Source organism: Sceloporus occidentalis, unplaced genomic scaffold (genome assembly GCF_023333645.1).
Source record: "Sceloporus occidentalis isolate IW3139 unplaced genomic scaffold, rSceOcc1.0.p SCAF_2, whole genome shotgun sequence".
Taxonomy (NCBI): Eukaryota; Metazoa; Chordata; class Lepidosauria; order Squamata; family Phrynosomatidae; genus Sceloporus; species Sceloporus occidentalis.
In genome coordinates this window covers 197,540,859-197,829,216 of record NW_028316982.1, presented here as the reverse complement: position 1 = coordinate 197,829,216, position 288,358 = coordinate 197,540,859, and the positions used below count along the sequence as shown (strand labels likewise).

The window sequence follows — 288,358 nt, the reverse complement described above, 5'->3', positions numbered from 1 at the left end:
GTGATGATATCAGCCCAAAGGCAAGAGGATGTAAGCTGAGGAAACGAATAGGATCCAAGGAAAAACTAACAGTATATTAAAAGGTGAGGACAAGCAAAAAACAACAACAAACAGCTTCATTTATATACCGCTTCATACTGAACTAACAGTGTCTAAGCGGTTTACAAATTGTAAGCTAATTGCCCCCAACAAGCTGGGTACTCATTTTAGCGATCTCGGAAAGATGCAAACCTGAGTCAAGCTTGAGCCCTTTCACTAGTATTGAACTCGCAACCTTATGGTTTTGAGTGAGTGGCTGCGGTACAGGCATTTAAACACTATGCCACCAGGGCTCCTCAGCTCCTCAGCAAAGCTTCAAATGTCTGCATATTAGAATCATAGAATCATACAGTTGGAAGATACCACAAGGGCCATCCAGTCCAACCCATGCCATGCAGGAAATCATAATCCAGCCTCTGTTTAAAGACCTCCAAGGAAGGAGACTCCACTACACTCTGAGGGAGTGTGTTCCACTGTTGAACAGCCCTTACTGTCAAGAAGTTCCTCCTAATGTTGAGGTGGAATCTCTTTTCCCGTAGCTTGCATCCATTGCTCTGGCTCCTTCTTCTCTGAAGCAGCAGAAAACAAGCTTGCTCCCTCCTCAATATGACATCCCTTCAAGTATTTAAACAGGGCTTTCATATCACCATATCACCTCTTAACCTTCTCTTCTCCAGGCTAAACATACCTAGCTCCCTAAATCATTCCTTATAGGACATGGTTTCCTTCACCATTTTAATCGCCCTCTTTTGGGCACGCTCCAATTTCTCAACATCCTTTTTGAATTGTGGTTCCCAGAACTGGACACATTATTCCAGGTGGGGCCTGACCAAAGCAGAATACAGTTGCACTATTACTTCCCTTGATCTAGACACTATACTTTTATTGATGCAGCCTAAATTGCATTGGCCTTCTTTACTGCTTCATTGCACTGTTGACTCATGTTCAACTTGTGGTCTCCCTGGACTCCTAGATCCCTTTCACACATAGTTTCATTCAGCGAGGTGTCCCCCATCCTATATATCATTTTTCCACCCTAAGTGCAGTACCTTACATTTCTCCGTATTGAATTTCATTTTGTTCTCTTTGGCCCAGCTTTCTAGTCTATTCAGGTCATTTTGAATTTTGATCCTGTCCTCTGGAGTATTGGCTATTCCTCCTAATTTGGTGTCATCTGCAAATTTGATAAGTATGCCCCCAATTCTGTCATCCAAGTCACTGATAAAAACTTGATCAATGCACCAAGTTTAGGAAACAAACAGTTAACACTCATTAAAAATATTACCTAATCCAACACCTTGAGCTTCAGTTACTTGGTTCTAATTCCATTTCTGAACTGTTTCATGTCTTAATTGTTTAGAGTATTATCACAGACTATTAAAAAGAAACACATTAATATTTGTATATCACAGCAGGGAGCCTTCTTGCCTGCACAGACTACTACGGGGATAAGTGAGAGGTATACTTTACAGTGATTTCCTCCCACAATAATCCTTACAGGCAAGTCTGTGTATGCATAGTCTGGACTGCATCAACAGGAGTATCAAGCAAAGCAGTTGTGTCACTCCATTCTGCTTTGATCAGACCTCACCTGGAATACTGTGGTCAGTTTTGGGCACCACAGTTCAAGAAGGATATTGACAAACTGGAAAGAGTATAGAGAAAGGCTACCAAAATGATCAAAAGTCTGGACACAAAGCCTAATGAAGAACAATTTAAGGAGCTGGGTATGTTTAGTTTGGAGAAGACTGAGAGGTGACATGGTAGCTATCTTTAAATATATGAAGGAATATCATGTTTAAGAACTAACCAGCTTGTTTACTGCTGCTCCGTAGACTAGCACACAAACCAATGGATTCAAATTACAAGAAAATAAATTCTACCAAAATATTAGAAGGAACCTTTTCAGTGTGTGACAGTGGAATAGATTGCCTTGGAGCAGGGGTAGGCAACCTTTTTGAGCCGGGGGCCGGGTTGCTGTCCTTCAGACAACTGGGGGGGCCGAAGCCAAAAAAATAAATAATGAAATAATTTTTAAAAATTAAATATATAAATAAACCAGGACAAAGGTAGGACAAAATTTTCAAATGTAAGACACTTTTTTTAAAAAAATGGAGGACACGCAAAAAAATTTGCTGATTTTTTAAAAAAATGTTAATATAAATGCATGATTCTGAGGCTTCTATAGACAATTGCCCCCAAAGGCCCCGGCGGCAATCGGCGGCAGGACCAGGCTGGGGCCGGTCCCAAGGCCTTGCCGGGCCGCAGGTTGCCTACCCCTGCCTTGGAGGATGGTGGACTCTCAGTCTTTGAAAGTCTTTAAACACAGGTTGGAGGGGCATCTTTCAGGAGCGCTCTAGTTGTGTATTCCTGCATGGCAGGGGGTTGCACCAATGGCCCTTTGGGTCCCTTAGAACTCTAAGATGATGAACACACTCCCTTAAAGAGTGGTAGAGTCTCCTTCTTTGGAGGTTTTTAAACAGAAGCTGGATGGCCATCTGTCAGGGATGCTTTGATTGAGACTTCCTGCATGGCAGGGGGTTGGACTGGATGGACCATGTGATCTCTTCCATCTCTATGATTCTATGGTTCTATATGTGATTAGTTTCCCATATTGAAATAATTATAATTACTATGTCAACAACCCCAACTACAATGTCAGAAGGAGTTGGTTTAACATTTGAATAGTATTTTCATATCCTAAAATCTTTTCATACATAAAGCAGTTTACAGGTAAATTTGTAAAGCTCTTTGAAGGTTTATTTCCTATATATTTAACATTGCAGTCTTTAAAAATAACATATTTTGCTTATATATCTTTAAAAGCCCAACTGATCTTTGATAATGTTCAGTAAGGAATTGTGAGCCATTTTTCAAGACAACTCCAAGACTTGAGGTGATATTGTCCAAAGCAGTCCTCTTTTATTCTATCACAGTATGTTTACACAAATGATCTACTGAACTGGATGGGACATATTCCCTCCTTGGTTTGTTTTGGCTTTTAGCCTTAGTGAGGCTAAAGTTATTTTGTTACAGTCTCCCCCTATTTCTCCTGTCTTTATATCTTTTATTTCTCTTATCATGATTTATTAATTTCAAGAAAAGCTGCACCCCTTTCTGAATGCCAGAAAACCAAAGAATACAGTTATAAAGTTAAAAAATACAGTTCGTTCCTGAAGAATGGGGTGAGCATTTTTTTCACCAAGACCAAATCAAAGAGGAAGGCACTGAGGTTAATGAGTCACATAGGGCAGCAGAAAAAGTATAGGCTGTTAGAAAGCTCTTGCAGGGATGATGGCATGTGTCAAAAGCACAATGCTACAGAATTCATTATTTCTTTTTCTTTCTTTCTTTTAGTTTCAATGTTGTGTTGCATTAAAACATAAAAAGCTTTTGGTACTTATTATTGGTTAAAATCTGGGCACACATCTAGAAAATCGCTAAATCATATAGGGTTGGCTTAGCCATACTTAGAGCAGACCTGTCTAAGAAAACCCATGAAATTTGTAGGGCCACCATAAGTCGATAGGCAACTTGAAGATGCATGCACACATACAAAGAGAGAGAGAGAGATAAGTTAAGTGTTTTCAGTCTATAATACTACATAACTATACCACAATAACAGAGGGAGTGTCTTCTGCCAATATGTTATGTCTGGCTGCTTCAATCATTGTAATGCCAGGCCATGCAAAATACCTCCACCTGGTAACAACCAGGAAGAGGTCATTTTGTGTGACTGTACCCACTTTCTGGAATACCTTCCCCAGTCACAGGTAAAGCATGGAGCATTTCTGCTACAGTATAGATCCTCAATTGGGTTAAAAAAAGAAAGAAAAGTAAACGGGGGCCCTAAACTAAAAATAAAATGCAGAATTATGGAATAATGGATGGAAGCAACAGGAAAAGAGATTCCAGCTCAACATTAGGAGGAACTTCCTGACAGTAAGAGCTCTTAGACAGTGGGACACACTCCCTTGGAGAGTGGTGGAGTTTCCTTCCTTGGAGGTCTTTAAACGGAGGCTGGATGTCCATCTGTTGGGAATTCTTTGATTGTGAGTTCCTGCATGGCAGAATGGGGTTGGACTGGGTGGCCCTTGGGGTCTCTTCCAACTCTATAATTCTGTGAAACTCTGAAGCAGATTGGAAATGGGTTGAAATATAGTATATTTTTAAATATAACTTTGTAACTGTCTCCCTGGACCCAAAAAAACCTGTCAAAGATAATTGCATAACTTATGATTCATTATTTCCCAGATCTGCTGTATAATGACAAACAGAAATAGTTTTAAGGCTTGATCACAGGAATATCATGATTGACATACACTGTAATGTGTGAACGATCTTTATGAAATAATTGTATATTGCAGTTGCTATGATGGGCACCATTCAGCTGACAGCTGGAAATATTAGAAGGCAGAGTATGATATTTTATTTATTTCAAGGATTTATATCCCACCTTTCTCCCACAATGGGATTCAAGGCAGGAAACATAAAGAAGGAATTCGTTGTGGTAAATTAATCCAAATAAGTGCTTGTCTATCCTGTTTTAAAGACTTTTTGTAAAGCTGCCTTAGGCCATTATTGTTGTGGTCTTGTAGTTCTTGCTTATTGTTCTTGTGGAATGGTAAGTGACAAGTTCAGTTTTAGCAATGATTGTTGAGGGGAGGAGGAAAGATATTGCCTGAGGCCAGGGTAGGTGGAAGAGCATATGAATGGTGGTGGAGGGAATTTTGGAATGAGGTGTGTGCAGAATGGGAAGCAGAAAGGAGATAGGATAACTTGGCCCAGAGTATCCTCATGAGGCTGGGACGGGGTGTTAACCAGTGTTGTAATATGTGTAGTTATAACACTGGTTAACATCCCAGCCTCATGAGGATTTTGTTGGCCAATTTGTCACATCTCATTCCTAGTTCTCAGCCTGCACACACTAATTCAAGAAAAATCTCCACCATTCAAATGATCATCCATCCATTTTGGCCTTAGGCAACATCTTTCCTCCTACCATTGTCCCTAAACAACCATAGTTGAAACTGAACTTACTTCGCCACCAGACCCACAGATTTTAAATTTTTATGGCTGTTCATACTGTCTGATTAGAAATGTTCTTCGTGGGCACCACTTCACTCCATGCATCTGAGGAAACAGACCAAGTCTATGAAAGCTTATGCTTCTTTCACCAAGGGGTTGTGCCTCCAGCCGCCCCTTTATCAGCCACATTGGGGCCAAGGCAACCACATGCCGTGGCCCCAATCTGGCCTTTCCAGGGTGCAAAAAGGAGCTGCAAAACGCGGGTCCTTTTTGCACCCTGGAAAGGGCATGATAGCTGTGGCTATACAGTCCTCCTTCAGGGCTGCATCTTACAGATGCAGCACCGGAGGAGCGCCATGATGCTGTGTGCCATGTGTCTGGCGTGTGGCATCACGCCGCCCTGGGGGTGAAGCCGTGGCATGCGTCGTGTAGAGGCATATGCGTCTGAAGAAGTAGACTGAAGTCTATGAAATGCTGCCAACTTCTTTCTTTCAGCCAGTCTCAAAGATGCTACAAGATCTCCCTACATACTGATTCTACAGACTAACACGGCTGTATCTTTGAATTCTACCAACACTGACAAGAAAAGTCTTATGGCAACCCTAAAAGCTAAGAAAATTTATCTTAGCAATAATTTATTTGGCATTCCCTGTAGCAGAGTGCAGCCCACTTCATCCGGATGAAGCATGGAGTGGAAGGTTATTAATACTGATTTGGGTGGGTGGGTTGGAGATTGTCAGCAAACCTTAAATAAACCCTACTCAGCCATGAAAATCCATTGGGTGACTTTGAGCAAGTCACACTCATTTGGCCTCAGAGAAAGGCAGTGTCAAACACCCTTGAACAAATCTAGCTAAGGAAACCCCCCCCCCCCCCGATATACCCTTTACCCACCTTAGAGTTGCCATATAAGTCAGGAATGACTTGAAGGAACACAACAACAACAATTATTACCAGTTTTGTTGTTGTTGTTGTGTGCCTTCAAGTCATTTCTGACTTCTGGTGACCCCAAGGCAGACCTATCATGGGGTTTTCTGGAGCTGGGAGTGTGACTTGCTGAAGGTTACCCAGTGGGTTAAGACGGCCAAGCAAGGAATCAAAGTCTGATCTCCAGAGTCATAGTCCCAGACTCAAAGCACTACACTGGCCTTATGAAACATTAATTTATATGAGTGTTTTGAACTTTGGAGAGCTCTTGTAGCACCTTTGAGACTAATTGAAAGAAAGAAATCAGCAGCATGAGCTTTCCTAGACTTCTGGGAGTTGGAGTTTGTTGTGGGGCCCAGAGCGGAGCTCTGCTAGGAAAGCTCATGCTGCCCACTTCTTTCTTTCACTCAGTCTCAGAGGTGCTACAAGATCTCTCTATATGCTGATTCTACAGCCTAACATGGCTATATCTTTGAACTGAGCTTTGGACTTTTCCTCCAGTTTCCTGAATGGCTTCCATTTGGTGGTGCCTTGTCCTCCTTTGTGGTGGTTGGACATCTGGTCAGCCCAAGGTGACCACCCAGTTGGCTGAGGAGCAGGGCTCTTCTCCTGCGGTGGCCAGGCGTCCTCCCTTTCCAGGACATGTCCCCCATTTTGAGTGTGACATTACATTTCTATGACTTGTCTTTGGTTGTTATTTTGTAATGTCCTCCATTTTGAGCATGCCTGAGGTCGGATCATGCATTTACATTTATGCGTTTCAGCTTTTGTTTTGCAACATCCTCCATTTTGAGCGTGACTGAGGGGGGGGCTGGATTCCTATATATCCCTGTGAGAGAGTGTTTCCATCTTGTCTCTTCCATCATCCCTTCCTCCTCCATTCTCCTCAGGAAGGCCCCCCATTTAGGGAGGCACCTAGGCGCCCTCTGCGAGGAGGGGAGCAAGGAAGCCATGCTCCTCCCCTGGCGCGGCGGCGTCGTCGTCGTCGTGTCAGGCGTCTCGTGTGAAGCTCCCTCCCTCTTCCTTGTGCTGCTGTGGTTGCCTTTAAATGCCTTTGGCGGGCGCTGCTCTTTCCTCAGCCTCAGCCTCATCATCTCTGAGGAGAGAAAGAGAGAGAGAGAGAGAGAGAGAGAGGAGCCCCTTTAGGTGTCTGCGGCGGTCGCCTGACAGACTTCGCCTTCTCCTTCTCCTTCTCCGTCCTTGGCGCTGCCATCGCCTCTGACCGACTCCGGAGGGCCTCCTCTCCCGGCATGGAGGAGGGGAAGAAGGAGGAGGAGTGCAGGGTGCTCTCCATCCAGAGCCACGTCGTCCGCGGATACGTCGGGAACAAGGCGGCCACCTTCCCCTTGCAGGTCAGCCGGAGGAGGCAGGCACGGGGGCATGATCCGCACTGCAGAAAGAAATAACCCGGTTTCAGACCGCTTTCCTCGCTGCCACGGCTCAAGGCGACGGCATTCTGGGAGTGGGAGGTGGCTGTGGCCCCAGAGCCAAGCCTTGAGCCACGGCAGCCTTCAAAGCGCCCTCAGATCGCGCTCTTTCTCAGCAGGGATTCGGACTCTGGCCTCTGGAGGCAGATGGCCCAGCACTCAAACCACCAGGGCACGCCAGACAGAGATCGATCCTGAAAGTGGCCTGCCCTGGTGGTCGGAGTGCTGGGCCATCCCTGTCACCACTTGTATCCTCAGCTTGTCCTAGAACTGGGACCCATGACAGCTCAAATATTAAAGGAGCAGAACAGTTAAAAAACATATATAGGCGTGTGTGTATGTATATATATATATATATATAGAGAGAGAGAGAGAGAGAGAGAGAGAGAGAGCTTTATACTCTCTCTCTTTCTATGTATATATATATATATACACACACTATGTGTGTAGAGAGAGAGAGAGAGAGAGAGTTATATATATATATAGTGTGTGTGTGTGTGCATATACTGTGTACTTATATATGTGTGTGTGTGTATATATAGAGAGATAGATGTATATGCATATACAGTTTTATATATGTGTGTGTATATATATATATATAGAGAGAGAGTTATATGTGTGTATGTATGCATATACTGTATGGTTATATATGTGTGTGTGTGTGTGTGTGTATATATATATATATATATAGAGAGAGAGAGAGAGTTTTATGTATGTATGTATGTATGTATATGCATATATAGTTTTATATGTGTGTGTGTGTGTGTATATATATATATATATATATATAGAGAGAGAGAGAGAGAGAGAGTTTTATGTATGTATGTATGTATGTATGTATATGCATATATAGTTTTATATGTGTGTGTGTGTGTATATATATATATATAGAGAGAGAGAGAGAGAGAGTTTTATGTATGTATGTATGTATGTATGTATGTATATGCATATATAGTTTTATATGTGTGTGTGTGTGTGTATATACCTATATAGTTTTTATATGTGTGTGTGAGTTTTTTATATATATGTATATACATATATAGTTTTTTGTGTGTGTGTGTATGTATGTATAGTTGTGTGCCTTCAATTCGTTTCCAGCTTATGGCAACCCTAAGGTGGTGAACCTCTGGGTAAGCTGTCTTCAGAGGGGAGTTTGCCCTTGCTTTCCCCCTGAGGCTGAGAGAATGTGACTCACCCAAGGTCACCCCAGTGGGTTTCCATGGCTGAGCAGAGATTTGAATCCTCTAGAGTCGTAGTCCAACACTCAGACCAGCACCAGATGGCTTTTCACACACACACACACACACACACACACACTGTATTATTTATTTATATCCCACTCTTTTCCCAGAACTGGGACCCAGAGCAGCTCACAATATTAAAATGTGTGTGTTTATGTATATGTATGTATACATAGTTTTGTGCCTTCATTTCCAACTTATGGTGACCCTAAGGCGACAAACCCATCCTGGGGTTTTCTGGACAATATTTTTCTTCAATGGGGAAGGGTTGCCCTTGCTTCCTCCCTGAGGCTGAGAGAGTGTGATTCACCCAAGGTCACCTCACTGGGTTTCCATGGCTGAGCAGGGACTCAAATCTTGGTCTCCAGAGGCCGACACACAAACCACGCTGCTGAAATAAATGCAGTTTGACACCATTTGACCTGTCATGGCTCCATCCTCAGGAGTCCTGGAGTTTGTAGTTTGGGGAAGCACCAGCAGCGCCCTTCCTTTGGCAGAGAAAGGCAAAAGACCTTGCCAAACTACAAATCCCAGGACATATTTTACATTTCATCCTTCTGTCCAGGAGGAATTCCAAAATGTCTTCCATTTTGAGCATGAATTTATATTGATATGAGTGTCTAGCTTTTCTTTGGTCATGTCCTACATTTTTCCTAAATGCCCTATGTGGTGCCTTGTCCTCCTTTGCAGTTATGACACCAAGTTGTCCTGTCCAGGGATACCCATAAGATGGAGGAGCAGCGTTTACAGCCATGTCAAACTGCATTATTTCTACAGTGTAGATGCACCCTTAAGACGGAAATGTTGGGTTTGTGTGTGCAGAGATTTATTTCTCTCCCTTTTCTTTCCTCTCCTCTCCTCCTCCTCTGCTGGCTTGTTAATCAGGCTTTGCAAAAGCTCAGGAAGCCCACACTGGCACAAGCCAATTTTTTGCAATTGGCTGTGAAGCTGAGCAAAGAAAGGAAGGTGAGGAAAGCTTCCAAGCTGGTGGTAGTAGTTATTGTTACTGTTATTCCAGGTGACCAGATGTCATAACCATAAAGGAGGACAAGGAACCCCAAAATGTAAGATATTCAAGAAAAATGTAGGAGATGACCAAGTAAAAGTTAAAAACACACATAGAAATATAAATGCATGCTTCTTAGCCATGCTCAAAACGGGGGACATTTTGGCATTCCTCCTGGACAGAAAGTTGGAATAGGAGGATATCTGGTCATCCTAGTTACTTAGACCTATATGTTCTACACCAGTGACCAGATGTCCTGACCACAGAGGAGGACAAGGCACCACAAAACGTAGGGCATTCAAGAAAAATGTAGGGTATAGCAAAATACAGTGAATCCTTGTTATACGCTGGGGTTTGGTTCCAAGATCCCCCGTGTATAACAAAATCCGTGTATGCTCAAGTCTCATTACATATAATGACATAGCAAAATGGTGTCCCTTATAAAAAATGGAAAATCAAGGTAAATTTATACTTTTTTGGAACATTTTCAAACCGTGTATGCTTGAATCTGTGTATAAAAAATCCGTGTATAAGAAGGGCCGACTGTAAAAGCTAAAAACATCAATATAAATACAAGTTCATGCTTAAAATGGAAGGCATTCTGGAGTTCCTCCTGGACAGAAGGTTGGGATGTAGAACATGTCCTGGAACAGGAGGGCGTCTGGTCACCCTGCTCCCAGCAGAAATGGCTGTGAATGCCTTTGCAGGCAGGTTCCTTATCACACCAAGGCTTGCCAAGTAGGATGAGAGTCAAAGAATGTGCTGAGAGAGAAGAAAGCAAAAAAAGAGCCTGTGTCAGATTTTCAGCTTTGGGGAAGCGTCAGTATCCACATTGGGGTTGGCCAGAATTGGCCCCCAGTTTAATGATAGCATAATCTCACTTTCTCTCTTTTATCTGTATTAATTTGGGTGCCTTAAGGTCTTGTCAAGGTTGAGCATACAGCACCTGATAATACCAGGAGTGATCCTTCTCTGACTTTCCAGTGAGAACCACTAGGTTTTTTAAAAAATTAAATTTAAAAGCTGGATGTTTGCCTTTATCATACCTTTTGTTCATTAAGGGGGAATGTTTTAGGCTGAACCTCTAATCCCTGCTTGGAAAATATGGTGTTACTATGTTTCTTAATACAGATGTATAAAATGAAATGTTTTTCTGTGTCATGTGATCTCCCGAGCATCTGTAATGAATGGGCGGTTTATGAATAGTGCTATTTCTTCCACTGCACCAAGTACCTAGGGCTTGTCTCAGCCATCGAAAAGGTAATTTGTCCCAGAGACAATTATTCTAAAACCTATTGTCCACTTTCAGAAGAAGCCTGTAGTGCCATCACACAGAGTGAACCCAGGGCTGGATGTTTGGGTTATAGCCTGAATTGGTACCATTTGTCTTCTATTACAGAGAACAGATTAGGTTTTATTTGAGTATCTCCATTTTCAAGGGTATGAAAACAGCCATTTTAATACCTTTAGTAACCCTGAGGTTTTGAATCTTTATATCAGGGGATTTGTTAATGTATTGCTCAGTATAAAACACTTATTTTACATAGTCACCTTGCATTAGTTAAAGAGGTTGTCACTACTATATTCTGTTGTGGTATTTAACATCAATTGTTAAAAATAAAAGAGCTGCTGCAATTGAAGCAGAAAATAATTATTGCTGTAAACTGCATTAAGAAAAGATGTCAGTTACTGATGTCACAAGTCAGTGCTCTTGTGTATACTGAGCAACATTTTTGCCATGTTCTCAGTATACCTGGTAAGTTTAGTTTGTGTGAACAAGAGCCACCAACTGAGCTCTAAGGGATGATAGTGTTTCCTTTCATTCCACAGGCTGCTACAAGGGGGAGAAACACATGGCCCTTCAGATGTTGCCCTAATTGACATAGCCAGTGGTGAGAGAATGCTAGGAATTGAAGTCCAGTAGCCTCTGGAGGGCCTCGTGATTCCCACCTCTTGCCCTAGAATGACTTATGGAATTCATTCACCCTGAACAAGGAACCTGATGAAATATCACCATGAGTTACCATGGTGAAGATTAAGCCTTTTATTAACTTCTTCAGTGCTGATAAGGGATTATTTTATATATTTCATGTATGTTAGAGAGCCAGCGTGGTGTAGTGTTATGAACATTGGGCTACAACTCTGGAGACCAGGGTTTGAATCTCTGCTCGGCCATGGAAACTGACTGACTGAACTTGAGCAAGTCACACTCTATAGTTTTTTGTGGGTTTTTCGGGCTATGTGGCCATGTTCTAGAAGAGTTTCTTTCTGACGTTTCACCAGCATCTGTGGCTGGCATCTTCAGAGAATGCTTTGCCTGGAACGTGTGTGTGTGTGTGTGTGTGTGTGTGTGTGTGTGTGTGTGTACACACTCTGTGTGAGCCTGGGAATGCAGGAGTGATTTGCATGTGTATTGTTCTGTGCTGATGGCTGGCCTCAGGTTGGGAGGCTAATACAAAAGAGGATTAATGTCTACTAACTGGTGATCATTATCTGCTGGGAATGCCCCTGACTCTGAATGGTTTCCCATTTGCATTGGCTGAGTCCTTATTTTGCTATTCTTCAGGACTGGTAGCCAAATTTTGTTCACTTTAAGGGTTTCTTCTTTCCAGTTGAAATTATCCAGATGTTTGTGGATCTCAATGGCTTCCCTGTGCATCCTGACATGGTAGTTGTTGGCATGGTCCAGAACTTCTGTGTTTTCAAACAGTTTTTTATGCCCAGGATGGTCTGTGGCATGTTCTGCTCCTGCTGATTTTTCTGGCTGGCCCAGTCTGCAGTGCCTCTCGTGTTCCTTGATTCTTGTTTGCACACTGCGTTTGGTGGTCCCTATGTAGACTTGTCCACAGCTGCATGGTATGCGGTAAACTCCTGCGGCTGTGAGAGGGTCTCTCTGGTCCTTGGCTGAGCGAAGCATTTGCTGGATTTTCTTAGTTGGTTTGTAAGCCGTTTGAAGGTTGTGCTTCCTCGCCATTTTGCCTATTCTGTCTGTGACTCCTTTGATGTATGGTAAAAATACCTTCCCTTTGGGTGGCTGCTTGTCTTCACTTCTCTGGGTTTTTCTGGGCCTGGCAGCCCTTCTGATGTCTGAGCTGGAATAACTATTAGCCTGCAAAGCCCGGTCCAGGTGCTTCAGTTCATCTCCCAAGAAGTGGGGTTCACAGATGTGTTTTGCTCGGTCTACCAGTGTTTTGATTGTGCTTCTTTTTTGTCCTGGATGATGATTGGAGTTCTTGTGCAGGTATCTGTCTGTATGTGTGGGTTTTCAGTACATTGTGTGACCCAAACATTGGTTTGGTTTGTGGATGACTAGGACATCCAAAAATGACAGTGTTCCTTCCTTTACTTTTTCCATAGATAGATAGTATGACTAAGTTTAAGTCCTGTGTTCCAATATCTCTGGCCATTAGTGATGCTGCTAGACAGTATAGTTCATACAGTTCTTGCAAGCACAGTGCATACAACACAAGCTGGTGGAAATAAAGAGGAGGAAACTGTTTCCTGAGGAAAAAGGAAGTTGTGACTTCTAACAAGTGATAACTGCATAACTCCTTTCACCCCTTTCACTTTTCTCTTTGTGTGTATGTGCCTTCAAATTGCCTGTGGACTAATGGCAACCCCATGAATATCATAGGGTTTTCTTAGGCAAGGAATACTCAAGTAGTTTTGCCAGTTTCTTCCTCTGAAATATGGCCTGCAGCACCTGGGATTCATGGGCAGTCTTCCATCCAAGTACTAAGCAGGGCTAGCTGGCCCTGCTTAGCTTCCAAGGTCAGACAGAATCTGGTGCCTTTAGGGCAGTGGTTCCCAAACTGTGACCTTTAAGAGATTTTGGACTTCAGCTCCCAGAAGCCTCAGCCATGTTGGCCAATAGTCTGGGATTCTGGGAGCTGAAGTCCTAAATTCCCTTAAAGAGCACAGTTTGAGGACCAGTGCTTTAGAGTATATAGGCAGCTACAGTTCAGCATTTGCAGCCTGGATTAGCAGTGCACATATCTAGTACTCTCTTCTGATTTTCTGTGCCAATCCTTACAGCACTAAAGGGCATGAAAGAACAATGTGGATCCTTCTTCCCTTCCAGTCTCTGAGGTACAAATATAGGCCAACTGAAACAAATTTCATTTGTGCTAAAATCCTGAATAGGAAATTAAGGGATGTAAATTCTACTAAATGCAGCAGGACTGAATTTAGAAGTGGTCAGAAAGTTTGATTTAATTATTTTTCAAACTGGCCTGTGTGGTATCTAGGAAGTATATTGCTTGCACTTTGTTGCTGGAAATAAAAGCCACTTAGGGCCAATCTACACATTGAGAAGAATCACAATTATACAGCCATCCTCGGAGTGCACTGTTTTTCTCATGTTAAAATGGTTTCTGTAGACAGCTGACAGGGAGAAGGGGCTTGATGCTTGCTTGGAAAAGAGTCTCTTCCTGTCATTTAGTCTATTGCCACTCCTGTCCTGACAAATTAATAGCAGTATGTTGTAAATGATTTCAATGTGTTTTAAAATTATTTGTGATGCATTTTAAAGCAGAAGTGCACAATCTACATGTAATCCTTTCCTGCACCCTGTGTGCTGCTCAAACTGGGGGCTTCCATCTACTCTTCCTCAAATAACTCAGCTGGGCTGCAGTGGAGAAAATGTTGTTTCTTGACTTCTGGAGTGGCTGTAAATTAGTAGTGGATAAATTAGTAATGGGCATTGGTAGATTTACTGATAGCTGATAAACAATGGTAGTAGAGTTTTCTAGAAGATGGCAGCTTGCTGAGTTGTATGTGTGCATGTAGAGCTTGAAAACATCACTTTTGGGGGCATAAATCCAATTGCTAGTTCAAATTAGAATTGAATCATAAGTAATTTGTTAAATGAGTTCCATTAATCTGATGGGTTTTGCTCACATTGGGATTGCCAATTGGATTTAGGGTTGTGAATTACAGTTCTCAGAATCCTTAAGTACTGAATGTCTTGAAAGGTACTGTTTTGAAACACTGTGTTTATGTTCAGACATTCATGTGTGACCTCTGCCTCCCCAGCCCCACTAATCCTAGATTCATCCCTCAAGTCTGAAACTGTTGTGCAGGACACCTGTCAAGAGATGCTGGGGATATAAAAAGGTCAGGGAGTTAAAGATGCACTTTCTGGGGGAGAAGTCCATTTGAAGTCAGGATTTCCCTGCATCGATTTGTAGCTACAGAGAATGATAGCCATTCCTGAGCAGTTGTTTTAGAGGATAAATGTGAAGATCTGTCACAAATTATTGTGTCAATAGAAGAAGCAGTGGTAATGTGTGTGTGTGCCTTCAAGTTGTTTGTTAATTTACAGCAACACCATGAATTTCACAGGGTTATCTTAGGTAAGGAATACCCAGAGGTGCTTTGCCAGTTCCTTACTCTGAACTATAGCTTACAACACCTAATATTCATTGACAGTCTCCCATCCAAGTACTAACCAGAGCTGATCCTACTTAGCTTTAAAGATCAGACATATTCTGGGGCTTATAGAGTATTTAGTCCCTAGTGATGATATACCGTGAGTCCAATATGCCACAGTATTACAAAGATTTCCCTGGGATCCAGTGTGGTGTAGTAGTTTGAGCATTGGGCGGTGACTCTAGAGGTTGGGGTTTGAATCCCCACTCAGCCATGGTACTCTCATATTCTCTCAGTCTCAGAGGATGGTAAAGGCAAATCTCCTCTGAACAAATCTTGCCAAGAAAACCCCATGGTAAGTTTGCCTTGGGATCCCCATAAATTGGAAACAACTTGAAGGCACAGAACAGCAATTTAGAAAGAAACCTGCATACCTCTAGCAACCGTGTGCTCAGACCAACAACAGAAGTTGTGCTGTGTGTTCCACACCATCTGAGCCCCTCTATCTGAAGTATGGCAGGTGAAAGCACAAGGCAATTATTATTATTATTTTTCCAGTGGCAGCTGTTAACCATGGATATTTTTTTCCAAATTGTTTTGCCATACTTTTTCTATTTACTTTTCATCAGGCACTGAAAACTTGGCATTGCAACAGGCATTCAGTGTTGGGCTTCAATGAGTTCTATATTACTTTATTCTGTTTTATTTTGACTGTAATTCATGAGTTTGGTTTTGCATGTGTATATTTTTGCTAATTTGTGGGATTACTACTTCTACTTGATGATTGTTTTTATTGCTGATATAATTAACCTCTGAAAATTGGACTAAAATGTTTTAATGAATACATAAAGGATCAAGCCTGTTTATTAGTTTCAAATATTAATACTCTATTCAACAGCAGCAAATGCAACACTGAAAGGCAACAATAGTAATAATACATGCTATTGAAATATGAAAATAGAGTGGACATATGGTTCAGAAAATAAGCAGTACTTTATAAAAACACAGTGACTAAAAGGCCTGGAAGGATATAAACGTCTTCACTGGGCACTAAAAAGTTGTCAGGATCAATGCAAAGTGAACTTCCCTGAGGAAAGATATTCACCAGTGCTGGTAAGGTGCTCTCATAGGTCTAGCTCTACTGGATTTATGAAACTAGGGGGAGTTAAAGAAGGACCTCCAAGGAATACCTTTATAACTAAATTCATATTGCTTTCAGGTAATTTGGAAGTCTCAAGCTTTAAAGGTTAGGATCAAGTGATAACTTTAGGACTTGGATGGAAACATTGCTTCTTTGAACTGTTACTCCTAGAATCCCCTAGGATATTGAATTTAAAAGTGTTCTTTCCAAGTTATTAAGAAACCATAGTTGTAGTATGCAACCAGTGTCTGAACAGTCTAACAGAATGAAACCCTAACTAACTTAACTGTGACCTAGACCAAATTGTTAGTCCTAGCTATAGTACACTTAAAGAATGAATGGGAACTTGACAAGTCAATACTTATTGTACAATATGTTCCATTGATTCAATGTGTATATTCTGGATGGGATTAACAGTTGGGTTAAGGTCTATACATTTTGGCAACATCAAGTTTAGCAAGCTCAGAGGAGTATTTTCGTACCAGGCTGCAGTATAGCCTATTTTGCTTATTGGATTTTCCCTTTAGATGGCAACCCATCCCATAACTCATGCTTTGTTTGCATGGATAAAGTTTTGGGCTCTACCGATGACAGAAACTGATAAAAAGTCATGTAGCAAGATATTGGAAAGATCGCTGTCTCAGACCTTGAAGAACAGACAATACTGGCTTCTTGTATAAGGGGGTATGTGATGGCATCAAACCATCTTGTGCTTATTTATTTGTAAGCACTTTGTAAAAAATTATATTCAAGATAGATATATTATATGTAGTGTGGTGAGTTGCCAGAATTGATGAATGATAATAATCAGAATTATTTATATAGCACAATGGAAATCAGATAGCAGTGGATACTTTAACATACATAGTTCAGTGGTTCTCAAACGGTGGGGCAAGACCCTGTGGGGGAGTGTGAGAGTTACTCAAGGCAGGAGTAAGACTTGGAGTCTCTGATCCCTCCTTCTCTTCTCACCAAACTTTTTTGTGTGCAAAATTTACACATGGGTTGAGTTAAGTATTGAATTTACTTAAATAAACCTTTTCTAAATTGAAATTATGTTATTTTCTTATAAAATGTTAAAACATGAATATGCATGACTGTGCAAATGAAAATATGCACACTAAATCAAAAATATTTTTATTCCTATACTATGTCAAGTGTGTGGGTAGTGACGTCATCGTGTAGATGACTTGAAGGCACACACACATCTCAGCTGCAAGGGTTAACTAGACCAGTGGTACTCAAATGTTTTACTTTTGAGACCTCCTCTTTACATCTACATGATGTATGATAGAGTATGCCTGCATTACAGAGAGGAGAGGGGTGTGATCTTGTGTTATGCCCAGCTCACAAGTTTATGGCAGAGATCAAATTTCACCACAGTTGTAGTCCAAAAAATTAACTTTTTCAACTTCTGGATTTCAGCCAAACACTTCCTGGTTACTCCCTTTCTTTTTATAATAGAAACCCACCCTTTCTTTTCATATCAGTAATCTGTCCTGTTTGTATAAAATTTGATAGTGTAACAAAGATCCTTTCTGATTGAGTCCTTTGATAGTGGAGTCCTAAAAGTCAGCAGTGAGGCCCAGGCATCTTGCCAACCCCTCTTCTTGCCATCTGGAGCAAATCTGAATGGAACAGAGGTAAAACCAGTGGGTCTGAAATATTCCATATCCCTGTTGCAGCTTCCCTTCACCTACCATCTTTGAAGCAAGGTTCAGCAAAGAAGTGAGCTCGAAGAACCCGTCTTACTGTTGATTGCAAACCAAATAGTTTTGAAATCTGTTATGAATGTAGTGTTTCTGTGTTTGGAGAAGGAAAAGAATGTGTGTGTGTCGTATGTCTTTTCCCCATCCTCCTCCAAAAGATAATCATAATGCAAGTCAGTGCAGACACAGACGTCACAGCTTGCCAGTATATGCTCTGATGCAGTGTAGAAGCTGTGAGGCTAATCTGTGCTCTGTAGTGGCAGCTGTTTCTGATGGCGGAGGTAAATGGTCTTTCTGAGGAGTGGAACCTCTGTAGGCTAAATTGCCCTGAATCAGAACTGAAAGATGCTTCAGCATCCTGACTCATGCTGACATTTCACCCCTTTTTATAGAGGAGCATGAAAGCCGCTTAAAACCTCAAAATGAGCTGTAGTAAGGAAGGGTTTTTCTTATTTAAAAAAACTGTAGTAAAAATATGAGCAACCTATGTCTCAAGCTAACTGAGCAAAAACAATATAAAATAAAATCCTTGCAAACTCCTGCATAGTTCAGAAATCAGGGCCCATCTTGTACAGTTGCAGCATGGGAAGATTGCTTTTATGCCTGCATTTACCTCTATCTTGTGTGTCTTTCTTCTACCTTGGGTAGGACAATCTACTGTTAAGGGAGGGGTAGATTTAGTGAGGCCACATGCAGGTTCTGGACCCCACTTTTCTGGCTCCTGAAGCCCCCCCCACTAGTCCCCCAAAGCCACTCATCACCCCATTTAAAAAAAAAAATTACCTTCAAATCACACAGAAAGTCATCAAAATGTTTGCAAACCCACAGAAATACAGTCCTCCGAGCACCAGGAACCCAAATACCTCTGTTTTCCTCCAGCATACCTCTCAAAATGGTTACAAGAAGTGATGCAGTTTCTTCCAGAGGAAAACAGGCATTTGAACTTGGTGAGTGGGGTACAGACCATGCGGTCAACAGTAAAAATTGGTCCCTGGCTCCTACAAAGATGCTCACCACTCTGCTAAGGGTGTGAATAGTTTGATAAAGCACTATGATATCATGTGTGCCCATGATAGGGTCACCATAGGTTGGAAACGACTTGAAGGCACACAACAACAACAAAGTGGTGCCTTAAGGCTGGCATAACTCAGAAATGATTTGAAGGAAGTGGAAGTGATACAGCTAACATGATAAGTTCTACGTTTCCTCATGTTAGGAATTCAAAACTATTCTTTGTTGCTGATAAGATGTTGAAGTCAATCTCATCTCACCGTAGGGGATTATCATGTTCCTCCTTAGTAATATGTAAATAAATAGTGAGCTCCACTCCATGAAATCTCCTCCACTTTTTTAATATAGTGACTGGAGAGTGACGACTTTGTTTTCTCACAGCTTGATGCCTGTAGCAACACATTTTTGATTGCAGTAGGAGAAACATCTGCTGTTTTCAGAAAAGCATCCCAGATTCAAATGAGGGCAAGGACAATGGAAAAGTTTTTGATGGCAGCTCCAGTCATCAGGGAACTCCAGTTCTAAAAAGTAGTTTTTATTACCCCTATAGATAAGTACTAGCATTGCTTTTTAACCTTTAGAATCAGACTTTGCACCTGACAACAACACAATTCTGTGTTTGGAAACTTCAATTGGTCCAAAGAGCTATAGCCAGATTGGGGCTGGCTATAGGAAACACACTGCCCCCTTGTTGCAACAGCTTCACTGGCTGCTGGTGTGTTTCAGGGTACACTTTAAAGTGCTGGTTTTAACCTATAAACCCCCTTATACAGCTCAGGTCCAGGTTATTTGAAGGACCATATTCTCCATTACAAACCAGCCCTTGCTTTGAGATCTGCTTGGGTACCCCTTCTTCTGTCCCATCATTGTCACAGGTACATTTAGTGGAAACACAGGGGAGGACCATCTCTGTGGCTGCCCCCAAGCTCTGGAACTCTCTTCCCAGAGGAGTTAAACTGGTACCCTCCCTACTTCCTTTTCACTGACAAGTAAAGACATTTCTGTTTGAACAAACATTTGGCTAAACAACATACAGGATCATGCTAATAGTTGTGCCATTCTAATGATAGATGTTTTAATCTGATTATAAATTCTTTTGTTTAATCTTGTATTAAGTTTTGTATCTTGTTAATTTTTAACCACGTGTTTTTTAATTTGTTGTAAGATGCTTTGAGACTTGAACTGGGAAAAAGGTGGGATAAAATTACTACCACCACCACCACCACTACTACAAGCTATATAGCTGTAAATCTGTAAAGATTTAAATTTGGGCAGTTGCTTTTTGGACACTTGTGACCTCTTCAAGGTCAAAAATAGACTACATGAATCAGCATTATTGCTCCTTTAAATCCTGAAATAGCTAACTCAATACCTCTTCCCAGTGTGATGCTTTATTGTTGCTTTGTTTCTTATCAGTTGACTATACACTGTAATGCATTATTTCTCAGGTAATATATCTCCCAAATCTTAATGAGTTTTTGGTGCCTTACTGTATTCTTGCAATTGCAGCCAAACCATCTAATACTAATATATCACGTTGATGTGCTGTGTTAAATAATGGAGAACAAGCTATTGGGTTGTACCAACTTATGACTGGTTGATCTGTGCTGGCCATTATGTTTTGCTGTGCAGTTTCTCTGTCTCTGTGAGGAGAGAGGCCTAGTTGAGCAGGCATGTAAAGTCTTGTCTGGCTTCTTCTTCTTTTCCCGAGGGTAGGATTTCTGAGATCGAGTCATGTTGATCACATGTTTAATCTAGACTTACAGCCCCATAAATCTCAGTTTCCCCTTTCCCTCCACAGTATAGCACACCTGTAGTCTACAGCACCAAAAAGTAGTTGGACAAGAAACTCTCAAGGGTCTAGGTTTGACAATGATTATGTTCAGCAGGCCATTCAAACAGTACCTACAAAAATTGCATTGTCTGTAAAGTCAGTAATGGGGCAGGAGCCCTGTCTCTTATTTTATCTGGCAAACCAAAAGGCAGGCATATCTAGGCGATGCCTGAAATTCAGATTAGAGCTTCAAAAAATTACTTTTTTGGACTATAATTCCCAGAATCCCCCAGCTAGCATGGCCAGTGGTCATAGATATGCCTTGTGGCCATGCCACCTGGAATAACCTTTGAACTATAACCCAAAAAGTAACTTTTCCAAGATTCCGATTCAGGTGCACATGCATCTCTGTGAACTGGTTTCTCCATAGATGATATACTGCACATACTTGGTAGCCAAATTTTTCCTTCTTCTTTCCTATGAACTTGTATAACCTCATGGATTTTTTTCCAACTTCAACAGGGGACAGAATTTTGGCTCCTCTTTACAAGATATTTAATGCCCATCACTGCACCTACTTGTCTGGGTTGGGATCTACACCTACTAATAAATGGTTTCTCTCTTCATTGTATGCTAAAATTAACTTTTCCATTGTTCTGAAAGAGGGTCTTTTTACAGTAACAATTGTAACTGCCGGAGGGTGCCGGAGACTGCCGGAGGGTGCTCCTAAGAGTTCCCCAAGTTTTACGCTACTTTCATGGAATATTGCGGGTTGGGGAAGGAAAAGTGGGGATGTTGATTTTACTGATTATATTAATAAGTTTGACATTGTTTGTTTACAGGAGACATGGAGTCCTTATGACATTTGCTTACATGGGTATACATCTTATTGTGTCCCGGCAGTAAGAACCGGTATAAGGGGTCGATATAAGGGAGGATTAGCTATTATGATAAAAATAATTAGTGGCCTTAAGCATGTAATATTAACCCCTTGTGAGGAAATTGCTCAGGCAATTCTTCTCCAATTTGAGTCGGTTAAGATAATATTAGTTAACATTTATATACCAGCATCTAACAATAATTTAACAAGTTCAATTTATTGGGACCACCTATCTAATTATATTGATGAGTTTACTAACAAACCTGATCCTATAGGGTGCTTATTGATGGGGGACTTTAATGCTAGAATTGGCCCCTCTAATGACTATCTTTGTGAGCAGTGTATGCTCGATGTTAATATGCCTCCCTTTCCACTGAATCTCCCCCGGGTTGGTTTGGATTTAGTTACTAACAAGAATGGGATATTGATGGCAAATTTCTGTATCACCCATAATTTACTTATTCTAAATGGTTCGGAGTATTTTCCAAATACAAATGGTTTCACTTTTATGGCTGCAGGAGGGAGAAGCTCTATTGATTATGTATTATCTAGTCCAGTCCTGATGAATGTGATTACAGCTTTTGAGGTCTGCCATAGAATAGAAAGTGATCATATGCCACTAGTAGTCTCTATGGTATTTCCCAGATTAGCTATTCCATCTTCCATAAATTCTGAGATATTTGTTAGTTACGAAAGATTAAAACGAATTTATTGGAACTCTAGAACAATAGAGGCAGTCAGTGAAATCCTTAATGAAGCCTGTGCCTTAACGGTAATAAATGACCTAGCTAATAGTACTACAATAGAAAATGCACTGGTAAATTATGGGAAAGTAATATCTATTGTGAGTAATAAAACAGCTACTTATATAAATCCAATTAGAGGGAGGAACTCGTGGTTTGACAAAAGTTGTCTTATAGAGAAAAAGAACCTTAGACAAATTTTCCAACTTGCTTTAGACAGCCCTGAGGAAAATTTCAGACCTTACCTAAAGGCCCGGGCAGAATTCTATAAGTATATCGAAGATAAAAAGAAAGCTTTTTATCAGCAAAATTGGGCCGATCTAGATAGAGATCTGAATTCAAATGATACCAAAACATTCTGGATAGCAGTAAGGAGGCATTTGAATAACAACCTGAATTTATCTAGTCCTGGCATTCAGCCCCAAATATGGGTATCGTATTTTACAAATAAGATGCAAACTAAATCAATTGATAATATTGTAGTGATTGCAAACCCCTCTATTATTTGGAGTCCTGTTTCACCAGATGAAGTATATCAATTAATTCTTAAACTAAAATCTGCTAAATCGCCGGGTTATGATACTATTACGGCAGAGGTTTTGAAACATTGTCCAGAATTATGGTCCAAAGCTTTGGCAAATCTATTCACCCTGGTAAACAACACGGGGGTGATTCCAACAAGCTGGAAGGATTCAATAATTATTCCTATCTTTAAAAAAGGCGATAAGCATGAGCCAGCAAATTATCGCCCGATAAGCTTGCTTTCTATCGTAGGAAAACTATATGACAGCTATTTGGCAAAGAAACTGCAAAGCTGGATGACCACTCAAGCCATCCTGGGACCTGAACAAGCGGGCTTTAGAGGTCACATGTCTACCACTGATCATATTACTGTTATTTCATTTCTAATTAATAAATATATTTCCCGTCCTAAAGGGAAATTATATGCTGCGTTTATTGATCTAAAAGCGGCATTTGATCTTATTCATCGACCTACACTTTGGAGTAAATTGGATAGTTTAAGTATAGATTCAAGACTCCTGTTTTTGTTGAGCCAAATTCATACCAACAATCGCTGTAGGGTAAAATTTACTGAAAGTGGTCATTTAACGGACCCAATCTATTCAGGAATAGGAGTAAGGCAAGGCTGTGTCCTAGCTCCTCATCTATTTAATTTATTTGTAGCAGATCTCCCAAATTTCATGTCATCGGTTGACACCCATCCTCCTATGTTAGGAAATCGCCCACTTTTAGTGTTACAATATGCTGATGACACTGTATTATTGTCGCGGACTCAGGTGGGCTTAAAGAGAGCCCTGAATAGATTCAGTGAATATTGTGTTAGGTTTCACCTACAGATTAATGTTAACAAATCAAAGGTCTTGGTATTTTCAAAAGGATTCACTCCAAGGAAATGGAAGATGAATAATCAATCTATAGAACAGGTAAAAATGTATACATATTTGGGAGTTCTATTCCATTATAATGGTCTTTGGGTAAAGCAGAGAGAAAAGGTTATACATTCTGGGAAAAGAGCGTTGGCAATGTTACAATCCTTTTATTATAAGAAGGGAAATCAAGATGTCCTTGCAGCCTTGAAAATCTATAAAACCAAAATTAGACCTCAAATATTATATAGTATATCTGTATGGGTAACAGCTTTCAATAAGGAGGTTGAAAATGTACAATCTCGGTTTTGTAGGAAATTGCTATCTATTCCGTCATGTGTTCATTATTTAACGCTATATGACGAGCTTGGTTTGGTTACACTTGAAACCACTGCCTGGTTGATGGCATATAAATATTGGCTTAAAATTCATTATAGACCAAATAGATCTAGTTTAATTGGGTTTCTTTTATCTGATAATTATTATACTAGTTGGTCTAAAGCCTTTGAAGACAATCTAAAATTAAAGGGTTTAAATCTGGACTCTTTACTCCTTTTGACGGAGCACGAGTGCTTCAAGACAATTAAGGATTGTTTGCTGAGTTGGGAACATAAGGAAATTTATTCTACCTCTCCCAGAGTATGCTCCCCTTTTGTATTTGGCATTTCCCCCTGTTGTGGTGAGATACCAAAATATTTTCAATCGTTGTCCCTTCAGGCTGCGAGGAAAGCCTTCCTTTTTGCAAGGCTGAACATCCATCCGTCATGTGTTACTAAGGGGAGATATATGAAAATCCCATTTGTCAATCGTCTTTGTATATGTGAGGCAGTTCCTGACACCCTCCAACATATTGTTTTTCTTTGCCCATTATATCAAAAACCGAGAAAGAATTTGATAAAGAAACTAATGGAAATGAACTTCTGTGTAATGGATATAACTTTAGTGCATTTATTGGAGGATAGCAATGAGCAGATTACACGAGTGATGGCAAATTTTCTAATGGAGGCAACAAAAATTTGGTATAAATTGAACAACTGTAATCCATAGAATTACATGTTATACGGACGGAATTTTATAGTATTTATGTTAATAATTTTAGTTTAAAATTTTAACTTTGTATGATGTTTTTTTTTATTGAGATGCCTAATAAAGGTTATGGTATGGTATGGTAAGTTTTGTATCTTGTTAATTTTTAACCACGTGTTTTTTAATTTGTTGTAAGATGCTTTGAGACTTGAACTGGGAAAAAGGTGGGATAAAATTACTACCACCACCACCACCACTACTACAAGCTATATAGCTGTAAATCTGTAAAGATTTAAATTTGGGCAGTTGCTTTTTGGACACTTGTGACCTCTTCAAGGTCAAAAATAGACTACATGAATCAGCATTATTGCTCCTTTAAATCCTGAAATAGCTAACTCAATACCTCTTCCCAGTGTGATGCTTTATTGTTGCTTTGTTTCTTATCAGTTGACTATACACTGTAATGCATTATTTCTCAGGTAATATATCTCCCAAATCTTAATGAGTTTTTGGTGCCTTACTGTATTCTTGCAATTGCAGCCAAACCATCTAATACTAATATATCACGTTGATGTGCTGTGTTAAATAATGGAGAACAAGCTATTGGGTTGTACCAACTTATGACTGGTTGATCTGTGCTGGCCATTATGTTTTGCTGTGCAGTTTCTCTGTCTCTGTGAGGAGAGAGGCCTAGTTGAGCAGGCATGTAAAGTCTTGTCTGGCTTCTTCTTCTTTTCCCGAGGGTAGGATTTCTGAGATCGAGTCATGTTGATCACATGTTTAATCTAGACTTACAGCCCCATAAATCTCAGTTTCCCCTTTCCCTCCACAGTATAGCACACCTGTAGTCTACAGCACCAAAAAGTAGTTGGACAAGAAACTCTCAAGGGTCTAGGTTTGACAATGATTATGTTCAGCAGGCCATTCAAACAGTACCTACAAAAATTGCATTGTCTGTAAAGTCAGTAATGGGGCAGGAGCCCTGTCTCTTATTTTATCTGGCAAACCAAAAGGCAGGCATATCTAGGCGATGCCTGAAATTCAGATTAGAGCTTCAAAAAATTACTTTTTTGGACTATAATTCCCAGAATCCCCCAGCTAGCATGGCCAGTGGTCATAGATATGCCTTGTGGCCATGCCACCTGGAATAACCTTTGAACTATAACCCAAAAAGTAACTTTTCCAAGATTCCGATTCAGGTGCACATGCATCTCTGTGAACTGGTTTCTCCATAGATGATATACTGCACATACTTGGTAGCCAAATTTTTCCTTCTTCTTTCCTATGAACTTGTATAACCTCATGGATTTTTTTCCAACTTCAACAGGGGACAGAATTTTGGCTCCTCTTTACAAGATATTTAATGCCCATCACTGCACCTACTTGTCTGGGTTGGGATCTACACCTACTAATAAATGGTTTCTCTCTTCATTGTATGCTAAAATTAACTTTTCCATTGTTCTGAAAGAGGGTCTTTTTACAGTAACAATTCTTTTTCACTGTTGCTTCTGTGACTATTTCATGGTACGCCAGATAGACTTTTAACACAGACTAGGAATTAGTTGAGAGCCAGCATGGTGTAACAGTTTGTGTGTTGGACTATGATTCTGGGAGACCAGAGTTCAGATCCCTATTTAGCCATTGAAACCCAATGGGTGACCTTTGGCAACTCATTCTGTTTGAACCTCAAAGGAAGGCAATGGCAAACGCCCTATGAACAGATCTTGCAACATTAGGTGAACTTACTCAGGTCACATTCTCTCAGACTCAGAGGAGGACAATGATAAGCCCACTCTGAATCAGTCTTGCCAAGAAATCCTTATGATAGTTTCGGCTTAGGTTTGCCATAAGTCAGAAACAACTGGTAGGTACTCATCAGCAACAAAAGAGGAACTAGTTGTACCTAAGATTAATTGCTTTAGGGTTAAAGAAAAGAAGAAAATGACGCATTAGTGTAATTTGTGTGCAGATGCCAACAGTGGCTAAGTCTTGTTATAGTAATGGCAAATGTAATGAATTGGTCCAGTGACTTCTTTTAATTAGCTGAAATGAAGTGGTTTCTTTCCTTTTTTTTAAAAAAAAGTGTGTTATTTTAGTTTTGATGAATTCTAAGGGGGACTTGTGACATATTTAATCCAAACATAGCATGCAAGCAGATATAGTGGGGTCTTTCCCTACTGTTTTCTAGTGTTGAGCATGCAATAAATAAAGTATGAATAGAAGGGGAAACTTCTGTTGCCTGAAGCTGGGCAAGGAATCCTTATTTTTCATATTTTCTTGGCTTTCCAGGGGAAAAGATGGCAACATCTGGCCAGAGCTTATTGATTTGGATTTAACTTTTCTTTCTCCATGTTTTGGAAGCTTTTAGCCCTGCCTAAGGGTTGAGGAATGAAAAGTTTCCATTTTCCTATTTGAAAAAAATGAATCAAGTATTCAAATGAGCCATTATAATCCCCCCGAGGTGGCATCCACGTCTGGTGGTGGGACAATGGTATAAAGTATATTTATAAAATCTGGCTGTAGATATGAAACTGTATATCTCACAGTCTCATTAATTTTACTTGACAGTCCCAGAAAATCTGGGGAGGGGGGTAATCTCATCTCAGCTATTGAGAACTGCAGTTTAATAAGACAGAATTCTCCTCCCCTGTATCTAAAATTGATTGCTTGTTTTGAAATCACAATAACTCTCAAATGGCCTGCATCCATTTTAAAAAATAAAATATTAATCTTCCAGTCAAAGTCTTGCCTGCCTGCAGGACAACACTGGCTGCTTTATAGTAATTTTAGTAAAAGAGACATGCAGAAAGCCTTGAGAAGAGTGCTGTATCTAATTGGATTCTACAGTTTCTGTCTGGAAATTAACAGCTAATCTGCCACTGTGATACATTAAAAAAAGGCATATTTATTCAAATGTGGTCTCTTAAAAATTCTCTTATCAGTGTGGTGATATGTGCTGGGACACTTCATAGGCCTTGGGAATGTTCTGGTAGAGGAGTTGTGCCTTGCTTGCAAGGCATTATCAAATCAGTAAAATGCCACTCTGTCACACTACTTGCCATTTACACTTATGGGATCAAGCAGCTGGGAGTATAGTATGTGGTGGACTAAACAAAGCAGCATTTATTAATTGCGTTTGCCTTGCAGTTTTTGGTATGTGGGCTTCCACACTTACAGACTTTTCTGCACAAATGTAGAAAATTAAATTTAAATAAAAAAAAATAAATGAAGATGTGGCATTGTCCCTATATTAGATAGAATGAAAGCGAGTGGCTTCTACAAAATCCTGTATGTAGTGTAACGATGTAAAACCGTGTGGTCCCAGAGCTTTCCCTGTTTTTTGGTTTTTTAATTGCTTCCACAATTTCTGTATTTGTTATTCTTTTATTCTGTTCTTTCTTTTCAACTTCATTACTGACTGGGATTTGTTGTTTATCCAAAAACTTTTTAATGAACTCCATCATTGAATCAGGTGCTGCTGCCTCTTTTCCCTACACTTCCCACTCTGCAAGGAACCTTCAAAGGAAGGGTCATACAGGTCAGTGGTAGAGCACATGTTTGCAAACAAACTATCTGAAGTTTAGAGTTGCCAGATAACATGTACTGTTCTACTATAAACATTTAAACACTATACCTTTACAAAAAACAATTTTTTTCATTTCTTATTACTTCAGATGAACTGTAGTTGCCGTTTGTCCTTGTCTTTGCAAACTTCATACACTTCTTGCATTACTTTAATAGTTCTTTCTGGGCACTGATTGCTTCTTGCTATTTCTATAGCTGATGGCTCCTGTTTTCGGTGATTGGTCAATGTTTGTAAAGCTTTATTGTAAAGTGTCAGTACTGCAGACAGGTTTTCAAAATCACTTTCATTATATATTTGATCTGTGAACCAATAATCTGCCCACTTATATGAAATAAATCTGCAAGCTTTCCGCAAAGTAGGTCTTGTTGATGGTATTAAAATAAATGCCAGGATAGCAAGAATTGCTCATGAATTCCACCTGGCATTACTGATGTTTGGGATTTTGTAAAAGTTGATGAAAGAAAATTACCTTCTTTATTCATAGAATCGGAAACCCCGTGTTAAATGAAACAAAAACTTCACATCGTTTCTCCATCCCGATAAATCTATGATTTTATCTGTACCATTAACAAACTGTGTTTTCATTTCATCATACTTCTCTAACATTACTTCTTTTTTTTTTTATGGAACAGCTGAAATTTAACAAGATAATTGGTCCAAGTATGTTTGTTCTTCTGTATGGTATTGTAACTCTTCATGTGCGATATTGCTTTACATTATTAAAGAAATACAAAAAAAACAGGTTTAAACATGTTCTAAACCGTTTAAATCATGTTTATAAAGCTCAAAATAGGTGTTCTATAAATGTATAAATTATAAAATTATGAATAATTTAAAATAATTGTGTATATTTACACAAAATAATACTTGTATAGCCAGTTATACAGTATATACTACACTACATAATATACCTCGTATGCGCTAATACTGTAATATGATTTTTTTTATTTGGGGGTGACTTTTTTAAAGAAACTTGGGGGAATGAACATTTTTAATTTGTTTTTAAGCAAATGTTCATTGATTTATGATACAGGAAACTTTTTTTTTCAACTTTCATATGCCTAATGTGGCATATTGGTTTGAGTGCTGGACTATGACCCTGGAGACCAGGGTTTGATTCCCAGCTCTGCCATGGAACCCACTGGGTGGCCTTGGGCAAGTCACCTACCCTCAGCCTCAGGGGAAGGGAATGACAAACCTCTTCTGAACAAATCTTGCTAAGAAAACCCCATGATAGTTTTAGGGTCGCCATAAAATGACCTGAAGGCACACAACAACAAACAACAATATGTGTTTAAATGATAAGCTGAGAACAACTGTGGCTGGTATTTATTGCATAATGGTTAATGACATCCATTCCCAATGGGCTTGGACCTGAAGGGCATATCTGCAAGACTCCTATCTGAAACCAATTGTCCTCCAATGTAGACAGTCTAGATTACACTGAGCTAGATGGATCAGTGGCCTGACTTGATATATGAAGCTGATCAGGATGCTCCACTGTCTGTTACTGGAACTGAGCACATAGGGGGACTAGGCAAAAAAGTATAGGAGCCATATTGGACTTTTTTTCTGGCTTTGGCAGTTTCTTTTTTTGATGCCATATCCACAACACCACCTCCACATGAAATCTTACCCTTATCATGTGAAGCATTTGCCAAAAGTCATTTGATGCAGGGTAGTTTGTTGTATTGATAAGGAAAAAGAGCATTTCATAGTTGCCTAGGCAACATATAGCCTTCTTCTCGTGCCCATACCCAAGCACCAGAGTGAGAATGCTTGGGTGAGTTCCCTCTCTCTTTTGCAAGCATATATGCACATGCATACACCAGTTTAGAACTATGGGAAAATATTTTTGTTTTGTTTTTATTTTAGTTTGTGATTTGAGCCAAAGAAGACTTTGAATACATGTAATTTGAGGCTATCAAATTATGCACTATAGGGTGATGTGCTTGCATATGTTAGATTCAGTAGTTTCAGTGCTAGAAATAGAGATTATATCCCTAACCCTCAGTTCTATGTAAGATTGTATGCCTAATGTGTGTGTACAAATGTACATACTGAACTGCAAATGACTATAATGCTTTCAGGAAGAAACCTTTTGCAAATAAAAGGATGGGAATGACTGTGTAATCCAGCTGCAAAGTGTTGCAATGTACATTAAGAAATGTACCTTTCTTGTTAAATTCAGTATATCACTGAAGTCATGATCAGCCTCAGTATAAGCCATAGCTCTAGGCAAAGTGTCATGATCACCTTTGTGGGATGATTTTGGATGTCATGAATGAGCAACACATGGTTAGTTATTATTTTTATTGCTAGAGAGAGAGAGAGGTGTGCTTGTGGAATTTTCTGCCAACTTCTAAAATTTGCCTCTCCTTTCACTTCTGTGTCCTTTGACAGAGAGAAAGGTGCCCTTTGCTGCTATGCTCTTACATAGCCTTGGTCAGTCTACAGTAATGTATACCTCAATACCTCTGTTTTGACAGTACACATGCCAAGTGCATTTAAATTTGGATACATCATTTGTTAGGGTGAATGATCCTGATCCAGAAGTGATACTGCTAAAGTCCCAATGAACAAGCTACCAGTCTATGACCAACCTATGTTTCATTACTTTCAATATTACTAACCTCCTTAGATTGGGACAGGTATGTGTAATAGGTCCTGTTTGTAAGGCTTGAAAGAGCCATGCAGAGTGTAATTCCTAAGGTGGAATTTTCTCTGGAGTGGTATTCAATGTGGTGCAAGGGAATGGAGGTATAACTTTGAATCAGACTGCCCCATGAATGTTCAGAAGTGATTTCTCTCATACACAGGGTATGGGCGAGGAGATCATTTAGTATTGGACTCGTTTTTAGGTTTCCATTTTCACTGTGAACCTTTTGGATTGAATTCAGACAATGATATATGAGGCAATTTAAACCTGCTGTTGTACAACCAATAAATGCTTTGACTTAGTTGTTTGGCTATCTGTATCTATTAGAAATTGCAGTGATGCCTTTTTCTTGTTTCTAATGACTATTTAATCAAAGCTATAATTCAGCGCAAAGTAGACACTTTTTCCCCTGATAGTGGCATCCTCTGTTTAGTATGAAGATGGTATTTAACTTACTACTATGAAAATGTTTTCTCTTCTAGGAGTTTAGGCTCTGTAATTATTTTGCTAGTACTTTCGGTATCCCTGTTTCTAAGAGGAAGATTTTGATATATAGACTGGCTAAATTCCAAATGGCCATTGAAGGAAAACAGCTTGCTTGGAATTATACAGAGCAGACAGATTGTGCAATGCAACTCGGAACATATTGACTAAGTGCATAAAGTTGTGAGCGGGTAGCCAGTGACAGGTGAAGAATTCAGTCCCTGGCTAGAGGGCATTCATCACAAAGCAATAGCCTGGAAGGCAATCAGTGGTGATTTTGATGTGGCCTTGACTGCTTTTATCAGGCAATAACCATAGTTACTGCTTGCTTTAGTGAACCATGACAAATGATTACCAGCTTGACTTCTTTCTTCTCCAATTAAACTGTATGAAATGACCTTATGGGTCTTGTTTCATAATTATTTGGTCATTCCACTCAGGCTTTTAACTGACTGACATTGTTATGATTACTCACAATTAGAGGTCACAGCAAAGAAACTATACTAATGTTGATAGCACATGGAATTTAAAAAATAATAATTTGTATCAAAGTTTTTAATACTAAATAAAAGAGTGAGAAAAGTAAATAAGAAAATTAGAAAAGTTAATCTAGAAAACATTAGTTGTACATAGTTGTACATGTGCCACGTTGGAATCAATATTAAATATGGTGAGCTTTATATTCAGTTTTATATATTGTATATATAATTCATAGTCATGGCTCCACCCCTTATTAATGTCATTGTTAGCCATACTTCTGTCATTATGGGTGAGAGTATGTGGTGCTGTTGAGAGAGGATTCTGCTTCATTTTGTTTAAAAAGCCTCTTAAATATAAATTGGGGGAGGGATGCTTAAGTGATATACAACAAAAGTAGTTTTTTTTAAAAAAATAGCTCCCTTTTAGCAGCTGTCCTAGCAGTGTTAAAATGTGTCAGAGGTGCCCTTTTACTTGTGGTGAAGAGCTCCACTGGCCACAGAAAGCTCCAAGGGAATAAATCTACTGATAGTAGTATTTCCACCAGGCTCTTGGTGCATTGGATCCATTGGGTAGGTAATCCTCCCTATCCACACTGCCATTGGGTGAGCCATGTGGTGTAGCAATCTGAGTGTTGGTTTAGGACTGTGGGGTGCCAGGGTTCAAATCCCCACTCAGCCATGGGAACCCATTGTCTGTACTTTGGACAGACCATGAGACCACATGACTCAATGGAAAAGGTGGTATTGCTCAGTGCAGTGGAAGACAGCAGGAAAAGAAGATGGACTCAATTGAATAAAGGGAGCTACAGCCCTGAGTTCACAAGACCTGAGCAAGGATGTTCATGTCCGGAGTTCTTTGAAGTGTGACATTCATAGGGTCAGCATAAGTAGAAGTTATGCTGATGATCTGATTGGTAACCTTGTTGTTTAAATGAAATGCTAATTAACAAATTGTAAGTCGCTTTTATAGCCTTGGTTGAAGAGCGGGGTATAAATAAATAAGTATTATTAAGTATTATTAAATGAAACAGATGAGTGTGACTGTGCTCAGGAATGCAATAGGTAGGGAATGTTGAAAATTATGAGAGAAAATTGTTTCCCTCACCCCCCAACCCCGCATGATTTTAGCATTATATCAATTGATGCATTGTTCTTACTGTGAATTTCTTCTTAGGAAGACTATATGCAAATATTGTGGCTGGGGTGGTGGTAGGAGGCTCAGTCCTCCCCATACATTTTATAACTGAGGACAATTCCATTGTCTTTCTCTTCCTTGCCCCATGCTTGGTGTTGCTGTTCATCTCTTTGGGCACCAGTTTTGGGAGAAAAGTGGGATACAAATTAAATAAATAAATAAATAAATAAATAAATAAATAAATAAATGGTACATTTTAGTCCCTTCTCAGGCAGTTAAACTGGTACCTGAAACTTAATAACAAAGGCAACAGTGGTTTCTGGAGTGGGCATTTCATAACCAGATACCACCATTGAAAAGACACCCACCGCCTTGGTTAGTCTACAACTTGGTTTGACTACAACCACAATCAAAATCTGGGGAATTTACTTGATTGGACTACAGCTGCTATAATCTCCCTGCCAGTTTTGCCAAGAAAAGTATCTTGCCACTCAGAAAAAGGCATCTGAAGACAATCTTAACACTCTTCACATGGGAGAAGATAGTTTTCCAGGAGTTCAGGTCCCAAGTCATACAGTACTTTAAAAGTTAAACCAGCATTTTGAATTTGTGTCCAGAAACAAAGAGGAAGCCACTGGAAGGTTTTTTTTTAAAATACTGGTGAAGCACTGCAGTTAGTGCTTGTCATCCACCTTATTCTTTGAATAGCTGAAATTTTGGAGGAATCTTTAGACTTGAAACATCTTGGTGGTCATCTTGATTGATACACAGTCATGGTGAAATCTCTTCCAACGTTATGATTCTTTTATTTGACAGCTACCTTTAATTTTTCTTTGCTATGAAAGAAAAATCAAATGGTTAAATTAAATTAAATGGTTAATAAGGCCAAAATATTCCAGTGTGAAGTCGAAGGCTTTCATGGCCAGCATCCATGCTTTTTGTGGGTTTTTTTGGGCTATGTGGCCATGTTCTAGGAGATTTTCTTCCTGACATTTCACCAGCATCTGTGGCTGGCATCTTTTCTGAAACGTCAGGTGAAATGTCAGGAAGAAAATCTTCTAGAACATGGCCACATAGCCTGAAAAACCCACAAAAAAAAACAAAATATTCCAGCTTGGAGCAGTTCTCTATCATTGACACTATATGCAGATGTGTCAGAGAAAGGGGACTGTGAAGTGAACTGTGATACAGTTTAGGTCTTTACAGGTAGCAGTGATTCCCAAGGTTTGGTCCTCTCGGTGTTTTGGACCTCAGTTCCCAAAATCCCCAGCCACCTTAGCCAAAAGTTAGGAATTCTGGGAGCTGACCTCCAAAATACCTGGAGTACCAAAGTTTGAAAATCACTGCATGGAGACACATAGAAACTCAATGGTTGATGTTTCATTGACTGTGATAGAGAAAGACTTCCAGTCCATATACTTCCCTCTGGCAATGGCCCAGAGACTGAGGTTGTTGGGTAATTTGTGGGAGTGCATGTGCAGTATTCTTATTTCTGGCCTAGTCGTGAGGGTTTCCTCTCTCGTATGAGGGAAGAGACGCTGTACAGTATGACTGCAGAAGTTTAAATTAACCTGCCAGCAAATTGCCTGAAAATGGATCATAGACAATTATTTCTGCATCATCATTATTGTCTCCCTATGACTCACTGTGCTGTATATAGTAGCTTTCCTTTTGAGCAGATTATTTTGTCTTACCAAAGGGGACAAAAGAGAGCAAATATCTTAAATGTCAGATTCCCCCCCCCCTTTCCCTGTCACGTTTGCTATGTTCTATAGCAGTGAATGAAAACGTAACCTGGCTTAAACATCAGACAAAACATTTTCAATATCATCTCCCTTGCTACCGTTTAAACCAATGTCTAAAAGTAAGAACTAATATTTACTGCATGTGCATTCTCCACCACAGGTTGTTTTCAAGGATGGGTTTTTAAAATGTATATGCTAAGATAGCTCTGTGGAATTTGAGATTCAAATACCGAAATGAGAAGGGATTTTTTATGTTTTTGTTATTCTTGGAGCATCTTAATGTTGGCTCTAAAACAATATACCTTCTTTATTCTCCTGGTGGTTCTCCTTTTAGGCCCCCAGAATCCTGAGAACTACATAGACTGCATCCACACTGCAGAAATAATACAGTTTGACACCACTTTAATTCACATGGCTCATTCCCATGGAATTCTGGGAAAGGGCATAATAGCATAATAGCCACAGCGCCTCGGCTATTATTATTATTATTATTATTATTATTATTATTATTATCTTTTATTTATAAAGCGCTGTAAATTTACACAGCGCTGTATATACAATCCTTTAGTTAGACGGTTCCCTGCCCTCAGGCTTACAATCTAAGAAGACACGACACAAAAGGAGAGGGGAGTGGTGGTGGGGAATGGGATCAGGTCCAGCAGTTCTTCTCCACCTCCAAGGCCTGGACCAAGGCAGATCGGCAATATGGCGCTCCTTTGATGCTGAGTGGTATGGACACAGCACCGGAGGAGCGCTGTGTACAGTGTGGAGCAGCGCACAGCGTCATGGCACTCTGGGGGCTGAGCCAGGGCATGCGTTGTGGAGACGCTACACCCCGACTCCGCTCCCCAGCTGGCCCAAAGTGCCGTTCTGTGCAGGGCCATAGTCACTTTTTCTCCCTGTATGTTTTCCTCCCTTAAATTACAACTGCAGTGGTATCTTCTTGAGAAGGAACATTGTAAAGCTTATATAATCTTTTAGTTTGTCACTCTGCCTGCTATTCATTTTTAGCAGCCTTTGTTTAGTTACTCATTTTTTACTTTTAGTAAAACCAGTATATTAAATTTATGATAAGTCATGCAAAGATAATGTTGCTTTTCTGTAACAAGGGAAAATTCTACCTATAATTATTGTTCCTCTCTTGTACTATTGCAGGTTTTGGGCTTTGAAATAGATACTGTGAATTCTGTCCAGTTTTCAAATCATACAGGTAAGTGCAGTGTGTGTGTGTGTGAGAGAGAGAGAGAGGGGGGGGGGGTATTTAGCTACAGCTTCTATCAGCCTTGGCCCACATAGCTAATGGGGAATGATTATGGGAGTTGCAGTCCAACAACATTTGAAGGAACACACTTGCCCATCCCTGAAATGGATTTCTCTGTCTTTCATCTCTGACTTACCAGTATTTAAAAATAAAGCTATGTTTCAGATAATTTTATCTATAGCCTCTGCACTGTAATATATTCAAATAAAAGAATGGAAAGGGGATGTTGGAATCTATTTAAATAGTTTCTTCCTTGTCAGAGTTCATTCGCTGTTAAAATTAGGACTGAGCCAAATGCCCACCTGATTTGATTTCCCTATGGCTTGGGTAGGAATCATGTGGCTGTCCAGATTAACTACTCTTGAATTGACCCTCACTCATGGTAATCCTGTGGATGAGACATCTCCAAGACCCTCTGTCCTCCATTGCTCAGCTTAGATCCTGCATATTGATTTTAACTGCCAGCAGCTATAGCCAGCATAGCCAATGGTAAGGGATGTTGAGAGTTGAATCCAACAATATCTGGAGGGCCATGTCATTCCCACCTCTGATATACAGATGTCTTTACAGGACATTCCTATTCCTTTTCCTCTAGTAAAATTTGGCGCTGGTCTTAACAGATTCTTTTGATTCAATTTTTCAAAAGATGAATGGGTCTTGGGCAAGATGATCTCTACCAACTAGAATCATCTCAGGAGTGTGATAGCTTCATGATGCCCTGTCACCAGTCAAATTGACAGTGTCACTGAGGAACGTTGTTGAGGCATACAGTGTGACTAGGCAGGTTGAGGGGGAGGGGGGAAATGTCCATATTGTTGAATCAACCCTGCTGTGTCATGTGCTATTCAGTGGAAGCCTCCTTAGATGAGGAAGGAAGAGGAGAGCCAAGATAACAGGTTCCAGTCAAAGCCAGAGGGGTCTGGCAATTCTACCCTCGAACCCATGGAAGCATAGCCCAGGCTGCCCCATCATGCAGCTTCTAAAGATTACAAATTAGATATAGCAGCCACTTCTTCCTGTGGAGCATCCTAGACTGAAATACCAGTTGCAAAGAAACAGGAAATCCCCTGATCTGCCTTGAAAGGAAAACACTGAAATAATTAGGCCTGCTGTGCTGATTTACAGTTCGCTGTAATTTAGCACAGCCATGGCCATTTTTTTTCCTGTAGGCAATAGCATCAAAACTCCCTGTGTGGCCTTCTAGCTCTGGATTGATGGAATGCAGTGTAATTATTGTTGTTGTTGTTATTTGAGCTGGCTTATGAATTAAAATGATTACAATATAATTAAAATCACACACAGAGTCAACATTAAATTAGAATTAAAATGTTAACCATATTTAAAACATATACTTTAAAAACAATTAAAGCAGTACAATTTGAGACAATACAGCATCCGCTTAAGCCCTTTTCTTAAAAGCTTTCAGTTCTAAAAGCCTCTGTGAATAATAATAATAATAATAAACATTCTTCTGCCATCAGGAGGACCGCAGGGAGGGGTTATCCTAGCCTCCCCAGGGAGGGAAGTCCACAGTCTCGGGGCAGCTACAGAGAAGGTCTTGCCTTATTTTCCTGCCAATTGCACCTGTGAAAGTGGTGGGATTGAAAGAAGAGCCTTTTTGAAGCTCTCAGGATTTGGGCAGGCTCGTGGAGGAGATACGTTTTGAGATAAAATGAACATAAGCTGTATAGGAGGCTTGTTCATTGGATTATGTTCTCGTGGCACTCTGACTGGCACTGGACTCTGCTTAAGACTGCTTTTTATATTTAGACCTGGGATTGCCTCAGACACACACTTGGTTTTGCTGACTTCCCATGTGCGCCCTGGACTAGCTTGTTTTCCCCACTGTCTGTTCCTGTAGACTTTCGGTGAACTCTCGAGCATAGCCATCCTTAAACAGGACACTTACTTCCTATACTGTATTGTGTGGTTTCACTGTCTGTTCTTGCCCTTCTTTCTCCACACAATGGGCCAAACAGCTCCCCTACCTCATTTTTTGGCACCCCTCAAAAATAGTCAAATGCAGAATCTATGTTTTATCGTTCCTGAAAATTTTGGAAAGAGCATCCCTTTCCCTCCTTTGTGCCAACATTCCTGTTCAGCTCTAGTGATGCAGCCTAGTGATGGTGATACCCAGATGATCTAGTGATAATGATACATAATGATATATTTAACACATTTGTTACCCTTCCTCCAAGGATCTAGAACAAACAAGGTCGTTCATAAGATTCTACATAACTACATTCTACATCCTAATTACAGATATCCTGGAGTTCATCTCACAGGATACTTCTGACCCTGAGTTAAGTATAGAATTGTAGAGTTGGAAGAAACTGTCAAGCAGAAGTGGGCAAACCTCCATGTGGCCCTTGGGACCCCTAAATGTGGTTCTTGTGAGGCTCCAAAGTCCACAGATGTGCCCAAAAATTAAAAATAATTTTGTGTGATCTTTGCCCTCTAACTGGCCCAAAATTTATTTATTTATTTATTTATTTATTTATTTATTTATTTATGGGATTTATATCCCACCTTTTTCTCAAAATCGGATTCAGATTGTCCTAAACCACTTTAAAATGCAGTAGTTTGCTTCCCCTAATCCCCCCAGATCCCCCAAGCCTCCTAAACAGAGACACACACAAACAAAAATTAACTGAAAATTGGCCCCAAAGACATGAAAGTGATGTCGCATCACTTCAGGCACGCTGTGTCAGTATGGTCCACCAAGCAGGCATAGAAAGTAAAAACGCCCCCCCCCCCATGCAGTTATTTATGCCTGACCTAGACCATTCCTATCACATAGCTGCCCAGCTTCTTTCTAAAGACGTCTAGAGAGAGAGACTCCACCACCTCTCCAGCTAAATTGGCAGACTGCTCTTACCATCATGTTTCTTATGTTCAATTGAAATCTATCCTCCTGTAACTTCAAACCATTAGACCTGGTCCTACCCTCTGTGGCAGAAAAGAACAAACTTCCCCCCTCTTCTAGTGACAGTTCTTTACATATTTAAAGAGTGCATTCATGTCTTCTCAGTCTTCTCTCCAACAGGCTGAGCATATCCAACTTAGTTTCCTTGTATGTTTTATTGTCCATAAATCTTACCATATCTGTTGCCCTTCTTTGAACCCACTCCAACTTGTTTGCCTCCTTCTTCAAATGAGGTGCTCAGAATTGAATACAATACTCCAGATGTCACCTTAGTGCAGAATATAGCGGGACTATTAATATTCTCTTGAGCTGGAAACTACACTTCTATTAACCATTCTTACTGAGCAGTGGCCCCACTGTTTCCTTGCCCAATCTCTTGCTTTGAACATATCTGAAAAAACAAACAACCCCCTTTTTGTTGCTTTCTGGTTCCTTAGCCAATTTCAGCTCATCCTGAGCTTTAGCTTTCCTTGTATTATTCCTGTAAGCTTCAGTTGCAGATTTGTCCATCCTTCCATTATTTATACATTTTAATAATAATAATATAATAATATGTTTTATTTATAGACCGCTATTCCGCAATGATCATAGCGGTGTACAGTAAAAATTGAATACAATACAAATATAAGGTGACAATTAAAGGCGGGAGAAGTCTCGTCCTTCAGGCAGTCCCTGATGTTGCTGGGTCTGCCTGATCGCTCCCTCTGAGGCCAAGATGACAGTTAAAAGAGGGAGGGGCCTCTTCCTTCAGGCAGTCCTTGATGTTGCTGGGTCTGCCTGATCGCACCCTCTGAGGCCAAGATGACAGTTGAGGAGGGAGGGGCCTCTTCCTTCAGGCAGTCCCTGATGTTGCTGGGTTTTTTTATTTTTATTTTTTGCATTATAACTTCTTCCTTAAGTGATTACCATGATCTTTAGCATCTGGGTAGGAGATAGTATCAATAATAATAATAATAATAATAATATTTTATTTATATTTCCTGCCTCTCCCTGTGGATCAAGGTGGGATCACATCAATAAACAACATAGTACAATATAAAAATATAGTCAATAAAATGCTAACATTAGTACAATAAAATATCTATGCCATCATCTAATCATCCATTAATCATACAATCATAGTCTGAAGTGGAGCATTTCATTTTAATAATCTCCTATATATGATCGGGTGGATAAGCCCGCCGGAAGAGATCCGTCTTAAATGCCTTCTTATAGGCATCTAAGGTGGTAATAAGACGGATCTCCTCCGGTAGGCTATTCCACAATTTAGGGGCCATAGCAGTGAATGCTCTATGGGAAGTTGTCATTAACCTGGTCTTATGGTATTCTAATAAATACTTCCTGGTTGTTCTGAGAGTGCAGGGCATATTGTGTAGCGAGAGGTGCTCCCACAGGTAACTCGAGCCTGAGCCATGTTGGGCTTTAAAGGTAATAACCAATACCTTGTACTGCACCCAGAAGCTGATCAGCAACCAGTGAAGAGATTTTAGTACAGATGTTATATGGTCAGATCTAGGTGTACCGGTGACCAGTCTGGCTGCCACATTTTGAACCAATTGAAGCTTCCGAACTTGGTACAAGGGTAGCCCCATGTAAACGAGAGATTACTGGTGCGTGTACCACTGCTTCAAGGTCCTTTTGGTCCAGGTAGGGATGCAGCTGGCATATCAACCTAAGTTGGTACCAAGCACTCCTGGCCGTTGCTTTTTATCCTAGCTTTCTTCATAGAAAGTCTGCTGCAGTGGTCTTTAGTAATTAGTAGTTCTTCTGGAAACCCAAACTAATCTGGATTAGACACCCCAAACATAGAGGCCTTTTCTCAGTGTTCAGAGGAGATGATGGTAGTAATAGTAATATAAATTTATTCTGTCTTTGACCAGTATAAGAGATGATGGTAAATTAAACCATTTCTATCTCCTCCTGCCATTTAATATAAACAGGATAGTCCAGACAAGAAAATGAACTCAAAATATTAATCTAAGGTTAGTTCAACATGCTTATAATATAAACTACAACAGGACACATCTGTTGTTACAGTATGTCTTCTTCTTTACAGTTTGTAAGACACAAAGAAGAGATAAAGTAGTCCAGTTCAGCGTATACCTAGCAAGATGTGGAAAGTATTCTAGGACAAGTATTCTAGGACAAGACTAAATGTATATATATTTTGCATAGAGTAAAGAATCTGAAGATCCAGCATGGTTCCAAAAGGCCAGGATTCCAAGAGACCAGAATTTGAATCCCCACTCAGTTGTGGAAATCCTTGGATGAGCTTGGGAAAGTCACACTCTCTCAGCCTAAGCAGGAGGCAATGTCAAACCTGGTCTGAATACATCTTTCCTAGAAAACTCTGTAAGAGAATCAACATAAGTTCAAGTCAAGCCCACATAACAAAAAAGAATCTGAAGGTTTCTGAACTAGGTTGTGCAATAGTATAACATCTATATCCCATATTTTTCTGCTGTTTGTGCTGCCATTGCTGAAGAATCAATTACTGTTCTTTGGTAGCTGATGTAATGGCTGATACTAGAGGATCCTAGAAGGGTGGTTTATATATGTATAAAACTGGTGAGTGTGCAGGTGAGGACTCCACAAAAGAACAGTAGGGAAAGCCAGTCCAGTCCCAAAGTTTATATAGGGTAACAAACAGAAGCATGGTCCAAGGTTCAATGGGAGAAAGCAGGCCTCAGCAGAATCCAAATAGCCAGAGTTATGTTGCACAGAGGTTTAAGAGCTGTTGTTCTGCAGCAATTGAATGGGGAGGTAATTTATAACAAGCATTAATTAGCCATCTGTTCTCATTAGCTCAGTGTCCTGTATTTAAAGTGAATTTGGCCATTGCCTGACCTTTTGCTCCCTGAGCTTGAAGTGCCCCATCTCTTCCTTCTGATCTGCAGCTGCTGTCTAGGATGGACTGGACTCTGCTTCTGCCATGGCAGGACTGCCAGTCTCCTCTCATTCCAGCTGGGGCCCATCATCCTGGCTCTCCTCTTTGTCTGTGGAAGCCTCTTCCAGATAGGACAAGATAGATTCTCAGCAAACATAATGGTGACCTTACTTCACTCTCTCTGCTACATCCTGAGGTTATGGCTGTTTCCAGCTGAGAGCTGGAGGAAGGAGGAGCCTGAAGAAGGTGGATTCTTGGCAATCTTGACAGTAGCAACTTTCTCCTTCTGTAGGAGGTATTTGGTATATATGGAAAAATCTTATTTTTATCTGAGAGGTAGACTAGGTTGAAAACAACTCGTCTAATGCCATCTAATGGCATACTGACACAGTCATCTGTCACTGCCAACAATTGCCATACATCAACTGCACAAGACATTTTTAAAAACTGATTTCTGCAAACCCACTTTTTCTTTCTACTTTTAAATTTAATATTAGCATAAGGAAAACTTATGGAAAGCACTTCTAACTGATTCTTTTTAAAAGAGAGAGAGAGAGAGATCATTCTGTACTTGTATTAATGGAAAAGATGTTGCTATACTTTTTGACGCTCAAGAAAGTGTTCCTTATAATCCTCCTGATATATAGACAACAGTCTAAGCTAAATCCCCCAGAGGGCTCCATTTGCTAAGTTGCCTGGTAAGGAGTATTTACTGTATGATTAGAGTGAGTGACTCACCTCCAGACGACATTGTGCTTCACAGAAGAATAAAAGGAGCTGTCACACAGCCTACGTAGATGCTCTTTTCAAAAAAAGAAAAAGGAAAATTGTGAAAGTGAGGAAAGGAAAAACAGTTTCAATTTGTCACACTCTTTAGTGTGTAAGAATATAGATGTTGCCAGGGATTTAGCTGCAGGAAAAAGAGTGCTAGAGTAGAGCCTACTCTGAAGACACTGGCAGATTTCCTTTGTTGATGTTGTTAACTGCCCACAAGTTGACCCCAACTCATGGCGACCCTGTAAATGAGACACTCCAAGACCCCCTGTCCTCCACTCCTCTGCTTAGATCCTGCAAATTCAGACCAATGACCTCCCTAATTAAGTCTATCCATCTAGCATATAGTCTTCCTCTCTTTCTACTTTCTTCTATCTTTCCTAGTATTATTGTCTTTTCTAACAAAGTCATGCCTTCTCATGATGTGGCCAAAGTATGACAGCCTCAATTTGATCATCTTGGCATCCAGAGAAATTCCAAGCTTGATCTCTTTGAGGACCCATTTGTTTGTCTTTTTGGCTGACCCGGGAACTTCAGCACTCTTCCCCTGCACCGCAACTCAAATGAACTGATTTTCCTTTTGTCTGCTTTCTTCATTGTCCAACTCTCACATCTATACATAGTGATGGCAGATACAATGGTTTGGACGATTCTAACTTTACTGCTCAATTGTATATCTTTACCCTTTATGATTTTTTCTAGTTCTTTCATAGCAGTCCTTGTCATTCCTAGTTTTCCTCTGATTTGTTAAGTGCAGACTGTGCAGGGGCATGGGAACTCTTACTATTTTGATTTCTTTATTGTCTAGGTTGAATTTGTGTAAATCCTTTGTTGTCATTATTTTTGTTTTCCTTATGTTCAGCAGTAAGCCTGCCTTTGCACTTTTTTTTCTTTGACACTTCTTAATAATTGTTCCAAGTCTATGATGTTTTCTGCTGGTAGTATGGTGTCATCCACATATCTTAGGTTGTTGATATTCCTTCTTCCTACCTTCACTCCTTTTAATGAGTCTAAACCTGCTCGTTATATGATATTTTCTGCATACAACTTGAACAAATAGGGTGATAGAATGCAGCCTTGCCTGACCCTTTTGCCTATTGGGAACCATTCAGTTTCTCCATATTTTGTTCTAACAGTAGTTTCTAGTTCTACATACAGATTTCTCATCTGGATTCCTTACGTGTATGTACCATATCTAAACTGACTGTTTGCTTAATACACTTAAAAGTATTCCTAAGTAACTGTCTGAACAGATTGGCAAGAAACAATGGCGTCAGAGTAGAGTGGGGGCATGGCGACTGAATACTGCATGCCCTGACTCCGCCCCGATGCACGCCTGACCAGATGGTGGGTGTCGTCACGCTGTTTCTTTGGCACAGCGTTTAATAATTAATAAGCTAAAAAGTCTAGCTCAATTACATTTGCATTATAGTTATGTGTCTTGAAGTCGTTTCTGACTTATGGCAGCCCTAAAGTGAACCTGTCACAGGGTTTTCGGGCTGAGAGTATTTGACTCGCCCAAGGCCACCCAGTGGGTTTCCATGGGCCAAGCAGGGAATTGAACCCTCATCTCCAGATTCGTAGTGCAATGCCCAAACCACTATGCCATGCTAGCTCTCAGAATTACATTATAAGAGGTTAAATTAACTATGAGATTATGTTACTATGTTCTATGATTCTATTGCAATTTACATTATGAGTCTTGCTAAAATAAAACTGAAACTTGGCATCTGTTTTTTTCTTTCTCCCCATCCCCCCTCTCTCTCACACACATTCCTATTTTGACCTCGGGATTTCAAGTGTTTCTTCAAATTTCTGTAGCCTTCCAATTTTGTACGATACAAAAATAGCCTCATTTTAGGGATATAGATTTTACAAGCTTGTAAAATGTGGGCTAGACAGGGTAACGGTTACATGGATTTGTAATTGGTTGACTGGCCGAACCCAAAGGGTACTAAACAATGGTTCCTTTTCATCCTGGAGAGAAGTGACCAGTGGGGTCCCAGTGCTATTCAACTTCTTTATCAGTGACTTGGATGACAGAATTGGGGGCATACTTATCAAATTTGCAGATGACACCAAATTAGGAGGAGTAGCAAATACCCCAGAGGACAGGATCAAAATTCAAAATGACCTGAATAGACTAGAAAGCTGGGCCAAAGCTAACAAAATGAAATTCAACATGGAGAAATGTAAGGTACTGCACTTAGGGCAAAAAAATGAAATGCACAGATATAGCATGGGAGACACCTGGTTGAGTGAGACTACGTGTGAAAGGGATCTAGGAGTCCACGTAGACCACAAGTTGAACATGAGTGAACAGTGTGATGCGGCAGCTAAAAAGACCAATGCAGGCCCGTTACAAACAGGCAGGAAAGTACGCGCAGAGCGCGTACTACAGTTAAAAAGGGGCGGTGCTTCCACACCCCCTAACCCTAGTGCGCGCTCTGCGCACAAAATGGCAGCAGCCGTTCCACACGGCCGCCGCCATGAGGAGGTCACGACCGTGGCGCCTCTATACGAGGCAGAGCGGACGTGACGTCCTCGCTCCGCGCCAGGCTGCTTATTGCACCCTTAGCGCAGAGCAGGAAGGAGCTCCGTTTCGGAGCTCCTTCCTGGTTTGGTCCACTGGGTGCAGCCTTCACATGGCTGCGCCCAACGGACCAAAGGAGAAAGGGGCCAAGCGGCCCCTTTCTCCTCCTCCCCACCACCGCGAGGTGTCCTTGGGGCTTGAAGCCCCAAGGACACCCCTTTCCAGGCTGCGGGGAAGGGGCCTTTTGCCGCTTCCCCGCAGCCCGGAAAGCGGCGGATTGGGGCCTCAGCGGCTGCCGATCTGAACGCTGAGGCCCCGATACAGCGGGGAAAGGGGCGGGTGCAGCCCTCCCCAAACGGGCGGTCTGTAACCCGGCGCAGTTTTAAGCTGCATCAATAAAAATATAGTGTCTAGATCAAGAGAAGTAATAGTGCCAGTGTATTCTGCTTTGGTCAGGCTCCACCTGGAATATTGTGTCCAGTTCTGGGAACCACAATTCTATTACTTTTAGAAATTGGGCTGGGCAATGATCAGTTACTGAGCCTGGTAAAATAAAAAATCTTTTTTAATTCCACCGAAACTACTCTTGAGTAAGTGATTTATCACATGTGACCTTAATATTGTATTTTCCTAAACTTGAAAGACTAACAAAAAAGAAGCTAGAGAGCCTGTACAGACGGGTGTTATATACTGGCGTGAGGGCGTGGCATACATGGTCTGGCTGTCTCCATGCTGGGGACACACCGTGCATAGTGGGGGATGTCACGGCACTTTGTTGGTGCAGCAGTTAAATGCATTGCATCAAAGGAGCACCAAAAAGTCACTGTCACGGCAGCTAGGGTGCCATTTCCATGGTGCAAAAGGAGCTCCTTTTTGTGGCTCCCTTTTGGCATGCAGAAACGCCGGATTGGGACCGCAGTGTGTGGTTGCTGCAGCCCCAATCCAGTGCTTCCATGGCAGCATGGAGCTGCCCCTTAGGAGCTATCTGTTGAACCCCAGAAATTTGCCAAAATCCAAAGGAATGAGGCTTTTTTCTTCTTCAAAAGAATGAGTGGAAAAATGTAATGTTGGTTGGCTTTTCAGCACTATCTCTGATTTAATTACTTAATAATTGAATAAAACCTGGAATTAAATGCATGCTGAAATTTCATCTTAAAGTCATTTTCTTTGGTTAAAAAAATAAATTGAATTAAATTGTCCCTTTTCTTTAAAAAAAATCCACTTCGGTAGATTACTTAATTCATACTACTAAGCAGACAGACTACCCAATTGTTATTTCTTTACATTTTATGTTTTGTTCTCTAGGTAACTCTAAAAAGCATTAGGAAAATATACTGTAAAACTTGCTAAAATCAAGAGACAGATTGGCTTTAGCTATTCTGCAATTTAACTGCTGTGGATAGATTGAGAAAAGTTAAGTTTCATAGTGTCCCATGTGAGTGAAGAATATAAACTTTAGCAATTGGGGTAATGTGATTATAAGAGTTGCATCTCTCTCTGTGTGTGTGATGGTTAGCAGTGTACATCAAGATGACTATAAAGTCCAGTGAATTAAGTACATATGTAAAATTATAGCAGAACTGGCTCCATCATGAAGAATACTGCTAGCTAAGCAAATGTCAGACTGCAGTGAATTAAGGAAAATTTAAAATGCAAAGGTTAAACGTCCTGAGAAGAAAAGACCAGAAATGTGAACCTTTGTTTGCAAAAATAAAAGATTAGTATGCTGAACCATTTTCTGCTAGCCCAGTACCTCCTGTTGTTCACAATATGAAACTCTGTCCTTAAATGAACTGTAGCTGTTCCTCTCCTTTCCCTCCACCTCCCTGTTTATCTGTAAGTGTTCTTGCCAGTACTGCTTTGCTTTTTTGAACTTTTGTACAACCAGAAACTAAAATACAAATACCTTTGCAGAAAGGGGCCACAGAAAGCTGATGACAGAATTCTCTAATGAAAGGTCATATAGACAGTGATCTTTCTGAGTTGATGATTTTTGTCCTTTATTTAGTTTTTATTTAAAGCACTCCTTTTTGTGCTTTCACTTTTGGGGAGATGTGATTGGTGTTCTGATTTCTCTTTGGAAAATATCCGTTACTAGCTGAAAATATAAGGCTGTTAAGGTTTATTTATTTTATTATTTATTTATGGTATTTATACCCCATCCTTCAGCCCTAATGGCTATCTAAAGGTTAATCTATTTCCTCTACAAATTTTGTTTTTTGGACCAGAAAGTAATTGAGTGATATTGTTTTATCCCCTACATTCACCTACAAGACTAACTGTGTGCAGAAATTTCAGTTTAGATGGAATTTAAGTAGCAGTGGTGTTAGCAGTGGTAGTGAGACTCATTCTCTTTATTTCCAGTGCTCAGACTGCAAATTTAATTGCATATATAGCCAACCTGGCATCATTCTAAACAAAAAGAATGTAGCAGTAGACATTGGAGAAACTCTGAGGTATGTGGGGGTGGGTGAGTTACAATGGGGAGATACCCCCCTCCCCCCCCAAAAAACCCACAACAACCAGCCTGATGAGTGCTGTGCAATCCTCACTGACCACAGATTATGTACTAGGGAAAGAGGGAGTGGAAGGAATGGAGAAACAGGTACTGGGGATGAAATGGAGTGTCTGAAAATCTGAACAGAGACAGCTTTTCACATTTCTTGATGGTCCTACCTAGTTTATATTTTTTTCTGATGCACCATCAGTATTCTCAGTGTAGACCAAGAGTTCCCAACCTGGGGCACCTGTACCCCTCAGGTTGTGAAATATGGAATTTCAGGAGGTGCAACAAAGAGTGGTTTGTGTCCTTGAGTGCCAAGTTACGAGTCATCCCTGAAAAGCCTTGAAAAGTAGTAGTAGGTGGTTGTGTTACAACATAGATTCATTGTAGTCTCATTATTTATGTAATCAAAAGAAGATAATTTTACAATTTACAATAGTTTTTCTCAGTAGATTAGAATCGAATTGCTCAATTTAGATTGCATTTTATGCACTCAGTTAAAAGCTTTTTTTAAGTTCAGTTTGTTCATCTGCAGTATTGTATGTGGTTAAATTTGTAGTTTAAAATTTACAAATTAGACTTATTTATCTTCAAATGTGATATTAGTTTTGTAGGGAGTGTGAACATTGACCAACATTTCCTAGGGGTGTGAGGGCATTGATAAGGTTGGGAACCACTGGTTTAGACTATACATTAAACTTCATGACATGAATCTGACATTGGTTCTCTCCCAGATATACATTGGGCTCTTGGTAGCTGGGATTTGGTTCCAGGACACACATATAGACATCTCGTGGATACCAAGGTCCATGGATGCTCAAGTCCCATTATATACAATGATGTAGTAAAATGGTGTCCATTATATGAAATGGCAAAATTAAGATGTACCTTTTGTATTTTTAAAAATATTTTAAATTCATGGATAGTTGAAGTCTATCCATGGATATGGAGGGCCAACTGTACTTAGAAGACTTTCAAACCATTTATTTTCAATTATTGTGTTAATGTTCATTGAAATGCACATATATGCATGCATGCTTGTGTCCACCTTTCTTTTCTGTCTCATTATCCTTGAGACAATTCAAAGGAAATTCTACAGCCTTCATTATGAGCAGTGTTAGATGGGAGTTCATGGGTATCCACTTCTCAAGCAGTTGATTCAACTGCCACAGCTTGCTGCAGATAATTGCCCTACTCAGTCAATCTAGTAGGGATGGGCTCAGTCTGAATGATAAAATACAGATACCAACCTCAAAGGGGCATACTACTAGGCGCAGACTCACTTAGTGCAACAGGCTACACATAATACAAAAAGAAATCTATGCAGGACTCTGGGTTGTTGCACCTAATTATTGCAGTGATATAGCAAGTTTGTCAGTAGCTGCTGCCCCTATCCAAAATAGATCCCTTGGCTAAATAGGAGAGAAAGCTGCTTTTTTCTCCAAACATGTGCTTTTTTTGAATGTTTCCTTAGTGAAGTTAACTATTAAATTCTGTTAATGATAGTAGTGCACTGGGAACTGCTCTCATGAGGACTTTTCTGTGCTTCTGAATTTCTCCTGTGTATAGTAGGTGTGAAGGATTCCTTTTCAATCACTCTTCTCTACTTTACATTTCTGTGCCCTGCAAATGTGAGCCAGATCAAACCTGAGGCAGACCATCAGTTTTACATGGAACTTTATTAAGTATGGTTAGGAAAAGATTGTGTGAAACTCCTTTGTCCATGCTGGCTTCTGAGAGACAATTATATGTTGCAGGAGGATCTTTTCTCCAAAATGCCCTTTAGGGGGCATGGGGGCATTTTTGTCACTCCCTCTACCATTTCAAGCCCAAGAAAAAGGCCTTTTTTAAAACCAGAAGTTCTTAATGTATATACTCATGTATAAGTCTAGAAACATTAATCAAAATATCAATCCAAAAAACCTGGATCAACTTATCTATGGGTTAAAGCAAGTTCTGTACCTTAACTCTTATCAAAATAGGAACCATGCCCTTCTCTGAGTAGAGTGGTGACAGTCAAGAGCTTCGTCTATCCCAGGAGAATGTAAAAGAAGCACCAACCCCCTCTTCTCTTCCCGCTGTGGTGTCGCTTCTGGTCTTTTTTAATGCCTTGATGGGAAAATAGCTGCATGCTTTGGCATCATTTTCCTTTGTTCCAGCCTTTACATCCTTTGTTACATGCCCATAGCTTTTATCCTCAACTTATACAGTACATGGGTCATATCAAATTCTATAACTTTAACCTTTACTCAACTTGTACATGAGGTTGACTTATATCTATGGTCAGTATCATAGATATGTGAGGTCGAAGGCTTTCATGGCCACCATCAATAGTTTTTTGTGGGTTTTTCGGTCTATAGAATATGGCCACATAGCCTGAAAAACCCACAAAAAAAAGGTATCATCGATACATTGAGTAATTACGGTATTATGAAAAAAATGGCCCAGGGGGCCTAAACATAGTGAAAATGCCCCCCAACACCTCCTAGAGGGTATTGAGGGTCATTTGGAGGCAACAGATTTGTGTAAGGGGTAGGGGTGTGTGTCCCCTGTCTCCTCTAACATTGTAATATGATATCCTGGCCTTCCGCAGTTTCCCACTCCTGTTCTACACCCCTGTGCTTCAGTGGGGTGGTCCAAAGTCCAGCACGTTTGGACCAGTAATATGAGTTGTTCCTTCCTTAATAATGTAATATTATTGTGGAGTTCAACCTGTATGCTTAATTGTCAAATTAGGACTTTAACCTTACTTGTTTTTGTTTTTTGTTCAGGTTATGATCACTGGAAAGGGCAGGTGTTAAATTCAGATGAACTTCATGAACTGTATGAGGGTCTGAAATTAAACAATGTGAACCATTATGACTATGTACTTACAGGTAAGCATTTCTTTGTTTTGTTTGAATAAATGATAACTAAGGAATCCAAAATATTTATTCTGGGGAAAGGTTGCTCCAACTTTATTTTAGGTTATCACTTAACCCAGTGATGGAGAACCTTTTACAGACCGAGTGCCCAAACTGCAACCCGGACCCCACTTATTTATTGCAAAGTGCCACGTCCCTCTGACTTTCTAGTAAGAAACTCTGGCAAACTCTGTGTTAGGGCGACAGCATGTGTGCCCACAGAGAGGTCTCTGAGTGCTACCTCTGGCACGCGTGCCATAGGTTCGCCATCACACTTAACTGAGTAATTCCCAAAATAGAAAATGAGGTGCGGTACAGACCGCCCCAAAGGGGCGGCCTGCTGGCAGCCTATTTCCTTCTGGAGGGAGGCTGCAGTCGCCAAACCATGTGGCTTCCCTCTGGAGTAAAAAGAACCTGGTATTTCCAGGTTCTTTTTATGATGCCAGAGTGATGTCGCCAGTGCGCCACTGGCACATTCTCAATGTAAGCAACATGTGGCGCCATGCATACACTGCACGGCACTTATGTCGCAGTGGCAGCATCCATGTACACGGGATGCCACCATTACTGCACTGACAGTCTGTGTGGTTGGTACGTGGTCCCTAACCCTAAAATTGGCGCCAGCGTGGTGCATTTGGCTCGTCTGTTCCAGACCATGGTTTTGGAGGAGGTTTTAAATGGCTTTCAATTTTTGTAGATTATTTTTTTTCCTTCATTGCATATTGTGTATCATTTAATTTTATTTTTTTTAATGTTACTTACTGCAGTGAATAAGCTGATTCTAAACCTTTATGGATAAAATTGATTGCCATATTGATTTATATAACTTCCATGAGAAAGAAGGTGTTTTCATAGACAGAGATAACAGGAAAATTTAATGGTACAGATCCAGAATTATAGCCCATAAAGACTACTCTGCCATGAAGGGTATTGCACAGTTGACAAATTATTTTTTCTTCTGGTTGCCATGGAGTTCTTTGAGGTACAGAAGATACTTAATAACAAAGTGGATGAGATTCTGCTGATGTAGCAATTAATTTTCAGCATAAACAGGTTCAGTTTGTTTTGAAGACATGTCTAATTTTTTGCATCTTCAAGCTTCACATTGAGGATTTCTCTGTTTCTTGCTGAAGAATGATATTAATAAATTGGCAAATACATAAGTGTTAATAATATATTTTCAAACCACCCATCCCCATATTGGATATGTTATGACAATAAAATTCCATTGTTTATGATGCAGTAGTACTCATGCAGCCTTCTTCAATGTTGTTGAACTGCAAGTCCCAGTATCCTTAGCTGGGTGAGGAATGCTGGGAGTTGCAGTAAAAGTAAACTTTCACTTGCTCTGGCTTAGAAAGTTAAAATGAATGGAGAAGTGGGGGATAGTAATTTGTTGCTTTCTTAAATACTGAAGTCTTCAGTTTTGTATTCCAGGTTACTGTAATTATTTATTCATTTATTATTGAACATTAGTAAACTTGGCATCTGCTGAATCCACAAGAGACACTGTAGCAACCAAAGTATAGTACTGATGGCATAATACAACAAAAATGTTTTGCCACTTCTACCACTCAAACAATGGCAGCTGTTTGACTGCCCCAGTGACATCAAAGCTGCTACTGCCATCAATACTTAAATTTTAATATATATGTGCTTTTAAGTTGCCGGTTGACTTAATGGTGACCCAAGGAATTTCATGGGGGTTTTTTGGGCACAGAATACTCAGAGGTGGCTTGCTACTGCCTTCCTCTGAATATAGGCTATAGCACCTGGTATTTCCTGGAAATCTCCCTTCTAAATACTAATCAAGCCTGACCATACTTAGCATGTGAGATCAGGCAGGATCTGTTGCCTTGTATTTAGGTGGCTAAAAGCATATGTGGAAATTAATTTGGGGGGAAGACAAGGTTGATATGTGGTTTCAGGAGTTGGCCTTCAGTCTCACATAGCTTTCAAATATGAGCACATAACTAAACTTCCTCACTCTGTTTAGTTCCATCCTCTTGAAAGCTGCTATAAAAAAAGAAAGAAACCTTTGGCAGGCTGTCCTGTGTGAGAACATTTTTCTCAGCAGGGCCTTGTACAAAGTACAAGCTTGTGACCTGATGTACCTCCTTGGTATTGCTTGTCTGGTTTCTTTTCTTTTCTTTTCTTTTCAAAGTTCCTTGAGTTTCCAATTAACTTGATTTATTTTATAAACAGACTTTTGCTTGACACAGAAGTAACTCGTGCACTATGATTCTGTGTCTCCCCCCCCCTTTTCTCAAAATCTCTTCTTCATTTGTGGGTCTCCTGCTTACATGATAAGTATAGATAAAGGACTATAAAAGTTTAAAGTCCCAGGGCATTTTTACTTTTGTACATGTGCAGCACTGACCCAACAGGGCCAAGTAGACAAAATAAGAGATATAGGGCTGCAAACTGTTTGTTTTATGTTAGTGCATTAATAAAATCATTAATCTCTACATTAATATGTAGTTTGCCTCAAAGACTAGTTAGGAATTCATGTACCAGAATTCTGAACTCTGAAGAATGATTACTAGACATGTAAATTATTCACTAAAATAATCTATCCAAAGCAATTAGTAACAGAGCAAAATGTATATGGGTTGCATCTGTACGTATAGTGCAATCAAAGGCAAATCTTGCCCTTAGTTGCTTTGTGTGACCTGGCTGATATCAAACAACAGGGTCAAAAAGAAGGGAGGAGTGTGTGTTTTCAGTGTTTTTCTTTGTGCAGTGGGAGACACCATGATCATGAAGGTGGTTTTCCCAGGGTGAGGCTCATCCGTTGCACTTCGGGTGTGCTGACCCCTGCGATTTCTCCAAACACAGGAAACTCGACTGCATAATTTGTGGTAGGGGTACAACTTGTGGGAGTGAAGACAACCACCTTACCATCTTCATTTGCATATAATGTGTTTTATCAGGATATTCGAGGTAACATTCACTTCAGCGTCTACTAAGTCACATATCGATGAGTGCTGGACTATCTTCAGAGTAGTTTAATTGTATTTCCTCTTGCTAGTCTTCCTCCTCTTAGTCCTCCTGCTGAATGTCCATTGAGGTGGCCCCATGGGAAATAATGTTGATCCACTATGTAAATACTGTCTTCTCCCAAATTCTGTTTCATTGGGCAGGAAGTAGTTGAGATGGTTCAGTTTGACCTTGCACTATTTATTGTCAAGGACAGGGGTCGCTGGCATTGATAGATAAGAACATAAAATCCTTGATGATGTTGTGTGCTTTCAAGTAGTTTTTGACTTAGGGCGACGCTAAGGTGAACCTATCATGGGGTTTTCTGGGGTTGAGAGAATGTGACTCACCTAAGGTCACCCAGTGGGTTCCTTTGGCTGAGCCATAGAATTGGACCCTGCTCTCCAGAGTCATAGACCAATGCTCAAAACACTACATTACAATGACTCTCAAAACTCATGCAAAACCAGGCCAAAAGAGAATGCACTTTCTTGCTCATGTCTCCCAGAACTGGTGTACAGAGTCATACTGCCACTGGTACTAGAAATAATATCTAGCCATCATAATTAGCAGCCATAGATAGCACTATATTACATAAATTTATCTAATTTGTTTTCAGCCACCCAAGTTGGTGACCATCATTTGATGGTTGTGACTTCCAGTTCAACTGTGTATTGTGTAAAGCAATATTGTACTTCCTTTAATAGTTTTTTCTAGTTACTCTGGAAGTCTGAAGCATATGTCAATATATTTATATGCCTTTTCCTGTGAAAGAGTGAGCCCTTTCAGATTCTAGTACTATCTGCTGTAGAATACATGTTCACTTCTTAGCTTCCTGTATAGATCCATTTCTGGGTTTATTGGCTATCTTTGCCTTTTTTTGGCTGCTCCAGTGACAAACCACTTTTTCAGGTGCAAAGAGCACAAAAAACCCATTGGCCCTTCTCTTACAGAGATAGAGAAATAGGGCTGGAGATGATATGTGGAAAGGGCAATGGTGATTCTGATCATCCCCAGACAATCCCAGGGAGCTTGGGGTGCAGAACCCCTGACTCTTTCCAAGCCAGCCAGCCAGGCCAGTTGTCTTAGGGAAGTGTGTTTCAGATTGGTTAAAGCGCCTTGTGTGGTGGTTGAAAGGGGAATGTTATTAGAGAGGCTAGTGTGATACAGTTCTAGCTGCTTGTAGAGGCTCCACTAAGAGGGTAACATAGAGCTTGCTGAAATGTTAATTGTGGTAATAGCAGGTGTTCCAGGTGGATTGATTCACTTTCACAGTGTTGTATTTTGGCTCAAAACCTGTTTTTGTTGTTTTTGATGGACATGTGTAGAGAGTTTGTGGGATGTATAGTTTTTTCCCCTCATGATGTAAAAATCTCTCATCCTTTTAAAGGCTATACAAGGGACAAATCATTCCTTGCAATGGTGGTTGATATTGTTCAAGAGCTAAAGCAACAAAACTCCAACCTGGTATATGGTAAGTTTCTGTGGGGTATCATGCCTTTAAAAAATGTTGTATTGTGGATTTTTTTTAAAAAATTATATTTCAGAACATGTCGAATTCCCTGCCATAATCTGTACCGAAGTCAGATTCCCTATATCTGTACATGAGTCATAATTTCTCACAACCAGGTCTATTTATTGGTTGCAACATTTTTCTAATTCCAGTTTGTTCTGTTGTAATTCTGGCTAGTTGGAAGGTTTAATTCATTTAAACCCCTCTTGTATAACTTTCTTTTGGTGAGGCCTTCACACATAGCAGCTTTCTAGATTAGCACACCACATTCTTCCCATCTTCTAATCTTCACAAGCAAGGTATAGTTATCACACTGTGAGAGAATACTTTAACAATAATTTTCAGCTATCTAGCTCAACATCATCTTTCTCTAGTCTATATCTCACACCAACATACTTAACCAATTCTTTCACCACACTTCATGGACTAACTATCATTTTTCCAACTATCAACAAGAAATTTCAACCACTTGAGATTTGATATTCCAAGACCAACTAAAATGAATAAAATTAGTCCAGGCCATATTTATAATTATTTAAAGGTCTATGGCAGGGGTAGGCAACCTTTTTGAGCTGGGGGCTGGGTTTCTGTCCCTCAGACAACTGAGGGGCCGAAGCCAAAAAATAAATAATTAAATATTTTTTTTAAAAAAATAAATAAACCAAGACAAATGTAGGACAAAATTTTCAAATGGTGGACACTTTTTTTAAAAAAAGTGGAGGACACGTGAAAAAATTTGCTGATTTTTAAAAAAATGTTAATATAAATGCATGTTTCTGAGGCTTCTATAGACAATTGCCCCTGCACGTGAGAGGCCAAAGGCCCCGGCGGCAATCGGCGGCAGGACCGGGCTGGGGCCGGTCCCAAGGCCTCGCCGGGCCGCATCCGGCCCGCGGGCCGCAGGTTGCCTACCCCTGGTCTATGGTCTGTCTCCTTTTCTCTCTGCTTTCAAAATCTGTCAGAAAGCAGCAAATGGTAAGTTGGTTTCTGACATACAGTAATAACAATATAATGCCTCAGATCGTGACAGTTACATATTGATATGCTCAGAGGTCACAGAAATCTTTTTGAAAACTGTAGTGAGGCATTTGATATACACAGTGCATCTAAAATACAAATAATTCCATTTTCTTTATATGTTTGGGAGGTCCCAGGGGGCTCTTTGAAGATATCTTCAAGCGAATAAGAACTTGGCACCACACTTGGTTCATTTTGTGGCAGACATTTGGGTTCAGTTGATCGAAAAATGTAAAGCTCAGGCAAATTCCTCTAAAATTGCTAAACTTGGAATTCTCCCAAATTGCTAGAATACATTCTGAAGGCTGAGGGAGGTCCTGTAGACAGTAGACGAAGGACAAAGTACTGGGGGAATAAGGTTAACCTTGACGACACTTAGGACCAATCTTTAGCCGTGCTGTGGTGATAATAGAAGGACACATGGAGAACAAGAGTCTGACAACAAGATACCCTTTTATTTATAGTGGGACTTGACAGTCCAATTTTCACTCTCTTGACTTAGCCGTTCATTTTGAAAAAATTATCTGGTTGTTGGGGAAACAGAGGACATTTGAATTGTGAAGGCACTGAGAAACGTATGTATAAATATTGCCTGCTGTCTTTGAGCTATCAAATTAGACATTTTTTACTCAACTCATTTTAACAGTTTTGTAGGTTTTTGAGCATTTTTAGTTAATTTGTTAGCATATCCTCCAGTGATCATAATGTGGCAGAGATAATCCCATTTGATCCTCTGTCATCCCACTTTTTCAGCTGCTTTTAAAATGTCCACATTTCTGCTTCCCACTTCCCCCTTGATCCTCAAATTACTTCAGTTGGTGCATACTAAGTTTGAAGTGCAAAAATAGTTTGCATTCAGTTAACTCAGTAGGAGGGAGAGGAATGGCACGGTAAACTCTTACACTTCCCAGGAGGCTCAGACAAAAGCAATTGCTGCAGCCTCTCCTAGCTTGCGTGTTCTTCCTCTTGTGCCATCTTGACCCCATTTTGATGTTGCTTGACCACATATGTCCAGATATCTGAAATGTTAGTGGGTCTGTTAAGATTGTTTGACTGGCCTAGGTTTGAGAGGTGTTCTTCTGACAATGGAATGATGAAATGCATACTGTAATTCAGTTTTCTCTGTCTTTGGATGAAAACACATGAAAACGAAAATGATCATTTCTGTCTTTAAAAAAAAAAAAAAGCTAGTACTTGCACAGATCAGCTTCTTAGATTAGACCAGTAACAACTTCTTGTATGTATCACAAAACTCTGAAATGTGACTGAGAGAATTATGTTCTTTTAGTTATTGATACTTGAAATATTGTTGTACAACACTATCCCCCACTTTTACAATTAATATGATTTTTCTCTTGCAGTGTGTGACCCTGTGATGGGTGACAAGTGGAGTGGAGAAGGCTATATGGTGCGTAATCCATTGCATGATTGGCCTGTATTTATAAACAATGTTGTTTTGCCAAAGTAAACTCACCTTTCCTAAATTTTACCTTATTCTTCAGTATAGGATCTCTTTCAGCTAATAGTTTTCATCAGCTACTTTTAAGGCAGTGCCAAAACAAATAATCTTTTCATGTTTCTCCTTTAATAACATGGCTAGATTTCCATAGAAATTACTGGCATTTCTTACTCCTTCAGTATACCAGTCAACACTTAATAGTTTAGAGCAGGACACTTAAACCCGTCTTGCATAAAGTTTCAGTAAAGTGTTGGTCACTTGAAGCACAACTGCATAGTGGCTGCTTGACATGGAAAGGCAAATATGAAATGGGTAGTCAAAGGATTTGGATGATTCCCTCCATCCCAGCACAGGCCTGCTACTTGTTTTTGCACATAGCAGGAAAATAGCAAAACTTGGTCAAATTGTGGAGTTAATCTTGCTGACACTCCAAAATATTGTCACTTCATCTCTATATGTGAATGTTGACAAGCCTGTGCAAATGTTGTGAATGCCTAAGAACTCAAAGCTACATCTTGGAAAAGTTTCTGTTTTGGACTCCAGGCCTCTGAATACTATCCACCAGCAGCAGTATGGAGTTGTAGCAAAAACAAACAAACAAAACACTTTTCCAAGCTCTGTATACTAATAAATGTATGGGGGGAAATGGGTGTATGTATGAGAGAGTGTGATTTGTTGAGGCATTGTGGTATTCCACTGTAGATTTTCTACCTTTATATGTAAAAAATATGTAAAGAAGCAGTTATTTGAGTATTGAACTCTGGAAAACCAGGGTTCTAATCCCCTGTCAGACCTAAAAATATAAGATGTGACCTTGAGCAATTCACACTCTTTCAGTATCAGAAGATAGCAATGGGGAACCTCCTCTGAATAAATCTTGCCAAAAAAACCCTGGGATAGGGTTGCCATAATTCAGAACCAACTTGAAGGTGTCATTATGAATGCTTTCATGTCATTTCTGACTTATGGCAAACCTAAGGTGAACCTGTTGTGGGGTTTTCTTAGCAAGATTTCTTCATAGGGGATTTGCTTTTACTTTCCTTTGAGGCTGAGAGAAAGCACCCAGTGGGTTTCCATGGTTGAGTCGAACCTGGTTTCCAGACTTGTACTTCAGCGGTCAAAACACTACACCACACTCTACAGTGTAAATTTGTAAATACAGTACAGAGCACATTACAAGCAGTCCTTCATCCAGATCTCCATTTCCCAGTTCAGTGTCATGTTCCTTCTTCTTTACAGTACGTTCCAAAGGATCTCCTTCCAGTTTATAAGGACAAGGTTGTGCCTGTAGCAGATATAATAACACCTAATCAATTTGAGGCAGAGTAAGTACTGCTTTCTGCACAAATTCTCAAATATATCCTGTTATCAGAATAGCCAATTTAGGTAACAGAGGTGCTTCAGATTTTATTTTCTTTGAAAGTTAAGATTGTAATGTCAGATACAAAGGCTGATCCTGTATTTCAGAGTGGCTTACCACCTTAAGAAGCTGGTAAAGTTGAAAACTAATAACATGCACATGTGACATGAATGAAGGCTTCTTCCAAAATGCATCCAGGAATTAATTTTTCTTTCACCAGCTTTTACTTTTCTTATGATTTCTGTTTTGGTGGCCAGAGTTCTCAATCTGTACTTCCTTTTTTATATGTTGAGTGAGTAGCTGGCCAGACAGGTTTTTCTTGCTCTTCCTTTTTCACTGTGTTGTTGTGCATGAATACTCAGTAAGGGATTTGGAAGGCTGCTGTTTGCCTTGCTTGTAACAGGTAGGCACACTCAACTACAGTAGGATTCGCTAGAGCAGAATCACATTCTTTCCAAGCTCAAGATTTATTGCATGGTTTACTGCAGACATGCTACTACAGCCTACAATGGAGTTAGTGTTTCTCAAGTCCTCCTTCACCATCATACCAATGCTGGTACTTCTTTAAAAAGACCAAGAAAACTGAACGCTTCTAGCTAGAAAGAGGAAGAGCGGGACAGGGAGGTTGATTGGGTATAAAATGAGTATATAAAAATGGAGCTTTACTGTCAGAAGTTTTGTAAACTGAGGTATGTATATCCATAGTGATTAGCAGCATGACAGCCTTATCTTCCATGAAATGGAGAATTGATTGATTGATTGATTGAAATTTTATTTATATACAGCCATTCCTGCGATCACGGCGGTTTACAAAACAATAGTAGAAATACATTACAGGACAAGTTACAGAATATAAATAAGAATTAACAGCAAAAAATCCCTCATATAAAACCATACACTACTATAGATCATTAAAATCCGTTGTTAAATCCAATCAAAATCGATAAAACAGTCTAAAAATACGATACACAATACACAGGAGAAAAAACAATCAGGACAACAATCTCCTGACAATACTAGCTACACACCCTCTCCTCAGTCTCCCTCCCTCCTGAGAATCCGCAACGGCGGCACCAGACAACTGTCCTTGGCACTCCTCCCTGATGGTATAGGGACGTGAGTGGCGTCCTCTGCAGGGAAACCGGCGAGCCGGGTTAAAAAAGCCGCTTCCACCGGCCCCTCCCCTTCGAAAAACGCTGCTCCGGCGGCAAGGCAGAGTTCTATGGGCCGCTCATGCCCAGGTGGTAGGTGGGTGGGCGGCGTCCTGGTAGATAACAGATAAAGAGGGAGGGGCCTCTTCCTTCAGGCTGTCCCTGATGTTGCTGGGTCTGCCTGATCGCTCCCTCTGAGGCCGAGATGACAGTTGAGGAGGGAGGGGCCTCTTCCTTCAGGCAGTCCCTGATGTTGCTGGGTCTGCCTGATCGCTCCCTCTGAGGCCGAGATGACAGTTGAGGAGGGAGGGGCCTCTTCCTTCAGACAGTCCCTGATGTTGCTGAGTCTGCCTGATCGCTCCCTCTGAGGCCGAGATGACAGTTGAGGAGGGAGGGGCCTCTTCCTTCAGGCTGTCCCTGATGTTGCTGGGTCTGCCTGATCGCTCCCTCTGAGGCCGACAGTTGAGGAGGGAGAGGCCTCTTCCTTCAGGCAGTCCCTGATGTTGCTGGGTCTGCCTGATCGCTCCCTCTGAGGCCGAGATGACAGTTGAGGAGGGAGGGGCCTCTTCCTTCAGGCAGTCCCTGATGTTGCTGGGTCTGCCTGATCGCTCCCTCTGAGGCCAAGATGACAGTTGAGGAGGGAGGGGCCTCTTCCTTCAGGCTGTCCCTGATGTTGCTGGGTCTGCCTGATCGCTCCCTCTGAGGCCAAGATGACAGTTTAGGAGGGAGGGGCCTCTTCCTTCAGGCTGTCCCTGATGTTGCTGGGTCTGCCTGATCGCTCCCTCTGAGGCCAAGATGACAGTTGAATAGGGAGGGGCCTCTTCCTTCAGGCTGTCCCTGATGTTGCTGGGTCTGCCTGATCGCTCCCTCTGAGGCCAAGATGACAGTTGAGGAGGGAGGGGCCTCTTCCTTCAGGTTGTCCCTGATGTTGCTGGGTCTGCCTGATCGCTCCCTCTGAGGCCAAGATGACAGTTGAGGAGGGAGGGGCCTCTTCCTTCAGGCTGTCCCTGATGTTGCTGGGTCTGCCTGATCGCTCCCTCTGAGGCCAAGATGACAGTTGAGGAGGGAGGGGCCTCTTCCTTCAGGCTGTCCCTGATGTTGCTGGGTCTGCCTGATCGCTCCCTCTGAGGCCAAGATGACAGTTGAGGAGGGAGGGGCCTCTTCCTTCAGGCTGTCCCTGATGTTGCTGGGTCTGCCTGATCGCTCCCTCTGAGGCCAAGATGACAGTTGAGGAGGGAGGGGCCTCTTCCTTCAGGCTGTCCCTGATGTTGCTGGGTCTGCCTGATCGCTCCCTCTGAGGCCAAGATGACAGTTGAGGAGGGAGGGGCCTCTTCCTTCAGGCTGTCCCTGATGTTGCTGGGTCTGCCTGATCGCTCCCTCTGAGGCCAAGATGACAGTTGAGGAGGGAGGGGCCTCTTCCTTCAGGCTGTCCCTGATGTTGCTGGGTCTGCCTGATCGCTCCCTCTGAGGCCAAGATGACAGTTGAGGAGGGAGGGGCCTCTTCCTTCAGGCTGTCCCTGATGTTGCTGGGTCTGCCTGATCGCTCCCTCTGAGGCCAAGATGACAGTTTAGGAGGGAGGGGCCTCTTCCTTCAGGCTGTCCCTGATGTTGCTGGGTCTGCCTGATCGCTCCCTCTGAGGCCAAGATGACAGTTTAGGAGGGAGGGGCCTAATCCTTGTTCACAGTCCTTGTACTGTGTGTGCTCCTGTAACTCCCACAACGGTATTCCCCTTTATTCAGTCCTCCTTATTTTCCTATCTTTCTTTTCCTTGTCAACTTCTATGTGTACCGTTACTTTACTACAGAATACTTGGCTGTCCTGTCCTATTACTAAATGGCACAGAAATGGGGCAAAGGATGGTCATTGAACACTGGTGCAGTGTCTGATAGAGAAAGTTGCACTGGGGTTTTTCAATAAGCTCAGGAGACAACTGTAACCTTCTTTGGAAGCTCCCTGTCTGCTAGACCCTTGAGCTTCCATAAAGCTACACTGAAGGCACAGGGATACAACGTACTGTAGTGGCTTGTATAATATGCCTAGAATGTAAGAGTGTGAGAAGGTGTCAGTGGATCCTGCTAAAGTCATTCATTCATACGTTTTAGCTTAATTAGCTTAAAGTGGAAGTTTTTCTCTGTAGTGTATGTAGGGAAAGACACAATAAAAACGATTCATAAAATCTTGATGAGCAAAATTAATATATTAAAATGGATATAGTTTTAAAATTTTCTTTCCTCATTTGTAGGTTACTTACTGGCAGGAAGATACACACTGAAAAAGAAGCTATAGAGGTAGGTCTTTTGGAACCCAGATTTCTGCTGAAATGTCTTTGTGTCCCTAAGTCCCAGAAAAGATACCTTGAAGCTCCCTGTGTGATCACTTGGGGCGCTGCCGGTAGATTTCTTAAGAATCATGCACACGCATCTGTTTGTTAAGTAGTTCTTTTGTGGACACTTTTGATGCAGTCCTTGCCATATGTATGATTGTGACTGCCTGATAAGGGTAATTATGGTTTCATGAATGATGATGATCATATAGTTGCTCCTCATGATGGAATCATTGATTCATACAGTCAGTACCTCTGTGAAGTTTTTACAGGCTCCATGATTCATAGCAGCCCTGCGACTACACAATACCTTTTGAAGTATAAACTGGAGCTAAAAATCTTGCCAGAGGTAACATTGGTGCTGTACAGATGGGTGCCATGGGGCGCCATCGTTATGTGAGAGGGGCAGTGCTTCCAGATGCCCCTCGCGCGTGATGAGACTGTCAAAATGGCAGTGCCCTGTCCAGATGGGCGCAGCCATTTTGACGTGCCGGATGCTTAGCGTCTGCACGTCGCAGCGCCAAACCGCCCGGATTGGTTTGCCAGAGGGCGGTATACAAATAATATTATTATTATTATTATTATTATTATTATTATTATTATGATGCCGCAAGTGCGCCATTAGCACACTGCAGCGCCATAATTATGCTGCAATAAGAACCCGCGTTTTGCGGGTTCTTTTAGCTGCATGAGGGAGCACGGTTTGTTCACTGCGGCTCCCTTGCGTAGCAAAACAAGGCGCCGGCAGATCACCCTGTTTGGGCGGTCTGTACCCCACCATTTTAAACTATAACTGTCTCAAGCAAAATTAATAATCTTTGAATGTTTGATTTTAAATATAAATTTACTTTCTGGTGCTAGAAATATCCACACTGTCTATTATAGAAAAAATATACAGTAATGATAGTTATGCTATCCATCAAAAGGAAAGCCACTGTCAATTGGAGACAACGACACAAAACTGACTTTCAATAGTTGTTATATTACTATGTAGTAATGCCCCCTGGTGTTTACATGATAGTATTGTAAAGATGATACTGAAGCAACTGGTGTAAACACGCATCACTTTGACATTAGGCTGACTATATAGATCAATGATCACTAAAATATTTCACTAAAGACATCCATCGGTGCCCTTTCATCTTTGTTGGGTCTCCATACTCTTAACTTTTCAAGTAAAACCCTTAGCTTCTGAGATGTTTTATCACCTAAACAAAATTTTGGTGACCCAATGTACACCACATAAAAGATCTCTATAATTTATGCATCAGTTGCAAATAATAATAAGAGGAAAGATAAACAGAGGTTCTTCTCCTACCAGTTAGCAGTGGTTTGCCCTGCACTTGCTCTTGCTCTTGTTATTTTTCCCTAGTGCTATTGTGGGAGGGGAAGAAGGCTTTTTTCAATCTACTATAGATGCACAGTAAGCTTTTCCCTGAGGCTTTGAGTCACAATGAAAGAGGAAAGAGCTGGGCTGACATCCAGGACTTCAGGCACATTCAACTAACAGGCACAGAGAACTATGATGTTAAAATAAAGTGGCAATTGTAGAATATTTCACCACATTTAAAGGTACCCTGTAAAAAGGGAAAGCAACTATTGTAATGGTGGAACAGTAATTATTACTGTGATAACACATAATTGTCAGAGATAAATGATGCACTAAGTGGCCTATAACACATAAAGCATCACAACCCTTTATCTGATGGAGTCCATCATCCTTATTATTATTATTATTAACCTTTATTTATAAAGCGCTGTAAATTTACACAGCGCTGTACATAAATTTTTTAGTCAGACGGTTCCCTGCCCTCAGGCTTACAATCTAAAAGACACGACACAAAAGGAGAAGGGAGTGGTGGTGGGGAATAGGATCAGGTCCAGCAGATCTTCTCCACCTCCGAGGCCTGGACCAAGGCAGATGGACTGGAGGAAGGGCTTGGCTTCTTGATGGATGGTTAAAAAGAGGCTTCCTGGGTTAGAGAGGGGCTCACCTCTGGGAATGCTTCTCTAAACAATATAGTCTTTAATTCAGTTTTGAAACTGGGTAGAGAATTGATGAGGTGTGCATGTGGTTTCTCCTTCACAGAAGCTTTCTAGCCTGATTGTCCCACACCTCATAACCCAATTACCCATGGCTTGCTAAACAGGGTCCCTGAACTGGGGCACACCCCTCCAGGGCAAGGCCTTGGGAAGATGGCTGATCAATGGCTAAATAGTACAGAAGCAAACACAGGAAATGAAAGCTTGCTTGACCATCTCCCATCCCAATAGCTATGAGAACTGTAAAAGCAGGTTGCTAAAAGGAAAACCAATTTGTTTAGTCCTTTCTCAGCTTTTGGTCTCTTCTAGGCCTTTGGTCATTTCTCAGCTTTGAACTGCCAAGTGAAAATGAAATTATCTGGCAGTGCCTAATAAATACAAATCAACCATTTCTGTTCTACTGGAGAGCTGTTAACATTTGGCCGTTATGCGAATAATGATGCTAAAAATTATCTGCCTGGCGGCAGAAGCCAAGCTCACTGCTCTGTTTGTATGGCAAGTCTTATGGGCTTTCCACTAGGTTGCAGCCTGACATTTTACTTGCATTATGAGTGAATGGAATACTGAATGAGTTGGATTCAGACTTAGTAAACTTAGTACACACGGGACAGGCACCTTCTGAAGATCCAGTGCCTTCCCCTCATCTTCACAGGTTAAATCCCAAAACCACTTAACTCTTTAACTGCCATGGCTCCATCCTATGGAATCCTGGGATTTTTTTGGTGTGACACCAGAGCTATCTGACAGAGATCTCACAAAACTACAAATCCCAGCATTCCATAACACTGAGCCATGGCAGTTAAAGTGGTGTCAAACTATATTATTTCTGCAGTGCAGATGCAGCCTAGGTACAGTGGGCCCTTAGTGTCCACTGGAGTTTGGTTCCAGGAGACCCTGTGGATACCAAAATCTGTGATGCTCAAGTGCCATTAAATACAGTGGTATGGTGAAATGGTATCTCTTATTATATAAAATGCCAAAACCAAAGTTTGCCTTTTATAATTTATATATTTTTGAGTATTTTCAAACTGTGGATGCTTGAATCCGTGAATTAAAAAATACATGGATATGGAGGGCTGACTATAGTTTTCAGGATTCTGGGAGCCCTAAAAGGAGAACCTCCAGGAGAATAATGAAGGAATATTGTTTACAGCCAACATTAAGATGCCCCAAGAGTAACCAAGAGCATAATACAAAAAATTCCTTCTCATGCAGTTGAAGCAATGTCAGACTGCATTTTTCCTGCAGTGCAGATTCAGCCTAGGTCTGGCTCCATCTCTTGACTAAGTCTGGATCCTGCTTTGTAGATGGGATTAATTAGTGAAAGAGAGTGGGTGTTCCAGGAACCCTACTGAGTATATTTGGTTCCTATAATGAGGCGCTGTGGTGTTAGTTTAGCTAATTAGGTTCTGCTCTAATGAAAATCCTGGTGCCAAGAATGACGGTCACCCTGACCTTTTGCAGTTTTTCTTCCAGCAAAGCCATCTGAATGTCAGGCCAAAGATGACACTTTTCCCCCAGAGCAAGAAGCATTCCCAATGATTGCAGCTATTTTTATCTTTATTCTACTTCTCTTAAATGCTTGCGGAGCTGTCATGGAATCCCCACTCCTGTCCCTCATTGCTACGTGCAGCATCTTGTGTTCTGTTTTCAGTTTCATGAATGGAAACAAGGCCAAGTTAAGTAGGCTCTGAATTGGTTGACAAGTGAATTAGTGCAACATTCTCAGAAGTGGTTTTCTTAAAAATCTAAACCAGGGCTGGGCAAACTATGGCTTGCAGGCCTTAGGAACTGGATTTGCTCCCCTAGGAAGTCATCCAAAACCTCCAGATCCCCTCCCCCCCCCCAAATATTTAATTTTTCAGAACAATTTTTGGACAATTCTTTTGCCTCAAACCTTCCCAAAACATTTTAGAAATACCACTGGCTTGCTTCCTCTTCCCTAAAGTTCATATCACTTTGAGTGTGCCAAAATGTGTCAGTGGCCCCTCACCCCATGCACAGTTGTCCACCCCTCTCTAAATATTAGTTTTGTAACAAAGTGCTTGCTGCATCAGATATTCAAAACATTTTTGTGTAAAATACACTCTTAAAGTGAGCCTTCACAACAGTTGAGGACACAATGGCAGGGTGTATGTAACATACCATCTTAACCTGATTTTTTTTACCTCAGTATTATCAACTGAAAGCACCAATTAAACAAAATTACTTCTATTAATTCTGGGAGGTACTTTCATCTCAACATAACACATATAGCACTGCATCCACTAATTCTTATAACATGTGAAATAGCCTTGTGTTTTGGCACAGCAGAATATTGGGGGAAGAAACTAATTTATTCCCCTGGAGAACTTACCTTCATTTACTTCTCTTAGATCTACTATATGAAAAACAAAAATCATTGTAAGGAACTTGTTGGTGACATTTTTGTCCTGACAGCATATCTTTTCAGCCAATGTTACTGAAGCACCTTGACTTTTCATGAGGAAGTGCATTTTAAAAATAGAAGCCCTCATTAATACAGGCATTATAAAATATATTGTATGTATATTTTCTATTAAAATACATTCTGTATAACATTTAATATTTGGACATCTAAGAAGCAATGATTTCCTTGTTTCTCAGCCATGCACAATAGCTAATACTAAACTTTTTTTTTCATGGAAAGGTTATGGATATGCTCCACAATATGGGACCAGAAACAGTTGTAATCACCAGCTCAGATCTACAAGCGCCTTCGGGAGATGATTATCTGATAGCATTAGGAAGCCATCGGAAAAGTAAATCAATACACACTGACTTGTTTTTACATTTTACAATATACATTGGCATATGTAAAAGCTTAAATTTTGTACTATGCTTTTTTTCTTCTTTCACTTAATGTATATTGCAGTTTACGTTATTTCATGTAATTTATTTTGATTTTACCAGTTGTAGGAAGCGGCAAGGGCAACTGAGGGAACTAAAACCCTATCCCCAAATGTTGACAGTCTTATTAAGCTTTGTGTCTTGAGATGTCAACATACATTGCCCACACACTTTCTAGCATTTCTTCAAATTTGGATGCAGTAAAACTTTTGTTTTTAATGAAAGCTGAGATTCTCTGGAAAATAAATTATATGGTCAGTCAAACACCCTGTGCTTTTTCTGTGTTCCCACATTGAACACAAATTGCTGCTAATATTGTTCCAGGAGTACTTCCTAATTAGGACACTGAAGTGGGCATCTCTTAAGAAGGGAAAGTAACCATATTTTTGACATAGATGCTACCTTGCCTACAACTGGTTTAAGCTGAGAGTCTAATTTGTTCATATTCACTGGGAAGAATATAACATGTGTCTGCCTTAACAGCTACAGCAAATGGCACCAAAGTGACACAGAGGATCCGAATGGAGTCACCTAAAGTAGATGCTGTCTTTGTTGGAACAGGAGATTTGTTTGCTGCCATGCTCTTGGCCTGGACCCACAAGCATCCAGACAACCTAAAGGTATGGGCAGACAATTTATTTCTATTTCCCCATTGTCTTAGTGGGATTGAAAAATATTCTCCTTTTTTATATTAATTTTAAAAAAGAAGAAAGAGAAAACAGGACTGCAATGGAGGCCACATAAACTAAAAGAGAGCAAATGTCTTGTGAGCTGTTCATACACTTCCCATGCTTCCTCTGGCATCAGGAGAAGTTTAAACTTTTAGACTTTAGAGTTTAGATATTTTGTTTAACTACAGCTTACCTTGTCATCTGAACCCACTGTGGTTAATTTTAACCATAGTTAGTTGAAACAAGCCAACTTCAAAACATTGTTTATTAATCTGGTTTATTTCAACAAAACATAGGGTGTGTCTACACTGCAGAAATAAAGCAATTTGACACTATGTCATGGCTTTGTCCTGTGGAATCCTGGGATTTGTAGTTTGGTGAGCCACAAGAATTCTCTGGCAGACCAGGCTGAATACCTCATCAAACTACAAATGCCAGGATTCCAAGACCTGAGCTCAGGAACTGCCCAAAGATAGTTTCCTGGGAGCTATTGGCCACTGACAAGCATACAAAATGAAATTCAACACGGAGAAATGTAAGGTACTGCACTTAGGGCGGAAAAATGAAATGCACAGATATAGGATGGGGGACACCTGACTGAATGAAACTACGTGTGAAAGGGATCTAGTAGTCCAAGTAGACCACAAGTTGAACATGAGTCAACAGTGTGATGCCGCAGCAAAAAAGGCCAATGCAATTTTAGGTTGCATCAATAAAAGTATAGTGTCTAGATTAAGGGAAGTAATAGTGCCCCTGGAATACTGTGTCCAATTCTGGGCACCACAATTCAAAAAGGACATTGAGAAACTGGAGTGGGTCCAAAGGTGGGCAACTAAAATGGTGAAGGGCCTGGAAACCACTTAGGGAGCGGATTATATTTATGATATGATAGCCTTGTTTAAATATTTGAAGAGATGTCATATTGAGGAGGGAGCAAGCTTGTTTTCTGCTGCTCCAGAGAACAGGACCTGGAACAATGGATGCAAGCTACAGGAAAAGAGATGCCACCTCAACATTAGGTGGAACTTTCTGACAGTAAGGGCTGTTCGATAGTGGAACACACTCCCTCAGAGGTCTTTAAACAGAGTCTTGATGGCCATCTGTCGGGGATGCTTTGATTGAGATTTCCTGCATGGCAGGGGTTTGGACTGGATGGCCCTTGTGGGCTCTTCCAACTCTAAGATTCTATGATACCAATGGCTATGTTTCCCAATTTGAATGCATCTGTGGTGCTGTAGTTGTCTTCTTACAGATGGGTTTTTACTTTGTATGTATTAAATACTAAATCTCATCTTCATGTGTCCTTATCATTGTAGCCTTATTTAGGTAATATAAATTGGATTAAGCAAGCATGCAAAGAGTGGGAGGAAGCCGCTTTTTTGGCATTCTGCTCATGTGAAGAGAGGCAATGTATGGAGGAGAGCCTCTGCTATTTGTGGAGACTCTCCATTTAATAGGGAAACCTGAAGAACTGCTGCACTGAGCAGAGTAATAAGACAGTGAGGAGGGCTTGAGCTTTGCTCTACTCACATTATTGCTCTATTCAAACACAGTAGCTTTTCAGTTTTCCATATTATAGAGTGAGTCTCCATAGATAACATAGGCCTGTTACAGACAGCCAAAATAAAGCTGCTTCGAGTCACAGTGGAGGTAAGGTGTTTCAATGATGCATGCATCCTACGAGTCCAGAAGTCACACCAAAGCCACGCTCCAGCCCTAAAGACTGGAGCGTGGTTTTGGTGTGGCTTCTGGACTCTTAGGACGCATGCATCATTGAAACACCATACCTCCACTGTGACTCGAAGCAGCTTTATTTTGGCTGTCTGTAACAGGCCATAGACTCTCCTCTTCAGACTGTCACTCTTCACATATGTTTAATTAATCCATTCTATATGTCCATAGGGCCTTTGCCTCCAGCTTTCACCTTAATATGTAATTGGTGTGTGTGTGCGTGCCAAAAGCTTCATTTAGAAATAAAGCCTGCTACCCACAAGTTACTTTTTCTCAAATATTTCTAGTGAAATTTTATTTAATAGTGATCTTTCTGCTACAGGAACAAAATATAATGACAACAACATAGAAGAAAATTAACATTGAAGAAAACAGCTCTCTGAGGCTCTATTACTACTGCTAGTGGCCAGCAAAGTGCCACTAAAACTGACATCTCTTTCTTTCAATTGAAGGTGGCATGTGAAAAGACTGTGTCAGCCATGCAGCATGTTTTGCAGAGGACCATTACGAGTGCTAAAGGTAACCAATTTACATTATGATCCTTAATGCATTCATTTACTGTTACTAAGAAACATATTTAGGAGAGGTCATAGTTGATAATTAAGGAGAAACATGCCTTATTAGCTCTTTCTAAAGTGTTTCTGCCCTCTTCACATACTGGGGAATTTTTGAGGCATCACTTTGGAATAAGCATTGTAGCTTGCATGAGGCATAACTTTCAAAGAAGCAGTGTGGCTTGCACAGAACTGATGTGTTTTTGAAACTGTATCCATACCAGTTTGGAGTGGGTGGCAAAACTTCTCTCCATTTGTAAGTTGCTTCCCAGAACCACTATAGGAGTAATTTCTTATTTCCAAGTGGCATGAGACTCACTTGTCTTTGTCCTTCCAACTTCTTTTACATGCATGTACCAGCTGTTGGGTAAGTTACTTTTTGGGCCACATCTCCCAGATTGCCCCAGCTAGAATTGTCAACAGTGTCCAGAATTCTCCACTGCCCATGCTAACTGGGGGAGTCTGGGAGTTGTTGTCCAAATAATAATAATAATAATAATAGCAGCAACGTTTCCAGAGTCACATATATACATAGAATGTCCTGCCATCAGACATTGTAATGATTTTGGGCTTACAGCTTTAAAGAGGGCATAAACAAATTCACAAAGGAAGGATCTATCCATCCGTGGTTATTAGCCTTAAAGTTTGAATGGAGCATCCATGTCCAAATATAGGATGCAGGATATCAGATATTGAGGAGAAAGATGGAATGAGTGGTTCTTGTCCTCAAGGCTGGCCTCTGTGCTTTCTAGAAGCATCTGCCTGCCCACTGTGTATAAGACTCTGATCTCACCTAGCAGAGTACTCCTTATATTGTTAATTGTGTTGTTGTCATTGTTTTTCCTTGTTGCTATTTGCTTATTAGTTGTTTATTTTGTTTATATGCTGCCTTTCTGCCAGCATGGAACCCAAGGTAGCTGCCAAAGGCTAAACAAGATGAGCTAAAAATGTGGTAATAAAAAAGTTAAAACAGAATTAAATCACATCAAAAACACCACTAAATTTTTAAAAGTATAAAATCATTTTAAAATACAAGAATAAAGTTAAAGGTGTAGAAGTTCCTCATCACTACCCCATAAACCAGTTTCCTGTTCATTATTAAAAGCTTGTTTGAATAAATAAAATGTTGGTGAATGGAGAGGAGAGGGAACCAGGCTAGCCTCCTTTGCTTTCACATAATTACTTTATGTAATAAATTCTAGCTGACCTTTCAGTGTAAGACCTACAGAGCATCAATTACAGAATGTGCTTTAAATACAAATAAATAACCAGGCCATAAAAACAACAATGGCCAATACACAAATCCTTAAAATAAATAAGAATATGGCATGAAGGCTGAATTGTACTTACACTACACCAAAATGAACCACATACACATTTTAATAAATAGGCTTTTAAAAATCATCCAAAAGGCCATCAAAGATGGTACAATCTCCACTGAGAGAGGGCATTCAAAGGATGTAAGGCTGCCACAGAGGAGGCCCAGTCCATGGTTTTCACTAATCCAGAACCTGGAAAGGTCGGTGTTTAGACTACAGCTTCACAAATTCCTCAGCCAGTATGATTGTTGCAGTCAAAAAATTAATTCCCCAAGCTTTGCATTTATTTCACAGCTCTTACCAATAGACTGGAAATTACATCCTTTGATGCTGTTTTAAAGCTGTAGTAGAACAGGAAAAAATATATTGATGAGGTACAGACTGGAAGGGACAACTGTTTCTTCAACATTTCTTGTTATTAAAACATTCATGGAATTTCTATGTTCTGTTGTTGTTGTTTTGTTTTTTAGCCCAAGCTGGAGAAGGAAACAAACCTAATTCAGCCCAGCTGGAACTGAGGATGGTCCAAAGCAAAAAGGACATAGAAAACCCAGAGATAATTATAAGAGCTACTGAGTTATAAAGGTTGTGTATCTCCTAACAACGCACAATGTATTGATGTCCTCATTTTCTTTCCTGTAAATTGTAATGTTTGCCTTAGATCTGTGACAGAAACCTGACTTCCATGAAATAGTGCCCAGCATAGATGAGATCCACTACCAAGCACATGTGCTGGCCTTTCTCGAATTAAGAAGGAAAAAAGTTAGGTGTATATTTGAGCTCTCTCCCAGGTATAAAAATGCTTGTCTGATTAATTCAGTCATGTTATAAACCCTGGATGTGGGAGCATAAGGTCCTGCCTTGCCAAAGACTTTCAGAATGCATTTGTTAGTGTAATGATTGTCTAGAGTAGATACAGATACTGTGGTAAAGCATCTTGTGCCAATTGAGTAGGTTACCTCTTCCCTTAAATGAAGAGATTTGGTAGCCTGCTACAATATTCTGTACCTCAACCACTCTGGAATAAAAAGCAGAGGGAGATACAGAGTGTAAGGTGGGAACCCAAAGGTAGATTTTGGGTACTCTGTACAGTTGTTGGAGGTATAACAACATATGGCTGAGAATTGCTCCCATTTCCAGTCTGATTAATTGCAAGATTCCACCATCCAGAGGTGCTAATCCTTTAATATCAAGTAACCAAAATTATCCCATGTCATTTTATTTTTGTTGATGCCTTTTTTTTTACTTCATAAAGAAATCTGGATGAGTACAAGATAAAAGTGATTCTACCTCTGATGGAAAATGTTTGCTTGAGTTTTATCAAAGCCTTTTTAAGATGCAGATTTCATTAATAGGTATCTTATTATGAAATCTGAATAGCCCAGTTCATCTCCTAATGAATAGAATGGAAGTGCAAGTAGGTGTTCTTTGTTGTGACCAACCAGTTTCCTGTTGTGATTACTAGCCATTGTGCTCCTACTTCACTGAATGAATGATGCCATTTAATCAGTAGGTTAATTCAGTAACATCACTTCAGCCAAAGCACGCCAAGCATTGCCATTGCACAACCTCCATGCCTTTCAAAGACACTTGGGCAGGAATCTCATGCAAGTCTGATGGAAATGAATTAGATTGCAGAGTGTTATTTGCAGGACAGAGGCAGGATTGCATCCAGGCTCATCCATGCTGCAGCACTAATATAGATTTATTAATGTTATGGTCCTATCTTCATGACTTTAACAAGGTTATTTTTAAAACTTCATCCTCAAAAATAATCAGTAGTTCGTCCATTCCAGTGGAAGTTAGACATGCTTGAATGCATTGGAAATCAACACAGAGTTCTAGAAACTCTTGCAATAACCTCTTTAAAACTGTCAAATATCTTCAGTTACTTAATGTATGAGTCCTAGAACCATGCATATTCAGCATTTAGAAATTTAATCCTATTAATCCTCCCTATTCGCCACCCTCAGTTTTGTTTTTTTTACCATAAATAGTATGGATAAATTGATATTTGCAATTTTTAATTTTTTTCTTCAGATAAAACAGGGTATCGAAGCAATCCATGATCCTTAAGTGTTTCTAACACACTTGTACTAGTGTTACTTCCTTCTTCCTTGAAAAATAACCAGGGTACTTTTCCATCATTTTTATTAGAACATTCAATTTCTTGGGACTTTTTTAGGAAATAGGGTTCTGCAAATGTGTTCCCATTAACACTGGTGGCTCTTGAAGCAGCATTGTGCAGTCCCTGATTTTTTCTTTGCCAGAGTTCCAGGCTGTATTTATTTAAAACATCCATTTTTTTGTCCCTCATGGCTACAGATGTAAGCTTGATTGCAGATTTTTCCCAGTGTGGTCATCAGCATCAAAAAAGTTTCCCACTCTTGCCCTTTTTCAGCATGTAAAGTTTGTTGAGGGTTTTCTTCAAGATAAATGTTTCCCACTAGCCTCAGGTGATCATGGCAGAAACATGAGAAAATGTGTACAGCTTTCAAAGAAAAAAAAGCCTTCCTTAAATTGCTTATACCTGACAGGCTTTTATGGCATCTGCCCCTTGCCTCAAAAGTGAAGTATGAATTAAAACCTTGTTGTTCTATGTGTTTTCAAGAACAACTATCCCATGCAAATTTCATCCACAACCTTAATATGGAGATCCATAGACTCTGAAGTATCTCTGAAACTGCTTGAGAGAGTCTACATAATGACATCCCTTGAATATTTTCTTATAATGTTTCATTCCTGTCCCTTTCTGCCCCTTGTAAAAGCTGCATCCACTTATTCTCTTTAAAAAATGGTGACATAGGCAGTTTTGGATATGGTAGGATTTATTCCTCTAGTTACTGATTGTAATCTGAGGTTATACAGATGCAAGTTGAGAAAGTGCATGAGTGGTCCATTTATCCTTGGGAAAGTTTACACAGAAAGTTTGGAAATACATATTCATAAAACACATACACAGAGAGAGAGAGAGAGAGAGAGAGTCAACCAGTTTGTCATTTCAGACACCCTCTGTAGTTTAGAAGGAGTATTTCCATATTAATATGGAGAATTCCCTGCTAATAATAACTGGATCTACTGCAGCTACTTGTATTCCCCACTGCTGTCAAATAACCTTTTAACATTTAAAAAAATGTGGATGGTATGATTGTTTCCCTATTGCATGAGATTCCTGCTGTTTTCATGCTGACAAGCCAAAAGTCTCTTACATCACAGTAGTAGCACAATAGCATTTTAACACAGTAATAATATTCTCATATACCATTGTAGACAGCCATATAGTAGTAACTAGTTTCAGCAAAATTTTCAGATTTGAGGAATGTAGCTGTTTGTTTTAAATATTTGAGCAGAAAGATTTTATCTAGACCCCAGTACATTTTTATCACTATCTTATCACAGAATGGCAGTACAGACCACTGGACAGGTTAAAGTTTTGTTCTGTTTAACAACATTCCACATTTACTTTTCTCAAAGTCCAAGGAAGCCTAGCCCTTAGTGCTTAGATCAGTCCTTCCCTTCTTTTCTTGGTGACTATGTTGATCGTCAAAATATTTATTGAAAACCCTTATCATATCTGCTGTCTGTTGAACCTTCATGGGTTAATTCAGCTCACACAAAAATACCTGATTTCCTGCCCCTACATCACATTTGGACTTGCATGCATTCAGTAGAAATGAATGCATATAATTTCTTGTCTTTAGATAAATAGGAATACAAAGTTTCATTTGATATATATTTTTAATAAACACAGAATTTTATTAACACAGAATTGGGGGGTGTAAAATCTTCCCAAATGCCTTTTCCTGTAGAATAGTATTATGTCATGATGACTGTAGCCATAGACAGGAATGTAACAAGTCTGGAGAAAGTCATCATTTTCTCTGAAATCAACCTCAGACTTCATCTGTGGCCTAAGATGGACAAATTGTAACCCCTCTCCCAACAAAAAAACTCACTAAAAATTCCCCTTCTTTAAATCAGTGGGCTTATTTGAGACATATAATTAACCTTGGGATCATGATCCTGTTCTGATCAATTAGTCACTTTGGCAGCCCAGCTGTGTACAAAAGTGATTGATAAACACACTTAATAAAAAAAACAACAACAATTTTAATCATTTTCTGATTCTAAGCATGGTCTTTCTACTGAAACAGAAAGAAAAGATTTTTTAAGAATCCTACTATGTTGTCATGGAGTATTTTTAATTGCTGTGATTTTTAAGACATTTCTTTTTAATACTGTATGCTTTTATCAAAAGTTTAATTTCTTGATTCCTCTCCCTGCAGAGATGGTTTTTGCAACAATAAACACCTAGCACAATTGTGCCCAAATACCTGTACAAGGGTTCCACAGTTTTGAGGAATTAGATTTATATCGTATGATGTATATGGAGCAGCTAAGAGAGATGCAAGTTCCTCCCTTCATATTTTGGAACGTACACCTCAGACCGATCACATCCCGTGTACAGATCTGTACATTGGCAGAGCTTATCTTCAGCTACTTCTCCTCAAAACAGAGCTGCAGGGCCTGAGTCTATCAAGTAGAGGGCTATTTATGCTTCCCACCACTACTTGATTCCAGTGCACTTGCCACAATTCTGAGGTTCCGTATCTGCATTCACATGGGATAAGGCACAGAGCAGAGGGAAAGAAAAGCTGGCAGTGTCAGATCTAATCTCTCTGTCCATTTCCCCACCTCCTCAAAGAGCAGTGAGCTGGATCAAGAGAGAAGTGAGGCTCACTATAGCCATAGGCTTTTGTGCCATTCCTTCTCTCCACTACAAGTTTCTTAAGATGTTTTTTCTTTTTCTTTTAAAGATCTGAAATATTTTTCCTGCCAACCCCAATGCATAGATCAAACCTGGCTAACACAGGCAGAACCAGGTTGAAAATAAAGCTGGATGTGTTGAAACAAATCAATGTATGTCCTTAATGGTGGCAGAGGCATAAACATCTTGACAGACAGCACTAGGTGAAATAAATACTGCAGCAATTTCTACAATTGTCTTAAACTGGGAAGTTGGTATTATCATCTGGCTCATTTGTGTTTACCTCCACTTTTTTGTAAAGATCTTTTCAATGTACCTGTGCAACTGTTTTGGGTTGTTTTTTTAAAGAAAATATATTATTACTGTGCTTTCAAATCTTGTGGAAGACAAGGGGCTTAACTACATGTTATATGCAGCTGGAGCTCTGAAGTTAATGGTTTTTAAAGAAAAACAGCTTTGGCTGGAAATTATTTTAAGCACAGAAATAATGAGTACGAAAAGAGGGTAAGCACTTTCCCTGTTGCTTTAAAATCACCAAAGCTATTTTTCTTTGAAAATTTACACCATGGAAAATTTGTACAGCATGTACACATAACCATTAGTTAGCCTCTCAGCAGGACCAAAACTCATGTAAAATGAAGTATCTTCTGTGCTTAAATCCAGTTTTTATGTACCCATAATTCTGACATTCTTGCTCATAATGACATTTAGGAAAGTAAATAGAAGTCGTCATTTGTGAAATTTTATTCACTCTTGCTTTTAACATGCTTTTAAGAAGCATATATATTAAAATGGTTAAGTTTTAGATGTTTATTTGCCAAATTGCATTCAAAATGCAAGAAATCTGTAATCAGCGCAATACTTTTAAAAAGAATTTAGTGGACCAAGATTTCTAGCTAAAGATACTGCCTTGTTAAGAGTAATCTTATACGTATCTTGATTGGATGGTGTTGATTCATTGTCTTTCCGGTACTGTTGCAGTGATTGTACTAGTCTCTTAATTTACAATATGTGGCAAGAAAGATTGTAATAAAATTATCTATGTTTAATAACACTGTGCATAACTATTGTTAGATTTTGTTTTGTTAAGCCACTTCAGAATTAAACAAAACAAGAACATTTTGATAGTGTTGTTGAACTAAATGGCCTTTTATTAAGGTTTTATCATTGCTTGATGTGAACACTTCTTATTGAAAGACAGAGCCTACAAGTGAAGTATCTAAGTGAACTGAGGAAAACCCATAAGAAGCACTGAATGAGAGCCAGAGTTTGGGGTAAAAATGTTTTTACTGCCATTCTTAAATTTTCCCACGAAGAACTCAGTTTTTCCATGCTTTGGCTGGAGCTCACAAAAATTGCCCAGGCACCCTGTTTCACTCCAAAGTCACTTGGTCATCTGCATCATCATGTGGCCAAGTGATAAGGAAGGTTTTAACACAGATGTGTAGGTGACATGGCTGATAAAACTGATAACCTAGGTACAGGCCAAGATTTCTGTAAACACAGACATATTATTGGAATGTTAGATGTTTTCACTGACAAATCTGCGTTTGGACTCTGTGTATGTTGGAATGGTTAGAATACAGGTTTTAATTCTTCTACATATGAAAGTTACTCATTTGTCAACCAAACAAAATATCAGATCCACATTAAGGCTCCTGTCCCAACAGAGTTCATGGGCTATAGTTTTTCATGACTGGATGTGTGATTTACTAAAGCTTGGCACTAGATAGAATGACTTCTGCATCCTGATAGATTAGCTGGAGAGGAAGTATAATGATGGTGCTAGACATGCAAAGTTTGGTTATATAAATAGATTATTTTTGGCTTTCTGAGAGTCGCATGCATAAAGAACTCCCTTCTAGGTAGGATCCTGGTGGTGTGAAAGAATCAGCAACAAATTACAACCCAGTCCATTGCTTACCCTTACCCCCATATTTCAGTATTGCTAAATCTGTAGCTTTTTCAGTAATGGCCCATATATAAGCTGCTGGGAATGTAAACAGTTGACCTGAATTGTTCATTCTTCTCTCCAAAGAGATCCTAGCAGAGCTAAGAGATGTTTTTTAGACTGCATCTCACAAATGTCCAGGCAGTGGTAAAATGTAGTCTAAAGGGTAACCTTTCCTAGCTCTGCATCCTATAGTTTATCCCAAATCCATTTTCTCTTTCAATCACACAGTTCATCACAAGGCAGCCTAATTCTGAATGGTTCTTGAGAAAAGATTGCAATCCAAAAAAGTTTTTGCTTCTTTATTCTGAAAGAAGCACATTGCTGACTTAGGTGTTCTCTTGCCTGTCAATAGACTGTATAGTTGATCAATTGGTTGTAATGGACAGGAGCTGCATAATTCCAGCACAGTTAGAGTCCTGACGTTCCCTGTTAAGAATTCTGCATATACAATTGCATTTGTGCCTTGGTAATTTCTCACACAGAAATAATAAGTCTGGTTCCCTGATGAGAACATAACAAGTTATAGGAGATTATGCTTATGGAGGAATCGGAACAAAATTAAAAGAAGAAATTATTTACTCCCTTACTTCCATTGGATTAAAAGAAAACTGTCCAGAAGCATGGAGTATTATGGCTTATTAGCTTCATAGGCCATTCCATTCCTTCTGTGCAGTTTTTCCATCCTGTTCCACACAAAGACAATAGATATTCGTATGTTTAGTATCTGTTACTCTTTACTTACTGGCCTCGGGCATGTGCTTTCTGGGTAAAATGTACTTCTGAACTGCAGACTTTTGTTAAAAGCCATAGACTGGATGAAAGAATTGATATTTCCAGTAAATAGAATAAAGGAAACATGCTGAAGAAACTGCTAATCATAAAAGACTGTCATATGTTAATAAGTCGGAAGTGTATGTATTGTTAACATGTTGCCTTTTCATTGCGTTACCACTTAGAATAATAATTGTGTCTAGAAGAATGTGGCATGTGTACTCTGTACGTGTATGTTTTGAAGTTATTGGTACACTGGGGTAAAAATCAATTTTGCAGGCTGGCAGTGCAGTCCGTCAGAAAGGGAAATAAAAGTATATATTTTTATAAATAATCGTATGATTTTAGGTCTCAGCTGCACAACAACTGCCTCTTCCAGGAATTCAAAGCTGCAAGAGGGTAGCTGTAGAAAAAAGAAAGATAACCTATCCTGATCGCCCCAGGTTGATTTAATTAATGAATAAAGATGCCTTTGAAATATATTTTTAGCTATAAAATATTAAATGGAGAAATATTTACAAGTAAACTTTCTATGTATTTAACATTTGTGCAGTGCTTTGTATTTAAGAAAGATTCTGTTATATGTTTATACCTCTTATTAATTGTTCTTCAGTTGTAGGAACAAACAAAATAGAGAAATTGTTTTTATGACAGAGATTAAAATCTGTGTGGTGTGTAATTGTGCATAATGTCAGTGGCTACTGTCCCAATGAAATTGTTGTTTGTATACTTTCTGTCTGGCACATGTGACTTTTATCCATTTTGTAGTAAAGTTTACATGCTAAAATATGTAGGAAGATTATAATAAAGTCAATGAACTACCTAAGTGAAGGTCAAGAACTAATTCCTGTCAGAGAACTATGATTTATAGATGTATTACTTTCAGAGGCGAAGGAGCAGCTTGGGTAACCAGGCGGCTTGAAACTGGCTTCCGGGCATCTTAGGGGTATACGCCATGCCCCCAAGCCAGCTAGAAGGTGGCTTTATATGCCAGTGTATTTCGTCCCTAACCGAGCAAAATAAGTTGTATGATAGGTTTTTGTAGACTTCTGTAGTCTACTTCCTCAGATGCGAGCTTATACAAAATAGCTTTACGTACTGATATTCCAGATGGACATGGCTATAGTTCTGAATTCTGTCTCAATTACTGGATTTCTTTAAAGCAGTGATGTCCAAACTCTGGCCTTCCAGATGTTTTGGACTTCAGCTCCCAGAAGCCTCAGCCATCTTGGCTAATGGTCTGGGATTCTGGGAACTGAAGTCCAAAAAACCTGGAAGGCCAGAGTTTGAACATCACTGCTCTAAAAGAAGACATGATGAAGACAACATTGCCATTATCTCTATCATCTCTGTAGAGTCCTGTGTAAATTTGTTTGGAGGTGATGAAGTTTTTATAGATACTTCACCATTTCTTGGACAGAAGGGTTTAATCTGGCCAGAATAACTGTCCCTTTTCAATACTTTCCTGCAAGACGTGGACTGAGGTATTGGTTTGGAAACCATTCTGGCGATGACGGCTCACAGCAATATTGCTGGCAGTATACAGATCACAACAGTCCTTTCACTGAGGGTTACAATTAAATGTAATATAGGAGAAGTCTCCTTTGGTTTTGCTCAGCTGACGCAGCAAATATTATAGTCAAAGAGGTAAGAATTAGATGGCAAAGAACTATGACATTGGACTAGTCCATATAAAAACCTGGCTGTTACAGATCAGCATGGTGTAGTGCTTTGGACTATGACTCTGGAGACCAGGATTCAAATCCTGGCTGGGCCATGTAAACCCAATCGGTGATCTTGGGCAAGTTATACTCTCCCAGCCTCAGAGGATGGCAATGGCAAACCTCCTCGGAAAAAACCTGCCCAGAAAACCCTGTGATAGGTTTGCTTTACAGTCATCATAAGTTGGAAAGGCACACAACAACAACAGCCAGGTGTTACATTCCTCACATGAAAAGTAGTCAGGTATGAACCAGACCATTAATAATTTTACCAAGAAAGAGTAGGATTGAGTAGCAGCTGGTTATCTCTTGTTTATCTATTCTTTTTTTCTCAATCACAACAGTTGCTAATGGTTTTGCTTTCTCTCTTCCCATACCTTAGGGGAAATTAGCTGCACAAGGAGGTAAGAAGATAAGCATAAACAGAGAAAGGCAGCCAGCAGCAGGGTCTTTGCATAAGAGGTTTTTGAGTAAGACTATCAAGAAGAGTTGACTTTCAATGAGATAAAAGGTGAGCTTGGGCTTAGGGCAAGGTCAGGTAATTGTGGCAGAGGCAATATTTTGCCCCATTCCCGCCCCCCTCAGCATGCCCACATATCTGTTTTCCTTTGCAAGTTACCTTCTGTCACAAATTTGGGAGCGACTGCAGAGGAAAAAAGAGGTATTTGACAGATAGTATAGGGTTTTGAAGTACTTGTGAAGGTGGGGTTTTCTTGTATTGTAATGGCTTTAGGCAAACATTGAATCACACTAATTCTTAAAGAGCTTTGGGGGACTGCCAAGGCTTTTCAGGGCCAGAAAAATGAGGTCCAGGAACTGCTCACATCCCACACACTGCACTCTGCACATCCCTGTTTTAGGCAAACCTACTGTTCCTGGATATCAGAAATTTTTGGAGGGAATTTTAGCCCTCTCCAAAATTGGGGGTGCTGACATTTGCAGGTCATAAGGAGGAGGATGGGGGCCACATATAGCCCATGCCCTGCTCTTTTCCATTCCCTGGTTTAGAGATTTCATGTCTAAAGTGGGAGAAAAGAAAGCAGGGCATCAAGTAGATTTCTTTTCAGTCATCAAATAGAGTGTTGTGATCATTTTGTAATCTCTTCCCTGAGATCATCTGACAATCACTTCAAGAATGCAATTGGGAAATTCACCGAAGTAAGCTAGGTAAGAGGTTTATCCAGTCTTCAGGTCAGTTCACATCCATGGAAAAAGTGAATTCCATTGACTACAAAAGATTAGAATGTGTTTTGTAATATATTTGTTTCATAGCGCAAAATCAGTGTGAACAAGAAATTTGTAGAAATAGGTAGGACTATAAAGGAAGTAGCTTATTATCCCTTGAATCTTTGCTAAGATGGTTTTGTTTCTTACCACCCACTTAAGATGGCAACACAAGATAATTTAGTGCTGTTTTACAAGATCAGTTCACAAGATAGTGCTGAAATGATCCACTGGCCTTTGTGTCTCTTCTCCTGCCATAACTTTGGCAAGTACAGATTGTCTCCTACAGAGTGGTACATTGTGAAGTCAGCCTGATCCTTAAAGAATTATTCAATAAAAGCTGATGCTCAGCCTCTTCTAAACTAGGATGGTGTGGGGAGATTATTTACTGCATTAATGAAACCTAACAGGTTTCATGGTTAACAATGCAGTGTTACATGGATGTGCTTATTTTTGTTACATGAATGATATAGATACCATCAGAGGGTGCTGTGCTGGAAACATTGGTAATAAACATATCACTAAGCCCCCTTCAAATGTATTGGATTGATTGATTGGTTTGAAGCAATTTACAGCCTACCCTTTAGCCAAAAAATCTCCCAGAGCATCTTACAAATAGTTAATATACATATCCACACAACTGCATAGTTTTGAATTAACGTATTAGAACTGATTTTAATGTGTTTTTTTAGGTGTTATGTTTTTAGCCATTTAAAATAATTTTTACTGTTTCTGTTGTTTTAAATTGTTCATGTTCATTTTATTGTATACCATCCAGAGATTTTTGTTTAAAAGGATGACAATTTTTAAATAAATAAATAAAAGTTTGACAATCCATCCCCTTAGGCTTACAATCTAAGTAAGGCATGACACAGGGGGGAGGGGGAGGAAGGAGGAGGACTTCATCACCTATCTGTCCCAACCAATGTGGCATCAGGAATGCTGAAAGTTGTGTTCCAAAACATCTGAAGAGCATTAGGTTTTGAGAAGCTGATCTCTGCAAAGCCTATTAAACTTAAAACATTTCACTGCATCTTACATGAGAGAAAGCCCCTTGGGCTTTGCCCTGATTTTTCTCTCTATTTCATATAGAAATAAATGTTTTTTAAAAAAACAACACTAGAGTGTATCTTTTGTGCATGTCTAATTTTAAAAAATATATTAAGCATTGATATTTTCATTGTGTAAAATGTAAAATCCTTTTTTCCAAGAAACATATTTCTTTTCATAACCTTACAACATGGTATTTCTTTCTAAAGTAACTTTTGAATTCCTCATTAGCCTTTTTAAGTGCTTAGGATTAGGCTTGCCATATCCCGCCTGGGGGTGGGACTTTCCCGGTTTGGGGTGGGGCCGCACGGTCCCACCCTGGTTTGGCCCCGCCCCCGGGATTGCCCCTGCTCCCGGGTGAGATATGGCAAGCTGAGGGAGGCTTTCCCTTGCCGCTTGGGCCCAGGCCCAGAGGGAAAGCCTCCCTGAAGGGGAGGAGTCCCTCCCCGCCTGGGCTCCGCCTCCACTGAGGGCGGGGCCAGGCCCAGAGGGAAAGCCTCCCTGAAGGGGAGGAGGCCCTCCCCACCTGGGCTCCGCCTCTGTCGAGGGCGGGGCCCAGGCCGAGAGGGAAAGCCTTGGAGGCTCCTATTCAAATGTGAGACACAAAAAATTGTGTCCTACATTTGAACATGTTGTCCTACATTTGTCCCGGTTTGGAGGTCCTGATGAATGGCAACCCTACTTAGGATGCTATTTTAACTTCATTAGTAAAGTAAGGCTAGCCATGGCAAAATGTTATCTATGAGCAAAAGGTAAACAGATAGTAATCTTAATCAGAAAAACAACAACCCCGCTACATAAGCACACAAAATATGATTCCATAAAAGCACTGTGGAAAAACATGTGTAAACAAATGCAACTTAACACACAAAGGCCCAAATCAAGTTGGTAGTCCCAACTATAGCAGACCCACTGAACCAATGGAAACAGTGACTCTACTGTAGTTGGTGCTAACAATTGGATTAAAACCTCATAGTTCTCAGAAGTATGTCTCATTGAATTTGATAGGTTGGCTCCCAGGTGTAATCCAGGTACAGACTGAAACCACAACTTTTACCTGCCCTCCTTTTCCCCAAGGCTATATGTGAGGTAGATTTATCATTAGATGATGGTTGCTGTGTATAGTTCCAAGCAGAAGCATGTCTAAATAATTATTAATTCTTGAATGTATGTCATTCCATAAACTAAGTTTGACCTGTCTGCTGTAGGCATTCAATTATATTTCCAAAGCTGACAAAGGTTGCACTAGAACTATGTATAATTTGCATGGCAGGTTCTTAGGATTGTAACATAATATAATAGATGGTTCCCTTTATGCTTGTTAATATACAAGTTCACTCTGTGAAATTAATGAACAGTGACTTCTCAGATGGCTACAAGAAACACTTTAACGTGGCTCAAGCCAAATGAGAATTGATTACTGAAGGAGGGTCTGAATCAGAAGCTGTGAATAAGTCTTGGACAGTTACACACTCATAAAGGGCACTCTTCAGTGATATTGTCTACAAGGAGTGTAATCAAAACCACATTTCCAGAAATAAACTGACTACCAAGACTGAGCATACAGTGTTTGCTTTGGATGACTGCAGATGCTGCAAGATACAATAATAGCTCCTAAACAGGCAAAAAGAGGGAAAGTCTCAGGAGAAGGCAATGGCAAACCTTCTCTGAACAAATCTTGCCAAGAAAATCCCATGACAGGTTCTCCTTAAGGTCACCATAAGTTGAAACAACTTGAAGGCCCAGCACACACTACAGTTTCAAAGGTATAATTTGTACAATTTTGTATATGTATAAGCTGCAGTAGAACCTCAGTTTCTCACCCTGTATGTGCAGCTTTTGATCTAAGTGATTGTGTCTCTCTCTCACCACCATTTTGGGAACACTGCCTCCTGCTATTTCCACAAGCCAGTCCCCTCTATCTATAAAGATTTGACTATGATAGAGCTTTAATTTATTTGCTTAATTTATTTAACGGACTAGCAGTGGGCAGATTGCAGAGCCATAGCTATTGAGGGAGGGAGGTCAAATGAAATAATTGTCCCTCCAAATGATAATTTTGACCTTCCCCCATGAAATTTTCCTTCTGTCCTCAAATTTCTAGCATTGCAGACGGAGATGCTGAAAATTTTCACACCTAGAATTCTTATATTTGCTGTGTTTGTATCCTTTGGTAAATTTGCCCCATCCTTTCTTTTGGATGCCTAAATTCTATTTCTAAATGCTCAATTACAATTCTACATTACTGCAATACTAGAAATGTGGGGAGTGAAGGAAAATTTCATTGGAGAGCAGAATTCTTATTTGGGAGGCAATGCCCTCATTTTGACCTCTTGCTGCTTTGTGGACCAAATGGGAGGAGGTGCCTCTCTCCACCATTTTGGGAACACCTCTCACAGCTTCCTCTACACTGATCATCCCTCTATAGAGATTCCTCCTTTGTCTTGCCACTCCTCCAAGTTTCAACAAGATTGCCAAATGCCTGGGAAAGAGGGGAATGGAATAAACCTATAGATGAAATTAGATAAATTGAGTTGAATTTGCATTTCTTTGTTGGAATGCAGTCTTTCCAGCTAGAGGAGTTTTTCTTTAGGCAACAAATGGTCACAGCAAAATATAATGGCCCCTGTTTTTATATAACCCAAGCAGGCAGGTTTATTGTCTCTGAGACAATGGGCAAAATCTACTGCAAAGAAATTAAATTCCTTTTCAGTTCAGTGGAGTTTAATAAGTGGGACGCCTCATTGACAGTAAAAGACATTACTGCATTGAGTTTGCAGAAGTAGGGGATTTAGTGTGTGCTCCAAGAAAGGGAGCAATGTCCATCATGTTTTCTGAAGCTACAGTGCTCTGGAAAAGGAGATAATATTTAAAAAGGAGGACAGTGAGAAAACAATATGTGAGAGTATAGAGCCAGGTAAAAGTCAAAGTGCTTGTCCTAGAGGTAGCAGCTCCTGCAGCTGGCTGGCAAAAAGTTAGAAAAAGAGGCTTATAAAGTTTGATAGAAGTCCGCTACAGGGGAAAGGGTGGAGAAGAAACTTGGCCCTCTTTCCCTAGTCAGAGAGAAGACATTATAATATAGTAGTGGGAAACATGCAGCTCCTCAAATGTCTTTGAACTGAAGTTTCCAGCCTAACTGATCCTTGACTATGTTGCCTTGGGCTGATGGGCACAGCAGTTTGACAACATCTGGAGAACCTCACAGTTCCCACTGCTATTATAATGCAAGGGTTGACAGTACAGTATTGTCAAATTGAGGATAGTATGGAGACAATTATGGGTGTGAAAGCTGGACAGTAAAGAAAGCTGACAGAAAAATAATCAACTTATTTAAAAAGTGGAGCTGGAGAAGAGTTCTGTGGATATCATGGACTGCTGAAAAGACAAATTAATGAGTCATAGAGCAAAGCAAGCCAGAACTCTCCCTACAAGTTGACATAACTCAACAGAGACTGTTTTATGTTGCACATATCATGAGAACCCACAACTCATTATAAAAGGCAATATTTGGTAAGGTGGAAAGAAGCAGGAAAAGTGGAAAGCTGTATTACTAGTGGATTGATGCAATCAAAGAAGCCACAGTCCTGAATTTGTAAGACCTGAGCAGAATTAATAACAGGGTGACTTGGAGGTCTCATTCATAGGATTATCATAAATCAAAGTCAACTTCACAATTAATAATATTGTGGAGGTCCATGGTGGTGCAGGGGAAAGATAATATAAATGCAGAACAGAGCCATGAGGGGCAGTAAAGTCATAACACAGAGAGCCTCTCTTATATGGCAGGGGTGGGCATCCTTTAAAGGTATGGAGGGCATTTTTTACTACCTCTTTGAAGGGATATCATATTGAGGAGAGAGCAAGCTTGTTTTCTGCTGGTCCAGAGAATAGGACCCAGAACAATGGATGCAAACTACAGGAAAAGAGAATCCACCTCAACATTAGGAGGAACTTCTTGACAGTGAGAGCTGTACAACAGAGGAACACACTCCCTTGGAAAGTGGTGGAGTCTCCTTCTTTGGAGGTCTTTAAACAGGCTGGATGGCCATCTATCAGGGGTGACTTGAGTTCCTGCATGGCAGGAGACTGGACTGGATGGCCCTTGTGGTTTCTTCCAACTCTATGATTCTACTTTGTTATCTTCCTAATCAGGGTCCACCTGATTAAACTGAAAGTTGAAGGTTACTTTCTGTTTAAAAGTGTGATTTGCAGCTAAAACAAGGTATATTCTCAAACATCTTGTTTTAAAGGAAAGCTGTGGCCACTGGGGTTGTGAGCCTCCCTTATTTGAAAATAATGGGGCAATGATAAGGGCTCTGAATGCCAAAAGAGCAATCTTTGAGGCTCTCATAGTTCCTGCCCCTGGTTTGTGGGAATATCTGTCTTTTGTTTCCTCAAGATGTAGGCCTGATTATGGGTCAACAGATAACCTGACCAGGTTATTATTGGTGAATATCTCTGAGCATGCAAAGGAATATTGTAGCATCTTTAAGACTAATTGAGAGAAAGAAGTTCATAGCCAAAAGGGCCGGGGTCAGGGTGGAGTGGGGACATGGCGGCTGCATGCTGCACACCCGAACTCCATCCCCAAAGCAGCATCACACCGTCTGCCCAACCAGACGGTGAGCGGCGTCACAGTGTTTCTTTGGCACAGCGTTTACACACACTGCGTAGGAGGGAAAAAAAGGAATGAGCCACTTAGCGGCAGCAAGGGTGCCCTTTTTCCGGGCCAAAAAGAAGCGGCATTTTGTAATTTTCTGCAAGCATAGGAACCCCTACTTCAAAAAAGTTGCTCCTGTAAGGGATTACTATAATTGCTCCCAGACAAATAAAACAGATTAGCAGCTGTTCCAACTAGCACAGTATTTAACAAAGCCTGAGATGCTGTTGCACTAATTGCCCATCATCAGCAAGGAACAGCAATGCTGACAGTTCTACTGGCAAACATGCAGATACTAAATCATAAAAGCCATGACTTCTTCCATTCATGCTTTTGGGATACTGTGAACAAAGAGAAACTTGGCTCAGTGTGTTCTGACTCAAATAGGCTAATAGTGCTTCTGATAGAAGCAGTCAGTGTTCCTATCTAGATCTTCACTGCATTTCACTATGGTGAACATGGGAGCCAAAATGGTGTAGTTGTTGGAGTGTTGGACTAAAACATGGAAAGCTATGGGGTGACCTTGGGCAAGTCACACTCTTTGAGGAAGGGAATAGCACTCCCACCCATCAAATCTTGCCAAGAAATCCCTGTGATAGGTTTGCTCTTGGGTTGGCATAAATCAGAAATGACTTGAAGGCACACTAGAATAACAATTGTGAATATATGCAGTGGGGAGGGGGGCTAAGTAGTGAAGTGTGTCCTCCCAGACAAATACCATCTTTACCACCTTGCTTGATTTTGCTTTCTTTGAAGAAATAGCACATACTTCACATACAAATAATAATGGAATTACACACTGGAAATTAAAATTAGACCACAGTCCTAAATAATTCAAATTCAAATTACACCACAGTCCTAAGAATGTTTTCCTTAAAGTCAATTTCATCAATGTTAGATTTACTGCAGAATAAAAATATTTATGTTAGGAGCATTAAGCCTAAACCCAGTTGCTAGTCCAAGATAGAACAATCATTGAATTAATGGCTGATCGGTAAGTCAAAATTTATATAAGCTCCCCTTGATTTAATGGGTACGATTAGATGGATTGACAATGAGAGATACACCCATTTCAGAATCTTAACACATAAAACAAAGTTTTCACAAGCACAATATATAAACAAAAAATGTTTAGTGTCTTCCATATTCTCTTCTGTATTATTTTGTTGGGGTGGCAAGTGCCTTCCACCACTGATTTTAAAGCAGCAATTGGCAAGATAATGCTTAAAACCAGTGTTTATACCGCACTTAATAGGCATGAGTTGCACAGATCCTAATCTTATGTTGTTAATAATAGTGGATCCTGATCTTCTGTTGTTAATAATAGTGCTGCTTCTTAAGATGCAGACCAAAATAAACCCATCTTTTCTATGTTGCTCAACCTAAATATGGCCTTGAAGTGGCCAGTGGAGGGGGAAAACATCTGAGAGATATCTGGCTATGTTGCTATAGCCTGATGCAAGATGGTGAAGACATCCTCTGGGACCTCCCAAAGGTCCCCTGGAAGTCCTAAGGGAGGATGTAATTGCTGTGTGTCTGGTTATGGGAACAGAGCTAGATTTCTCTCAGATGCCCCCAACATATACATACACTTCCAGCAAGCATGGCCATGTCAGGGACATTCAGCATGGAAAAGATGGGTTTTCAGAGTATTTTGGTCATTGTGTAATAGACATAGAGAATTCTGGCCTCCACAACAACCCCCCAAAAGTGAATCACACAGATATAAACCAGACTTCCATTGTATTACTCACTAACAGGATGTCAGCCACATTTTGTTCTCATGTTCTGATATTAGAATATAAAAGGCATGTTTCCTGTCAGCTAGAATTAGTGTGTGCATGTATTAATTGTCTCTATCACTCACATCATACCCCAGGCCTAGCAGCACAATGCATGTGCTTTTATACTTGCAATCTGTGACCATAAGAAGGTTTTCTACAATCCTCTGTACTGTATAGTCCAGGATCTTCAAGAGCAAGGCCTTCATATTTCAAAAACAAGTTCCTAGGCCCTAAGACTACACAACTGGATTTGGAAGTGTCAGGACAATCTAAACATACGTGTTCTCTTTTTATGTAGAACGTCAATGTGCGTTCCAGCTTTTGCCTGGCTGAAGATGTAAAGTATAACCATTTTGATCCATGAACCAGTGAGAGTATTGTGCTTCAGAAAGGGTTCATGTCCTGATTTGGGACAAATTCACACTACTATTTGGTTACAAAAAGTTACTCATAGCAAGGGATATGGCAACCGCTTTTCCTGTCCATATAATCTAGATAACATGAACCAGACATATACACAGAAGTATCTGATGAAATGCTCTCAAGTGGACCTTCAGTACAAAGCAAACGTTCATAGCCAAAAGCACAGTGAGATCTCAGAGTTCAGAGGCTAACACTGCTGCTGAGCCACATGAACTTGAGCAAAAGTGAGGCTTCAGTGCCAAGTACAGGTATACCTCAGTTAGCGAAGCCAGTATGTCCCTGGGCATTACTTTAACAGAAAATTTGGTACCAGAGGCAGAAATAACAGGGAATTAATAGGGAAAGGTTCCTGTGTCCTATTATGTCAGTAACACAATGAGGGAAAATTTCACTTATTTTGCACTGTAAAACTAATGGTTTAGTTACTTTTATAATTATGGACTGTAGCTTCATTAAATAGTGGAAGAAGACAATCATATGGTTCAAGTACAAGTGTGTGCTGTTGCCTCATTCCTTGAAATGTTGTAAGTGTTGAAGTCACAACAAAGAGAATGTGAGAAGAGTATGTTTTCTTCCAAAAATTAGTGATATTTAGCATTCTGATTACCTCACCCCCCTGGGAAATTAACTATTTGGCCACTTTATAAAGAAATTGACAACTAAAGGATTAGTTTTAAATTGCAATAACAACACAACTGCTGCTGCTGCTGCCATCACCACCCCATATCCAGAGCTTAACACCCAGCTAAAGCTCAGAAATTACAGCAACTAACTATTCTTAGTCATTTAAAACTACAACAGACTACGTTTTAACAATAATTTCTCAAACTCTGTGCAGTTGGCCCTCCATATCCACAGATTCTTTAACTATAGATTCAACCATTCATAGCTTGAAAACATTCCAAAAAGATATTAATTCCAACAAGCAAATCTTGATTTTGCTATTTTATATATGGGATCCCATTTCACTACACCACTATATATAATGGGACTTGAACGTCCACAGATTTTAGTATCCACGTGTGTGTGTGTGTATCATGCAACCAAACCCCAGCTGCTACCAAGGGCCCACTGTATTAACAGTATGGTACATTAAATTTTATAATTTCTTCACAGCATTTTAGTGGGTAGTAAATCACTAAGGAATAGCAACTGCTAGTTAAGATAGTAGTCTAGTAATCAGTTCTAGTCTAGTCCAACTACAGAAAGTGTATTGATCAAACTGTTCAATGGTAAGTCAACACTTACGTATATCCCATTAATTCAAGTCTACTGTAGTTGAGACTTGCAATTGGATTTAGGCCTTAAAGTTAAAATTTTATTATCACAGTATTACACTAAGGAAGGAAATACCTGGACTTATTCATATGATAGCTCAATACATTATACAGCCATAATCCATTATTTGCCCAAATCAATAAGACAGACTCAAAAAAATAATTCTTTGGCTGTTATGCTGTTAACTTAATATCTCACCAGGTCCAGATAAAAGTAATAAAATAATGAGCTAACGTTTGAAATACATATAACTCTTTCTCAGGCTGGATGTTAAACAAAAACAAGGTAACGAAAAGGGAACAAGATGTTTCTGGCACATGGTGTCATGGAGGCCCATCTACAATTTGTGTGGCACAATCCACATTTGATCCCTAGGCTAGAGTACCACATCCCACTGATTATATTCCACTTGATTTTCCGTATCCTTCTGCAAAGAAGTAGAAATCAGTTGCTTCTAATGCAAACCGCATAGTCTTATGCACCCATTTACAATTCAACTACACCTCAAAGGAAGGACAATTTCATTATTTATGTGAGAACCTTAGTTGGACACACAGTGGCAGTATTGCTGCAGTTCTATATCCTACAGGCATTAATCTTGCTTAGAGTAGGAAATGGCCAATACCTGTCATTTCTCTTCGCACAGTACCCCTTCTCGAAGGTATATAGACACCAATTCCCATCATACTTGACGGTCAGCCATGTTGCCTGGTGTGAATTACAGTCCAAAACATCTGGAGGCACACAGATCGGGGAAGATAGCTCTAAGGTAAACCCTGTGAAATCTAGCTCATAAAGTTCAGAATTCTTAATGTGGTTGATGGTATGGATTCTTTTTACAGGTTGCAAATATTCATGGCTGCATGCCTATTTCCATTGATCAACAACTTCTGCCTGTCTTCTTGTGGAGAGGCAAAACCATGGCATAATTGCCCCATGTCACCTTGGGTTTTGTGGAGGGCATTTGGGGAGAAAATATTTCAGAACCTGTTTTAGATGTGTAAATATGTTTTAAATTGTCTTTAACTTTTAATAGAATGTGTGTAGGTTTTTAAAAACATTTCTACAAAAAGACTTTAGCTATACTTAGTTTGAATTTGTTGTCAGCCTCTTTGGTCCCTGTGTCGGGAGAAAGGCAGGATATAAATTTAATTTAATTATTTTAAAATATTGGAAAATTGGGGGGGAGCTGAATGTGGCCCTTGAGGCACACTTTCCCCACCTGCTGGCATAAGACAAATGGTAGAGTTTGTGTACATATTGATTTACCACAGTTCAGTTCAGTTAGCTTTACTTATCTGTGGCACAATATCCATTGTAAAACCCTCTCAAAACAGAGTGCATCTGGTACAACAAATTAAATACTACCAACACACTCATGTGTGGCAAAGGAATAATAAAGAAGGTCAGAAAAGAAAGAGCAAAACTAGAAATAACTAGATAAAATGTTACTAATTTACCATATATGAAGAACTCCGCACAGAAAATGAATCCTCATCAGTTTGCAGATGAATCCCTGCTTCCCTTGCAATAGCCTCCAACACTCCATAGATGAAGGAGCTTATCACATGGATTTTAAAACCAGCTCAAGCTTCCCAAGGTGCAGCCGGGACCTGGGATGGGGACAAGGATTATTGCATGCTAAATCGCTGCCTAATTGCCAGCTGCCATCAGCCCGGGTCCCAGCCGCACTCCGCCAGCACTTTTTCAAAGTGTGGCCTAGCTACATCATAGTGTGGTTATAATGGCAAATGTTATTAATGAGGAACAACACACAAGCTAGGAGGGGCCGCAGCAGTTTGCTTTTGCTCAAGTCTGCAGGGAAAGCCAAGATTCTGCCCCTTGAATAAAAACTACCTTTGCCCTTTGAACTCCATTTGTAGCAATTAAAGTAAGCTGAGGACAAAGGAGGAAATGTGGGAAGAGAAGAGAGAAACTGGGATATTTCAGAAGCATCTGAAAGAATGTGAGAGGAAAGGATTAATCTAGATTCTCCCTGACATATCAGGACAGTTGGAGAGTATGCTTGGAATGAATCCACCTCCTCTTCTTCTTTTAAAACCAACATCAATGTACTACTGATCCCTCGTACTAAACTAGCAGCCTCCTGTATCAGCCTGATCTTTTTTTTTTTTTTTGTGGCCCTGATTTAGGGATAGGCAATTTGTATGTAACTTATTTCACTTTCTTTGAGAACATTTACACCTGGCCTTATCTTCAGCAAATTCTAAATGGATTTCCACAAGGCAATAATTTAAAAACACTCTTCCAATTTACAATCCAACATGAAAGACAAAAACAGCAGTAAAAAAGATAACACACAAGCCAATCAAACTATTTAAAATATGTTTTTAAAAGACTGTCCAAGATAGAAAATTTAATTTACACACTCAAAAGCCCTTCTTTAAAAAAAAGAAGCTATTTGCCATTTTGCAGAAAGCCACTGACAAGTAGAGGCTCCTGCATGCAGTCTGACATCTTGGAGGCTACATATTCTCCTATCCTTGGCTTATGCTGTCAGTTTTGAATGAGTTCCTTCAGATGAGGCAATTGTGTCAGCAGGTTGATATACATATTTGTTGCTGCAATTTTCAGATTTTTAAGAAAACATCAAAGCATTTCTGCTATCCCAGACTAGTTTTTGAAAATTCCTGGCACCAGCTTCCACATTTTATTCCAACCCTTGTGTGGGTTTCTTTTAATTCTGAGACATACCACAACAGAAATATTTCCTTCTCTTCTCCTTTCTTTCCTTTTTTCCAGAGCTGTAATACACTTTTGCATTAGCAAAATAGCATTTTTACACTATAATTCTAAAGCTCTTAAGATTTTTTTTTAATATTGGAGAATAAAATTTGCCCTTCAAACTGTAGGATCATATGAGCAAACTGTCCAACTTTTTAGAAACCTTTGGAAGAGCCCCAATACAGATTCAAGAAATTGTTACAAACAATCCCCAGAAAGAATTAAATGAGTGAAGTGGAGGACATGACCAGCAAAACCCAACAAAAATCAAGGAGTTATCTCATGAGAATTCAAGCTTCTTGAGATCCTTCTGGAAGAGTCTAATGCCTATTTCACACCATACTGTACAGCACTTTGATATGGTTTTAACTGCTATAATACAGAAAGAGAGGTGTCCAGTGACTCTGTGGACTATGTTAGACTGGGTCATTTTGAGTTTGTAAATACCAATGAAGTGGACAAGATTCTAGGAAGTGTAAGGAGGACAGCATGCCCTCTCAGTCCTTGCCTGTCCTGGTTGACTACCCAGGAAGAGAATGCAATGAAAACATTATTTCAACTCATAATCAATGCATCCCTTAGGGAGGGAATATTCCCACTGAAATTAAACCAAGCGACAGTTAGATCACTTTTTAAAAAAAAACCTCCCTGGACCCCCAGGTGAGAGCAGATTACAAACTGGTCTCTTTATTACCATTTCTGGGCAAAGTGATCGAGAGGGCAGTTGCCTTCCAGCTCCACGTTGTCTTGGATGAAGCTGATTATCTGGACCCATCTCAAACCGGCTTCAGGGCGGGATACGGAGTTGAGACGGCCACGTTTGCCTTAGTCGATGAGCTCCCTCTGGGCATCGACAGGAAAAATTTGACCATGTTGGTACTCTTGGACATCTCAGCAGCCTTCGATACCATAGACCATGGTATCCTTCTGGAACGCCTGAGAGAGTTAGGTATCAGGGGCACTGCATTGCAGTGGCTCAGGTCCTACTTCTCGGGCAGATTCCAGATGGTGTCGCTTGGGGACGGTTATTCATCCAAGAGGAAGCTCAAATCGGGCATCCCTCAAGGTGCAATTCTGTCCCCAAAGCTGTTTAACATTTACATGAAGCCACCAGGAGAGATCATCCAGAGACATGGGGCGTGTTGTTATCAGTACGCTGATGGCACCCAAATTTATTTCTCTATGTCTCTGACTGCTGCAGTGACTAAGGTTGGCATCTTTCCTCCAGATGCCTGCCTTGGGTTGGTAATGGGCTGGATGAGGGAAAACAAACTCAAGCTGAATCCAGAGAAAATGGAGGTATTTGCGATAGGTACCCCAAGTCCGGGGAAGGAGTTTTGTCAACTAGTCCTGGATGGGGTCACACTTCCTCTAAAAGATGAAGTTCGCAGTTTGGGAATACTCCTGGATTCATCTCTACAGCTGTCATCTCAAATTGATGCAATGGCCAGGACCGTAGTGCTTGGTACCAACTTTGGTTGATACACCAACTGCATCCCTACCTGGACCAAAAGGACCTTGAAGCAGTAGTGCTTGCACTGGTAATCTCTTGTCTAGACTTCTGTTTCACGGTGTACATAGGGCTACCTTTGTACCAAGTTCAGAAGCTTCAATTGGTTCAAAACGCAGCAGCCAGATTGGTCACCAAAACACCTAGGTCGGCCCATATAACACCTGTGTTAAAAACTCTTCACTGGCTGCCATTTAGCTTCCAGGCTCAGTACAAAGTGTTGGTTATTACCTTTAAAGCCCTTATGGCTTGGGCCCGAGTTACTTGAGGGAACGCCTCTCTCTACACAATCCGGCCTGCACTCTCAAAACATCTGGGAAGAATTTATTAGAATACCATAAGACCAGGTTAATGTCAACTTCCCATAGATCGTTTACGGTCGCAGCCCCCAAACTAGGGAACAGCCTACCGGAAGAGATCCATCTTATCACCATCTTAGATGCCTTTAAGAAGGCACTTAAGACGGATCTCTTCTGGCAGGTTTATCCATCTGACCTCTTATAGGAGACCTTTAAGATAAAATGCTTTACTTCTGGTTATGATGCATGTTTTCTAAATGTTTTAGATGTTCTAGATGTTTTAGCTATTTTATTGAATTAATAATAATGTCAGTGTTTTATTGAATGTATTTTATATCTGTACGGTGTTAATTTGTTGATGTAATCCCACCTCGATCCACAGGGAGAGGTGGGAAAATACAAATAAAAATTATTATTATTATTACTGTTGTTATTTGCTGTCAAGTTGATACCAACTTGTAGCAGCTCTATGAATGAGAGACCTCCAAGACACTCCATTATCAGCAGCCCTGCTGAGCTCTTTGCAGACTCAGGCCTGTGAGTTTTATACTATCCTGAATACACTGACCTCCATGCACATATCTCTATGTGTAACTGCCCTATCTCCATGGAATCCTGGAATCTTTAGTTTCAGAAGATACATGGAATTTTCAATCAGAAATCTCTAATGTCCCACCAAAGTAAAAATCTAAGGATCTCATACCATGGTAGTTAAAGGAAAGTCAATGTGTTATAATTTTGTAGTGAGAAAGAGACCTAGGGCCCGTACAGACAGGCCAAAATAAAGCTGCTTCAGGTCACTTTGGAGGTATGTTGTTTAAATGACACACACATCTTAAGAGGCCAGAAGCAGCACCAAAGCTGCACTCCAGTCCTTAGGACTGGAGCATGGCTTTGGCACGGCTTCCGGACTCTTAGGATGCATGTAAGTATAATTAAGTATAATGAAGGTCTGAGTACAGGTCCCCTCGCCTCCAGCCATCATTCTTCATTAAATCGGACCTAAGAGGAGAAGCATTCTCTCCTTTTCCTTCCTTCCAGATAGCTAGTTAGTACAGGGCCAAAACTGCCCCCAGGCCTAAGTGCAATGAGTTCATCGCTAGGAATATCTCATTCAGTCAAACCCTCTCTGTGGCCATGGTTCCCAATCCTTTTAGTAAAACTCATACACATCTTCTTAGCCATAAGGCTCAAATGGGGCAAGCAGAGTAAAACAATAATTTCTTAATCTCATTGTTGTGGTGTGCCTTCAGGTAATTTCTGACTTATTGTGACCCTAAAGTGAACTAATCATGTGATTTTCTTGGCAAGATTTGCTCAGAGGCTGAGACAGTGTGACTTGCCCAAGGCCACTCAATGGATTTCCATGGCTGAGTAGGGATTTGAACTCTGATCTAAAGATCAAAACACTACACCATGCAGGCTCTCTATAGTAGTAAAATTTCTTATTTTGTTGTTATTGTGTACCCTCAAGTTGTTTGTTTGTTTTACTTATGGCGACCATAAAACGAACCTGTCATGGGGTTTTCTTGGCAAGATTTGTTCAAAGGAGGTTTGTCATTGCCTTCCTCTGAGGCTGAGAACATGCGACTTGCCCAAGGTCACCCAGTGGAGTTCCATGGCCTAGCAGGAATCAAACTCTGGTCTCCAGAGTCATAGCCCAACATTCAAACCACTAAGCCTCACTGGCTCCCATACTATTGCTCAAAATATCCTCAGCTTAGACTTTTAAAATGATTAGTTTAGGCAGATCTCCGAGTCCATTTTTTATTTGCTGCCATTCAAAGCCTGACTAAAATGAGAATGACTTAATGAAATAGCTCTCACTGCTAAATTAAATGATACCATTTTGAGGAAGAGAAAAAGCAGGAGCAAGAACAAGACACAACACTGCCTTTTATGGGGGTGGGGGGTGGGGGTGGTAAATGTTCTTTCCTTTGTGCCCTGCCTTTTCCCTTAGGTAAGCATATTGGCTTCATAGAGAATTGAACCTGGATCTCCTGAATAATACTACCATATCATACTGCTTTTCTTTCCCATCCTGTAACTCTTTAGTCATTATCAACAGCCCCCAGCATATGGTAGATATTTTTGTCATGGTACATATTTTTTGTTTGGTTATATACATCTGTCAGACACCACAAACCATTGCCAAGACTCTTATAACAGGCGTTGTGGAATGTGCTTTCAGCTGCAGTTAGACAGTGGTTCCCAACCTTCCTAATGCCGCGACCCTTTAAGACAGTTCCTCATATTGTGGTGACCCCCAACCATACAATTATTTTTCATCGCTACATGCAAATATGTGTTTTCCGATGGTCTTAGGTGACCCCTATGAAAGGGTCATTCGACCCCCAAAGGGGTCCCGACCCACAGGTTGGGAACCACTGAGTTAGATCAACCTAACAAACAGACCCATGTGCCCACTAAGGACTTGGGACCTATTTGCTAGTTGTCTTTGACCAACACCTCACCCAGCACTTTAGTTTCTGTTACACTCAAAGACTTTTTACGATGGAGACATTGAAAATCTGAGTCCATGTAGAGGAAGCCCAAAAATCTTTGTAGTCATAATTGTGCTGAGTGGATCTTGACTTTGTGTTCTTTGTCCTATATGTTGCAGATGTCATTCTCTATGCCTGCATTCAATCACATAAATAAGATTACAGGACTGGAGATGATTACAGGTGATGTGTTGTTTAATATGGTAGGGTCTGCAAGTCACTGTGCTCCTAAAAGTGTGAAAGATATTTAGATGTGATGCAATGCTTTGAATGCACACTACACACATTTCACCACTATCTAAAACCATTCTCATGAGGGCACCCTTGACCAGTTCATCACATCCTCCTCTCTATTTCCCACGCTACATTCCAATAATCATTCATATGGTTATCTGCTGTCCTTGACTTTCTGCAACAACCTTCCTCCTGCCGTTGTCCCCCAAAGGCCATTGACCATCGTTAAAACTGAACTTGTCACCTCATCTCCAAACTAACAAGGTTTTGAATTTAAATCGACATGTTCACACACAAATGGCTTAGATAGGTCTGTCTCTGATTCTCCACTCCAAACATGCATCTGAGGAAGTAAGCTCAAGTCTGAAAAAACTCATGCTACTAACTTCTTTCTTCCAGTTCATCTCAAAGGTGCTACAAGATTGCTTTGCAGATTGATTTCCCAGACTAATATGGCTTTGAATTCATCTTAGTTATATGATTGAATACAGATATATAGAATGTCAAAATTACCACAAACCTGCATAGAAGCTTCAGGAACGAGGAAGCTAGAGCAACCAATGGTCAAACAAACATCACAACCTCTCTGATTTGTCCTTGTTTGGTACTGAAGTTCCTACTTCTTTAGACATTTTGGACAAAGGGTGTGTATGTGGATCTCTAGGCCTAAGATCCTAACACCACATGGACTCAAAGCAATACCATCATCCATGAAAAAATGCTAGAAACAGAGTGTTCTAAAATTCCAACATGACATGAACGACAAAAGTACACTTTCTTTCCAGTCCATATGCAGAAATTGACTGAACTGGCAGTTCATCTTACTTCAGTACTTACTGGTGACATGACAGCTTTGTCCAAAACACATCATGAGGGGCTACCCAGACTGGCGAAAAGCTTTGGGAATCATATCTATATATGTCAGAGTTATTGTTCCTTTTTAAATATCCAAACAATGTACCTCTTATACCAGGACCCACTGGGGCTTTAGAAACACAGGGCAGGGAGGTTTATTCTTGTTTGAAATCCTGAGAGATTTCTATATTAGCAGAGGGAACATCCCACATCAGGATCATTTCTTCCCATATTGCCAGGTAGTCAGCTAATGACATGGGAAGGATGGAGAGCAGACACCATGCCCACACCATCATTCATGACACTTTTAGCAGGACATGTAACTCCACTATATTTAGGCATGACTTGAATTCATGGGCAGAAAGAATCAATATGTGGCGTGCAATTTAAAAATATAATCATTTGTTATTTAGTGGCATTATTATCCATCTGAAACAAGTCTCAGAGCAGCAAGCTAACTTTACAGACGAGACCAGACAGAGTCAGCTCAAATATCACTTACAATGCAAAATTAGTAATATCAGAGTGGAGGAATGAATGGATGCAGAACTCTGAGATACTTTCCAATTGCTCATAGGATTTACTGCTGATCAAGAGAGCCAACAGATACCAGGGGGAAAGGGACACAGAGAACTTCTGCAACACCATTTATCATTATCATCATCACCATCATGTACAGCAATTTTGTCTTTTGGTAAGGTTGCCGAGGCATAAAGGGCCTGGCAGTGGCTCACCAGTTATATTTGGCACACTCATGAAAACAGAGGTGTTATAAATAATCTGACAGTGCTGGAAGCAGAGAGAAATCAGGCCTATTTCATAGTGCCATTCCAAGCTTCAGAGAATATTAATTAACCAAGGAAGAGTGTGCATGTGCGTGCGAGTGCATGCTGGAAATGTTCAACAATCACAACATGTTCTTCCTTGTACCCTGAACGTTCCTCCCAATAACAGTTGTGGGTTTGATCATTCTGGATTTTTTGGCATGGGACTTCATATCCTGATTTTTGTATTTTTTTTCTAAAAATAATCTCTTTTTAATTGAGCTGAAGCACGTTTCTGAATGGTCTACACATGGGAGCCTTTGTGCCTTTTGTTGCTGCTTGTGTTACAAGCAGCAGAATAAACAGTTCTGAAAAGGAATGGTTTTATTGATGGTTTTCCATCTCTTTCAGGAAATGCTTTCAGTGGAACACCTGCAAATCATGAGAGAGTGACACACAGTGTATTTCCCCAGGAAGTTTATTTAAAATATTGAATTAAGGCCCTCTGGAAGAATCTGCAGCTGTTTATTTTCACCAAAGGCTGACTACTGAAGACAGGGCAAGAATGGGGAACATGTGGCCCTCCATGTGTTATTTTACTACAACCTCTATCAGCCCTAGTTAGCACACAGCAGATGAGCAATGACTGAAGCACAGTCCAACAACATCTGGAGGACCACACATTTTTCATCCTTGAACTCTAGGGACATCTGCTATAGACAGGTATTAACAGGAACAGGTTGAGTGACCCTTTCACATTATTATTGCACTACGAGTCTATTTTAACTGCCATGGCAACATCCTATGTAATCCTGGGATCTGCAGTTTAATTACGAGTATTTACAATTCTCAGCCAAAGAGGTTGAGTACCTCTCCAAACTACAAACCTTTTAGGCAAGATTCCAGGAAGTTCTTCTGCATATAAATAGACACCAGGTTTTGTTTTGGTTTGGTTTTGCACAAAGTACACCATATCCTGCACAGAGAAGCCCTTTTCTGTGCAAAAGTACAAAGGCTTTGTACAGAAAAACCATGTGGATTTTTGCACAAACAAACAGCTACAAAAGACTCTCGGAAGTGCCAAGTATCTTGTGGCTGTTCTGTTCTGTTTTGTTTTTTAATGGGGTTACCTGAGTGTTGAGAACTCAATTTTGTTCAACCAGAAAATGAAAACAAACAAATATTCTTCCATCTCTACTAGATGGTGATAAACATAAGAACTGTTAACTACAGTAATTTGCCATGTTCTATGTAACTTATGATTCTGATCACAATTTTATTCAGGTTTAGTCATGATTTCAGTGGGCTTAATTCTGCATTTGGACACAAGCCTAGCTTTAGATCTGAAACTATTCAAAACTATTTTGAAACTATTCAAAAACATAAGCCAAGCTGATAAAAGTATGTCGTCAAACAACTAAATATTGTAAAACTCAGAAAGACCCTGAGAATTGATGATTGACTAACCTTCAAAGATAGTTGTAAGTACATGAAAACATATTTGAACAATCAGGAGGCAAATGTAACCTTTGATCTCACCTCATCTAGGAACTGTTTTTGCATTGTTTCCACACTTTGGGTCTCATATAATCTGAACTTTGTGACATACCAAAGGAATTTAGTAGGGAGATGATTTCTGAAGGATCCATGCATATGCATGCGTATTCAGCAATATTTTACAAGGCTAGGTATAGGTATGTTTATTTTAATAAAGAACTGATAACATGCTATTTGTTGTTGTGTGCATTCAAATAATTTTTAACTTGTTATGACCCTAAGGTGAACCTATCACTAGGTTTTCTGGGACTGAGAGTGTGTGACTCGCCCAAGGTCACCCAGTGGGTTTCCATGGCTTAGGAGGGAACTGAACTCTGGTCTCCAGAGTCATAGACCAATGTTCAAACCACTACACCACACTGGCTCTCACTGATAACATGGGAAAGAGCAAATCAGATGCTTCCATGGGTTCTAGTAATTAATCATACTAATTTAAAAAAATAATCTGAAATTTAATGTTTGGAAAAGTTGTTTTTGGAGGATACAATTCCATTATCATTGCCATTGTAGCTATAGTTCCTCCTTCAGGATTCCAGCCCTGCACCCTGCAGGGGCCAAGTCTGATACAGAAGACCTGGACCCAGCATTTCAGAGAGTATTTTGCTGCTTTTGTGTCTTCCTTGAATGGATTGGCTTAGTTTGCACAAATTTAACCCATATAAGTCTATTCTTAGACAACTGCTGGCATATTCACATCCAAGGATAGCAAACTCAGAAACAAATGCTTGAGTTAATTTTGAAGTATACCACAGATGGCTTAAGATATGCCAGTTTAAATCTGTCAACTCTGTTTCACAAGCTCTGGCTATGGAAAGTTGTTATCTTAACATCCTTCTGTTCAAGATACTTGCTCAATACATGCAAGGCAATTTTGAAGGTTTAAAAAGAAGGTGGTTTTTTTTACATATTCATGAATATGTGTGTGTATCAAACATGGGGAGATGGGGATGGTACTTGCCCTCATTGCTGTAGTCCTTCCTTCTCACTCTCCTTGCTTGTAGAAATTGGTGCTCCATGCAGATATGATGTGTATGCATTCATTCTAACACCCACACCATTTCACTCATCACAAAACTGTTATAGTTGACAACCTTTACAAACTATTTGCTAGTTTCCATGTTTGCAGACTTCCTGTTTGTTTGATCATTCATCTGTTGCTATCTTCTCTTCTCTCTCTCTCTCTCTCTCCCAATCCACCATTAGACCATGTATTTGATTATGCTCAAGGAATGAAAGTCAAGTTACTTTTATATCTTTTACAAAGATTAAGCTAGTCTCTTTCTCTGTTAGAGCCTGTGAGTGGGTGGGTGGGTAAGCTAGATAGACCAACAGTTTGATTCTGTCCAAGGAAGCTTCCAACTATTCAAATAATAATAGAAGCATGGAAATGCTTCATATCCTGAAGCACTGTCTGTGTCTGTACCACATGATTATATAGATTTCATACTTCTTTAACTGCTCTGGCTATATCCTACAGAATCCTGGCATTTTGATGAAAGTTTGATTAAAGCTGTTAAAGAATAGTGCTTTATATATAGTTATATTTATATATATGGAATTAATATTACTTTTTGCAGATATAAGTGAGCCAGGCCTAGGAGAGAGAGGGAGGATGGGAGAGATTGAAAATGGAAGCTGAGTTGAAGCAATGGAAAGAGAGCAAGAATTACAAATGAAAGAAAAGTGAAGAAGAGAGAAGCCAGAGCAGAGGAACAAGTAGGACAACAAGAAAGAATCAAAGAAATTAGTCAGAAATGGAGAAACAGTCAAAGTCAGAGGCTTAATCCATAGGAGACCCGTTTTGGGAGAAAAGCTTGCAAACAGACCTCTGTAATGAATTGCTGGCCTGAAATCTGTTAAATTTTGGTTGAATTATATATTGCAATAAATGCACCATTAGAAAACTAATCTAGGATGGTATCTACATCAGCTGGAATATTGCAGAAGCAGCCCGGGGTATTCTGGTCCCAAAGCAGCTCCAACATCATCCCATTATCTGGGGCCATCCATTGCAATGCTGGGCAGCTGTTTGCACTGCATCCTGCTGTGCCATCCACCGTGGCCACCACAGCAGCAAATCACTCACTCTGAGGTCAGAACGATTGCATGGCTGGCTGCCTTGTTATGACCTTAGAGCAAGCAACTTGCCACAGCGGCAGCCATGCCAAGCAGCACAGCAAGGGAGATGTGTGAACAAGTGCTTGGCACTGCCCTCAAAAGATACGGAGCAAAAGGTAAGTTGTTTTACTCTGTTATAAGGGGGCTATGTTAGTGTACCCTACATCCCTCTCACTGGATATGCAGTTTCACAATTAATATCTAGCATCAAGCATATTTTGAGAGGTCGTGATGACCTGTAGAAAAAAGCAAGTGACATATATAAGGGGTCACACTGGGCCCAAACAGACAGGACAAAATAAAGCTGCTTCAGATCACTTTGGATGTATGCTGTTTAAATGACACACTCATCTTAAGAGGCCAGAAGCTGTGCCAAAGCTGAGCTCCAGTCCTTAGGACTGGAGCGTGGTTTTAGCATGGCTTTCGGCCTCTTAGGACTCATACAGCATTTGAACAGCATACCTTCAAAGTGACCCGAAGCAGTTTTATTTTGGCCTGTCCGTTCAGGCCCACTGACCTCAAAGTATGCAAGAGACCTAGATTGTACTAAAACAAACACTCAATGGATTGGCTAATCATTTCACACACATCATGATTCTTCACATTTTGTTTTGCAGTAGAGACAAAGTGTGTCTGGAAAAGCAGTTAAAGGTAGAATCATAGAATCATAGAGTTGGAAGAGACCACAAGAGCCATCCAGTTCAACCCCTGCCACGCAGGAACTCAAAAGCAAAGCATCCCCAACAGATGGTCATCCAGCCTCTGTTTAAAGACCTCTAAGGAAGGAGACTCCACTCCACTTTGAGGGAGTGTGTTCCACTGTCGAACAGCCCTTACTGTCAGGAAGTTCCTCCTAATGTTTAGGTGGAATTTCTTTTCCTGTAGCTTGCATCCATTGTTCTGGGTCCTGTTCTCTGGAGCAGTAGAAAACAAACTTGCTCCCTCCTCAATATGACATGGCTTTAGCATGGCTTTCGGCCTCTTAGGACTCATGCAGCATTTGAACAGCATACCTTCAAAGTGACCCGAAGCAGTTTTATTTTGGCCTGTCCGTTTAGGCCCACTGACCTCAATGTATGCAAGAGACCTAGATTGTACTAAAGCAAACACTTAATGGATTGGCTAATCATTTCACACATATCATGATTCTTCACATTTTGTTTTGCAGTGGAGACAAAGTGTGTCCCAGGTGCAGTTCACAGACCATGTGTGCAGAAAGAATCCCACTCACTCTCTGTCTGATGCTGTCTGACCTGCTCTCCATTTTCTGTTGACCTATGTTTAAAACTGGTAATTACCACCCTCTCTAATTCTTAATTCTTTTCTATGCAACCTTCCACACCTCTCTGTTATAGCCTTGCATGGTTCCTAGGGTTGCATTGGTTTTCTTTGTTTTCTTTGTTTATGTGCAGTTTTGCACATTTCTAAATAAAACCTTCCTATTTGCTCAGACTGGAGTCTCTGCAGATAGTACAGGTATACACACTTGAAAGGATCCCTGAAGCTACCCTCCTCTTGCAGGCCACCTTTTGAGCCCCCAAAACTCAAGGAGACACTGACAGTGCTAGGGACATCCCCCTCACTTTTTAAAGCAACAAGTATATCCTGGATTCAGTGGTAAACTGGCTGGACACCATCCAGACTGTTTGCATCAGAACCAGCATTTGGACAGTGCATTGTCTGGACTCACCGCTAAGAGAATGGAGACAAGGATGTTTTATTTTCCCATGCAGACAAGGCCTGTGTTCTTTATTTAATAATGGGAGGCATTTTCCTATAGGACTGAAGCAATCAGATACTAAGTTTAACTCTTTCAACTCCAGCTGAGATTCCAATGACACCCCCCCCTCCAACCCAGGTGCTATTAATCTTAGACAAAAATCACTCTCTAGTATCAATGGGAACTTCTGAATGAAAATTTTACATCTTTTTTTCTTTAGGACTAAAACAGTAGTGTGCATGGGGAGAGAAAAATGCATACTGGGCTCCTGGTCAAAATCCACCCCCTCATACCTCTATAAGTAAGGACATATGTTAGTTAACTAAGGGGTTGTTCTCACTGGCTTATACTCCAGTTTTCAAATCGAATTCAAGGTGCTGCATTCCTACTGAAACCCGATTTAACTCTAGAACAGTTCTAGATTAACCCGCAATCGTTTCCACTATGATTTGAATCTGTATCGGTGTATTTTATTTAATCCGGGTTAGAGGCTTATAAACTAGAGTAAAAAAAAATAGAAGGGTCGACCCTTCTATTTTTCCTTGATTTGGGCTAGGAATCGGAGTATTTAAATAGGAACGATTCAGCCTCTGAATCGGGTTAACTGGATGGGACGAGCGGAGTGCGATGGGCTGGCCTGGGGGTGTCACCCTCTTTGGTCTCTTTCTGCATCGCCAGCACCATTTTCTTCCATTCGCATAGACTTTCCCCTGGTGGATTGCAACCTCCCCTCTGTGTGAGGAGAGCCATTGAACACCATTTGTGACGGAGAGAGGCTGGATGCACAACGATCTGGGGGGAAATAGAGCCTTTCCTTCTCTCTTTCCCAAACGGAATCTGGGGAGACATAGGAAACCCTGGATATGTGTGTGTGTGTGTGTGTGTGAATTCCAACCCTCGGCTTTGGATGCAGAGTCTCTACCCACTTAAACCCACTGCCTTCTCCTCCTTGATCCGATTTTCCAACCTTGGGCTTTGGATGCAGAGTCTCTACCCACTTAAATCCACTGCCTTCTCCTCCTTGATCTGATCTGGCAAACACATACACACACACACACTATAGATAGATAGATAGATAGATAGATAGATAGACAGACAGACAGACAGACACATGTTTATATATGAATACTCACACACACACACACACACACATATATATATATATATATACACAAACACATACACACACAAGCATATAGGTATATATACACATATATATTTGTGTGTGTGTTTGCACACATGTATATATATATATATATGCATATGAGTGTGTGTGTGTGTGTGTGTGTGTGTATATATATTTATGGTAATTATAAAGTAACAAGTTTTTGAATTTATGAAAAAACCCTCATCTGTAGTTCCAAACCCACTGTAGAAATAATACAGTTTGAGACCCCTTAACCTGCCCTGGCTCAGTACTAAGGAATTATGGGAACTGTTGTGTTTGTGAGACATTTATCCTCCTCTGCCAGAGAGTGCTGGTGCCATAATAAACTACCATTCCCAGGATTCCCATAACTGAGTTATGGCAGTTAATATGGGGAGACACAGAAGAGGACGAATAAGGCTCCTTCTTGTCTGGGGAGACGGAACAGAAGAGCCTCGGATGCAGACGATTTTCATTGGCTGCCTCCCCTCCAAAAAAATCACTCCCCAAATCTCCAAGCCAGAAGGATGACTGCTTTGCTGGAGGAACTTCCCCCAGCCTCTCTGGGGTCTTTCTTCCAAGGCAGCCAAGCAGAAGTGCTTTGGGGAGGCAGTTTTCTCACTCCCTCAACCATCCTTCCCCACGAATAAAAAAAGTAAGAGAGACCGGAAATTACAGGACTCAGAGCTTAGGCTCATAGGGTCATAGGCACTTTAAGTGCCTCCTCATTGGCTCTTTTTAAAAAAAACAGCGAAATTTAAAACAAATTAAAAACGGCCAGGTAGTGGGAACGCAGGTACAGGATACATCGGTGCATGTTACTTCGAATTATTGTGACGTCATGATGACGTCGCTTTGATTGACAGCCGAAAAAGGTGAATGCGAACAAAATAATGCTAAAACCAATTTATATATACACCGATTCATTATTGAATAGGAACGATCATTTAAAGCAAATCAGTTGGTAAATGAGAACGAAGAAAAAAAAGTGATTTGGAATGCGGGATAACTCCCGTGTTATTTTGAATCGGTTTTACTGAAACCAGTGTATTTTAAATCGTTGTAAATTGTAAGTGAGAACAACCCCCATGGCCTGATACAGACAGGCCAAAATAAAGCTGCTTCAAGTCACTTTGCAAGTATGCTGTTTAAGAGTCCAGAAGCCGTACCAAAGCCACACAGATTTGGTGCAGCTTCCAGACCATGCATCGGCAACCTACGGCCCGCGGGCCGGATCCGGCCCGGGGAGGAGCCAGATCCGGCCCTGCCCAGTCCTGCCGCAGGCGCCGCCGCCGCCAAGGCCTTTGGGCCAGTCGGCAGCCTCCTCCTCCTCTTCCTGCGCCTCTGTGCTCTCCTTCTCCGGGGCCGGAGGCACCTCTTGCAAGCCCTTTTTTGCGAGCGCGCGCTTACGGGGCTTGCAAAGAGCAGCTCCTTCTCTTCAGGGAGCCTGGCAGGGGCTGGCCAATAGCAAAATGGCAGGGGCGGGGCTGTTTCTAGCCCCACTCTGCCACTGGCCAGCCTCAATGAGGAAGAGAAACTTCTGAAGAGCAGGAGGATGCGGAGGAGGATGAGGACCTCTGGCCCAGAGAGAAGGGAAAGGAAGGGCCGTTTCCTAAACCCCTTTGGCTCCGAAAATGAGCAACAACAAGAGGAGGAGGAGGAGGAGGAAGAAGGTACCATTTCCAAAATGCATTTCCCCCTGGATTTAATAATATTGCCATGTCTATTTCCCCCTGGATTTAATTATATTCCCATGTCTATTTCCCCCTGGATTTAATAATATTCCCATGTCTATTTCCCCCTGGATTTAATAATATTCCCATGTCTATTTCCCCCTGGATTTAATAATATTCCCATGTCTATTTCCCCCTGGATTTAATAATATTCCCATGTCTATTTCCCCCTGGATTTAATTATATTCCCATGTCTATTTCCCCCTGGATTTAATAATATTCCCATGTCTATTTCCCCCTGGATTTAATAATATTCCCATGTCTATTTCCCCCTGGATTTAATTATATTCCCATGTCTATTTCCCCCTGGATTTAATTATATTCCCATGTCTATTTCCCCCTGGATTTAATAATATTCCCATGTCTATTTCCCCCTGGATTTAATTATATTCCCATGTCTATTTCCCCCTGGATTTAATAATATTCCCATGTCTATTTCCCCCTGGATTTAATAATATTCCCATGTCTATTTCCCCCTGGATTTAATAATATTCCCATGTCTATTTCCCCCTGGATTTAATAATATTCCCATGTCTATTTCCCCCTGGATTTAATAATATTCCCATGTCTATTTCCCCCTGGATTTAATAATATTCCCATGTCTATTTCCCCCTGGATTTAATAATATTCCCATGTCTATTTCCCCCTGGATTTAATAATATTCCCATGTCTATTTCCCCCTGGATTTAATAATATTCCCATGTCTATTTCCCCCTGGATTTAATAATATTCCCATGTCTATTTCCCCCTGGATTTAATAATATTCCCATGTCTATTTCCCCCTGGATTTAATAATATTCCCATGTCTATTTCCCCCTGGATTTAATTATATTCCCATGTCTATTTCCCCCTGGATTTAATTATATTCCCATGTCTATTTCCCCCTGGATTTAATAATATTCCCATGTCTATTTCCCCCTGGATTTAATTATATTCCCATGTCTATTTCCCCCTGGATTTAATAATATTCCCATGTCTATTTCCCCCTGGATTTAATTATATTCCCATGTCTATTTCCCCCTGGATTTAATAATATTCCCATGTCTATTTCCCCCTGGATTTAATAATATTCCCATGTCTATTTCCCCCTGGATTTAATTATATTCCCATGTCTATTTCCCCCTGGATTTAATAATATTCCCATGTCTATTTCCCCCTGGATTTAATAATATTCCCATGTCTATTTCCCCCTGGATTTAATTATATTCCCATGTCTATTTCCCCCTGGATTTAATTATATTCCCATGTCTATTTCCCCCTGGATTTAATAATATTCCCATGTCTATTTCCCCCTGGATTTAATTATATTCCCATGTCTATTTCCCCCTGGATTTAATTATATTCCCATGTCTATTTCCCCCTGGATTTAATTATATTCCCATGTCTATTTCCCCCTGGATTTAATAATATTCCCATGTCTATTTCCCCCTGGATTTAATTATATTCCCATGTCTATTTCCCCCTGGATTTAATAATATTCCCATGTCTATTTCCCCCTGGATTTAATAATATTCCCATGTCTATTTCCCCCTGGATTTAATAATATTCCCATGTCTATTTCCCCCTGGATTTAATAATATTCCCATGTCTATTTCCCCCTGGATTTAATTATATTCCCATGTCTATTTCCCCCTGGATTTAATTATATTCCCATGTCTATTTCCCCCTGGATTTAATAATATTCCCATGTCTATTTCCCCCTGGATTTAATTATATTCCCATGTCTATTTCCCCCTGGATTTAATTATATTCCCATGTCTATTTCCCCCTGGATTTAATAATATTCCCATGTCTATTTCCCCCTGGATTTAATTATATTCCCATGTCTATTTCCCCCTGGATTTAATTATATTCCCATGTCTATTTCCCCCTGGATTTAATTATATTCCCATGTCTATTTCCCCCTGGATTTAATAATATTCCCATGTCTATTTCCCCCTGGATTTAATTATATTCCCATGTCTATTTCCCCCTGGATTTAATAATATTCCCATGTCTATTTCCCCCTGGATTTAATAATATTCCCATGTCTATTTCCCCCTGGATTTAATAATATTCCCATGTCTATTTCCCCCTGGATTTAATAATATTCCCATGTCTATTTCCCCCTGGATTTAATAATATTCCCATGTCTATTTCCCCCTGGATTTAATAATATTCCCATGTCTATTTCCCCCTGGATTTAATAATATTCCCATGTCTATTTCCCCCTGGATTTAATAATATTCCCATGTCTATTTCCCCCTGGATTTAATAATATTCCCATGTCTATTTCCCCCTGGATTTAATTATATTCCCATGTCTATTTCCCCCTGGATTTAATAATATTCCCATGTCTATTTCCCCCTGGATTTAATAATATTCCCATGTCTATTTCCCCCTGGATTTAATAATATTCCCATGTCTATTTCCCCCTGGATTTAATAATATTCCCATGTCTATTTCCCCCTGGATTTAATTATATTCCCATGTCTATTTCCCCCTGGATTTAATAATATTCCCATGTCTATTTCCCCCTGGATTTAATAATATTCCCATGTCTATTTCCCCCTGGATTTAATAATATTCCCATGTCTATTTCCCCCTGGATTTAATAATATTCCCATGTCTATTTCCCCCTGGATTTAATAATATTCCCATGTCTATTTCCCCCTGGATTTAATAATATTCCCATGTCTATTTCCCCCTGGATTTAATTATATTCCCATGTCTATTTCCCCCTGGATTTAATTATATTCCCATGTCTATTTCCCCCTGGATTTAATAATATTCCCATGTCTATTTCCCCCTGGATTTAATTATATTCCCATGTCTATTTCCCCCTGGATTTAATTATATTCCCATGTCTATTTCCCCCTGGATTTAATTATATTCCCATGTCTATTTCCCCCTGGATTTAATAATATTCCCATGTCTATTTCCCCCTGGATTTAATTATATTCCCATGTCTGTTTCCCCCTGGATTTAATAATATTCCCATGTCTATTTCCCCCTGGATTTAATAATATTCCCATGTCTATTTCCCCCTGGATTTAATAATATTCCCATGTCTATTTCCCCCTGGATTTAATAATATTCCCATGTCTATTTCCCCCTGGATTTAATAATATTCCCATGTCTATTTCCCCCTGGATTTAATAATATTCCCATGTCTATTTCCCCCTGGATTTAATAATATTCCCATGTCTATTTCCCCCTGGATTTAATAATATTCCCATGTCTATTTCCCCCTGGATTTAATAATATTCCCATGTCTATTTCCCCCTGGATTTAATAATATTCCCATGTCTATTTCCCCCTGGATTTAATAATATTCCCATGTCTATTTCCCCCTGGATTTAATAATATTCCCATGTCTATTTCCCCCTGGATTTAATAATATTCCCATGTCTATTTCCCCCTGGATTTAATTATATTCCCATGTCTATTTCCCCCTGGATTTAATAATATTCCCATGTCTATTTCCCCCTGGATTTAATTATATTCCCATGTCTATTTCCCCCTGGATTTAATAATATTCCCATGTGTATATTCCCCCTGGATTTAATAATATTCCCATGTCTATTTCCCACTGGATTTAATTATATTCCCGTGTATATTCCCCCTGGAATTAATTATATTCCCATGTATATTCCCCCTGGATTTAATAATATTCCCATGTGTATTTCCCCCTGGATTTAATTATATTCCCATGTCTATTTCCCCCTGGATTTAATTATATTCCCATGTCTATTTCCCCCTGGATTTAATAATATTCCCATGTCTATTTCCCCCTGGATTTAATAATATTCCCATGTCTATTTCCCCCTGGATTTAATAATATTCCCATGTGTATTTCCCCCTGGATTTAATTATATTCCCATGTATATTTCCCCCTGGATTTAATTATATTCCCATGTGTATATTCCCCCTGGATTTAATAATATTCCCATGTCTATTTCCCACTGGATTTAATTATATTCCCATGTATATTCCCCCTGGAATTAATTATATTCCCATGTATATTCCCCCTGGATTTAATAATATTCCCATGTGTATTTCCCCCTGGATTTAATTATATTCCCATGTATATTCCCCCTGGAATTAATTATATTCCCATGTATATTCCCCCTGGATTTAATAATATTCCCATGTGTATTTCCCCCTGGATTTAATTATATTCCCATGTATATTCCCCCCTGGATTTAATTATAGTCCCATGTACATTTCCCCCTGGATTTAATTATATTCCCATGTACATTTTCCCCTTATTTATATATTTCCCCCTTATTTATTGATATCTGTCAGCTTTTGAGATATGGGCCCACTCTTTCTGAAGCCGAGAGAGTGTGACTTTCCAAATTGTCTTGGATTGTATTCCCATGTATATTCCCCGCTGGATTTAATTATAGTCCCATGTACATTTCCCCCTGGATTTAATTATATTCCCATGTACATTTTCCCCTTATTTATATATTTCCCCCTTATTTATTGATATCAGCCAGCTTCTGAGGCACGGCCAATGCAAGTTGCTCTGATTTTTACAAACTCATGCGCAGTGAAGAAAAACCAAAGTCCCTTGACCAAGTACACACTTCTGAGAAGTATAGTTGGTGCAAGACACATGAAACCGAGGGCAAATCACTTCTTGTTAAACCAGCTTTACATGTCAAATATGCATAGCCATGTGAACTCATGTTCAGTGTGAAACCCAAAGAGTTTGGTTGTGGAATAAGCCTCTGAAATATGCAAGAGGCCATGTTAAGTAAAGCCATGTTCAATGCCCAAATGTGCTGTTTGGAATGGGGGAGGGGGGTTGGCCAAAAGGAAAGTACATTTCTGTCATCTGTCTAGGAATAATGCCCAAATGTCCTCTATTTTGATCATGGCTAAGAAACATGCATTTATATTAACATTTTTTAAAAAGCATCAATTTTTTTTGCATGTCCTCCATTTAAAAAAATGTGTCCTACATTTGAAAATGTCCTATTTTATTTATTTATTTATTTATTTATTGGCTGGCTTCGGCCCCCCAGTTGTCTGAGGAACAACAAGCCGGCCCCCGGGTCAAAAAGGTTGCCTACCCCTGTTCCAGACTCTTGGGACTCATGCATCATTGAAACACCATACCTCCAAATTGACCTGAAGCAGCTTTATTTTGGCTTTTCTGCATAGGGCCAAAGTATCTGATAAAGAACCTCCTCAAAGCCTTTTTCTGCCCATCCAGCCCTCCTATTTTCTTTCTCTGTCCAGCTGGAGCTTTTTAAGCAACATTAGCACAAGGAGGGTGGAGTATGATAACTGGAGAAACACAGACTTTCACTTGCCATGTTGCAAGAGCATGTCCGCAGTAAACAGTGCAATAAAGCTTGAGCTAGGAAAGAATGGAATACTCCTCAGCTGATCCCACTCTAGTTGTGTGTGCTTGCTTAAAACAAAGTTACAACAGCTGCCTTTAGAATCCCTTACTGAGGATGCATGAACAGCAAAACAGAGAGAAAGGGGGAAGGCAGACTAGGCTATTTTACAAGCTACCTCCAACCTGTGTTGTTTTTTTTAAAGCAAACTTATAAAGCATGTAAGTTTGGCCACCAAGATGGAAATCATAATAAAAGTGAGTTAGTGAAGGAGGGGGACCATCTCTAGATGCAATTTGGAAAAATCTTTCAAATGGTCTGTAGAAGGTTCAAAATGTTTTTCTTTGTTAAGGCAAATCTTACCTGATCTTACACGATGAAACATGCTGAACTGCTGTCCTTTTTTGTTCTTCTTTCCATGTTGTTTCTGCCTCTGGTACCAATTTTCTGTTAAAGAAGTAATGCCCAAGAACCCATCTACTTCTTTAACTGAGGTATGCCTGATGTGCTTTCTAATGCTACACTTAACCTGCTGGAGTTTGGCGCTGCTGGATATCATGTTGACTGTAGGGGACCATGAAAACTTAGCAATAAATTTGTTGGTCTTTAAGATGCCCAAAGATGTTGTCATTTTTCCTGCAACAGCTACCATTCTGGATGAAGAAAGCAATAATAAGATTGCAAAGAGATAGAAATTTGAGGTTAAACCCATCTCAAAGGAACATATTTTGACCTCTTAAGTTTTAGCCTAAATTTGACTGAGTGTAGTGGAAAGGCTCAACTCTTCTTTATTTTATATATTATGTGATCAATTAAGGTGTGTGTATGTGTGCACTTGCATGAGAGAGTGGCAGCTTCTGGATTCTGTTTCCAAAAAGACCTCCTCTGTTTCAGAATTTGGAAGTTAATTTTTTGGATGAAGCCTCCTAGAATTCCCCAGCCAGCATGGAATTCCAGGAGTCAAAATGTAACTTTTTCAAGCTTTTGAGTGTTTTTTTTAAATAATCTATGCATATCTACTGAACTCCTCTTGACTTTATGTTTCACCTGAGTAAATAGGTGTGGTTTTTGTTTTTCCCCCTCAATGAATGTAAAAAAAATGAATGGAGTTTATCACATGGGAGGCAAAATGCCCAAATCCCATGGATAAACAGGGGTTTAAATCCCGTGATTATACTGCAAGAGAGGGATTGTTTTCAGACGTGTTGGGGCACTTTGGCATTAACTCGACAGTAACCCATGCAAAAAGTGGCAAAATTGTGCCCCTTTCTAACTTAATTTTCCTTACGTTAAAAAGTGGTGTGATTTTGCTTCTTTTTGCACGGGTTAATGTCAGGTTAATGCCAAAGTCGCACAATGTCATCTGAAAATAATCCCGCTCTTGCAGAATATTCATGGATTTAAACCCCGTTCATCTATGGGATTTGGGTGCTTCCCTCCTGTGTGATAAACTCCAATGTTATTGTTGTATGCCTGCAAGTTGTTTCCAACTTATGGTGGCCCTAAAGTGAACCTATTATACAAGATTTGTTAGAGGAGTTTGCCATTGCCTTCCTCTGAGGATAAGGAAGTGAGTTGCAAAGTCACCAACTGGATTTCCATGGTTGAGCAGAGATTCGAATCCTGGCCTCCAGAGCCATAGTCCAAATACTGAAACCACTACACTATACTGACTCTACTAAAAATTCTCTGTTTTAAAATTCTTTGTTTTCCTTGATGGCTGTTTCTCTGTGTTGCTTTCAAGCAGCAGTATATGTCAAAACCACACACTTCATCTCTTTCAATAATGCTTTACGCACTAGCCAATAACCTTTTCCTTACATACCAGTCCTGCTGCTAGCACTGACAAACAACATGGAATTTAAAACTTTTCATTTTGCAAAAAAGAGATTAATGTGAAAGAAAAAGAATTTGGATTAGTTAGGAACATTCTATCAGCCTTCTTTGCCAACACAATAAGCTTTTGTGATACTGATGTTTCATTAATTCTTAAAACTGAAAAGGAAATAAGATGGTGACCTTTGTGCAGAGTTTTTAGAAGTTACTTTTTTTATTACAACACACAGAATTCCTAGTTGGGGATCCTGGGAACTGTATCTTTGCAAGCCCTGCCATGCTTGTGTGTAGGGCTTAGAAAGGAACTCAAAGTTTTCAGTTTTAAGAGCCAGTCTTGATTCCCAAGGTTAAAAATTCTTGGCTTTGGAAAATATCAGCACTTCCTTGGGTTTATTTGTTTTGACTTGTACTATTACTCAAAGTGTGGAGAAGTTAGCTTTTCACAGATACAACCTTTAGCATCCTATTGCATCCTAAAATTATGTAGTTGTCTTTCTGGCTAAAACCAAATGTCAGAATCTAAGAAGACAAGAGCCTCGCTGAAGCAGAGTAGTGGTCCATCTAATCAAAGCACCCTCGGGCAACTGAGAGATTCCAGGATGCCTCAAGGAGGGCACAAAAATGTTCTGTAATGTGTTGTTGCTGTTGTGTGCCTTCAAGTCATTTCTAACCTATGACAACACTAAGGTGAGCCCATCACAGGATTTTTGTGGCAAGACTCACTGTTCCAAGGAAGTTTGCCATTGCCCTCCTTTGATGGTGGGACAGTGCAAGCTAAGGTCACCCAGTGGGTTTCCATGGCTGAGCAGGGCTTTGAATCCTAAACATCAGGCATTTCCTGTTTAACTCTCATTTAAATCCTGTTTGCTCCCTAGTGTGATAAAGCAGCTAGTGTAATACTCAAAGCACTACACCACAGTGGCTCTCATACAACTCTGGCTGTTGTTCTCTATCTATAGCATCTAGCTTTTGCAGTCTTTGACGAAGATATATTTGAACTTAAACCTATCTGGAAGCCACATGCTTTGACTTCAAAGTTTTAGCATGATCTCATCTGAGAACAGTCTTCCACCTGTTGTAGGACTGAAATGTGCATTACTGCAGCCAATGTGAAAGAGCATGGGACTTGCAGTTCAACAGTGTCTCTGTGCTGAACATAATCCTCCCTCCATATTTATGTATTGTGGCTAATGCCAAGCCATGTCCTTCCTCTCCCTGAAAACAATTACCTGTTCACATCTTTCCTTCAGACTAGGGTTGCCATTAGTCCAGACCTGCAAACCGGGACAAATGTAGGACAAAATTTTCAAATGTAGGACCTTTTTTGGGGGGGGGGTCCTGCATTTGAAAAAGAGCCTCACTGAGGGGAGGATTCCTTCTCCGCCTGGGCTCCGTTCTCAGTAAGGACGGAGCCCAAGTGGAGAAGGAATCTGCCCCCAGGGAGGCTTTCTTTTCCCCTTGGGCTCCGTTTTGTTGTTTTAATCACTTAGTAGAGCCAGCATTACTAGTAGAAGATTAGTGAGACAATTATGTCAAGTGTTAGATGCTGAGATACAACAGTGCTTCCTCTAACAGTTGCTCAACTTCAGCAGTGGCATTACTAAGGGGTGCAAATAGGGTTGCCATAAGTCAGGACCTCCCAACCGGGACAAATGTAGGACAAATGTAGGACAAATTTTTCTAATGTAGGGCACATTTTTTTAAAATGGAGGACACACGAAAAAATTGATTATTTTTTTTAAAAAAATGTTAATATAACATGGCCTCTTGCATATTTCAGAGGCTTATTCCACAACCAAACCCCTTGGGTTTAACACTTAGCATGGTTTAACATGGCTATACATATTGAACATGTCAAGGTGGTTTCACAAGAAGTGGATTTGCCGTTTCAGGTTTCTTAACCCAAATGTACTTCTCAGAAGTGTGTACTTGGTCAAGAGACTTTGATTTTTCTTCACTGCTCATGAGTTTGTAAAAATCAGAGCAACTTACATTGGCCATGCCTCAGAGGCTTGCTGATATCAATATCACCATCTTCCTCATCATCACTATCATTGTCCAAGCAAGGCAGGCTTGTTAGCATTCAAAGCACCAAAATGCACTTTGGAAAGTCACACCATCTCGGCTTCAGAAAGAGTGAGCGCAGGCCTCAGAAGCTGACTGATATCAATATCACCATCATCATCATCATCATTGCTATCATTGTCAAAAGAAGGCAGACTTGTATATTATTAATAGTAAAATTAACCAAAAATAAAAAAAAACCGAAGGCAAACTTATATATTATTAATAATAAAATTAACCAAAAATAAAATAAAAATAAATGCACACAAACCACTACACCACACTGACTATCTTACTCAGGCCTGCCCTGAAAAAAGCAATAAAGAAAGAAGGCCGACCAGAAATGGCCACTCACCTCCCCAACTTCTCCTCCTCCTGCTCTCATCCTCTTGCTGCTTGGCGCCATGTGGGACCAGGAAAGAGCCCTTTCCCCTCCCTCTGGCCCAGAGTCCTCCGCTCCACCGCCTCCTCCTCTGAGGCTCTGCCTCCTCAAGGGGATAAGCTCCCTTTTTAGGCTGGCGCGCAGCCGCGTGGAATGGAGCGCGCGGAGGAGGAGGGTGGCCAGCCAGCTGCATGAGCAGCCGCAGCCATGAAAAGGGAACGCACGGAGGAGGCAGCGAAGAAGGAGGAGGAGGAGGAGGAGGTGGAGGTGGGTGGCTGACCGGCCGCATGAGTGGCCATGGCCATGAAATGGGAGCGCACGGGGGCGGAGAGGAGGCGGAGGTTGGAGGAGGAGGAAGAGGTGGAGGTGGAGGTGGGTGACCGGCCGGCCGCGCAGCCAAAGGGAGCACGCAGGGGCAGAGAAGGAGGAGGAGGTGGTGGGTGGCCGGCACCCAAACCGTGAATTAGCGGTAACCAGGCCGGTACCGCCAAAAGCGGGACAATCCCGCCTGCAGGTGGGATATGGCATCCCTAATTGCCCACCCACCTACCCAGGGCAGCTGAACCTGCTGTTCTGTTGCAGGAGCAGCATGCCCTTCCCAGCTGCTCATTCACTGGACGAACTCTCTGGAAGCCCCATGACAGAGCAGCAGGCCCAGTTGTCCTGGGGGGCTGGCTGGGCGAGGGACTAAAGCAGTGGCTGGGGAGGGGAGGTATGGGAATAGGGACAACCAGTGGAGAGGAAGCCCTATGACTGGGAACTCCCTGGGGAGGATGCCCCACAAGAGCAACCAGGAAGGACATGGACTTGTTCCCCCACTGCTCTTTCACATGGGTGCTCCCCAGGAAGAAAGTATCACAATGAAACCTCAAAGGAAGGCACCGAAGGGGGAGGAAGGCCTAATACGGTGTCACCCCCCTCTAGGGTTTCTCCTGGTGCAGGCCATACTCCTTGCACCTAGGGTTGCCATAACCCGGCTGCACCCGTGTATTTCTCGATTTTGGGGGCCCCGGGCCCCTCCCGGCACGGGTGCAGCCCAAAACCCGGGACCCCCCCCCCCCGGTTACAGCCGAGTTGCTGCGGCCTGCAGGGCCTCGCTGCCCTCCTCCTCCTCCTTGGGGAGGCAGGGAGGAAGAGGAGGACAGCAAGGCCTGCCTGGGGCAGAGGCGGTGCCTCCGCGCGCACCCGCACCACCCTCCTCCTCCGCCCCCTCGCCCCCAGGCTTCGCGCCCGCCCACATGGAGGAGGTGAAGACGGACGGAGCCAGTGCCTCTTGCGCATGGGCGCGCGGGGAGGAGGAGAAGAGGGGGCGGAGGAGGCGGGGGAAGGTGGTGCGGCCGCGCGGGGAGGCGGGGAGGGTGGCGCGCCCGTGCGCAAGAGGCGCTGGCTCCGTCCGCCTTTGCCTTCCCGCACGGCCGCGCCACTCACCTCCTCCTCCTCCGCCCCCTCTTCCCCAGGCCGCGCGGCCGTGTGGAGGAGGTGAAGCTGGAGGCGGTTCGCCTCCTGCGCAGCCGCGCACCACCCTCCTCCTCCGCCCCGTCCGCCCCAGCCCCCAGGCGAACGGAGGAGGGGGAGAAGGAGGAGGAGGAGGGGGAGGGGGAGGAAAAGGAGGAGGGGAAGGAGGTGGTGAGTGAGTGGCCAGAGAGGCCTCAAGGTGGGTTTTTTTTTGGGGGGGGGTGCTTTTAATGCTAACAAGTCTCCCTTACTTTGACAGTGATAGTGTGGTGGTGATGATGATGAAGATATGAGTGGGTCATCTTGAGAGGCATGCACGCACTGTTTCAGAAGCCGAGAGAGTGTGACTTTCCAAAGTGCCTTTTCTGTGTGTTTTTGGTTCTGAGGCCTGGTCAATGTAAATTGCTGTGATTTTTACAAACTCATGCGCAGTGAAGAAAAACCAAAGTCCCTTGACACACACTTCTGAGAAGTACACTTGGTGCAAGAACGGTGAAACCACCTTGACATGTTCAATATGCATAGCCATGTTAAACCATGCTAAGTGTTAAACCCAAGGGGTTTGGTTATGGAATAAGTCTCTGATGCAAGAGGCCATGTTATGTAAAGCCATGTGAAATGCCCAAATGTGCTGTTGTGTGTGTTTTGGAATGGAGGGGGGTGGTTTGGCCAGAAAGGGAAGTCCATTTCTGCCATCTGTCTAGAAATAATGCCCAAATGTCCTCCATTTTGATCATGCCTAAGAAACATGCATTTTGTGTCCTACATTTGTCCCGGTTTGGAGGTCCTGACTTATGGCAACCCTATGGGCAATGCAATAGCTGGAGAGGGAGGGGAGGCTGTTAGTGTATATTTGTGTTGAAAATGTTCAGATGTGACAATGGTTGCTAAAGTTTAAAATTGGTTACAGCTGAAGGCCAAAAAGCCTAGGCCGCAGACAATATGTCGAAGGACAACAGAACAAGACAAAATGTAAACAAGATATGTTTTCTGACTATACTATGATTGGTTCCTATGTTGCATGGCAACTTGTGGGAAGGAGGTTAGACTAAATGATCACAGCGTGGGAATGTTATACTTGTGAGAACAAAGACTGTTCTGGTGGATTCTGGGAGAATGGAGACTGAGAGAGAGTAAGACATGTTGTAGAGTTATAGCTATTAGCTCGTGTATACAGTGGTACCCCGGGATACGAAAGCACCGCCTTACGAAATTCCCGGGTTACGAAAAAAAATAATTTAAAAAAACTGTTCCGCGTTACGAAAGTTTTTTCGGGTTACGAAAAAACTTTTGGTGCTTTTCGGCGCTATTTCGCACCAAAAAGCGGCTTTCGCTATTAGCGCCTATGGCAATTCGGCTTGCGAAAGTCTTCCGGGTTACGAAAAGGGCAGCGGAACGAATTAATTTCGTAACCCGGGGGACCACTGTATAGCAATAAGACAATAAAAGCCCTCTTTAATGAGTGAATACTGCTGGAGTTTGTTTCTTTAATTAAGCAGCTGTTTCACTAGGCATTGTTCCAGCAAGCTGCAGAGCCTGTTTTGGAGTTTGCTTTGATCCTGAGTTCCAGAGGAGCGTACATCTGCATCCAGTTGGCACCAGACAGGGCAAGAGACATCACCCAAAACATTTCAACAGAGGCAAAGGAAGAGAGACAACTGGAATGGAGGGGGCCAGCCAGGAGAGGGGGGCTGGCAGCCAGAAAGGAGGGTGTAGTAAGTGGGAGTGGGTGGGGCAGCCCTCCGCTCTCCCTCCAGCAGCTCTTCACACCAGGTGTCACCAAAGGTAGTGACATCAATGGTACCCAGGTTGTTTTCCTATTTTGCTGTGCCACACAGGTTGCTTTATGCATTCAACTGATCTATTACTGTCAGGGACCTGCCACATTACACAACTATAGTACTGTGATTCCATTTAAACTGTCACGGCTGCATTCTCTGGAGTCCTTGGATCTGTAGTTCAGTGAAACACTAGAGCTCTCTGACTGAAAATTCTACATAACGTTCCCTAAACTATAAACCCCAGGATTCCATGGGGTGCAGCCATAGCAGTTAAACTGGAATTATAGTGCTGCAACTGTGTTACATGATGGGGGACACTATCCAGTCAGCAATGTCAAAGTAAGATTCAACTATCATTGTATGTGAAGTGGAAGAGCGTGACATTTTGTCCTGTACATCAGGCAGCAGCATACTGTGGGATGGGCCTGCTACTCAGTAATAGCAAAGCCATTTAAAAGAGCTCACCATCATACTTTTGACATGTAAATGGGTCCTTGGTATTGCTGGGGTTTGGTTCCAGGACCCCCTGTGGATACCAAAATCCATGGATGCTCAAGGGCCATTATATACAATGGCATAGTAAAATGGTGTACCTTATGCCAAAATCAAACTTTAAAAAATATATTTTCAATATGTGGATGCCTGAATCCATGGATAAAGAATCTGTGGGTATAGAGGGGTGTATGATATTAAGAGAAAACAATTTTGACTGCCTTTACTACTTTTATTGGAAAAAATAAATAAAAGGTTGCAATTTGGGTGGATTTGGAATTTAAAATAAACAACCATGTGAAAGGGACGTGTTTTCTCCCTCCTGCCACCACAATTCTGATTGTACCTATCGTATCATCACTAAATTTAAAACTGGTGCAAACATCTGTCAAAATCATTAAAGCTATTTTGGGCAGTGGGGTGTAATCCAACATGCTGGTTCCCTACTTGTGAACTGAAGGCCCAATGCCAGACATGTTATGTCATGACTAACCTTAATGAGAGCAGATGGGAGGGGAAGGTGGTTGCCCTAGGACAGGTGACACACCACTTGCTTTTCCTTGTGTTGGCTGCGAGAACAAAGCTACTATAGTGATTCATTTCTTTCTGTGGCAGCTGCTGCAATGTCTGTTCATTATGCCGAAGGAGAAGTAATCAGTTTAGATTGCTCAGCAGGATTCTGCCCTGGAAAGTGGAATGGTCTAATTCAGGCATGATCACCAAGCAGGATGGGACTGGGGGTGAGGTGTTGTTTTCTCCCTATCTTTAAAATGTGTCCAGATAATACCAGTCAGGCAAGACAGGTGCCTAACATTGCTCCAAGGACTGGCCAGGTGGTAAGTTAAATGTACAGTCATGTACACACATTTTCTAAACATGGGAGGGATGATGTGGTAAACGTTCCTCTCAGCACAGAGGTATTAAAACCTATGGAAGAGATCAAACAATTTGTATTAAAATGCTAAACAAATTTAATTTGGCACTGCAATAATCCATAGATTCAGTGGAGGGTTGAAAGTAACGAGTTATAAGTGGTTACTAGTATTCCAAAAATAATTAGCTAGAAGTAATACAGTTACCAGTGACTAATTATTTAGGGCAAAAAGGGTCTAACAAAGGCAAAGTTTAAAAAATTACACAATGAACAAAAGCCAAATTACTTTATTGATGCAGTCAGTAATAGTTGCTGGCTACGTTCAAATGTTATTTTAAGATTCAGCAATAGGAGAATTTTTTCAAGAATTCTTCCAAGTTTTATGTCATACTCTTATCAATCCTATAAGCTTTTTCCCCCTAAAAATAGAACAGAAAGCAATGAAAAATCATCATGTAAAGTAAAAATTAATATGGGAAATTACTTGTTTTTAACATTGTAATGGTAAGGAGTTGCTTTTAAAGCAATGTAAAAAGGAAGTGGAATTAATATCTTGTAAAAAAACAACTTCCCAAACTTTTGCTTGGGGCTTTGCTTAATCTTATGTCTTCCCCAATTAAAATCTTTTATCCTCCAACATAAATGATGTTCCTGCTTAGATGTTCCTCTCTTACTTCACAACGTCTCCAATATATGCTGGAGATGTGGAGGCCTCCAATTGGGATTAGGACCCAGAAGCATCATTAGAGTGGTGCACAGGAATAGATCGCACTACGTTACACAATCAGAAAGGATGACATCAAAACTACTTCCATCTGCAGGAATGCTCTGGCTCCACCCTGGTCAGCAGTTAGGAAGGTTGGCTGGATGGCTAGACTCAGCTCCCCTCCGTGCCTTGTGTTTTGCTGTCTTGTTGCTTAGACTGAGTAATTCATTCTTCCCTGCCTACCCCCGTTCAACTTCAGCTACTGTGTTAACCTGTTGTTTTGTGCCATCTAGTTGATCATATAATAATAAAACAATCATTCTGGAACCTTCTGTTTAAGCATCTGTATATATGTTGTTATTGTGTGCCTCCAAGTCGTTTCCAATTTACAGCAATCCTAGGACAAAACTATTATGGGCCTGTTACAGACAGCCAAAATAAAGCTGCTTCGAGTCACAGTGGAGGTATGGTGTTTCAATGATGCATGTGTCCTAAGAGTCCAGAAGTCGCACCAAAGCCATGCTCCAGACTGGAACGTGCCTTTCGTGTGACTTCTGGACTCTTAGGATGCATGCATCATTGAAACACCTTACCTCCAAAGTGACTCGAAGCAGCTTTATTTTGGCCGTCTGTAACAGGCCAAAGAGTTTTCTTGGCAATATTTGTTCAGATGGCTTGCCATTGCCTTCCTCTGAGGCTGAGAGAACATAACTTGAGCAGGATCGCCCAGTGGGCTTCCATGGGTGAGAGAGAATTTGAATCCTCATCTACCAGAGTCTTAGTCCAACACTCAAACTACTAAACCATGCTGGGTCTTCATTTAACATCTCTCCATCAATCTCTACATCCTAGCAAACAACACTTTGTTTAAACTAGCACCTTTACATGTTTGTTTCAGTGTTGAAATATTTTCTTTGCAAGCCTGGGTAAATTTCTTGAAGTCAAGTTGGAGTGCTACTCTAAGTATGAATTTGAGTGTAACTGCTGTTTGAACAAAGTGTCTATTGCTTTGGAGTATTCCAGGGTCAAATGCTTTTGCAGAAAAGGGATTTTTATTTCTGTACTCTACAAATACTGTGATGAGAGGAAAAGTTTTCTGTAAATCTAACCAAATCTTAAATTCAGGTTACTCTGAATATTAATCTTAGTTTAATCAACCATTTTTAGTCAAGCATTTTTATTATAATTAAAACAGATTTATTTTTAATCCATAAAAATGATTTATGATATTCATAAAGACAGAAGTTTATGCATCATGTAATTTATGTTAATAAGAATGTGGACAATATGTTAATTTTACAGAGAAACACATGGCTAAGTTCTTAGCAACTTCCTGATTGTCAACCCTGTGAATCATGAATTTTAAATGTACCTTATTGCTATTTTGAAAACCTGGCAACTCCAAGGTTAAATAAAGATATGAATGAGATGGCATATCAAAGTACACTGCATAATGATCATCTAAACTAATTGTTTAGCCACAAAATGTCACAACAATTTGTTAAAAGGCAAAAACCCTGTGATAGGTTCACTTTAGGATTGCCATTAGTTGGAAAGGACTTGATGGCACACATAAAAACAACCATTGATAATTCACGAGAATAAAGATAACTATTTTTTTAAATATACACAAAAAAATTCAAGACTACTCATATGACAATATCTTGTTGTTAGGAGATTTCAATGCGGTAATAGATCCCAAAGTTGATAGAAAATCTGTGAAAGGGAAAAATATTAAAAAAACACAAGGAAAACTACCAAAAACTTTCTTTGTTATGTTAGAGGACTTAGCTCTTAGGGATGTGTGGAGACATAAATATGGGAAAACAAAAGATTATACCTTCTTCTCAGAAGTTCACAACTCATTCTCAAGAATCGATTTATTTTTAGCATCCAGATTTCTTCTCCCATATATTCAATCATCAGATATTCTTGAAAAGCCAACATCAGATCATAACCCAATTGTTATGAGCATTCAAGAAAGAAAATTAACATATTCTTGGAGATTAAATACGGACCTTTTGAATAATGAGAAAATTACAAATAGGGTGAAAGAGGAAATGCGATGGTACTTTAAAGAAAACATAACGGAAAATTTATCAATGAATACAATATGGGATGCAAGTAAGGCTGTGGCTCGAGGAATATTTATTAAGATTAATGCAGAACAAAGAAAGGAGAAAGAGCTAGAAGAATCTCAATTGAAGATTAAATTGAAACAAAAAGAACAAGAGTGGAAAGCAAAAGGGGATAAAAAATTGAAACTAGAAGTAGAAATATTGCAAGAAAAGTTGAAATCACTATCAATCAAGCAAATTGCGGCCAAAATAAGAACAATAAAACAAAAAAATTTTGAAAGCGGCAATAAGGCAGGAAAACTGCTAGCATGGAAACTTAAAAAACATAGAGAGAAAAAAATCATCAATATGATTAAATACAAAGGAGAACATTATACTACACAAGGTGAAATTATAGAAAAATTTACAAGCTACTATGAAGAACTTTATGATGATAAGACTGAAATTGTAAATAAGAAAGCAAAAATCAATGAATATCTGAATAAACAGAATATTAAGTGTATTGAGGAGTACCAGAAAGATAATCTTAATAAAGAAATTTCAACAACAGAAATCTTAGAGGCGATCCAAAAACAAAAACTAGGGAAGGCTTCAGGTCCTGATGGTCTATCAGCAATATATTATAAAAAACTGAAAGAAGTATTATTAGAACCGTTTAAACAAACACTTAATGAGATACAAAACAATGGTTTACCTGAATCATGGAAAGAGGCACTAATAACGATAATTCCGAAAGGAGATAAAGATCCCTCAGATATAAGAAATTATAGACCTATATCTCTCACTAATGTAGACTATAAGATCTTTACAACGATAATATCTGAAAGGTTAAAGAAAATCCTAACGGAATATATACATAAAGACCAAAATGGTTTCTTACCAGGAAGACAAGGCCAAAATAACATAAGATCCTTCATAAATGTTTTGGAGTACTATGAACAACACAACGAGAAAAAATTAGCATGCATTATGCTAGACGCAGAGAAGGCCTTCGACCGGATAGATTGGGACTTCCTTATAGCAGTCATTGTAAAAACTAATATGGGCGATAAATTTGAAAGATGGATCAAATCAATTTACAGTTATCAAAAAGCAGCTTTACTTATAAATGAAGAAAAATCTAAGAACTTTAAGATTGGAAGGGGTACGAGGCAAGGATGCCCCCTTTCCCCCTTGTTATTTATACTGATACTAGAAATACTAGCTAACCAAATAAGGGAAGAAGATAAAATTAGAGGGATCAAAATTCGAAATACGGAATGTAAATTAAGGATATTTGCGGATGACATTGTAGTTTTCTTAGATGAACCATGTGATAGCATTAAATATATGATTCAAATCATAGAAGAGTATGGTGTACTAGCGGGATTCAAAATAAATTCTGAGAAAACAACTATTCTTACAAAAAATCTTTCAAAGGATGAAGATAAGAGACTTAAAGAAATATCAGGATATTCTATTGAAACCAAAATCAAATATTTGGGAATTTACTTCACAAAAAGAAACATGGAACTTTTCCAAAACAATTACACAAAAACATGGCATGAAATAAAAAAAGACTTAATTAAATGGAGTAAATGTAATTTATCCCTTATGGGAAGAATTGCCACAATAAAAATGAACATCCTGCCACGAATGTTATATCTATTTAGCAACATTCCAATAATAGCAAACGAGAAATGTTTTGATATATGGCAGAAAGACTTGTCCAGATTTCTATGGCAAGGTAAAAAAGCAAGAATCAAATGGAAATTACTTACAGAAGAAAAAATCAAGGGAGGATGTAATCTACCAAACTTAAAGATCTATTACTACGCAACATGCCTTAATTGGTTAGAAGAATGGATCAGCCTAAGAGATGAAAAATTGCTGGATTTGGAGTGTGCAAATTTAAATATGGGAATCCACGCATACTTGTGGTATGTTAAACCTAAGGATAAAAGCAACTTTAATCACCATGTGTTGAGGAAATCATTAATAAAAGTATGGTATAAAATTAAAAAACAATTCTATAATCGCATCCCCAAATGGGTTTCAATTCAAGAAGCATATTACAAAAGAACAAAAGACAAGGATCAACAATGGATAAAATATGAAGACTTAATTTGTAAAAATATGGAAGGGAAACTCATCATAAAAAAGATAGAAGAAATTAATATAAATGGAGAAATGCAGGACTGGTTTCTATACAACCAACTAAAAAGCCGCTTCAAAACTGATAATGAAACAATCGGTTTGACCAATGATAACAATGAACTTGATAAAATAATATTTGATAAACAAGGAAAACATATATCTAAATATTACAAATTACTGAAGGGAAGAGATTTGGAAACTGAAGTGATTAAATATAACATGATAAGATGGGCACAGGACATCAAAAAAACAATCACTATAGAAGAATGGGAAAAATCGTGGAATGGGACAAATAAATTTACACTCTGTCAAAATTATAAAGAAAACTACCTGAAGATGTTTTACAGGTGGTACTTAACGCCTCAAAAAATTCATCAAATTTATAAATCAGGTAGTGTTAGTTGTTGGAAATGTGGAAGACCAGAAGGAAACTTCTTTCATATGTGGTGGCTGTGTCCCAAGACAAGGAATTTTTGGCATCTGATTCATAAGTTTATAGAAGATATCTTTAAAATAAGTATCCCTTTTGAACCGAAATTGTTTTTACTGAACATGGTGCATGACATTAAAAACGTTAAGTTAGGCAGAGTTATTTTATATATGGTTACGTGTGCAAGAATGTCCTTTGCACAATATTGGAAAACACCAAATATTCCACCAATCGAGGAATGGCTGAGCAGACTTTACGAGGCTAAGAATATGGACATATTGTCTGCTTTACTAAAGGGAAAATCTGTAGAAAGCATGGAAAAAGAATGGAGTGTATTGAATTTTATTGAAGGAAATGTGTTACTAAACAGTTCAAAGAAATAAGGTTGATATATAATTGAAAAACGGAACGCACCATGTGAATTTAACATTATAAGTTATAGACCAGGAACAAATGTATAGATTACAGTATATAGTAACATCCAGATATAAGGGAAGGAACAAATAGAAGGATAACAATATGGATGATCAGATGTAAATATTTGTTATATGCTTAATTGTTTAAATGTGTAAATGTTGGTTTTAATAGGGGTGTTTCTAAGGTTATGGGGTTTCTTCTTCTTTATTCTTTAGATGTTGTAATAGTGTATTCTAAATAAAATTATTAAAAAAAAAAAAAAAAAAAAACAACCATTGATAATTCACAATTGTACACGCCTATTCAGAATTGAATTGTCTGTTCACAACTGTATACTTGTCTATTTATTGAGAGCCAGCTTAGTATAGTGGCTTGAGCGCTTGACTACTACTTTGGAGACCAGGATTTGAATCTACGCTTGGCTATGGAAACCATTTGGGGAAGTCACACATGGCCATGGAAACCCACTTGGACAAGCGACCTTGGGCAAGCCACACTCTCTTAGCCTCAGAGGAAGGCAATGGCAACCCTTCTTAAAAAAAAAACAAAACAAATCTTGCCAAGAAAACCCTGTGATAGGTTTTCCCTAGAGCCATCATAAATTGAAAATTACTGGAGGGCACAAAACAACAACTATTCAGAGGAAGTACCACTGAGTACAGCATTGGTTACTCTCCAGCAGGTGGGTATAGGATTTGCAGTCCAAAACTCAGTCCCACACTGTATTCGTTTTTGTTATGCAGTATTAAATTGATTTCAATTTCTGATAAACCTCTGGATTAAACACCTGGCAAATCCAGGCTGTGGTTTCCTGTATTTAGTTAATCCATTTGCAATGGAGGTCTTCTTCTTTTACTATTGTCTTCCACTTTCACCAGCATTATTGTCGCTGGAATTCTGAGTTTTCTCAAGAAACATCCAAAGTACAGTAGTCTCAGTTTAGTGACTTGGACGTCTAGTGATAGATCAGGCTTTGATTGAAAATCCATTTATGTGACTTTTTTGGTTGCAAAACTCTCCTCCAGCACCACATTTCAAATGAGTATTTTTTTCCTAACAGCTTTCTTCATAATCCAGCTTTTACATCTGTACATAGAAATCAGAAAAACAGTGGCATGGATGAACCTGACTCTGATATTTAATGATATATCTTTAAACTTGAGGCTTTCATTTAGTTTCTTCATAGCTGCTCTTCCAATATTGACAGTATAACATCATCCATACAAGGTGGCTTACAACTAAAATGGAAGCAAATGATCAGAGGAAGTTGAGAATTTAAAAAAAAATAACGTGAGATTTTATACAAGCTAGTGCTTCCAAAGAGGAGGGAAAATTCATTTAAAGTAGTACTTTGAAGTGCCTTGGGGCTAAAACATTTCTGGTGAGCATGATTTAAAAGTACCCAGTGAAAATGCCATTTCATCACAATGGGAAAATGATCCTCACTCTTCCATTTGTTTGAAGTTCTGAATTTTACTAAGACACTTCCAGGGTCCCTTTTAGCACATCACTAGGTCTGGTGTGCAATGTTTTTCATACAGGAAATACCACCCTGGTTCTTTGGAGGTGAACAAAGAGATGCTGTTTCAGCTCATGAGAATGACAGAAAATCTATATAATCCTTGCAACATGGAAATCACCATTCTGTGACTTCTACCTGACTAGTTTTTCATGTTAGTGTTCTAGGAGAAGACAATGATGCAAATAAAGCATCATCTTTCCCTTTCCTTACACAGCCAGTTGTGCTTCATTTAATTAAAACATACCTCCCATGCACCCTATTATTACTATTAGTCTTGGAAAGGCATATACATCAAGTCCCTGTAATAAAGTCATACAGCTTACCAATGACATTTACAAATGTAGTTTCATTATCCAATCTTCACTGAGGACATTACTGTACATGGCTTTTAAATCATGATTTCACTGGGAAAGAAGCAGTTTTGGCGATACTCATTGCATTACAACACTTCTGTCACGTAGGTGCCCTGTCCACAACCCTTTTCATTAATGGGAGAAATCTATGAATGACCTGGCCATCACATAAGTCCACAGGTGCAAAATGTCACTCCCGGGACAGTTGTGTGATCACGAGACACATGATGTTAGTATCCCTTTCTCTCCCTCCCTATTTCCAAGCAACCTGATTACTTTTCTTTATTTTTTTCTGTTTATTTTCTTTCTTTCTTTTTTACATTTAAAAGTAAAATTGTGAAGGATGCTCTGCTTATATTCTTTTTTCCTTTCTCTGATTTTCAGTCTGTCACTTTTTGATAGCCATTGGTTTCTGTATGTTTGCATGCAGCCTTACATTTCTAAATAAAACCCTTCTATTCACTGAAATGGGAGTGCATTCTGCAGTTAGTGCTGGCATACATAGGTGAAAAGATCCCCGAAACTAACCTCCTCTTGCAGGCCTCCTTTTAAGTTATAATTTCCCAAAATTTCAGGGCGATGCAGACATTGCTAGTGGGGACTCCTAACACGCCCCCCTTTTAGGATAACACCCCTTATTTACAAAACACTTTATAGTAATGTGACAGCCCTGGAGTTTGCTTGAAATGTTTTACCTCGCTCCTTTCTCCATTCCTTAACAGTCACATTGTTAACTGGACTGAACACATGTCTAATTAATCCAGTTTTAGCCAGCAGCAATAAACTTAAAACTCTTTAAACTTCAGTACCTACCATCATCCTTGGAGAAATCAAAGTGACTTCCTATTACTAGGAGTGGTTGTTAGGAGATGGAACAGAGGCCAAACAGCACAGTCTTACCAGCTTCTACACTTAAATCCCAAACTCTGACTCCAAAAGGTTGATTATATAAGCTTAGTAACTTGCCCCAAGGAGTAAGATAGATAGACTCTGTATGTGACCCCCATCAAAGCTTAGACATTTATTTTAGAAAGAATGAAAAATCAATTCTGAAGATAACTGAAGCCACCTAGAATTGAGCAGTGGTAGGATGATGTTTTTAGACTCATGATTTAGAGCACCATCCTCGTAGTGTAAATAGACTTATTGCTAGAGCATCCTCTATAGTGCGGTTATGGATGGGTTAGTATTTTATATTATCTTACATTCATTCTTTTTAAAAGTAACTTTCCAAACTCTTCTCCAGATGACATTTATTTACTTTATATTTATTATACACAAGCAACATACAATTGCAGCCAAAATAATAACACTCAAAATAATGTTTCTAATTAATGCTTGTCTCTTGCTGACATCATAAACAGGCATTTATAGCTTGCTTGGCAGAAGAATATCTAGCAAATTGTAATATTGTAGTTTCTTATCTTCAAAAAACAACAACAACTGCCGCCCCCCCAAAAAAACCCCAGAATATTGTGGACTACTTAATCAGAGATGTACAGAATTCAGCTCTTTCCACCTCCATAGCTAAAGGCTGAAGAGTTGAAGAACATAGTAAGTGTCTACTGTATTCTCATAGTCCTTTTCACACCACACAATTATGGTGCTATGATTTTATTTTAACTACCATGGCAATTTCCTGTGGCATCCTGGGATTTGCAGTTTCAGGGGAGGCATTTAGAAATCTCAGCCAGAGCACCCCAGAATTCCGTAAGATGTCACCAAGGGAGTTCTAGTGGAATAATAGGGCTATAATTCTGTAGCGTGAAAGTAACAGTAACCCCAAGTAACAGTTAACTACAAAGTTGTCCCAAGGGCACAACATAGTCCAGAAAGGAGAACAAAGGCCAGGACAATGGAGATAGCTCTGTTGTTCACAACATAAGGCCTTATGCCCTTCTTCTTCAAGTGTGCACTTATAAAAGGATAACCTTCTTACTTCTCCAGCAGAAGATTGTCTTCTCACAAACATGCCCTTGGACTTAATAGTAAAATAAGGAGTTCTTTGAGATTGGTTCTCTTAGCCACGGAAATCCACTGGGGGACCTTGGGCAAGTCACACTCTCTCACCCTTAGAGGAAGGCAAAGGCAACAACCCTCTGAACAAATCTTGCCAAGAAAAGCCCATGATAGGATTGCCTTAGGGTCACTGTAAGTCGGAAACAATTTGAAGGCATACAACAACAAAGAGGGAAAAGAAAAGGAAAATACAATACAACCACCACCAACAACAAAAAGTGAGAGAGTCAGCCTCAAAGAACTTGTCTTTGTGTTTTTTTTATCCTAGAACTGTAGGTAAACCTGGGCACAGAACGATGGGAGTTTACAATTGAGAAAACCTAATAATTTCCTCTAGGTAAAGCAAATGATACTTCAAATAGCAAAATGAGGCTATTCGCCTGCAAGATGCAAAATGGAGACAAATACAAGAATGCACACAGCTCCTGAAGGCAAATAATGGTGAGTTAATCTCCTTATGACTGAAATCCCAAGTCTCTAGAGATGAATGACAGAGCTAGAACAAGTTATTTCACTGCAGCGAGCAGTCAATGGTGTCGCCTATCCATGCCCAGATTTAGATGCACATAACCAAAAACCAGCTAACTTTGGCATAGAAGACTGAATGTCCTTCAGAATCTCTCCCCACCTTTGCCAGTAAGAGTTTACTGAAAATAAATCAAATAACTAGTAATCTGTTGTCCAAAATCTCTTGCCCGACTCTGCCTAATGACATATTTAGGGTCATTTCTAATCTTGGTCATTTGTTACTGATTTCAATGACCTCAAGATTTCACCCTAATTCTTTATTTTATGTACTATGCTGGATAGGATTTCAAAATACTATTAGTGGGGGGGGGGGGGAGGGGGATGGCAAGAAATTTTAGATATGTATTGAAATATTTTCAGATACATATGAAGAATGCATGTGATTTTCTTGACTTGTAACTAAGTTATTAGTGAGAGGAATCAAACGTTCAAAAGAATGAAACATTAAGTGACAGCATTCCTTTGTTCAGCTCAGGTATCTTTCCTAATAATGAATAGCAGGGAAAATGAAATAGCAATAATTCTTGACATCACTGTATGTTAGAGAGAAGAGAATTTAATTGTATTTCAACAACTCAGATGGGGAAATCAATCAAAATCATACAATTTTTCCAGGGAGAGAGTTTAACACACTTACAGATGAAGAATTTCATTTCTATGAGAAATCATGTGGATTTAGGGTGCGCATAGGTGTCTACAGAGTACTGGCAGTTTGAAATAAGTGATGCTGATCTTAGAGCGGTCAGAGGGGACCCTCAGTATGACAAATGAGAACAAAGCCATTATCTCCTGGCACTCCAACTTAATTCTGATGGCGCTCACTCATGAGTATACTTGCTTGTAACACATTCTTCTTTGTAAAAACAGAAAATGCTGTTCTTCAAACGTAAATAGATTCCCCTATCACACAAACTTGCCCATATAAAGCTGCACTTTTACACACTCAAACTGGGGAGTGAAGTCAACTGAACTGACAGCATGTTACTGCTGAGGATGAAGGAGTAAAATAGGAATTAGGAACCTTTGGTCCTCTAGTTGAGTGTTACTCAGTCTGGTGGCCTATGGACCAGTGCCAATCCCTGCTGGTCTCACATGTTTCCAGGAAAGAAAGAAACAACTGTAGCAAATCGGCATAAATATTGTCCCAGGAGTATTAGGCCGTGGGAACTGCCAGGCCCCCTCACAAGCAATCTTATGAAGAAGCAGTTCTTGATCTTTTGGACTTCAACAGCCAACATAGCCAGAGGTAAGGGATTATGGAAGTTGTCATCCTAAACATCTGGAGAGTCAAAGGATCCTCATTACAGATATAAACCCTAGGCAGGCATTTGAAGCCTCATGTGATAAAGCGTGTGAGAGAAAAGTATTCCCTTGATACAGATTCAGATTTTACAAGAATGGGGTGACCGCCAGTACAAAACATCCCCACACTGTGGGGAGTCTATAACAGAGGGGTAACTCTGTAAATCAGCATCATATGGACTAAGTTCCCATCCAAGGAGAAAGAGGTGGGGAGGCATAGTAGCCTCAGTTCCACTTTCAGCTTTACATGTGCAACAATGCTCTGTGCGGATCAAATCCTTAGGTCCAACCCCAACTTCACTCTTCACTAGGTCATGTGACAGGTATCTATAGCATTATATACCTGCTGCAATGCACTCTACATGGGCCTACCTTTGAAGATAATGCTGAAGCTGCATTTAGTGTAAAATGCAGCAGGTAGACTGCTGACAGAAACAGTTTATATTGTTAACTGTTGTTAAGTGAACTTCAGCTTATTGCAACCCTATGAGTGAAAGATCTCCAAATCACTCTATCATCAATAGCCCTGCTCAGATCTTGCACTCAGGGTTCTTTGAGTCTGTCCACTTCTAATGCGGTCTTTCTCTTTCTCCCTCTACCTGACCAAGCATAATTTTCTTTTCTAGTGAGCCACATCTTCTCATGATATGTCCAAAGTAAGACAGTCTCAGTTTAGTCATCTTGGCTTCTGGAGACCATATAACACTGGATCTAAAAAAAATTATGAGACCCAGCATGGCATAGTGGTTTGAGTGTTGTATTATGACTCTGGAGATCAGGGTTTGATTCCCTGCTCAGCCGTGGAAGCCCACTGGGCTACCTTGGGTGAGTCACATACTGTCAGCCCCAGAAAACCCTGTGATAGGTTGTTGCCGTAAGTCAGAAATAACTTGAAGGTGCACAACAACAACAACAAAGAAATTACACTGACTGCTAAATGTCTCTGATCTGGATTCAAGGTGCTGGACACTTGTTTGTGACCTCAGTATCTGAAGGAGTGTCTCTTTCTATATACAGTCAACCACAGATTTTTTTGGCCCATGAATTGAAAATGTTTTAAATTCCAAAAAGCAAACCTAGAGTTTGCCATTTTATATAAGGGACACCATTTTACTCTGCCACTGTATACAATGGGACTTGTGCATCCACAAATTGTGTTATCCAGGGGAGGTCCTGGAACCAAACACCAGTGGATACCAAGGACCCACTGTATGCCCATATAAGATCTGTTGGAGTGGCGCTCCCCTGAGTCTAATGAGTAGAAGTAATATACTGTGGATGACATGGGAAAGAGCCTTCTCAGCTGTGGCACCTTGGGACCCAGTTGGCACTGATGTTGGTTTCATTCCAGCACTACGTTAAAATGTGATTTATTTTTATAAAAGGCTTTAAGACCTAATGACTTCACCCTATGCATATACATACATGGCTTTACCTTATTTTAAGTTAAACGTTTTAAACTATGAAATTCCTTAATATGATTTTAGAATGTTTATATTATTTTTAATGTCTAAATTTGGCTGTCTTATTGTTCTACATTTTAAATTGCTTTCAGCTGATTTTATGGGTAACCACTCAGAGATCTTGTGGCATTGTGTGACACAGAAATATTGTAAATAAAAAAACAGACAAATAAATACGATCAACTTTTAATGTGCAAGTATTTTGTATTGCTTCTGATTTTAGCTGTTTTAATATCATGCTGTTTTTTAAATATATATACACATATGTTTGTATGTTCTTTTTATTCTTGTGAGTTGCTCTAAGAATAATTATTCTGAAGGCTTTCTAAATTAAAAACAACAACACACATCCATGTGCACTTGGGACACATGTAGGCTCCCTAGCAAAGCTAGCCCAAAATAGTTGCCGCCTGAGGCAGAGCAGCAAATGGTACTTCTCCTGCCCCCACACCCCAAGGGGAATAGTACCCAGGGCAAAACAAATTATTTTGCCAGTGAAGGCTGAACAGTTTACAGACATTTTTAGCCCCATGGAAATTAAAATATAAATAAAAGAAGAATAAATTTATTATTAACAGGTTGCTGCTCTTTCCTGACACCCTCCAGTTTATTGCCTGAGGTGACTGATTCGCTCTAATGGTAGAACCAGCATGTATTGTTGCTGTTATTTGCTGTCAAGTCAGCTTCAACTTATGGCAACTCTGTGCATCAGAGACCTCTGATAGCCCCAGATGTCTTGCTCAGGGCTTGCAAAGTTAGGGTGATAGTTTCCTAGATGGAATCAATCCATCTGCAATTCAGTCAACCTCTTTTCCTTCGGCTTGCCAGTAATATACACTCTGCAATCAGTCTTAGTAACCAAGGTGACCATGACACCACCACAACACATCCTCTTTTCCTTCAATTTCCACCTTGTGTCTAGGAAAAATGTCCAGGAGAAATAATTTTCCATTTCTACGAATATCCTTAGTTTTTACTTTTCTCATGCCTTCCAATTTGCAGTGCCTTGTCCTCCTTGGCGATGGTCACCCTGGTGTGGTGTACCTCAGTCTTAAGTAACCAGGGTGACCAGACACGTCCTCCATTTCACCCTTGTGTCCAGGAAAGAGTTCTAAAAATGTCCTCCATTATGAGCAGCACTGGGAAGCATGGGTTGACATGTCCATGGGACTTTTTAGTTTTTCTGTGGTTCCCCTTTTTTCTTGAATGTCCTCCATTTTGTGGTGCCTTGTCCTCCTTGCTAGTACTATGGTGTCGTCTGTATATCTTAGGTAGTTGATATTCCTTCCTCCTATTTTCACTCCTCCTCCTCCTATTGTGTCCAATCCTGCTTTTCTTACAGTATGTTCTACATACAAGTTGAACAGATAGGGTGATAACATGCAGCCTTGTCTGACTCCTTTGCCAACTGGAAACCATTCAGTTTCTCTCTTGTCTTGAGTACTGATCTCTCAGCTGCTCAGCTTTGCCTCAGGAATGACCACAATTTTGCTCTTCACGTGTGATAATTAATCACGTGAATTGGTTTAGATTCGAATTGAATCTACTTCCCCTTCCCTTTGGAATGGCTTTGGATTGGAGTTCCAATTTTCACGTGTGATAAGGGCCTATCGGAGGTGTTGTTGGCACTCCCATGTCTTTTAAGGGTGTTGCATAGCCTTCTGTAATCTATGCCAGTGGTCCCCAAAGTGGGTGTTGGAGCTGGGTATGTTTAGCCTGGAGAAGAGAAGATTAAGAGGTGATATGATAGCCCTGTTTAAATATTTGAAGGGATGTCATATTGAGGAGGGAGCAAGCTTGTTTTCTGCTGCTCCAGAGACTAGGACCCCATGGAGCAATGGATGCAAGCTGTAGGAAAAGATTCCACCTCAACATTAGGAGGAACCTCCTGACAGTAAGGGCTGTTTGACAATGGAACAATCTCCCTTGGAGTGTAGTGGAGTCTCCCTCCTTGGAGGTTTTAAACAGAGGCTGGGTGGCCATCTGTCACAGGGGGTGCTTTGAGTCAGAGTTCCTGCATGGCAGAAGGGGGTTGGACTGGGTGGCCCTTCCTTGTGGCCTCTTCCTTCCAACTCTCTGACTCTAGGACTACAGAGGTCTTGTTGGCATTCCCAGGCATCTGTGCCAGTGGTCCCCAAGGTGGGGTTCCTCCTCCATTTTGAGCCCTGCCTGAGAAACATGGGTGCTTTTTTGTAGGGGAGCCTTGAGCTTCCTCCTCCTTCCTCCTGGGGTGAAGGGGGTGGTCCTCCATTTTGTGGAGCCACCCACCCATCCAGGGGCCGTCCTCCTGCTCCTGCTGCTGCTGCCCTGGAGCCTTGGAGGCGGTGGGGCCTGGCTGGGAGGAGGAGGAACCCAAGGGCAGTTGCACAGGAAGTGGCGGCGGTTGCTGGGGGCGCGCGCAGCCTCTGCTTCCCTCCCTCCCTCTCTCTCTCTCTCTCTGTGCCTGGGCTCCTTCTTCTTCTCTCTCTCGGCCAGAGCGGCCTCAGCAGCAGCAGCAGCGCCTGGCAGTGAGGAGGCGCCCCCTGATCTGAGGGGGATTCGCAGCAGCAGCAGCAGCAGCAGGAGAAGCAGCAGCGCCTTTCCCTCCGCCTCAGTCCCCCTTCTCCCAGGAGGAGGAGGAGGAGGAGGAGGCTGAGGCTGGAGCCATTGGGTCGGAGCTGGAGCACAGCCGCCGGCCAGGAGAAGCCACAGCCTCACCGGCGGAGGCGGATAAGGAAGAGGAGGAGGAGGAGGACGACGAGGGGGCTGCAGGTTTGTGCAAGGCTGGTAGACCGGGACTCCCCTTCCTCCTCCTCCTCCTCTTCCTCAAGCATTGCCATAAAGAGCCATCGGGACTCTCTTTCTCCTCCTCTTCCTTTCTCTTCTTCTTTCTCTTTCCCTTCTTCCCCAAGGTAGCAGCCAGCCAGGGGTCCTCTCCTCCTGACCACAAAATGGAGGACCTCCCAGGGAAAAAGCAAAAAGGGGAGGACTGTATTATGCATGCTTCTGAGGCAGGGTCAGAAATGGAGGACCTTCCAGGAAAAAGGGAGGACCTGGCTGAAATGAAAGATGTAAATACTGTATCTAAATACAGTATGCATGCTTTGAGTCAGGGTCAAAATGGAGGACCTTCCAGGGAAAGAAAAGGGAAGGCTGACCAAAATAATAATATAAAGCTCGAAACACTCACAGGAATGTTAATGCTTCTGAGGCAGGGTCAACATGGAGGACCTTCTAGGAAAAGAAAAAGGAGGACCTGGCTGAAATGAAAGATGTAAATACTGTATGTAGACATGCATGCTTCTGAGTCAGAGTCAAAATGGAGGACTTCCCAGAAAAAGGGAGGACCAGGCCAGAATAAAAGCTGAAAGCACTAAATGTCCAATGTATGCCTCTGGGCCAGGGTCAGAGTGAAGGACCTCCCAGGAAAAGGGAGGACCTGGCTGAAATGAAAGGTCAAAACACTATATGTAAATGGGCGTGCTTCTGAGTCAGGGTCAAATGGAGGACCTTCCAGAAAAAGGGAGGACCTGGCCAAAATCAAAAAGCTGAAAAGACAGAAAATGTAAATGCATGGTTCTGAGTCGGGCTCAGAATGGAGGACCTTTTGGAATCCCTCCTGGGCAGAAGGAGGAAAGGTAGGGCATGTCCTGGAAAAAAGGAGGCTGTATCTGGTCACCTTATCCTCTTCCTTGGTCCCTTTTTGTGGGTGGCTTGTGCTGAGCAAAACCTCCTTCCCCGCCACCCCCTTTCCCTGTCCTTTCCCTCCTCCTCCTCCTGGTGCTTTAGGCTCCTTCCTTCCTTTGCAAACCCCCTCCATGCAGCTTTGCTGCAGTCCTCTCTCTGCTCCTGTGGCTCCCTCCCCTTCGCATTCCTCTTTCCTGGGCTGCCAACTTCTTTCTGCAACACCCCCTCCTTGCCTTCTTCTCTCTCTCTCTTTCTATAGGGGCTTCTTCTGGTTTATTCCCCCCTCCCCTTCCCCTGTCACACTGCATTGTGAGAGCAAGGTTTGTCTTGACAGGGTGGGACTTGGGTGGTGTCCCCTTCCTTCCTTTATTTAATTCCGCCCCTTTCCCAAATTGCTTCTCACAGATCTATTATGCCTACCTTAGGAGTGTGTGTGTGTGTGTGTGTGTGTGTGTATGTATGTGTGACTTGGAAACTGAGTCTTATTTTGACATGCCTGGTGTTGCCTTGGCACAGCCCTTGTCTCCTCTCACACAGAACCAACCCAACACTCCTTGATGAAGCCCCCTTTTGCTTCTCCTAAATCTTGGGTTTAGGGGCCATTTGGCTTAATATATTGCTTTGGTTTGGAGTTGCAAAGAAAGGAGAAATGGTCATGCCAAGGGGCTTTTTAGACCTATTAATTTCCACCCAGCCTCTGCATTTCCAGACTGGTGCAAAGTATTCTTAGCTGTAGGGAGGCAGAATGTTTTGCAGTAATTTGCCAAGTCTCTCTTCTTAACGCTTGGCTGTGTGTATGTTGTTTCTCTCTCTCTCTCTCTCTCTCTATATATATATATATATATATATATACATACACACTGTACTGTATATTTGTATATACATGGGCATGCACTGTGCTTGCTAAATGCCTGTCCTGCTGGTGTCATGTGCTTTGGCATCTCTGGGAGTGGTGAGAGAATTGAAGGCTAAGAGGTATTTGCCATGGAGTGTGTTTGGTTGGTTCAGTGTGAGCTTTTTAGAACAGAATTAATCTGTAAGGATATGCGCACAGGGGTGAGGAATATGGGCCTCAGACATGACTTGTGTGACCGATCATATAATTTAAGCTAGGAAGAGTGTACTGGCCTCTGCAGACCCCTAAGTGAAGTTATATGGTATGTGGCTGTCTAGATACTGTTGGAGTGCAGCTCCCAGCTATCCTAGCCAAGGAATGCTATAGTTCAGGGGTAGGCAACCTTTTTGAGCCGGGGGCCGGGTTGCTGTCCCTCAGACAACTGGGAGGCCGAAGCCCAAAAATAAATAATTAAATAATTTTAAACAAATTAAATAAATAAATAAGCCGGGACAAATGTAGGACAACATTGTCAAATGGTGGACACTTTTTTTAAAAAAAGTGGAGGACACGCAAAAAAATTTGCTGATTTTTAAAAAAATGTTAATATAAATGCATGTTTCTGAGGCGTCTATAGACAATTGCCCCCCTTGCCCCTGTGCGCGAGAGGCTAAAGGCCCTGGCGGCAATCAGCGGCAGGACCGGGCTGGGGCCAGTCCTGAGGCCTCGCCGGGCCGCAGGTTGCCTACCCCTGCTATAGTTCAATGTAGTCTGGAAGGCCTCACAGTTCCCATCTCTGTTATATGACAGATGAGGTATAGTGTGAGGGTTTTTAGTATATTTGTTCTTCACTCTGTGTATACAGATCAGAAGCTGAGGTGGGCAGCACCAAATGTTCAGTATTGATTTACTGAATGAATGTACTGTATACCTTGCCTTTCACTCAAGATGGGATATTTTGATTTGCCACCAATGTCAATGAACTTGGTCAGTCACTAAGAATCTGGCAAATTACCCATGTTTTGAACACAGATGATCATCTGTTCTCACCTTCTGCATGCATACACACACATATATGAATGTCGGGCTCTATGAAGCAGTGCAGCAGAATGAATTCTCTTGCCACGCCAAATATACGTGCAAAAACAAAAAAAAATGCTTCTGAATACAAGGGCCTTCATGTTAGATGAAAATTGGTAAGTATCTGAGCACTGCTGTTCATGTCTGCTCTCTTTATGTGTAGCAGTGTGGGCACTGTGTTACCTCCAAAAAGGAAGGAAATATGACCTATAATGAGGCCAGTGCTAATTGAAGATGGCTCTTAAGTGTGGAATGGTTGACAGTGAGTTTATATTGCCCTATGGATGGAGACTGGCTGAGGGAATGAGAGGGGCAGACTCTTTGGGTTGGTGGGTGTGCTTGAGGATTAAAGAGACAGACAGGGACTGCAGGTTACAGAGGACACTTGGGAGTAAAAGGCAGAAATCAATTACAAGTAAGGGGGAAATAATATTAAAATGTTTTGTACAAAGTTCTCTAATTGAATATTATTAATGAAGTAAACTGTAACTAATGCCTATGTGATGGAATGTATTGCAAGTCAATTATATATAATGTCATAGAACTATAACTAATAAAGTAATCTTCCTTGCTTTTTATTAAGTACACCTACTCTTTTTTTCCTCCACCATAGAAATTAATTTACTATAGCCTCAGGTCACAGATTTTCTATGCTGGTACTATCGACTATTGGGTCTTGTAAAGTTCCTAGCAGCAGTCTGTTTGAGAATGTGAATATGTTTCTCTTAAACTCTTTTAAAATTATTGTTTTAAATTGTTATATTGTTCGATATGCTTTTAGTCTTTTCAGTCATTTTAGTATTTGTACTGTGAATTTGTCTAGCTGAATTAATTGTACACTACAATGAAATCTCTGGATACAGGATGGGATATAAAGATTTTAATTAATTAATAAGAAAATAAATAAGATGTTTGTGAACTGTAACATAGTAGCTTCTGGATAAGAGCAAGGGAGTGCCAAAGGTGAGTTGTAAGGTAGTACAATTATCACCAGTGTCAAAGGGGGAATTTCAGCCACTGTGGCTTGTATGACATATTAAATATGGTAAAATTTCCTTTTATGTACAACTGTTAAAAGTAAAGGAGCCCTGTCCTCTTTTCTGTGTAGCTGGTCTAGACAGTAATGCCAGCAAAAGTGCTGGTGCTGTTTGTTATGTAGAACTAGACCTTAATGATCTATTGCCATATTTCACTCTCTTTGGATAGACTCTTTTTTTGAAAAATGCTCTATACTGATAAGCTGCAACCAAATATTCATATTAATATATTATTTCTTTCAAGGAGGCTTTTTGTCACCACATAAAAGACTAACAGCTGGAAACCACTGTGGTTGTCTCTCCTACCCCTTGACGATCTGTCTGTGCTTGAGGTAACCAGCTTGGTTATAAGGATAATCCTTTTTGCCTATCAAGCCCACATCAGGTCAAAAGATCATAAATTTCAGAGTTAGCTATTTGTATGTGCCTTCAACTCACTTGTTGGTTTGTGGTGACCACATAAATTTCTTAGGCAAATAATATTCAGAGGTGGTTTTCCTTCTTCTGAAATATATCCTACAGCACCTTGTATTCATTGGTGGTCTTCCAGGCACATACTTACCAGTGCTGACCTTGCTTACTTCCAAGATCAAACAGGATCTGCTGTCTTTAGGGTCTCAAATAAGTTTTAAACAGCTTCTTGTGGGTGTCCCTGTCCCATATAGTGCATAATAATGGTACTGACTTTAATCATAGCTGGCCTTTTGTGTGCAGTTGTGCTACTTGAATCACTGTTTGTGTGCACTGTTTCTGAATCACTGTTTCTCAATAGTTGAGTGGTACTCAAAGTGGTGGTCCCTGGACCAGTGCCAGACCCTAAGATATTGGCTAATGGTCCCTGAGAATTTTTCAGGAAAAGAAGAATCAACTGTACCCAGTGAGTACAAATTTAGTCCCAGTCCCTGGCATATTGGAAAACAGTAACTGCTGTTCTCCTACATCAGATAGCCTGATAAGCACTGCTCTAGAGTTTTATATAGGGCCCATACAGACAGACCAAAATAAAGCTGCTTTGGATCACTTTGGAAGTATACTGTTTAAATGACACACACATATTAAGAGGCCAGAAACTGCGCCAAAGCTACGCTCCAGTCCTTAGGACTGGAGCATGGCTTTGGTGCAGCTTCTGGCCTCTTAGAACACATGTATAATTTAAACAGCAACCTCCAAAGTGACCCGAAGCAGCTTTATTTTGGCCTGTCCGTATGGGCCCATAGATACGATTTGGCTCTAAGGATTGTATTAGGGTGGTATTTAATGGACTTCTGCAATTTCTTGGCTTGGCTTCTGGTATGTTTACATATTCAGTTAAGAGTACTATTTTTATATCATTATGTTTCAGATTTTGTTCTGTTTATTCTAAATGAAACCTTCCAGTTTAACAGCTCTCCATCCCATTCTTGTCCCTTGGTAATTTAGAACTGCTAACACTCACAAAGAGCCTGAAGTTTCTAGAAAATTGACATCTAATTGCAATAGCATAGTTGAATAGCCAGACCGTATAGTTAGAAAATTAAATAATGCAAATTAAATAATAAAAGTTATTTTTTATTCTCTGCCTAGCTTAGTTTTATCACCAGCTGGCATGTGTTTCCAGAACTTCATCCGACCCCATTTAAGAAAAACAGTAAAATCAAGGTAGCTATCTCAAATTTGATGTCAACAGTATGAAACCCCATTGCTCCACTCTGATTCATAGTCATCCCAGAGTATCACTGTTGTGCTGGGTTTGCTATTCACTGCTGATGCATGCTACTTCAAGCAGTTCAAGAAGCCAGTAAGTTCAGGGATTGTTCCCCCCAACAGTCCATGGATCTATGAAACCTCTTTTTTCCTCCCACATCAGGACTATATACTTGCTGTGATGATTTTATTTTAAGATACTGTTCTCAACTGTTCCGAGAAATTCCCAGGGTAGTTTTTGAAAAGCTTTCTAAAAGTTCTGGGAAAGAAGAGGCAGACCTGAGAAACATTTGTTGGCTTGCAATTAATTGTGAACATAACATTGCTCTTTCATGCATGTTTGGCAAATTCTTTAGTCTTGTAGAAAAGAACTATTTTGCAAGCAATAGTTGTAGTGGTTCTGCTGAGCTTTGTAACATGACATCAAACATTTATAACTAAATTTTAATGAATATTGGGAGACATTACTCTAATAGTTTTCATTTAACTGTATACAAACTGTTGAATAGGTACAGTAGACGTCTGCCCACTGTGTTTATTAATAACGAATAGGTGTAAATGTAAGGATTATTGGATTTTTGTTAAAGCATTCTGTTGAGACGGTATAATATTATCTGCTCTTACCTGGGAGCTGGGTGTTAGAACTTGCCTAGAATGTTCCAAGCTTGTAAAAACCTGGATAATAGCAGGTTCTCTATGGCATAGATGTGTGAAGATGTGCTCAGAGAGGTTATAAATCTATTTCTGTCTTTTTTATAGAGTGTGCTGCTTGGCAGGTCCTCCTACTTATTTTTGAGCACAGACTCCCAAACCCATCCCAAATGTTTAAGTTCACCAAAGTTTCGTTAAGCAGTTATCTGCCTAGTCTCTCTCGTTGTGAAATTAGAGCTAAGCATATGGCAAAGCAAGTCTGTGACACTCCTGCCTATAGAAGTCCACTGTGACATCAGAGCACATCAGCCATTTGCATCAGGAGAGGTGGACCTGGCAGACAGTTTGAGAAGATTATGAATGGCAAGAGTTGAGAAAGGTGAACTGAGGAGTGTAGGGCTGTGAGGAAGCAGGTTTGACAATAACCCTTTGCTCTTTGTGAACTAAGTGTACTTATTGTTTCTTTTAGGTATGGAAGGTTCTAGTATGTTACTATTCCATCATGTCAGGGATGGGCAACTAGATGCCCTCCAGATGGGTTGTTGAGTTGCAACTCCCATCAGCCGTAATTAGCATGGCCAGTATGGGAGAATATTTGGAGTTGCAGTCCAAGACTATGTTGAGGGCTACAGGTTGCCTTCACTTGGTTTATATGACAAATGTCATTTTCAGAATTTAAAGGACAGTCATAGGTATTGAAATTTAAGGAGCTGGTACTACAACCCATGTAGGTAAGACAGGGCAGGATTTGGTAAGAGGGCCCTTTTCTTTTATTTCCAGTGTTATAGAACACCTGCTCCAAGGACAGCTACTACAGCCATTCTTAGAAAATGGTGAAAACTTTTGTTTTCTAGCTTGGGTGGATTTTGTTTCATTTTGGGGTGGGGGTGGGGGCTTGGTAGCTTAAGTGAACAAAAGAAGCTGATCTCTGTTTAGCATTTTGTTCACTGTGGGTGCTGATATTTGATTTATTGATTATATGTCAAATTAAAGCTCCATGAAACTTAAGCATTTTAAGAATAATCTACCCAGAATTCTATTTTATAGTCATTTGGATTTCATTGGGGGAAAATTACATGTGTTTCATGTTTCAAGCCTATGCATACTTATCTGGGCATAGCCTCATGATCTTAATGGGGGCTACTTCAGAGTAGATAGGTATAGCATTAGGCTGTATCCTCTTTTGAATTCAAAGGAGAAATTAACCTTTGTTCAGGATTCCAGTGCATCTTGTCTTATGGTACCAGCAGGCTGCTAGTCTGGAAACAATGATTATTAATTCTGAAGCAAATAGCTAACTGCATGACTACAAGGCTGTGGAAGTTTCCCCTTTCCTGCATTTTACATAGCAATATTTTATTTGGATGGGTTTGGGGAAGTTGGATGGTAGTAACTAAATGTGTGGGGAAATGCCAGGTTATATATGTGACAGAAAGAAAGAATGTGGGAGTTTCCTTTTCACATATTTTAACAATAATCTGAAAAGGGATTTGGAGGGGCAGTAAGAATGTATTCATGCCAGGAGAATGCAAACTTCTTATGCTTCTGAATTGTGCACAAATGTATGAAATGGAAGACAGTGATAGTAAGACAGAGATAAAGAAAATAGCCAGGAGCTAAAAGCGCATTTTGATGTTGAGTCTTCATTTGCTATTATGTATATCTTGCATTTAAAATACGTCCCGATTGTCAGTATAGTTGCTGACATTGGAGTCTTGCTTCACAGCTGTGATTGCTGTTTTTCACATGTTAGTTGTTGACTCATGCTCTCACACATGTGAATGTGTTGATGACAAGACTAGGAAGAGTTCCCAACTAATTTATTTGATAAACTGGCAGATTGAATGCTGTCTTGCATTGACTTGCAGGTGTCCTACAGGCATAGGGGAGGGCTGCCAGGAACACATTTGGGAATGAGAATATTACTAATAGTATCTCAGTAGAGCAGAAAGCAGAACATCTGTGCTGACATGCTTTATCTTCATGCTGTTTCTTGATCCAAGGTTTGGGCCCAGAACCTAGAGTCATGGGCTTAGTTCTACACAATGAAATAGGCATTATATGAATTTACACATGATAGGGGTTGTGCAAATGTTTCCTTATAGTGTGAAGTTGAAGGCTTTCATGGCTGGCATCCATAGTTTTTTGTGGTTTTTTTTAGGGCTATGTGGTGATGTTCTAGAAGAGTTTCTTCCTGATGTTTCGCCAGCATCTGTGGCTGGCATCTTCAGAGAACTTGTGTATATATATTGTGTGACCTGGAAAGGCACGAGTGATTTGCAAGTGTATTGTTTTGTTGTCCTGAAAAATAGCAAGATAAAGACTCAACAAATGCAAATGAGAAATCTCCCAGCAGACAATGAGCACTATCAAGCAGACACTAATCCTCTTTTGCAGACCCTCCCACCCTGAGGCTTGCCATTAGCAACAAAACAACACACATGCAAATCACTCCTGCCTTTCCAGGTCACAATATATATACCCATGTCCTTTCCAGGCAAGCATTCTCTGAAGATGCCAGCCACAGAAACTCTTCTAGCACATGGCCACATAGCCTGAAAAAAACCATGAAAAACTATTTCCTTATAGTGATTGCATCACATAGGACATTTGTTGAATGTGCGCTTGTCCTGTTTGGAGATGTCTTCTTTAATTCAAGGCCTTCCTGAGACTGTGGTGAATTGCAGGTATGTAGAACATGTGGCCATGTATATATAGTTGAATGGCATGTTCACCTGAATAGATTGTAGCTTTATTTGGAATTTGCTGTTAGAGAAACCTTGGTAAATTTAAACTGCTATTTTTCAGGGTTGAAAAAGTTATTTTGGGGGGATGTACCTCCCCAAATCCTGATTCTAGGAATAATAGTCCAGAAGAGTGATGCTTCCAAGATGCTCATGAGAGATATAGGGAGAGCCTAACTTTGTCATTACTTTATATGTCATTACTGATATTCTCTTAAGAGTGGAGGAACTTCCAGATGATTGGTGGAGGACTACTTCTGCTGCTGCCCCCCCCCCCCATGTCACCGGGGAAGAAGCTCCCCAGAACTGCGGAGGACTGTCTTGCCGCTGTGGCGGCTTTTTACCAGGGGGGAGGGGTCAGTGAGAGAGGCCCCTCCTGAAAAGCCGGCTCCCCGACCTCCTGAGGGACGCTGCCACACCCCCCACGCCACCGGGTGGAACTTTTTTTCCCCCCTGCTATTTGTATGGGGGTGTTTTCATGTATTCTTAATTGTTTTATAGCATATGATGTTTGTACAGGGGGGTTGTAATTTGTGATCTATGATGTTTTAACTGTTGTATTATTGCTGTAATTTGTGATTTATGATGTTTTAACTGTTGTATTATTGTTGTTCACCGCTATGATCCTTGGAATAGCGGTATATAAATAAACCATATTATTATTATTATTATTATTATTATTATTATAGCTGATGTCATTTGTACTGGTGGAATATTATCTAACACAGCCGTTGTATAACCAGGTGGGAATATCATGTCTTTTGTTAGGGTTAGATTGGACTGATCAGTAATTGAACTAAGAAATACAATTGGCCCTCTGTATCCATGGATTCTTTATCCACAGATTCAACCATCCATGGCTTTAAAATATTTTAAAAATATATAAATTCCAAAAAATAAACCTTTTGCCACCCCATTGTATATAATGGGACATGAGCATCCACAGATTTTGATATCCACGGGGGCTCCTGGAACCAAACTCCAGTGGATAAAATGGGACCACTGTATATCAATCCCATATTTTGGACATAAGGAAGGACAGGGAAAGACCAATCCAGAGATCAGCAAGATGTTCTGTTCCTAATTAGATTATCAACTTTCTATGGAAACTTGTTCAATCTGAATTGTCACAATAATGGCAATAAAAATAGATAAAATAAATCAGAAAAGAATAACAAATACAAAAAGTTTTTTAATATGGAAAGGCTGTATACTTAAAAAATAATTTAAAAAATAGTACTCCAAACTACATTAAAATACAGAATCACAGCATCAACACTAAGAATATTATAATGTAACCAAGCCACATTGGAAACTAAGCATGATGACAAAATTGTATAACACAACAAAATGCAGTTCAAACTGTTTCTTCTTCTCTGGTATAAAATACAGCTTTCTGCAATAATCCAACAACTGAAAAATGGCTGAAAAATAATCAAAATCACCTCAGATACCTGAGGTGCTAAGAAGACCAAATCTCCATTTGACTTTCAAATACTGAAGCAAAAAGTGGCTACTTTTTTGTTACCCTTTTGGATTTGCTTTTCTTGGAAGGTTACCAAAGGTTGGCAGTCACCTTCTGCTTTTTTGCTTAATATTAGAAAGTTGAGCAGAGGCTTGGCAGTTTTAGCATTGGCACATTCATAACTGAGCGTGTTTTGACTGAGGTTTTAGAAAGTAATTTTAAAACTAATGTTTGATCCTCATAGAAAACTGTATTTTATAGCAGTGAAGAAGATGATACTGGTTGATGATACAATTCAGTGTTTTTATTTGTTTTATAACAACAATACAGAACAAACAATTAATATATAAATAACAAATAGCCTTGGAGGACTATATGTAAACTTGCATAATAGCTATCTTTTGTGGGTAATAGCAGTAACAAAGTCCTAAGGACATCATTTGGATTCACTAGTTGATGAAGTTGGGATCAAAATATCTTTCCAAAGAATAGCTTGATGAGTAGGAGATTTGATAGCAAATGAGTTGGCATTGATGTAATCCATAAACAGAGAGTAATCATTAAAAAAAAGGTGTCCGGTTTCTTTTGTCCATTACAGAGTTGAAAAGTACAAGAAAGCTTTTCCAATAACCAAGTTTTGCAAACTCTTTTCCACCAGTCGCTTATTAGTACATTTCCTATTTTCCAGCTTCTCGCAATTATATTCTTGGCTGCTAAGATGAGAAATGTGATAAGCTTACGATGTTTCAGACGAGTGTTCTCTTTACAATAAATTGACAATAAGAGAAGGCCCAGACAGAAGGCTACAGTTTGTTTCACAATAAGAGGGATTTGCATCAGTATTGAATTCCAAAAATCTTTTACCTTGGGACAGTCCAGCAACATGTAAAGGAGCTTAAAGTGTCGGGGTGGGGGGAGGTCCATATTCATTCCCATGTGTCTTTGGAAATATCTAAAGTTAGGTCCGATTGCCACATTAACCTGGCCGATTGATTTTTGCCATAAACAGATTGCACTAAATTTTTGTATATAATGGCTGCCCCTCACTTGCAGATCTGCTCCCGCTCCATGCATAATATTTTATAAAAGGTCATGGAACAAGGGTAGTTCTCTTGCAATATCACATTCTTCACAAAGGATAACACCTGTGATATCTGCATCCAGTTGTAGTTGACATGTCTTAGGCTATCTGTCAGGGCCTTTATGTTTTTTATTTTCCTTTGTGTAAATAAATCGGCAAGTCTGTAAATGCCATTCCCCTTCCAACCTTTAAACTGAGCTAGTTTGTCCATTTCATAAAAGTTAGGATGTAATAGAAATGGGCAAATGGGGGAGGGACTTGGCGCTAGTATAGATTGTGTCATATTTATAATGGTGGTTTGGTTCTGTTGTCTTTTTAGTGTCAGTGGCTGTAACTTCCTGTTTGTTATTGGCCCAGTTCAAGAGTTGATCTCTGTCTACTAAAATGAATATTTGGTGAGATGTGTTTTTAATCTGTATGGCACTAGATAGGAAAGCTGGATGGAAATAAGAAATTCTGTATGCAGTGTTTGGTAGCTTGCTTCCTCCATGAGTCATGAGTGAACAAAGCTTTGAATTTGCATTCTGAGTAAAATGTTCCTCGCCTGTCTCTGGAAGCAGTATGAAGTATCCCTACATGTCCACAGAAATCTTGCCTTTTGTGAGAAAGCTGACCATTGAGGACAACTGTCCAGTATCATGCTTTTGCATTCTTCAGAGAGGAGGCAGCGTCAAATGCTTGTGTTGCTAGAGTATGGGGGAGGGTAGTATGGCCCACCCAAAATGTGGCCCCCAGAGGCCCCAGACCCTCATTAAAAAATTCTTACCAATTTCTGGGGCTATCTTTTACCAGCCCCAGAATTTTCCAACCCAGCTGAACATGTGGCAGTTTTATTAATGAGATTTCAGAACTGTAAATTTGAATGTTGATTTGAAGTCTGGTCTTCTGGACTCCTAGTCCACCATTCCAGCTACAACATCACTACTAGCTCATGTCATACATAGGTGAAAGTAAAGAAATAGTTACGTTGTGCCTTAAAGTCATTTTGACTTATGAAGACCTTAAGTTGAACCTATCATGGGGTTTTCTGGGGCTGAGAGTGTGTGATGTGCTCAAAGTCATCCAGTGGGTTTCCATGGCGGAGTACAGAATCATTGGTAAAGCGGGGGAAACAAATCCTCAGTCTCATGATAATTTGTTTTTGTGGACACCCCTTCTGATTTCCGCTGATAAAATGATGTACTGCTTTTAAAAAAATCAAGTAATCTTTTCCATTTTGACTCATTAGAGTGCTCCACCTACAGTATTTAATTGAATGTGGAAGATATTTAATTATCTTATCTCCCTGGGATATCATATTTTGAAACCATGTTGCGACAGGTGCGTAGCTTTTGGAGGAAATGGTGTTGAGACAGAGAGCTGGGAAGAACTATTTTTTTGAGATACAGTGTCAAAAGTCCTCCAGCCAGTGTGGTCACTGACTGTGATAATAGGTGAATTTAGAAAGGCGTAAATTTTCAAAGCACTGGTCTTGCAAACTCAGGGCTATGGTTTCCTTGATTGAAGCAATCCATCTGTAATGTGCTGTTCCTCTTTTCCTACTGCCTTCCACATTGCTGAACATTATTGTCTTTTCTAGTGAGTTATGTTGTCTTATGATCTGTCCAATGTATGACTGCCTTAGTTTAGTCATCTTGACTTCTAGGGAGAATTCAGGCCTGATTTGCTTTTAATTGCACTGAATTCAGTGGCAAAAACAAATAGTCAAGCCATGTGATATCTCTCCTGTGCTGTTTAATGGGGCCATGCTCCTGTAATTAGAAAAGAAACTAAATGTTACGGTTATACTACAAAAGGTAAAGTCATCCTTTATCAGCTTCTAGTGACATGAATCCAATGATTAGTCAAAGCTAGAGTTGATCTATAGGTGTGATGGCGAACCTATGGCATGTGTGCCACGGGTGGTATGCAATACCATTTCACCCAGCCCAGGTCAGCGAGGAGGGGGAACAGGCGCATGCGCACCCATTGCTCCCCCTCCCTGCTGTTTCCCAGCTTTCCAGGGAAGATGGCCCTGGGGAGAAGGAGCCACAGGTGCACACCTCTTCCCAGCCTTCAGCTGTGGGGCCATGTAAAGGGCAGAGGGAGGAGGAGCAACCAGCACACGCATGTAGCTCCTCCCTAGGGACTTTTCCCGGCCCCCAGCTGCCTCCGGAGGGACAGCTGGGGGCAGGGAGAAGTCCGGGAGGAGGAGGAATGAGTGTGTTCCTAGTCCTCCTCCTCTCCAGGATCCTTCCTGGCCCCCAGCTGCCTCTGGAGGACAGGGAAAGGGCGGGGGGAGAAATCCCACCCCAGAAGTCCTGACCCCGGAGGGTGGAAGCCCTGCCCCCAGCACTAGGTACTACCCGGTGCTGGAAATTTTTTTACTTTAGGCACTTGGCCCCGAAAAGGTTTGCCATCACTGATCTATAGTATCAGTGGGAACCTGATGAGTTAACACATAAGCAATGTCGATTTAGTAGCAAAGGTGATTATGTGGCTCTTCTTTAGGCCACAGTAACTTACTTAAGCCTTGGTGCTTGGTAAAAGGAAGCAATTGTTTATAAATGTATTACAGTAGCTCCTCTGTTTTAACGGGCATCCATTCTGGACACCCCCCCCCCCCGAAAATGGAAAATCGACGGTATTCAAGCTCCATTGGCTTGAATGGTGGTGTGCACCTGCGTGCGTGCACCATGGCCACACTCTCAAATTTGGCCCCCTCCGTTTGCTGCCAACGAATGGGCGAGGGACAATGATTTGAAGTCAGTGAAAACCGAGAGGTGACTATATTTGTAACTACAGTTGCCCCATCTAATTTGTGGCTCTGGGATCCACACCCTTGAATATCCACAGAGGGTCGACCTCCACTATTTCCAGTGGTGTGCGCGCCTCCCATTCAAGCCTATGAGGCTTGAATATGTGCAAGCCTCCATTTTCGTATGAATTTAATGTTCACACAAGCCAGAAATTAGTTTTGACTGCATCCAGACTGTTAGATCACAGGTAGCCTACAAAAATTAATTTCTGGCTTGTGTGAACATTAAATTCATGTTTGAAAGGAGTCTGAGTAGTTTTCACTGATTAATCAAGTGCAGCAATTCATATCTCATTGCCTGGTGGAAATAATGTGTGATAAAGAAAATAACAATTGAGTTACAGGTTTGGCTGGTGTATTGTTGCACTGAAATTTAAATATGGTGTTTCCCAGTTGAAGCCAGCTGCAGGAGTTGCTTGATGTGCTAACCATGGGATCCTTTTTTAAAAAGGTGACTTACTAGATATCTGTAATTCTACCCTTATACAGGGTAGTTTCTTTGTTCACTGAAAATGCTTGTTATCTTAACTAACACACACTGTAGACTGTTGGAGGATTCTTTTTAATATGATGGTTTAACTTTTGTCTTCTAATACTATGCACTTTTAAAATGTGTCTTGTTTGTATTCTGTCACTCCTTTCAAGTTGCAGTGTAACATTTTAGCCAGGGGCACCTCTTCAAATAGTGTTTCCATTTTGTCTGTTCAGCTTTGGGTTTGATGCTGTTTGGCAAAAGAAATTATCATTTGGCAAATATGCTGGCTAATGAAATAAAAAAAAACCACTCACCTTGATTTTACTTTCCACCAAGTCTGTGAGGTAAGTTAGGATGTGAGAAGTCCAATTGCCTGATGCTATGGGATTTGAATTTCTCACAACCAAGTGAGATTGGTTCTGTTAGAGGTTAAAGTTCTCATAACATGTCGGGTAGCATTTTCACTGTTCCCTGTAGGCAACATTTTTGACCCTGTTATTTAACCACTTCAAACATCTGTGAATAAATAGCAAGAAAACTACATAAAGATACGATTCATGCTATCATACTCATTTACCTGGGAAGCAAGCCTCATTAAACTCAGTAGGATTGTCTTCTGGGTAGGCACGCAAAGGATCGTGCAGTCAGGTAGTGTGCAAATGGAGTGTTAAAACCAGATCATAAGATGCAGTGATGCAGTTTATTACTCCCCTCTTAACAGTTCTCAGTGATACTTGAGAGATCTATGTATGACACCAGTACTGCTAAACCAATTTGATTACATTTTCTTCCTGCCAAACAGCAAAAAGGTTTTCACAGATCAGCATATTTTGCATGGTGGTTTTTCTTCTTCCCTCTTAACATTGTTATGGATCCTCCCCCTTCCACTTTTTCTATGGAGAGATAAATGTTGACTGTGTGGACACTTAAAAATAACTTTAAATAGCTACTCTTTTTTGTGGGAAGCTCTAAAAGAATTTTTAATCCTAACTTCACATAATAATATTGACTTGTGGTGTTGCCAGGGATACTCTTGTCATGGTAATCTGGGGCCTGTGTTAGGGTCATTCTTTCCTCTAATGTTTCATGTTGAAAATCAGACAGCTTGCAACAGTACAATACAGTATTTGATGCGTGCATGCATGTAGAACTTGAAAAAGATTTCTTAGACTGCAACCCCCAGAATTCTTTGGCCAGCATACGATTCTGTGAGGTGTAGTTCAGCAAAAATTTTTTTCCAAATTGTATGTATCTCATCTTGTTTGGTTTTTTAAAAATCTGTACAATTATTACAGTGGAATGTTTTAAAAGCATCCTGTTAATTTTCCTTCTACCAAAACTTTCAGATGTTTTCAGAATGTGGAGCTCTACAGACTGGCACTTTGTGCCAGCCTGTAGGTGGAGCTATAGTGCAGCATCCACACGCTGCATGCTGTGACTCTGCCCCATCACGTCATGATGCCTCACACCCTTCTAGATGGTGTGTGGCATCATAGCGTGGCCCTGGCGCTGCATCTATATGATGCAGTGCCAAAAGGGTGTCAGGAAGCCACACCGCCATGGCTATGATGCCCTTTAGAGGGAGCAAAAAGGAGATGGTTTTTCCGGTTCCTTTTTGTGTTCTCTAGAGGCCAGATCAGTGCCACAGCATGCGGTTGCTGTGGCACCGATCCGGCCATTAAAGGGGCAGCTGCATGCCGCCCATCTGTCCAGCCCCTATATTTGCTACTTGAATTAAAACACTGATCTGCAACTGGATCTTTTAAAGGTCATTCTTAGAAGGAAGTACAGAAACCTGAGTGCCAAAGCACCGTAGTAGCCTAACAAAACTTCCAGGAATATCCTTCTGCACATCCCCACACCTTTCTTTTCTCTGGAGATCAGCAATTGGGGAGGCTTCCTTTTGCCCAGAGATGTCCTGCTGGCGATCTCTAATATCTGACCAAATGAAACAATGTACACCTCTTGCGCTTAAATCCTGTGGTTACTTTGCTTTTGCTCTTAAACCCCGTGCTTAGTCTTAAAACTTGTTTGTGAAGCAGTAGTTCCCTGAATTCATTAGGGCTGCATAGATGGAAGAAATTCCTGAAGGACTTTTCCAAATGGTGACAAGTGCTTTCACCTGTAAAATCCAGCACTGAATCAGAGATATAGGGTTCATCTACTCTGTGGAAATAATACCGTTTGACAGTACTTGAAATGCTGTAGCTCCATCCTGTGGAAGCCTTCTCTGCCAGAGTTCTGGTGCCTCACCAAACTACAAATCCAGGATTCTTTAGGATGGAGCCATGGCAGTTAAAAAAAAAGTAGTGTCAAACTACATTTTTCATACAGTGTAGATTTATCCATAATGGGGCCAAGAGAAAACATAGGCTATGACCTGGAGGAATAATCTCAGATGTAAAACAGTTTTGCTGAATTCATTCCTGCATGAGAAATCCAGAAAACCTTGTTATTTTAATAGGTTTGCATTTTTGTAATCATTTTCTATCCATAGCTGGTGTTACAAATTAAACAATACTAGTCTAATATCAACAGTGTTGGGAGGTTAACAAAAAAGTGAGATGTGTTGTCATGTTCTAATTATTGTGTATATAAAACAAAAATTTGCCCAAATTAACAAAGCAATTAATGAAGTGATGGCAGTAGTTTAAAAAACAAGATTAGCTGTGACTGATGGGATCTGTTTTAATATCAAATGTTGACTTAGGATCATAGACTCATACAATTGGAAGAAACCATAAGGGGCATCCAGTCTAACGCTCTGCCAGGCAGGGAGACACAATCAAAGTACAGTTGCCCCTTCATTTTCGTGGACTTGAGATCCGCAGTCTTGATTATTCAGAGGGGTGACCTACATGCTCGCAGTCAAACATATGGGGCTTGAATATCAGCGAGTCTCCATTTTCTCAAGGGGAACAGTGTCTGGAATGGATGCCCCGCGAAAATGGAGGGCCGACTGTACTTCTAACAAATGGCCACCCAGCCTCTGTTTAAAAACTTCCAAAAAAGGCAGTTTCATTATATTCTGAGACAGCCTTCTATTGTTGAAAAGCTCTTACCATTAGGTGGAATCTCTTTTCCTGTAGTTTGAATCCATTGCTCCATTTGCTAGTCTCTGGAGCAGCAAAAAAAGCTTGCTCCAATATGACATCTTTTCAGATATTTATCCATGGCTATCATGTCACCTCTTAACCTTCTCTTTTCCAGGCTAAACATACCCCACTCCCTAATCCACTCCTCACAGGGCACAGTTTCCAGACCTTTTACTATTTTGGTCACCCTCCTTTGAACACATTTCACGTTGTTATCTTCTTAGAAATCGACTGTTTATGGCAAGATGCACAAAGAAACAGTGGATTAATGAGTATTCATCAGCAAACTGTATGGGGAAGGATTGGTAATTAAGCATCTAATGCACTTGAGAAATGTTTGCCAGAAAGTTTTTATTGGTGTTTATGGGGGAGCCATTTTGATCTGTTTATTTGTGTGTATGTTTGTGTGCATGTCTTTATGACTTAGAGGCCCAGAACTTTCCAGATGCAAGGGCTGGACAGAAGTTTGCTGGACAGAATTTATTTTTAACAAGCAAATGTTCTTGCTTGTTTAACGAATCATAAGCTGAGGAGATTGCAGAGCAAAAGTAGTCATTAAGAGCATAAAAACGGGGCTGTGGTAGACACTGTTGTATTCACAGTTGATGATTCTTCTAGTGGTTTGGAATGAATTATCCTGAAACAATAGGCTGGTTGTGAGATACTGTGCTGAGTTCTCAGTCCCCCCCCCCCCCCCCCAGTATCAGGCTCATGACAGCAAAATATAGTATTTTACCTTTTGTGCCATATTTATCATGCTTTGACCTGATTTGTTACCTATTGTGACATATTTGTTATGCTTGACTAATTCCCGATTTGTACAGGAAAACTGTTTTTGAGAGAGAGAGAGAGAGAGAGAGCGCACAACTATAAACATAAGTTTAATATGGCGTGTTTAAACCTAATGTTAACCAAACAATTAATGTTGATCTGTTTTAATTTTTTAAAATCTTATTTCCCCCCTAAATCTCTTCCCTGTGCTGTAGTGTGTTTGTTTGTATGGCGTTTTCATAGCTGATTTTAGTGAAACTTATCTGGTAACTGCATCAATTTGCTAACATGTATAGCATGTGTGTGCAAGACACTAGACTGTTTATTGCTTATGCCATACCTATGCTAAGGTAGCTGCCATGATCTAAGATACCTATAGATCTTGGTGTATACATGTGCTTTTAACTTGCCTTATCTTTTGCCTTGAACAAAGGGGTTTTAATTTTTGAATGTATGTGAATTTTGAAAAGGAAATTTACAGAAGATAATTCACTTTGGGGCCTTTTTTTACTATTGTAAGGTAAGCGGTATTAAAAGACTCAGTAAAGTTAACGTGACTAAAGGTAGTACAAATTTAAACATGACAGGTTTAAATTCAGCTCCAGGTTTAGCTCATTGTTATATTGTGAAGCTCTTTTTGTCTGACCTAAAGGTACACATTTGATAACTGTTTAAAGGAAAACCATTAGTGTATTGAAGAGCTCAGTAGATGCTAACCACAGAGCCAATATGACTTACTGTTGCATCTGTCATTTCTTATATACTAAGTTTTATTCAACAGATCCTGATTATTTAAAGTGCTATGCATAGACATGATTTACCTTTTGCTATCAAGATCCAACAGGGTCCAGTCACTTTAGGAACTAGAGACTAGACCTATCAATTTATAAACCCTCTCCTACACTGACAGCATTGTCTACCCTTTTACTCACTTCAGCTGTAAACCTCCTCCTGGCAGAATCCATCTTTTGTTTAGGAAGAGGCTCCCCTCATGAAGAGTCAATCTAATACTGAGCATGCATTGGAAAACATCTTGCCTTTACTTACAGGTTTAATTTGTGGTGCAGTCTTAAGCATGTCTGCTTGGAATAATGTCCCATTGAATAGTACCAGCCTATCTTTCAGGTGAGTTTAGGCAGGATTGCAGCATTGTGTAGCAATTAAAAAACCTCATAAATAAACAACAGATTTTCACCCAACTGAGAAAGGCAACGTCTTTGCAATTTCCTTGAATTTATGCATTAACAAAATAAAAGGTGTGTTGTGGGTGTACAAAAAAGTCCAAATTGTGGGGAATCTCATGGCTTTCAGGATGTAGTTGCATTGCCAGTCCATGCATTTCTCATACATAGGGTTATGCCATCTGGAAGGCTTCATGATTCTTGTCCCTGTCTTAAATGTAATTGTTATTCCTAACCAGAATAGATCCATTGAGTTTCGAAAGCATGCATGATTGTTGACTTGCCCATTGATTCAATGGGCTTGCTCTACATGAGATTAGTGATCATATTTAGGCCAATAAAAATGATAACAGAGACATTTATACATAAAGGAAATGTCTTGAAACTCCTGTATCTCAACCAAATCTGAAACTTAGCTAGTTTGCATTGTCCCGAAAGAAGATATTCCATACTAAAATTTGAAGTTAGAACACATTGTTTTGATTGTACCAAGATGACAGATAAAAGGAAAGCACCCCTGTCTTAATTACTTGACAATACAAGCTGTTTTGTGCTCAGGTAGCTATATATATTTTAGGAATGTTTGTATTAACTACTGGTATGCTTGTTTGAACTCTTGAGTCCCACACTGGGGAAAGGGCAGGGGAAGGAGTAGGACAGTATAGTTATCCCTCTGGATTCACTGACTTCCTATTCGTAGTCTTAAATTTCCATGGACAAAATGGCCAGGAGGGACAAAATGTGGTGCACGTTTGTGGCACACACCCAGGGCCATGCACCAGAGTATGCCGCCATTATTTTCAATGGGGGCTTGAATATTTGCAGTTTCAATTCGTGGGGGGCAGGGGTGGGAACGGATCCTCCATGAAGTGGGAGGGACAACTGTAATTTCTCTGCAGAAACATTCTATATGATTTTTATCTTTTGATAAAACTAATAGAAACTTGTCAGAGCTTTTTCACTTCCAGATGCACTGCTGTCTTTATAAGTCTGTCTGCCTTCATCCCTTACTTCCTTTGCCTTTCCCTACTGTTTTAAAAAAAATGATACCGTACATTGAAGCCACATAGCATATGTGTCTGAACACATTTCCCCCCTTCTTTTTAATGTGCAAGAGACAAACTTGCCACCATGGGTGGGCATCATGTGGACTGCAGCTCCTTGCATTCTTCACTATCAGCTCTGCTGGCTAGGGTTTCTGAGAGTTGCAGTGCAACAAGATCTGGAGGGCTGCATGATTCCCACCCATGTTTTATCGCATTGCGTTTTTATTTTTTATGTCACATTGTGAAATGGATTCCTCAATTCTGATCCTCTCTGACCTAATGTGTCTTCCTGTTAGCTTCCTTGGGATCCACTGTGCAGAAAGGTGAAATATAATTTAAATAATTGTGGCTAGCGGTTGTTAGTCATGGCGCAGGATCATCCCTTGAAATTTACAACTATTGTAACATAACTTAATACAGTTGTCCCTCCTTATAGGCAGGATTGTCTTCCGCAGCTTTGAGCTCACGTGGAAAGCATGCTCAGGCAGAAATAATGGGGCGAGTACTTGCACCGTGCCTCCCTTGCGCCGCCGTGAGCATACTTCCCATTATTTCCTATGGGGCTTGAGCTTATGCTCTTTTCCCCATACGCGCGGGAAGGACACTTATGGGGAGGACAGACAGTAGACAATTCATTATTTCAGTTATCCAAGTATGTAAAGTTAAAACTCTGACCCAGCTTACTTAACTTATTATTATTTGGATTGTAGGGTTTAACTTACAAGCAGAAATAATTCAATCAAGTCTTCTTAGAGAATTATTGGGCTTACCCATATGTGTTTCAAATGCAGCTATTTATCTGAAAGTACTGTAGATATATGATCCCTGCTCAAGCGTTAAAAAAAACCCTGGGTGACCTTGGGCAAGTCATACTCTCTCAACCTCAGAGGATGGCAATGGCAACCCCCCTCTCAAGAAATTTGTCAGGAAAACCCCATGATAGGTTCACTTTAGAGTCACCATAAGTTAGAAACACCCTGAAGGCAAACAACAAAGCTATACAACAGCTGAATGTAAGACTTGAATCAGAGTGCTAAAATGATGGCTACAATTACATACTCTGCCTGGAAGTTACCTTTTAAAAATTTTTTGAGATGCTTACCAGTTGCTGGGTTTCACTGCTGAGATTCTGGGCAACTATGGGCTACAGAAAGCACAACTTTAGGTAGTCCAAAGATTAGTTGACCTAGATTTGCAGCAGATGAGATCTGTGGCCAAATGCCCCTGTTTTTCATTACCTATACTAGCCCTTCAGGCTATGGGAGTTTTACAGCTTTGGTATCTGTATTTGGTAACTTTTCCTAAATACAGAAAAAACATTTTCTTTTGCCTGCTTCAGTGTGTTACAATCAATATTATTAGGAAGGTTGATCTAATAAGATTCCAACTAATGAGTGAAAATGTTTGTGTGGACCAAGAGTACTCGAAACAGTTGAGCATATTATTTTTCACTGTGTTGTATATAATGGCTGCAGACAACTGATAATGTCTCCTACCTTAACAGCTTTCTCTGGAAACTTCTTTGTAGATACTGCTTCACATTGTCTTGAAGATTCATTTTCACTTCAAGAAGAGAGGCAGGGTTCCCTCTGCCTTCAGCCATCTCCGTGCAGATTAGGTGTAGAGGAAGCAAATAAGCTGATGTTTTCTGAAGCTTGTAATTGTATAACTGGATTATATTTTTCTTGTTCGTTCCTTTTTAAATTGTGGTCTGTGGCCACAATAAACATTGCTGCTGCTGCTGCTGCTGCTGCTGCTACTGCCACCACCACCACCACCACCACCACCACCACCACCACTACTACTACTTAGTAGCATGTATTGCTAGATGTAAATACTGAAGAGTGTAACTTTCCTAAAGAAAGACTCCTAACAACAAGTGGCTTCCTTGTATGAGTTTCCATGGAAAGTGTAATATACAGAGAATGTCTCTTGGCCATGTCTTGTTTTCATCAATAAGCTCTCTGTTGTCTGTTTAGCTATTTGCAGTGGTTTACAGTACAGTTTTGTTCATGGCTACTCAGAGGTAAGCCCCACTGAGTTCAATGAAGCTAACTATCAGTCAAGTGGCAATGTAACAGTCTAACAGTGTGTTTGTTTTTTGCATGAAAAACAATGCAAAGGTGTCCACTCCTTTCTTATTTTACATGCATAGTAATACAGGTATAGATGTTGAAGAACTTCATTTAGATCAGTAGTGGAGAACTGTTTTGGCCTAGTGGCAAAATTCCAACTTGGAAAAGGTTTTGGGTGCTGCATTCTCCCCAATGAGGACAAAGGGTAGTAATGCCAAGCCAAAGTGACCATGACCATAGGCAATACTTAACCAGTGTATGTCTTTTCATACTAGAAATAATGGCATGGCTCAATTCTGAGCATATGTATTCAAAAGTAAAACCTGCTGCAACAGCTTTCTAGACCTTGGTTCTGTACAGCATTTTCCCAGTCCCTAGAGCAAGGAGGGTCAAAGTGCAGCCCTTGATCTGTATGTGGCTCTGTCTGGCTGATTTTGCAAGCGGAAAAAAAAAGTGGATGATTACTTCTGGAAGCCTCCAGAAGTAGCAGTTCACCTTTTACAGTTGCAAGGCCCCCTTGCACTGTTAAACATAGAATAAGCATCGTTTTCCTCCAAACTGGAAGGACTTAAGGCCACTTTCATTTTGGGAGGGATTTTTGACAGTATTTTGTCCCCTGGAGAGTCCCAGAAGTAGAAAATTGGCCTCAAACCTGCTACAGTAGCTGAACTCTCTGCTCTAGACTGGATTCTAGTCTCATCACCATTGTAATCAAAGTATTTTAAAGTAACAGTTGTGTGTTCAGATAGATCCCTAACAATAGCTTTTGGGTCTCCAATGGAGAAAAATAGATACATTTTATCAGTAAGCCAAGAACACAGAATCAATCTGGAAGCTGCTAGTGGTAGCACATAATATAATGTAAATGTATTTGGAACTTATTATTTCCTCCCTGCTTTTTAAAAAACACCACTTTCACTTCAGTCCAAACATTAGGATTGTATGCAGCAGTGAAGCTTCCTGCCATGAACCATTTGAATGAGAAAATGAACACCCAATAACAATTTCTTTAAAAGTGTCTTAATTGTAATCCATCATCATTATAAACCTCTTTCTTCACAATGGGGACATACAGTGTATCCCCATCTCATCTATTACAAGCTTTGGTAGAGACATTTTATAAAGATTTTACCCATGTGCTGTAGGCTATATTTCAGAGGACAATGGCAAGCCACCCCTGAATATTCCTTGCATAAGAAAACCCTATGAAAATCATGGCGTTGCCATAAATTTATAGGCAACTTGAAGGCAAATATACATTTTGAATTTGTGGAAGGAAACAACTACAGTCATAGTATATGGTAAGAGACAAGTTTTGTTGCTCTCCGCATCAATCCAGTATTAGTAGCACCAGTCCATCTACTAGGTTTCAGTGTCAGGAGGAGTGGGGAAATAGGGCAGTTCCATTGCAGGCCCTAAGAGACCAGTTTTCTTGGCTTCTTTTTTTCCTTCAAATATTTTCATTTCCACTGGTCATCATAAGTACTCTTTAATGCTAAAAAAATAAATAAAATGGTGCCTTTTCCTCTCATCTCCTTTTTCACTTTTCCTTTGTTCTTTTTGTCTTTGAGATTGTATATCTTCAGGCAGGGACCCATATGCAGCTCTGGAAGCTTAATTGGCTGAAGAGTGAGATGAAAATAAATGCAAATGATAACAGTAATTTAATTAGAAGATGTTATCAAAACTCATGGTATTGTGATTGGTTTTGGTGTTTAAAAAGAAATTATTTGTAATCATACAGCCAGGTATATATTTCTGTTGCTTAAATGAAAAATTTCCTGTCTCTCCAAACAATATTACAGGCTTTCTGAAATATGTTGCTGCCAAGCAGGTCATGATGACTTGTGTCAGTTATTTTTATCCTGTTCTTAATTTTTTTTAAAATAGTGTTGTTTCATAGTTGTCAGTTTATTCAAACACACAGCACTGGCTCATTCTACTAAGAGAAAATTTCTGTGACTGCTGTTTCTCACATGGCCAAAATGGCATGATCCATTCACATTAAAGAGGTATCATTACAGTTGCAGAATTACTAAAAATCTTTGGAAGGGAAAACCCCTAGGATTGGGAGATGGGATCTAAAATGTACTCAAGTAAGTGATGAACATAGCTATTATTATTATTATTATTATTATTATTATTATTAACTTTTATTTATAAAGCGCTGTAAATTTACACAGCTCTGTACATACAATCTTTTTGTTAGACGGGCAGCTGAATACTGGACAGAGATTAAAGGATGGAGGTGTGAAAGAGGAAGTCCTGTCAGAAGGAGGTTACAATAATCTAGTCGCGAAACCACTAGGGCATGGACTAGAGTCTTGGCAGTAGAGGCTGAGAGGAATGGACGGATCTTGGCAATGTTGTAGAGAAAGAATCTACAGGCCTTGGCGGTGACCTGGATCTGGGGAATAAATGACAGAGAAGAGTCAAAAATGAAGCCAAGACTGTGGGCTTGATGAACTGGTTGAATAGAAGTGTCGTCAACAGAAACAGAAAAGGAATAGTGAAGCTATGAGACACAAAAGACTGATACAGTTGTGGGGCTGTTTCTTTGTTGTTATTTGTCATCAAGGTGGCCTTGCTTTAGGGTGGTGCTGTGAATGAGAGACCTCTAAGAGTCCTGGTTATCAATAGAATCACAAAAAACAAAAACCACCTGGTTATTGGCAGCCCAATACTCAGGTCTTGCAAACTCGGGGCTGTGGCTTCCTTGATTGAATCGAACAGTCTTTAATGTTATCTTCCTCTTTTATTACAATGTGCCCGCATCATACGCAGGCGTGCTATACACGGCTTCCAGCATATGCTGGGAGCAGCACTGGAAAGGCTTCTCCCACATCCCAGAAGAAACAGTGGGGTGTACCGGGTGCGAACGAGCCCCATTGTTTCTAATGGGGCTTGACTTTACGTGGAATTTCCCTTATGCGGCAGGGTCCGGAACGGATCCCCTGCGTTAGGGAAGGGCCAACTGTACTGACTTCCAGTTCACTGAGCATTTTTATCTTTTCTATTTAGTCACATCATCTCATGATATGTCCAAAGTACATCATCCACAGTTTAGTCATCTTTGCTTCTATCAAGGGTTTAGATTTGATATTTGTTTGTCTTTTTGACAATCCGTGGTGTCCAGCTTTTTCCCAGAACTGGTCTTCCACTGCTTAAGTCTCACACTTCGGCTATTTCTCTGCTTCTGACTCCTTTCTTCTGGTAAGTCCAATATGACTCTTCCTCCTAATAGGTACTTTAGTTAAGACCAAAGTATAACAGCCTCAGTTTAGTAATTTTGGCTTCTAGTCAGAGTTCAGGCCTGATTTGCTCTGCAAGACATTGATTTGTCTTTTCAGCAATCCATGCTATCCTTTGTGGTGTAATGGAGGTGAAACAGAAAACTTTGCAGCAAAGGGGCATAGAATCATTGTAACACTGAGCCTGAATGTTTGTTCCAAATCCCACTTATGATATGTTTAATTCCACCATGTCACAGAGAAGCAACTGTTGTTCTCCAGATGTTGTCGGACTGCAACTCTCATCAGTTCTAGTCTGCATAGGTGGTTGTCAGTGATGATGGGAATTACAGGCCAACATCAGCTGAAGGGTATAAATTGTTCATCCGTGTGCTGTAATAATGAGATTGATTATTGTCATACCTTTTACAATCATCCCACTAGATAGGTAATAACTTTTTTCCAATATTGCAGTAGGCTTTTATGCTTTATCTTTATTTTTCAGTTTCATAACTTACATTTGGTATATATAGTGGGACAACATCATGATATAAATCTTTCAAATCACTTTCCTCTGTTCTTCAGATCCATAATTTAGTATTTGCTATTTAAATTAGCCAAAATTAACCTAACATGCCGATTGTGTGGTCCTCCTGTGCTGGGCATCTGCAGTGCCAACATTGTGATAATGTAATGTAATGGAAAATCCTAAACTCTCCTTGCAATAAAGTCAAAAGCACAAGAATAGAAGTAGAAACAAAGCCACTGATAACACACATATGCACATGGGCAAGGCAGTAAACAATTTGGACACGAGACAGAAAAGTTATAGGATGCACCCAGTGCGCTTTCCAGTCAGTGTAGAAACCTGGGTTTAAGAAGTAAACTTTAAAAATAATTATTTAAATTATAGTTGTATGATCCCATTGCAAAGTAATTGGTTACCACTATAGCTGCAGGTTTTTAAACATAGCACTTATTCTTGAGAAATGGGAACAGAAAACAAAATGGGAAGGCAAAATAGTTACTTTCAGTTACTCTTAGGGAGTAACTTAGGATCTGAATGCTAGAAGCTGCTGTTCACCTCACTGTTCACCTCACCATTGCTTTTTCCTCCAGAACAGACCACAAAGTGGCAACATAAGGCACGCATGAGCTAGCCCTCGTACTATGTGGGGTTGTTTCTCCTCCATTTATTAAAGCCACATACAGTACTAATAACTATAAAAGTAATTTAACATTTACAGTTTATACCACAGAAGGAGCTATATAGTCTTGTTCAGGGGTAGGCAACCTTTTTGAGCCGGGGGCCCGGTTGCTGTCCCTCAGACAACTGGGGGGACCGAAGCCAATAAATAAATAAATAAATAAATTTTAATAAATAAATTTTAATAAATAAATAAATAAACCAGGACAAATGTAGGACAAAAAATTCAAATGGAGGACACTTTCTTTTAAAAAGTGGAGGACATGCAAAAAATTTTGCTGCTTTTTTAAAAAATGTTAATATAAATGCATGTTTCAGAGGCTTATACAGTGCTACCTCGGGTTACGAAATTAATTCGTTCCGCGGCGCCGTTCGTAACCCGATACATTTCGCAACCCGAAAAGCCGCTGGAAAGCCGCTAGCCGCGCTTCCGATTTAAATTTCGCGCCGAAATTAATTTCGTAACCCGAAAAATCTTTCGTAACCCGGAACAGTTTTTTTAAATCTAACTTTTTCGTACCCCGGAAATTTCGTAACGCGGTCAATTCGTATCCCAGGGTACCACTGTATAGACAATTGCCCCCCTTGTCCGCCGCTTGCCCCCCTTGCCCGCCTCCTCCTGATAGGCCAAAGGCCCCATGCCCTCACGTAAGAGGCCAAAGGCTCCGGTGGCAATTGGCGGCAGGACTGGGCTGGGGCCGGTCCCAAGGCCTTGCCGGGCCGCATCCGGCCTGCGGGCCGCAGGTTGCCTACCCCTGGTCTTGTTGAATTACAGCTGTAATTTAACAACATAGCAGAAAAATTATGTAGTTATTGGGGAAAGGAATTAATCACAAACAACTGGATGCTTGTAACTAGTTATCTCCAAGCTCTGGTATAAAGCTGCCAGAACAGACCACAACACCTCACCTATCAGAGCCTCTTATGGCCTAGTATCCAGTAGGCCTATCTGTTGTTATTATTTTTAACTGTATTTATACTTTCTTTTTTGCCCTAAGCAGCTAATTTTAGGTGACAAGCTTCCCTGAGAGTGGGTTCCAGTGCTGTAGAAAGACCAAGCAACTGACAGACAATAGACATACAGCACATGTATGTGGGTGTCTCTGTTCAGGGGACAAACATGTGCAAGGGAGACGGTGGCTGAGGTATATAGATGGGGTGTGCAACCTGCAGTCAGTGGACCACATGTAATCCAGGGGGCTCCCTCCACCCCCGCAGCCTCCAGTCCTCTAATTTTGGAAGCGGGAGTTGAAAATAGCCACAAAATAGGCAAAGGCCAAAGGAATGCAAAACTTCAAAGAACCTTCCACTCCTCTCAAAAGAAAGAAAATTGGCTGAAAACATAAACTGCTTGGCAGGCTGTTATCAGGGGGTGGCACCCATTAGAGAGGTAGGGATGGAAGTTGGTTTCTGTTCCCTTTGCAATATGAATATTTAAGAGAGCCAGAATGGTATAGTAATTTGAATGTTGAACTAGGACTGAGAGACAAGGGTTCAAAGTCTCACCCACTGGGTTACCTTGAGCAAGCCATACTCTCAGCTTTAGAGGCAACAGCAAATCTCCATTGAATAAACCCTCCCTAAAAAACCTGTAATTGGGTCAGCATAAGTCAGAGCTGGCGTGAAGGCATGTAGCAGCAATAATAAATAATTAAATAAATAAAATACTTCTCCCCACCCACTGTTTCCCATTTCTTCTTCGTGATAATCAGTATTTGGAACCCTTATAGTTAAAAATGGACTTGCCTCTGAAAAATTACAGTCTGATTGCCCAAATCAGGCAGTTGTATAACATACACTTACAATGTTGGTGAAATACCAGATATGCAGGCACATTTATGGCATGTTTATGTGGCCGGGAGGGGGGTGGATCTCATACAGAAAAGGGAAAAAGTTCACAGACATGTTTATGTCAGAAACACAGTAGGAATCCTGGAAGAACAGGTGCATAAGCTGCTGATTAGCTGCTGCATAGAAATTTGTATGCTCAAAGCAGAGTTCAGTAGAATACAAAGTAGCTTTTTGAGTTTTGATCTGAAAATAGCAATGTAAGGCAAGCATTAAGGTGGCTTTAAAACTCAGAGGTGAGCCCTAATCCTAAATCACTCGTGCATATTCTAAATGGAGGTATTGCCTGGAACTAAATTTTAGCATACAGTCAGATTCATTATTGCAATAGAACTTGTCTATTTCTCAACAAATACGCATGTCTGGATTCAGATTCAAAAGGCAAGGAGACCATACAGTAAATGGGGGAAAGATAAATGGGACCTTGTGCTTATATCTGAGTTGTCTGTCATAGATGAAATACAAGGTGTTTGCTTACAGGAAAGCACAGTACATGATTGCCACAATTTAATAGTCAAAGAGTATTTCTTCATTGTTACATGACATAACATTTCATTCTCTTTGTGTACATGCATGTCTTCTTGTGTGCAAGTGCAAATGTCTTTTTCAGTGTTGGAAGCTTCCTAGATTTAGGGCTCATCATGATCTGACCGTGGAAGTTGAAAATATTTTGCAAGATGAGTCAAACTGTTTTTTTAATCTGTGGTTGACATACTAGGATCATGGAGACAGGAGTTGAGGCAAAATGAAGGCATTACTCCCTAAATAAGAATTCTGCCCGGAAATGAAAATTTGCTTAAGCTCCCAAATTTCTAACATTACAGAGAATTGGATATTGAAAATAATGCAAATCTAGAACTCTTACATTTGCTGTGTTTGCATTTCCTTGGCAATTTTACCTATGGTCTTTTAAAAAATATATATTTTAAATTCTTACAAAACTATTAGAATGTGAGTCATTTGTTTGGGATTAGTTATATTTTATGAATTTTAAGAAAATTCTAATACCTATGTGATTTTTTTAAAAAAATTATTATGTCTACATGTGAGAAATGCAGAAAACCTGAGTGATGTAGACCATCTCCACCAACTGTTTAAACTGAGATTTTGCAGAACAAGCTAGAAAGAATAAATGTGTTTGTTTTCTCCGATGTCTCTGCTGTTGCTCTTCTTTCAGTTGTTCTTTGCAAAAGTGACAAGTTTTTGTCCTTTTAATTATCGATTGTTAACTTGAACACTAAAAAAGAAGATCTAGAACTTATGGAAGGAAAAATCCAAAATTTGTTTCATGAATTCCAAGACTATACTAGCTCTGATTGAAGAAAAAAACGAGCTCCAAACCAGAAAATTCTGCAGAAGGTCTGTATTCTAAGTGATGCAAGATTTCTCTGTATGTGAAATATGTTTGTTATAATATTTAAACCCTCTGCAAATCTGTTGAAATGGGTGGACTTCAGATGGTTCAGATTTTTAAAACAAGATGGGTGGTGGGAGTGGTGAGAAAATTCAAAGGTTTGTTTTGTAGATGGAGATGCCTAACTTGTACTGTACCATCTTTCTTACACAGGGACACCCCCTCCCTTTGTTAGGGTATCTGAGGCTTCTCTATTTAGTGCTTTTCCTGTCAGTTTAATTAAAAAAAAAAACCCAAAGAGCTGCATAGTTTCTAGTGAATAAGGACCAAATCAAACACTTGACCAAAAACAGCTTTTAAAGGAAAGCACTTATGGTGCACATAAGCTGTGAGGTGCTTTTACATATATACATAAGAAAAGACCAGTTTCTCATTTTTCAAGGCAAAGGGATTTGAGGTAGCTTGGTTGCTAAGAGCATAAGCTGGCAAATTCTTAGCTCAAATCTCACTTTAGCCTTAAACATAACCAGTGTCCTTGGGCAAGCCATTATTTGTTTGTCTACCTCAGTTGTCTTTGCATATATGGGGAGTAATTCTTGCCTTCTTTTACAAGATTATTGTAGGGATAAGTGGAGTATAAGTGAAGCTCTTACAATAGTCTCCGTGCTATATTTATGCTAGACTATGGTGGATACATTTGGGCTCAACAGTGAACTAGAATTTCAAAGAATTCTGGATTGTCATGTACATCTGCCCGGCCAGTATCGCTGCAGATGGAGCAGCTCAACAAACAGCAGGCCTCACATTTGTGGTTTTAGTTTGATTTCTGAAACCAGCTTGCTTGTCCCTGACAAGCCAGAGAAATAACCCACAGCTTGTTCTTGATTGATTTTTTTGACTTGAATATTATGATAAACTGCAGAAGGAAGATCCATTGTTTATGGAGTTACTCTTCCTTGCAGGCTGCCTCTTCCGTGAAAAGCCAGACTTCTGACTAGCCACTGTATCTAAATGTAGACAATTTTTATGCAATATAGATCTACGACATGCAGATGACTACATATGTTGTGTGCTATATAGATAGATTTTTTGGGCGGGATCTGTGTTTCTTCTTGGATCGGTGGTGATTGCCTCTTCCTTTGAGGCTTAAGATCAGGGTGAGGCTCAGAACACCTTTGTAAAAATGGAAAACAGGTTCTCATGATAGCCAAGACCTAGTTAAGGTTATCCAGTATATATGTTTGGACTTTAATAAAGTATAAATTGAGCATTTCATATCCAGAACCAGGTATGGGACCAGAAGCGATTCAGAGTTGGAATTTATTTTATTTTATTTTTGAATAAACAAGTAGTGTAGTATGTATTTGTATTTACTATATGGCTCAGGTCCAGGCTATTTGGTTGACCCTATCTCCTTGTACGAACTGGTCCAGGCTTTGAGATCCTCAGAAGAGGTCCTTCTCTCAGTCCCACCCCCATTGCAAGCACAGTTGGTGGGAATGCGAGAGAGGGCCTCCTTGGGGGCTGCCCCTAGACTCTAGAACTCCCTTCCCAAGGAGGTCAAAGTGGTCCCTTCTTGGTTGTCCTTCCGCTGGCAGGCTAAGATCTTCCTGACAGGCATTTAAAACAAAGTTTTAAGAGAACGTCCTGGGGGTATTGTATTATACTGTATTGTATATATATTGTATTTTAAAGTCTATGGTTTTTAACTGCTTTTATCTTTTCAAATTGTATTGTTTTAATATAGTAATAGTTTAATTCCTTTTAATTGTCACTTTTGTAAGTTTTTAATTGTACTGTGTTTTTAGACTGTAAGCCACCTTGAGTCCCAGTTTTGGGAATAATAATATTTCCGAGGCAAGAGAGACGCAAGGCTGGAGAGAGACGTGAGGATCTGTAAAATGCTGGCAGGCATCGGTTTGTGCCAAATACTGTGCTGGGATTCCTGCCAATTCATAGATTGTTATGCCATTCTCCAGCCTTGTGTTTTTTGCCACAAGCTGCCCACTTCTGCTTTTGAGGTGGCTGCTACAATGCTCCTGTTTGTTTATCTGTCTCCAGCTTCACATCTTGTTTGTTTGCTACTTCTGTTGTTTATGAGACACAAGGCTGGAGAAAGACTGAAGGAACATCACAGTCGCCATTTCAAAAGTGGAAGTAGTCAGCTGGTGGTAAAAAGTTTTGGTTTTTGGATTTTGGATTTCTGAATTTGGGTGCTCTACTCGTATTAAGAGCTTGCTTCTGCTGAGATGGGCCTTGATTAAAGTCCTCTTTAGGTGTTGCCTATTGTGGACTAAGGAAACATAATAGGAAGGGGAGTATGTGCAGGGTGAGAATCTATGAAAGGGAGCTACTTTTTATTCCTGAAGGTATCTTCATATGAATTAGAACCCTTCACAAAGCACCTTTAAGGCCAGAGGAGGCTCTCTTCTTTAGACTATTGATTGAACCAGCAACAGAAATGTATTGAGCCAACCCATTCCTCTTCCTTGTGTGTTTATGCACATAGGTAATGCATGATTAGGGCTTTAGTTACAGTTGTAGGAACCATGCAGGACTTTTGGTAGAAGACACAAAGACAACGTCTTACATGCCTCTATAGCAACACATTCTGTGACCCAGTATCCTATCCCTGTTGCATAGATTGGAGTACCTGCCTACACCTGATCCCTGTGTAACGAGTAGCAAGGTAGAGTTTCTGTCACCTTATTATGTAGCTCAGCACAACAGAATGTCAGTTTTTAATGTCCACAACTCTACAGAAGTTGTGGTTTTTGAAAGATGCTTGGTCATTGGCAGAATTTAAAGGAACAGTGTTTGTCACATCAGAAACAATATTTCCACCACACAGCCACCTCCTGCAATTGTTATTCTGAAATCTGTTTTCTTCCCTTAAAAGGAAACTTGAATTCAGGTACAAACCTTGTCATGGCAGCATAAAAAGGGCAGACAGAATCAAAATTTGGTGCAGGTCAACTCAAAGACCACAAGACATTGTGTCAGGATTGACCTGACCTACTGGTAATTCAACAAGAGCAATAGGAACTGGAGGGAGAAAACTGCTGGGTTTTATTTTTATTTTATTTTTTAAATAGGAATCAACTATCATCTTAGAAAGCCTTGGTAAAGACTCCCAAGTACAACTTCAAATCATTTCAGTATCTGGTAGAGCCTAGCTTAAATATCTTCAGTTGTCTTCAACTTTCCATTTTAAGGGTGTAACCAGATGTAGACTCCATAACTTTTGCTTTTAGCATTTTGCCTGATGAAAATTCCAGACAATGTGGAAGCCTTATACAATATTTTGTGACTTTTGAGTTGGCATAATAAAATTTATTATCCTAATAATATTATCCTATTTCGAAATATAGTGGAGAAACTGTGCTGGAAATAGACTAGTAAACAAAAGGGTTTGTGAAGTCAAAAGGATTTCATGGCCGGCACCCATAATTTTTTGTGGGTTTTTCGGGCTATGTGGCCATGTTCTAGAAAGGGTTTGTCTTTTATATATATTTTTTGCAATCTCAGACAGTTTAAGATTATATATGAGCAGGAATGCCTAGGATCAAATGACACAAAGCTCATTGCATGGTTTTTGGTTAGCCACTCAATCTCAGCTATGCCTGCCTTAAAGGGTAGCTTTGAACATAAAACTCAGGAAGGAGAAACATGTATTGCCGTTGAGCATCTTGGAAGAAAGTCAAGTAATGACAAACTAAATAAATAAATAGAGGTCACAGAAATTCTTCATTTTCCTAATCAAGATCGTCTTTCCCCTTTCTCATTTCTACCATAGAAGGGATTTTTGAATTTTTTTTTAAAAAAATCTAAATTCTGAGAATAAATTTTAAAAAGTGCTATTTGTAACTTCTAAACTGAAAATGAATTGGCTATTGTATGCTGTCGCAGTGACTCTACAGGTAAGGGATAGTTTCAGTGTTGTGTCTTGCTGAGAATCATAGCCAAACTAAGTAGCATGCAATTCAGGTAATGAGCAATAGCATGAATGGTTTTTAAAAGTGTAATTTGCAGTTACAGGAGCCCATATCAGAAATCCAGGTGTTCTGTTTAAACCCCCCCCCCTCCCCAATGCAGAAGCCATTCTGGGTTGGAATAGTTAGACAAATGTGTGCTTTGCTCATAAATCTTTGTTTCCTGCTGTGAAATTGACTGTAGTAGGCTAACAATGAACAAAAGGGACTATAGCTTCATACAAAATATGATTACATGCCTGAAACTTATTATCATAGGTGGTGTTTTCAATTTAGATGTCTTTTAATTGTTTTTTTAAAAAATATTAACCCCATTTATAAGGGTTTAGTTCTTTTAGGCTGCAATCATTTATTTGTTTACATGGCAATAAGATTCTTTGAACTTGAGGCCCTGGTCTCGTGCCGTTCGGATGATGCAGGCCATTAGCCTCTGGCCAGGATCAGGCAAACCAGACACAGATCCAATGATCCTGGCCCAAAGAGGCTTAATAATAATAATAATAATAATAATAATAATAATAATAATAATAATAATAGCTTTATTTTTAGCCCGCCTTTCCTGGGTCACAACAGCCAAAAACACGATACAATCAATATACAAAAAATTAAAATACAAAAAATACAAAATCTCACAATATCTTAACAACAGTTAAAATCCAGTTAAAATTTTTTTCCAACTAGCACAGGATTACAAGAACAATGAGGAGAGAGAGGGGGGCAACATGGAATGTTAGGGGTAAGCCTGCTGGAACAAAAAAGTTTTAAGCCCCTTTTTGAAGTATTCCAGGGAGGTGGCTGAGCGGAGCTCGTGCGGAAGCGAGTTCCAGAGGATGGGACCAGAGATAGAAAAGGCCCTCTGAGTGGTGGTAGAATATCTTGCCTCTGGGACACGTAACAATTGCTTCCCAGCAGATCTGAGTGTGCGGGGCGGAATGTATGGGGAGAGGCGGTCCTCCAAGTACCCTGGGACCAAGCCATATAGGGCTCTATAGGTAATAACCAACACCTTGTATTGTGCCCGGAAGCGAATAGGCAGCCAATGGAGATCTTTCAGAATTGGTGTTATGTGACTGGTCCTGGAAGAGCCAGTGACCAGTCTCGCTGCCTTGTTTTGAACCAACTGAAGCTTCCGAGTATGGTACAAGGGTTGCCCCATGTAGAGCACGTTACAGAAATCCAAACGAAAGGTTACCAGAGCATGTACTACCGTTTCAAGGTCCCCCCGGCCCAGGTAGGGTCGCAGCTGGCGTATCAGCCTAAGCTGATAACAAGTGCTCCTGACCGTCGCATCCACCTGGGATGTAAGATGGAGCGACGAGTCCAGAAGCACCCCCAGACTGCGAGCTGAGTCCTTCATGGGGAGCGTGATCCCATTCAGGACAGGTGGACAAACAACCATTCCCGGGCCAGGAGAACCTATCACAAGCACTTCTGTTTTCTCTGGATTCAAACTGAGTCTGTTTTCCCTCATCCAGCCCATTACCGACTCCAGACAGGCATCCAGAGGAGAGATGCCATCCCTGGTCACTGCAGCAGCCGGAGGCACAGAGAAGACTATCTGGGTGTCATCAGCGTACTGATAACACCGCGCCCCGTGTCTCCGAATGATCTCACCCAGCGGTTTCATGTAAATGTTGAATAGCCTTAACATGTTCTAGAAAGATCAGGTGTTTGCTGCTGAGTTTCCCAGAAACTCTGCAGTGACAGCCAGCAGACTGGATGGCCCCGCATGCCCTGTACCTGCCTCCACCATTCTGTCTGCTGAGAAGACCCCCATCACAGCTTGTGATGTTGGATGGTGGTGCTTGGCCACGGTGTAGCCAGGCGACCTGTTTTTGCCCTTACAGGCTGACTAGGACCTTCTCAGCAGACACAATGGCAGAGGCAGGTACAGGGCACACAATGGTAGTAGGTCCATAATGTGACAGTGAATGGGCATGTAAATACCCACTGATTGTTGTGCTGACCCAGGGTCTGACCCCTGAGGCAAGATAGTACAGGCTTGGCCCATGCTATCCTGCCTGTCTGCTTAGGGCCTAGGTCTGTGGTGGTGAACCTATGGCATGTGTGTCCTCTCTGGCATGCGAAGCCATTTCTGAGGACATGTGGAAAGATGGGAGAACAGGGGAAGAGGAGGAGCAGACACACATCTGTTCCTCCTCTTTCCTCTCCCTCCCATGCCTTTAGCTGCTTCTCCAGAGACAGCTAAAGGTCTGGAGGGGGGAGAGGAGGAACAGGGCGCACACCTGTTCCTCCTCGTCTCTCTGCCCTTCTGGGCCTTTAGCTGTCTCCAGGGAAATCCCACCCTTGGAAATCAGAAGCCCCTCCCCCAAGAAGGCAGAAGTCCTGTCCCCCAGGCATACCTGGCTCCGTGCTAGGGATTCTTGGGAATTGTAGTTTGTTGTGGCACCAGAGCTCTCTGACAGAGAAGGCTAAATGTTTCACAAAACTACAGTTCCGAGAATTCCCTAGCATTGAGCCAGGGGAGTTAAGCAGTCTCAAACTGGGTTATTTCTGCATTATGTTTTGCACCTTGGACACAGAACACTTGACTTTTTGGACCTTGGTCTGTCCTAGCAGCAAGGTTTATCCTATTGTAAAATATGTACAATATGAAATATGAATTGACTGTCATAGGCACTGATGAAAATGTTGTTAACCCTGAGACAGGTGCAATATTGATGAGATAATTTACTTCTGATTCCACTAACCTACATGGAAAATAACTGCAGATATTAGTGAACTGTGAGGATCCCTATGCTCCAGGGGTCCTTTCCGACTATTTTGGTGAGGCACTAGAGCTCTCTGATGGAGAATTCAGAACATTCCCCTCCTGAACTGCAAATCCCAGGATTCTATAGGATGCTGTCATGGAATATATAGTGGAATCATAGTGTGGTTATTGTGTATTGTGATAGGCCCTTCGATCTACTTTGGGTCCTGTACTAGCTCCTGCCCTCACTAGTCTTAGCAACTTTTCTCCCCAAGTTTTTATGTTTGTAGTCCTAAATCATTTAATATTTCTGTCCATTCTGTTCCTAATCCTGTTTCTTTCTGTTTTTCCTCTTCTCCCAATTCTTCCTCATTCTCAGTTTCCTAAACTGAGAAAAGAAATATGTGGATCTGGATTCTGTTTTATGTTTTTAATGTATCCCCACTACCAGTTTGTGTGACAGCGTCAACTACCTTATCTGCTGGAGAATGTGAAAATGCCAAGGCTATGATTCTAAGCATCAAAGAAAGGGGGAGGGGAATTATCGAAAAAGCATATAGGAGCTTGGAGTACCTGCTTGTCCCATGTCTTTACTTTAACACAAAATTCTGAAGTTGGGTTACATTTCAGAAATCACTTTGCAAGCACTACCTGAGCATTGCATAATGCTTTGGGATCTCCCTAGAGTGTTTTTCACTGTCTTCTGATCGTAGAGAGTGGAGCAAAGTTAATGACCTTTGTTACTTGTAACAGATGTGTTCTGATTTCCATAATTCTTATACATACTTAGAAGAAAGCAGTGTACAAGGCAGTTTTTTTTTAAAAAATCCACTTACAAGAAGTTCAGCCTGAGTGCAGAATAATAACATAGACAAAAATAGAAATGCTGACACACAGAAGCATACGATTGTCATTGAGCACCCTAGTTTAAAGCTTTCCTGTTTGGAGTCAAGAAGCAGTCTTTTCAGCAGCAATTACTTGTTTGCTCTTGCATCTTGTTATTTTTAGAGAGAATATCCATTGGGTTATTTCTATTGAACTGATCCTGTCACAGAACTTGGAAAAACTACTTTTTTTTAAATCACAGGCCCCATAATCCCCTAACTAGCTGCATCTGATGAAGTGGACTGAGTCCACAAAAAGCTTGTGTTAGTAATTTCTCAGTCTTAAAGGTACTACTAAATTCCTTTGATTTTTTCATGCTAAAGTACACTGACACAGCTGTCTATTTGGACACTACTAGTGCTACAGTTACAACTACTATTTATTTCTTACCCATCTCTCCCCATGGATCAAGGTGGGGAACAACAATAGTTAACAAATGGATGACATCAGTTAAAACACACATCAATTTACAAGGACAAATAAGATGTACACATATTAAAACAATCCACATTTAAAATAAAGACACCCCCCTCCCCATGCATTCACTGTACTTCTCTGTTTTGATATTTAGAAGGCTCAGATACTGGGGCCAAAACAGAGAACTACAGTGAATGCATGGGGAGGGGGGTCTTTATTTTTTGTGCAAGAAATTTCTATTTTTATATACTTGCACTAACTAGTATCAGAGTGATCTGCTTCTTGTATTCCTGTTTTTCTGCTAATGCACTAGCCAAACCATTAGCATGTGGGAAACTACCATAGCACTATGCCAGTAATCATGTGCAGTAGCAAGTGGATTTGCAAGATTGTTTTCTCTACAGCACCAGAAAGATCTGCAAAAGCTGTTGCATGTGGTAGCATGTATGGGAAAGCTTGTTTCTTTCAATGCTACCTGCTTCACAAATAGTGTTGGGTTTCCAAAAATATTGGATTGGAAATTGGGCTAAAACTCAAGCTTGGCTCAGAAAATGTTGTGATGCCCTTCAATATATTCTCACTTAATGTACTTATTTTACTGGTATTTATTAGAAAAAAGCTAAAAGAAATATGCTGTGTTAATTTTTTTTAGCCTGAAATATTTGACGGGGGACTATTAAAACACATTAAATTAATTTAAATGTTACAATAAATAAAATGTTTGGAAAAAGTCTAAAACCCTAAAGGTACTAATAAAGGATGAATAGTTGTGTTTTTTCCTGGAAAAATTAAGTACTGGAAAATTTTACACCACTTATCACTGCTGACAAGATCCTTACCATCATGAGGTTGTTATACAGTTGTGGATGCTTGATATTTATACTACATCTCACACTACGTTTGATTCCACTGTTTCAAATCACTGTGTGTCAAACGAACTACACATTGAGTCTTCCCCAACCTGGAATTCTAAAATCTGAAATACTCCAAAATCCAAAATTGTCCACATGCGTGGCTAAGATAATGACCTCTTTGCTTTCTGATGGTTAAGTGTACACACTTTGTTTCATACACAAAATTATTTTAAAATATTGTACAGTCATCCCTCCATATTTGCGGCTTTGATATTTGCGGATTTCATTAATATGTTCTCTCTAGGTCCTCCAGTGCAAGTCTGTGGTCAACTTTAACTAAAAGTTGCACTGAAAGACCATTTGTAGCTACTCCAGTGCCATTCTATGGCCAGTGTATGTTGGACATTGACCACAGAGTTGCCCTGGAGGACCTAGAGATTCCTAGAGAGGTGTCCTCTCAGGTAAAAACAGTGTTTTTGTTATTTGCGGTTTTTCCATATTCACGGGGGTCTTGTTCCCCTAACCCTAGCAAATATGGAAGGACAACTGTATATAAAATTACCTTTATGTTATGTTTATAAGGTGAATATGATCCATTGAGTGGATTGATTAGGACAGTTTTGTTTTGTTTTTTAAACAAAAAGCCAAGATATGATTACAGCATAGTGCTGCTCTTGATTCTGAAACAAATAGAATTTCAGAACTGGTCAACTCTATGAACTAAGAACTAATACCAGTTTAATAGAATTGCATTGAAATCTGTCTGCTAGCCTCAAGGAGGTGGTAACTTCAATTTAATTGAACATGTACTCCAGGGATGTAGTAAGATGTGATTAAGGCAATTTGTTACAATTCTGGTAACTGCTTTATGTAGTCTCTTGAAATGCAGCTATTTATTTTACACTGAAATTAAAATTTCCATCAAGCACTGTTGCTGTGCATTCATCTGTTTGGTTCCACTAATTAGTTCAAAATGTATTTTATGGTTCCAAGCAGTTTTTGAAAGACTACTTCTGTGAAATTGCTAGAGGTAATTCTCTAAGGGCATACATGTGGATGTTGATCTCTGGAGCCCTAAGTCACCTCAGTGTTTAGGGAGAAGGCATCTTCCCACATGAGGCCTCCTGCCCTTTATGACTTGTGCTCTGGCCCTCAGTGTTCTGGAAAACCTGCCAGTCCTCAAAGAGGTTTCTGATTCCCTGACAAACTGCCTTTTCTAAGGCACTTTGAGGCCTTTCATTTTATATTCTGGAAAGCTTTGAAAGGTCTCTTATGGAAGTTATTCTGCAAGTCATGCAGGTGATGCTATTACTGCATGATTTCACTGCTGGTTAGTTGTTATCATCTACTTATCACCATTAAATGCTTAGTCTTGTTTGTTTGGGGTTTTCTGAGTGTTCTTTCTTTCTCGCTTGCTATTGTACATGAAATATGCAAGCAGTTTTAAACTAGTATCTGTGCATCCTGATATGTGTATAAATGTTATTTATTGTAGAATATCAAACTTTTCTGTCCACTGTATATTACAAATCTACTTACAGACCCACTGCTATATCTGCCAGCTTTGAAATATTAAAACTTTTAAAAGCACTGTGATGGTGTAGCTCTGTGATGAGAATACTGGCATACTGTATTGCATCTCTTCCACTGCCATGAATCATTTCTAGTATACTCCCTTCTTTCCCTTGTAACACAATTCTTGGGATAGATTAGATATTATTGTTATTGTTCCTTTTTTGTGTCCTGCCTTTTTCACAGTATTGGGACTCAAAGTGAATTGCAGAAAATTAAAATCAGAACATAAAAACATACAAAAATATTAGTAATATATATTAAAAGTTATATTAAAATGTGTAGAATTTTAGCATATAGTGAAAGTTAATAACATACCTCATAATTCTTTAGAGAGCCAGTGTAGTGTAGTGGTTTGAGTGTTGGACGATGACTCTAGAGACTATAGTCCAAACACACTGCAGAAATAATCCAGTTTGAGACCACTTGCTCAATGCTAGGGAACCATAGTTTTGTGAGACATTTAGCCTTTTCTGTCAGAGATCTCTGGTGCCACAATAAACTCAGTTCCCATGATTCCCTAACATTGAGCCATGGCGGTTAAAGCAGTCTCAAACTGGATTATTTCTGCATTGTGTTTTGGACCTGTGACTATGATGACCTTCAAATACTTTAGACTCAAGCCATTATTTAGGCATTGACATTTGTAGCCCACCTTCCCCCTCCAGGCTGGTAGATGTTAAGCTCCTCCTTCACACATTATTCTTAAAACAGCCCTGTAAGATAGTTCAGACAGAGGTATGATGACTGGCACAAGGTCACCCAGTAGGTTTCACAGCTCAAAGGGGACTAGAATACAGATCTCCCAGCTCCAAATTTCTAACCACCATACTAGAGTGGCTATAGAGATTGATACTAATATTCAATTGCCCTTATCCTAATTCTTCCCCCAATAACACTCATAGATTATTTCTTGGCAGTCTGTTTAAAACTAAAGCCTTCCTTCTGATCCCAGACTCATCAATAAGAATATAACACAAAGACTTTCAGTAGTCACTTCCCAAGCTCAGCTGCAACTGGCTGACAAAGCTCCCCCCTCCCCCCAATTTCCTTTCCTTATCTATGCAGTCATTCTCAGCCTATCTTTCTTTCCTGTACCATTTCATGCCTTCTATCCAATCTCATTTTTAATGGTTGGCTTCTTCTGTCTTCCCTCAGTTGTCTTCTTTAGTGGTTTGGACAGCGTTCTTCCTTACCCTAGCTCTTCCAACTTCCCAAGTGACTCTGGCAGGGATGTTTCTGACCTTTTATTCTCCCCAGCCATAACTGTTCATTTAATCATGTTACTGGCAGTCATTGGCCTGTGCTTGGGAGCCAGTGAGTGAAAACAGAATGTCTCCTTGCCATTTTACTGTCAAAATAACATACTTAAGTAGATCCAGTTATGTAGCAGGTGAATTTGCCTTTTGTTCATTGGCAGATTGGCAACAGTAGGCTCACAAACACTGGCTCAAATAGGCACATATGAGAGCCCCCTTCTCACAAGCCAAATGTTCTGCTCAGGGACTTGGTGAATTTTAACTGTGGAGGGGAGGTGGGGATATCAATTTTGGTCATTGCATCAGTAACTCTCTGCTCTCTCAGTGTTGATGGGAAAGGTCTGAAGAAAAATTGTAACTATGGCGCCAACAGCATACAGGCACCAGTTCTAGGGTTAGGGACCATGAAGCAACCACACGGTACCTAACCCTAGAACATGCAGGCGGCGTAACAATGGCGGTGCCCTGTGTACACGGACGCCTTAGGATTGTCAGGTTATAGGCAGATGATCCTTCCAATACTACCAGCAATAATTTTAGCCCCCCTTTGAGCATCTTATACTGCATACAGCGAGACTGGTAGTTTCTTAAAACCAGCTGCTGGTAGCAAGAGTTGTACATCTCTAAATTATAACATTATATCATTTAATATAAAAACTGATAGGAGAGGGAGTGAAATGTCCTTGGTGGAGTGACTAGATGGTATTATTCCCATTATGGTCAAGGGTCACAGATTTTTTTTACTAGCAAAGAAAACCTGGCTTCCCATGTATATTGTACGTATTCTGCAATTTAGATTGCCATCTATTCCTGCTAGTAGAATCAAACAGAGTCTTCAGATCAATACAGGAATCATATAGATGGTGTTTTTTCCAGCTAGAGTAAATTTAACTGATGATTTGAGACAAAGCAGCTGGCCCTTCTTGAAGATCATGCCTCAAGCTCAGTTTGCTCTTCAGAAAATATACCATTTCCTTTGGTCAGTATTTGAGTCTGTAAAATAGATATGTTGTGTCTATTTTTGCAGTGTTATCAATTAAACTAGTGGATCAAAATTACTGTGCTGATGGTTGTTTTTTTCTGTTTCTACTTGTTGCTAGTTTTGGACTATTAATCATTCAGATTTGATAGAAGAATCTAAGAACCAGTGAAGTATCATCAAATAATATAGTATGTTCCAAGTAGAATCCCCTGCCCTCCCTTTTTTTTTTGCAATCCTATAAGTAACAACTTTATTCAGATGGTTTTTCCTGTTGCCATTTCTCCCAGAACACCTATCATTATTGGAAGGACAGTTTTCTTTTCCAAAGAGCTCAGGATCTCATAGTCTTAATATTTCATAATCTGTCCCCCTTGTTTTGTTTTCGATTCTGTTGCCCCAGGGCTTGCCTCGTCTGTAATCCAGACTTCCTTTATCTCAGAGACAGTTAATCTAGAGTATTATGTTGTCATTGTTATTTTAAATCTTAAAGTCTCATAAAATGATGATGATTGATTGTTGTTATTGTTGCTTTGTCAACATTAATGTTGTGCTAATGTTCTAAGCATACAGGATTTTTCATGTGAGATTTGTATCTGTCATGATTCATGAGTTCCACAGTTTACATTATATTAAAATAATCGGGCAAAAATACCAGCTAGTTTCTGCAAAGAAAATGAACAGTTTTGCTTTCTCCAGAATGATTTTAGTGCCCTGAATTTCAGTGGAACCAACAATGTACAGCAATTGAATGTTTTATTGCCATGGTGGTGAACCAATGGCACACGTGGCAGAGATGACACACAGAGCCATTTTTTGTGGCACACAGAGGGCAAGGAAGAGGAGGAACAGATGTGCAAAAAGAGCCGCTCTTTTTTCGGGTGGCAAAAAGGAGGCTTTTCTTGCCCAGCATGGCTGGAAGCCAGCCCAAATGTGGGCAGCCAGGTGGCTTGAAACCGGCTTCCAGGCATCTTAGGGGCATGCATCCACTGTACACCATGCCCCCCAAGCCTGCTGAAAGCCAGCTTTTTATGCCGTTGTATTTTGCCCTATAGTTGCAGTAGCTAGGCAGTATAAAATATCAGTTGTCTTATAAATTATGCTTATAGTAATGGAAGTCACAGGATATTTTGGAGAGAAGGGTTTAGAAATAATATTTGCTCATGTTTCTCAGTCAAATATTAATATGTAGCCTTTGATTTCAAAAAAATCTCTTGAAATCAAATGATTCATTGCTTTTCATTAGTAAATGATTTGGAGAAAGAGTGTTTTCAGCCAGTTTATTTACTGACTGGGGAAGGTCTTTGAAAATAAATGGTTTTTCAGTTGGACTATACTCTTGTTTGTCTGGCTTCAGCTACTTAATTTCTGTCTTTCTGAACAGAGTACTACATTCCTGCATTGTAAAAAAAAAGGTCTTTATAGCTTTCTTTTTGTCAGAATGTGTGGCCTGCATAGAGCATTTTTGTCATGCATCAAGTAGCTGTGAGTTAAGGATATTAAGGTCATATTAGAAGAATGAACAGAAAACATTGAAGAAGACTGAAGCACAAAGTAATAAGGTAAAACCTGATCTTAGTTTTTGATTTTCTTTTGCTAACCCATCTGTATCTTACATTCAAAATCTAATTCTATTTTCACCATAAATATTACATTGATTTTAAGATGTCACTGGCTATGAAAAGATAAAATTGTATCCTGTGGGAAAATTGTTAGTTGATATAATATTATCTTTGTAGTTTATTTTATTTGTTTTTATGTAGATATACAATTTTTGACAGTTGGGTTTAGCTGGTAGGCTGTCCTAGCAGAAAAACACACACACCCCGGATTACAAAAGACTTTTCCCTCTTTGGGTTACAAATAAAATGTCTCATGCTCACATAACTTTTTCTTCAAAATTATTTTATAAATTGATTAGATTTAGTGTTTTGCCCTCATGTTATAACCCTTCATTTACAGATGTATAATTGTAAGTTATTAATTTCAATGCTGTTTCATGATATGGCCAAAATACTTTAGCTTGAATTTGGTCATGCTGGTTTGGAGGGAGAGTTCAGGCTTGATTTGTTCTCAGAACCATTTTGGGGAGTGATGCCAGTCCGTAGTATCCATAGAACTCTCCTCCAGTACCACATTTGATATGATTTGATTTTCTTCCTGTTAGCTCTCTTTATTGTTTGGCTTTCACAGCCACAACTAGACGGTGGCGACATTGATTATCCTGACTTTGGTATTCAGTGATATATTTTTACAAATAAGGATCTTACCTAGTTCTGTCATAAGTGCCTATCCAAGTCTTAGTCTTCTTCAGATATCTTGATTTTAGTCTCCATTTTCATTTGTGCCTGAGCCAATAGAAAGTCTTTGACTATTTCAGTGTCTTCATCATCCACTGTAAATTGCGTAAACCATCTGTGGTCATTATTGTTGTTTTCTTAATTTTCCCTGCTTTTGGAGTTTCTTACTTGACTTTATTCAGTAGTCATTCTGTCTTTGCTATTTTATGCTGTATTCACTATATTCTCACTATATACACATATTATGCCCTGACAGTGACCTCTTGTCTTATTACAGGTCACATATCAGGATAAGCAAATGTTATGGCACAGCTGTTTCTTTAAGAGCAATCTTTCGCTTTTCATGATCTACATAATCAAAGGCTTTTCTATAATTTATAAAGCATAGAGTATTTTCTTATGAAATTCTTTGGTGTGTTTCATCATCAGACATATATTTGTGTAATTGTATAATTTCATCTAAATTTATTTTTAAACATTTTTAAAAAACAACCTTTATGAATTATCTTGCACCCGGCTCATTGCTCATTCCTTCAGTGGTGATGTACTGAAGAAATAAAAAGGGTAGGACAATTATGCATTAGGGCTGCCAGTGCCATTTTTCATTAAGAGGAACTTAACTTCATGTTGAATAGGTAACTTTCTCGAGCAGCTGGAGCTCACAGGATTACTGCAAGCCAGATGACAGGGTTGGGGCTTTAAACAATATCATAGTCTATTATCTGCCATCACAAAACACCGTGAAGCAGGGAGGCTTATGCATGAAGAACATTTGCCCTTCAAATGTTGGTAACCTGATAACAAGTCAGATTGATTAAATGATGGTTGTGAGTTGCATTAAATTAATATCCAGTTTTTCAACTACAATTGAAGGATGGGAGTAAAAGAATCTTCCTTGTAATTGCTTGGGAAAGTTACTTTTCTGGGCAGCAGACCCCATTTTCTACAAGGCAGCATGAAAAATTCTTAGAGTTTATCGATAATAGACTCTCTGAAGCTGCTGTGTTAACTGTTGCTGTGCTTCCTGCTTTTTGCTGAAGCAAAGCTAATAAAATAATCTTGAAGGTTGTTCAGAGGTTACGCTGCCTACCTCATTATAATCTGGGAAAAATAATATCTGGAAAACTAGACTTTTACTAGTTTAAATTTGTATGGTAAGCTTAGGTTTGTTCCCACTCCACCTCCCTTGGTATCTTACACTTCCCAATCTCATACATAGTCATTGGCAGCTTTTGTATTTCACTGCTGTTTTTAATACTGACCTGAAGTGCATTCATAATGTGCCATTTTAAAAGAGCACTTAGGAGAGAGATTTATCACAAGCTGACTACTTTGGAACTGTTTTCCTGGATTCTTCCAAAAAACTGAACTTTTGGAAGCACTGTGTTTTCTTTTGGGCTGGAAGCATGAGGTAAAGATTAGATTTTCATCCCCAAAATAACTGAGTGTAGAGTAATTTTCAGTTCATAACTGTGTATGTTTTATGATCTTCAGAGAAAAGTGGAACAAGATGAATTTACTGAGACTTAATTCTGATTGCTGATTTCAGTGATTGCCAAATGTAATTAAAAAGCATGAAATGCAAATGCTTGTGAGAGCTGTGGCAATTTTTTTGTATACTATTACCTGTAGAAAAATAGTTTTTGTTTCAAGAAGACTGTAGCAAAATTATGTACTGAGAGACCAGGCTTAGTAGTGTGATCTATTGCTAAAATTGGTGGGGAGATGTTCACCTGGACCAACTGGGAGCACTTTCAGATTCCGTTGTTAGAATTGTCTTGCCTGTTACAGAGCAGAAAGAGTGCTATCCAAGTGACCAATCTGTTCAGTGAGGACTAAATAGAAAGTACTAGAAATTTTTTAGTCAAAAAATTAACCCCAAAAACTTGAGCCAACCTACCCATGGGTCAATGCAAGTACTATATTTTAACTCTTATAAAAAAGGAACTGTCCCCTGGTGAAAGGCAAGAGTGTAATCTGTCCTGCAAGCACTGATCTCCCTCTTCATCCATTCAGTCTTTAGTGTGAGCACATACAGTTATGCCTTCTGAAATTTTGTAAGTTGTTTGACATTGTTTTCCTTTGCTTTAGATCTCTTGTTACATGCCCCTAAGTCTTACTCTCAATATGCACAGGTCATATCAAAATCCATAATTTTGGCCCCAAAACTTGCCTCGACTTATACATGAGGTCAACTTATAGTCAAGTACATATAGTAGTTTTTTGCTATCCTCTCAAGTGTCTCATGAATTGTTATTTAAAGCAGCTAGGGTCATTGACAATTGTGTCAGTCTAGGAATGATGTAGTCCTGGGACCTTTTTACTCAACCCAGTTATAGCACTGTGATTCCACTTGAACTGCCATGATTGCATCCTATGACATCATGGGGTTTGTAGTTTGGTGAGACTCAAGCTTTCTGGCTGGAAATTGAAATATCTCTTCCTAAACTCTAAATCCCAGGGTTCCATAGGACAGAACAATGGCAGTTAAAGACAAATCATAGGGCTATAACTGTGTAGTAGGAAAGAGCTTTTTGCCAGTATGTTGGTGTCGTGGGAGCTCATGGGAGAACCTTTCACTGCTACTACTGTGCCCATGTCTTTGAAGGAATTACTCCTTTTTAATGCTTCTAAAACACAATTATAATGGTAACCAAAAGTTTGGTAGAGGCACAGGAACCAAAGTTACTAATTATTAACAGCAAGTTTTATAGTTGAATGTGCTTTGGATGCACTATTCTTTTTTTTTATACATTAGCTTTTCTTTGGTTATACTGAGGTATTTCATTTATACAAATGAGACATAATTCTTCTTGGTGAAGGTGACATGTGGAACGGTCCACATAAAATTCATTTATGTTTTGAATACACCTTACACACACAGCCTGAAGGTAATTTTATATGCAATATTTTTAATAATTTTGTCCATGAAACAAAGTGTGTGTACATTAACCATCAGAAAGCAAAGGTGTCACCTATGTGGACAATTTTGGATTTTGGAATTCTAGACACGAGGGGTTTAACCTGTATAAAATCTTTTGTTGCGTGAAGACAGGCCAATAGGAATAAAATACAATGAAATGCAACCTGTAGTGGAGAATCCAGAAACTAGATAGAACTATACTGTGCTACTACTTAAAAACAGTGTTCTACAGAAGTGGTGGTGGTGGTAATGATGATAGTGAATCTTTTGTGTAAGTTACAAATAGAGTATTTTAAGGTTTTAGTATAAAATTATTTAAATACACACTCCCTACTTCTTGTCTGAGTCTTAAGAAGTAAAAACTGTTCTGTAACCTCAGAGGTATTATCAGTATCCCCTGTGGCCTTTCTACTAATTAACACAGGAAAAACATAACCCCAAATAGGTCTCTAGAGGGCTATTATAAAAATAAATATTGTAGTAAGATCTGTTGATGCATTTTGATCTGAGGCTACACAATCTGGGATTAATTAATTCAGTATCCTCTGTGCCTTGTTCCTGTACTCAATTTCAAACTCAAAACCTATCCTGTCTGTTATATTTACAGTGAAAGATTGGGAATATCCGTTCAGCCTTCCTGACTAGGAAACTGTGACAGAAGAATTGTAAATCTCCATGTCACCTAACAGTGCTACTCAAAGTGGTGATCCATGGACCAGTGGCAGTTGCTGAGCCATCTGCTGCCGGTCCCTGGAGGGCTTCTAGTAAAGAAGGAAACAATTGTACCCAAAGGGAACAAATATGGCACCAGTCCCTGGCATGTTAGAAAAAGAAAATTGCTAGTCCCCCACATGGAGTAACTTAAGAAGAACTGACCTAAAAGACAGAACGTGGGTTTCTTTCTTTCTTTCTTTTTGAATTTGATGCCTGTTAAATTGGTAGCAGCTTTTCCTATTTGGGCTAGTCCTCAGATTAATTCCAGGCTAGAACAGTTTGGCGTAGGGATGATGAAAGTTGTAGATAACATCAAAAAGATTTCTGTAATGTGCACTACATGGGGCTACCCTCATACTTGGTCCGGAAACTGCAACTAGTACAGAATATGGCAGCCAGAGTAATTTCCGGAACATCTAGGAGAGACCATATTACTCTGGTTCTAAAGTCCCTCCACTGGCTGCCTATTAGTTTCCGGGCCCAGTACAAGGTGTTGGTTATTACCTTTAAAGCCCTAAATGGCTTGAGTCCAAACTATCTTCAGGACCGCCTTCTCCCCTATAATCCTCCCCGCGCACTCCGGTCCTCTAAGAGAGGCCTACTTCAGCCACAAACATCTAGGCTTTTGGCTACCTCCCAGAGGGCATTTTCCATTGTCGCCCCCAGACTGTGGAACGGCCTACCGGATGAGATCCATCTGCTTACATCCTTAGACAGCTTTAAAAAGGCTGTTAAGACGAATCTCTTCCGGCAGGCCTTTCCAGAATAGAGAACTCAGCCTCAGGAAACTCCTATGAATAAATAGATACCGCCGCTCCCATTGATTATTGTTATGTTGTTTGACCTTTGGGTCAGTTTTAACTTGTATGGGTTTAATTCTCTATTAGATTTAATACCTTTTTAAGGGGGGGAGGGTACTAAGGATTTGATATGTTTTGCATTTTTAACTTGTTAGCCGCCCCGTTTGTTCTCAGAGGGGTGGGATACAAATAAATTTTATTGTTGTTATTATTATTATTATTATTATTATTATTAAAATGAGTGGGAAAAGCTGTTTTGTGATTTTCTTGTTGTTTTGTGCCATCAAATTATTTCTGACTTATAGTGACTCTATCATGGGGTTTTCTTGGCAGAATTTGTTCAGAGGGAGTTTGCCCTTGCCTTCCTCTGAGGCTGAAAGAGGCACAGGAACCAAAGTTACTAATTATTTTTGCCCAAGGCCACCTACTAGGTTTCTGTGGCAGGGTGGGGATTCAAAGCCTGGTCTCACAGTGTCCTAGTCCAACACTCAAACCACTACACCATGCTGGCTCAAGTTGACAGTGGAACATGAGGTTACAGACTGAAAGGCTATCCTCATCTGAAGATTTAAGCCATCTGAAGATTTAAGCAGCCTAAAGAAGCTGCTTAAATCTTCAGATGGCGTTATCTGATGAGGACAACCTTTCAGTCTGTATCATCAGGTTCTCCTGTGAAGTATGCTAGGATAGTCAAATGCTTGCCTATTCAGAGACCCTGCAGTCCAACTGGGTTATTAATATTTCCTGCCTTGAATGAGACTGAAATAGTCTTGCTACATATTGAAGCAGCTGCTGTTGCTGACTCAAAAGATGAATAGATCCTAATGCAAGAAAATCTTAGCCCCAAAGATCCCAGTTCTAGATATTTTTACTTCTGGCAAATTGCACTAAACCGAAAGGCAGAGGAAGAAGAATGCTTTTTAAAATTAACTCTGCTCCATTCTTAAGTTGTAACAAAGGCATCTTGAAGTACCACAGTTTCTGTTTTCTTTAGTCCAAATTTGTTGTTATGTGCTTTCACGTTGACTCTGACTTACAGCCACTCTTTCATAGGATTCTGTTGGCAAGATTTTTTTCCAGAGGAGATTTGCCATTTTCCTCTTAGGCTGAGAGAGTGTAACTTGTCCAAGGTGGATGTCCAGGACTAAGTGGAGATTCCAACTCTGGTCTCTCAGTGTCCTGGTCCAACACTCAATCTGCTGTTTTACTTATTTATTTAAATAATAAATTTATATCATATTGACTCTTAATGTGAGCTAAAATGGAAAGGAATAGGGCATTTTGAGTCAGATAACTATACAGAAACTACATTCTTGCAGCAAAAACAAGAACAGGTGCAGACTGCAACACAGACCATGAACTATTAATATCCAGATTAAGAATAAAGCTGAAGAATAGCAAATCAATAACCATACCAAAATATGATGTGAAAAATCTTCCAACAGAATTCAAAGAAAGTGTGAAAAAATAGATTTGCACTATTAAGATGATAACTGTCCAAAAAGAAGGAGAAGAAACAATGGATGACAGATGGAACACTTCAAGCAATTAAAGATAAAAAGCAAAAACAAAGAGAGGGGGAATTAAACCATGACATCTATTCCACAGGATTCAGGAATTCACAGAGAAATTTAAACCAAAGGTGGGGATACTCTGTGAACAGAAGGGGGACATAATACATGACCAGGATGAAATAAAATAAAAAACAATGGAGACAATATACAGAAGAGCTGTTTACAAATGTGAAAGGATAACTCCCACGTAGGAAGAAAAAACATATAAAGATGACCCCCAAATCCTGGAAGGTGAAGTGAAAGCCTCATTCAAAGCAATGTGAAGAATAAATCACCAGGAACAAATGACATACCAATAGAACTGCTACAGTACACAGAATCAAGTTCAGTTCTAACTAAAATCTGCTAACAAATGTGGAAAACAAAGCAATGTCTGGAAAACATCAATATACATCCCTGTACACAAAAAGGAGACACAAAAGATTGCAGTAATTACGAGACCTTTCTACTAAGTTCCCACGCAAGCAAAGTCATGCTCAAATTTCTGCAGCAAAGGCTCTTACCATATTTCTAATGTGAAATCCCAAAGATGTGAGCTGGTTTCAGGTAAGGAAGAGGCACTAGAGATCACATTGCAAACATATGATGGATAATGGAGCACACCAGGGGATTCCAAAAGAAAATCTGCATTTGTTTCATTGACTGCAATAAAGCCTTTAATTGCATAGACCATGAAAAACTATGGAATGCTTTCAAAGATATGTGAGAACAACTACATTTGATTGTCCTGATGCATAGCCTGTATGCTCCTGTCAGAACTGAGAAACAGAATGGTTCACAATTAGCAAAGGGGTCAGGCAAGGTTACATGCTATCACCCTATTTATTCAATCTGTGTTTAGAAAACATATGCAGAACAGGAGGTAGGAGGAGTGAAGATTGGAGGTAGTAATATTAACAACCAAAGATATGTAAATGACATAATACTATTAGCAGAAACCAACAAAGACCTGGAGCAATTACAGAAGAAGGTCAAGGAGGAAATTGACAAGGTAGGCTTAACGCTGAACACTAAGAAAACCGAAATAATGCCCACAGAAGATCTATAAGAATTCATCCTAGATAAGGAAAACATTGAAATAGTCAGAGCTCCCATACCTTGAGTCAAACATTAATCAGAACAGAGACCAAAGTCAAGAAATTAGACGAAGGATAGGATTGGGGAGCACAACTATGAAAGAAATGGACAAGATCCTAAAGAGCAAAGATATAACTTTGAACATTAAAGTGAGGATTGTCCAAGCCATAATATTCCCTTTCACCATATATAGATGTGAAAGCTGGAAAGTAAAGATAGCCAACAGAAAGAAGATAAACGCATTAGAGTGATGCAGGCATTGCTTGAAGTGTTTCATTTGTCACCCATTGTTTCTTCTCCTTTTTTTTTTTTTGTCACAGTTATCATCTTAATAGTGCAAATTTATTTTTTTCACACTTTCTTTGAATTCTGTTGTAAAAATGCTGAGGATACTATCAATGGCCAAGATGACAAACAAAAAGGTCTTGAACAAATCAAACCTGAACTCTTCCTGGAAGCCAGAAAGACTAAATTGAGACTAAATTCTCTGAAGATCCCAGCCACAGATGCTGGTGAAATGTAAGGAATAAATTCTTCTAGAACATGGCCACATAGCCTGAAAAACCCACAAAAAACAATGGATGCCGGCCATGAAAGCCTTCGACTTCACATTAAATTGAGCCTGTTGTATTTTGACCACATCAGGTAGAAGGCAGCAGAAAGGGAGGAATACCGCATGCCAGATGGATGGACTCAGTCATAGAGGTTACGGGCCTGAGCCTGCAGGACCTCATCAGAGCAGTGGGGGACTAGGGGTCTTGGAGAAGTCACATCCACAGGTTGCTGTGAGTCAAGGTCAAGTTGAGGGCAATTACCAACAAAGTTATATTAAGTTATTTCCTTAAGTAAAAGGTAAAATAGGTACTGTTCAGGAAAACTCAAGTCAGCGTTCAGACTTGAATATTTGAATTAATCTTGCATTCCTGATCTCTGCTGCATTGCATGTTGTTTAAAGAGCAAGGTACTAACTGTAGAACAAATCCCCTGCTGCAAGGAATTTATAATAGCTTGAATTTGTTAACAACGCTTGATGTAATCAAAAGGCTGCCTAAATGGAACTTGGATCTAAGGCAGGCTGCCTCTATTTTTAGATACACTAAAAGTGGACCCAGTAAAATGAGAGAAAACCTAAGCAGCTTTTGAACATCAAACCTAGTATGTAGATTTTCAGGGTAAAATACTGGGGCATTCCTTATAACAGTAGAACTAAAGCTGAATTTAATGGCAACCTGAACTCTGAATTGGCTTAATTTAACTGTTTAAAAGCACTGTTATGGTATACAACAGTGATGGCGAACCTATGGCACACGTGCCAGGGGTGGCACTCAGAGCTTGTTACTAGAAAGCCAGAGGGACATGCCACTTTGCAGTAAATAAGTGGGGTCTGGGTTGCAATTTGGGCACTTGGCCTCTAAAAGGTTCACCATCACTGGTATAGAATAATCCCATTCACTGTTATATTGTTTGCAAACTGAGAGTAAGTGGGATAGTGTTTAGTGAGGCAAGAAAGATTTACTTTGTAGAAAACTAGAGTTGAACTTTGGATGACCAAAAATACATATATTTTAGCTTAAAATTCTTACTGTCATTAACTAAGGCTTTGGACAGACAGTACATCCTTTCAGAATGGGGACAAAGGACCAGGAGTCCACCAAATTTAGGTGCCAAGGGAAAGGGGATGTAATCATCTAAAGACGATCAAGAGACTCCCCCAAAGGGTCAGATTTAGCCCTAGAATGTCAGGTGTACAACTATATATTCTTTTTGTTTTAAATTTAATTTTTAAGATACTTTAAATCTTTCTTAAGAAAAGTCATGTCTTCAGCCAAAATAAATCTTTTTGTGCTTCTGCTTTACATCGTAGTGTATTTTCCAGTGAAGAAGTGTATTCTTTGAAACAACAGTAGCTTACATCAGTGGTAAACAAGTCAATAAAGCCTGAGCTAGGAAAGAATGGGGTTCTGCTTTAGCTAATTCTACTGTCACAGTGTGTGCCTGTCTATAACAGTTTAGGTAAACAGCATGTGCCTCCAGAATCCCTTACCAAGCAGGTGTGAAATAGGGGGGAAAGGGGGAGGCAAGCAAGTCTGCCTCATCAGCTGCACCCAGCCTCTTGTAAAAGCATAGATCTATGCTTTTGAAGGGAGAATCTGCCCAGACACTTTGGATGCTAAGAATAACCAGCGCTGGAGCTGGAAAGTGTATGTACAAGAACGGAGGCATGTGATTGATGTGTTCTGTTGGCTGTGGGGCATTTCATCCGTAATCTTTTGTATCCTTGGGCTGGGTTCTAAAGGCGTTATGATGAATAAGCATTAAAAACATTTCATTTACTATTTTTGTTTGATGTTACACTGTGTAATTTAATAAATAAAGTATTAAATTTTGCAGGGGGGGAAGTCCTCATTTCATTTGAGTAAGTCAGGTAGAAGTCTGAAAACTGTAAATCAATGCAGCAACTGTCTTCTTGTTTGCCCATTTTCCCCTTTGATACTTTTTGCTGGTATTTAAATCCTAGGAGACTTATTAATACTACCTATTTGGTAAGCTTTTGCTAGGAACTTTACACTTGTTTGTCCCATAAGTCCACTCATGAGTGGACTTGTATTCCTGTTGAGACACTGGGAAATCTCCCTGACTTGTCCACTCCTGACATTCCCATGTTGGCAGAAAAGGTCTAAAGAGAACCTGTGTGTAGCTTAATTCATTGCTGTGCATTCAGATAGCATTTTTATCTATGTTCAGCCAAAAGTAGTTACAGTTTCTCTTCAGATTTCCCCTGTTACTTCCCCTGGACAAACCAAAGCCAGAATGTGTGTCTCCATATTCCTCCTATGCTAAGGATTCCCTAGCACATAGTCAGGACAGTTAAAACAACCTCAGACTTTATTATTTCTGCAGTGTGTTTTGAACCTGTGTAAAAAGTATCCTTAATTACTGAGAAATCACCTTTCCATTAATCATTTGGATGATTGTCTGAGATTGTTGTGGAAACCCACTGGTGACCCTAGGAAAATCATGTGAGTCACAGTATCCCATGTAAGTTATGGTGTCCCACTTTATATTCCAAGCAGCCTTCAGGATCAAGGGATAAGCGCAAATGAATACTGACAGAAGAATGAGTTATATGAAACACAACTGCAAGTGTAGATCTTTCTGATATTCATTTCCTGGCAATGTTATTGGCATTCCCAATATAGTGTCCATGTTAGTTGGTGGATTAGCTGTAAAGTTTCATACTCATAAACATTATGTTATGCAAATAGCAGCTTTGTCCTGCTTGTAATTTGATGTCTTACATGTGCTTCCAATGGCATAGGGAGACAATGGTAAGCATGAGATTGGTAGCCAGCTGTGAATGAGACTCCTGCAGGGGTGGGGGGAGGAATATGATTATTCCACTGTTATTTCAAATATTGAGATTATTTAGTATCTTTTATCCATAGGATTACAGTGAATGTGTGTATGTCTGTCTCCACCACAGCACCAAGATGGCAAAATTTAGAAAACCTGAAACTTGGCATGGGTGAAAGAGACACTAGGGCCATCTTGTTACCTTCAGCCCTTCACATTCATGGACTCCTCATCCATGGAGTCAACCATTCACAGCTTGAAAATATTAAAAACCTACAGCACCTGATATTTGTTGGCAGTCTCCCATCCAAGTACTAACCAGGGCTGATCCTGCTTTGCTTCCAAGATTAGGTGGACTCAGATGCCTTTAGGGTATTTAGACCCTGCCACAACTTGAGCACTATTTGAGCAAAACAATACAGCAGATCTTAAATACTTTACAAGTGGGAGCTTTATTCACCTTTTTCTTAATGGATCGTGACTTCAGTTTCATTCCTGTTGGCACAATATGTTTTGTGCAACTCTTTAGCAACAGGATAAATTTCTAGATCTGTGTTTATAAATCATACAAAATTTAAGTCTGTTAAGAAAGCACAGGCATAGGAAAAGTTTTTCATCTCCACTAGCAGACCTGTGAAGAGACAGCCCACTAGTTCTCAGGTGTATGCGAGTAAATAAAGTTATGGGGGGGGGGGGTTGGGGTGCTCACACACTGCATTCAGGTACATTCAATGCTTGAAAGAGGATTCTGTGTATAAGCTGGGGCAGCAATTGTGTGATTTCCAACATATTAAAGTGTACTGCACCAGAGTCCCATAAACTACAAGATCATAGAAATATGGAGGCTCATGTCAGTGCAGAAAACTTACTAGTTGTGCTATATCTGAGCTGACCCCTTTGGCTCCATTTACAGATTTGAGCTGATGTAATGTAGGTCATTGTTTGATTTGGAAACTGGAGGCAATTTGGCAGGCATGTGCACAGCTCTGGAGAATACACTGAAAGAGTAGTTGTGTCAAGTCTGTTGTAGCACAAACAAATCTTGTGGCATCTTAAAGATTAATGGAACTATTTTGACACAGACTTTTGTGGACTAAAGTCAAGATGGATGGTTGCATTCAGTTGGATGCAGAAAGGTTCAGCTGAAACAGAAAGATCAGAGAGGAGTGGGATTTAGAAAGTGTAGAAAATGAGAATTAAAGTTTAACATTCCATTCACCATTTGCAATGGACTCTGGTATCCTGGCATTGATAAGACAATTCCTTGTATGATTAAAATCTTTTTATCCTAGTTGAAACCACAGGTGATAGAAATGGATGTTCTCGTTGAATTGTACAGTAATTCAGTGGTTTCATGTGTATCTGTCTTGGACAAACTGATGTTCAAGAACAGTGGCCTTAGCACAAGAAGCAGAATCTCTTGGAAGATCCCCATACCACCTTTTCAATACTGTCAGCCCTCCACACTTGCAGCTTTGACTTTTGTGGATGTAATTATGTGCTGGAGGACCTAGAGATTTCTAGGGAGAACACTTCTTGAGGTATCTGTAGGTCCTGCAACACAGGTTTGTGGTTATCATTTGGTAGATGTTGACCATAGAGTTGGGCTGGAGGACCTACAGATTCCTAGAGAGGTGTTCTCTCAACTAAATTAAATTGTGTTTTTTTTATTTGCGCTTTTTACACTTTCACAGGGGTCCTGTGCCCCAATCCCAGTGAATGTATGTCAAATCCAATATCTATCCATTCTTTTGCATAGCCTGTATTCCAGCATGGTGTAGTGGTTTGAGTATGACTCTGTGGACCAGGGTTTGAATCTCAGCTCAGCCACGGGGTGACCTTAGGCAAGTCACATTCTCTCAGCCTCACAGGATGGCACTGCCAAACCCCCTTTGAAGAAACCTGCCAAGAAAACCCCATGATAGGTTTAGGGTCACTGTAAGTCAGAAACAACTTGAAGGTACACAACAACAGTGCCCTTTTTAGAAGCTGGCAGTATTACGTTGAATGATGAGCCAGTGAATTAACTCTTGATGTTGTGTCTGATGTTACTAGTTCTTGTGACAGTGTTGTCCTAAGACAGAGAACAGTGTTTGCATCTGAGCTTATCACAAATTTTGGTCCCTATGTCTGTCTGTATGTGTCTGTATATAATGTGTCCTATACTAAGGGTAGGTGGTGGTTTATGTGGCATTTGGACAGTCACTCTGCTCCAAGTTTTATTTTACACTTTAAAGGAGCTATCCAAAGTGCTGAACGATGCCTGCAAAATAGGCCCAGTGCCATGGTGAGCTACTTTCTGACCAAAAAAATAAAACCCCTGAAGTGAATTCACTGCCTGCTTACATAGGAGCAACCATGTACTTCTGTGAAGAAAATTTATCCTTATTGGCTCCTGGTTCAATATACATGAATTAGAAAAGTAGTTTCCTGGATGCATTTATAATTGCACTGTTTATATGCACAGTTCTATTCATTATTCTTTGAATTTTTCTTTTTCTTGTAAAGACACACAAGATGGGAGAAAGATTTCACTTAGCCTTAATAATGGGAAGTCACAACATTCTAGATAACAGTTGTCAACTCAGAATAATTAGTAAAATATTGGTTATTTTAGACATTTCAAAAAGACTGAGTACTTAACTGTACGGAAACCATTCTGTACTAATAGCACCTTTTTAATTTAATTCTTTTTTCTTTTTTGTTATCCAAAGGCTGGTATTAAAGAATCATATACATGTTCAATACTAGAATTTTAGGCTTGCCAGAGATGTAAAAACATACCCCCATTAATTATTCAAATTCTTACCCTTATTTCAAGGCTAACTGCACTCTTTCCCTAAAGACAAAACCTGAAACTAAGTTCCATTGATCTTAATGATGCATAGAAGTATTTTTTTTTAAAAAAAGAAGGCTTTAGGACTGCAGTGTGTGTGACTCATTATTTTTCTTTATAAAATTAAAATTCAGTGAGAGCCAGTGTGTTGTAGTCATTTCAGTATTGGGCTATGAGCTAGTCTACACCTAAGTGTACATTGGACCTCTGGTATCTGCTGGAGTTGAGTTCCATGATGCTCAAGTCCCATTAAATACAATGGCATAGTGAAATAATGCCCCCTATATATTATATTATTTTTGAATATATTGGACTCTTTGTATCCACTGGGGTTTGGTTCCAGACCCCTACCCCATGGATACCAAATTCCATGGATGCTCAAGTCTGATTGTATACAGTGGCAAAGTAAAATGGTGTCCCTTATATAAAATGGCAAAATCAAGGTTTGCTTTTTGTAATTTATATATTTAAATATATTTTCAAGCCATGGATGACTGTAGATAAAGAATAAAGATAAAGAATCAACGGATATGGAGGGCTGACTGCTATGCAAATTGGTGTGCATTTTCACACATTCACTTTGATTGTTAATTATTTTTATTTTCCTGCACAAATTTTTGTCTATCCATGAATCTGTTCATCCTCCCTCTACCACAAAAGTGCAGCCATTTGAATGCATGTGAAGAAGATGGATGGCCACACGTGCAATAAGGGACCTTACTGTGGATTTCAGAGGATACTTTGCAAAGCCTTTTCTCACTGAATTTAAGGCATTTGTCACCACCACCCCAAAAAAGCCAGAATTCCCAAGAATCATCTGTGGCCAGATCACATTATATTCATATAGAATGAGGATAGTATTTTTGAGCTGGCCAGAGCTAGAAACTGAGGTAAGGAAGCAAAACTTCCTTTTCATCCACAAGGCAATCAGCTGATAGTTTTACTAATGGTATGTACTGGTTTTCCATTAGATTAATTTATTCAAGTACTGTCCCAGACCAGTATCTCAGCTCAGAAAATAATAAGTATGAGTGCTGAACTCATTTATGAGTGAACGGATACTGGAAGAAGTGACCTTGGTCAGAACTGAAGTTTTTAACCTCTTGGCTCTTAAAAAGAAAGGCAGAGGCAAACCTCTTCTGAACAAATCTTGTCAAGAAAACCCCATGATAGAGTCACCTTAAGGTTACTGCAAGTCAAAAGTGAAGGCACACAACAGTAACAACAGCTCTTTAAAAGGCCAGCTAATTACACATAATGGCTTTTTACCTCCTGAAAGTGAAATATTGACCAGTCAAATTAAAGTGTAAATTGGCTAGATCTTTCTGTCTCTAACACTCTGATTATATTTTCATAACAGTTGACAGCATGCCTCTCTCTCAAATGCAGAGGACAGGGGAAGAGCTATGCTCTTAGCTGTTAGGAACATGTAATTAAATTCTAAATTTAGATGAGCATTCAAGTATATGAGTGATATTCCACAGACTAAGAAGTGCTGACTTTTATCTTAGAACCTGGATATAATGTGGGTGGAGATGTTTTTGTAAAAAAATAAAATAAAATTAGCAAAGCAGCCCTATACATTCCTCTTCAGAAGTAAGTCCTGTTGAGTTCAGTGGGCTTTCATCTCAGATAGGTAACTGAAGAATTGAAGCTTAAACAACAATGTATAATTTAAAATTCTGTCCTAAAACAGAATTATCATACTAGGGCAACCATATGTGCTCTAAAAATTTAGAATCAAGCTGCATGCATAGCTTTAAAAATTACTTTTTTTGGATTACCCAAGATTCTGGGATTGGAAGTTGGAGTCCAATTTTTCCCCCCTAGGTCTCAGTATGTATTTGTGTTTGCACACACGTTTTGATTTGCTGAGCTGGAGAACAGACACTTTACTCATGTCTTCCCTACAAGATGATGTCATGATGTAATTAAAATGATAGGCTGCCACTTGACATAAAGATATTTTGAGCTTCATGGAATGGTTGTGTGCGTTCAAGTCATTTCTGGCTTATGGCAACCCTAAGGAGAAATTTAGGGTTGGCAGTTTCTTCAGGGGGGCTTTGCCATTGCCTTCCCCTGAGGCTGTGAGGGCGTACTTTGCCAAAGTCACCCAGTGAGTTTACATGCCGTTGGTGGGTATATCTGACATTAATTTGAATATTTCACTAGAAAAATAATATGTATCAGTTGACCGGCAGCCTGACTGAATAATTCCTTAGTATAATATAAATTGATCCCCTCCCCTGCACTTGGCTTAAATACACTGTGGCTTGCCCAGCACCTTCAAATTGAATTGTGATGTTTGACTTTAAAAACAAACAAAAAACAAACATATTAACTAGTGATATTTAAAACCTATTCCTCCCTTTTTCTGTATGTAGCTTTGTATTTGTTTTGTGCTTTTGTAAATATTTCACAGTATCAATTATTTATATGTGGTATAATGACATCATTCTGGAAGAAATGAAACTTTATAAAGAATGAAACACTAGAAAAATTTGATATAGTAGAACTACCTTTATTTAAAAAGAAATATCTGAGGCCTGTGTTCACCTTCCTATCTTCTTCCTTCCCTCACATCATAGAATGCAAGACACTCTTGTGAAGCGTAGCATGGCAATTTGCCTTAAGGCGATTATTGGATTAGGGCAAGGGCTCGATATGTCAACACTGACAGTAACATTTGTTGCAAGGTATTTACTATTTTCTTCACTTATATACCTTGGTTATATTAATTTCTTATTTTACTGGAGCATTAAAAACTTGGATGGTTTAACAAAGATGCAGCGACAGTAAGGATACCAACTCTTCCCTTGTTGCTGAGGAAGCAGCTTTTAGTAACAGCGGCATTTCCAGATTTACCACAGTGTGCTTTTGTCATCTTAATCCTTCCTTCTTGTCAAGACTGATTTGTTCTTTGAGGAAGGGCTGGCATCTTCCTGGTTTTCTTATTGCGTATTTTCCCGCCTTTACTAACTTGTTCTGGAAAAAACAAAAACAAATTGGAAAAATGTTGGCAAACCAATCAGGAATATGTTTGTTAGCTGGAGTTTGTGCCACGCTGGTTGCCCTGGCTTTAGCCTATTATCTGTACTGGTAAGTAGTATCTTACACAACAATGTTTTATGCGGTTGTTTCCCTCTTTGTGGGTTTGGGACTCACATGTCTTCCTGAATGTTTTGCTTGCCATTGCTTGTTGTTTACAGAAGTGATAACTTTAGATGCATTTCCTTCCTTATTCACTTTGGCACTTGTTTTTGAAGAGTTTGGTAGTTCAGAGAAATCTTTTATGACTGAATGGGATTGGAAGTATGGGAAATTACTAAAATAGAAATGTAAAAGAGAACCGGGAGTCATGTTACTACAGTACTGGCAAATTATTATCCACATTTCTGTCATGTACTACTTGATTTTACTGGGCACAATTCATTTGTTTATTCTGCTGAGTATATAATGCTGTAATGGCTGTTCTAGAACATGTAGAAAATTTTATAGAGATTCGAGACATCAGATTGTGCTAGACTTGTATGTTGGGCTTCTCCCCTTTTCTTTAAAGCTTTTGATGGAAGTACCACAAGAAAATATTCCACCAAAGATATTCTGATGGGATATTTGATGTAATGCTAGAAACTGCTAGCACAATACAGTGGGTCCTTGGTGTTTGTTGGGGTACCAACATCCATGGTTCCTCAAATACCATTTAATATAATTGAAATGGTGTCCCTTATATTAAATAAAAACATTAAGGTTTACTTTTTGGAATTAATATTTTTTTGAATATTTTGAAGCTGTGGATTGTAAAATCCATGGATTAAGAATCAGTGGGTATGGAGGGCCGACTATACAATCTAGTAGGTCAGGGAAGAATTTAATTCTGGAGTTGATATAACTTTCTCCATCCCAAAGTTGTTTATATGGCAGGAGTGGGTTCTGAGTCACAATATATCATAATATTCCTTTGCACCCACAATTGTCATCTCCAACAGAAACCCATTTCACAGAAAGTAAACATTTCTCTCCCCCACCCCTTGCTTCCACCACCCCCCATCCAAATCACAGTCTCCATGCACACCTTTTCTGATCTTGGGACTGTACATCCAACTTCAATCATTCATCTGAAAAATCAGTTGATAACCATCCACAAAAGTACATGCTAAAATAAATATTTTGGTCTCAAAGATGCTAATTTATTTCTTCATTTCTCCTCCTGCTCCTTTCTATTTTACACTGAAACAGACTAACATGTCTGTCTCTTTGAAAACTTTGCTCATCCTGAATCATCTCCACATGAACATGTCCCTTTTTTACTTCAGATCACTAATCATATATCCACTAAGAACCTTTTTGATGCACATTCACTTCATCACAAGCATACATACAGTATATTCTCTCTCTCTCTCTCTCTCTCTCTCTCTCTCTCTCTCTCTCCCCTTGCATGTAAGCATGCATGAAGACACACCTTCCTCTTTCTACTTCTAATCTTGGACCTGGAACTTCCCAGTTCCTGCTAGTTTTTCCAAGTTCATGGTGCTAGGCATTTTTTTTCTTTAAGGCTTTAAGCAGGTGACAAAAGCACATTGCAAAAAGGAGACCTCCTCCTGTCTTAATCACTTATGTTAGTGCAAGAGGAAATTTTCTGGGGAAGTAAAGATGGACTGGAAGCTTCCAACTCACTTTGCAGCATGTCTGACCACCAGAGTTTTGTTTAAATCAATAAGAAAGTAGGTGGGCAGAGAGAGTCTTGAGAGACACTCAGGATGGGGTCTTTGGGTGCCATGGTACCTATGTTCACCCCATAGGGGGCCCTAGGCTTATGCTGTACCCATAAATGTTATCTTTGGGGAATGTAGTGTATTAGTTGTAATGAAAGCCCATTACAAATAGTAGAAAATATTATTTGCAATATACAAGAACTGTATACAAAAAAGTATATAGGAAACAGAAAGTGTATTTTGAAATGTACTGAACAGAGAACAGGAAATTATATGCTTTTCTTTAAAAAAATAAAGAAAAAGAGGGCTTTTTCAGTGGCTGCCCTTGGGCACTGGAACTCCCTTCACAAGACTGACATCCTCCCTATTTTGTTTTCACAGACATGACTTCTCTGTTTAGACAGACATTTGATGATGGAATATATAAGGCCTATCCCATGAAAGCAGTGTTCTGGATCTTGCTAATTGTTGTGCTGGACTGTGTGTGCATATTTAATAATACATGTTTTAATCTGATTTTAATTTTTTAATTGTTTAATCTCATTTTAACTTTTGTTTCTTTTGGATTTTTAAATTTTTTTAATTAACTTGAACATATAAAAATATACATATATTGGAATACATATACATACAAAACAGTGAACAAAGAGTCTCTCTCTTTCTCTGGCTTTATTTCGCAAATGAAGATTCAGGAAGGACTCATCCCGCGCTTTCTACAAGCGGGTTGATGACTAAAAAGGCCAATCCGAGATAAACAACTCCGGTTGCAGAAGGCACAGCAGAAAGTCTCCTTGGGTGATGTTTCCAGGTTGTGGTTCTTTCTGCGTTGTCGTTTCTCTTCGAGACTCGTTCACCGTGAGCTTTCGAAAAAGGCTGCAGCATCGTGGATAGTGCGTCTCCATGCCTCCCGATGCGAAGCCAGGGTGGACCATTGTTGGTGATCAATTTGGCTGAGCCTGAGATGTTGTTTCAGGGAGTCCTTGTATCTCTTCTTTGGGGCACCCCTCTTACGCTGACCCGTGGCGAGTTCACCATAGAATACTATTTTTGGGAGGCAATGGTCCTTCATCCTAGAAATGTGTCCTGCCCAGCACAGCTGCGTTCTCAATAGCATTGCCTCAATGCTGGTGATCCCTGCTTGCTCAAGGACAGCAACATTTGTCACATAGTCAGTCCAGTGTATATTTAGAATTGTGTGTAAACAACGCTGATGAAAGCATTCGAGGAGTCGTAGGTGATGGCAAAGAGTAACAAAGACACAAACCAACAAGAAAACAAATATATAAAAATAGATGTATACATATTTCATTTATAAATAGCTTATTTTTAACTATATGTTTTTTAATTGGTTGTAAGCCAGTTTGAGTCCCAAATTGGAAAAAAGATCAGAGAGTAATAATAATAATAATAATAATACCAACAGCAACAACAACCATTTGTTGTTAAATTATGAATTTTAAATTAGTGTATTTTTAATTTTATGTTGGATGATTTTCATAGAATCATAGAATCGTAGAGTTGGAAGAGACCACAAGGGCCATCCAGTCCAACCCCCTGCCATGCAGGAAATCTCAGTCAAAGCATCCCCGACAGATGGCCATCCAGCCTCTGTTTAAAGACCTCTAAGGAAGGAGACTCCACTACGCTCTGAGGGAGTGTGTTCCACTGTCGAACAGCCCTTACTGTCAGGAAGTTCCTCCTAATGTTGGGGTGGAATCTTTTCCTGGAGCTTGCATCCATTGTTCCGGGTCCTGTTCTCTGGAGCAGCAGAAAACAAGCTTGCTCCCTCCTCAACGTGACATCTCTTCAAATATTTAAACAGGGCTATCATATCACCTCTTAACCTTCTTTTCTCCAGGCTAAACATCCCCAGCTCCCTAAGTCGTTCCTCATAGGACATGGTTTCCAGACCCTTCACCATTTTAGTCACCCTCCTTTAGTCACCCTCTCAATGTCCTTTTTGAATTGTGGTGCCCAGAACTGGACACAATATTCCAGGTGCGGCCTGACCAAAGCAGAATACAGTGGCACTATTACTTCTCTTGATCTAGACCAGGGGTAGGCAACCTGCAGCCCGCGGGCCGGATGCAGCCCGGCGAGGCCTTGGGACCGGCCCTAGCCCAGTCCTGCTGCCAATTGCCACCAGGGCCTTTGGGGGGCAATTGTCTATAGAAGCCTCAATACTTCTCTAAGTTTACTGAAATCCTCTCTCCTAAAGTCTAGAATGCATGTCTGACTATGTCTGGCTTCTCCTTTCCATTGTATAACAAACTCCAGGAGAACATGGTCACTTTCACCTAATGATCCCACCACTTGCACCCCATTAACCAAGTATCCTTGTTGGTTAAGATCAGATCTAAAATAGCTGACCCCCTTGTTGCTTCTTCCACCTTTTGGACAATGAAATTGTCTTCAAGGCAAGTGAGGAATTTGCTAGACCTTGAGGATTTGGCTGAGTTTGAATTCCAGCAAATATCAGGATAGTTGAAGTCACCCATCACTACTACATTTCTCCTTTCTGAGTGTGTAGTCATCTGTTCTGAAAAGGCGTCATCCAATTCCTCCATCTGATTTGGGGGTCTGTAGTATTTTAATATGTCCTAGGTTTATGTGTTTTAGCATAATGTGTTAAAATGGTTTTATATTATGTATTAATATATGCTGTACCCCTCCTTGAGACTTGGGGAGAGGTGGGTAAGAAATAATTTGTTGTTGCTGCTGCTAAACAAAACTATCTCATTCATAATGGTAAAGCTGTATTCTTAACCCGAACTTGTTAAAGATTCTATTGGGGGATGGTTTTCTTTAGTTCAGTTTGTCTTTCACAGCAATCTTGAATTTTCAGTGTTCAGATATGAGGGAAATACATAATGCTGTCACTACTATTCATTATACAACTCAGAATCTAAAAAAGAAGTAATGATATGTTAACAAACAAGTATTTTTGTAGCTGTCGACTCTTCATATCACCTAAGTCATGTTGGTGGGTGAAGAGATCCTTGGGCATGTTTACTCGAAAGTAAGTCTCACTTGGTTCAAAACAAATTATTCTCAGTTAAAGGTATGTAGGACTTTCAACTTTTCAGAGTTGATTCCACTGAACTTTAAAGTGGTCTAGTTTGGAATATAAATCTGGTATACTTATAAAAGCACATCCCTGCCACCCAGTACCTATAGATCTTTGCCAGCTTAGACTGTTATGATACTGGTAAATTTGAACATGTGATGGGAAGAATTTATAATACAGTCCTCATATTGTGCCACACTGAATCTATGGTGTCTTTAAAAATTAAACATGCAAACATGATATTGTATAAAGCAAAGCATGGCATTAGTATATAAATTGAATGGGAGGGGGGAAGAAACGTATGCACACTCAGTTTAATTCTACATGTATGTATTTCTGCATTAACATTTTGAAAGTACAGTGGTCCACCATATTTACTGGGATTGGGAGTGAAGGAACCCATCAATGTGGCAAAACCGCGAATAAAAAAACACTTTTCTTTTTAGCTGGGAGAACACTTTTCTAGGAATCTGCAGGTCCTCCAGTGCAACTCTGTGGTCACCATCTGCCAAAAGTTGATCATAGAATCATTCTGGAGGACCTACAAATGCTTAGAAAAGTGTTTTCTCTAGGAGCTTCTAGGTTTTCCAACGCAACTCTATGGTCGACTTCTGGCAGAGTTGCTCTGAAGGACCTAGAGATTTCTAGAGAGAACATACTAACCAAAACTGCAAATAATCAAATCTGCAAAAGTCAAAGCTGCAAATATGGAAGGTGTGTGTGCGCGCGTGCACGCGTGCGCGCATGCAAATACACACCTCATTTGTCTCTGGTATCCAAATTTCAGGCAGTTCAAGCTCAGATGAAAGAAAAATGTCAGTCTAGAAGGGTAAGACTTCTTCAGTATTGAGATACTTGCCTACAAAAGATGTTCATACCTAATTCTAGTGCACATGTTCAACTTTAAATTAACTCCACATTTCTCCAGAATTGTTTAAAAACATTGAAACATTTTGTTCTTGTATAGCTATTTCAGCATTTTTAATTTACCTGTACTGTAGTATGACTAGAGAGGGAAAGAATAAGCAGTCTTTTGAAATGAGTTTCTAGTAGTTGGCACCAGTGGCCAATTCACTTTGACGAGAGCAGGCAAAGTAGTTCACATGACAACTCCTTTCGTAACCCAGTTTCTGCAGGATCTCTTCAGAGCATTTGTTCATTTTCTTCATGTCCATGGTTTTCTATTTCTATTCCTCTTTTCAATCAGGACAAACTGATAAAATGTTATCAGTTTATAAGCTTTCCATATCAGTTTATTAGCTTCCCATATTGCTGATTATACTATTTTTAGAAGTTATTTTATCCATAGCAAGTATGTGTGATGTATAATATTTTGCCATTACTATTTCATGCATGCTTGTATTTCCAGTTTGTAGTCATGAGATATTTTAGGAAATCTTAAAGAAGAGCAAAGTTTAATTGGATTGAACTCTTATCCTCCATGTTGCTTGCTGACCTATATATACTGGCAAGGTTTTGTTTAGTCCTGTGCACTAGTTTGTGGTTGCTCATATTTATGCAAGTGAGCAGTCACCTGCCATAATTTGGCCCCTTGCAAAACACTCTCTTCAAATTGTGCCTGACTTTTCATTTTTTTAAAAAAATCATATTTATGGCAGCATGTCTGTCAAACTTGTAAGTGTTTATGTCAGTTTATAGCCTCTTGGTTTATATATTATTTGGACAAAGGGTTATGACTTGAGTACAGCTTTACTGGACTCAGAGGGCTTGACCTGATTTGACCTTTTTGACTTCCAATACTATGTGAAGACTCTTAAAAAGGAGCTGCTGCTTTTTAAGAACTTGTTCTTGCCACCAGTTGCCTTCCTATCCAGACTACTGGTGAGCCAGCTAACAGTTATAATAAACACAATGCCTGTTTGACTGCAACTCCAGCTTATTCTTTCCCAAAGGCTTGAAGTAACTGGAAAAAAAATGAAATATAAGCTTTGAAAAAAGCATAGAAATACAACTGCGAAGTTAAAATATATTTCAAATAAATGTATTTAAAATAAGAAATGAAACACCTTGTTATTTAAACAGTCATTCAGCCTTTAAATGCTTGTGGCAGAAGGTTTTTTTAATGAGATGTGCTATACCTTTGTCTTATATTTGATACTATTTTAAACTGCTTTAAAACAATTGTCTATGGCCTGTTACAGACTGCCAAAATAAAGCTGCTTCGGGTCTCTTTGGAGGTATGCTATTTAAATGATGCATGGGTCGTGAGAGTCCGGAGGTCGCGCCAAAGCCACACTCCATTCCTAAGCACTGGAGTGCAGCTTTGGTGCAGCTTCCAGATTCTTAGGACCCATGCATCATTTAAACAGCATACCTCCAAAGAGACCCGAAGCAGCTTTATTTTGGCAGTCTGTAACAGGCCAAAGTAATGTTTTTTAAACTTTAACCCTACATTATTTTAGTTATATTTTAGTTGTAATTCTACACATGGGAGAAAGGTGGAATATAAACTAGATAGATAGATAGACAGATAGCTTACATTTTGTGCATAGTCTGGAGCCTTTCAGGATTTCTATTTTCCACCATATAATTCCTTAGGCTTCCCTGGAAAGCTGTTCCTGAATGATAAACAAGCTACTAGAACAGTGTGCAAAGAGGCACAATATCTGGAAGGGAAAACTGGAAACATCTTTGTCCATGAACAAAGAAGTTCTCAGCCACATGGCATACATAGCTGAAGGTTATTTTCCCACTTATTGTATAATTAGTCCAGAATGGCAGTAGGATAATCAGTTATTTTCTTAATTAATTCTTTATTATTATTATTATTATTATTATTGTATTTCTTTTGTTGTTGTCATATGCTATTAAGTTGGCATTGACTTATGGCAGCCATATGTATGAGAGGTCTTAAAAACTCAAACTTTATTTGTTTCCAGATATTTCCCATCTTTCCTCCAGTGGGCTAAATGTAACATGCCTGGTTTTCCTTCTCCCCGCTTTTTTCTGATGTAGGCCAATACTCAGGCTCAGAGGCAGTGACTAAGTCAAGGTCTCCCAGCTAACTTCATGGCTCAGCCAGGATTTGAACCTGGATTTTCCATGTCACACTCCAGCCACTGCCTCATTCTAACAATGTGGCTGTTGTTCGCTGTTTTTGAAAGTCGCAAGCCAGACAGAGGTTTCTTTTTGTCCAGTAAATGATGTGAGAGTTTCAGCTCCAGAAATTTCTGAGTTTAAATTTCATATAGCCCCTGAAGAAGGCCACTGAGAATATACATAGGACACAATGCATTGGGCTTTTTTCCTTTTAAACTAATAAAACATCAATCAGTTGCATATCTTGAGATATATCTCATCTACTCTGCTGCTTTTATTGGGTGCTCCCCTTTTTTTTGGCTTCCTTTGTTGGTGGAGATTTCCCAAGTAGTGAATTCCACCCTGAAAGTATTTCTGAAGAGTACAATGATACAGAGTCTGCATATGACCCTAATAGTATTTTCCTATTTTGAAGTAGGTGGGCTTTTAAATGATTATAAAAGAAAAAAAGCATTGACCAAAATACAGTGATAGACATCTGTATTGAATGTCAACAGAACTGGGATTTTCTTCTCATTCTCCTCTCTGCTTCTGCGCTTCATGTCACCAAAATCCTGCTGTGGAATTTCCCATTCTGCTATAGCAGATGTTTAGGGTGCACAGAGAATGGCAGAAAAGAGTGGAGATTCTGGCAGTAGCAGGGGAAATAAATCACTGGATCTTGACCACTCAGTTTGGAAGCTGAGAAATTTAATTAAGATTTTTAGGGTTTCTTGATATACGTCTTGTCCATCAGATCCACTTCCATAGGACCCTTGAATCATTAGATTCTAGTCAATTATTTTTCTGTTTTTAACCTCTCTTGTGGTTAGAGTTTCCACCTTATGGATATTCACTTGGAAACAAAGCCCTATTAAACCCAGTGCAGTTTAATTAGTAGAGATTGATAGGATTGTGGTGCAAGAGAATGAAACATCTACATGTCTTTGGTGTGAAACCTGACATAAAAGGGCTGCTTATTGAACTGTTTGTATACAACATTGAAAAACCAAGTGTGAAGTTTAATCATAAAACAACCATATTAATATCTGAATAGTTATTTGTGATCATGTGAGACATAGATTTCTGTACAGTATCTCTTTACAGCTGGGACAGATGGAGATCCTGAATAAATGAACAGCTTTCTCAGCCATTTGGAATACTGATAACCCCAAATTCTCTTGTGGGTTACCACAGACAGTATAACATAATACTGAAGGCTCTTTGTCTGGGAGCTTGAATGCTTTGTACTATGTTGACAATGCTTTGTCTTGGCTTAAATCAGTGCTTCTCAATTATTTTCTGTCATGCCCCCCTAGGAAGAAGAAAACATTTTGCGCCCCCCACGCGACTGTAAATAGTATCATTTGTCTATAAAATTGTTATAAGTACACCTCTGCATAACATACCTTTACAGAGCCTCGCGCCCCCCTTTACGGAGCCTCGCGCCCCCCCTGGGGGGCCCGCCCCACTATTTGAGAACTACTGGCTTAAATAGATTGTCTTTATATATACATAGTGGTTTGGTCAGTGTAAAGTGGACCAAATTGGTTTATGACCTGGTGAGGGAACCTAAGATTCTTGACTACAGTGGGCCCGCGTTATATGCGGGTGCACTATATGCGGCTTCCAGCATATGCTGGAAGCCACGCTGGAAAGGCTTCTCCCGTGCCCTGGAAGAAACAATGGGGCACGCCGGGTGCACCCCATGGGAATGAGCCCTATTGTTTCTGATGGGGCTTGATTTTACACAGTATTTCCCTTATGCGGCGGGGTCTGGAACGGATCCCCCCCCGTAAGGGAAGGGCCAACTGTATAATGAACTCTTTTATCTTACTGCTTTACTAAATGTGCCCCTTATATTTTTGAAATATTGTTGTTAGCAATGTATGTAATAATATAAGTTTCAGGGCACTACCAAATTGCATACTGGTTAGGAACATAGCTTAGGATAGAGGTGGAAAACATGTGGCTATATATTTCACCATGCAAAACCTGGAAGCCCTAATCATCATTGTCAGTATTAAGAGGTAATGAGAGTTGTAATCCAAAATGTCTGGAGTGGGCAAAGTATGGCTCATGAACCACAGATTCTTTATCCATGGAAGAGCCCTCCCTCCAATCCATCTGCCTTGGTCCAGGCCTTAGAGGGAGAGAAGAGCCACTGGACCTCATCCCCTTTCCCTCCATCATTCCCTTCTCCTTTTGTTGCATGTCTTTTAGATGTAAGCCTGAGGGCAGGGAACCGTCTGATTAAAAATAATATTGTAAGCCGCCCTGAGAGCCATTAGGACTGAAGGGCGGGATATAAATACCTAAATAAATAAATGGGTTGAAAATATTCCAAAAAGATATAAATTCCAAAAAGCAAACCGTGAATGTGCTATTTTATATAATGGATACCATTTCACTACGCCATTGTATTTAATGGGACATGAGCATCCATGGATTTTTGTATCCATGAAGGGTCCTGGAACCAAACCAGAGCAGCTACCAAGAGCCCACTGTATTATTTTTTGCAGAAGGTACAGAAGGCGTGTGTTCCTCCAAGGTCTCCTGGAGGGCGAATACAGCACCAAATCTCTCACTGCCTCCACCATTTTGGAGCCCTACTACTGGAGTGCCAGTCCAGAATTGTCCTGTGCCCTGATATTTCTGAGCCAAAACCAGGTAGGATGATTCCCTTCAGCGGCATGCATTAAGAATCAACAAAAGTTGATTGCAACTTGGAGAGAGAGAGAATTTTTTTTCTTGTTTGGAAATGAAGACAGAAGTCTTAGCTAAAGGGGCTGTTTTCCAGATCAAGAAGCTAACTAGTTCTGTAGATCCCTTGGATAATTTTTGCAAGTTGCAGCAACAAATGATTTAGCCTTGCAAATTTTAGCAAGCCACAGCTCTCCTAGCTAAGCTGAAGAGCTGTGCACACGCTATTCTCTTCTCTGGAGCTCAGCTCATCAAAACTGGAGACTTTGCACCCTCATCTCCTACCTGAAGATAACCCATGAAAACTGGAGACTCAGGGCCAGGCTCTGAGGTCTGACAATGCTACATACAATGGTTGGAAGTAAAAGTGGTGGGATCCTATGCATATGTTGTTTTACTTGACTTGGGTAGCATTCTCATTGTTCTTCTGCATTAATAATAGGGATTCCACCCTACCCTGCATTAAAGCAGAAGAATTTTGGGGTCACCAGAGCCTCTCAATGGCCTGAAGCATAAATAAATAAAAATAGAGCTTATTTAAAAGTACATTTAGGCCTCCACATCCACACATTTAGCCAACCACAATTTGAAAATATTCACACACAAAAATTTGAGAAAAACAAACCTTGATTTTGTCAAGAGACACCATTTTACTATACCACTGTTTATAACAGGACTTGAGAATCCATGAAATTCATAGTTTGATACAAAGTTATACTGTTTACAGTATATGTCAGTGCTGTTCTTGGTTTTGGGTTGCTTTTTTGTTTTGTTTTGTTTTGTTTTTGTATGAAAAGGACAGGAAGTACAATATATGATTCTGGCTCCCTGTTATGTCCAAGGCCAGTTTCAGTGAGCTAGCAATTATTTTTAACTAGTCTGGACCATGGATAAATTAGGGAATGAAAATTAGGGAATGATCTTCCACTCTTTGTATTATGTACTTTTCTCCTGGGAGCTGAGACTGGTGAGAAAGAGCCATGCTATGTCTAAATGCTCCCATCCTGATCACGGTAACCAGACATCCTCCTTTTCCAGGACATTCCCTACATTGCTGCCTTCCAGGAGAGATTCCAAAATGTCCTCCATTTTGAGCATGACTAAGAAGCATTAATTTATATTAGTGTTTTTATTCAGTAATGTCCTACATTTTATGATGCCTTGTCCTCCTTTGCAGTTATGGCATCTGGTCACCCTGACCCCAATACTTTTGCTACCTGGTTTACAAAACAAAACACCCTATCTTACAATCCAAACATTAACACCCTTTGGTAAATATTTATTGTTGGTATTTGCTGACTTGATTTGGGTTGTTTGTATGAGCTAGAGCCAGATTTTTCACATTCATTTCCATGAGACCTGACAGCAGCTGAGTCAAGAGCTCATCCTGGTGTATTTAATATCTGTTTTGTTGTCTATTCTTTGTTTGTGTGTGTGCAGTATAATTGCAATTGCTTTGAAGGTAGATGCTCTTTTCAGTATTGCGGCAGCCAAACATTCCAATTAATAGCTTTGACTTCATAATTATTCTGCTATGATGAATGTTTTGCGGCCTAGAAAAATGCCTTTTATATTTAAAAGAGTACAGTAGTTTAATCAAGATAGTGTTACAGCACTGTAGTTCAATAATGAGCACTTTTCTAATACTTATCATTGCTGGTTTAAAAGCTTCTGTACTGCAGTGGTTTTGTGTGGAGCAGAGGAGTTTGTTCCTTGGAATATTGCAATTTGTAGGCAGGTTCAGTAATAATTAATTGCTTTTGTGGGCCTAACTCATATTGGAACATAAAGTTTTGTTCAGTAACTACTTTTCTTGTAGATCTTTCCACTCCTTTTTTTTTGCAGTGAAGGAGGAGAAAGAAGCACAATTGGCCAAACCCTTTTCAAAACATTTGCAATTAATTATATATCTTGTTGTGAGCACTTTTTCTTGCTACTACCACTTTGTGTTGCTGCTCTCTTCAAGGGACTCTGTCTACTTTTGGTCATGCCAACAGTCTCTAACTTGGTGCCCTTTGGATACGGTGGACCAAAACAGCTACTGTCGTTGCCCATTGGCTGGGGATGATGTGAGTTGTAGTCCAAAATGTCTAGATAGTACAATATTGGGAAAATCTGGACGTTATAGTGTGTTTTCAGGCTATCAGCCAAAAGCAGAATTGAATGCTGAGTTGCTTTGTTCTTATAGTTTCAATTCATTTCCATTTCAGCTAATCGGCTTATTGGTTGAGCCCTACAATGTTTGGATGCATTATCATTAATAGATGAGAGAGTAACTGAAGAGAAAGAGCAGTGTCTCATCTCTTACGTCTTGCCACTTTATATGGGGCACAGCAACTCAGAAAAACATGCAACATGTGCTGCAAAAGCCTGTACTCTATACTGGAAAAACTATCTTGAATTAGAAGAGACTAGTTTTTCAAAGAAGCATTCTAATTCTTTTAGGAAATTTTTTAATTTTTTTTAAAGTTGAGAGTCTAAATATAGGTATTATTAAAGAATTACACATCGTATGAATAACTGAGGAACAGTTTGTAGCAGAACAGGGTAGTGTCATCTATGCTGAAATGTTTTAAACTCTTGCATTTAAATTCTAAACTTTTGTGATGAGGCCACAGAAATTATGTGCATATGTAGCAGAAGTAGAAAGCCAGTTAATAAAGAAGAATGGAGAACCAGGAACCAGAATAACTGTGGACCAAAACTAAGAATATTTGTCAGGGAATAATGCAAAATAAATAAATAAATAATAAAAAATAAATTCATCTGCAGCCAACAAGAAAGAAGTGCCTCATTGGAGGTCAAACAGTTAATGAAACAGAGGACTAGCATTCCCTAAGCGGTTTACAATGTGAAGCCAGTTGCTCCCAACAAGCTGGATACTCATTTTACCCATCCAACAAAAGGACGGAAGGCTGAGTAGACCTTGGAGCTCTGCCTCGGATCGAACTTGCAACCTTGTGGTTGCAGTACTGGCATTTAACCACTGTGCCACAAAGGGCTCCCTAAGAATTTTAATAAGAACTCTTATAATAATCAATTCAAAGAAAGACAACAAGAAGAAAAGCAGATTTAAAGACTTTTCCACAAGATCTGAGAAATCAGAAGGAAATTTAAATCAGGAGTGGGAATGTTACAGCCAACAAGGGAATACAATATATGACCAAGAAAAATAAATAAAAAAACAATGCAAGCAATACAATGAACTATATTAAAAATGTAAAAGGATGATAGATACATTCAAGAAAGGATGTTTTGTCAACAAACCCACCATTTTAGAAAATTCCTGGGAGAAATAAATCACCAGGAACAGATGGCATACCAATAGAGCTGTTTCAAGCTAAATAGGCAGAACCCATTCAAAATCTTAACTAAAATTTGCCAACACATACAGTAAACAAAACAATGGCCCATAGATTGGAAAAACTCCCTCTATAGTGCACTCTAAGAAAGGGAGAACCAGGAATTGTGGTAACTATCAGTCCCTTTCATTAAGCTTCCATGCAAGCGATGCTCAAAAATTTACAACAGTTTTACCGTATATGGAACAAGAAATGCCAGAAGTCTAAGCTGGGTCCAGAAGGAAAAGAGGGACAAGGATCATATTGGAAACATAAGTTGTATTAGGGAGCACCCCAAAGAATTAATAAAAAAAATCAGCTTGTGCTTTATAGATTATAGCAAAGCCATCAATTGTGTAGATTATTAAAAATTTCAGATTACTCTAAAGAAATGGGTGTTCCACAACATTTGATTTTCTTATGGAGAAGGCCACAGTGAGGATACGGAGAAAGAATGCTTTATAGTTGGCAGGGGGCTCAGACATTGTTTCCTTTTATCACTCTGTTTAATTTATACACTGAACATATCATATGGAAAGATGGATTAGACTCAGAAGAAGGAGGTATGACAATTGAAGGAAGGAGCATCAACAGTTTAGATATACACATGAAACTAGTAGCAGAAAATAGCATAGTCTAGCAATGACTATTAAGGAAGGTCAAGAAAGAAAGTGCAAAAGCAGGGTTATAACTGAACATTTAAAAACAAAAATAATGACCAGAGATTATTTATATAACATCAAAGTGAATGAATACATTGAAATAGTTTTTAAATTTTCTATATCTTCACTCAATTATTAATCAAAATGGAGGCTGTAGTCAAGAAATCAGGGGAAGACAACAACTTGGAATGGCAGCTATGAAGGAATGCATAAGATCTCCAAGTAAGAAGAGGTCTCATTAAATGCCAAAGTCAGAATCATCCAGGCCATAGTGTTTCTGATTTATGTGTATGGTTGTGAAGAAAGCTAACAGGAAGAAAATTTGCTCACTTCAAATGTGGTGATGGGGAGAATTCTATGGATACTGTGGACTGCCAAAAAGAGAAATAGCTCTTTGTAGCCAAATAGAAACCTAAACTCTCTCTGCAAGCCAGAATGGCTAAGCTGAAGCTATTGTACTTTGGACATACCATGAGAAGACATGATTCATTAGAAAAGTTGATAATGGTACATAAAGTTGAATGCAGTAGGAAGGGAGGAAGACCACAACACAGGTGGATTGACTTGCTCAAAGAAGGCACAACCATGGGTTTGTAAGATCTTAACAGAGATGTTAGTAACATGGTGTCTTGGAGGTTTGTGATTGATAGGATTGTCATAAATGGATTCATGGGGATTGACAACAATGAAGAGGGTGCTCAGCAAAGCAAAAAGCGAGACTATTGGGAGAGAAGAAATCCAGTTTTGTAACATCAGCAATGAAGACCTACTGGTTTCTGTAAATCAACATGAGGTGATTCAGAGGTATAGTCAAGATACAAAGGGGTACATAATAAAGTCCTCATGTATATCTGGGCTTAAGCTTCCCACCTCCCCAGTTTCAATGACTCATCAAAATGTAGTATACTCAACTATAAATTGACTTCATTTATAAGTCGACGACAGGTTTTGGGACCAAAATTATGAACTTTGATATGAGCCATGCATAAGTTGAGGATAAAACTTAGGGACATGTAATGAAGGACCTAAAGGATGAAGCAATGGAAAACAATGGCAAACAGCTTACAAAATTCCAGCAGGCATAACGGTTTGTGCTCATACTTAAGGCCACGGGTAGATGACAGAGTAGTCAGGGGGTCAGTTTTTCCAGGGCAGATTACACTCTTGTCTTTCACCAGGGGATGGTTTCACTTTTTATAAGAATTAAAGTACTTTCATTGACCCATGGATAAGTCAACTCAGGTCTCTGGGGTCAATTTTTTTACTAAAATTTCTAGACTTATAAATGAGTATATAGTTTCCCATATGGGTAGGAGAAAGAATTCTGCTTTTGAATTATGTGTGTATGTATTGGTTGCCTATAAGTCGTTTCTGACTTATGATGACGCTAGGGTGAACCTATCACAGAATTTTCTTGTCAAGTTTCTTCAGAGGAGGTTTGACATCACCATCCTCTGAAGCTGAGAAACTGTGACTTGCCTAAGATCACCCAGTAGGTTTTCATGGTTGAGCAGGGACTCAAACCCTGCTCTCCAGTCATAGTCCAACACTAAAAGTTGTACCTTTTCTTAGCTTTGGTGTATCGTACCTAAATGATTTGATTTTTGGTGAACTGGATGCAAAACCCACACTGAAATAAACAGAAATTGTGTGAGAAAAATGCTGTCGTTTATTTCATGTGAAATTGGTTGAGGATAAAAGACTATATAAAATTATATTTTTCTATCCTGTGTGATAATCACAGGTCCTATAACCATATGGGGTTGGGGGATGGGATATCAGTGTTTCTACAGTATCCCTACTTCACAAATGCCTGCTTGTCTTTATGGCTAATTATTGCTGGACATGAGAGTGCTTTCAATTACCTTATATTTGGGGCGTATAAAGACTTCACATGGGAGAGAATAGGAAGGAGTAGAGGAACTTTGCACATTATTTCATTAATGATAAATATTTTCAATGGAAAACTAATAGTAATAATAGTACAAGGTCTTGCAAATGTAGACTTAAGTGTCTACCATTTCCTGTTCAGCCTTTATTTAAGCAGCATTTACATGACTAGTGGTTTGAGTGTTGGACTACAACTCTGGAAACCAGGGTTCAATTTGCCTCTATGCCATGAAACCCACTTGCTGATCCTGGGCAAGTTGCATGCTTTCAGCTTCTGCAGGATGGAATGGCAAACCTCCTCTGAACAAACTTTGCCAAGAAAACCACACAATAGGTTCGCCTTAGGATTGCCATAAGTCAGAAATGACTTGAAGACACACACAACAACAACAACAACAACATAATAGTCCAAGGTCTTTCTAATCTAGAATTGATTTAAGTGTCTACTGTCTACTGTTGTTCAGCCTTTATTTTCTCATCACATACATTAAATAGCTACATATATAAGGCCCGACTTAAAAGATATTGAAGTACATTTTGTACTTAGGTGGGTGGGAATTTGCATATATGAGTTAAAACATTTTGTAGGTGGCAGTAATGTGATATTTTCAAAAGACATATGTACAATATATTATTAGTAGGTAAAGAGAAATCCTGGAACGGTTTAGACACACAGGTAGAAGCAATGCATCTCATTAGCAACACTGTTAAACATACTAGGAAGTGTGCAGTAAATACTCTTCAAAAATGGTGGGGAATGTCTTTCATTTATTTCAGATATAAATCATGATTGTCAATTTCTTATTCCTTATATGATTTAAATTGTAGTACCATCACACTAATCCATTGCATTTTTGTAATGAAATTAAAGTGTCAGTCCCAGGCTTACCTGTGTGGCTATTGTTTTGATAATGATCTACGTGAAATTGTTTGCCCCAATAATTCTAAATGCTCATCTGTCTGTATGGCTCAATAATTGCTCACAGTAGTCCTATGTTTAAATCTAGTTCTGGCCTGGGAAGAATTCACCTACACAAGCAAACAGCCCTTTGAATAGAATTTGAATTGTGTGTCTGGCTAACCCCCACTATGTTGATGGGGAAATCTATGTGCTCTTTTTAGTTGATCCTTTGTAGGCAGAACCCTTTCTTAAGTCTCAAGTTCCTCAGACTGAAATTTAATATTGGCGTAGGACAGTATGAAGCTTACAATTTATAGAGCAGACTCATCTTTTATCACTGTAACTGGATTCCTAGGTAGTCATGAATGAAACTCATTATTACTTTTGTGTTTATTTAAATCACACATGCTTTAGCAGAATTAAGATTCATCATTCCATTGTTGCTTATTAATCTGGGGCTACCTACTACTTTTGTTTGGACTGCAGTTCCTGTAAGAAGCTTTGCTTGTTTCCCTTTTGTGTTGATCCATATTTCTAAAGCCCGTGTGATGATGTGTGTGTGGTCACATAGACAGGCAAGGCAAATGTGTCCTTTTTAAACCTGGATCTCACCATCTCAAGGAAGTTCCATTGATTTATGTACTTTGAACCACACTTCCTGTGTATTTGGAAGCAAGAATATTGTTAAGGAGGCTTGTTCTGTAAGAAAGTAAATTAAGTCTTTGTGGAATAGATTACTTAAATAGTGTTCTTCTTGCCCATTTACTTTGTCTCACTAGAACTTTGAAAATGAAAGAGTGCAAAGATAAATTTCTCATTAACAACCAATGTACTTGATAGAAAAAGGTAACATACCATCTGAAGCCATCAGCTGTTGGTATATGCTGAAATGTGCTTACAGCAGAGCTAAAGTGTCTTCATTTTGTTAGTACCAGTAGAATTTACTGTAATTAGGGATGAACAATTCAGAGATTTTGAAAGTGATCTGCTATGGTCTTAAAATAGTACAGTTTATGCCAAAAATATGAGAATGTGCTTACAACTTTGTAGAGAAAAGTGTATCTTGAAGTTACATATTTAAATATTGTGTGTGTGATTGTGTTCATCTCTGTGTGCCTTCAGGTCCTGTCAATTTATGCCAACCGCATGAATTCCATAGCATTTTTCTTAGGCAAGGAATACTCAGAGGGTGTTTTGTCAGTTCCCTTCTCTAAAATAGAGCCCACAGCATATGGTATTCATTGGTGGTTTCCAATCTAAATATTAACCACAACTGACCCTGCTTAGCTTCCAAGATCAGGTGTGATCAGGTATCTGCTGGCCATACATAGTGTCTCATGAAATTGTGGCTATTATGATCAGTAATATTTGGGCCTTAATACATTAAAGGCACCATATCCTGTCTGATCTTGGAAGCTAAGCAGAGTCAACCCTGGTTAATACCTGGATTGGAGACTGCCAATCAATATCAGGTGCTGTAGGCTACATTTCAGAGGAAGTAGCTGACAAAACCACCATCGAGTATTCCTTGCCTAAGAAAACCCTGTGAAGTTCATGGGGTCGCTATAGGTTGACGGGCAACTTGAAGGGACATGTGCATGTGCATACACACAGATAAAATAATGGGCAACGTAATGGAGCCCTGGTGGCGCAGTGGTTAAATGCCTGTATTGCAGCCATTCACTCAAAACCACAAGGTTGCGAGTTCAAGACCAGCAAAAGGGCCCAAGCTCGACTCAGGCTTGCATCCTTCCAAGGTCGCTAAAATGAGTACCCAGACTGTTGGGGGCAAATTAGCTTACTTGCTGTTCACCGCTATTATCTTTGGAATAGCGGTATATAAATAAAACAAATTATTTATTATTATTATTAAAAATCAATGCCCAGAAATTACATCTTAATACATGACTGCAAAAAAAAAAAAAAAAAGTAGACCTATTAGGCTTTCTTCATGATTTGATTTAAGCATTGTTGACATTAACGAGAATATTTGTTGCTAACAGGCTGTCTCTGTGCTGTGAACAGTTGCACTCAGAGATACATTCATTTTTGAAATGCCAGATATATTTTTGGCAATCATCCACTTAAAATCACGTGAGAAAATAACTAATTATGCTAGATTGCTCCTGGGGACTGCCCAAAGGGTTGACTGTCTCAACCAAATTTGGTATTTAGTTCATTGCGATGTAACTTGTCTACATGTGTGAAGATCTGTACTTTCCAGACATTATATAAAACATCCAGAGGGAACAGTAGTATATGTTGAAAGTGATAATTAAGCTACTAATTTTGAAGTGATACGGGTTTCCAGTTGTATTTGTATTTACAGTTAGCCCTTCCCTTACTCGGGGGATCCGTTCTGGGGGTGGGGAACTCATATGCTCGCACCCCATTGAAAACAATGGGGCGCATGTACACAGGGCACACAACATTCATTAAACTGTACTGCAGCATCAGCGTATGCTGAAAGCAGGAGAAGGGAAGCCTGTGTATGCCACGGGCTGACTGTATATTGTACAAAAAGTCATATTTGTCTGTGTGTAGATAAATGAGTAGAATCCCTATTTTATATGTTTTTCTTTTGTATTTTTTACAGTGATTAACACATATTACACTCCTTATATATACATTCCCTGGAAGATCTTCTGATTAGTATTTGGTTTATTTATTAATATATGCTAATAAACATGTAACAGAAATTGTTACAAAGTTTCTGTTCTCCTAAGATTCATAAACATATTGTCCAGACATATAAGCCTAGTGGTTCCTCTGTATTCGCTGGAGTTTGGTTCCAGAACCTCGCAAGGATACCAAAATCTGTGGATGTTCACCAGTCCCATTATATATAATGACGTAGTAAACTGATCTCTCTTAAATGGCAAAATCAAGCTTTGCTTTTTGGATTTTTTAAAAAAGTATTTTAAAGCCATGGATGGTTGACTCTGCGGATGCAGAATCCAACGATACAGGGGGCTGACTGTAATACCTTGTGGGTTTATTATGTTTTTAAGATTTTAAATAAATGCTGAACTGCTACCTGTCCTACTTTTTATTCTTTACTTTTTGTGTTGTGTTTTACGTAATGAAAGTCTCATGTTTTGATACTCTGTGACCACGCAATAAGTACGTAGTTCATTGAAATGATGTCGTAGTGGTCATTACTATGAGATAGCTTAATGTGAAATGGCAAGACACAGTCCAATCTTGAGCAGGATTACTCTGAAGCACGTTCAGTGGGGCTTCCTGCTGAATAATTGTGTTCTAGTATTTCAAATCCTGAATAAAATGCAGAATGAAGAAGGGTCTTTATAAGTCATAGTATGAAACAAATATTGGTTGCTTTTATTCCTGTCTGAATGAAACTTTCAGAAAGGGATGGCATTTCATCTTATAGCAAAACAAGGTAAGATAAATGCACTCAAAGATGTTGATGGAAGGGATGTGTGTTCTTTCCTCCTCCTCCCTGTGTTCCCCATCCAACACTGTTTAGGACATGTGTACCTTTTCATAGAGTCTTTTCAGGAGGTTCAGATTGCTATAGAGAGGAGAAATTTCCCTTCCATAACGTTCCTTATCTAAGGAGTCACACCATTGCTATACCTGCTGGGTTTTTTTTAATTCTTCTCCCACCACCACCTCCAGTGGCCTGGTTCTAAAATGAATAAACCTCCTGCTCAACTTTTCTATGGTGTGAAAAGCAAGGAGATGAATTCCCTGTCATCAGAAAGGAACAACTGATGAGTGGGAGTTGGAATCATTTTGCCTTTTAATAAGGAAGCTGCTGTTTTGTAATGGGAAGGGTTAGCATTTAGGTAGCAGCAGGATCTGAATGGTTGGAAAATATATTTCGGACCCTGGCTATTGAAATACACTTCTTTAAAATTTTGATAAATCACTAATTAGGAATTGGATGAGAATTTCATTTTAGTGTGCTTTTAGTCAGAATGTACTGTAATTTCTAAATTTCTTTATACTATAGGTAGAAATAACCTGACACATTTTTATTGAATAAATAGTGTACAAAAAGTCATATTTGTCCATGTGAATGTTAGAGGAGATGAAACCGCTCTGATTTGTCTCTCCAGGCCCAGGGTTTTGAGTCTTTAGTCTGAGTATCAGTCCCTATGTATTTAACTATGCTAGTGTTGGATTTTGTCCTGAGATGTTCCTCATTTTTAACACCTCTATGGCAGGTAGGATAGGTTACGATTCCTGAATGCTGGGAATTGTAATCTAAATACCCTAAAGGCACCTATCAGATATTGGAAGCTAAACAGGATCAGCCCTGGTTAGTACTTCAATGGGATACCACCAACAAATATCAGGTGCTGTAGGCTATATTTCAGAGGAAGGAGATGGCAAATCATCTCTGAGTAGTCCTTGCCTAAGAAAATCCTATGAAGTTCTTGAGGTTGCCATAAATAGATAAGTGACTTTGAAGGCACATACACACATGCATGTGGGGAACAGCTGAACATATTGAATTTCATAGAATCCTGGAGATGGAAGGTCTTCTGGTCCAGATCTCCTAGTGCAGGAAATCCACAGTTGACATGTCACTAAGTGGTGGCTCTCCAACTTCTACTTAAAAATGTACAGTGAAGAGAGGACCATCACTCAGCATCTTGGTTGCTATCTTGTAGACATGTTCCATTTCAGAAAATGCAACTGAGGATATTGATTGATTGATTGATTGATTGCTGTTTTGAAGAATTTTCTCAAACTGATAAATCATGTTTGGGATGGAAAGAACCCAGTTTAAAATGTTTGAATGCAGGAAGAAGTTAAAGTGACAAATTTCTCCATTTCTAAATATAACTTAGGAGGGCTCTGTGATTAAGCAAGTTCAACGTGCCTGTTATTAATTTTTAAAGCTCTATGCACAGCTTTGGTCCAGACTATTTAAAGATAGTATATCCCTATATGAGCTGTCCTGGGAGGGCTTTCTCTCAATCCCACCACTATCACAGGCAGGGGAAAGAGCCTTCTCAGTGGCTGCTTCAAGGCTGGGGAACTCTGTTCCCTCAGAAGTCCAGTGAGACTCCTCCCTGCTCTTTCTGCTAGCAGGTAAAGATTATTTTATTTAGGCAGGTTTTTGAATTGTTTTACTCATATGGCAGAGTAGTACCGAAAGTGGTGTGCTGTGTGTTGTCTGCTTTAATTATGTTTTAAATATATTTTAAACTGTTTAATTATCTGCATTTAATAGTATTGTTGTTTCATTGTTTTTAAACATTTGAGATATAACATTTTAGTTACCTTCTGTCATAAATTATTGTCAGCTCACCATATCCACAGATTCTGCATCTATGGATTCAACCAACCACAATTCAGAGATATTCACACATACAAATTCCAAAAAGCAAAAGTTGATTTTGCCAGAACTCAAAGACATAGGTATGTTAATCTGGAAAATCAGTAAGCAAAGCAATTTTGTAGTACTTTTGAGACTAGCTGAAAGAGAGAAGTTGGTAGCATTAGATTTTTTAGACTTGAGCATACTTCCTCAGATGCACGGGGATGCATTGATTTTACCATTTTATATAAGGGATACCATTTTACTACACCACTGTATATAAAAGGACATGAGCATCCATGGATTTGGTATCCACCGAGGATCCTGCAACCAAACCCCAGTCGATACCAATACCAATGGCCCACTGTAGTGCAAGCTGCCATAAATCCCTTGGCAGCAGAAAGGGTATAAACTGGATAAATAAATAAATACATTGAGAATCACCCAAACAGCACAGGTTAGTTGTGGGTGGCCAATCCCAGTTTTGAGGACCTAAGGATGAGAGGTACTGGATCACTTGATGGTCATAGAAGATAGAATGGTATTTAAATAGGTGGGGAGGATGGCTGAAGGTAAAAATTCCTGATGAAATCTGGTGCTGAGCCCAGTTGTCACCGATAAAGAGTAATACAGTCTTGGGGCTGTACCAGTCCAGGTTGCCAATGCAGATTCACGTGCTTAAAATTAAAATGTTCCCTGTGTCTAGTAAATTAGACATTCGCTCATTTATTTGACAGTCCTTATGAAGAGGATTTTGTTTGAAAAGACACTTTAAAAATCAGTTGTGCTTCACAAGAATGGAAACGGTAAGCTTACATTCCTGACCTAACTTGCATCCCATGTTAGTCCTAAAACATTATACAATGATTGTCCCCAATCTGGCGGCTTCCCCATGTGTCACAGTTTTCATCATCCCTAGGCAGAAGGACCACTGGCTATTTCTGTTTGGAAGAGACAGCAATCTAGTATATCTGAAAGGCACCACATTGGGAAAGTCTGCTGGTTAAGTCTTGCATTCTATACTCACACTTCTGGTTTCAGCAGTTAACACTCTTTCTCTTCACTTTGGAAGCAGCATTAAAAATGGCATCATGCCATAATGCCAGAGCTGAAGACAGAGACACTTCTCCTCTTTGTAATAGCTAGGGTAGGAATAATCAGACCTTGGGAATCCTGGAAGCTCTATGCTAGCGTGATCACTGACCATGTTTGTTGTAGTTAAAAAAAAATATTAACTACTATGAACTGTAGTATAAAATGCATATATTACAATAGATATAGGACTGATAGTTAGTTAAAATACTTTGCAGTAGTAGCACAATGCAATAGTAGCATAATGCTATAGAATGGAAGTACAGCAGAAACACAGCTGGCACTCTTTTCCATTTCCCTGGTGGTAACCCATTTGGTAGGATTCATGTAGACTAGCCCCTGATGAAGACTCCTTTGAGGTTCTATAGTCAACCCTCAATATTCACAGGTCCTGCATCCACTGATTCAGCTATCAAGGACTTGAAAATATACCCCCTTGTTCCCCCTCCTCCCAAAAGCAAACTTGATTTTGCCATTTTACATGACACCATTTTATTACACTATTGTATATAATGGGACTTGATCATCCATGGATTTTGGTATCCATAGGGAGGAGGTCCTAGAACCAAACCCACTGGATACCAAGGAACCACTGTACTAGACTTCCAATGTATAGTGTTGCTGCATTCTGCAACTGTTGTATAGTCTATAGTGTGTGCCTGCATGCATCATCAAGTTGCCTGTTAACTTATGGTGACCCCATAACTTTCATAGGGTTTTCTTAAACAAGGAATACTGAGAGCTAGTTTTTGTAGGTCTTTCCTCTGAAATACAGCATATAACACTGTTCAGTATATTGTATTGCATGTCCTGTGTTATGGATGATGTTAGGTGGTCTGTTACAGGGTTGGGAATCATGTGACATTTCAGATGATGTTGGACTGTAAATCCCAGCATTCCAAGCCAGTAGCAAAGAGCGCTGGGATTTGTAGTCTAAGAACATCAGGAGGACCTCATGATGGGCCTTACCTATTACAATATGTACATTTTATAGTACAGTGCTGGCTAATTAGTACTTCGTGCATACAGCAAATGCTATCTTTCAATCTGTTATAGGTCATATGTAGTCGAAAAGATAGTGTTTCCAAGCTCTGGGGAAAACATCTTTATTTGCATGTCTTACATCAGACACCAGTTGTCTCTGAAACAATTTTCCTTCCTTCCTTCCTCCCTCCCTCTACCTACCTATCATTCATCTTTCTTCTTCCATACTTGAACTACATGATTACAGTGTTCTTCCTCCCACATATCTACCCTGGTTCCCACACCCAGCTTCCACTGTCTGAGCCATGTTCACTATGTCATTTGGTTGCTCTGTACACACATGCTGCTCGCTATCTTTCTCTCCTCCATCTTTGCCTGTTAATACTCATCCCATTCTCATTTACTATCACTATTTTTCTTTTCTCCATTTTTGCCTGTTGATACACATCCCATGCCTATTTACTTTGTTTCTTCTGAATACAGAACTAATTTAGGCATTTATTAAATTTCTGTCCTTCCTTTGCTCTCCCTTCCAAAATGGTATTCATAGGGGCTATCAAGTACTAAAATTCAGACAAAAACATAGTCAACTAAAACATAAAAAGAGAGTAAAATTAAACACATTGATATAAAGAAAAAACAGCATGCCCGCTTAGATCTCCCTTCAAGAGCAACCCAGCTTAAATGCCAAAGGGCTCTTCCTTCCTTTGCGCCACCGATGGAAGGAAAACAGAAATGAAGCCAGCTTTGGCTAGGAGTTGGAGAGCCTGAGAACAGCTCTGAAGTTCTTGAGTGTTTCTTTGTCCCCAGTCCAACAAAGAACAGATAAAAAGAGGCATAACATGTCCTGCTCAGACACCCCCAACTTCTTCATCTATGCATATGCACAGCCTTCTCTTTTATATGCACACATATCCCTTCAGTGCCTCATTATCTAGCTGTCCTGTAATTTTGTACATGGGTACAAAATCAGACATCTCTCTCAACAGTTCTGCAATACTCATCCTCCAAGCAGCTGTGTGCTTGTTGCCAATATCTAAATATCTCTGCATGCTACCTTGTCATGTCTCACACACCTCATCCTCCATGATATCAGTCCACACATGCATTGCATACATTTACAGACCTCAAGCACCTGTCTGGCCAAGGATGATGTAGACATATGTTCCATCGCCTGGCTGCTGGCAGTATTTTCTTTATACTCATACTCATCCTCCAAGCAGCTGTATGCTTGTTGCCAATATCTAAACATCTCTGCATGCTACCTTATCATGTCTCACACACCTCATCCCCCATGATGTCCACACATGCACTGCATACATTTACAGACCTCAAACACCTGTCTGGCCAAGGATGATGTAGACATATGTTCCATCGCCTGGCTGCTGGCAGTATTTTCTTTATACTCATACTCATCCTCCAAGCAGCTGTATGCTTGTTGCCAATATCTAAACATCTCTGCATGCTACCTTATCATGTCTCACACACCTCATCCCCCATGATGTCCACACATGCACTGCATACATTTACAGACCTCAAGCACCTGTCTGGCCAAGGATGATGTAGACATATGTTCCATCTCCTGGCTGCTGGCAGTATTTTCTTTATCTCAAATGCTAAATCTATTAGCCTTGCATGGCATTGGCCTTGGCCCAAGCAAAGCCTTATTAGGAAAGTAGGGTGCTCTTGTCCTGGTTTCTAGTTCAGTTTTGCCATTTGCCAGCAGGGACGTGGAAGAGCAAGATATACAGAGCTTAAGTTGCAGATATGAATAACATGCAAGTTTGTGTGACTCTAGTCTAGCCAGTGCCACAAAAGACTGGAAGTGAAGGATTTGAAATTTGAATGCTTCATTTTAAAATAAAGTTTTAAAAACTTTCATAAAAATTAGAATGATATGGAGGAGGCTAGGAAAAAATCTTTTTCTTGACATCTAAGTGCTTTTTTGTTTTCTTGCTTTTGTTTATTTGAAGCAATTCAGTTATAAAAGATTCCCACTTGCCATATGGCTGAGGCACAGGATTGCCCCTGTTGTGAGAACTTAGGATATATCTGACTACAACTTACAGTCTATCAACTTCACACCAGCCTAATTGTCACAACTCTGTCCTAAGGAATATCTAAATTTGGAGTTTTGTTGATATACTTAGAATTCTCTTACAGAGCTTTAGTCAACTTCTCTGAATTACAGATCCTAGGATTCCTTAGGATGGAGTCATCACAAAGTGGTGTGAAACTGATATAACTGTGGTGCAGATACGTCTTTGTGTGTCAGGGCCATCTGTGGTCTGCTCTTGATGCTGAATAGGAATGACTTTGCTGAATGAGCATCTATGCTTTCTCTGTGTGTAAGATTTTTTTTGGGGGGGGACATAACACTCAGAAGCGTTTAAAACAGGCCCATCTCCTTTTCTCCCCTAAGTCATTGAATAAATCCCACACACACACACACACACACACACACACACACACTCCCCTTTTCTATGTTGAGGACTAGGCAGATTGGCAAAAAGTTACCTGATCTGAGTGTGTGACAGAAGTGTCTTGAGATGATTATCTTCAGCAGATCCCTTCTCATTAAACTAGTTTCCTTCCTAAGAACATATTTGATTTGTTTGAATTGTGTCCGCCCCCTAGTGGCACCTGTTGCTACTGAGCGTGCATGAAAGACATTTCGTTTACCATCTCTGACCAAAGTGAGCTATCTTTCATATAGTTCTTCTGAAACATAGATCCCCTGTACCTGTCAATCTAGAGATTTTGTTTTCTGATGATCATATCATTAATGGGCTTGATATTCTGAAGAATGTTATTTCCATATTTTAAACAAAATCCATCTTGCTTTTAATTAGTTCGCTGTTATTGCAACATTACAATAATTGCAAAATTTCACAAGATCCATCATTTCTAGATGCAGAATTTGATTGACTGTGGAGCAGAATGTTATTTTAAACTTGAAAGGTTTATCATAGTTTGTAGCTTGCTTTGCAAAGGGGGCATTTCTGAGAGGCATGGGGAGCCAAGGCAACCATACTCACCACCAAAATATGGTATTAGGTAAATGTCCTAGTTTGGAAGAGATCTTTCTTGGTCTAATGAATCAGAAAAAGGGTAACCCCCCCCCCCATTCCACCTGAAGAGCAAAACAAATGTTTTTTCCAAAAGAAATTTAAAAATACACTTGTCCTTCCGTATTCGCTAGGGTTAGGGGCACAAGACCCCCGTGAATATGGATAACCCGCAAATAACGAAAACACAATGTTTTTACCTGAGAGGACACCTCTCTAGGAATCTCTAGGTCCTCCAGGGCAACTCTCTGGTCAACATCTGCCAGACGTTGACCATAGACATGCGCTGGAGGCCTAGTGGAGTATTCTCTCTAGGAATCTCTGGGTCTTTCAGTGCATCTTTTAGTTAAAGTTGACCATAGAGTTGCACTGGAGGACCTAGATATTCCTAGAGAGAACATACTAATCAAATCTGTGAATAATCAGATCCGCAAATATCAAAGCCACAGATACGGAGGGATGAGTGTAAAATATAATGGAGATAACTTTCCAAGGGTCCTATTTGGGGCCATTGTGACCCTTCCCCATACCCTGGTAGCTGTCTAGCCCTATTTTGCATTAATATCCCTACAGTTGCAGGCTGTCAGCTGTAGATAGTATATATTGCTATCATCTATAGAAAGTAAGGAAGTATCTTTATGGGAGGAGATCACCTTAGCTTGTGGTATTCCAGTTCTACTTACTTCTTATTAGCTGTTTTTCTTAAACTCTGCTTGGCAGTGAAGAAGGTTGTCTTTTAGTGGCAAAATACTTGGTGTCTTTTCCATTCTAATCCTCTATCCTGTTCCATTAGCCAAGACTGTGTGTCTTACAGTTTCAAAGTGTTTTTTAAAAGACTGACATTTACTTGTGAAAGCAAGAGATTTTTATTTTTCTGTGAATAATCATGCAAAATTGTGATTTTTATCTTCAGAAGCCAGGCTTTAGGCAAAGTAATTTATTTTCACAAGAGTTGGACTGTTCTCGTGATTATCGAGAGGTCCTCTTACTATTGCCTGAAAATGAGTCTGTGGTATTGTGTTAATCAGTTCTTAACCCAGCACCGAGAGAAACCTGAACAGAATTGTCTTGCTGACAAAAATCTCTTTTATGGGTCCCTAATTGCTCCTTGCAGAACAAGGACTCACAACAACAACAGCGGCAACAACAGCTGTAGTTTTTCCTTGTTTTCCTTCTCCCTTCTCCATCTCTCTTTCTCCCCCCCCCCCTCGCAGTCTCCCCTCCTCACCTGCTCTAGATTATAGTTATTTCATTTGCTAAGTGGTATTTTTTCCTCCCTTCTTTCTATAGGACGGTGATTCTGAGTGAAGGACCTTGCAAGCGCTACTAAGTGGTTATCATGGGCTTAATTGCATTTCTGAAGACCCAGTTTATAGTTCACCTCCTGATTGGGTTTGTCTTTGTCGTGAGTGGGTTCATCATTAACTTCATCCAGCTATGCACTCTAATCCTCTGGCCTATAAACAAGCAGTTTTATCGACGAGTAAACTGTCGACTTTCCTATTCATTGTGGAGCCGTGAGTATGCTACTGTTTCTGGGAATTAACAAAGAATGTAGTTTCTTCAGATTGGAGGTTCTCAAAAACTGGGGGAAATGGCTCCTTGAGAGCAACGGAGGCCTGTAGAACTATGTGTATATGCAGATAATAGGACAGTGGGAGTGATAGAAAGCAAGCTAGTAGTGTCTAGGGGTCATTCTTGCAGGAGAATCTTGAGCATGTACCATCTCTTTTCCTTTCCCCTAGTCTTTGTACCTACAAGTATGTCCCTAACAGACATGGCATATATAGTCACTCTTTGGCCTTATAGTTGTTTTTGGTAAATCTCTCCCATCAGCCCCATCCACATGGCCAGTGATAAGGGATGATAGGATGAGTGAGAGCCAGATAGCTTCTTTGGACAGGAGGTTGGAAAGCAATTAATGTATAAAAGTGCCACTCTGTTCCTTATCCCTCAACCAGTGCCTAGCACAGCTGTTCCAGCCCTGTTACTGTCATTCCCTTTCTCTCCATTTCAGCCTTACAGAGAAAGCACATGTCTTTATAACTAGCATAGATCCTTCCCTTTGGTAAATACTCAAAGTAAGAATATTAAGAACAGCCTTACTGGATTAGACCATTTGGTCCCCCATTCTGTTTGTGAAGTAACTGCCCAGATACCATTAGGAGATAACATTGACCTGTGGTATTCTGGTTGTACTTAGTTCTTATTATCTGTAACATGCAAACAAGATACAAATTCAACACACGCCATCTCCCATTCCAGTTTCTCAGCAGCCAATACTGGAGGTAATAAATAGCCATTCAGAGCCTTCCATAATTTTTTTAAATCCCCTTTTAAAGATCTCCACTTTGGCAGCCATTGCACCTTGCATTTTTGTAGCCTAAAATAACCCCAGAGGACTTTTCTTCATAGGGTTCAGGAAGGTTTGCTCCAATTTTGGTTGCCCCCTTCTGCACATTTTAAAAGATGTATCATCATTTTTTTGAGGCGTGATGACTACAACTGTACTTGGTATTGATTCCTTCCCAATGATTTACAACATGGAATACATGTTTTTTACAGCAACTGCAAACTGAGTTGACATTGTCATCACCATACCCCCAAGGTCCCTTTCTTAGTCAGTTCCTGCTGAGAGCCCATGGGTATACCTATGGAGTTTAAAAAACCCCTTTTTTCTTCTTTTCTTTTCTTTTCTTTTCTTTTTTGTTCCAGCATGCATCCCTACTAACAGTGAGCCACATTTATCACTTTAATGCCTATTATCCCCAGTTTGAAGAGATCCCTTCTGGAGACCTTCATATCCTCTTTTTATTTTAGCCCCCGGAAATAAAATGTTGGTAGTTCCTGCTGCAGCACGAACAGCCCTCTCCCTCTGCAACCAATGGAAAAGGAATGAGATTTTATTCCTTCATTTTAAAAAAAAATTACTAGGATGTGTGATATATCATTGTCTTGTTTTGCTTTTCCTTTGCCTGCCATCCATAATTCTCTAACCTACTGTTTTGCTGTCCTTTTGCACTTATAAATTTCCATATTTTCATGTGCCTTCTCTAGTGCTTGATTTCAATGTATTTGCTTCTCAGTCCTCAGCTTTTTTCTGCTTCCAGAATTGTTTCAGTATTTTTTTTCCTCATCCACATTGGCTCCGTATTAACTGTTTTGGTATTTACTTCATTGTTGGTTATCTTGCAGATATTATTTACACAAGACATTGATCTGAAATAAGACTTTAAATATATATTAAAGAATGTATGTTACATTTATTCCCCTGTATACTTTATGCAGAGCCTGCCATAAGGCATGAATTTGAGAGAGGCAGCCATGACAATCTGTTAACAACGAACACATGCACAAAATATTCGTTTAGATTAGCTCGTCTTTAAAATGCCACAAGATATTGGGGGTTTTGGCTGAAAAATTACTAAGGAGCTGACAGGCTGAGTAAATAAATGCTTTTTTCTACTTCTTCCATAGTGAACCATTGCTGAATTGCTACATATTTGCCTATCTTGCTCAAGGAGCAAGTTAATTACAGAGGCCACTTGCTCTCTATCCTTCCTGCCCTTGGTCCACATATCTGGTCCTTCTCCCCAAAGGATCAGCAGACAGGTAGAGCCTGGGCATTTGGTTCATGCAGCATTTTTTTTTTAAAAAAAGAGTTGCCTTAGAGGTTCTTGTCTCCAATGACCTTATTTTGAAAAGTACAAAACTGGCAGCTTCTATCAGTATGACATGTGTTTGTGTGTACTATTTTTGTCTTTGAGAATGTTGGGAAATTATTTAGGCAGAAATCCTTGTGAACATTCAATAGTCTTTGGTTATTTTCAGGCTCTCTTACTCAAGCATGTTCTACTTAATTATTACGCACTCTCAGATTCAGGTCTTTTAGTGGGTTATTCTTGTCCATGGAGAAATGAAAGCTTTGTGAAGTCGAAGGTTTTTTGGGCTATGTGGCCATGTTTTGGAAGAGTTTCTTCCTGATGTTTTGCCAGCATCTGTGGCTGGCATCTAATTCTCTGAAGATGCCAGCCACAGATACTGGCGAAACGTCAGGAAAAAACTCTTCCAAAACATGGCCACATAGCCCAAAAAACCCACAAAAAACAATGAAAGCTTTGTTTAAGGATCAGGAATCTTACTACCACCCTTCTCATTCTTTCATGTAGATCAAGAACTTGAAATACGTCTCTGGCAAGGATAGCAGTAAATAAAATGTAAACTCATAACATTTCTTTTACAACTCAAGATGGATTTTGTTAATTGACTGCTTACATAGTTGGAGGATGATATGAAGGTCGCTGCCATGTCCATTCATTAGAGGCAGAGCTAGAAATTAGTGTGTTACAAGTAACAACATTATCTGCAACATGTTGCTTTTTAAAGTAATGAGAACTTAACAGTGTTTTTTGTGGAGAGATATAATAGCCAATGATCTTGATACTTTTTCTAAATGTAGAAAGTAAATAAGTTAAGACAGAGGTCACTTTGGGGATTTTTGGTTATTTGGGACTATTCGTCTCTCTTCTTGGTATGTTTCTGTGATAATGATGATGTTAATGATACTTTCTCCCTCAAAAGTGCTTCACATTGATGTCCAAATAATATTCGTAGGTCGCCATCACTAAGAGATAGGACTTGAGTGGGTTGCTGGGAGCTTGCAGGACTGGAGAAGTATATGTCTACCTCCATATAGCCAGATGCACAGTGATTACAGAAGCATTGAGACCTCCAGAGACCCACACAGATCTCCAATCATTGCATATCTGGCTATGGAGATCTAGGCAGAAGTTTCTCCAGTCCTGCCTTCTCACTGCGAAGTACAAAATGGCTGTGCAGGGCAGTTTCAAGGCCTTTACAGTAAGTATGGGTGAGTAGGTGGAAGAGTGCTTTGGGTACTGCAGGAGGAGAAAGAGAATACCAAACCCTGCAGTGCCCAAAAAAGGACACATGTGTGCATAAAGGACACTTACGCATGCATATGTCTGTAAGAGAATTCCGGCCTAGGTCTGTCTGGAAACTGGTAGCACTTTTAAGACTAACTTTATGTCTTCTTCATATTTATTTTTCAAATTACATACAGCTTTAAAAAAGGAATGTTATCAAAGTGTTGCACAATAAAAAAAAGTCATGCATATAAACAGCTGTTGTATGCCTTCAAGTCATTTCTGACTTATGGAAATCCTAAAGCAAACCTGTCATGGGGTTTTCTTGGCAAGATTAGTTCAGAGAGGGTTGCCTTTGCCTGCCTATGAAGCTGAGAGAGTATGACTTGCCCAAGGTCACCAGGGAGTTTCCATGGATTAGCAGGGATTCGAACCCTGGTCTCCAGTCAACAACAGTCCAACACCCAAACCACTACGCCATGTAAACAATGCAGTGTAAAAATCATTTTTAAAATATCTCATTTCACTGTATTTATGCCAAGAAGAGTAATTATTGATATAATTGATCAATGAAACTAAACAGTGGTTGAAGCAGGCCTTCATTTCATTGACATTATGCCATTGGTCAAAGAAAACTGAAACGCTATTTGCTGAAACACCATTTCAGAATGGCTAGCAGATTGATCAAAGGCACAACCAGAACAGCTTCCCCTAAAGAGCAAAGAGAATGGATCAGTTGTAAGAAATAATGCACAGATAATCCATTCTGAGCTTCCAGGTCCCAAAAGCCTGAACCAGTATACGGATTCTGGGAGCTGAAGTCCAAATCAACTGGAAGATTAAAGGTTGAGAATCACTCATTTAGATACTTGGATACTAGTACTAATACCTTAAACTGTGTTTATTTAGTGTTATCCATACTGAGTTCTTTAGACTCAGATGTCTTTTTCCAGATGGCTCTTTGAAGATACGACCTTCAATTTCATTTGTTTAAAAAATACTTTATATATGTAGCACAAGTTGTTTGTTTGAAAATATTTGTGTAATTATTTGATGAAGTAATTTTGGAATCAGAAACCTTTTCCTCACCAAGGGATGCCAGTCATGTGGAAATCATTCACAGACTCACTCCCTTAGGAGATTTCAGTCTCTTGCTGAGTAGCTCTTAACTAAAATTATCAATGCTGCTGCATATCTCTGAAAAGCTCCTTCCTGTTGTAGAGCAGCTCGGATGTTTCCTCTGACTTCCTGCATAGAGAAAACACTTCACTGCATATTTAATTCATGAGGAGAATCTATATTCCAGTCTTGTTCATTCTGCCTAGCTTCAGATGACTTGTGCTTTTAAATAACTCAGCATGTCTAGTTTTTGCTCTACAAGCAATAATAATACAGCAATACCTAAATGGATGGTTTATCATTCAGATTTCTGTTTGTGGCAACCTGGAAAGTTGTGGAATTGGGCCTCTTTTAAAAAGAAGCTGCAACAGTTTTCACTGAATCCTGAATAGTGATCTCTGCTCTTTAGAGACACCAGAGATGCAGGAAACAATAATGCTGATCGTGTGAATCCCAAATAAAGAAATAGCTCTTTATCAGATGACTGTGTCTCTTGTAATTTCTTAGGTAACTTACTCCCTAAGGAGCCAGCCTAACAGTAAGCACATGGTATTCAATAGTATACTGCTTCTGACCAATTCAGGCCCATTAGGTTTGAATTCAGTCAAGTCCAACACAACTGGTTCCCTCCAGATGTTTGGAGCAACGAGTCTAATCTTCTCTAGCCGGAGTGCCCAGTGGCTATGAAAAAGGCCGACATCACTATTAATAGATTTATTGTTTATGAATATGCCTGACTTTTAAAAAAATCCATTGCATCTAATGGCCATCAACACATCTTGGAGTAACAAAACTAGCCTGCCACCTTTATTATTTGTTTGTTTGTTTATGATATTTATGGTATTTATACCCCACCCTTCAGCCCTAAAGGCTATCAGAGCGGCTTACAATTACTGTGTTATTTTTAATTAGACGGTTTAGATATGACATAGGACAAAATTCATTTTTCAGTGTTTCAAAAAATTCAGTTGCCAGTCCACGTGTATTTCATTCATGAAAAAGAAGCTATCTTGTTCTTTACCTCAGGCAACAAAATGTCATGGGCCACTCCTGTTTGGTACTTGGGAGTTCTAGTTCTAAAAAGTAATGTTTCCCAGCTTGTGCGCTCCTGTGAGCTCTCAAGCCCAGATCCAAAGAGCTAGTTCTGGAGTACCCAGGTGAGCACATGCCCAGTGAAAGAGGAGAAGACTTGAGACATTACCACATGAGCCCTGTTTTTGCAGCAGCCACACCAGGTTTTTTTGTTTGTTTGTTTGTTTGTTTGTTTTTGTGTTTAAAGAGGAATATGCCACTTTCAGAGCAGCCATCACTGCAAGCCTTCTCAATGTGTGACTGGTTGTCACGTGAGGCCTAAAAATAGTTTTATAAGCATTATACAAGGATGAATAATTTTTTTTAAAAAAAAAGTTTCCAGAAGCTATTATCTTATATCTTTTGATCGTAAGGCCTTACCTTGTGTCTTTGGAAACCTCTAATACATAGAACTAAAAGCCTTTCCTAGGCTAATAGCTAAATTACTCTATGTTGAGCCCATCAGTGATAGACTTTGCTACCTATTTGGATTTTCTCTCTCTCTCTCTCTCTCACACACACACTCTCTCTCTCTCTCTCTCTCTCTCTCTCTCTCTCTCTCTCTCTCTCTCTCCCAAGGGGTTGGCTGCCCATTTTTTGTGTAGCATATTGTTAGTATAAATTATGCACATCTCTACTGTTTTCTTTGTGATTGGGTGGGCTATAAATAAATTATTATTATTATTATTATTATTTGTTTAAACCACATTGTTGTTGTTGTTAGCTGCCCTTGAGTCAGCTCTGACTCATGGAGACCCTGTGGATGAGACATCTCTAAGAATCCCTACCCTCCACTGCCTTGCCCAGATCCTGCAAGCAACCTTGCCCATAGACCCACCTTCGAGTCTTATCTATCTGGTTTGTGGTCTTCCTCTCTTTCTTCTATCCTCTACCTTTTCTAGTATTAATGTTTTTCCTAGTGATCCATGCCTTCTCATTATGTGGCCAAAGTACAATAGTCTGAATTTGATCATGTTAGCTTCCAAGGAGAGCTCTGGGCTGAGCTGTTCAAGAACTCATTTGTTTGTCTTCTTGGCTGTCCATGGTATCCTAAGTACTCTTCTCCAGCACCACATTTCTGTTTGCTTCCTTCACTATCCAGATCTCACATCCATGTATGGTAATTGGGAATACAATGGCCTGAACGATTCTGACTAGTGCTCAGTTGTATGTCTTTGCTCTTCAATATTTTTTCCAGTTCTTTCATAGCTGCCCTTCCCATTCCTAGTCTTCTTATTACTTGACTGCAGTCTCCCTTCTGGTCAATGTTTGATCCTAGATGGAAATTCTTTAGCTATTCAATTTCCTTGTTGCTAGATTGAATTTGTGTATTACCTCTGTGGTCATTATTTTTGTTTTTTTTTATGTTCGGCTTCAGACCTGCATTTGCACTTTCTTCTTTGACCTTCCTTATTAACTGTTCCAATTCCTGAATGTCTTCTGCTAATATTATGATGTTGTCCGCATATCTTGGTTGTTGATGTTGCTTCATCCTATCTTCTCCTTTTTCTGATTCTAATTCTGTTTTTCTTATGATGTTTTCAACATATAAGTTAAACAAGTAAAGTCCCAGTCCTGGGAAAAGAGCAGGATACAAATAAATAAATAAGTAAGTAAAGTAAAGTAAAGTGATAGGACGCAGCCTTGCCTGACCCCTTTGCCTATTGGGAACCACTCTGTTTCTCCAAATTCTGTTCTGATGGTGGCCTATTGTCCTTGGTACAGATTCCTCCTCAGGACTATCAGATGTAGTGGCACCCCCATGTCTTTCACAATACAAATGAATCCAACTACTTAAATGTCAATATTGGAATCTTGAGGAGCCTGAAAAACCAAGACCCTGGGCATTCTCCAGCATTGGTGAAGTTGAATCTTCAGGGTTTCTTTAGATTTCATATTCTGTTCTTTTCACTTCCCCCTCGAGCTATTTTGTGTTGGTAGGAACTGTCAAAAAGGATTGGGAATGGGAGAGGAGGGAGGTATTTTTGCTCTCAAAAGGTCCTTCAGGCTGTTCATTGCAGTCAAAGGATTACTTCTTTATGCAAAGCCCATCTCAAACATTGTGTGGGTGTGTACTACAGATGATGTTTGATTCACTGTTGCATAGAGAGAATAACAAAGCCTGTTCCTGTATGCCTTAGGTTGTATGATGGGCTATAATTTAAAATGAGGCAGTAACAGAAAGGGATCAATAAGCTCAACAGTGCTTGTAACCCTCATGGGAAGAAATGTCACTCCTGTTTTCCCTTCAGAGTTTCTAAGTCACTGTAGCGCAAGCTTAAAGGGAATTTCAGATGCTTAGCTGCAACAAACTCTTGGATCAGTCATGCTCGGGGTTCCTGCTGATGGCTTGACCATGACTAAGAAATCAAGCAGGGACTAAGACCTGTGAAGAGACCACATGGTGGGGTGCTTTACCCTTCAGACTTCACATTTCGAAAGCAGATTTCTGATCCTGAATTAAATGGCCACCTCAACTGGAAACCTACCAATTAAAGTCCTGCCTCTACATTCAGGATTTTCCTGACTGGCGGGTGCTTTCTAGAACTATATTGTGAACCCTGACTTTTAAGTGTTAGTTGTTTAGTGTTTTGATTAGTGGAAATTATGCTGCATCCACATTTGACAACAACTTCCAGCAGCTCTGGCTCACATAGCCAATAGTGAGAAATGCTAGGAGTTGCAATCCAATAACACTTTAAGGGCCACATAATTCCCACTTATTTTAATTGATCATCACCTCTGATTTCACATTTTAACGTTATCTTGTTTCTTTTATGCTATTTCAGGATACTGTTTAAGATGAGCTAAGTGGTATAAACATATTAAGCAGATAAAATTAAACCAGTCAGCTTTAGCCTCAGTTCACGTTACTAGATTCACTGCAGAGAAACAAGGAGCGAGGTAGGGAAAATGGGGGAATTCTCTGCCCTCAATTTCCCTTTGATCCCAAATTCTTAAGATTGCAGTAACTTAAAGCTTCAGTCGAGCCTTTAGAAATACAGAATAGACATGCAAAGTAAAGGGGCAGGCACAGTTAACCCGGGAATAAGAACATAGCAAATGGAAGAACTCTAGGTGTGAATGATTTTCAAGATCTCATTACAATGCTGGACATTTGGGGAGTGAAGGGAAATTTCATTGGCGAGTGCTGTCAATTTGCCACCCTCCCCCAGTAGTTACATTGCTGGTAGGCGGAAAGGAGTGGAGAAAGGGAATATATGATACTTTCGGCATTTCCAAATGGAGTTGGATAACATGATGGTTGTATTACAATAGCTTTTTTTTTTGGGGGGGGGGGTGAAACCCTTTGTATTAGGTGGAATGGCTGTCATGTTTGGTGCTGAAAACTGTATCTAAAATGCTGGCCCATTTGATCTAAAGTTTCTTTGCAGTCCTAGAGTCTAGATACGTTACTGCCTTTAAACACAAAATTGGTGTTAAAGAACTTAGTGGGGAAAGAATATGTGCAGTTATTAAATTGCTTACTTCTGCCCTGCTTAAATAATACAATAAGGCATTTCCTAGCCATTTTGGTAGAGCGGGTTGAAGGGAAGGCCATGTTGGAAACAGACTCCAATTTTTGATGGTGTCAGGAGTTACACCTAATCTGTATTTCTCTTCTTCTATGCTCTAGAGTTAGTGATGCTGTTGGAATGGTGGTCTGGTACAGAATGTACTCTCTTCTCAGACCACGACACAGTTGCTAAGTTTGGGAAAGAGCATGTCATCATCATCCTGAACCACAACTTTGAAATTGATTTCTTGTGTGGCTGGACCATGACGGAGCGCTTTGGTGTGTTAGGGGTGAGTGGTTGTAGAGTGGCTTGAACAGACAGCCTTGTACATCATGATAGTTTAATTTGGGGGGAAATATAGAATTCCCCCAAGTGTTCTCATTAGTTATAGTCCCTTGCTAATACTTTAAATAGACATTTAAAAATTAGAGAGGCAGTGGGCTGCCTGTGGTCGCAGAGCCCACATTTCTATCCACTGAAGCTTCTCATCAGTCCCCCAAAGGCCCTCAAACCCCACTCCAACTTTAATTTTAAAAATATCCACCCTGGTGTTAGAGTGTCCAATCTGAGTCCAAGTTTTTACTACAGCTGGGGATGGGGGGGGGGGGGTGCAGTCCAAAAGTAACTTCCCCAGGCTCTACTTCAGTTCCACTCTGGCCTGAAGCTGAAGTTGAGGCTGATTCTAGCAAGTCATTTACTCTCTACCGAACTTACAGTATAGAAATGTAGTAAAATTAAAATGAGATGGAGAACTATGCATTTTGCCTCAAGTCCTTTGAAGGAAATGTGGGGTATAATTGTCAGAGGCAAATTCCTATCAAATTCCAAAAAACTCCACTGAGCTACTTCCGAACAGTTTAGAAAATGACATTTTTTGTAATTGCTGTGTTGCATATAAACAAATAGAAATTATTCTTTGTTGTTTCTTTCAGAGTTCAAAAGTCCTTGCTAAGAAAGAACTGTTGTATGTGCCCCTGATTGGCTGGACATGGTATTTCCTGGAAATAGTTTTCTGCAAAAGAAAATGGGAAGAAGATAGAGACACAGTTATTGAAGGGCTAAAAAGATTGTCTGATTATCCAGAGTATATGTGGGTAAGTGAGGCACTTATCTGTACTTTTAACAGGATGCTGAAAAGTATAGGTTTTTTTAAATGACAGACATACAGATTATTTTACCAAATTAAGGTTTCACACAGACACACACACACACACACAGATATTGTGGAGGGGGCAGAATCATGAGTATTATGTGGTGTGTGATCTTTGTTCCATTCCCCACCATGGATGAGTGTGCAGTAGGAATAGAGAAAAAAATCTGTATGAATAATCTCCTGGTCAAAAAATAGGTCTCCTGATAGTCAGGAAACCCTGTTGGGAGGGCTAATAAAGCAGTGAGTTTTATACAGTTTTCTCTTGGTATTTGAACATCCTGGAACAGTGTTTTTTGTGCAGGAAATGTGTATTTACACAGTAAAAGCTCACTCCCAAGAGAATCTTTAAGATTTAGGAAGAGGTTAATTAAAGGATCAGACAGTAAGTAACAATGCCAAGTTTACAGTTCAAATTTTGAGATGGGATTGCAGGTCAAGAAGTCTCTGGGGAAAACACAGTGGAATTAGGTTACTGACGCTGTGGGCCAGTCCTCCCATGAGGCAAAGTGAGGCAGCAATCTTAGATGGCAGAAGTGGAGAGGAGGGAGCAATGGCAAAAGTCATTGTGAGCACATACACACATACACCTTGCAACCATTGCTCCCTCCTGGAGATGAGAGCCACATGTGCATTATGGTCTTTTTTCTTACCTCTGTCCTTTGGGTTTGGTGAGGAACACTAGTGCATTTAACTGAAACTCAACTGGTGGTCCTCTCAGTATCTATGCCCAGAATGGAGCAGGGCATTGCTTTATACTCTGGCTTTGGCAGAAATGGCATAGGCCAGACTGATTAAGTCTAGTAAGCAAATAGTTTGGGATGGTAATCTAGCCAGGAACCTCCTGAGGCTAGATTACCATCCCAGACTAAAATACTGATACAGGGAGGTGTGTGACCTTGAGAAAAGAAGCTTTTAATGAAAGACATTGATGTTTAGGATCTGAGGCTCTGGCTCTGCTGGTAAATCTTGTGGTGTAGCAGTTGCCACTGTGGAACTGGTATGTTAGGGAACCTGGGATACTATGAGCTACGGGTATTTTTGGGAAAGGAGTTAATGGTGGTCTCTGACATAGCACCTCTAAGCAAGTTCTAGAAAAATCATAAGTCCCTGAGGATTCTCCTCCTTCATCAACTGTGAAGATCTTTTCAGGAAGATCTTCACCGGTCTCTGAACTGTTGGTGTCCTGCAGTCCTCCTTGTTTCTGAATCTACAAACAGTTAACAGATAGCAACAGATATGTACAGTGATATTTTTTAAAATGTGTAGATAGTAATCCTGTATTTCTCCTCTCTTGTTTTATGCTATAGTTTCTCTTGTATTGTGAAGGAACTCGTTTTACAGAGACAAAACATCGTATCAGCATGGAGGTGGCAGAGTCCAAGGGATTGCCTAAACTCAAATATCACCTATTGCCCAGAACCAAAGGTTTTACTACTGCTGTCCAGTGTCTCAGGGGAACAGGTATCTATTTCCTTGGCCTTTTTTTGTGGTGTTTATCAATAACTAATCAAAGTACTTTACTTCAGAAGAGTTTGTAATTCCTTATTCTCACCTACCCACACTTCAGTGCTCTTTCCTCCCCTTGCTTCCCCCACTCTTTTTCTTTCTTGTTGGCTTTTCTCTGCTATCTTCCCACTTAGGCATCAACAGAACCACTCATCCTTCCTTTTAAAATGTTTGAAGAGTTTGGGAGATCTGCAGGAGACAGAGCAGGAGCTGCCTAGAAACCCTCTAGAGAAATGAATATGACAGCAATTCCTCCCTGTTGATTAGGAAATATTTGAGAAATTGGCCACCTGGTACCTGAGAATGCACTTTAGGATACTAGAATATTTTAATTCTAAAATTAAATTATTTTTAAAAACAAAATAATCCCAATGTGCACACACTTGAGGTCTCCTTAATATCTTTGCCAAACTTCAGGTCTGTAAGTTTCATAGTCTTGAAGCAGTGATAGAGGTAGACACACACACAGGGAGATACATTTCCTTATTATTGAACTGGTTCTTTAACATAGACATTGTTGGTCACTAAACATATAGTTGTTAAATGCAAAATCTCTGTTGATATAACCGTTAAGATTTTAAACTGCTAGATTGGATTTTGTAAATAATTTTAATACACTGATTAGTTTCACTTTGAATTCAGAGAAACTATTAATGCTATTTAGCACTTCACATTTCTAAAGTGGTGTGCAAACATGGCCTAATTAACACTCCAAGCATGCATGTGAGGTATTAAGTTTGTGTTATGCCACAAATGTGCTATCCTGTGAAATAGGACAGATGGCTGGCTAAACAGCATTAATCGGATGCATGCTTGGTTGTATTTTGCCAATTAGCAGCATCAAAACAATGCCACAGATCCTGTGATGAAAGTCACCAACTCTGTCACTATGGATGAAATAGTACTTACATTATTTTGTAGGCTCGCTCATCCTCATATTCCTGTGTAACTTTTGAGTTTTAATAGCAGATTCCTTAAGTGTCCAGTGATAAGCTTCCCTTTGCTGTTTGAAATCCACACAGATGTGCTTTGCTGTTTGTAATCCTGAGAAACATAGATGTGATTTTTAAGGCTTGTGGAAATCAAAAGGTCAGGTTCCCACTTAAGTATATCAGTACTAACAATTAAATATATGTTGTTTTCCCTGGATTCATTAAAGACATCTGAATGAAAACATAGTTGGGGTGATTGTGGACATGTCACTACCTTGGATTCCGTTCTCATTTTGCAAATTGGGAACAATATTAACCCACCTTTCTATCTATCTATCTATCTATCTATCTATCTATCTATCTGAATGAAATTACTAAGTACATCATAAGTGTTCCTTTCTGTGGATAGTTTCCCTTTGTGTGCCATATGTGAATAAACATAGGATTGTTTCAGAACTACACTTGTATCTCCATATTTGCTAGGGTTAGGGGCACAAGACCCCTGTGAATTTGGAAAAAACGTGAATAACAAAAACACCATGTTTTTACCTGAGATGACACCTCTCTAGGAATCTCTAGGTCCTCCAATGCGACTCTGGTCAGCATCTGACAGACACTGACCATAGAACTGCACTGGAAGAGCTACAAATGCCTAGTAGAGTATTCTCTCTAGGAATCTCTAGGTCTTTCAGTGCAACTTTTAGTTAAAGTCGACCATAGAGTTGCACTGGAGGACCTAGATATTCCTGGAGAGAACTTATTAATCAAATCCATGAACAATCAAAGCCACAAATATGGAGGGGATGGGTGTATTTGCTTTCAGTCTTCTTGCTTCCATGCCAGAGGAGAGGGGAAGGCAGTGTCTGCTAACTGGAGGCTCACTGAGCTTTAGTGTTTAGTATTACATCAAAATGCATCTTTGCCTTCCTGCAGATTAGAAGGAACAAACCATGGTTTCCAGTCCTGGTTTGCATTCATACTCTGATTTGGCATTATGTACGAATGACCCCCTCCAAAAGCAGTGAACACATGCATATCTAGCTGATTGGAATAAATGTAGCTGCATCTATTCCATTTAGTGCTTTTGGAATTGCAACGCAGTTATTGTTGTTTGGGATATGTGTTATTTAGCCAGCAGAGCTGCTTTGAAAACTGTGTATCCATGTTTACATCCATCACTTATGTGTGTTTTTGTATAAAAATTAAATAAATTAAAATCTAGCAGTCTGAGCACAGAAATATTGAAGCTATCATTTTGCTTACAACAGTTTCAGCAGTGTATGATGTAACGTTAAACTTCAGAGGAAATAAGAATCCATCTTTATTAGGAATCCTTTATGGGAAGAAATACGAAGCAGATATGTGTGTCAGGTGAGCATGTATATCATCACTTCAAGATATGTTTATATGAGGGATTTAATCTTTGTATTTTAATTGATTTAATAATCATAGTGTTTTCATTATACATATTTGGGAGTTGTCAGTGAATCTCCATTTCTTGCTTAAGGTGCCCCCATGGATTTAGGATCCTTGAGCCTTTCAGGCTTGCTTTGGACAAGCATAATTTCACCACTAGCAAGAGCACAAGGGCAAAAGTGGGTGCCTAACATTGCACAAATCCTTTACAAAAAGCAATTGGCTCCGGATGCTGTTTCAGCTGGTTCCATCTTTTATTTGAAATATAAGTTTGGAGTACATTATCTAAAGCTCCATAAATTTGTACTGCCACTTCTTGAAAATGGGTGAATTGTAAAGTGTGGCCCAGTCATCATCGTCTCCTCCTCCTCCTCCTCCTCCTCCTTGTTCCAGTTTATTTATAAAGCACCATAAATTTATTTATAAGGCACCATCAATTTACACAGCATTGTACATAATAGTTAAGTTAAAAATAAAGACCTGCTTGAGGCATGCAATCTAAAGTAAACAATAATAAGAGTAGGTGTTAAAATATAACAGTAAAATATATCGGAAAACAGGTTAAAATAAAGGTTGTCTATCAGTCTTGTTAAAAAGTATCAATGTCTTTTAGACCGCTGAGGCCAATCTGGCTTGAAATCCCCTGTTTTCTCTTGCTGTTGAGCAATGTGGACTGGTGACACAACTGCTTAAATTTTGTTCTGTCATTTATTTGAAAAGGCTTTCAAGAATAGTTTGGCTGGGGCAATTGTAGACTTGACTAAAGTTCTTGCCACAAAGAATGATGGTGTTGATGGTTTTCTTATATTCCTTATGCCTTCTGTATATAGTTGTGTGATGTTTCCAACTATCTTGTACATCGTCATGGGAAAAGTTCAGAGATATAAAGCGTAGGGACCTTTCTGGATCTCCCACTGTGGCCCACAGTACCTCTTTCATGATCCAAATAAATTCCTGATGCACTTCTTGGTGATTCTGTAGATCAGCTTAGTGACCCACTGATGGTTGTGTTACATATCTTAGCACTGGCTGTCCCTTAGATTGGATGATTGGGTGTCAAGGTGTGGAGAGAGCATAATGAGAGGAGAGTGCATTGGAGTGAAGCAGAAATGATGGCAGAATTCTCAGTTTGTCCATATTTGCAACAAGCTAGAAAGTATAGGTTGTAGTCTACAATTGATAGAGAAGGCAATATTTGGACTACCAAGACAGAGGAGGTATTTGGAAGGACACACAGGGGCAAATTGGTTTAAATGAGGTCTTGATGGGAGCAGCACCTTCAAAAGTTGGCCTGCCGGCTCTCCCTGAAAACACCCAGCGCCAGAGCCGTGAGTGTGTGCGCCTGTGCAATTCCACCAGCACCGCGCAGAGGGACTGAAGGGGGAGGTGCCGGTGGGGAGCTCCTACAGAAGGGGGAGGTGCCAGTGGGAGCGGCACCTTCAAAAGCCAGCCTGCTGGCTCTCCCTGAAGATGCCCAGTGCCAGAGCCGCGAGTGTGTGCGCCTGCACAATTTCACCAGCGCCGCGCAGAGGGACTGAAGGGAGGGTGCCAGTGGGGAGCTCCTATTCATTGGTTACCATCAACTAAGATGGAAGGTAAAGGGTACTATCAGAGAGGCTATAATTTGGATGTGGGAATTTGTAATAATATTGATCCCGTCTGTGGAGCAGCAATTAGAGTAGTGTGGGGCAAGGGGAGATATAGCGGTAACAGGGTGGAAATGAAGTACAAGGGAAAACAAGATCGATGCTTAATACCTATTTTGTTTTCCGTTCACCTTGTTAACCCAAGAGAACCGAGGGTCGCTCCAACCATACCACAGACCCTTTCCCTGCTCCTATGTAATGCCAGGTTGGTTAAAAATAAAGTCCACATAATATATGATCTTTTAGAGGATAAAAATGCCAACCTGGCCTGTATCACGGAGACCTGGCTGCGGGCCGATAGTAATGCGATTTGGGCTCAGACCCTCCCAGCCAGTTATGCTGTTAAGGAACAGGTTAGGGAAAGTGGGCAGGGGGTGGGGTTGCCATGGTCCACAAAAGCATCTTCACCTTGACTAGGAAACCTGTCCGGAAAACAGACCACATCGAGTGCATTTACCTGACCCTGAAGGCTAGGGAGAGTCTGAGGATTCTGTTGGTTTACCATCCACCCCGTAACCCAACAGATTCCCTGGCCGAGCTGACACAGCTGGTCTCGGAGCTGGTGTTGGAGTCTCCCAGGCTTCTGGTGCTGGGGGACCTCAACATCTCCTTTGAGGCCGGCTCATCAGATCTAACAGGAGCAGCTCAGGAGTTCATGACTTCCATGACAGCCATGGGCCTGTCCCAATTAGTCTTGGGTCCTACACATTGTGCAGGTAATACTCTTGATGTGGTCTTTAATACGGATCAGGAACAGCCGTGGGCAGAAGACGGACCATTTCCTAGTCAAAGTGGGACTAAAGGCCACTACCCATACCCCCCTCGGGAGTGGAGGACCTATTAAAATGGTCCACCCTCAAAGGCTGATGAAACCCAAAAGGTTCCAAGAAGAACTAGAGGGTTTTCTGGTTGGGATCGACGACAATTCTGTTGATCCCCTGGCTGATACCCGGGGAAATGATTTTACCAGGGCTATAGACAGCATTGCTCCCGAGCGTCCTTTCTGGCCCGCCTCAAATAAGAAACCTTGGTACACAGAAGATCTTCAACAAATGAAGCGGGCTGTGCAACGACAATAGCGCCACTGGCAGAAACATCAGCATTTATACGACAAGACAAACCATAAGAATCTATTAGATTTTTATGGAGTGGCAATAGGTGCAGCAAAGAATTCTTTCTGTGCTGCACATATTGCGTCTGCAGAGTCTCGTTCAGCAGAGCTGTTCAGGGTGGTTAAAGAGCTAACCCAACTGTCTCCCACCCTGAACCCATTATTGGAACCATCTAAGGCCTGCTGTGAGGCTTTTAACAACTTTTTTGCAGATAAAATCTCTTGGATAAGGGCTGAGCTGGACACCAGCATTACAACAGAAGCAATAAGAGAGGTATCCAGAGACTCCGCGTACTGTATTAAATTGGATCGTTTGAGTTTGTAAATACTGATGAAGTGGACAAGCTCCTTGCAAGTGTAAGGAAGACGACGTGCCCCCTCGATCCTTGCCCATCTTGGTTGACCGCCCAGGGTGGGGATGCTATGATTGCATTATTAAAATCTATAATCAATGCATCCTTCAGGGAGGGTAAATTTCCATCAAAGCTAAAATTAGCAGTGGTTAACCCGCTCCTGAAAAAACCCTCCCTTTGACCACCTGGTGAGAAACAATTATAGATTGGTCTCCCTATTACCATATTTGGGCAGAGTGATTGAGAGGGCAGTTGCCTTCCAACTCCAAGCCATCTTGGATGAAATGGATTATCTGGACCCATTTCGAACTGGTTTCAGGGTGGGATACTGAGTTGAGACAGCCATGGTCGCCTTAGTCGATGATCTCCATCTGGGCATCTACAGGGGTAGTGTGACCCTGTTGGTGCTCTTGGACTTCTCAGGAGCTTTTGATACCATAGACCATGGTATTCTTCTGGAATGCCTGAGGGAGTTGGGTATTGGGGGCACTGCACTCTAGTGGCTCCATTCCTACCTCTCGGGCAGATTCCAGATGATGAGGCTGGGGGACTGCTACTCCTCTAAGAGGGAGCTGACATCTGGAGTCCCACAAGGCACCATTCTGTCCCTCATGCTATTTAACATTTACATGAAACCGCTGGGAGAGATTATCCAAAGACATGGGGTGCAGGGCTATCAGTACGCTGATGACACCCAAATATGTTTTTCTATGCCTCCAACTGTTGCAGTGACTAAGGATGGCATCTCTCTGAATGCCTTCCTTGAGTCGGTAATGGGCTGAATGAGGGAAAACAAACTTAGGCTGAATCCAGAGAAAACGGAGGTACTTGCAATAGGCTCCTCTGGTCTGGGGAAGGAAATTTATCAATCTGTCCTTGATGGGGTCACACTTCCCCTGAAGAACAAAGTTTGCAGTTTGAGAGTACTTTTGGGTCCGTCTCTACAGTTGCCATCTCAAGTAGATGCAACAGCCAGAAGTGCTTGGTACCAGCTTCAGCTGATACGCCAGCTGTGTCCCTACCTGGACCAAAAGGACCTTGAAGTTATGGTACTTGCTCTGGTAATCTCTCATCTAGACTTCTGTAATGCACTCTACATGGGGCTACCCTTGTACCAAGTTCAGAAATTAGTTCAAAATATGGTCACCGGTTCATCAAAGTTTGACCATATAACACCAATTTTAAAAAATCTTAACTGGCTCCCAATTTGCTTCCGGGCGCAATACAAGGTGTTGGTTATTACCTTTGAAGCCCTAAATGGCTTGGGCCCAAGTTACTTACGGGACCGCATCTCCCTATACAATCCGCCCTGCACTCTCAGAACAATGGGGAAGAATTTGTTGGCATTAACAACAACTACATTTGTCTCAACTTCCCAAAGAGCTTTTATTACAGCTGCTCCAAGACTGTGGAATAGTCTCCCAGAGGAGACCCGTCTCATTACCTCCCTAGAATCCTTTAAAAGAGCAATAAAAACGGAACTCTTCCAGCGAGCATATCCCCTGATTTCCTGTAAAATATAGATCCATCTCCCTGAATAGGATGAGCACACCCTGTCCCATTGTCGTTTTGTAATTTAACATTTTTAATTGTGAATTGTATGTTTTTTATTGATTTGTTGTATTGTAGTTGTATTGTATTTTATACTGGATTGTGATCCCACCTCAATCCACCTGGGAGAGGCAGGAAAATATAAATAAATTTTATTATTATTATTATTATTATTGATCATATGTGGCTGTACAGATGTTTTTGGACTCCGGTTATCTTCAGCTCCATTTAATGGCCCCCCAACAACCTTTGTTTAATCACCTGAGACTCTTTCGTATGACATAATTATAGCAATTTGCTTCTACTTTAATTGCCAGGGTCACATCCTATGGAATCCTGGGATTTGCAGTTTTGGAAGGGGCTATTTCGAATTCTTGGCTAGAGACCTTGAGTGCCACATTAAACTACAAACCCTGGGATTCCATAGGATTTTCCCATGATAGTAAAAGTAGAAACTTACGCTGAAGCCGCTCACACAAAGGGAGAATGGTGTGCGCGCCCATGGTGCATGTGCACGGCCGCAGCACAAGCACAAGCCCCATTATATCCAATGGGACTCGAGCATACACACTTTTTGCCTTACGCGGGGAGGTCCGGAACAGATTCCCCCATGTAAGGCAAGGTCCCACTGTATTTTGCCCTCCACGTTCAAATGATAATAGAGGAATTTTCTAACTAATCTACATATTCTGATTAAGGGCGCCCTCTAGTGGCATATTCATTGCAAAGATGCATGTGCAATGGTATTCCTTGATAAAATGTGAATGAGCACACTAAATAAACAAAATAAACGCACACTAAATAAATAAAATATTTGTATTCATATACTCTGTCAAGTGAGTGGGCACATTACATTGTCTTGTAAAAGGAGGTCCCAAGGGTAAATAGTTTGAATACCTCTTTATTAAATTGCTAGAGTAAGGATAAATGGGCCTAAATACCCTGAAGGAACCCGATCCCATCTGATTTTGGAAGCTAAACAGGGTGTGTTCAAAAAGTGTTACTCCCAGGTAAGTACAGTAGGCCATGGTATCTGCTGGGATTTGGTTCCAGGACCCCCTGTGGATACCAAAATCAATGGATGTTCAAGTTCCATTATATACAGTAGCATAATAAAATAGTGCTTCAACACTTTGCTTAAACCTCCCTCTCCTCATGTCTCTTCATCATTCTCTCCTAATGACTTTGCTAATTATTTCATCGCTAAGATTACCACTATTCGCTCTGAGATAGTCCCCCCCCCCCCCCCGATTCTTCTTCTGCTCTTAATCTTCTATCGCCCTCGCCTAACAAATTTTCTGTGTTTCCTCCTGCCTCTTTGGATGAACTCTCTACACTTCTGAACTCTTCCAAACCTGCAACCTGTTCTCTTGATCCAATTCCTACTCGTCTTCTAATCTCTATAGCTCCCTCCTTTCTGCCCTCGCTTCTCCATATCTTCAATCTCGCTCTCTCTACAGGCTCCTTCCCTTCGGACTTCAAACATGCTCTCATTTTCCCAATTCTGAAAAAACCTTCTCTTGACCCCTCCTCTTTGTCTAGCTATCATCCGATTTCTCTTCTTCCCTTTCTTTCTAAGGTTTTGGAACGGGTTGTTTATTCACGCTGTCTTGAGTTTCTTGAAGCCAACTCCATCCTCGATCCCTTTCAGTCTGGTTTCCGCCCAAGGCATTCTACTGAAACAGCTCTCACTAAGATTTCGAATGACCTTTTACAGGCCAAGGCTAATGGCCTTTACTCTGTTCTCATCCTTCTTGATTTGTCTGCAGCCTTTGACACTGTTGATCACTGTCTCCTAATTGACATACTCTCTGACCTTGGGTTCTCAGACTCTGTTCTCGACTGGTTTAGATCTTACTTGTCTGGCAGATCTTTTGCAGTAGTTGCAGGGGGCCAGACTTCTTCTCCTGTTCCCTTATCTGTTGGAGTTCCCCAGGGCTCTGTTCTGGGTCCCCTTCTGTTTTCTCTCTACACACTTTCCTTAGGAAAACTCATTAGCTCTTTTGGTTTTTCCTACCATCTGTATGCCGATGACACCCAGCTGTATCTTTCTGCCCCTGACCTTTCTCCAAGGCTTGAACAGCAAGTTTCGTCTTGCCTCACAGCTGTCTCACAGTGGATGCGCCATCGGCGTTTGAAGCTCAACATGTCCAAGACGGAGCTTCTTGTCTTTCCTCCTAAGCCCACCCTTCAACTCTCCTTTTCTGTCTCTGTGGACAACATTTCTATTCAACCAGTCCAGCAAGCCCGCAGTCTTGGTTTTATCTTTGACTCTTCTCTGTCGTGTATCCCTCAGATCCAGACCACAGCCAAGGCTTGTAGATTCTTTTTGTACAATATTGCCAAAATCCGACCATATCTCTCCGCCTCTACTGCCAAGATCCTGGTCCATGCCCTAGTGATCTCATGACTTGATTACTGTAACGTCCTCCTGGCTGGGCTTCCTCTTTCTCACCTCCATCCTTTAATCTCTGTTCAGCATTCAGCTGCACGCATTATCACTTCCACCCACCGCTCTGACCACATCTCTCCTGTCTTGTCATCCCTTCACTGGCTCCCCCTCCCTTTCTGCATTCAGTATAAGCTCCTGCTGTCGACATTTAAAGCCCTCCATGGACTGGCCCCTCCTTACTTATCAGACCTTCTTTCTCCTCACCTTCCCACCAGGGCCCTCCGTTCTGGTAGTCAAGGTCTGCTGTCTCAGCCCAGGATTTCCTCTGCCCCATCCCAGATTCGCCCCTTTTCACTTGTTGCCCCTCACTCCTGGAACCTTCTTCCCCACAAGCAAGAGCCATCACTTCTTTAACCAGCTTCAAAACGGAGTTGAAAACCATCCTGTTCAGAGAAGCCTTCCCAGGCATTGCATAATTGTCGCTTACTATTTGATGTTCTTTTGGTGCCGGTTTAGCAAACCATTTCCTGTATTGCTATGTACTGTATATGCATTATCCTACTTGAGAGTATTTATTTTCCCTGGAAGAAGATTAACCATCCATTATGAAGCCAAGCCCTCCCTCCAGTCCATCTGCCTTGGTCCAGGCCTTGGAGGTAGAGAGGAACTGCTGGACCTCTTACCCTTTCCCTCTACCACTCCCTTCTCCTTCTGTGTCATGTCTTTTTAGATTGGAAGCCCGAGGGCAGGGATCCGCCTAACTAAAAAGATTGCATGTACAGCACTGTGTAAATTTACAGCGCTTCATAAATAAAGGTTAATAATAATAATAATAAATAAAAATGGCAAAATCTAGGTTGGCTTTTTGGAATCCATAGATACGAAGAGTCGACTATATAGTCGTCCCTCCATATGTGCGGACTTGGAATCTGCTGTCTTGCTTTTTGTGGGAGAGACAAACTGCTATCTTTAAAATGGGGGTGCAGGCCAGCGGATGGCCCAACATGCTCCACGGGCACACACACTATTATTTTCTATGGGACTCACACATGTGCGAGTCGCCATTTCCACCAGGAGTGGGGGGGCTGGAATGGATCCCCCAAGTTGGATTGGGCAACTGTATATTGTTGTTGTTGCTTTTATCCCAACTTTCTCCCATCATGTGATCCAAGGCAGCTTGCAACATAAAAACAAGTTAATACCTTTTTAAAAAAACCTCTAATGTAATAAAATTTTAAAAATTAAATAAGTTATGGTATTAAAAACATCGGTAATTTAAAAAAAGTATAAATCATTTAAGAGCAAGCACAGCACACCTACTTCATTATAATGTACATATGCAGCCTTTTAGTCAGGTTGGCTTTGCAAATAGAAACTCACAGAGACTCTCTGGGTAGTTTTGGCAATGAATGCAGCTCTGTTTCACACTGTAGCCATGGATGGGACATGTGTTCCTTTTCGGATGTGGAGGTCCTGCATGCCACGAATGATTTCTCTGCAAGGCCTGATCTGATGAAAGGGAGCTGGACATTTCAGTGATATAAGGATTTGGCCTCGTAAGGTCTTCTGTTCTCTACATCAGGACACACCACATGCAATCCCTGGACCCCACGTTTGTGGCCCCTGAAGCCTTCCAGCCCCCCCTTTTAACAAAAGGCACAAAATCATGCAGAAAGCCACCATCAAATGTATGAAAACACACAAAAATACCTCTGCTCCCACAAGTACCCCAGAACCCTGTATTGCCTCTGTTTTCCCCTAAAGCCCCTCTCAAAATGCGATGTCACTTCCTATTGCCATATTTGAAAGGGACTGGGGTTTGGTAATGGAGCCAATTGCCTAGATAAATGGTTGGGCATCTTCAAAAAGAGGCTAGACAGCTAGTTGCTGGGGATGCTCCAGCTGGAGATCCTGCAGTGAACATGGATTTGGGCAGCAATGACCCTCCAAATATTTTCAGATTGAAATAACTACAGTCCTTCACCATCGGCTTTGACAGCTAGAGATGATGGGAACTGTAGCCCAAAAACATTTAGGAGTGGTCCACCACTTCTACAAGCCATTATTATCCCTCATATTGCAGATGATGTGGAGAATTGAGATTAAGACAGAAAGTGGCTTGCTGAAAACAACCTAGTAAATGCAGAGCTGGAGAGATTCAAACCAGGGGTTTCCCGATTTGCAGCTCAGTCCTTCAGCCATTACAGTGCACATATGGAAGTTTGACTACTAAAAGGAATGGAAGATGGGCTGCTTGCCAGTAAGGGAAGAAATGAAATCTTGGTTGGTTGCCTGGAGTCCAGGCCAGTGTAGTGTCGCTGATAAATTCTAAAATGAGAAGTACTGGGGAAAGGTGCAGCTTGTTTCTTGACCTTCAATGTTTTGTGCTTGGTAGCAATTACTCCAATATGTGGGCATAGTATTTTGGAGATTCCTAAATACAGTATACCCTTCACATAGTCTAGGGCTGCAAAATGCCACTGAAAGTAGAATCTCTTCTACAGTGATTGAACTGAGTGGGGATGGAAAGTACTACAGTAATTTAATGCAGATGTTATCTTCCAAAGGTATGTCATAGCTGCTTGCAACAGAAATGTTGATTCTTCATACCTGGGTATAGAAGTACTTTATATAGGTAGGAATTGGAGGAGGAACGAAAATGAGGGGTTGATGAAATTCTGATCTCCCTGATTATTTGTGTTAAGGAGCTTTAAATATTATTGGCCTGTTACAGACTGCCAAAATAAAGCTGCTTCAGGTCCCTTTGGAGGTATGCTATTTAAATGATGCATGGGTCCTAAAAGTCCGGAGGTCGCGCCAAAGCCACACTCCATTCCTAAGCACTGGAGGGCAGCTTTGGTGCAGCTTCCGGACTCTTTGGATGCATCCATCATTTAAACAGTATACCTCCAAACAGACCAGAAGCAGCTTTATTTTGGTAGTCTGTAACAGGCCATTGTTAGCAGCAGCAGCATCTTTATTTATTCCTGCCTATTCCCCCAAGATTAAAGGTGCATCTACATGGACAGGAAAATCCAGTTTACCTTCAGATTACCCTGATTTGCAGCATCTACAGCCTTGCCTACATGACTGCCACACACCGAAGTTCGGGGTCACACAATACTCCCTTTTGAATTCACCCTGGCCCAATAAATTGCACTGTGCATGGCCACATAGCCATGGCTGCTCCTTCCCCCCCTCCTCCCATGCATGTGAATGTACGTATTTCTGAACTACTCCCTCCAGCACCACACCGACATCATTATGGAGCACAGTCCACACACACAAACACACGCACCAGTTGAATTTTCCATTGAAATCTGGAAGAAATCCGAACTCTTTTTGGTCTGAATTAAAGCCGTGAGGTGCTGAAAAGACTGAGATTCAACCCCAGTTGTCCAATATGTCATCTGGACAGCTCACTGTTAAAATACAACGAGGTCAGTTTGTTTGGCCCGTGTCGACGCAGCCTGAGACTCAAGCAATTTTACAAATTAAAACAGTTGCAATATAGTTAAGATACACAAAAAGTCAACATTAAAATACGCTGATGACACCCAAATATGTTTCTCTTTGTCTCTGACTGATGCAGTGACCAGGGATGGCATCTCTCCTCTAGATGCCTGTCTGGAGTCAGTAATGGGCTGGATGAGGGAAAACAGACTCAGACTGAATCCAGAGAAAACGGAAGTACTTGTGATAGGATCCCCGGGTCCAGATCTGTCCACCTGTCCTAGATGGGGTCACGCTTCCCCTGAAGGACTCTGTTCGCAGTCTGGGGGTGCTCCTGGACTCGTCGCTCCACCTTACATCTCAGGTGGATGCAACAGTCAGGAGCACCTGTTATCAGCTTCAGTTGATACGCCAGCTGCGACCCTACCTGGGCCAAGGGGACCTTGAAACAGTGGTACATGCTCTGGTAACCTCTCGGTTGGATTTCTGTAACGCGCTCTACATGGGGCAACCCTTGTACCAAACCCGGAAGCTTCAATTGGTGCAGAACATGGCAGCCAGACTGGTCACTGGATGTTCCAGGTCCAGCCATATAACACCTGTTCTGCAAGATCTACATTGGCTGCCTATTCGCTTCCGGGCACAATACAAGGTGTTGGTTATAACCTATAAAGCCCTAAATGGCTTGGGCCCAGGGTACTTGGAGGACCCCCTCTCTCCATATAATCCGCCCCGCACACTCAGGTCAGCTGGGAAGCAACTTCTGAGGGTTCCTCTTTCGAAACACTCAGCGACTGCACAGAGGGCGTTTTCAACCTCAGTCCCGCAGTTATGGAACTCGCTTCCCGAAGAGCTCCACTTGACCCCCTCCCTCGACCTTTTTAGGAAGAGACTTAAAACCTTTCTCTTCGAACAAGCTTTCCCCCAGATGTTGTAACACTTCTTCCCCCCCTCCTCTTGCACCTGCACTTTGGCTAGTTTTTGTACGGTTTTTAATCTGTGTTGTTAATTCTTGGTTTTAATGTTGATATTGTATTGTTTTTATTTATCGTTTGTTGTTGCCATGATGCTGTAACCCGTCTTGATCTCAAGGAAAGGCGGGCTATAAATAAACAATTTATTATTATTATTATTAAAATAGAATTAAACTACTAACGAAATCAAAACTGTTTCAGACATCCACTTAAAAAGGTAAAAAAGTAGTTAAAACAGTAACATTTAATACATTATGTATGATTTTCAGTTATAATTTTACATATCATGTGTATTATCCCTCTGATAAAAGCTCTTTCTTGAACTTCTTTTTAACACCTAGGAGATTTCCACTAGAAGATATTCCTTTAGATGAAAAGGAAGCAGCAAAGTGGCTTCATACACTTTACCAGGAAAAGGTAAGTAGTTTGTCTCTAAGATTGTATAGAATAATAATAGTAGTAGTAGTTGTTGTTGTTGTTGTTGTTTCTTCTTACCTGCCTCTCCCCATGATATGGGCTTTCTCTATAGGAACCCTTCTCACTACTCAATTATAATGCTATGATTCCATTTTATAATGCCATAGTACCATCCTTTGGGATCATGGAATTTGCAGTTTAGGGAGGCGTACTTAGAATTTTTTCCAAATAACTTTAGTCCCTTCCCTAACTACAATCTCTAGGATACCATGGGATGGAGCCATGGCCCTTCATCACCTTGGACTGCATGACAATATTCTGAGTTTAATCCTCATCATAGATTACTAAGAGACTGATGTGGAGTTATATTATTTTTCATGGTAATAATGTCTGTTTAATTATCAAATAATGACTGCATTCATGTGACTAATGTAATATATGGAATTGGCACACTTTTTAGCTTTTGGGGACACTGTACATCTTTTCATTCAGCTCCTTCTCTGTTTTTCTTCAGTTGGACCATACTTGCCAATTGACTTATGTATTTTTTATAGTTTTCTATTGTTTCCTTTCTTAGCAGTATTGAAAAAAATGTCCAAGTTCTACGGAGGTTCTACAGAAGAAGGCATATGTAATAGAAAGAATATAGCACGACTAGATTTTCTAAACACTGTTTTTGTGTGTTAAATACTTATGATAGAACAAAAATAGAAATTCCTCCAGCAGTAGCCAGTAACACTGAATCACAGAGGCCTGTGACAGTATTAAAATTTGGACAGTTATTAAAAGAGACTTCCATGAAAACCTATGCCTTCCCAAATTAAGACACTTTTCTTTTTTCTTCAAGGATGCTTTACAAGAGAAGTATAATCAAGAGGGCATATTTCCTGGAAAGCAGTTCAAACCTCCCAGAAGACCATGGACTCTCCTCAACTTCCTCTTCTGGGCTACCATTCTCCTGTCTCCTCTTTTCAAATTTGGTTTTGGAATTTTTGCAAGTGGATCACCTCTTCTGATTCTTGCATTCCTGGGGTTTGTTGGAGCAGGTAACAAAACATAAGAAAAAAAGTGAGGCATTCTAACATTGAATTTAAATGTCCGTATCAGAATTCTGTGATACAGCCAGCTACCTCTGTCATTGGCACAATTAATCCACAGGGGGAGGAGTGATGTATAATAAATAAAGTCTCTGTGCCTCCCTTTCTTCCAATACAATGATAGCTAGAGCTGATGATTATTAGTAATTTGAACTCTGAATCTGCTTCATAGTTTATTCAGTCATTTCCCCCAATCTTTCCCAGGACCTCAGAGCAGTTTAGTTTGCCCTTCATGTTAGCAAATTGGGAAAGAGCAGTTTCTTTAGATCATAGACTGATGTGCCCCTGATCAAACCAGATACAGTATACTATGTCCTGCATCCTATAGAGTCCTATATATGTTTCTCTTTTGCAAATTCTTGTGCTGCTATGTTTTGAGGCCAGAAGGTAGATCTGGATCCCAGTTGTGCAACAGTAGGAAGAGAAAATTGTACTCCCACCCCATTAAACTGCTGAAATAAAGAAAGCTTGGGATGACTAGGAGTGGTTTCCTTTCTTACAGAGCCACTGAGTTCTAGTACCCAAATCAAATTATTGGGTTCAGAATTCTTTAGTTCTATATGTGTGTGTGTTTTTCCCCATTGTGCTCTGGTTGCTACAATTTAGGATTCCAGTTGTTGTTTTTTAAAGTAGATCTTACAATCCTGAAGTTTGACCACTCTGTTTAGTGCAGAACATGGGGAAAATAATTTTTTGGACTGGAACTTCCAAAATCCCCAACCAGTTGGCTAGAAGTTTGGGGAACTGAAGTCCAAAAAATAATGTGTGATTTAGACAGCTCAATGCACAATGTAGATCATTTAAACAAGTCTTAAAAGCAATTTATGTTTAGACTATGATCTTAATAATAAAAATAAGCCAACTATCAACATCACTGACATTTTAGCCTTCTGGGCATCATCTTCAAAGTACTCTTTCAGATTCTGTGTTGAACTCAATGCAGGAGAAAGGAAGGACAGTTTGATTACAGTTAGTGGTGCTACTGTTACTACTGTCTTCACTAGCCAGAGCTCTGAATAGACACAAACCAAAAGTAATAGAATCATTTGATTTATTTCTCCTTCTGACTTTTTGATATGTTTAAGATGCTGGAACTGTACACATTGCATAGTTCTGGACAGCAATAAAACATGATGGTGAAAAAGTAGTGCACCTAGTGATTCACTTGCATTCTGCCTCCTCTTGGCTGTGTAGATAAGTTTAAAAGTCCCCATGCAATGCCTACTAAATTCTCAGAAGGGGTGGTAGTGTGTAACGGTGCAGATGATTTCTAGTAATGTGTTTCAGTGCCCTGAATTGTTCCTCTCTTCTTAGTGGCTAACTGGAACAGAGTATAGTACATTATATAAAATAACTGTGTATATATAAATACAGATTGAGTGTTCCTTATTCAAAATGCTTGGGACCAGAAATGTTCCGTATTTCAGATTTTTTCAGATTTTGGAATACCTGAATTTGCATATACATAATGAAACATAATGAGGCTGAAGAGAGAGTGAGGATCTGTGAAATAATGGCACAAACCCAAACGTAGTGCTTGACATGAATCCACGCCTACAGCCAATTCACAGATCCTCATGTCTCTCACCAGCCTTTTAAATACAGTACAGGTGCATAGCTCCAAAATGTTTAGATTTTGGAGTACTTTGGATTTTGGAATTCTGGATAAGGGATACTCAATCTGTATTATGAGCATCCACTTTCATAATGTATAAAATTTCTAGATTTTTTTTCTTGGTGCACTTTTTTATTACATATCTGTCACTGTATGTGTTATTTGCAAGTGCACATTTCATCTTACTCCATTAAATAGTGATGTAACTCATGACAGAACTCATAGTCTCTTTTCTTTATGTTTTAAAGCTTCCTTTGGAGTTCGTAGACTGATAGGAGTAACAGAAATAGAGAAGGGCTCCAGCTACGGCAACCAAGAATTCAAGAAAAAGAAATAATTTTACAGATGAAGTTTTGAACATATAACAAGACTGTGATATCAAATTAACTTCATTGAAAGAAAGACACTTAGAAAACTTATCTTTTTTCTTTATTAACTGATAACTAATAATACTTGAGCCAAGACTGAAGAAATGGGAAAATTCAAGAGAAGAGGAAACAATTGAATATCTTCCTAAGGATCCCTGTACTCATAGTTTTTGGAGAAAAACTGGGCTAAAAAAATCAACATGAACTTTTTCCCCTTTTTTGTGGGTGGGGGGGAGCTTATGGGTGAAGCTACATGCATCTTCAGATAACTGTTTTGTCTTTCAAGAATACAACACTTACTTTTCAAGAGAAGACACAGTTTCTTCTTGTTAAAAATGATCTAACATTTTCTTACTTTTAGCATCTTTTAAAAAGAAAATAAGGCAGCATGCATTGCAGCAAAACGTGGTATCTGGTTCATTTTACAGCTGTTTCTTGGAGAGGAAGCCACTTGGAAAAGCTACTTCATCCTTGCAATCATTTTAGTTTGTCTTTATTTTAATATTTATTAGTGTGTACAATACAATGGCATTGTGATGACAGCAGTACGTTTATTGATACGCACGTGTTTTCAGCCACTAGGATGGATGCAATTTTAACCTTTTCCCACTTATGCTGTGATAGTGAAATTGGCACAGGCTTATTCAGTGACCTACATAGATGCTGAGTGCTGTTTCAGGGCTTCAGAAATGTAGGGGCAAATGTGTCAGGAGATTGGTTAACGTTGTAGTGTCTGTTGATTTAGTTCTTGGGGCTCTTTTGAATATCCATTGTCCTGAACTATTTTCTGTCAGTTCCCATCAATAGTTTCCTTTTTTAATTTTGAGAATATGGAACAACAAAAAACAAAACAAAACCCAGCATTCTTGTCTCCTCCTTCCTCCTTTTTAATTTTTTAAAAGACTTATAGTGCATCAGTTCATAATTGAAATGGCACTTTTGCACTATAATGCTATGACGCTTCCCAAAAATATATTAAAAATTAAGAGAGGAGAAAAATTGCCCATCAAACCATACAACCATCTCAACAACTCATGCCCTTGATTTAAAAAACAGCCTTGGAGGAGACCTATAGCAGATCCAAAACAAAAACAAAAAACTGACCCTCACATTTGGAGCTAAGTGACCACAACTGTTCCTGGTCTTGTAAGTTTTTACCAGGTTCATTCTGCTCTCCTGTATGGCTTTATTCTGAAAACCAGCACAGCAGTAGAGTTTAGAAAAGTTACTTTTTTTTTGAACTGCAGCTCCTTGTCCCCACATAGCCATTGCCCACGCTGACCAAAAGATTCTGGGAGTTGTAGTCCAAAAATGTAATTTTCCCTCCAGTTCTTCATAGATTCCTAGAACAAAAACTTCTATTTAACAACTCTCAAAAGCAGTAAGCATTTGGGGCTAGTACTGTGTGTGCGTGCATGCATGCGTGTGTGTGTATGCATGCATGCGTACACGTGTACAGGCATGTGTGAGAGAAAAAGTAAAATTTTATATAGTCTTTTTGTCTGATACTTGAAGGACATTCTTCCGGATGAGGCTGGGGGCTCTGACAGCTGGGATATCACTTTAGTTGCTCTCTGTTGTTACAGCAGATATCCAGGTGAACCAACAGTCTGTTTGACACCTAACAAAAATTGATATCTACACATCAGATGATACAGATTATTTCTTCTCTTTATTATTATCATCATCATCATTATTAGGTTTATTTAGTTTTCTTAGCATTTTCTGCTGCATGTTATATCTCCCCAAAATAGTTTCTGTCATCTTTGGCTCCAAAGAACACTGACAGGTGCTACACAGCCTTCATGGTGGTGGTTCTATTCAATCAGACTCTATTATGACCACTTCCCTGAGGAAAGCCATAGATTTGAAGTGTCTTGCAAACTATCCACATTTTGACTGATTTGGGAACTCTTACGTTTCTCTGTTGAATGGATTTTAAGTAAATGCTTAGCCCCAGGGAGGCAGCCTCCTGTCAGAGGCTGTTTTGAGTCCCTGATAGAACTTTGCAGATTGATTGAAGTTTACATGTTTCAAAAGGGGGGTATTAGTAAGTATGTGACAGTGGCATGTATCTTCTTCCAGTGGTGGGACCAACATTTTGCAATCAGCTCTGCACTAACAAAACAAAACAAAAATCTAAATAATGCTATCTAAATAGAGTTCAAAGCAGAATTGCTCCGTACTGTTCCAGAAAATGTAATATTAATACACACAGACTTATATGAAGATTTGATTACTAATTTGTAAGACAGTATTAAAAAACTAAGTGCTCTCCCTCTCCCCCTCCCCTCAAAGCTAAGGGTAAATGTGTAATATTTTACTTCTAAAATGTGACTGTTGATGCTAACTTTTTATTCCTTACCCACAGAAGGTCACTTAATTTCTGGAATACCGTGATGTGCAAGTTGCCACTTGGAAACATGGAAAAAGTCTCTGTGGGAATTGCTTGCCATTACTTTCTCAAGCACATGCCCACTTGTTTAGGTACTTCTAAATAAAAGTGGTTGATTTTTTTGTTTTGTTTTGTTTTTAAGTCATCTTATGGGCTGCAACCAAAACAACTGATATGCAAGTATGGTAGGGAATGGATTGCAGGAGAAATGTTTTGTTGCTCCAGTTTCTGTTGCTAAAGAGACAAAGCATTTTTCAAACTAAAGAGTTGCTTGTCTTCAACTAGAATTACTATTTCAGGCAGAAGCTGTAACTGCATTCATTTCTTTCCTGCATGTATATACCAGTACTTCAGATCACAGCCCAGTGTATCCATACATTTTGCTGTGACTTTCCCCTAGCAGAACATTGTGCTGTTAATCCCAGAATACACAAATAATTCTTCTTGAGAGGAATGAAATCTACCCTGACTGTAAGGGCAGACAACTCATATATTAACTTCATTGGAAGTTGAATATGTGCTTCTTGGGGAGGGGCAGAATCCAGCTATGACTATATATATTTTTTAATTCAGTAGATATTTTCTGCTTTTTGTTTGTCTTTTAAATTGTTTTAACAGCTGAGCAGAAAAAAAATCTCTTTTCTGTCCAGAGCACTGAAAGAGTTGGGATTGTAAAAGTATTTGGTAAATAACTCTTGCTTGTTGGAAGGTTATTTTTTCCCCTATAACAAATGCTGTATAAATGCTTTCCGAAAAAGATTTTGAATATATTTTAATTGCACTTAAGAACAAAAGCAAAGTAGGAAGCCCACTGGCTGTGTGATAGAATTATATGTGAGCAAGGAGCTATGTACTGCTAGGTAAGCCCAGAATTTTTTTACGCCATTAAGAGGGGTGGGGCGGGGGTCAGACAAGGAGAAGTTGGAGGAAAGAAGAATGAGCATAGAAATCTTTTTTAAAATAGGTGTCTAGTTTCTAGTTAGTACAGATAACTCCTGCTTGAAAGTAATGGGAGTAGTGCATGTATGTTACGGGGAGAAAAAGCAGATGATTTTCTTCTATTTTACTTTCATATCATGGCATACTGATCATATTTTATTATAAAAACATAGCAAGGAGCACACATTAACTTGTCTGCAATTCTAGGAAGACATATCCATTTTGAAAACAAAAGCGTACAACATTGCACAATATAGTATATGAAAACTCATCTTTTTGGCTTGAACTTTGGTTTGTGTCTTCAAATAGTTTTTTTTTTAAAAAAAAATACAGAGTATGTATGAAAGAATATTACTGGAAATAGCAGTAAGTATGTCTCATAACGAAACTCAAGTGGTTTGGATTGGAACCGTGAGCATAGATTTTATACTTTACACTATTTTCTTCTGGTTTAATAGAACATAGCTTGTATATTTGACTACCAAGCCCTTTGAGAGCAATAATAAACAAAATATACCATGAGCTTTCTTTTCTTTCCCTTTTTTTCCTTTTTGGTCTTCTTCATTATTCAATTTTAATCATCATTACAATGTTGACAGTGTTTCCCTCTTCCCCTTCATTTCCATTTTCAGTGCTTCATTTGTGTTTTGATGTATAGGATTGAAATGGAAGTATTAGAATCTAAAATGTAGATACATAGATTGCGATCCCAGAGCTACTCTAAGAGCTTGAAGACACCTTGTGAGATGTTTTCCCCCTTTTCTATGGTCAACAGGATCACAGGTTATTCTAAATCTCTTCCTAATTTTTTGAAAGTATATCATTGCAGTGGGAGATGGAATTCCTGCTGACCAAGAAAACGCATTTAAATTTTCCTAGCCTCAGTTGCCAATATAAAATAATTATTCAATTATTTGGATCTGTGCCATTGGCAATAAGCTAGTCTGAAGCAGGGTGCAATTAGGTGCTTTTAACATCCACAGTTAGTTTTAATTAGCCTTAACACTGGCCTGTATTAGGATATTATTTTTCATTTGAATAACAGTGATTATAATACATAAAACTCCTTTAGTGGTTTTAAATCATTTATAAAAAGAACAAGGTTAAGAAAAAAAGAAAACTTATAGAAGCTCCTCGTCAGATCAAAATAAATCTTACTTGAAAAGTATCATATATTTCTGGTACCTAAAATTGTGCATAGACATTGGTTTCTCTCTCTTGACTGTAAATAGTTCAGGGGGAGGAAGAGTAATATCCTGAAAGGAGGAGGACACATTCAATTTCTTGCCAAATCTTATTGTTTTCAACCACTTGACACTGGTATTTGTTTTTGCTGTTGTTGTGTTCAATGCTCCTGTTAAATTATGTATATGCCAAATTTCAATCAGGGAATTTGGGGCATACAAGAGCAGGACCACCTGCTGACTATGAAGTAGAAATTAGCCTTTGTTTTTACAGATCTCCTTCTTCTACACTGTTTCCCCAGCTCAGTTGATTATAGAGATGAAACCACACTATTTAGCTTGGAAGCTAAGCAGGGTCAGCTCTGATTAGTACTTGGATGGGAGATTGCCAATGAACACCAGGTTTTTTAGGCTATATTTCAGAGGAAGGGACTGATAAAACCACCTCAGAGTATTCATTGCCTAAGAAAACCCTATGAAATGCATGGGGCTGCCATAAGTCTACAGGCAACTTGAAGACACACATATATAAGCCCATCAAAATACCAGTAACCTGAGCTGGTTCTACCATTAGGCAGGAACGTGCAACTGTCTCAGGTGGCAGGTGCTGGAAAACAACAAGAATCACTACTTGGCTGTTCCTCCTGAATCCCTTGACTATTCTGCTGCCTTATATGGAGGGAGGGTTGCTCTTTGCCTCACACAGCAAAATGTTTTGAGCTCACCATCATACCCTGCATTTGACTCTTGGTAGGGCTTGGCCAATGTAAGGCCCTCCAGATGTTGCTGGACTGGAAAGTCCAGCCAGCCTTACCATCATAACCCATAGCAAAGGATTATGATTGGTCCAGTCCCAACAATACCCACAGAGCCACAAGTTGACCACCCCAGATTTATGGCAAATTCCAAAACAGCATAGTTGTGGCCAAAAACATTGGTTCATTTCCTTGTTGAGTATTTTCTACCTTAACATAATGCCCTTTTCTTGATCTAATTTTCTTTTACTTGCCCCCTATGCTTTAAATGTTGCATCCTTTGGATTTCTTTGTTCTTTTGTTTTCTTTTAATTGCTTTTTCCTGCACTCAGTTTACTTTTTCTTACATTAACGCTATCCATTATTTTGTTCCACCTCGTTTGTCTTTGTTTTCACTGTACTCTCTGTCATTGTTGCTCTTTTTGTATATCTAAATTCACTTATTTTATCCTTTTTATTTTTAATTGCTGTGTGTGTGTGTGTGCGCATGTGTGATCACTCCCCCTTACTACCACCACCACCACCATTATATTCATACAAAATGCTGAAGGGCTCTGAATTTCAAGGTGAAGTAGGAATTTCATCTCTGACTCACCTCCCCATCAGCAGTCCCATGCTAAATACTGCATCCCACTGGGGCTCTAATTTGTGCCTCCTTATACTGGCTGCACCTGATTTTTGGAACTGACCCCTGATGTTCTTTTCCATCCTTTAATACAATGGTGGGGATGTGTGGTCTCCCAAGTGTTGCTGAACTAAAACTCCATCACTCCTCACCTTGGCTATGCTGGCCAGAGCTGATGGGAACTGCAGTCCAACCAGTGGCACATGGGGGATTCCATGTCATTTGGACAGTGGATCTGCTCTGGACTTTAATTGAACTTTAAAGAACCTTTTGAAGATGCTGAATCTATTTTAGAGATCAGGTTCAATACCTTGGGCAGCTCCTTTAAAGTAAATACTAGAACTCTTAAGGCTGGATTTATACAAGCACACCACATTCTCCAGTTGTGCTTTAAGAAACTGCTTAATTTTTTTTTTCAAGACTGATTTTCATTAGCTTCTCCATTTGTTATATAACTTTTACAATGATAAATGTAGTATTAGGACCAAATTGGTTAATACCAGGAGAAGTATAAATGGTATGTTCCCATTGGGTTGTTGTCCTGTTTCTGGACACTTTCAAAATGCAAACTGATATATTTAAAATAAACTTTCAAATTAATAGTCTTATGCTACAAGACAGACTGCAATTCTGTACCTAGTTTTCAGGGAGTCAGACCCACTGAATGCAATAGGACTTTTTTCTGTGCAGACCTGTATAGGATTGTGCTCTAAGTAGATTTAAAGCAATGGTGGGGAATTGTGTGGCCCTCTAGATGTCATTGAACTGCAACTTTCAGAAGCCTTAACCAGCACAATGATAAAGAATACTGGGAGCTGTAGCTCTACAATAAGTGGAAGGCCACTCCTGAAGCACATGTATTTTAGATTATTCTTATATGTCACTATGATCTGCAAAATGGCGAGAGAACAAACTGTAATATCAAGACATCAACAGAAGTAGCTGAAAATGTAAAATCCAAAGCAGCCTACAGAGCAGAGTTATGGGATGTTGATTGTTGAACTGTATCTCCCATGAGCGCAAGCAAATATAGCAAAAGGTCAGGGATCATGTTTCCTGCAGTCTTACATCTGCCACAGAGCCAATGTAAGTTGATGCTTTAATTGAAATGGCTCTTCTTTGCCATGCTACCCATCACTAAGGACCATAGAGTCAGAGTTGGAAGAGACAACAAAAGCAAGCTAGTCTAATCCTATGCCATGCAGAAATATACAAGTAAAGCACCCCTGAAAGATGACCTCCCAACCTCTTGAAATGAAAAAAACACAAAAGGTTTCTTGTCCCATTTTCTCTTCCAGCTACAGAAGGGACTGGGCTGATTCAAGTCTCATGTGTGATCTGGATCAGTGGTCCTTATTCACTTGGCCTCTAGATGTTTTTAACTTCAACTCCCAGAAATCCCACTCAATATGGAAGTACCAAACATTTGGAGGACCAAAGGCTGAGAACCACTGCTAGTAAAGAAATTATTTACTAGAATTTCTGTGACCCACTAAGGTATGTTAACTTTACAAAGTAAAGATGTATATAGACACTGAAAACCAAACTAGCAGACTACCTTGTGAGACTGACTGTGCCCTCTAGCTTCCAGGACATGAGAAGTGCCTTGTTGGATCACACCACCATCTGCATGATCCAGTGATTTCAAGAAGCCCTGAAGATACTAGAAAATCCCACAGAATTTGGTCAGTGCTGTCAATATTTTTAGAACAAAACACCCCCATCTCTGTTCTGCTTACTAACATGAAGACAGTTTTCCCCAGATGGGTTTTTTGAACTCTAAGCTTTTTGTTGGTACAGGATCTTTGCCATAATGTTTGTTGTGCAATTTTAGCAGCTGCCAAAAGTACATTATCTGCAGTTTTGCTTTATTTGTATTAGTCAAAGGACAACTGTGCTTTAAATTCCAAAGAATGTAATTTCAATAAATCAGATTTGCTCAAGACTGAGAGTTCGTACTGGAAGTATCTCATAATGGAAACAAAAAGAAATGAACAGTGGCCCCCACACACACACACAAAGAGGTATAAATAGTGTTTGATTGCATTTATCAACTTATTTCCATTGTTCTTTTTGTAATTCCAGCCCTTTAAGGAAGCCTCATATTAATCACTACCCAGTAGGAAAATATACATGTTATAAAACTAAGCAAGTATAGGAACTTTACACTGCAATCCTGCACATCTACTTAAAATTAATGCCCAGTGGCTTCAATATAATTTAATTCTAGCATTGGACTATAACTCTGGAGATCAGGGTTTGATTCCCTGTTTGGCCACGGAAATCCACTGGGTGACCTTGGATGAGTCACACACTCTCAGCTGCAGAAAACCCCACAATAGGGTTGCCTTTGGATTGACATAAATTGAAAATGACTTGAAGGCATACAACAACAACTAGTAGGGAATTGCAGCCTATGTGGTATATTAAATCAAGAAGAAAAGAATGAGGATGACAACTTAATTATGTTCTATAGTACTTTACTGAAGCTTCATGTTTACTTTTCTTTGCTTCTTCAAATACCTCACTCAACAGCCTCCAGAGACCGAGTTTCTGAGAAAATACAGTCCTTTTATCACAGAAATGAATAGCACAGATTCAGACACAGCAGAACCCCCCCTCCCCCATAACTGCTAAGAGGATTTACAAATTGTAAGACAGACATAGGTCTGAGACCCCACCTGGGTGGTTTCTCTCGGCTCTGGAAAACAAAAAGTTTCACCATTAAATGAGCAATAACATATTTTGACAGGTATTTTGGTTTTGTGATCATGGAAGTTATAGTCCAACATGTCTAAAGAGCACCAGGTTGAGGAAAGCTGTATTAGGGCTTGGCACGATAGGCTTGAGCTGCTGCCTTCATAATTTAGTGGTATCTGATAAAATCTGAGCCCCTCTAGATGTGTTGGCATCATTCCCAGCTAGGGCAGGTCCCTGTTTGGAGAAGAATATTAGTTGCAGGGTAGGACAACAAATAGATGGATGGTATTACATTTCCATCCTACTTTAGGCTTTCTATAGTTATCAGGTTGATCAATGCCCACTGTATGAGAAGTCGGCTGAACAAGATAGAACTTTAGATTCAACAGCAGTGCCCTTCTTAATACCTGAAGGACCCCAAGTTGCCCACCCTGACCTGGACCTTCAGTAGTAAGAGAGCAGAGCATGAAAGTTCTCTTTCCTTTCAGGGGAAAACTCAGTTTTTTGAATTCCTTCCCATTATTAAGCTGTTAGAAGAGTCTAGCTAGAGAAAAGCGCCTACTCACTCTTTATTCTTCCCCAGCAGCTATTTAGCCTTCTTCAGACTCTTTGGACTTGGAGTGATGGCAAGAGTTATTCTGAAAGTAATGTGAAACACTATGCTTTGGCTATATCCTCTGACAAAGATGCTTCTTCTTACAAAGAGAATTTTATGTCCAGCCAGCTCTACATTTTCCTCCTTGTCCTTTGTCTAGCTGGAACTTTTTAACTTCATTAGTATGGGGAGGATGGTGAAAGAGAGCTGGAGAAACACAGTCTTTTGGTGCCAGGTTGCAATAGCACGTCTGCAGTAAACAATGCAATAGGTCTTGAGCTGGAAGGGAATGGGATTATAATGTAGTTTATTGGATTGTAGCGCTGAGTGCCTGCCTCCAGAATCCATTGCTGAGCATATGTGAACAGCCAACCAGAGAGAAAAAGGGTGAGCAGATAAGTCTGCCTCACCAGCTACCCCTAGCACAGATCTAAAAGTTTGGCCACTATATGGAAATCCTAAGAAAAGTGAACGTTAGTGAAAGAGAAAAGTTGTCCCAGAATGCATTTTGGAAGAAGCCTCCAAGTGGTCTCTAGAAGATTAAGAAACGGTTGTGTTTACTTATGCAAGGCTTACCTGCTCTAATTGTTTAATTTCACAGGTGCATATTGTTAATTTTCAATAAAATGTTTCCTGAAACATAATGATCCGCTCCTCTTTCTTTTCTTTTCTTTTCTTTTCTTTTTTTTTTTTTTTTTTTTTTTTTTTGTGATACAGGGATCTATCTCTTTTCTTTCATGTTATTTCTGCTTCTGGTAACTGAGACTCTTCTGCTTAACTCAGGTATATTTGTATCCCTACTTCAGATGGGTCATACTCTCTGAGGCAGCTGCCTGATTGTCCTCTGCAAAAATGTTCTCTAGGTACAAGTTGAGACCATAAGCCTTTTTGATTACAGATTTTGAAGATATCTTGGAGATGGGACCCAGATCTAAACATGAACTTCATTTATGTTTTGTGTACATCTTATAAACATAGCTCAAAGGTAATTTTATAATATATTATTTAATAATTTTGTGCATGAAACAAAATTTGTGTCCAAGGAACCATCAGAAAGCAAAGGTAGTGACCCATGTGGATAATTTTGGATTCTGGAGTATTTTTGATTTTGGAATTCTGATATGGGAGACTCAACCTGTAATTGAGATGGAGTAAAACATTGCCTTGCAGTTTTCTCACAAAGGCATATTTCTGATCAGGATGGGAACCAGCTATTCCCCCATTTTTGGATACCAAGTGCACATTGGTCTATTTTGTGGTTTGGGCTCTGTTCCTCTCCTACAATTTTATTTTCCTCTTTTCCTTGTGTACTTCTACAAACCTTATGGTTACCCCAACTCTGCTGATACCTTCCTTTTGTTGAGTTTGTTGTTTGAGGGAATCATGGGAATACAAACAACCCTATAATATAAAAAATATTATCTGGCTTTCAGCTGCAGAATCTCAGCTTCTTAAAGGCTATATGGAAGGCAAGAGAGCCAGCCATACTAGTATAAGTCAGAGTAGGACAACCCTGCATGTTCCTCTAGCCCTCCAGCCAGTCCCCTCTTTTGAACAACAGAGTTGTATACGCCACTTGGCTTTTCCTGTACCCACTAAATCAACTTGCTGTCTTCAAGGGTAACAGAGGATCCCATCCCAGGCTTATCTGATGTTCAAATAAGATTCAGCCACCAATCCAGCTTGCTTCTTTACATGGAATGAAGTGGAGCACTAGTTCTTTGCCTCAGGCAAAGGAATGGGCTGCCTTTGCCACAACTTCTACAGAATGCAGGAAGCACAATGGCTTCAACTTCACAAATGACCATTTGGGCACAATTCTTATGGCACAATGACATTAAAATGATCATCTGGAGAGAAATTTAGATTGCAGCCCTAAGGACACTCACTATACTAGAGAGCAAAGGGATCTTGTAGCACCTTTGAAACTAACTGGAAAAAAAGCTGGTAGCATGAGCTTTTGTAGACTTGAATCCACTTCCTCACCGGATGAGGAGGTAGGATCAAGTCTATGATACTGGCTTCTTTCAGTTAGTCTCAAAGGTGCTACAAGACCTCTTTGCATACTCATTTTCCAGATTAACACAGCTATGGCTTTGAACTATACTAGATAGTCGCATTGAACTAAGTCCCTTTACAGACTAGCCTGAAAAGCTGACTTGGGGGCAGAGTCGAGGGGCAGTTGTCCTGACGATGCACGCCTGAGTCCACCCCCCCAGGGCATGCTGATGCTGTGCACCGCTCTAGACATTACACGGCATCATAGCACACCTCTGGCATTGCTTCCAGATGACCCAGCGCCAAAGGGGCACCAAACAGCCATGCTGCCATGGCTATGGCACCCTTTGGAGGGCGCAAAAGGGAGCTGCTTTTTGTGATTCCTTTTTGCACCCTCCAAAGGCTGGATCAGGGCTGCAGCATGAAGTTGCCATGGCCCCAATCTGGCCAGGAAAGGGGTGGCGTCCTGGCGTTCTGCCATCCCTTAGGGGCAGTTTGTAGAGCCCCTAAGAGAGACTTGCTCCTGGGTACATTGCTTAGAATTGTAAATCCCCAAATTTTGTGATTAGAATGCCTACATTCTTACTAGAACAGCTATTGCTAAAACATCTGTATTGCCCATTCCTGTGCTACAAACAAGAATTATATTGGATCCAAAGATGTGTGAAGGAAGATTCTTGTGCCGTGTTTCTTTCCTTGGCATTTCGCATCCTTGCCCACCCCTCAATCTGGGAGAGGCTCTCTGAAGCACCATGGGTGCTGGTACTGCCAAGGCATATTGTGCAAATAGATGGGGTGATTTTCCTTTCCATTGCAGTCTCCCAATATTACATATCGGGGGCACACTCTTCACTAAAGCCCTTTAATACTCTTAATGAGCTGTGAAGGGAGGAAGAATAGAGATTTTCTGTTTCTAGAGATAAAAAAACAAACAACTTTTTGGACTATAGTTCCCAGAATCCTGAGCCATTAAGCCACAACTGCACACTGGTTTAGAGTTTGGGAGTTGTGGGTCTAAATATGTAACCTTATTAAGTTCTGCTATTTCCTGTTAGGTGGCAGAAAGAAGTCAAATTTTTGTACAATGAGACATCCTCACTCATCCATTTTATTGTCATGATTTAAACTTCAGAATACATGACATAATTATACCACTAGATGGAGATACTAAACCCTGCCCTAAATTTGCCAACAAATTAATTTCTATAGTTTTTTCTATAGTTTTTTGTGGGTTTTTTGGGCTATGTGGCCATTCTCTAAGATGCCAGCCACAGATGCCAGTGAAACGTCAGGGATCAACTCTTTTAGAACATGGCCACATAGCTCTGAAAAACCCACAAAAAACTATGGATGCCGGTCATGAAAGCCTTTGACTTCACAAATTAATTTCTAATTGGTGGACCAGAAATTCTAAGCTGTTGTTGGTACATACCATAGATGGTTCAGATGGGGACACAGAATGCAACTTGAAAACTCTCAATTTCTTGCAGATTGCCAAAACCAACTGTATTTAAATATGAGTAAAATGTGGCAGGTTTATTTTTGTTGTTAAATACTTATTTCACAGATGTTTCCAGGTGAGGCCTTTATGGTGAAATTGCCCAGAAGCTGATAGAAGGTCCAGAGAACACTGACCATTTGAAACTTTTCTATTTTCCCCATTGCTTGTTCCATCTATTTTTTCCACATACCCCATACCTACACACAGGCTGGCATCCTGCAAGGAACATATGCAAGTCTGAGTCCACTTTATGCCTTCATATGTCCTCTTTCTTTCTTTCTTTCTTTCTTTCTTTCTTTCTTTCTTTCTCTTTCTTCTTCTTCTTCTTTTTTTGGTCATTGCAGAGTTCAAAATTCCCTTCCTCCCTCTGCAACCACCAAAGTCCCCCAGACAACCTCAAGAAATGATGGCCCGTTACAGACCGCCCAAAAGGGGTGGTTTTGGGCCGCTGCTGTTTGCTCCGTGACGGAGCCGCAGCAGCCAAACCGCGCGACTCCCTCACGGAGCAAAAAAGGAGCGCGCAAATCGCGCTCCTTCCAGGAACCCGGAAGAGACGTTGCAAGTGCCAAAGCGCGCACTCGCGACGTCTCTTCCGGGTTGGGACGTGCGGACGCAGAGCGTCTGCTACGTCAAGATGGCGGCACCCATCTGTATAGGGCGCCGCTATCTTGACGTATCGGTTATGCGCAAGGGGCAAGGTGCGTCCGGAAGCACCGCCCCTCGCGCGTAATCGTGGCGCAAGGACGGCACCTATTAGGCCCGTCTGTAACGCGCCGATGTGACCATTTTGCATCTGGCTACAGGGATATAGCAATATTTTCTGAAACCACCTCCACTACCACACACACTCTCCGCCAGACATAGAATGGCCACAAGAAGGCTTTAGTGGCTAATAGCACACCCAGTCATGCTGAATGGCCAGCTGTAGTCCCACATGCAGAATTACTATGCTGTGTTTTGCCACAACAGGATTCTGGCTTCACACTGTACAATGTGTACAATAGCTGTACAATGTCTTTTGAACTATAGCTTTAGTAATCTTCTGTCTGGAAGAACTCCATGGTATACTCCATTTTAGGAGCACTTTGCTTCTGTGGAAGTCCTCCTTCAGGCATATTGATCTAGGGCTGCTCTGATCCCAGACGGTCCATTCCCATTCCTTCTGCTCTTACGGGTAAAGCCTGTTCAGACTTTTGTCTTTCCCTTAGCTGGGAGATCCTCACTGGCTACCTTGCAGCTTCACTTTTGATGCCAAATGAAAATCTTTCTATTTTTTGCTGTTCTTAGCTGATTTTATGCATTATGTTTTCTTTGGGGCATGGGCACATTTAATGGAAAAATTATACATTAAAAAATAATGACAAAGGACTCAAGTTACATCTTCTAAACCTTAAGTATACCTTTGTTGTTGTTGTTGTTGTTGTTGTTATCCATCCTCAAGTCAATCTCAGCCCATGGTGACCCTATAGATGAGGCATCCCCAAGACTCCCTATGCTCCACTGCTCTGCTCAGGTCCTGCAAATACATACTCATGACCTCTTTAATAGAGTCCATCCATCTAGCATGTGGCCCTCCTCTCTTTCTGCTTCCCTCCACATTTCCTAGCATTATTGTTTTTTCCACTGAGTCGTGCCTCCTCTTGATGTGGCCAAAGTACAACAGCCTCAGTCTTGTCATCTTGACTTCCCGAGAGATTTCTGGTTTGATCTGCTCTAGGACCTATCTGGTACTGAATTCCACTGGGATGAGGGGACCTCAATATACTTTTCGTTCAGTTATTGCTTTTATGCATACATTAGCTAGGTGCAGGGAAGCAGCTATGGGGCTATTAAAATAAGGGCATTGCCCCCATAAGAATTCTGTCTCCCATCTAAATTTTCCTTCAGTTGCTCAGTTTCAAATACAGGCATACCTCAGTTAACAAAACTCAGGCAAAGAAGCTCCTTTTTACAAGGTATTTGCACATGCATCCAATCCCCCCTTTTCCTTTTCCTTGCCCTCTGTCCAGCTTCAGTTTTTTAGCAGCATCAACACAGGGAATACGGTGAAGGAGAGCAGGAGAAACACAGACTTTCAGTACTGGTTTGCAGCAGTATGTCTGTAATAAACAGAGCAATAAAGCTTGAGCTGGAAAAGATTGGATTCTATTCCAGGCCATCCTACTTTGGCAGAGTATGCCTGCCTACAGCAGGCAAGGTAAAACAGCTGGGGTAAAACACCCAGCATAGTCACAATTAAATCCTATTTGAATAAAAACCATGTATGAGCATCAGAAAAGCCATGCTTCTAGAAAAAGAAGTGATATGAATGTTTTTGCTTCCTGCTGTATAAGTCTGAGATAATGGCCAGATACCAGCATGGCATACTGGTTTGAGTGTTGGGCTATGACTCTGGAGACCAGGGAGTCTGGAGACTTTTGGATACTCCAAAATCCCTTCTGAGCATGCACGAGTAGCAAAACCTAGAGAAAAGGGGAGAACGGGTAAGCCTGCTTCACCAGCTACCCCCAGCATGTTTAAAAGCATAGTTTGGCCACAAAATGAAAATCTTAAGAAATGCAGAAGATGATAAAAGAAAAGAAAAAGATATCCCTGGATGCATTTTGGAAGAAGCTTTCAAGCAGCCTCTAGAAGATTTGACATCTTTTCATTTACCTGTCATGGGTGTCTCATTTGACATGTGCTTATTGTTGGTCCTGGATAAAAAGATTGCTAATTCAGTTACTCTTCCTTTTTTGTGATGATGGAACCTATCCTATTCTTTCCATGCAATTTCTGCTTCTGGTACCAATTTTTCTGTTAAAAGATGTAATCCTCAGGAACACATCTACTTCAATAACTAAAGTATACCTGTATTGTAGAGAACAAGATATGAAAAATTGTTCATACTTGCTATTGTTCACACTTGCTATCGTTTGACTCTTCCTATATTTGCATTTACTTGGGAAATTTGCCTGTCCTTTTTCTTGTGATGCCTGAACTGTATTTCTAAATACTTGACTGAAGTTTTAAGTTGCTACAATGCTATAAATCTGGGGACTGAAAAAAAATTCATTAGTGAGCAGAATTCTTATTTGGGAAGACAACGGCCCTATAGAGACCAGCCTGAAAGACCATCCTGGGGGCAGAGTCGAGGCATTGGGTCCTGATGATGCACACCCTGACTCCGCCCCAGGGCACCATGATGCCGCATGCTGCTCCACATGGTGTGCGGCATCATGATTTCCTCTGGCGCTGCATCCATACAACGCAGCGTTGAAGGAGTGCCATATAGCTGCACCGCTGTGGCTATGTCTCCGTTTTGAGGTTGGAAAAAGGAGCTACTTCTTGTGGCTCCTTTTTGCACCCTTGAAAGGCTGGATTGGGGCCATGGCGTGAGGTTGCCGCGCCCCTGATCTGGAGTGAAAAGGGGCGGCTACAGGCTGCCCCTTTGGGGCAGTCTGTTGAGCCCTAACATCCTCATTTTGCTCCCCTATACCGACACCTCTGAGAAGGTGGCTTATTGTATCCTAGCAGTCCTGACACAGGGTTTTCTTGGCAGGTTTCTTCAGAGGGGGGTTGCCATTACCACCCTCTGAGCTGAGAGGGTGTGACTTGCCTAAGATCTAGTGTCTCAACAAACCACAAACCCCTGGAATCCATAGGATATGGACAAAACAGTTATAGTGGAAACATGAGTCTAGAACAGTCCAATGCAAAAAGGGTCCTGGTTGAAGCCAATATCACACTAACAGTTATAGCACTATTATTCCACTTTAACTTCTATGGCTGCCTCCTGTGGAATCCTGGGATTTGCAGTTTTTGGAGGGGCATTTATAATTCTCAGCCAGATAGCTCTTTAAGCCTCACTAAACAACAAGCCCCAGAATGCCATAGCAGTTAAAGTGGAATAATACCACTATAGCAATGTAGTGCAATAGGCTTTAGTGAGTCTCCCTGTTTCAATTCCCTGTGGCAAGAAACATTTCCATCATTTTTATTTCTAGATGTCTTTTTTGCCCTAAGGAAGCAAAAAGCTTATTGTACTGTATTCCCTCAGTAAATATTAGTATTCAATCTTTGTTGATATAACGATACTTCATAAATCTAAAGTAGTTCAGTTCATCTTAGATTTAACAAGAATATAATTTCCCTAATACATCTCAAATGATACCTCTCTCATTCCATTTTCTTCAATATATATTTAAAGGGGATGGGGTTCAAAAATTACTTCCTCTTCTCCCCAGGGATTTCTCGGGTCACATTCTGCGCAGGCCTTGATTATAACATTTTGTAAAAGCTCCAAAATTCTCAGAAGCTTTGTTTAAATAAATTATAGATTTGTATAGCACTGCAATTTCAAATGTCATGCCTAACTGGAAAAGGAAAAAAAAGTACAGTTCAGCACCCACAATAATTTTATGACTACGCATTTCTGTTGTTCTTCTCTCTCAGTATGGAACTTTCTAGCTGATGTGATCAATGCCAGATGATTGCTGGGCAACTGGCTATAGCAAGAAACTACTGACTAAGGGCTAAATGAGTGTAGGCAGCAAGGAAACCTTTGTCCCTGCCCATCTCAAATCAGATTCCGTGTTTGCCTGGGCAAAACTAGAATGACCAGGAATAGTTGGAGAAAGCAGTTGAGTTCTCTTGTCCTGACATCTAGTTCAGCTTGGGAAGACCTGGATGACACTGAATGGGACTTAGCACTGTTTATGTTTGCTGTCTCTTGAGGGATACTTGTTCAACCTGTTGTTCAGTTCAGTACATCTTTATTACAGTCACAGACCAGCACAGGTAAAAAGGGGATACAGAATAAAAGAAGGTAATGATAAAAACAAGGTAAAAACAAAGGTTAAAAACAGTATTTAAAATATCCTTTTAAAATCAAGTGTGATAGGGCAAAATTAATACTAGCCTACTGTGGAGGTCATTGCCTGTCGGATTTTAACTGCAGCTGCATAGAATCTGGCAACATTATATGTTATATCTGGATTGGTGTCTGAAAGCAGCAAACAGGTGTAAAATTGACTGGTGTGTCCTTGATGTTTATACAACAGAGGTGAGATAAGGCTGAGGCGAATATCCCTGTAGTTTGAGCACTGCAGTAGTATATGCTCTGTTGTCTCTATTTGGCCAGAGTCACAGGGGCATTGTCTGTCTGAGAAGGGGGTCTTCTAATATCAGCCTTCAAGATCAGCTGAAAGGAGGGCATGGCATCATGGTAAAGTAAAGGCTCTCTGGTGTTTAGGCACTTCAAGTTTTGCTAAATATGCCATAGGTGATGCCAAGTATCTGTTAAAGTCACTAACAATGAAAGTTGGACCACTAGCTAGGTCTATCTGTCACTCTATATCTTATCACCAGTTGTCTGATGGTTGCTTTAGCGTCTTCATATCACATGATATGAACAGAAGATCTGGAGAGAAACCCAGTGAAGAAATATAATCATCACCATCTGCTTCCACATAGACTGGAATTAATCAGTCTGGTTAAGTGGAGCAAGGCCAGTGGGAAAGAAGGATAGTCTGAACCAGTAGCTGAATATAGTCACCCACACTCTGGCCTCCATTTTCATAAAGTTCAACCTGTAAAATAATAAATCACACATCCTTAAGGGAATTACTTTGATGCTGCTAATGGAGATGACATTTTTATTGCCTCACTTTTTCTGGCTTTGTCCTTTGTCTCTGCATACCCAAAGATACTTTGGATAATTTCACAAGTCCATCCTCACCAACTCTTTCTTAAAAACCAATGTAAGCAAACATTTCAAACAAAGGGAAGGCCTAGGACTCCACCACTTTTCTTCTCCTGTATGATTTTCAACTAATTTTCCCGATGAAGAAGTGAGCTTTGAAAGGTAATGAAATCTAAGCTTGTCTAAAGTAATCACTGCAGTACAGTGTTATAGAGCTATTGTTCCACTTTTACTGTTACAGCTGCCTTTTGGAAGAATCCTGGGATTTGCTGTATAAGGGAGAAGGGCATTTAGCATTCTCAGCCAGAGAGCTTTTAGGCTCCACTAAACCACAAACCCCAGAATGCCACAGGAGGCAGCCATAGCAGTAAAAGTGGAATAATAGTGCTATAATGGTGTAGTGCAGTATTGTACTGAAAGGAAGCTGTTGTGCTGATTCTAGGGTACCCCTCCTGCTTCTGCTGAGTAGGATGAAATCTCTAGAGATCATCTATCTGAGCTGTAACCACCCACTGATTTTAACCCTCCCTTCTCTAGTGACTGTGGGAAATTACTGGGGAAATTTGACATGTGCTTTCCCACATCTGACTCCGCAGAGACTTGCCCTCCCCACACTCCCCTGTAGCAAGATGAGACTAAGCAGACATGTGAAAGAGAAGCAGTCTAAAAGAAGCCTTATTCTAAACAGTAATCAATGTTAGCAAAAGGGTCTCTTACATGAAGGGCACCTCCTTCAGGCATTTACTTAAAGTTACAAAGCCACCACCTACCAGATTACATTCAGATGAGATTTTAAAAGAATATAATTTCTCTAATGCATTTAGTACAGATTTCCCTGTTCTACTCCCAAACATATCCTTGGATCTTGGATGTCCCTGGAAGAGGCAGGGGGGATTATCAGATGGGGGGGGGGGGGGACAAAGGATGGGATCAATTCCATGCTTATCCCGTCCTTTTCATGTGATTGTGCTAAAGACTTTGAAATGACATCACACTTGTCCTGTCATTATCTTGTCTGTAAGTGGAATTGTGCTGTCACTTTTGAATAATGGAAACTCCTAATAGTACAAAATTATAGGAGAATTCCACTTCAGGGGCGGGACAATAACAGGCTAAGCATGACATTGTTTGAAGGTCTTTCGTACAATGATGTGATAAGGACGGGACAAGGATGTCCTTTTCCCTATGTGATAATCTCCAGGGAATTGGGACTGTGTGATCCAACCTTGACCAAGCATTCATAGATGAGGCACACACCCAGCTCCTCTTGTTTGTTCTCTTATGGTCACATGAGGGTTTTATTACATTTCCATGGGAGCCCCTTGAAGCTTTGGCACATTATTCCAAATATCCCATCTCACTGGGCAATTGTCTCTCAGGGCCTCTGTTATTCTTCTGTGATGCTGGCCCCAACAAATACAACCTAACACCACCACATAATTAGCCCTTTGTTTACATGGAGGAGAGACTGTTAAAGTCTATAGGTTCTGTAGGAATAAAGTTATTCCAGGTGCAGAAAGAAAAACAGAAGGAGATAAGCAATAACTGTCTGCACGATCGATCTCACTCTGAACAAAAAGGGAGGGTAGGAGTCGAGGCCACTCTGCTACCTTGAGCATCTGTACTAATGGGACTCTGTAACCTTTATGCTTTGAGCCACCAGTAAAGGCTTACTAACTGAGAGTGCAGTCTATGTTTTTCTTCAAGCTGGTTAAACAGGTTAATGGACTGGAACTGTGGCACTGGTACGTGGTGCATTCTGCACTCTGCACATGTTGTGGATGAGCATGTCTGTCTTGCAGTGACAGAGACTACATCCCCCAGCTGTGTATTGCCCAGATAATGGGAGAGTCCATTATCACAGCTGCAAAAGAGCCAGGTTTAGTTCCTGGTATCTCCAGGTAAGACCAGGAAAGGGCCCTGACCTAAACACCCAAGAGAGGTGCTGTCTGGCATTCTAAACAGTTCTGAACTAGATGGACCATTAGGCTATCAAGGCAACTTCCAATGTTACTTTGGAAAGTGATGTACCAGTTACTGCTAGAAGAATGAGATGCAGAAGGAAATTCTTTAATTATGGAGGCTTCCAGAATATTTATTGAACTGTCATCCCACAATTCTTCTCTGCACTTTCCAACTCCTTGCCCGAAGCTACCTGCTACTAGAAATTGGCTCTGTATTAATGGAAGCCTCCATATGGGCAGTAGAAACTTTTTAAGGTGTCAAAGATGAAATGATTTACAGAAGAGGCGACTGTTCACCTCAGTGGGTTTGTTTCATCTTCTTGAAGACCACAAAGAGGATGCTAAATGGAAGATGGTTTTGCAGCCACAACTTCACAGTGAATAGACCACAGGATCTCTCAGCTTAACAAGATGATTAAAAAATTAATAGCCTTTGGTATCTATGCTTCTTTTAGTCACAGTAAACTCATTACATTATCATTCATCTAATGCAAAGAAAGAAGAAAAAGATGATGGTAGGAGCTATTCTGATCACTAAAAATATGCTTTTAAACTATTTCCCACAGTATTTGTCCACCACCCCTTTTACTTTCCCCCTGAAAACTCTAGTATTGTATTACCTCATCTTTCTGAGAGCAGGGATTTTGTTTAAAAGAAACTATTTGTTTTGCACAATGATTTTATTCATAATTTATTATGAAGGCCTAGGTCATTCTCATCAGAAATCAATGAGCAGGCTCACACTAAGATGTTCCCTGGCACTACTTAAATCTCTAAAACCCAAGCAGGAGCATTCATTCTCATCCACTACTTTCTCCTACTCCTACTGTTGTATCAGTACAACATTTTAGTCATTTGGAGAATTACATGATGAACGGGTTTCATATTTATTGCATTTATACTGCCAATTTTTAAATCCAATGTATATTTGGCTCTGATGTATCTTTTCTACTTTTCTCCTTACATCCAGTTCATCAAGTTTATCATAAATTTTTCTTGAAAAATCCTAACTGCCATACTGCTTATAGTTCCTTCCAGTTTACACAACCATAAGATCTCAATGCATAATCCCTTTTACTTGAAACCATTAAGATTATGTAGCGCCCTGGATAGTACCTTGTTTGTCCTGCTCCAGCATAGTAGAATGCTGCATGCTTTGTAATGAGATGTGTGTGTTGTGTTGTGTACTTTCAAGTTGTTTCTGACTTATGGCAAACCTATCATGGGGCTTTCTTGGCAAATTTGTTCAGAGGAGCTTTGCCATTGCCTTCCCCTGAGGCTGAGAGCTGGATTTCATGGTCAAGCAGAGAATCGAACCCTTGGTTTCCAGAGTCATAGTCCAACACTCAAATCACTATGCCACATATTGGGTAGATGACCACAATTCTGAAATCACACTGCTCTCCTCCCCATAATTTTGGAATCACTCAATGTGCTTTACAAAGACCTCTTTTCAGATCTAAGGGAACAAGTGTCCACAAAAACCTATGGCACAATAGCTTTTTTTCTTCATGGTGCCATATAATGCTTTGTTGTTGTTATTTTGCTGCAACAGATCAACACAGCTAGCCCTTTGGAGATCTACCTTCCATTTCAACCTCCAATTATAGAATAAGAGATTCTTAAATGGCTAAGCTGCTTTTAAAATGGCAAAGTTCCAGCAGAAGACAGGCCATAAATGCAACTAAGTGTGTATGGTATTGTAACATATGTTTGGGCCATTCTCTTTCCCCTCTGAGAGTGCAATGCCTGTTTTGTGATCCTGACTTTTTAAAACTTTGTGGGGAAAACAGTCACTCAAATTTTATTGTTGACAAATGGAACATAAAGAACACTTCAAAAAGTATCCAGTACTAATTCTTGTTTTCCTTTTTTCTCGTGTCTTTCTTGAAGTACTACTGTACTGTTGTCTCTGAAGAGCTTTATGAAAGGTCATATAGACAGAGCACTTCTTATGTAGCATCTGGATCCAAGTCATATGCTTGACACAAGGTCCCTTAAACTATGTTTGCTGAATCAGCCAAACATTCTGAACTGTAGAAATAAATGTGAAATTCCATCCTCTTATAATTTGTTCTTGGGAGTACAATATATAGGCAATCATAACTAAATTAAACTGAAGAGACTGGTAAAAGTTAAAATTTGGGGAAGGGCTTACAACATTTTATTTCCATGATATTATGGTTTTGAACTATTTTCTCCCTGGTGTTGTTACTTTAAGACTGACATAGGAGATTATCACACAGGGGACGGGATGTCCTTGTCCCATCCTTCCCATGCAATTGCATCAAGATTTTCACATTATGTTGTTATTATCCTGTTCTTACCCCATTCTTATAATGCAATCACAATAGGATTTTCAGATGATGTTGCACTTATCCTGTCCTTCTTCCGTCCCTGAAGTGGCATGGCCCCGTCACTGTGTATTAATGGAAATTCGCTTTAATACATTGACGGGTACCACTGATGGGAGAAGGACAAGATAAGCGTGGACGAGATAAGGACGGGGTAAGAACGGGAGCAATCCCTCCTGCCTCATGTGATAATCTTCATTGTCTGACAGCAATATTTACAAGCTCTTACCTTTTGCTTTCTAAGGGCTTTTTCAAGGATATATGCATTCTGTTTTTCTTAAAGGCAAATTCTTATTCCCCTCCTTTGAGCGTCCTTTTTGTACTTTGGACCAGGAGTCAGTGTGCATTATTTATTAAACTAACTATTATATGATGGCGCAAAATAATTTTTGCCAAAGTTGTTAGAGCTCTTCCTGAATATTCAGATTTTGTTAAACTTTGACATTTGTTTGTCAAATCAAAACAAGCAAGTACAACTTCTTTATATGCTGTTCTAACATACCAAATATGTCATAATTGTTTTGTATTTTCTGTACTGATCACAATCTGCTAGGCTTTAATCTTGCTGGATAATCTTGTGTTCTCTCTTTCTTTATGTCCATATGCTTCTCTGTTTTCTGTCTGTATGCTCTTTTTGTATTTTGCAATGTTGTGTTTCATAATTTTTATCCCATGTTGCCAGAAATAGACTACTCCTTAAACAATTTTTAAAGGATATAAAGTATTTATTTTCTAGAATAACTCAGAAATGATTGCTCATGTCTTTGAGAAGCAACTAATAAATTCTCTAATAGTAGTCGAATGATATTACAGACACCCTTGCACTGACAAGCTAATTGGTACATTTTTGTCACACTACTGCTTGCATCCTATTTGTGACTTATGTGTGCATACATTCATTTTTGATTGGGGACCATCTTGCCCTTGCACTCAGTCCAGAAATCATCCATGTCAGGTAGCTATAGGGTCCTGGGATAGGCTTCTTCTGCTTTCCAGGGGAAGCAAAAGGGGATTCACTCCATTTGAGAGTGCACCTTCACTTCTTCCCTCTACCCAACTGAGCTGAGATCAGCTCTCCTTCTGGATGGTCTGAATCACCTCCCTTCCTTACTGCCAGCTGGTGGGAGGATGCAGAACTTTATATATAGGACCTCAGCCTAAATGTGTGTACTGTTTTGATATTGATGAATTTAAAATAAATATCCCTGTCTACAGGGACTGGAAATGTTGTAGAAAAGGATTAACAGTCTGTGAGTTGTTACTGAGACAGATACTGAGTTCACTAATTAATGTTTTAACCATTTCTACTTTCTCATCTCTATTGGTACTTCGGCATTTCACTTTCATGTGGCTCCACTGAGTTCAGTCTCCCTAGAATGTTTATGGGATCTCAATAAACAGCCAACTGTTGTAATACTTTATGCATCTGATGAAATGTCCAGGGTCCAGGAAAGCGTTGGCCATTAAAATAGCTTTTTAGTGCTATAGTACGCTTTACTGTTTTACTGCAACAAACACAGCTATTCTCCTTGGAAACAGATTCCTGAGTTTTCTTGTATGAGTGTTTTTGAAAAATCTCTATGTATCACTCTATCACTTCAACTGATCCTGAATATTACCCTTCATATTAAATGACTTGCATCCAGTCACAGACACATTGACTCATGCAAATCCCATTTATTTCAACAAAATCTAATTCCAGGCAAGATTGCAACCTTTAAAATACACATAGATGCAATTCCCATTACAATCAAGAAAATGGCCTTGCATCTTTGTATAAAGCATTTCTACTTAAACCATCTAAGAGCTGCAACCTTAGACATACTTACCAGGCAATAAAACTCACTGAACTCATTGGGACTTTCTTCTGGAAAAACTTGTTTTGCATGAAGCCACAGCTCTAAATAGTCTAGAGCACAAAGACTATCTCTTACCACTTTTAAGTGCAGCTGCTATTTGCTTATCGACACTTACTGGAACAGGTACATACAGAATGAAAATAAAAAGGATGAAAGCAAAAAACAAACTTGTTGAGGAATGTATAAGGTAAACATTGCTTTTAATATATGCCAAGGAATAAAAGCAACTGCACCACACGATTTTGTTTATATAGCACCAACAAGATAACATCTTAGCCTCCACTACCCTCCCTGATGTTCATTCACAAACTGTCCTGTAATGGAGAAACTGCTTTCAGTACGAAGCAATAAAATTATATTTGTAATATTGTGCTTAGTGCTTTGAAGTAAAATGGAAGCATGCTGTGCTTAGCCAGCTCTTGTTTTGTTTTTTTGATTTACTGCATTTGCTAGAGACACTCTCAAATGCCTCTTAATATTCTATAAGAGGCGGCTCTATATTAACAAGGCAGAGCTCCAACTAGATTTTTCAGAGTGACACGCATACCAAACAAAGCTTGCAAGTCATAACCACATCAGTTAATGTGTAACAGACAACTATATTTACACAAAGCCTGAAATAATTGTGTTGATCGAAAAATAGATTCACATTATGAAGTCTAAGCCTGCCTAACTACCTTAAAGGCATCAGATGCTGTCTGATCTTGGGAGCTAAATAGGGTCAGCCTTGGTTAGTACTTGGATAGGAGACTGCCAAGCAATACCAGATGTTGTAGACTATACTTACCAGAAAGGAACTGACAAAAACATCTGAGTATTCCTTGGCTAAAAAACCCCTGTGTAATTAATGGGGTCACCACAGATTGACAGGTGACTTGAACACACACTTTTCTAAAGTTGCTTCCTTTCTGCATCTACAAACACCATCACACCAGACCTGCTTCTGGAAGGGTGCCTTGAATATTGACGCCATTTCCGTTGAAAGTTTTAACAGCAACACAAAATATTTGCCTCTACCACAGGCACAAGAACTGGGATATCTTATGTACCAACATATTCCATTCACTTCCATTATCCTTTTGCTTTTGTTTCACTTGTTTCTTATTGCAGTTTGAAAAAATTCTCAATTAAACAAATGTGAAGTCGAAGACTTAGCCCCAAAAACTCACCAAAAATGCATTTACATCTCCTACATCAGTATGTGAAGAGATTTTGTAGCACCTTTGAGACCAACTGAAAGAAAGAAATTGCCAGCATGAGCTTTTGTAGACTTCAGTCTACTCCCTCAGGCTGAGCGGATGTATTTGAAACATGTTCAAGGCATGCATTGTTTTATCCCAATTTGTCCTGGGTCTATTTACATCAGTTATTTACACAGTTGACAATGTGAATCTTTTAGGAAAACTTGGGGGGTGGAGGGAACCTAAGACCAATTATCCTGGGCTACGTGGGTTTTTTTGGCAGCCCCCAACCCAAATTTACTCAGGTATATTTGAAATGCATGTGAACAACAAAGATTCAACCCGGATTCTGCCAAGATAATTTTCACCATCTGAATAAACCGAATGCTAATCCAGTACGAAAAAACACTACACCTTCCTAGCCTTTATTGACTCCAACAGGAACTACCAATAGCATTAGGCTGTAGTAGCGTGATAGGAAACTATGATGCTGATTAAGGTAATACAGCGGAATTGACTAATGAATTGTAATTTAACTATCTCTCGCTTTAATTTTCCCCCTGAGGTTTCTTTCCTCCAGAATGACTGCTTTAAGGTCAGCGACAGGATGTCCCAGAAGATTAAACTGTTCCTTCACTGGCTTTTGAATATTGGCATTTGTATCCCTATTGGCACTACGTATCATATTTTTGTCCCTTTGTGCTGGTGCACAGAGTCTGCCCTGTCTGCAATACGGAGGATGCCTAGCTGGCAGAAAATATCTAGTACCATGGCCTGGTTCTTCTACTGGATTATGGGTTTTATTTTGCCTGCTGAATTGTATCAAAGGGTTTAAATGGAAAACAAGTTTCAGATTGTGTTGACGCTATTTCATGGACTGCCTCCTGTTCTGTGACTGTCACATGCAGGGTAGGCTAACTTTTAAAATAACAAGAATTAATAATAGCTAAATAGTAATAAAAATCAATTGGAAGTTGAGTACATGAACTAATCCTGCATGTTTACAAGTGGTATTGTGCTGTAATAGGAAAGTAGGTTGGTAACGGGGCTTTCTCTTTGGTGGCACTTGGACTGTGGAACATCCTGCCCCAGGAAATTGGGCTGGCCCCATCTATTTTAAGTCTCTGGTCCAAAACACACAGCAGAAACAATTCAGTTTGAGACTGCTTTAACTGCCATGGCTCAATGCCATGGAATTCTGGGAATGGTGGTTTGTTGCAGCACCAACAAATCAGGAACAGGGCTGTCCTGATTTGAGGTGGTGAGGAGGAGGCACCACAACAAGCTACCATTCCCAGAATTCCATAGCATTGAGTCAGGGCAGATAAAGCGGTGTCAAGCTGGATCATTTCTGCAGTGTGGATGGACTCTCAGACACTTGTACAAAACACACTGCAAGGAGGGCAGTTGATGGTTGGTGTTTCTGACTCATTGGCAACCCTGGGTCTTTCTTGGCAAGATTTGTTCAGGATGGGTCTGCCTTTGACTTCCTCTGAGGCTGAGAGTGTGTGACTCCCTCTGAGGCCGAGAGCTAGCATGGCGTAGTGGTTTGAGGGTTGGACTTTACGAGTACGACTGTGGAGACCTGGGTTCGAGTCAGAAACAACTTAAAGGCAGAAAACAATGAGGCTGAGAGAGTGTGACTTGCCTAAGGGTCACCGATTGGCGCCTCTCTCTCTCTCTCTCTCTCTCTCTATATATATATATATATATATAGTGTGTGTGTATATATGTATGTCTATCAGTGGTCCCCCTAACTGTGCTCTTTAAGTGATTTTGGACTTCATTTCCCAGAAGCCTCAGCCATGTTGGCCAATAGTCTGGGATTCTGGGAGCTGAAGTCCAAAATCTCCTAAAGGGCACAGTTTAGGGGACCACCACTGCTGTATATGGATTTGAACAATGCTGCTATTTGACTTTAACTGCTCTGGCCGTCTCCTGTTGCATTGTGGGATTTGCAGTTGAGGGAGGGGCACTTAGAACCCTCAGCCAGAGAGCTCTTAGGCCTCGCTGAACTACAAAACCCAGAATGCAACAGGGCAGTAAAAGTGGAATAGCAGCACTCTATGAGTTGTTCTAAGGGAGGAGGGGATAATCAATGGGACTTACTGTATTGTGTGGTTTTAATTACTATAAGCCGCCTCGATCTTATAGGAGAGGCGGGCTAGAAATAAATTTTATTATTGCCATCGTTTGTTTTTTTATAGTAAACTTAAAGGAAAGGAACGGAATAAAATGTTTAGTTAGATATGTTAGAAAAAGCTTCAACAGAAAGTTCAACAATCATTTTATAAGAAAATCGTTACTAAGAATTTGGGAGAAGTATAAGCCCTTTTTCTTTTCCAAAATCCCTTCGTGGGCATCTATCAATGGGGCCTTTGTGCCTTTGTGTGGCGAGAAAGGATGAAGGATTCAGGGTGGGTTACATACAATGACTTCATGAAAACACAGAGTGGTATAATTAAAATGAAAACAATGGAAGAATTGATTGCAGAGGGTCATAACTGCAACTGATATCTATATAGGCAAATCACAGAAAGATTTAAAATGGATATGAAACTGTGCCAGATAGAAAAGGAAGAATCACAATTCGGAAAATTATTAAGCAGAGAATCAAACCAAACTATTTCAAACAATTATAAACTTTTATTGCAATTAGAAATGGAAGACAAAACAATTAAACAATTTATGATCAATTGGGCACAGGATATAAGCAAACCCATACTCTTAAATGGGTGGGGAAAAATTGGAAAATAAGATTAAAATATACATTAAGCTCAGATGTTAAAGAAAATTATTATAAGATCCAATATCGGTAGTATCTCACCCTGGAAAAATTGAGTAAAATTTACAAAAACAGCAAAACAATATGTTGGAATTATAATAAACATACAGGAACATTCAAACATATGTGGTGGGAGTGTGAGTCGGTTAAAAACTCATAAAGAAATTGAGAGGATATTGTTAATAAATCTTGTGGACACACTGAAGATAGTGTATTGTAATGGGATCATGGAAAGAATTTGTCAATAATAATTAGAGACATGAGGGTGACTTTGAAATATATTGATTTTCTTAGAAGATTATAATAGCTAACAATATTAGAGTGTAACTAAAGGGGATGTTAATATTAAGTTTCACAAACGGAAATGATACAGAAATGAGTTTATCAATATTGGATATAAGAAAAGGTTTGCCTCTGTGGAACTTCTGTTAAATCATAAAGTATTGAAATATGATAATCAGAAAGTAGGGTTCAATTCAATAATATACAGTTTAAAGGATGGGAAGGTTTTATTATTTTTGTTTCTAGTTTTTATATATTGTCTTTGGTTAGAGGACTGGTGATGGGATGCTGAGATTTATGTGTAGGGTTATAATAATGTTGAGGTGTTATCGTCTGTTTTCTGTTTACTGTTTTGAGGTCTTGTGTTGTTTTTTGTGTATATATTTTAATAATAATAATAATAATAATATGTTTTATTTTTATACCGCTTTTCCGAGGTGATCAAAGCGGTTCACAGAATCAATAAAAATTAACACATCATAAAAACAACATGCAATAAGACAAGCAAGATGGTGGTCAGGAGGAGGGCTCGTCTTCTCAGCAGGCCGAGGCCTGTTGTTGCTGGCCTGCTTCTCTCCCCCTCAAGACGGCGGTGGGGAGGAGGGCAATAACATCTTTTTAAAAAAAGCTTTATAAATAGAAGGGAACAGAAAGAGAGATACAGTTAATTAAAGGAATCAAACAAAGAGGGAGACTGTAATAATACTACAGAACAAGGCATTTAATAAGAAGCAGGAACTACTGAGATGCCTCTCCTGTTTTACAATGTCAGGTAGTTAGTTTTTGTGACAAGAAAGACATGAAAGGTTTTGCTTTTAATGTTTGTTTTTTCAAGTTTTTAATAAAATATTTTAATAAAACAAAAATTAAAAATTAAAATTAATTAAGAGTTAAAATACATTATTATTATTTTAATAAAATGTTTTAATACAATTAAAATTAAAAAGAGTAAAAATTAAATAAAAATAATAAATCTTATTGCTGTTATTATTTTAATAAAATATTTTAATAAAATTATAATTAAAATTAAATTAAAATTAAAAAGAGTAAAAAATAAATCTCTCTTTTCACTCTCCTCCCCTTTAA

At 40.0% G+C, this 288,358-nt stretch overlaps 2 protein-coding genes and 1 pseudogene across 8 annotated transcripts; all 3 read left to right on the top strand.

Annotated features, from left to right (window-relative positions):
* The first annotated feature begins 7,012 nt into the window (after positions 1-7,012).
* On the top strand, positions 7,013-80,201 carry LOC149319534 (pyridoxal kinase-like). Of its 2 annotated transcripts, XM_089511918.1 has the most exons (13): positions 7,013-7,346; positions 28,183-28,248; positions 35,953-36,007; positions 50,453-50,557; positions 54,954-55,037; positions 57,455-57,501; positions 58,792-58,877; positions 62,307-62,352; positions 67,099-67,210; positions 67,782-67,918; positions 70,153-70,219; positions 72,044-72,158; positions 76,391-80,201. In XM_089511918.1, the coding sequence occupies exons 1-12, from the start codon at positions 7,245-7,247 to the stop codon at positions 72,154-72,156; spliced, it is 1,020 nt and encodes a 339-aa protein (XP_089368044.1). In that variant the 5' UTR covers positions 7,013-7,244; the 3' UTR covers positions 72,157-72,158; positions 76,391-80,201. The 2 variants fall into 2 exon arrangements, with proteins under 2 accessions (XP_089368044.1, XP_089368045.1); XM_089511919.1 differs by lacking the exon at positions 28,183-28,248 and having other exon boundaries at positions 72,044-80,201.
* LOC149319535 (U1 spliceosomal RNA) lies at positions 53,315-53,488 on the top strand (annotated as a pseudogene).
* A 57,937-nt stretch (positions 80,202-138,138) lies between the features above and the next one.
* On the top strand, positions 138,139-268,258 carry LOC149319533 (1-acyl-sn-glycerol-3-phosphate acyltransferase gamma). Of its 6 annotated transcripts, XR_016280216.1 has the most exons (10): positions 138,139-138,317; positions 229,185-229,411; positions 238,608-238,777; positions 239,421-239,582; positions 240,949-241,102; positions 243,348-243,450; positions 255,317-255,392; positions 256,240-256,438; positions 258,353-265,867; positions 265,955-268,258. XR_016280216.1 is itself a non-coding variant. In XM_089511913.1 (9 exons), exons 2-9 carry the CDS (start codon positions 229,234-229,236, stop codon positions 258,439-258,441), a joined length of 1,131 nt encoding a protein of 376 aa, XP_089368039.1. In that variant the 5' UTR covers positions 138,139-138,317; positions 229,185-229,233; the 3' UTR covers positions 258,442-268,258. The 6 variants fall into 6 exon arrangements, 5 of the variants coding, with proteins under 5 accessions (XP_089368039.1, XP_089368041.1, XP_089368042.1 ...); XM_089511913.1 differs by having other exon boundaries at positions 258,353-268,258; XM_089511915.1 differs by lacking the exon at positions 138,139-138,317 and adding an exon at positions 138,984-139,183 and having other exon boundaries at positions 258,353-268,258.
* The last annotated feature ends 20,100 nt before the right edge of the window (positions 268,259-288,358 follow it).

Excerpts from the sequence above, each read along its gene's own strand:
- LOC149319534 (XM_089511918.1), top strand. The coding sequence starts at position 7,245 with ATGGAGGAGGGGAAGAAGGAGGAGGAGTGCAGGGTGCTCTCCATCCAG. Across the intron at positions 36,008-50,452 it reads CCAGTTTTCAAATCATACAG|GTTATGATCACTGGAAAGGG; the intron begins GTAAGTGCAGTG and ends TTTTTTGTTCAG. Across the intron at positions 62,353-67,098 it reads CTGAAAAAGAAGCTATAGAG|GTTATGGATATGCTCCACAA; the intron begins GTAGGTCTTTTG and ends TTTCATGGAAAG.
- LOC149319533 (XM_089511913.1), top strand. The coding sequence starts at position 229,234 with ATGGGCTTAATTGCATTTCTGAAGACCCAGTTTATAGTTCACCTCCTG. Across the intron at positions 229,412-238,607 it reads TTCCTATTCATTGTGGAGCC|AGTTAGTGATGCTGTTGGAA; the intron begins GTGAGTATGCTA and ends TCTATGCTCTAG. Across the intron at positions 256,439-258,352 it reads CCTGGGGTTTGTTGGAGCAG|CTTCCTTTGGAGTTCGTAGA; the intron begins GTAACAAAACAT and ends TATGTTTTAAAG.